General features: G+C 34.1%; 2 protein-coding genes across 2 annotated transcripts; both read right to left on the bottom strand.

Moving 5' to 3' along the window:
• Positions 1-37329: 37329 nt before the first annotated feature.
• On the bottom strand, positions 37330-100456 carry LOC126878704 (uncharacterized). The gene is made up of 2 exons (XM_050641570.1): positions 100100-100456; positions 37330-38052 (listed from the first exon to the last, which is right to left on the bottom strand). The coding sequence occupies exons 1-2, from the start codon at positions 100287-100289 to the stop codon at positions 37529-37531; spliced, it is 714 nt and encodes a 237-aa protein (XP_050497527.1). The 5' UTR covers positions 100290-100456; the 3' UTR covers positions 37330-37528.
• Positions 100457-161224: 60768 nt separating this feature from the next.
• LOC126893042 (short stature homeobox protein-like) lies at positions 161225-274989 on the bottom strand. The gene is made up of 7 exons (XM_050662982.1): positions 274845-274989; positions 273753-273952; positions 270205-270214; positions 269896-270131; positions 216001-216058; positions 183216-183430; positions 161225-161444 (listed from the first exon to the last, which is right to left on the bottom strand). The coding sequence occupies exons 1-7, from the start codon at positions 274987-274989 to the stop codon at positions 161247-161249; spliced, it is 1062 nt and encodes a 353-aa protein (XP_050518939.1). The 3' UTR covers positions 161225-161246.
• Positions 274990-288358: the final 13369 nt, after the last annotated feature.

Here is a 288358-nt window from a genome sequence, read left to right as displayed (position 1 = left end):
CACACGTGAAAATAAGAGTGGCGGTTCCTGTCTCGATAACTTCATAATAAGTAAAATGGAAGACTTCTCTTCAAAAAATTTAAAAACTCATTTTTCTGATCATTATTGCCAGGTACTGTTTTTAGATCTGCACAATCTAAAAAGTGAAACAAAACATAAAATTCGATTTATGTCGAACGAAGCTATTGAAGATTTCTGTTGTGACATTTGTAACGAACTTTTTGAAAATGTTTACTGTGCTCAATCAGTAGATGCTAAATACAATGCATTCATCAACACCTTCTTGTTGTACTTTAACAAACATTTTCCTCTTAAAATCACAAATAATAAAAAGCCTAAGTTTACATTTAAAACACCTGAACTAATAGCTGCCAAAAATGAAATGATTAATTTTCAGCGCTTATCGGCTCAGTCGTTAGAATTCAAACAACTGTTTAAAAATTCTCAACAAATATATAATCATTTATTACAAAAAGAGAAGAATAAACACTATGAGCATAGATTAGCTAATTAAAAAAATAAAAGTAAAACTTCTTGGCAAATCATAAATGAACTTACACAACATAAAAAAACAAAGAATGATCAGCCATATTTTGAGAATACTCTTATAGGTGCAAATTTATTTAATCGTTACTTTAATGAAAAAGCTTGTACATTAATAGCTAATGAACTTCCACATCAACATACGTATAAATGCGACATTCCGCACAATAAAAACACCTTTATTTTTAAGCAAATAACTTATGAATTACTTTCAGAAATAATGCAAAAAATTGAATCGAAAAAGAGTTCAGGATATGATGAAGTATCCATGTAATTGTTAAAAAAATGTTTTCCTCATATTTGTAAACCTCTTAGACATATAATAAATTTTTCGCTTCAAACTGGGAGCTTTCCTACCAACCTGAAATTTGCGATTATTAAACCCTGCCTAAAAAAGGGTGATATCGATTCTTTTGATAATTATAGACCAATTAGTCTGCTTAGCTCATTTTCAAAATTTTTTGAATTGGTTGTCCATGATCAACTGTTTCAGTTTTTCCTTAAAGAAGAATTATTCAGCCATAGCCAGCACGGTTTCTTTAAAGGTAGGTGCACCGAGACTGCTCTATTTGAATTAACTAATGAGATATATAATTGTTTGGATGCTGGGAATGTCTCATGTGGGATTTTTCTGGATTTAAGCAGGGCCTTTGACTGCGTTGATTTTGATGTTTTATTTGTGAAGCTTGAACACTACGGGGTTAGAGGTGTGGAGTTAAATTGGTTAAAGAGCTACATTACTGGACGTGCACATGCACTAAAAATTAAGGACAAAACAATGCAATATGTGCGGTCAGAGCCTCTGGCAGTGTCTAGGGGTGTTCCACAGGGAAGTGTTTTGGGACCGCTAATATTTATTATCTACTTAAATGATTTGGCATCAGTTGCTAAAACTAAGGAATTAATTATTAACTATGCAGATGACAGTACACTGTTGGTTTCTGCCCGAAATTTACCTGAACTAGTTCTGGCAGGTAACTATTTGATGTCAGAAGTAGAAAACTGGTTTTTGAATTCAAGACTAGTTTTAAATCCTGATAAGACTAAAGCTGTATTCTTTAAAACAAACCGAGGTCCAGACACACCTGACAATATTAACCTAAATCAACATTTGATACCCTTTTCTGAGTATGTCAAATGCTTAGGGGTTTGGATTGACCAAAACTTAGATTTCACATATCATATCGAGAATCTATGCAAAGAACTAAGCCGAGCTTGCTATGGTTTGAGAATTCTTGTAAAAAATGTTAACATCAATGTAGTAAAGTCATTTTATTTTTCTAATTTTTATTCGAGAGCTCGATATAATATCATAGTATGGGGAGGTAGTAGTTCTTTTAACGAAGTTTTTATAATACAAAAAAAGCAGTACGCGTCATGAAGCAGTTAAAATACTCTGAATCATGTAGGAGCCATTTCAAATCGCTAAAGTTACTAACTATACCAGCTCTATATATATACGAGTGTCTCAAACTTGTATATACCAACAAGCAGTACTTTCAGCCATTTAACATATCTCACAACTTTGATACCAGAAACAAGTTCAACTACAATATTCCTTACCATAGGCTCACATTACTGGAAAAAGGAGCTTTATATGCAGGTATACAATTCTACAACCACCTGCCTCTACACTTGAAGATATCTGATGATATCTCCATGATAAAAAGGGAAATTGTAAGCTTTTTGTGCAAATTAGAACCGTATACAACAAACGATTTTATGAATAGTACATGGAACTAACATATCTAAATGTACCTATATAAACTTATGTAAGTAGTGCACTTGCTAATTATTGTTTTTTACTTTTATGTATGTCATAATTTGAAACTTGTATCTTCGACTGGCGTTTTACATTTCTTTTGTTGTAAACTTTATGTATTTAAGTGTAATAAATTTTATTTATTTATTTATTTATTTATAGCAGATCAAGTAAATAAATAAGTTCATACCAATAATATAGTATGGGCAAATCTATCATTTCAACAAAAAGTTGCTTTAATGTTGGCATTGCGCCGTCGACGTAGGCTTAAAAAGAAACGAAAATGGTGAATTTACTGTGTTCTCTTTCATAGAAAGACAGAGGGAACATTTTTTGTTCTTTTACACAACAAACTAAAAGAATATCCTGATGCGTTTTTTGAGTATTACAGGATGTCAGTGTCTTCTTTCAATTATTTAATGTGAAATAGAAAATGTCATACGAAAACAAAACACATCAATGCGTGAGAGTCTGGACCCAGAAGAAAGATTATCAATCACCTTAAGGTAAGAATCAAATTACCTATTTTATAACCCTATATATGTATCTACCTAAAAATAAAAAAAATAAAATAACTTAACTATTTTCTGCGTTCGCAAATATCATTTACCTTGTGGAGATGTTAACTTTTCCTGGAGAATTATTCTTCTTCTTCAAGTGCCCTGTCCGTTGCGAAAATTGGCTATTAACAAGGCAATTCCGATCTTGCTTACGGCACTGCTGAATAGTTCGACCGATGTAAGCCGAACCACTTCCGTCGATTTTTAACCCACGAGCGTCTTCTCCTGCCTGGCTCCGCTAACTGTGTATTTTCCCCTGGATAATCAATTACAGTAGACGGTACTTATCGTGTCACAATCAGCCGTGTGATGGATGACCGAAGTTATCTTTAACGTAAAGTTACCCTGTAGTTAAGTTATAATCCTCGAATTGGTGTGATGTATCATATTTAACTTAACTACTTGCGTTATTTCTTGACAGTTCTTGAGTTATCTGATATATCAACTGTCACTTTATAACGCGACGTTAAACCTCAAGTTATGAGATAACTTTGTAGTTATGTAAGGATATGTGAGGTTGGGTTCATCTTTTGACTTATTTTTAGACAGAAATCAAGTGAATTTAGAAGCTAATAATTTAATAATTAAGAATAGAAGGCAGGCCCGGACTGGACCGCCGGCCCACCGGCCCGCGGGCCGGTGCGTCTTTTGCTTTCGTTCATATTCCATTAAAAATTCAAACGCTGAAATTTTTTTTTAAAACTTTACACAAAGATTCGTTGAATCAAAGATCAATTGAGCATAGTGTGGTTGCAAAATACAACTCGTATCAGGTATCAGATAATCAAAGTCTAGCAAAGTCATAGCTCGAAAATGGCATCCAGTGTTTTGTGTTAATAGCTTAGATGCGACGCGCGGCGCCCTCCAAGACCTTCGGGCGCCTTTCGCCTTACTACATTATACATATAGGATTGTTGCGCTCCAGAATCATACATAACGAAGCCAGTGGATACAAAAAAAATACAACTCGTATCAGTTATCAGATAATCAAAGGGGCCAGCACACGTAGCTTGAAAATGACATCCTGGGTATTAAGTTAATAGCTTAGATACGACGCGTTGCGCCCTCGAAGACCTTCGGGCACCTTTTGTGGGTATCAATACCCGCCGGTTCTGTTATAATAATATAAGAGTGTTACATCCCACAATTAGCTTAAAATATACAGGTACAGTTTTCAGCCAACATAACTCGAAAATGGCATCCAGTGTTTTGTGTTAATAGCTTAGATGCGACGCGCGGCGCCCTCCAAGACCTTCGGGCGCCTTTCGCCTTACTACATTATACATACAGGATTGTTGCGCCCCAGAATCATACATAACGAAGCTAGTGGGTATAATAAAATACAACTCGTATCAGATAATCAAAGACCAGCATACATAGCCCGAAAATGGCACCCAGAGTTTTATGTTAATAGTTTATAAACGACGCGCGGCGCCCTCAAAGATCCTCGGAAGCCTTTTGTAGGTATCAATATCCGCTGTTTATATTATAATATGAGGCCATGAGAGCTAGAGTGGCCTAACAACTCTGGAACAAGCACTCAAGCTGTGGAAAAATGGCATGGGAATTCCTCTCAATGACGAGACCGCATTATACACTTTATGTTTCGCTGATGACCAAATTCTGATTGCTCAGGATCATGACGACTTGCGTTACATGACGTGGAAGCTAATAGAAGAATATAACAAATGGGGCCTCGCAGTCAACATTAAGAAAACTGAAGCCATGTGTATTGGAGGGACCAAGCAGTCTATTACATTAGATGATGGGGTAGAAATTAAACACTGTGATGAATACAAGTATCTGGGCATGAAGATAACTCAAGATGGAACACTCGATGCTGCTATAAAAGACAGAAACATACAGAGTAAAAAAGCCATATCCATGATGAACGGCATTCTGTGGGACCAAACAATATCTAAAGCGAACAAAAAGATCATATCCCAGGCAACCAAGTGACGTCATATAACGTCGAGGGAACGTCAGTTTTGGTTGAATATATACACGTGTTTGAACATTACGGCATACAGACGTCTTTTGTAGGTGATTTTAAATACGTAAGATTAATGACGTTAAAATACGGTTAAAAGACGTTTTCTTTTCAGACAGCCTAAGTCTGAGGTCACAAAATTGGGAGGAGCTTAAAAAGCTTGTTTGTTTTGACTTCAAACAATTTAGTTTATAACGTTGTTCATAAGAAATTTCTCATTTATTGTTTACGTGCTTTGTGTCTTGTGTGATAAAGTAATACTTTTCATTGAGATATTTAGTTGAAGAAACGTGTTAATTAAGAGATTTTTATTCGCTTTTGCTCAGTGAGTTAGTTTAATGCAGTAATTATTCTTCTCAACTATTTGAGGTTATGTTTATATTTTCTGTTAATGAACTAATTATGTGTTATCGAGTTTAATTAAATTAATTTTTAGCCTACATTTTCACGTTACCTATTTTTTATACTATTTTGAAACATCTGAAAGAGAAAGAGGTCACTTTTTGAAAGTATTACAGACGTGATTTTACCGACGGCGGCGTGTAAAAGGCGTCATCTTTTTGACGTTTTAAAATCGTCACAATTATGACGTCAAATCGATGAGACAAATGCACGTGATTTTCAACGTCAGTACTACGTCATAGAAACACGTTATTTGGTCATTTTTATGACGTGTTATCTACGTTATGATAACGTCGTTTGGTTGCCTGGGATACAATACCATACTTAAAAGTGTAAACAAAAGTCTCCACAAGATGGAGACCTTACGAAAATGGTACGGCCATATACAGAAAATGCCAGATGACAGGATCCATAAACAGATTTTGGCGTGGACACCACAAGGGAGAAGGGAAAGAGCAGGCCCGGCCCTAGGGATTTTGCCGCCCTGGGCAAGATCGGCGACCGCCGCCCCCCTCCTTGATAGACCCATGACTCACCTCCTTCCTTCAACGATAGCTAAGATTTTATTTTTATTGATGTGTGCTTTGTGCTAAATTATTTAATATACCATTTTCTACTTTATTTGAGCGATACACGCTTAAAAACACATATATTTGCAATATTTTCATAAGATTTTAATATATTACTATATATTGACTATTGGCATGTTTTAAATACAAACTTACATTTTTAAGTAAGTAGCACTCTTCTTATCTTTGGCACGGGAAAAGACTCAGCTATTTCGTGTTCAATAGAGATTGTTGCTAGACACTCAAACGTTTCTGGGGCATAGTTGATCTTAAGTAAGTTTTTATTAGTTTTAGCTTTGAAAAGCTTTTCTCTCCAGAGGTCACTGTCACTGGTAGAGTTAATAAAATCCTCAAAGCAAAACTAACGTTGGGTGCGAAATCAAAATCATAGTCTCTAATCATTTTCAGGGTCTCTAGAGTTGTACTCTTGGGCTTCACAATCGTGGAAAGTACTTTGAGTTCATCTTTTAGATCAGCATAATTTAGATCTTTTGACTCATCAAACGTTAAAGCATCACACAGCTTAAAACATTTATCTGATACATCATGCGTCTCTTTTGCGTCTTTCAAATAGCCCTGGAATTTTAAATCACTTCTGAGAGACTTAAAATGGATTTCCATTTTTTTTTCTAATAAACTCACAGCTTGATAAATTCCCATATCAATACTCTGCAGGGATTTGCTGACTACATTGATGTGAATTACCACAGAGCAAAGAAAAGTAAAATCACGGATTTGATTTGCCAAACAGCTTGCCTCATGAGCAACCATTTTATCGTTGTTTTTATTGACAGTGATTTCTACAAGACCATCCTAGATTTCTTCAATTTGGTATCTGATCGGAGTAATTGCATCAATTCTCATCTAGTTCCCATCTAGTTGCGGACAAAGGTTTCAATGTTTTGCTAGAAACATGATTTTTCAGTATAGCCCAACGATGAATAGATGCTGAGAAAAAGTTGTAAATTTTTGTCACTAAGTAAAAGAAAGAAACTGCAAACTGTGCGGCTTTAGGAGCATCGTTCATGACTAAGTTGGATTAATGGCTAGAACATGGAACAAAAATTCTTCACTTTCATGTTTACCCCATTATCATACCTTTGTCCTCTCATATCTTACAAAGGTTTTCTCAGTTCATTCATTTCTTGCAATATAACCTCTGTAAGTCCCAAGCCAGTGGTTTACAGTAAAGGCACAAATCCAAGAAAATGTTCTGCAATTTTAACACTTTGTGAACAGGAACCTAAATGATACAACGTACAACCATAGTCATCTGTTCCACCCCAGAACTATCAGATGTACAAACTAAAATGATTCTATAATACTTTGCTGATTTCAAAAAGTTTAAAATTTTATTTTTGATTTGGTCATGGAGGAGTTGAATCATTTCGTTTCGCTTTCCCAAGTAGTCATGTTGCTTGTTACTAACATTCGTTGTTCTCCTAATGTGCTCTTGTAAAACAGAATCGAATTTTCCAAAGAGCTCATAACAAGCTTTAAAAAATTACCACTTTTGTGATGTAAAAGTTTATAAGAATCGCCCCTCAGTGAAAGACACTATTGTGCTAAGAACTGTATTTTTGATATAAGTCGTTCTATTACATTTTTCCAATGCCCAGTTTCTGAATTTAGAACTTTTTGTGTTTCTTCGTCTATGGTTTTGCCTGATTCTAGTCTAATTGCTAGTTCTACCACTGTCGCTGTGACTGTAGATGAGCTGGAGACTTAGCGTGGCTGGACAAAGCTTCAGCCATAATGTTTCCAATTATTATATAGGGTGTCCCAAAAGTAGCGGAACGGTCGAATATTTCGCGAACTAGACATCGGATAGAAAAACTGAAAAATACGTGTTCAATCATTTTCAAAAATCTATCCAATGACACCAAACACCAATCCCCACTACACCCCCTGGAGGTGGGGTGGGGGGTAACTTTAAAATCTCAAATGGAAACCCCCAGTTTTTCTTGCAAAGGACCCCGCACAAACCTTATGGAAAATAGGTCCCAGTGGATTTCGTTCATACTTTGGGAAAATACTCTTTGAAGCATCCTGACAAAAAGTTCTCATGGGCACAACTCAATCGTATGAAGGATTTTCAAGATATAGAGGTCCAAACTCGGAAAATTATAAGATTTACGGGGTATTCCAATTTCGTGAGTTACTGGTTATTTGGCAACATATAGAAGTTTGGAACAAGGAAAAGTACTAGTAGTCTATGATTTTTTCCTGGCTATCCAATGGAGACCTTTACTTTGACCTTGACTTTCAACGGACGTCATCTTCTAGAGTTTCGAGGATTTTCGGCATTCAATTGATATAAACAGATTACTCATGGGTTTTTGGGATCGCTAAACACGAATATGCCATCAGAATTGCCCTCCGAATGACGTGGTGGCCAGGGCCTCTGCAAGGGACGTCATCTTCTACAGTTTCGATGGTTTTCGGCATTTAATTGATGCAAATGAATTACTGGAGGGTTTACTCGAATATATATGCCACCAGAACCGACTCCTGGAGCACCTGTTTTCCAAGGTCAATGAAAGGGGCTGCTCCTGGAGTTTCGAGGGTCTTTGGTACTACATTAATGCAAACGGATTAGTTATAGGTTTTTGGGGTTGCTGAACACGAATACGTGATCAGCACAGACACAGGAACACCTGTTGCCTAAGACAGGTTATCTTCTGGAGTTTCGGAGGAATCAAATGGATTACTCTTATGTTTTTGGGGTTGCTGAACATACATACACTATCAGATCCGACCCACGAATCTCATTGTGCCTACGGTACAATGTGATCACGTATTCGTGTTCAGCAACCCCAAACACCTATAATTAATCCGTTTGCATCCATGTAGTACCAAAGACCCTCGAAACTCCAGGAGCCCCTTTCATTGACCTTGGAAACCAGGTGCTCCGGGAGTCGGTTCTGGTGGCATATTCGTGTTTAGCGACCTCAAAAAACCCTCCAGTAATTCATTTGCATCAACTAAATGCCGAAAACCATCGAAACTCTAGAAGATGACGCCCCTTGCAGTGGCCCTGGCTACCACGTCATCCGGAGGGCAATTCTGATGGCATATTCGTGTTTTGCGATCCCAAAAACCCATGAGTAATCTGTTTATATCAATTTAATGCCTAAAACCCTCGAAACTCTAGAAGATGACGATGACGTCCGTTGAAGGTCAAGGTCAAAGTAAAGGTCGCCATTGGATAGTCAGGAAAAAATCCTAAACTACTAGTACTTTTCCTTGATCCAAACTTCTACATGTTGCCAAATAACCAGTAACTCACGGAATTCGAATACCCCGTAAATCTTATAATTTTCCGAGTTTGGACCTCTATATCTTGAAAATCCTTCATACGATTGAGTTGTGCCCATGAGAACTTTTTATCAGGATGCCTTAAAGAGAATTTTCCCAAAGTATGAACGAAATCCACTGGGACCTATTTTCCATAAGGTTTGTGCGGGGTCCTTTGGATTCGTTACGTAAAAGTAGGCAACTTTTATTCAAGACATTTTTTCGAACTGTGGATAGATGGCGCTATAAATGGGAAAAACGATTTATCCTGATACCATAGGTAAATTATAGAAACGGTCTAATATCTCACGAAATACACTTCCAAATGAGAAACCAAAAAACATATTTTTATTTTTTTTTCGAAAACTTATCGAATAACACCCACCTCCAACCCACTCCCTGGAGGTGGGGTGGGGGGCAACTTTAAAATCTTAAATAGCAACGCCCCTTTTATTGCAGATTCGGGTTCGTCATAAAAAATTAAGCAACATTTATTCGAAACATTTTTTAAAATTTCTGATAGATGGCGCTAATAAATCGTATTTTTCCAATTAAAGCTCCATCTATTAACAATTCTAAAAAATGTTTCGAATAAATATTGCTTAATTTTTCATGACGGATCCAAATCTGTAATAAAAAGTGGGGGTTGCTATTTAAGATTTTAAAGTTACCCACCACCCCACCTCCAGGGGGTGGGTTGGAGGGTCACTTTTGGTGTTATTCGAAAGGTTTTCGAAAAATATTAAAAATCTGTTTTTTTGTTTCTCATTTGGAATTGTATTTCGTGAGATATTAGACAGTTTCTATAATTTACCCATGGTATCAGGATAAATCGTTTTTCCCAATTATAGCGCCATCTATCCATACTTCGAAAAAATGTCTTGAATAAAAGTTGCTTACTTTTACGTAACGAATTAAAATCTGCAAGAAAAACTGGGGATTTCCATTTGAGATTTTAAAGTTACCCCCACCCCACCTCCAGGGGGTGTAGTGGGGGTTGGTATTTGGTGTCATTGGATAGATTTTTGAAAATGATTGAACACGTATTTTTCAGTTTTCCGATCCGATGTTTAGTTCGCGAAATATTCGACCGTTCCACTACTTTTGGGACACCTTGTATGTACCCCTTTTCAGTAAATTTAATTTTAAGTGAATTTCAGTGAATTTAGTTTAGTTCTGATCCCACTATTATTATGCGATGATGAGGAAGGCGGTGTTGTCGATTTCCCGTCGAATGAACCTTGCAATTGGTATTGTTTCACTTATTTAATTCTCGTTTTTACACTTGCACTTTTGCCTCTCTTGTTCATAATATTGATTTTTTATCATATTAAAAATATAATTTATTATTTCTTCAATTTCAAAAATTGGCTGTCCTCTAAAATTTGCCGCCCAGTTCGCCCACCCCTGGGGCCGGGACTGGGAAAGAGAAAGAACGAGAAGAAGCTGGAGGGAGAGAATTGAAAAAAAAACTAGAGGAAAGTCCAGGTCTGTGATTGTTATTAACCTTTCCGTGGCCGTGCGGGGCATCTTAGGTACCCCAGATGCGGTTTTGTCTTTATAACTTTTCAAAATATTTTTATTTTTTTTTATCCCTCCAGGTAATCTTAGAAAATATATTACTAAATCGTTTTTTTATAAAAATTATCAAATTTAATTTAAATTTAATAGTGAAATTGAAAATAACTCCTCGGGGCACACAGTGCCAGAAACCCCTGCAAGAGACATTCAACAATATACAAGTCGAATTAGAAGGGTAATACAATTTTACCGAAACAACCGCAAGGAAAATAAAACGAGCACACAAGAAGATAAGATAAAGTTAGACAATAAGAAACGGAAGAGAATAAATAAAAGAAAAATAAAAATTGGATCTTGGAACGTGAGGACACTACTAGAATCAGGAAAAATGCAGGAAATGGCAAATGAGCTACAAAGATACAAAGTAGATATTGCTGGATTACAGGAAGTCAGATGGGGAGGACAAGGCAAAATAGAAAAAAGTGATTATAAAATATGGTATGCAGGAAAGGATAAACAAGGGCAAGGAGGGACAGCATTTTACATCAGAGGAAAATTAAGAAAGGAAGTCTTAGAATTTAAAGTAGTCGATGACAGAATATCATATACAGGGTGAGTCACCACTAACGGGACGGAAGATTACAGCGAAATGGTAAAAGATTTGAAAAACATTTTAAATTAGTAGTTTGTAAGTTGATAAAATCTACATTTTAAAATTATTTTGAAATATACAGGGTGTCCCAATAAATGACGGCGTATCAAAGTTATATTTTTTCTTATGGAACACCCTATATTTTATTGCATTTTTTAATTATCCGCAAAAAATAAGGTATAGTTTTATAAGGCTTCCCTATACCTATGTACAAAGTGTTCAGAGTTATGTTGACTTTTATTAAAATGTAAAGTTTTAAAAGAATGCTTATTCTCAAGTTATTTAAGAAATTATAAAAAAATTACTTTTACATTTATATATTTGGATATTGGTTGAATGTATTTCATGATTAATTATTACACATTTATTTACAGGGTGTTCAAAATTTACAGTTTCATTATTGGATTATTCAATGTGTCATATGATTCTTATTTTAAATGGAACACCATGTATATTAATAAATAATTATACTAAACAATTTCACCTCTTTTTTATAGTATATGGATGTCCTATACCTAGGTGGTCTCACAGTTTTTGCGTAATTTACAATTATTTAAATTATTAATCTGTAAATCAATTCTAAAACAAAAGATGTAGTTAATTAATGGCATTGTATGACATTGTCACCTTATGACAGTACGGTCTGGTTTTTATTTTATAATTAATGTATTCCATGATTGATTATTACACATTTATTTACAGGGTGTTCAAAATTTACAGTTTCATTATTGGATTATTTAATGTGTCATATGATGCTTATTTTAAATAAAACACCATGTATATTAATAAATTATTGTACTAAGCACAGGTTTCTCTCTCGAATGGTATAGGGATGTTCTATAACTAGGAGTCATAGTTTTTGCGTAATTTACAATTTTCTTAAACAGTAAATTGATTTTAAAAATAATATTTATAGTCACTCTCGATTTTTAAACTGTACGAAATAAATGTTTGTTTACTGTATCATAATGAAATGAAAATTATGTCTATTTACTAGACCATTATTATGTAAAGTAGGTATATTGGTCTGTATACAATACATTAAAAAAATCAGGATCTTCTATAAAGTCTAAAGTCCATAAACGATAAGTTAAATATTTATCATAATCCTGTTTGGTATAATACTGGTGTAGTTGAGTTTTATATGGATAATAGTAGTTTCTCTTAAGTATTCTAACAGTCGTTTGACTGATTTACAATTTGTAACGGGTAGTTCTTTCAGGACGACAGACTCAGTAAAACACAGGTTGAAAAAAAAAACAAATCTATTAATTCTAAATTATAAACAATATAAGGCACAATAATAATTTAATATTCTATCTCGTCCCAGCGAAGTCCTACTCCGGATGGGCGTCTGTAACAGAAGAACAAAATAAACAGCGGTATTGAAATATATTATATCTATCGGGGCTCGCTCACTACGCTTGCCTCCGTTGAATTACGAGTCGCACATTACCTCACTTCGGTACACCGTGCGTCTCGTCTCGAGTTGGCCTGCCTGAGTTTACGAATCACCTCAAAACAGTGCGCGTCGCGACTCGGTCGGACTGCCTCGCTCACTTCGCTTGGCTGGTTATGGAGCCCAGAACGGTCGTTCAGGACTGAGACTGACGGATCGTCGCTTGCGATGCTCTTAAATATCCCTCTGGCGGCGTTGGTTCGGAGAGGTGGAACTTAGTGGAGGCACCTGCGCGATTTGAGAGAATCGCACGGTTCCGAGTGTCCATGCTTGTTCGGTGCGTCAGCCTATCATTACACCCCCTCTTCTTCGAAAAAAAAAGAAGTAACATACCTTTTTTTTTTGTCTACCGTCTTTTGATCCCATCTATTCCTCTGGGGGCTCGTCCGGGCTTTCTTCTCCCACCCACGGCTTTAAATCTTTTACATGCGCCGTCATCTGCTTGCGGCTACTGCTATCGGCAAATTTCAGTTTTACGATTACTGGCGATATCACGGATGTTACTATGTATGGTCCCGAGTACTTTGGCGCTAGCTTACTGGTGAACGCTGCGGTAGCCGATGATAGATAGTGTTCCTTTTTCATGACACGGTCTCCTGGATGTGGCCGCCAGTCTCTTCGCCTTAAATCGTAATGTTTCTTTTGGTCCTCGAAAGCGTGTTCCATGTGTACTTTTGCCAATTCCCTTAACGCTTCTAACTTGCTTAGGTTTTCTGCGTACCCCTGTATACCCTGGTCATTTGTCACATCTGTTGTATCTAATTCTCTTCCAAAATTGAGAAGCGCTGGTGAAAATCCTGTCGAATCGTGTTTTGACGAATTTATGGCATAGCAGAATTCTGGTATGAATTTGTCCCAGTCTTTATGGTTATTCTCCACGTAAGTAGCTATCACTGTTTTCAGTACCTTGTTTGTTCGTTCTACTGGATTGCATTGAGGCGAGTATGGTGGTGTCAGAATGTGATTTATGTTGTATGACTTCATGAATGCTCTAAAGCTGCTACTTGTGAACTGCGCGCCGTTGTCCGAGATGATTTTCTTTGGGATTCCGAATTGCATAATTACTTTTGATCGTAGAAAGTCGATGAGGGAGTTCGTAGACGCTGCTTTTATTGGTTGGGCGACGAGCCATTTGGTAAACCGGTCTTGCACGACTATCAGGAAAGCGTTTCCCTTTGTAGATCTTGGGAATGGTCCCACTAAATCGATTGAGACAGTATGCCAAGGCTTTTCTACAGCTGACGGTTGCATTTTCCCGGCTGGTTGCATTTGAGACGGTTTATATTGAAGGCACTTCGTACAGGTTCTAACGTAGTCTGCAATTTGTTTGAACATCTTAGGCCAATAGTACTTCTGCGCTATCCGGCAAATTGTTTTTGCAATTCCTAAATGGCCTGCTGTGGTCGAGTCGTGATTTTCTTTCAAAATCTCTTTCCTTTTATAACTTGGTACGCATAATTTCCATGGGATGTTAAATTCATTCTGGGTCGGCTAAATTGCGGCTGCTCCAAATGTGTTTATATAGTTTCTCGTTTGATATCTGTAAATCCGGGAAATTGCCTGGGTTTTGGAGCACATTCCTATATAAATTATCGTACCAATCGCATGATTCTAGTTCCGATGCTAACAACTCCAGCTCTGGTTCCTCATTAAGGGTTCCTTGTGGTTGCCGTGATAAAGCATCTGCTACCTTGTTCAGAACTCCCTTTCTATATATGACCTCGAAATCGTACTGCTGCAGTTTTAAACTCCATCTGGCTAATCGACCTGACGGGTTTTTGAGATTCTTCAGCCATTTGAGAGATTGGTGATCCGATATAACCTTGAAGTTGTACCCTTCTATGTACGGCTTCATTTGCTTTATCCCGTACACTATGGATAGACATTCTTTTTCCGTTGTGGAATATTTTGTCTCGGCCGGTGTGAGGGTTCGACTAGCGTATGCGATTACCTTATCTTGGCCGTCATATTTTTGTGTTAGCGCAACTCCAAGTCCGCAGTTTGATGCATCTGTCTGTAGGTAGAATGTTTTTGAGAAATCGGGACACGCTAATACTGGAGCCGTCGTAAGTTTTGCTTTGAGTTCCTTAAACGCGTTTTCCTGCTCATCCGTCCATTTCCATCTTATCTTCTTCTTTAGAAGCATGTTTAGTGGTCCTGCTATTGTCGAATAGTTCTCTATGAATCGCCCATACCATGAGGCTATTCCTAAAAAGCGACGGAGCTGACGTACATTTCTAGGTGCTGCAAGTTCGGTTATAGCGCTGGTCTTCTCCGGGTCAGTTTTTATTCCTTCTGCTCCCACAACGTGTCCTAAATATTTGAGTTCTGGCTGGCAAAATGTACATTTTTCGAAGTTAAGTTGTAATCTGGCTTCTTTTAGTCTTCGGAAGACCTCTTGTAGGTGATATAAATGCTCTTGGAATGTCTTCGATATTACCACGATATCATCCAAGTATGCGAACGCGAATTCTACATCGAGCGGTATTACTTTGTCTAGCAGTCGTTGGAAAGTTGCTCCGGCGGAGTGCAGTCCGAACGTGGTAGTTCTGAATTGAAAATGACCTTTTCCGGGTACGCTAAATGCTGTCACTGGGCGGCTTGCTTCTTTCAGGGGTATTTGAAAATATCCCTGCTTCAAATCGAGGGTTGAGATGAAATTTGCTTCCTTAAGTCTATCCAAAATTTCTGATATCCGAGGTAACGGATACGCGTCCTTTTCTAATAGTTCGTTGACTTTTCTAAAGTCAATGCAAAATCTGTACGAGTTATCTTTTTTTCTAACTAGTACAATCGGTAAACTCCAACCACTTGCGGAGGGTTCGATAGTTCCTTCTTTCAACATTTTATCCACCTCTTGGTTGATGATCTGCAACATTGCGGGATTGTGCCGCCTATACGGCTGTTTGACGGGATCGCACCTTTTCTTCAATTTTATTTCGTGCTTTATTAAGTTGGTGGGACCTGTTAACTTCTCGAATTCCCTAAGCTCTCTTCTTAGGAACCTTTCTATCTCTGTATTTTGAGTGGAGTCTTTTAAAGTGTTACATGTTTCCTCTTGATGTTGTTCGTACTGTTTGGATGTATCCCTGTCGAACTTAAGTTCGATCGAATGTTCCCTGAGGAATTCCACTCCTAGTATTGCATCTTCCGCTAACCCTGGCATTATTATAAATGTTTGTCTTGTTTGTAAATTATCGATCTCGCAGTCAATTGTTAACTTCTGGTTGAGCTCCATTGAAGATCCGTTTGCTAGTCTAGTTCTTCCGTTATAGCTATGTAGGGAGTGTTTGAATATCTGCGCTATTTTATCTCCAGCGTAATTTTTGGTGGTCCCTGTGTCAATTAATGCTTTATAGGAACTTTGTCCGATTTTCAGTGATGCGAATAGTCGCATGTCGTTGCTTGCTGGTTGTGTAACGGCTAGAACGAGCGGAGTCGAATCTTGCTCCTCAGACTGGGACGACTCCTTGCTTCTCCAGTCTGTTATTCGTTTCCCTGACGTCTGGAACAGCAGTCACTGCTGTAGACCCCTTCTTTGCCGCATCGCGAACAAAACTTTTTCCATGGGTTTTTACAATTCCTACGAACGTGACCTGTCATCTTGCACCGGAAGCATGTCCTTTTGGCATCGTATTCTGTAGGGTCTGTACGTCTCCAATTTCCGTGAAAATTTTTATTTTCTCGGGTCCTTTCGTCTTCCAAAGTTTCGTACTCTTGGGCCAATTCTTGCAATCCCGATAAGTTTTCGAAATCCCGGCGGCGATCATAAAGCTTATATTCTGGCAGCATATTTTTATATATCCTGTCGAGTTCTTGGTTTCTTGAAAAAGATCCCTCTCGTCTGATCAATGTTTGAATATCCGTGATGTATCTATCCACTGGTTCGTTTTTCCTTTGCTTCCTATTTCTGATTTGCTCTTCTAGCTGTAGCAAATATTCTCTGGGATAAAAAGCTTTCTTAAAATCTTTGATGAAGTCCGTCCATGAATCCCAATTTCTGTTGTTGTTTCGGTACCATAACAATGCGTGGTCTCCTAACAATTCTGGTAATGATTTTAGCAGATCTTGCTTATCGACCTCGTAGGCTAGGCTTAATTCATCTATCCTTTCTATGAAGTCTACTGAATCCGAATGTTTCTTGTCGAAGTGTGTGTTTCACCTCCGCACTTGATTTAGCAAATCTGATTGCCTCATTTGTTTTGTCATTGTTAAGTCTTGTAATTGGTTTTTGATTAATGAAATTTCTTGGGTCAGTGTGTCTGGTTCGGCTTCCTTGGAAGTATTGATTTTTGGGATTGTTCCTGTCGCTTCCTCGCGATCCTTATAAAAGGTTCTGAGTCTTAACTCGTCGACGGTTCCTTTGGAATCCAATCCGCACCTTTCGGCGTCGCGCTGTAATTCCTCTTTGGAAAGACGATTTATCCATGACGTACCCGTTGTGGCACCTGATACTGAGTCTGTGTCTTTATCTGTCGGCATTTTTGTTATTATCTGGGCGTCGAATAACGACGTTTACTTGCGTATATTTCGACTTTTGCTCGGGCGCCAAATTTGTAACGGGTAGTTCTTTCAGGACGACAGACTCAGTAAAACACAGGTTGAAAACAAAGCAAATCTATTAATTCTAAATTATAAACAATATAAAGCAAAATAATAATTTAATATTCTATCTCGTCCCAGCGAAGTCCTACTCTGGATGGGCGTCTGTAACAGAAGAACAAAATTAATAGCGGTATTCAAATATATTATATCTATCGGGGCTCGCTCACTACGCTTGCCTCCGTTGAATTACGAGTCGCAAATTACCTCACTTCGGTACACCGTGCGTCTCGTCTCGAGTTGGCCTGCCTGAGTTTACGAATCACCTCAAAACAGTGCGCGTCGCGACTCAGGTCGGCCTGCCTCGCTCACTTCGCTTGGCTGGTTATGGAGCCCAGAACGGTCGTTCAGGACTGACGGATCGTCGCTTGAGATGCTCTTAAATATCCCTCTGGCGGCGTTGGTTCGGAGAGGTGGAACTTAGTGGGGGCACCTGCGCGATTTTTAGAGAATCGCACGGTTCCGAGTGTCGATGCTTGTTCGGTGCGTCAGCCTATCATTACAAATTCACCCGAAATTTTCTCTTTACTAAAATTTGGGTTTTCCGTAACAGAAAGCAGGACATCAAGCTCCTTGACGTCATCACAAATAACTGGTTTATTTTTATTTAACTTTCCGTATGCAACATTACCAGTAGCACGGAATCTATTGAAATCTCTCAAAAACGTCCTTTTTTGGGTGTTTTTTATCAGGATACTTTTGAGCGTAATCTTAAGAAGGTAAGATACAATTTGGAAACACTCCCCAAAGCAAAGTACCATGTCTACTCTTTTATAGATAACATGATTATTCATTTTTAGGAACAATTAAATTTGAATATCATACACGAATGTTTATATTTTTGATAATTACCAGACCGTACTGTCATAAAATGACGATGTCATACAATGAGATACATCTTTTGTTTTAAACTCGATTTACAGATTAAGAATTTAAATAATTGTAAATTACGCAATAACTATTAGACCTAGGTATAGGACATCCATATACCATTCGAAAGAAGTGACTCCGTTTAGTATAATGGTGTATTAATATACATGGTGTTCCATTTAAAATAAGCATCATATATGACACATTGAATAATCCAATAATGAAACTGTAAATAATTGTGTAATAATTAATAATGGAATACATTTAACCAATATCCAACTATTTAGATGGAAAAGTATTTTTTTCATAATTTCTTAAATAACTTGACAATAAGCCTTCTTTTAAAACTTTACATTTTAAGAAAAGTCACCATAACTCAGAACACTCTGTACCTAGCTATAGGGAAGCCTTATGAAACTATACCTTATTTTTTGCGGACAATCAAAATATGCAATAAAATACAGGGTATTCCATAAGAAAAAATATAACTTTGATACGCCGCCATTTATTGAGACACCCTGTATATTTCAAAATCATTTTAAAATGTAGATTTTATCAACTTACAAACTACTAATTTAAAAATTTTTTCAAATCTTTTACCATTTCGCTGTAATCTTCCGTCCCGTTAGAGGTGACTCACCCTGTATAAGGATAGATTATAAGCCGCAAAAACTATCTATAATTAACGTTTATGCACCCACCGAAAATAGTGATGAAATAACCAAACAAGACTTTTACGAGAAATTGGAAGAGACAGGTGATCAAGTGCCAAAACAGGATATACTAATTATCCTAGGGGATTTTAATGCACAGGTTGGAAGAGAAAGTTATAATCAAGAAGTGGCAGGCACACATACATTACATGACAAAACCAATGACAACGGGGATAGATTATGTGGCATAGCAGCAGCACTAGAAATGGAAATAAGTAGCACCAAATATCAGCATAAAGATGTACACAAAATAACATGGTTAAGACCTGGAACTAATACCTGAAACCAATTCGCTCACATTCTGATCAAGAAAAAACAAGCGAAGTCAATAAATGCTGTACGATCATATAGAGGAGCGAAAATAGACTCGGACCACTTCCTGGCGATTGCAAAATGCAAAATTAAGGCAAAACCAAAAGGAACAAGAGTAGCGAAAAAGAAATGGAACATACAAAAACTGGAGGAGGATGAAATAAAAAATAGATACAAAGAAGAACTTAAAAGAGGAATACAACACGAAGAACAAGAAATAGAAGAACAATGGAAACGAATTAAACAAGCCATAGAAAAGGCAGCGGATACAGAAATTGGCACAATAAGAAACATCAGAAGAAATGAATGGTTTGACCAGGAATAGCAAACATGTAAAATGAAAAAGAAAAGAAAATTAGAAGAAATAATGATGGACATCGAAAGAGAAAACATGAGAAATAATACTAAACCACTATATAATTACTTAAAATTAGGAAAAAAATCAAAACCGATGGTAGCCATAGAAGACATTTGGATAAGACATTTCGAGGCATTATATAAAGCAACAGGTGAGATAACACAGGAAGGGGACATAATAAGGATAAGACAGGACGCGAAGGAATACAAGGAACCTACATACGAAGAAGTAGCAGAAAGTATCAAGAAGATCAAGAACAGAAAAGCAGCGGGTTATGACAACATAAACGGAGAACTCATCAAATATGGTGGAGAAGCTCTAACTAGAAAAATACATGAATTAATTGTAACGATTTGGAAAGATGAAAGAATGCCAGAAGACTGGAAAACGGGAATAATTATAACGATACCCAAAAATGGAGACCAAAAAAATATGCAAAAACTATAGAGGAACCACCTTGCTAAATGTGACATATAAGGTCATGACGGGAATAATAAAGAACAGACTAGAAGAGCATACCGAAAAAATCATAGGAAATTACCAAATGGATTCAGAAAAGAAAAATCGACGATAGACGCTATTCACATAATAAGACAAATCATGGAAAAAGCATATGAACACAACATGGAACTGCATATGCTTTTTGTGGATTTTAAACAGGCCTTCAACAAACTAAAAAGAGGAGAACTAATAGAAGATCTAACACGCATAAAAATACCAGGCAAATTAATACAGTTAATAAAAATGACAATGAAAGAGGCACAAGCAGTAATAGACTTAGGTCAAAAGACAACAGAGAAGATTAGGGTCCAAAACGGAGTCAGACAAGGGGATGCCCTGTCAACTGAGTTATTCATTACAGCTCTAGATTGTGCAATAAAAGAAGCAACAAATAACGGAATAATTAATAAAAATGCAGTACAAATAGTAGGTTATGCAGATGATATCGTTATAATCGCCCGGGACAAACGATCATTAATTAAGGCATTCTCTGAAATAGAAAAACGGGCAAAAAGAAGAGGACTAGATATAAATATGGAAAAAATAAAGTACATGAACGCAAGCAGATTCAAGAAAACAAGACTAACACAAATGATAATAGATAATTACAGATTTGAGGAAGTAGATACATTCAAATTTGCGATTTGCGGTCGCTGGTTCGAGCCTCAGCTAGGTCATGAAATTTATAAAAGGCCAACGCCGTAGTATAAAACTCAATAGAGTCTACAGCTTGGTCTGGAATAAACTGGCGTCTGATCGGCCTATGGAGGAGCGGTACGGGAAGGGATAAGGGCTTCCGGCTTGGTGATACTCCTCCATAGATCCCTACCGAAGGGCGTTGACGCCTAAGAACGGTGTATACATACAGATACATTCAAATACTTGGGAACGATGATTAGTAGAGATAATGAAAGAATAGACCTGAAACAGAAACTACAAGCAGGAAATAGAGCTTACCACAAAAATAAAAAAATAATAAAAGATAAAAAATTAAGCAGAAATACAAAGATGCAAATATATAAGACTACCATAAGGCCAGTGGTAATGTATGCCATAGAAACCAACACCCTAACGTTAAAGGAAGAAGAACAGCTGAAAGTATTTGAAAGAAAAATAATGCGCAACATTCTGGGACCAAAAGTAATAAATGAAAACGAAAGAAGACCCTGGATGAACCACGAAATAGAACAATGGATGGAAGGAGAAAACATAGTGAAAGAAGCAAAAGCACGAAGAATAAGGTGGTATGGTCATATAAGTAGAAAAAGTGAAGATGATCCCATTAAAGTTATTACCAACTGGATACCCCCTGAGACAAGAGCACGAGGCAGACCAAAAGCAAGATGGAAACAGCAAGTCGAAAACGACTTAAGAGTTATGGGAATTCGAAACTGGAAAAAAAAGACTGAGAACCGAAATGAGTGGAGAAAAGTAGTGACGGAAACGAAGACACACCAGAAGCTTTGAGGAGACAGATTAGAAGAAAAGTGGACTGATCCACCATGTCTTAACGGATCATTAAAGTGAAAAACGGCTATAACTTCCACGGGAGTGTACAGCTTATATACATAGATATACCAATAATATAGTATGGGCAAATCTATCACTTCAACAAAAAGTTGCTTTAATGTTGGCATTGCGCCGTCGACGTAGGCTTAAAAAGAAACGGAAATTGTGGATTTACTCTGTTCTCTTACATAGAAAGACAGAGGGAACATTTTTTGTTCTTTTACACAACAAACTAAAAGAATATCCTGATGCGTTTTTTGAGTATTACAGGATGTCAGTGTCTTCTTTCAATTATTTAATGTGAAATAGAAAATGTCATAAGAAAACAGAACACATCAATGCGTGAGAGTCTGGACCCAGAAGAAATATTATCAATCACCTTAAGGTAAGAATCAAATTACCTATTTTATAACCCTATACATGTATCTACCTAAAAATAAAAAAAATAAAATAACTATTTTCTGCAATCGCAAATATCATTTACCTTGTTGAGATGTTAACTTTTCCTGGAGAATTATTCTTCTTCTTCAAGTGCCCTGTCCGTTGCGAAAATTGGCTATTAACATGGCAATTCTGATCTTGCTTACGGCACTGCTGAATAGTTCGACCGATGTGAGCCCGAACCACTTCCGTCGATTTTGGAGCCACGAGCGTCTTCTCCTGCCTGGCCCCGCTAACTGTGTATTTTCCCCTGGATAATCAATTACAGTAGACGGTACTTATCGTGTCACAATCAGCCGTGTGATGGATGACCGAAGTTATCTTTAACGTAAAGTTATCCTGTAGTTAAGTTATAATCCTCGAATTGGTGTGATGTATCATATTTAACTTAACTACTTGCGTTATTTCTTGACAGTTCTTGAGTTATCTGATATATTAACTGTCACTTTATAACGCGACGTTAAACCTCAAGTTATGAGATAACTTTGTAGTTATGTAAGGATATGTGAGATTGGGTTCATCTTTTGACTTGTTTTTAGACAGAAATCAAGTGAATTTAGAAGCTAATAATTTATTAATTAAGAATAGAAGGGTAATCCAATTTTAAAAATTATACAAAAATCAAATCGAGAGATATAAGTTGAAATTTTATTTTAAGTAGATACATAATATAATAGTAATACTGAGCTTTCTATCCAGAGTTGCTAGATGATATTTTATAAATCCCCCACTTAGAAATTGAAATTCCCTCATATTAAAGCTCAAATACCCCAAATTTAAATTTTTGCCGCATTTTAATAAATTAGTAGTCAAATGAAGAGAACAGTAAACCAAAATTATACTACTTATCAATGAGGGCCCTGGAAATAATTCATAGTTCCTATCGTCTTCGATTATATGGGAGTATAATATATAGTTCTATGTACATTCGCAAACTTAATTTACCATGACCCCTTAAAATCCTCCATAATTTTTCGCCCCCGAAAAATCCCACTACAATTTCTGCTTAGAAAAATTTCCCTAGACGCTTTCAAATTACCCCAAAATTGTGGGAAAATACACCAATCTGGCAATCCTGTTTCTATCTACCGTTTGAAACACCACCGAACCTGAACAGCTGTTTGCTGTTCGGTCATCGACGGTGCCGACGATGGGTATTTACTTTTACGGTCATATACCCATCCTGTAGCATGTACATAAGGTTCTCTTTGTTACGTCAAACTTTGTTCCTCAAATGTTATTTCTAATATAACGTTGAAAAATATTATATTGTGCAACAAGTGCAGAAAGGTACTAATTTCTCACGAGTTTGAAAAGTTGCGGTACGAGCGCAAGCGAGTGCCGCAATTCAAACGAGTGAGAAATTACCTTTCTGCACGTGTTTCACACTATACTTTTTCTACAAGCACAGTTTTTCCTAAAAATAAAATCACAATTTCCAAACGACGATTAATTATAATAGGTACCTATGTGATAAATTTTAAACTGTATTTAATTAATACCTACTAATCAATTTAAATTCCTTATACCTAAATAAATTGCACAGAAATCAGTTAAAAAATTAATGCACTGCCTTAATTTGTTTAAATTTAAACAATTATTACACATTATTGACATTATACTTATGCAGTCACGGATTTACACAAAACCTACTTCATTCGACGTCTCTTGCACAGGTTGCTAAATCCTTATTTGATAATTATAAGATGTTTAATAAGAATAAAATTGTAAAATAAAACAGTTGTAACATCCACAATTTAGTTTCTATGCTATAGTTAAATATAATAATTGTCTTATAGGTTATATATTTGTCTAAAGTTTAACCACGGATGTAAACAGGATATAACGTTACTCAGAATGCGGTAGTCCACGGATGTAAACAGAATATAACGTTACTCAGAATGAGGTAGTCAACTGTGCAGAAAAGAACTTTGCGGCACAGAAACGTCACTTTTCTGCACACTAATGTCAAATATCTTATACTGTGAGAAAATATCAAGTTTGCTAACATAAAACCGTGCAGAAAAGTGCACTTTGAATAGTGGTTGTAGAAAAATAACTATTTCATAACTGTGAAGAATACATCACACCGAATTTTACCTAAATAGTTATGGGCATCGTTATACCTGAGAGTAGGTAATCTTAACTTTAACTCAAACGTTAAAGATAGCTTTGATCATCCATCACACGGCTGAATATGTGGCCTAGATATTAAGTCTTCTTTGTTTAATTGTGCTCACGATGTATTAAATACGATAGTAAAATAACTAGACTTCGGTTTAGCTAAGGTATTTAATAATAAATCAATTGGTTACAAGTTATATTACAATGTGGGTACATTCTAGGTTACCCCCGTGCTTGCAACTGCCTCCTGTCAATGCTGTCTTGACACCCTGTGAAGTTAGTGACATCAAGTTATAGGCAGTTTCTACCTAAATAAGATACTTATACAATACACGTTCTTATTTTTTTACAGTGTATTTAAGAATTAATACCTATTTAAAAACCTAAACTTAACTTAATTATGACATAATATGTACTTAGAAATGATTAAATAAAAATAAAGGACACTTAAAATTAAAGAAAGTTCTCTCCGTTATACCTATATCTCATCAGCATTAAGCTCATAGTCTTTTAGATATAAAGGCAACTTACGATCTCTTTTACCTATGCCTCTAGCGATACTAGGTATATCATCATTACTAATTTCATCCCCAACATAAGGAGAATTTAAATTTTCCGAAATATGATCTATAGAAGTTTCAAGGTTTAAAGAATTGTCATTATCGAGCAACACAGAATCATTAATTCGATCCAAGCTAATGTTATTATTGGGGCCCCCTGCCAGTGTCGTTAAGTCAATTGGATCAGTATTTTCAAAATTATGAGCAAAATTATAATCGTCCACTTCATTATGATCATAAAATGGCAAGTTTGTTTTATTTAAATATCTCCTATTTCGTCTGTAAATAGTTCCATTAGTATCTTTTACCATATATGACTTATGACACTTTACCTCTAACCCATTTTTTATTTTTTTGAATCAATATATTTTCATCTTTTTCAAGTACTGGTAGTTCCCTAGCATGTTTATCATAATAAAATTTTTGACTATATTGATTATTTTTAATTATATCTGTAACTGCAGTTGGATCTGCAATACTTGGTTTAAGATTTTTTTCACTTGTCGGAATTTTACTTTTTATTATCCTGTTTAGAAATAACTGTGAAGGAGAAAACCCTATATTTGTTAATGGTGTATTCCGATACTCCATTAACAAACAACTGAAGATCCTTTACCGAACTAGCTTTAAGTAACACTTGCTTAGTTATACCTACATACTTTTCAGCCAAAGAGTTTGACTGATGGTGGTGAGGACTGCTAAATACAAGTTCAAAATTCCACTCATCAGCAAATTTTTTAAATTTTTGTGAGTTATAAGGGACATTATCTGCATACATTTTTTCTGGTATTCCAAACTGGGTGAATTTTTCCAAGCAAAATTGTATTACGTCATTCGAATTCTTTGTTATAGTTTGTTTAACTTCTACCCATTTTGAGTATGAATCTACAAGAAGCAAGTAATTATGATTTTCAAATTCGAAAAGGTCAGAATAAATAAATTGCCAATGTCTAGATGGAACCTCATGACACACTAAAGGCTCTTTTTGATTCGATCTTTGGAAAGTTTGACATTTTTCACAATTATGTACTACATTTTCAATATCTTGAGATAAATAAGGCCAGTACAGAAGTTGTCTTGCTCTCATTTTACATTTATTAACACCAAAATGTGTTATTAACTTGAAACATCTCACATCTCAAAGATTTTGGAACAATTACTTTAAAGTCTAAAAATAACAGATTATTTGATAAGTAGATTTTTTCTCTCAATGTGTAATAAAATTTTAATTTTTATTTAAATGCTTATTATTTAAAGGCCAAGAACTATTACCTATTATTATTAAAATTTTTAACCTGAGACAAAACTTCATCTTTATTGATTTCTCTTTCAAAAATTACTTTTTTTCTGGAGACATAGGAATGCTATTTGACACGGCATGAACTACACACTCCATTTCTGGGTCATCTTTGACATTACTTTTATCAAAAGATCTTGAAAGAGTATCCGCTATTACCATATCTTTGCCTGGTAAATAAGTGGTTTCTATTTCATATTTTAACAATTTTAACAGCATGCGCTGTAATCTAGCGCTTACCTTGTTAAAGGTCCTTTTTAAAAATTGGCAATAATTAGTGTTGCCACGAGACGAGACGAGACGAGACTTTCACTTAGTCTCGTCTCGTCTCGTTAACTCGAGACGAGACTAAGTTAAAGTCTCGTCTCGACCTAATGCAGTCTCGTCTCGTCTCGTCTCGTATGGTCTCGTATGGTCTCGTCTAGTCTCGTCTAGTCTCGCCCAGTCTCGACTAATGATTTTTATTTCATTCCCACATTTCCACGTATGAAGTACAAATTGTCATATTCTCCGAAAACCCGCACAATCTGTTTCTATGCTTTATGGCGGAAGCACCCGCTAGAGACCGTCTTAAATTGCATCAATAATGCAAAGTATATTGTAAATTCTTCTCAACCTTCCTAATGCGACTGGCCTGTACTTGCAATTACTCACTGGTCTGGCCCTTTGGCGGTAGGTCATAAACCACACCAGCTTGCAGATGTTGCAGATGGGAATTTCCCAGGATAGTTTATGTTTCTGTTTCCTGTGTTTCGTCTACCTGATAATTCGATGACTAACCGCATGGGTCCTTCTCTCTTAGCTACTTCTTATCTTTTGGGTTCAAGTCTCAGTCTGTTTTTAGCTCTTGCAATCGCAACAATTTTTCAATCAGCGAATGCGAGTGCGAATACGTCGAATACGCGTGTTACATATTGATTGTAAGCATTTTTAATGTGTTTTACAACTACGGTATATATATTGTATTGTGTAGAGTGAATTACAACAATGAAACGAAGTGCCAGGATTGAATCAACCACTGTAAAACGTGCAAAACCACTAGTTGGAGACGAAGCTGCAGACGAGATTCTCGAAGAACAAGATCCATATTGTGCTAGTGATGACAGTGACAAAGACAAAGATTTTGTCCCAGAGGAATGTGAAACCACGAGCATGTCGTCCAGTTCTCAGTCATCAGTTTTTCCGGAAGATGAATCTTACTCCAGTGCTTCTACATCACGTGTTAATGCCAACTCGCAATCAGAAAAATTTAAAAATCTCTTCGCCTATTTGCACAACAATTTGAACCAAAAATATGCAGAGTGTAAATTATGTAAACTGCAGGGCAAAAATGTTCAGTTAAAAATGAAACAATCAAACACGAGTGGATTAAAGAAGCATTTACGAGCTCGACACAAGAAGGAATTTTCTCAACTATATCCTGCCGACAACACACATGGAAGAGGCATAAATGCAGCAGCATCGACATCGGCTATCAAACAGCAAACAATCTCCAATATGTTTCGGAGTTCTCAGCATCAGGTAAGCCAATGTTGCCTTTCTTTTTTTTTCGTATCCTTACTATTTGATTTTCTAATTAACGGTAACTAGTCACGGCCTCATCGTCTCTGCATAAAAATTCAAAAATTATTAAAAATACATAATATCAATTGCCACGTAAGTCTGTAAATTCAAAAAGTCAACAAATTTTATTATTTTATTTTACGTTTATCGATTATTCAGAATGTTCGGTTTAGGCACTTGGCAACTTCGTTATTTTAAAAAGAACACCATGTACTTACATATATTGGGTAATTCCGGGGGAGATGACCACATTTTCAAAAGTGCCAATATTTTCTTTAATACGCTTAATTAATTAAGTTATAAAATAGCAAACTACGCAAACTTTATTGCACATTTCATAAACAAAATCAGAATTCTAAAAAACAACACATAGTATTCAATAAAAAAACATAAACAAAACGTTCTAATGGTCCAACTAACCCAACCGTTAAGGGTTACATGAACCACCATATACGGTCTAGTTGAACCACCTAGGGTGAGACGGACCCCAAACAGTTTTTGGTAAAACAGGGTAGACACTTTTTTCTCAAAATAATTTTCCCTGACTTTTCCAGACTCTCTCTTCCAGACGATTTTTCAACTTTTCCCTGACTCAATGATAATATTTTTACAAGGGTTGGCAAATATAATGATATTTATATAAACATCGATATAACATTATACATACTTAAAGAATATTTTTGATAAATATCTGACATTTTATATCCAAACTAATATGATTGTGTACGCAGTGTAACGTAACAAAAAAAATTCAAGAAATAAAGCAAATTTAAGACTTAACCTTAACTTAACTTAAGCACGTAAGAATCTAAAGCAAAAATTTCTAGTTTACCTTAAAAACAGAAATTTGATAGAAGTTTAACAAGTAAAAATTTATAATTTTGAAGTATAAATTTCCAGTTTAGTTTAAAAGTGTATAATAGTTTAGTTGTTGAAAAGTTATTAAAAGTTCCGACTTTAAAAGTAGAAATTTCGTCTTTAAAACTGAAATTTCTAATTGAGTTTAATGACAGGAAATACTAGTTGTTTAAAAACAGAAATTTGTATTTTAGTTAACTTTAAAAAGTCATTATCAGATGTTTAGAAATGAAGTGTGTAGTTTAAGTTTAAATGTAAACATTGCTAGTTGTTTTAAAATGGCAATACCTAGTTTAGTTTAAACCAAAAAATTCTAGTTCAAAGGCAAAGTAGAAACTTCTATTTATTTTTACAAGTAATGTAGTAACTACTCTTCTTGCATATTTCATACACGAAGCTTCCTTAATTATTGTTCAAGGTACACTATACATGACGCAATTTTTTGATGCTAGTTTCATCAAACTGCATGTAGCCGTTTCGTCGGAAAAAAATCGAGAACCTAACGAAATGCATTGGCGCCTATATGGGCCATTCGATCTTTGTCAGGTCGTAACTCCGTTTGAAGTGCGGCGAAAATTAATTCGGTCTGCCGGATTTTGTCACTTATCACTCGATATCTCGAAAACGAGGACTCAAATGAAAAACTTCGTCCCTTACAAAATTGTAGCCCGAAGGCTTCCGATGACAACGGTGCATTATTTACATTTTTTGTACAAGTAATAACCTAGGTACCCACCTAAGTTAGAGGTACCTACCCATTTACTAGTAAATGGCAATTAATAGATGTACGTTATAGTAGCAAATGCGTTCGCAAACCCTTATTCGCACACCTGTATTCACTTTTCAATTAGTTTGGATTTTATAAATGGAAACAGAACCATTGTCAAACGCTTTAAAGTTCCTTATCACTCTAAAAGTTGGCCGCTATAACAAACATCACTGCTGTTATTCATAGGAATTTTTCATTCAAATATTTATAACCGTTGCTACGACTAATTTGCAATAGTAATTATGTTGGTAACTATTACTACAATAGATCCTAACCAGTACTATCCAAATTGCGCTCACAACAACAAGCAATTAGCATCATTTACTGCAACGTAATGCACTGAAGTAATGTAGTACCTTCTCTTCTTTGGTATTTCATTCTGTAATACACGAAACTTCCTAAATTATTGTATATTCCACTCCACCACTTTAATAGGAAGGCAGTTTTTATACAAAAACAGTAGAAACAAATTACAATTTGCTTGCTACAAATTTGCGCCACAAATTTCTCACACATTTTTTTCCGTGTAGTTTTAATAATAATTCTTAATTTGCAATACCCAACTGTATGACTGTAAAATGAAAGCAACATTTATGCTCTGTGCAACGCTGATGTGCTCACTTTTTAACGTTTCTTCATTCATTTCCAAGGTGTTTCGATGTTACAATTAGGAAGGGTCTGTAAGCGTAATTTTTCCCAAAAAAACCGAAAACCGGTAAAACGGTAAAAGTTAGTAGACCCTATCTTCCACGTATGCTTATCAGAGCCTGAATAAAATTCAACGAGCAACTGAAAACTGAAATAACATGTAGGGTGCACAGCCCCAACCCGAAATTCTGTACAGTCAAAAATACAGGGTGTCCCTGAAATAAGCGGCATAAATTTAACCACAGATTCTATGGACCAAAATAAGTCGATTGAAGCCAATTTATCTGTATACAAAGTTGCTTCGTTTGGCCGTGAGAGGGCGCCAAAGTTTATTTTTGTTTTTAGTTTTTCTGTAATAATTCATACGCGGATCGTTAGATTTAGATGAAAATGAAACTAGATACCTGGATACTGCTTAAGATGCTCTAACATCTGATATGCATATCAAGGTCATTTCGATGCGATAAGGGTATAAACCACCCCCACCCTAACAGAAACCGTGGTATAACTTTTTTATGGATTGGACATTCCAGTCAATATTTTTTCTGGTAAAATAGCAACCTATTCTGCATGTTTTTTGTCTCCTACAAAAAATTAATATCTGCAGCCGTTTTCGAGATAAAAAATATTTTAGTAATCGCAACCCCAAATTTTGTAGTATCAAAAATTTTTTTTTGCTCATTTGAAAAAAGGGAAACGCAGGTTTAGATTCCTTGGACCAAAATAAGTACATTTTACTTATAAGAATTTTGTCTTAAAATGCTTCGTTTGTCCGTGAGAGGGCACAAAACTTAGAAATTTTCGTTATAAATTCCAATAGGTCTCACAGAAAAACCAAGCATTTTTCGACAAAAATTTATTGAATGAAATCAACTTATTTTAGTCCAAGGAATTTGTGTCTGCGTTTTCCTATTTCGAAATGAGCCAAAAAAAAAATTTTAGGTACTGCCAAATTCGGGGTTGCGATTACTAAAATATTTTTTATCTCGAAAACGGCTGCAGATATTCATTTTTTGTAAGAGACAAAAAACATGCGGAATAGGTTGGTATTTTACCAGAAAAAATAATGACTGGAATGTCCAATCCATAAAAAAGTTACACCACGGTTTCTGTTACGGTGGGGGTGGTTTATATCCTTATCGCATCGAAATGACCTTGATATGCATATCAGATATTAGAGCATCTTAAGCAGTATCCAGGTACCTAGTTTCATCTAAATCTAACGATCCGCGTATGAATTATTACAGAAAAACTAAAAATAAAAATAAACTTTGGCGCCCTCTCACGGCCAAACGAAGCAACTTTGTATATAGATAAATTGGCTTCAATCGACTTATTTTGGTCCATAGAATCTGTGGTTAAATTTATGCCGCTTATTTCAGGGACACCCTGTATATCTATTCTTTAAAATATGAACAATTTGATTCGGTGTAACTTTCGTTTGAAGCTTTTTTAATTTTTTTACGGGAACGCAGTTTTAGCACGATCCGTCTTAAGTGCCCCAACCTGTATGTTTGTCATGTTTGAACTCCAAAAAATTGGTCTTTAACATATTTATTTAGTTTATTGTTTACAGTTTGGTAGCGCGTGCGCACCCATCAGTCAACCTGAATTTGATGAGCTGGTTGTAGAGTGGATAGCTGTCAAATACCTTCCTTTTAATTTTTTTGAAGACGATTTCTCCCAAAAGCTTTTTGGCTACTTAAATAAACAACTGGTGTATCCCAAACGTACGAGCCTTAAGATAAAAGCTATGGATCGATTTAATAAAATGCAAGAGAGTGTAATAAGGATTATGAATGCCAATAGTTCAAAAGTCTCTTTCACAATAGACGGATGGACATCTGTAGCCAATAAATCGTTCTACGGGATAACCGCTCACTATGTAGACGATAATTATACGCTCCAGTCTCTGGTGATTGACTTTGTACCATCACACGGACACCACACAGGACGGGATATAGCTCAGTTCTTTTATTCAACTTTAAAAAAGTACAACATTGTTGAAAAGCTTCAAGGCATTACAGTCGATAACGCCGCCTCTAATACCCGATTTATGCACGAATTATCTCAAATAATGGCCGACGATGTTAATGTGAAATTTGATCCTGTTGATCAACATTTCAGATGTTTCGCTCACATATTAAATCTTGCTGTCCAAGACATACTGAAGTTAATACGAGACGAGCCCAAAAATGATTATGACGATTATGGGGAAGATGGTGGATCTGAGTCTGATCAAGAAGAAGATGCGGGTGAAAAACAAAAACCGTTGAGTAAGTTGCGAACATTATTCCTAAAAATAAAACGAAGTGAACAGTGGCAAAACAAATTTAAAAGTTGTTGCGACGTAACGAACATTAAATGTTTAGCAACAAATGTGGATGTTTCCACTAGGTGGAATTTCACCAATGACATGTTGGCTGTTGCAATTAAACTGAAACCGGCATTAAATGCCCTATGCGAGAACAATGCCGAATTAAGTTCGTTAAAAATACGTGAGGATGACTGGGCAATATTTTCCCAAATCCAGAAAATATTGAAATATTTTAAATCACTGTCTGTGTTACTGAGTGCAGAAGAATATGTCACGCTGCCGTTGGTGGTAATTGGTTTCAATATGTTACTTGACAAACTAGAAGAAGAAATTTTCGCTCTAGACTCCAAAGAAAATAGAACATCAGTGGATGAAATGATACTGCTCGCTTTCCAGGCAGCTCGTAATAAATTAATTAAGCACTATACCAAAGCCAATTGGATATATTGCGTGGTATTACTGTTAGATCCTCGACACAAAAAAGAAACTTTCTATTTGACAGATTGGGGCAAGGAATTACTTAATTCGTCGATGCAGAAATTTGAAGAAATTTATAAGAATGAATATTATGCACCAGAGTTTAAAAGTAATTCCACTCAGACTACCGAACATTCCACTAGAGAAGAGGATGAAGATTTTGATTTATGTTGTCTTTTTGAAATGAAAAATCAAAAATCTGCGGAGAGCACATGGCGTAACGAAATAGATGCGTATTTCAATAGCCCGAGAGCCCCCAGAGATGCGAACATTTTGCAATGGTGGAATCAAAATGCTTCTACATATCCAACGTTGTCGAAAATGGCTCGAGATTATTTTAGTATTACTGCTACAAGTGTGCCAGCGGAGAGACTTTTTTCGCGAGCCGGATTAACTATTCGAAAACATAGAAATAGATTGAGTGCGGACTCGGCTAGATGCCTTTTATGTATTAATTCATGGTGCAACAATAAGTTGTACAAGTCTATTAAAGAAAATGAATAACTTTTTATAACCAGAATTGTTCCTTTTATAGGTAGATGTAGGCATTATTAATAAGTACTTAATTATGTTAATTACTCATTATACTACTTATAAATTTATTTTTTTGAGATTAATGTTACTTTTTTTAGAATGTGTGATTCTGTTGTTTCATCGGCCATTTTGTACAAAATAAAATTTTCGTCTTTATTGTATTGTTTCGTTTTAAGTACAAAGCCATACCTAACACAAATAAAAGAATGTGTGACAACTGTAAATGCAAGCCTCTGCGGAGGATTTTTTCTTGCAGCGCAAATAAACTTTAACCGGAAAAATAATTTTTTCTGCGATCAGTATGATAAATCACTCATTCCGTGGTTGCTAATAAATCAGAAATTATAGGCTGTGCAATATCAACGCAATAAAGAAATAGGCGCAACGCGCAAACGTGCAGAAAAGTGCTTCGTATAGGTAAGTGCAGCATTATGTACTGAAGCACACCTTGACCTTGAGCAAGGAGTCATTTTGACGTACGAATCCATGTTTGGAAAACGATGCGTTTTCCTCGACTTTCCCGAAGGACTAGTGCGCCAAAATGACTCCTTATTCAAGGTGTGCTTTATAAAATTTTTATCTATTTTGCATATTTACAGTTCACAGTTCACCTTAGTTGAATTTTATTTATCCGCCACGCCACACTTGATTTTTCAATCATAATGCTACATTCAATTGTTGTTACAGTGCAGATCTTGATTGAGTTGAAGAGATACACGTATTTATTGAAAACTTCAAGACTAAATTGAGAGTCTCGTCGAGACTCTCGTTTGGTCTCGTCGAGACTCTCGTTTGGTCTCGTCGAGCCTCTCGTTTGGTCTCGTCGAGACTCTCGTTTGGTCTCGTCGAGACTCTCATTTGGTCTCGTCTCGCCGAGACGAGACTTTCGTTGGGTCTCGTCTCGTCGAGACTAGGCGAGACGAGACTGAACCACGGTCTCGTCTCGAAAAGTCGAGACGAGACGAGACGAGACGAGACTAGTCTCGGTCTCGACGGCATCACTAGCAATAATGGCTTATGATCTGTTTGTACTACTACGTTGAATCCATACACAAAATAATGGAACCTCTCAAACGCAAACACAATAGACAGCAACTCCTTTTTAATTTGTGCATACCTTTTTTCTGTTTGAGTTAATGTGCGGGACGCAAAAGAAATTAGATGACCTTCCTGTAACAATACACAACCAAGTCCTTCTGAAGAAGCATCTGATTGAATAATTATCTCTTTTGACGGATCAAAGATCTTCAGAGTAGGGGAATTCGAAATTAGATATTTTAAATGATTTAACTCTAACTCATGCTTATCACACCAATAAAACACAACATCTTTTCTTGTCAGATCTTTCATGTTCGAGGTGATACTTGACAAATTAGGAATATATTTTGAAAAAAATTTCACCATTCCAAGAATTCTCAAAACTTCTGGTTTGCTTTTAGGAGATTCTATACAAAACACAGCATCAATATTCTTTTTGTCCGGTTTTATGCCATCACTAGACACAATAATATGTCCCATAAAACTAACCTGACTTAATTTATATTGAAGCTTATCAAAATTGAACTTGATGTTGCTTTCTATTGCAATTTCAAAAACTTTTTAAGTGCAATATCATGTTCTAACTCTGATTTACCTGAAATTATCAAATCATCAAAATAAACTTCAACGTTTTCAACGACACCAAAAATTTCCATATTTTTCCTTTGAAAAATTTCAGGAGCACAGCTGATTCCGAAAGGCATTCGATTAAACTTATATCTCCCAAATGGAGTGTTGAAAGTATATAAGTCGGAGCTCTCCTTGTTTAAAACATACTGCCAGAAACCATCCTTCATATCCAGCACACTAAATATAGTCTTACCTGCGAGTTTGCTCAGCTGTGGAAATTGAAAAATGTTCCCTACAAATAAATTTATTTAATGATTTAGGATCTATACACAAACGCAATCTATTGGAAGGTTGTTTTTTTAACAATCATCAAATTATTAACCCATTGGGTAGGATAGTCAACTTTCTCTACAATTTGCTTTTGTTCAAGTTCCCCTAACGTTTCTTTTAACTTGTTATGCAAAGAAAGTGGTATTTTTCTACTGTACTGCACAACTGGAATAGCATCTGAAGAAAGTTTTATGTTTGTGTAACCTGGAACTGTACCCAAACCAGAAAATACATTGGAATACATAGAAACAATTTCATCTTTTGTATTTGGTAGACTAGAAACCAAAGTATGAATCCGTGAAATAAGATTAAAACAAACACAGTCAGAAAGACCCAACAATGGCTCCGCTTCAAAATCAACAATAACAAATTTAACTCGAGCTATCAAATTTTTATATTCACAATTTAAAATTACTTCACCCAAAGGCTTAAATTTAAAGTTACCATAAGAGACTAAAGTAATGGACAATTTGCGCAGAACATACTTACTCAAACAGGAGTCTAAAATATGTTTTGGTAGAATACTTACATCGGACCCCGTATCTATTTTAAATTTTATCAGTTTCCCTTCAACACTGATTTTTTCAAACCAAGAGTCTTTTATTCTGTTGGTCCCTACAGTATTAAGAAACAGTTCATGATCAGAGCCTTCTTTTTGGCTCACCATTCTTACTCTAACGCCTTCTTCTTTACTCGATACTACTACCTCTTCTATTGTTGGACAAGCCTTTGCAAAATGGTTTTTTTTTCTGGCAGATGGCACATGTTCGATTGTAGGCTGGACATCTTAGCGGGAAATGTTCATACAGACATTTTGCACACTTTATTTTAGTTTGCTGTCTCGAAGCACTTTTTTCATGTTTTGCAGCAAAAACTTCTTCATCTGGTTTTAATACTTTAATGTGCTCTTTACTCAGTTCAACAGTTTTACAATAATTAAGGATTTTTTTCACATCAAGCTATGGTTCGCGTAAAAGCCTTAACTGACTTTCTCGACAGTTTATACCTACGATAACTCTATCCCTTATCATTCGTTCTTCATATGACTTCTTGCATTCAAGGTTATCACAAATAAAATCACATAATATCGCCTGATTCTTCAATTCAGTAACATACTGATCTATAGTTAACATACCTTGTGTTAATGTGTGAAACTTAAATGTTTCCATTGGTATTACTCGTTTGGGTATAAAATAGTTATCAAAGGCAACTAGTAATTTCGCTAAAGTTGACTGCTGGTCATTATCAAAAGTGTTGTAGACATCAATGCCTTCATCACCCATACAACTTAGTAAATTTGCTATTTGCACCGCTTCTGCTTTCTCGTCTTTACCTGAAGCTGTCATAAATATATTAAACTTTTGCTTCCAGCGGGGCCAGTTCTCTGGAGGATTAGCACTATCAAATAATGAACTAGGTGGTCGAAATTCCATTTTATCACTTTACTATTACAATGGTTGACAAAACGAGCAGCCACACCTGACACCATGTATTAAATATATATATATATATATATATATATATATATATATATATATATATATATATATATATATATATATATAATCCGGTTCTCTTCTACCGTGAGGTGTCGAGACTGTATTAAATACGATAGTAAAATAACTAGACTTCGGTTTGGCTAAGGTATTTAATAATAAATCAATTGGTTACAAGTTATATTACAATGTGGGTACATTCTATGTTACCCCCGTGCTTGCAACTGCCTCCTGTCAATGCTATCTTGACACCCTGTGGAGTTAGTTACATCAAGTTATAGGCAGTCTCTACCTAAATAAGATATACAATACACACGACTTCTTTCTTTTCTCCAATTCTGTGGATTACCTCTATGTTGGTTCTTCATTTCGAATGCTTCTAGGCTTTTCGTGAGCATCTCTGTCAGCGTCCGGGCCTCCACCATATAGTAAGATCGGAAAAATGTAGCATTTAACTAGACGTAGTTTTAGGGGAAGGTACATACTCTTATATTGATAAAAACTGTAGTAATTATTTAATGAATATTAATTAATGTTATTATATTAATATTAATGAATATGAACAAATATATAACTAGATTATATATATATATATATATATATATATATATATATATATATATATATATATATATATATATATATATATATATATATATATATATGTATATATATATATATATATATATATATATATATAACGAAATAGGTAGAATTACATTATGGTGTATAAGATATCTTCATCGGAGTATTGAGTACTTGAGACGGGTGAAACGATAGATGTACCAATTGATGCAGCATCAGTGAATTGGCGTTGTTGGGCATAGATAAATCTGCTATCTCAAGATGCCTGAGAAAGTGTAGACATCTGATCAACTGAGTGGTTTTACTGTTTTTGTTTTGAATCCATTTGATTTTTGATTAGTTCCATTACTTTAATTTTGAAATCGACTTTGTTAAAATCTGTCATTTCCTTTAAATAAGGCAATAACGAAAGGAGAAACAGTTTGTCCCCGTCCTGTGCTTCGACAGATGGATGGGATGATAAAAATGGACTACTACTATTTCTTAAAATATCTACAAATTGAGAATCGTAGTCATCATCGCTATTACTTTTTTTATGAGGTGGCTTTTTAATTACACTATTGCCAGTATCGTTGGTAGATGTATCATATTCTATTATAAACGGTTCTTCCTCTGTGTTTGCATCCCAATCGCTTTCATTACTCTCATTGTCCATGGTTCCCGTTGTAAGTCTGGACGTCTTAGTTGTGTTTAAAAACCACATTTGTTTTTCATAAATATATGGCCTTTTCTTGCTCGACCCGTTACCACTTTTTTTTTCACGAGTTTTTAGTGATCTTTGGTACGCATCCTTTAAACTTTTCCAACGCTTTTGAACCTCCTTTCCTGAAAATTAAAAGTCCTATAAGCTATTTATGGTACAATAAATTAGAATTTGTTTGATTGTGCGGTTCTATCCACACATTTTTTGATAAAATCAAACAATTTCTTTTTGATAAAATTGCATTTACTTGGTTTGTGTGACCAGTACAGCTTGGCGAACATAGTTAAGCTTTATTAGGACGTTTCGGGTGACAAACATATTCTCAATTATAAACATAATAAAAAAACAAAACAATTCACCATGCCTACTATTCCAACCTTTTTAAAAACTTACCTGAGAATGAGTTTGTCACCCGAAACGTCCTAACAAAGCTTATAGACGAACCAATTTTTGAAGTCGAAGTCGGCAGCAAAAAGTCGAGCGTTTTGGTTGTCTGTCGCTACTTGAAGTCATGATTTAACAACAATGCAAAACACATTTCCTTTTCACACCGGCGTTTTCTCGACTGTACTACAACTTCTGTCGTCGGTTGTCGCCGATCCCGACGGCTGACTTCTCAATAATTGTAGCGATTTAGTCCAGAGAAATGAGGTTTTTGTCGGGACCATTGAGCAGCCAGGTTGCAAATCGGTTTCTTGGGTATTATATACCTAATACATTATAAATACAAAAATGCCCGTCACAGTTTGGACGAGAAATTTAGTTATTAACAAATAATGGTCAAAAATGGCAGTTTTTTCGTTTAAATCGCTACAAGTAAAAATAGGGTAATTATATAAATTATTTAGAGCATTCGTATTTTAGTAGATCAGCCAAGGTTTAAAATGGTACTTTTTGAATTTTAGTCCGATCATTTTTTGCTTCGGAAATTGCAATAAAAGACTAACATTTCAAAAATAAAAAATGTGCTATAACTTTTGCGAAAATGGCCTTAAGACTTTCATATTGCACGAAAAGTTGAGTCAAACATTCCATATAATGCACAAGAATTTTTAAGATGATTCGTCAATTAGTTTAAATTTTATTCAATTTGTTTATCGCAAAGAGCTTTTTTTTCGCAATGTTATTGTTCAGAAAATAATAATGACATAGCAATTGACTATAGATTGACATATTGACTATAGAGTAAATCTACTTTAGGATTTCAACGAGTACATACAAATTTAAAAAATTATGAACAAAATCCATCGACAAGCTCCGGCGATATTAATCGCAGCATATGTTTGCAGAATCAGTTTCATTTTTTGAGTGCACGGATTTTATTAATTTCCCTCCACCGACCACGAATTAATTCCGTTCGGACGCCATTTTTAAAACTTTATTAACCACTCTGTTGAGGTTCAAAGTTTACTGAAACTTTTACACATAAACTATATATCTTCAACTTCAAAATAGCTCAAGTTAGGTTACTTAATTGTTATAAACAAAGTAGCCGTCAATTAAATACGAAAAGTGGCTAACTTTGACCGTAATTAACCTAGGCGAAAAGTTTTACTTTTAAAATTCGTATAAAAATACCAGTTTTTCAAATCGCATTGTAGTTTTCGCCTACAGTCAATATTAACAAAGTTATTCAAATTGTTTATAAACCAAAATTTAGTAAAATATTTTCTGAGTGATAAAAATGACCTTTCAATGATTTTTTTAAATGCTTTGAAAATATGACTATTCTTCTTTTATATTGTTTTCACAGAATTGCTATATCATTATTATTTTCTGAACAATAACATTGCGAAAAAAAGCTCTTTGCGATAAACAAATTGAATAAAATTTAAACTAATTGACGAATCGTCTTAAAATTTTTTATGCACTGTGTGGACTGTTTGACTCAACTTTTCATGCAATATGAAAGTCTTAACCTTTAACTACCCGCGCATCAAGTTATAACATAATAACACGCGTGGCGTACTTTGTACGCCACAAGAAAATACACTTAAAAACAGCGGATTTGTTTAATTTTTTTTGAAAAAATACACTTAGTCGTTTGTTATAAACCTTATTCGGCATCAGTGAATACTTGGAGTTCCTTTTCAGTAAGCCAATTGGGATTTATAACTGGAATCATGGAATAACTGGATTCCATGATAAATAAAATTACTAATAAAAAATTTTTTTAAATGTGATTTTTTACAGGAGAAAAAGTATTGTTTACAAAGAAAAATATATTTTTTGCCATAATGACTACAAAACAATTAAAATATGTACTTATATTACGACTTATAGTAATATAATCCTGGGGTATATTGTCCGCCACCGGAAACAACAAATAATAAAATGTAAATTACGATCTTTCCAGAACGCCGATTATAACGAAAACGAAACTAAAACCAAATTGTAAAGCACATTCCAGTGATAGGTTAGAAAAATAAGCAAGGTCAAAAATTAAATTTTTAAATATATTTCCAGTAGAATTCTTATTTATGGCGTACACAGTACGCCAGCGCGTGTAGTTAAAGGTTAAATTCATATTCGCAAAAGTTATAGCAAATTTTTTATTTTCGAAATTTTAGTTTTGTTTTGCAATATCCGAAGCAACAAATGATCGGACCAAAATTCAAAAAGCGCTACTTTAAACCTTGGCTCATCTACTAAAAGAAAAATATTATAAATAAGATATTTAATTACCCTATTTTTCTCTGTAGCGATTTAAACGAAAAAACTCCCATTTTTAACCCTTATTTGTTAATAACTTTTTGACATCGCACACATCTTATGGAAAATATAATGTCACTCAAATTCAATAAAACTTACATGAATAGATTCGTTTCAATGTAACGGTCACTTATTATCATTGCGCCAACTCTGAATTTTCAGTAATAAGAGCAGGAATTGATATAAATTAATCTGAAATCAAATGGGTAGGTACATAAGTTAGAGAGAGAAAAAATATTTTAAGATATCCAAATTATCGGGAGTTCATAAATCTTCTAAGATTATTAAGCCTCTTACCTTGTAAATCATAAATAACAACGCACTTCCAGTGACGCACCGTAAAACAAGGGTATTTAACGCACTAATGAGAATTTAACAGAATTTTATTTAATTAACACTATTGAATTACGACTTAAATTGCATTCTACTGTGTTTTAACATTATCGATCAATTAAAAGAAAATTAGGCAAATCGTTTGCTTTAGAAAGAATCAAAAGTTTTTGTCACTAGTCAACTTTATCTGGTAATTATTGTAAACTAGTAATTATTATAAAGGGTCGTTACGTTCCGCCAAATGGTTAGTTTTTGTCGAACTGTTGTTCTACTATTAACTATTTTAATTAGTGAAAATGCAGTGTTATATTTGTGATGTTCGAGTTCGTGCTAGAGGTTTTCGTCGAGTTGAGAACTTAGATAATCTTCCACCAAGATTTCAGGAGGTTGCATTGGGTCGCCGCATGAACAACAATCTACCGGAAGCCAATTTTGATATTGGGATTGTAATTCACATAAACTGCTGCAGATACATCATTGAAGAAATTGAACAAGGTAATGATGATAATGTGAATGCTTGTAGATTCAAGTGTGTATTACAAAGAAATAATTTATGTTTTGTATGTGATAGAGCTAGAAATCTTGAACGTTTGTCATTAGAAGCTAGAGTAGATATCTACATGAAACGAGAGATTTTTGTAGGAAAGGGTGCTTTATGTTGCAGTGATCACATAAATGATGACAGTATGCTAGATCATAATATAATAGAGAATTTGCGTGGTAATATGCGTAATGTTAACTTAAGTCCGAAAGAAGTTTCAGAGTAGTTTCAAGCGTTACGTCTGACAGCAATTGAAAATACTACTAATCGTTTCGAGACAGACACGGGTATTCAAGAGGACGACTTCAAAGCATTGACAAACTTAAGCAAAAATAATTTTCAAGATCTTTATACTTATTGCGATGAGGTCGTAGTTTATGATAGAACTAGAGTTATTACTAAAAAGGATTTAATTACATTTCTTATGAAATTAAAATACAATTTAAGTGACGATTTATTAAAAATTTTGTGCTCATATTCTAGCAGATCCAACGTTAGTCTGACAATAACTGCAGTACGTACAAGTCTTTGTCAACGATTTGTTAGAGAAAATCTGGGTTTAGAAGCAATTGGTCTCCAAGAATTTATTAGAACCCATGTTACAGATTTTGCTAACTCTTTGTACAATCCGAATCCTGACAATCCTCAAGCCATTATTTACATAGATGGAACCTATCTCAAAATTCCCAAATCGTCTAATTTTCGAAGTCTTCGCCAAACTTACTGTCTACATAAGGGTTATCATTTAATCAAACCTGTTTTAATAGTCGGACCTGACGGATATATTTTGGACGTACAAGGCCCCTATTTTTCTGATTCAAGAAATAACGATGCTGCAATTTTACAACATCACCTTGAAGATGAGGAACAAGACGAAGTAAATAACTTGCGTAACTGGCTGCAACCAAATGATATTGTAATTGTAGATAGAGGCTATCGTGATTCTATTCATATATTAAATTATTTAGGCCTAGAATGTCATATGCCACCACTTCTACCAAGAGGACAAAGACAGTTGTCTACTGAAGATGCTAATAAAGCGCGATTAATTACTAAAACAAGATGGATGGTTGAAGCTCGGAATGGACATTTAAAAAGTATTTTTAAATTGTTTTGTGGATTAATACCGGTCCATCATGTGCCTAATATTGGAATATTTTTAAAAATTGGGTGCAGTTTAATTAATAAATATTTTCCACCTATTCAAATGCAAGGTGCAACTGCAGAATTGGCAGAAACAATGCAGGAATTGGCTGCATATGAAAATGTCGTAAAAGCTCGTGTTGAAGTTGACCGTTTGGACTTACAACGTATTCAAGACGATGCATGAGTGAATTTAGATGAACTTATTTTACCAGAATTTCCCATTTTGTCGTTACCACAGATTAGAGATTTGACTATTGCAATCTACCAAGTAAAACTTGCACCCAGTTACATTCAAGATAAATTACAGAGAGAAAACATTGAACATTTTACATTTCAAGCACTTTTAGAAGAACAGGGTCTTCTTAGAGCTCGTGTTTACTCTAGATTTCGTCAGGCGACTAAACATCAATTATGGATAGCTTTTCAACCACTCCATCTAGAAAATGACCGTGACAATATACCAATCGACGGCTACTACTGCACTTGCAAAACTGGTGCACGAACTGTTGGATGCTGTGCTCATGTTGCAAGTGTATTATGGTATCTAGGGTATGCAAGGCATGACGCAAATGTAAGGTATCCATCAACACAGTTATTACATTCTGTCTTAGACGCTCCTAATAGATACGTGCATTTGAATCAGTAATTGTTGACTTTTTGAATACCACAACTTGGTTTTCAATTTTTTTATATATATTTTTAATAATTAATGACAACATGGATTAGGCCTAATGGGGAAACCATGCAAAAAAAAACGCGCCTTGCATTTTACCTCAATGGTGGTGGAGAAATAAAATGCATTATTTAATCGAAATTAGTTACAGATTTTATGTATACTTACCATACATAAATAATAAAAAATGATTAGTATTGCACAACATTTACACAGACGAATCACTCACTAATGAATGCATTATTTAATCGAAATTAGTTACAGATTTTATGTATACTTACCATACATAAATAATAAAAAATTGATTAGTATTCCACAACATTTAAACAGGCGAACCACTCACCATTGATAATTTTTAACGAACGCCTATGTAATAATTAAATATTTGGTGAGAAGTAGGAAAGTATAAATAGTTTCACTAATCCGCTTTTAGGACCCGCTGGGTTTAAGCTGCTTTGAATAGCACCCTGAGTAATAGTGATTGTATCTGACATTTTTATGAACTCCCAAAATATGATTTTGATAAACTTTAATTGCAATCTGCGCCGTAATTAATCATAATTAAGAGTTGGCGCAATGATAAGATTTGATCGTTAATTTAAAACGAATCTATTCGTATAAATTTTTTTTGAATTTGAGTGACATTATATTTTCCATAAGATGTGTGCGATGTCCTTTCTCGTTCAAACTGTGACGGGCATTTTTGTATTTATAATGTATTAGGTATATAGTACCCAAAAAACCTATTTGCAACCTGGCTGCTCAAGTGTCCCGAACATGGTACATTTTTGCCTTATTTCCCTGGTGTAATTCTCTTTTCACACGAAACCACTTTGAAACGCCGCGCGCCGCAGCAGCCACAAAAAGTACAAGGAGGAAAAAAAGCAACGTTTCTTCGTTCGAATTCATAAATTAATCTGCTTGTACAGACTACATTTTGTCGCCGCTGTTAACTACAAAAAGAAGTCGATCAGAACCACAGCAAACGCCGACCCTATCGACAAGCCAGCGACTCTTTGTGGTTGGCTTCGACTTCAAAAGTGGTTCTGTCTGTAGGTGGCCTTAACTATATAGGGTGAGGCAGATAAACGGCCTATTAGAAATATCTCGAGAACTAAAGGCAACACAATCATGAAAATTTGAATGAAGGGGTTTTGAAGAGTGATGTACTTAATGAAAATATTTTCATCTATTTGTTACTTCCGGTTATACCGGAAGTTGATTATAACTTAGTTTTTTTAAATAGGACACCCTGTATATTTTTACATTTTTGTATTCTCCTCGATGTCTTCGTTCTTAAAATATAAAGTTTTGTAATGTTATACAGGGTAGTTTAACAGTTAATTACGTTTTTTTATAGGCGAGCGGCAGCAACCCCTAAAATTACGTTACACCGTCCACGAAAATCACCTTTAAGGTGAATGACCAATTTTGGTGGTTCTTATATCTTTGAGGTCACTGAATCTGAATATGAAATTTATTTTTATCTAGAATTGGTGAAACATGTTCAAAAATCAAATTTTATGCAAAAATGCGAAAAATCAATTTTGATGATTTTTCAACTTTACCTTGTTGTATCTTTGGTCACTGTAAATATTTTCTCTTGAAAATTTTACTGTGCCATCTTTGAAGTATTTAGATAACAACGAGCTTCGTACAAAATGTTCATACAAATTAAAAGAGGAGTTGTTAATTTTTAAACATTTTGTTGTCAGATTTCGTTAGTTTCATGTTTACTTAAAAAAGTTAAGTGACAAACATTTTAGCTTATAATTTTAACCAATACAGAAATAAAACATAATTTATGAAGAAGTTTTAAGTCAAAATATTTAATAGGAAAAAAGTTATGTGACTTTATAGACGAGCGGAACACCACAAAAAACGCTTATTTCTCGAGATAGTGTGTGGTGTGATGACCACGGTGTGGTGAATGGCTAATTTTGGTCATACTTTATGTTTTTGATAGTGCTGAAAACGAAAATGGGTTTAAATGGGGTAGTGATGCGCATCATAAGGTGTTGCTTCCAGATAACACCTCTAGCCTCTCCTACTCAATTCCTATCCTCACCTCCGAGAAGTGTGATCCGGATCACACGGGTGAACCCCGGTAAACCTGAGCAACCCTATTGGAGACTGGGTAACCAACCCCAGTGGAAGGTGGGGTCAGGGCTGATGAGGAAGGGAGAAATGGTCCTCCGAAAAGGGGGTTGGGCATGAGGCTAACTCCCTCATCTCTTAAAAAAAACTATTGTTACGAAATCTCGAGATAGAAAAGCCGGACTGAATTCAAGACGAGACCCAGGCACCGAACTAAGGACAATGATTTAAAAATCAGTACTTGCAATGTAAGAACGCTGTATAGGACAGCGGGACTAAAGCTGCTCCAAGATCAACTTCTAAATATAGAATAGACATTGCAGCCATTCAAGAGATGAGATGGACAGGAACCGGCATTATGCAGAAAAAAGAACATCATATCTATTACAGCTGCAACCCGAACCGACATGAGTTCGGAACCGCGTTCCTAGTATAAAAAAAAAATAAAAAAATTAATTATTGGTTTTAAAGCCATAAATGATCGGTTATGTATCCTTCGAATAAAAGGAAAATTTTTCAACATATGCCTGATCAACGTGCACGCGCCAACCGAGGAAAAAGACGAAGAAATTAAAGATCAATTCTACGAAGACCTTGAAAGAGCATATGATAACTGTGCCAAAAACGATATTAAAATAATCATTGGAGACATGAACGCCCAGATAGGAAAAGAGATTTGCTACCAAGATTATATTGGTAAACACAGCCTTCATGACGTTACTAATGACAATGGTTTAAGACTTATTAGTATGGCAGCTTCCAAAGATTTAATCGTGGGAAGTACATGTTTTAATCATAAAAAATATCCATAAAGCAACTTGGATATCACCAAATGGAAATACCACAAATCAAATCATGACCATGTTATAATTGACAGAAGGCACTTTACAAACCTAATGGACGTGAGAAGTTACAGAGGCGCAAATATTGACTCAGACCATTTCATGGTAGAAGCCAAGTTACGACAAAGAATTTCCAATGCCAAGAAAGAAAGGGGCACTAGACACGTAAAATATAATTTACATATGCTAAAAAATGAAAACATAGAGGAACAGTTCCAGTCAAATATAAAAGAAATCCTAGAACACACCTGGGCAGTCGACCAGTCAAGCACGGAAATGTGGAACAACTGCAAGGAGGCTCTGAAGTTAGCAGCCGAAAGCACCTTGGGAATATCCCGAACCCAAGAAAGAAACGACTGGTTCGACCAAGACTGCAAAAAAATAACAGATGAGAAGAACGAGGCATTTAGGACCATGCAACAACGGAAAACTAGGACAACAATAGATAGATACAAAAACTTAAGAAGAGAGGAAAAACGCATACACCGAAAAAAGAAACGAGACTCAGAAAATGACATATTAGAACGGCTTGAAAGCCATATCAGTCACGGAGAAACAAGAAAGTTCTACCATCAAATAAATACTATTAGAAAAGGATTCAAACCGAGAACCAATTATTGCAATGATAAGGAAGGTAACTTACTTACCAACAAAGATGATATCCTGTTACGATGGGTAAGGCACTTTCAAGAGTTGCTGGAAGGGGAACCTACTAACAACATAGAGCTGGAATACCGAAATGAGGAGCTCGTGGAACCCCCCTCGGTAGAAGAAGTGAAAATATCTATTGAAAAACTAAGGAACCACAAATCTCCAGGCAGCGATGGCATCCCAGCAGAGTTATTTAAGCACGGTGGAGAGCAGATCACCAAGGTGATGCGAGAAATTGTTTGTAAAACTTGGTCTGAGGAGCAAATGCCTGAAGAATGGAGTTTAGGCTTAATATGCCCGTTACACAAAAAGGGAAACCAACTGGAATGCAATAATTACCGCGGAATAACTCTCCTAAATACAGCATACAAGATATTGTCAAACATTTTACATGAGAGATTGAAGTCCTATACCGAAACGTTTCTAGGAGAATATCAGGCAGGATTCAGGCGCGGACGTTCAATCATTAACCAGATCTTTACACTACGACAGATCCTCGAAAAAGAGCAAGAGTTTAACATAGATATGTACCATATTTTTGTCGATTTTAAAGCGGCATATGACAGTGTCTTAAGACCAAGTCTTTACAATGCTATGAATGAGTTGGGAATTCCAAAAAAACTCATATCTATGATAAAAGTGACAATGGCGAAGATGCTATCAGCAGTAAAAATTCAAAACGACTCGTCAACCCCATTCGAAATACATAAGGGGTTAAGGCAGGGAGATGCGCTGGCGTGTCAGCTTTTTAATGTAGCCTTAGAAAAAGTTGTACGAGACGCTAATTTAGATAGCAGAGGAACAATATTTAATAGATCATTCCAAATTATTGCATATGCAGATGACGTGGACATTATAACAAGAACCAGGACGAGAACTGCGGAAATCCTAACCGATCTAGTAGCGGTAGCAGAACTAATGGGGTTACATATAAATCAAAATAAAACAAAATTCATGGCGACCAACACAAACACAAGAGCTGGAAATGTTGATGTAGATCTAATCATCAATGACCAAAACTTCGAAGCGGTCAAAGAGTTCATATATCTAGGGACATCGGTTAACCCCAATAATGACACATCTGAGGAAATAAAAAGGCAAATAATAATTGCAAACAGGTGTTATCATGGTCTATCAAAGTACTTATCTAATAAACGTCTGTCTCAAAAAACTCGTATAAGGCTGTATAGAACATTGATAGTCCCCGTTCTCACATATGGTTCAGAGGCATGGACGCTAACTAAAACAGATGAATCCGCTCTATCAATTTTTGAAAGAAAGGTACTACGCAAGATATTCGGAGCGGCTTGTGAGAACGGAATATGGAGGCGTAGATATAACTTTGAACTGCAGAATATCTACAAAGAAACGTTTGGTGGAAAAGATATTATCACTATAATTAAGCGAAATCGCCTGCAGTGGGCAGGACATGTAGCCCGAGCCCCTGAATCGAACATGATAAAAAGGATTCTAACAGCTCAACCCGTGGGAATGAGAAGACGGGGTAGACCAAAGTTGAGGTGGATGGACGGGGTAACACAAGATGCCGAGAAGATCGGAGTCGGCAACTGGAAAGTGCAGGCAAGGGACAGAACAGAATGGCGTAGAACGCTTTAGAAGGTCGATGCCCTCTAAGCGCTGTAGCACCAGGATGATGATGATGATGAAAACGAAAATTAGGTCTATTTTGAATGTTACGTGGAGGAACCAATTTTACCGTAAAAAAAATGAAATCACATTTTTTGCGTTTAAAAACTCTGTTCCATTTTACTATTTTTTTTTCTGAAATTTTTATAGTATATATTTCTTACCTTTCTGAAGATAATGGTACCTGTTTCAATCTTTCTGTCTCATTATAATAAAAGTTATGAATTGTTTAAAGTGGAAGGTGCAGATTCCTGAATTTCAAAGTTTAATCGCAAAAGTTGAGTGACAAAATTTGAAATTTAGCTTTTTAATCAATTTTATGTTAAAATATGAGGTACAAAGAATAAAATGTTTCATAAAATGTGTTTGTAATTTAAAAAAAAAGTTATTTCATTTTTTTTATTTTTTGGGTAAAATTGTGATCTTGACAATGTTCCTCCATCTAAAATTCAAAATAAACCTTATTTTCGTTTTCAGCACCATCAAAAACATAATGTAAGACCAAAATTAGCCATTCACCACACCGTTGTCAGTATCTCGAGAAATAAGCGTTTTTTTGGAAGAGTGCCACTCGTCTATAAAGTCACATAACTTTTTTCTTATTGCATATTTTGACTTGAAATTTTCCAGAAAACTTCTTCATGAATTCTATTTTATTGCCGTGTTAGTTAAAATTATAAACTAAAAAGTTTGTCGCTCAACTTTTTTAAGTAAACATGAAACTAACGAAATATGACGACAACATGTTTAAAAATTAACAACCCCTCTTCTAATTTGTTTAAACATTTTGGACAAATCTCGTTGCCATCTAAATACTCTAAAGATGATATAGTAAAATTTTCAAAAAGAAATATTTACAGCGACCAAAGATACAGCGAGGTAACTATGAAAAATCATCAAAATTGACTTCTCGCATTTTTGCATAAAATTTGATTTTTGAACATGTTCCACCAATTCTAGATAAAAATAAACTTTATATTCGGATTCACCGACCTCGAAAATATAATGAATGCCCAACATTTTCCATTCACCTATCATGGTCGCTTTTTCGATTTCTACGCCGTAAAATAGGGGTGTGCCGCTCGCCTATTACTTTCGTAGCAATATTCACACGCTGTAGAATCATAGGCGTAACCAGGGGGTGGTTTTGGGGGTTATAACCTCCCTTCCCCTTTTGGATGTACTTTGAGCTCTATACGCTTAACACCATTATTATTTCATACCCCCCAGAGACCTTCAAGTAGATGTAAACCCCCCCTCCCTTAGGATCATCCTGGTTACACCTCTGTGTAGAATTGTAGTAGTTCGACACCAAAAACTCTATTTATGTTTAAATTATTTGTAATATAGTCTACTAACTATTCTTAAGAATTGTTAGTATAGCTAAATTTTTAATTTTAGTATACAGGGTTGGTCGAAACTCGGATTGAGTATTTCCTGAGTTTTCTTATATGGAACATTCTGTATTTTAGTATTGCAATGAAATAATATTTTATGGTACTTTTTTATTTCTTAAGAATTTCCTATACCTAACTGCTTTAATTTGTGAGTTATTGGTGATTCAAGCCAAATATTAATTGCAACAAAAATACGTGAAACTTTATTAGGTTGGCCGTGAAAGTATTCAATCACAAACAATTTTTCGGCAATAAATACATATTAATATAGACCAGGGGTCTCCAAACTTTCCAGCCTTAGGGCCATACTGATTACTCCTGTAAGTTCCGAGGGCCAAGATGGCAACACTGCATATTATTAATTTTCCTGTATTTAATTTTTTTCCGTAAAATAACGAATAATTTAATTTTTTGTAAGTGTGGTAAGCTGTCAACATTATTAAGTATGTCAAATATTCACCTATTTTTGATATATTTTAATTTAATACAAGGTAGACATAAACAAACAAAATATTTCCACCAGTGGAAATCTCCAATCTCTCCCGAGATTGTCCACTAATAACATAATTATTCTTTCTACTATTTTTCAACGCCATCGTTAGAAATTGTCACAAACACACTTAACTATCCGAAATAATAAGAAGTCTGAAAAATAATAGCCGCAAATCACTTAAGTGTTACGCCCCTGATAACTGGGAGGAGACTAAAGACCCCACCTAAGCCAGTAAGCAATTTTGGGTTTGTGCGCTCCGCCAAGTTAGCTGGCGATGACAATAGTGGCGTAACTACAAGTCAGTTCCTATGAAACTGTTGTGAAATAAAATAGGGCGTACCTCCTTAAAACAAGTTTGTGCGTGTAACAGTATTTTGATTTGATTTGAATTGTTGCTTTTGTGTGTGATTTAGTAGAATGGAAAAGAAGCGAAAAATTGATAGTGAATGCAGAAAATTCAAAGATCAGTGGAACATTCAGTATTTCGAAATTGAGTCCAGTAACAAGGCGCTATGTTTGATTTGCAATGAAAGCATAGCCGTTCTCAAAGAATATAACATGAAACGTCATTATGAAACAAAACATTCTCAAAATTACTCAAAATATACAGGAATTGTGCGGACAGAAAAATTCGAAGCTTTGAAGTGCGGATTGAAATCGCAGCAATCTTTATTTACAAAAGTCAAAACTGAACAAGAGGCGGCAACTCGTGCCAGCTTTCGTGTGGCTCTTGAAATTGCAAAACGTGGAAAACCATTCACCGATGGAGAAATGATCAAGGAATGCATAATTGCAGTAGTCGAAGAAATGTGCCCTGAAAAGGTAAATTTATTAAAAACTGTCAGTATGTCAGCAAACACTGTGGCTCGAAGGGTACAAAACATCGCTGAAAATATATCCTCTCAACTGTTCGACAAAAATGGACATGTTGAGTGGTTTTCTTTGGCCTTGGATGAGTCAACGGATGTGTCAGATACTGCTCAGGTGTTGAATTATATTAGAGGAGTAGATAAAAGCTATGAAGTGCACGAAGAACTTCTTGATATGTATAGTATTCATGGCACAACTACTGGTATCGATATTTTTAAAGGAGTTGAAATGGCCATTAATAAAAAGAACCTTCGATGGAAAAACTTGAAATGTATTACAACTGATGGAGGCAAAAACATGAGTGGGAAAGATAAAGGAGTGGTCGCTCTTGTGTCAAAGGCTATAGAAAATGACGGCGGCTCAAAACCATTAGTCTTACATTGTATCATTCATCAACAGTCTTTGTGCGGAAAATGTTTGGATATGTCTGACGTTCTGAAACCAGTCATATCAACTGTTAATTTCATCAGATCTTTTGGGCTGAATCACCGACAATTCCGACAATTTATTGCAGAGATTGGAGAAACAGACTTACCTTATCATACTGCCGTACGCTGGCTTAGTTGTGGGAAAGTCCTTCAGCGCTTTTTTGAACTTCGAGCAGTGATCGAAATTTTTTTGAATGAAAAGCACCGCCCTCTTACTGAATTACAAAACAACGCATGGCTATGGAAGTTAGCATTCTATGTTGATTTGACAAAACATGTGAACGAACTGAATTTGAGATTGCAAGGAGAAAACCAGCATCTTCCTGATTTATACACTAATATCAAGTCATTCCGGATGAAATTGATACTGTTTCAATCACAAATACGAAGTAAATGTTTTTCACATTTTAAAACATTGAAATATTCAGCCACACTACTGAGACTGAGTTTCCTATCGATTTTGCAATCGAAACTTTGAGTGCTTTGAAGATAAATTTTGATACTCGTTTCTCGGACTTTGATGCCATTGCGAATCAAATTAAGATTTTTCAGAATCCTTTTGATGCTGACATTGAAACCCTAGCCCCGGAACTTCAAATGGAAATGATTGATCTTCAGTGCAGTGATATAATTAAGAACAAATATGAAAACTCATCTTTGTTGGAATTTTATAAGAGTCTTCCACTGACACAATTGGATAATTTGCATAAATTTGCTCGTGGGCTGTTTTCCGATTTTGGTACTACTTATTTGTGTGAGAAAACCTTCTCCAAAATGAAGTACACAAAAAATGTATACAGATCTAAATTAACTGACGAGCATCTTAAATCTCTTTTAATAATTGGTACAAGTAAAATTAGTCCACAACTACAAACTATTGTCGGTGGAAAATCTCAATTACATACATCTCATTAGCATTTCATATGTCATGTTTGTTATAAGGTACCTATGTGTTGTTCATTACTTACAATGTATAAAATGTTAGTTGGATTCATTTCAATAATTTGTTAGTTATTATATGCTGAAGTTAAATTTACTGCATAAATTATACATGTCTTTACTCATTACCATTCTGTGTTTCTTTATCCAACTTATCACAAACATTTTATTTGCTATAAAAAATATTAAGGAGTTTTCAAGTATGTCTCCGCGGGCCGGACAAAATCTGTCTGCGGGCCGGATGTGGCCCTCGGGCCGTAGTTTGGAGACCCCTGATATAGACTAATCCTTAAAATTACCAATAATGATTGGGCTATCAAAATACCTACGTAGTTAAGATTTTTTTTTTTTTTTTATTTTTTTTTTTTTTTTTTTTTTTTTTTTTTTTATTTACACACATAAACCCGCATCAACCATTAAGGGTTATTAGCGGGGGGACATACACAAACAGTAAGATACATATTATTATATAAACATGCTTTACAATCTGGTGTATTGTTTAGTCATTTTGAGATAATTTAATAAGGAGTTTAGGTTTGAAGTCAGTACACTTTTAATATTGTCACTAAGAGCACACGCGATCCTTTCTTTCTGGTACACTGGACACTCGATAATTATATGTTTCACTGTCAGTTGCGTGTTGCAATTGGTACACATCGGAGCGGCCTCCTTGTTGAAGATATGCTTGTGTGTTAGTAACGTATGTCCTATTCGGAGTCGGTTGATGATGACTTGGTCTTTTCTATTTCTTGGTAACATGAGTTTAGTTCCTACTTGACTTAGGCATTCTTTTAGTTTGTTGTTAGTCTGATCCCAAGTAGTTTGCCACGTTCTGTGGACATGACCTTTGATATTTACTTTGTGATCAGTCCAAGGTATTTGATCTGTGATAGAAATACTTTGGTCGGTAGTTGCATTGCTTGCTAGAGAGTCCACTTCCTCGTTGCCAATTATTCCCATATGGGAAGGTACCCAGATGAAGAGAATATCTTTCTGTTGATTCCGTAGATAAGATAATTCTTCTTTGATTTTGAGAAGAATAGCGTGAGTTGTATATAGCTGTTTTATCCCAAGTAATGCGCTCATTGAATCGGTGATAATCACAAATTTGCTTTCATGGATAGAACCACATTTTTTCATTGCCTGGTGAATTGCTGTAAGTTCTCCGGTATATATACAACAATTTGTTGGGATTCGTACGGTAGACTTGATGTTTCCGCAGATATAAGCTGCAGCATGTCCTTCATCACATTTGGAAGCATCAGTGAAGATTCGATGAGTTGTTGGGTATTTGGAAATTAAATTTTTAAAAGCTTGCTGGATAAGAAAAGGATGTGTGGAATGTTTAGGGAGATCTTTTAGAGACATATCTATTTTTGGAGGATTGATCATCCAGGGAGGAAAATTTACATGAATGGGTATAGTGAGACTGAACTGTTCTAAATTAAAACCAATACGTTTTGTTCGCTCAGGAAATGGTAGCATATTTCTTGCAATGTTTTCGTAATGATCAGAAGATATATTTGTTCTGTAGAATATTGTTGAGTAGGTTACGTTGCTTTTGTTTGCTGAAATTCTGGCAACGTAATTCAGTGATAGAAGTTGCCTTCGTTGGCTTAAAGGGAGTTCATTAGCCAGAACTTGTAAACTACTTACTGGACTAGTTCGTGTGGCACCTAAAACCAATCTCAAGCACGTATTTTGAATGTAGTCAAGTTTTTTTAAAGAAGTTTTGTTAGCAGTATCGTAGCATAAACAGCCGTAATCTAATTTACTTCTTATTAATGATCTATATAGATTAAGTAAAGTTGTTGTATCAGCCCCCCAAGAGGTATTTGACAGCATTTTTAGTAGGTTAATTCTGGATTGGCAAGAACGTTGCAGATTCGTTACGTGGTTTTTCCATTTTAAGTCACGTTCAAAAGAAAGTCCTAAGAAATTTATTTCTTCTGACTGCTTCAGCATAACTCCGTTAAGTGTTAATTGAATATTAGGATAGTCTTTCCTTTTGCTAAAAATTAAATAACGTGTCTTTTCGCCAGAAAATATAAAACCCGTGTTTTGCGACCAGTTTTCAATTGTATGTAAGGCCGTTTGCAATATATGTGATCCCAGAGTTACATTATTTGTTTTTAGATAAATGACTAAGTCGTCTGCATATAGGCTAGTAAATACAGGCAGCTTTATTTGATGTATAATACTATTTATTGCAATCAGAAAGAGTGTAGGACTTAGAGTAGATCCTTGTGGAGTGCCATTTTGCAGTACTCGTCTGGAAGATGTGAATCCATTGGCTCTAACTCGAAAAGTTCGTGTTTCTAGAAAATTTTTAATAAACGACAACATATGCCCTTGGACATTCCATTCTTGAAGTGTTTTTAGTATAAGATGTCTCCATGTTGTGTCAAAAGCTTTTCTTATGTCAAAAAATACGGCAATAAGTTTTTGATTGTGCAGAAAAGATTCATGTACAGCTGATTCAAGGGTTATTAGATTGTCTGTTGTGGATCTACCCGTACGAAATCCACTTTGTCTGATACTTATTAGGTTATTGTTTTCGAGATACCATTTAAGACGATAATTAAGGATTTTTTCTAAAAGTTTGCAGGTACAGCAAGTAAGTGAGATTGGACGATAGGAATTTGGATCGTCTTTTGGTTTATTATATTTAAGGATTGGAATTATAGTTGCTTGCGACCATAGATCAGGAAAGTCGTGCTGAATGAAAATATTATTAAAAATATCAACTAATATTAGTTTTGCATTTAGAGGAAGATTTCGTAAGAAAAGAGGGTGGATATCATCAGGTCCTGGCGTCGAATTTTTTGCGCTTAAACAAAATTCTAATTCTTGAAGACTTATGGGTTTGTTTATTGGATTGTCGCTCTCGGTGATTTGTATATTTGACGATTCCATTAGATTTTTATATTCTAAAAAAGATATGCTATAGTTGGAATCACTAGAATTAAGTTCATATATATCTGCTAGTATTTCTGGAATAGCTACCTTGTTTGAATGCATTTGGTTATTGTATGATAGCGTATCTATGCCTCGGAAGTATTTTGTTCCTTTTATTCTGCGTACTTTGTTCCATATGTCGCCTATGGGAGTGGAAGGATTTATTGAAGCCACATACTTTTTCCAACTGTCTCGTTTTCCTTTCTTGATCAATTGTCTGCTTTTTGCTCTGAGATTTTTAAAAATTATAAGGTTATCGATAGTTTTATGTTTCTTATAAACGTTGAAAGCGTGTTTAGACAAAGTAAGTGCTTGCGCAATTTCGTTATTCCACCAAGGAACTGGCTGCCTTTTACTTGATTTTGTTTTTCCCACTGCGATTGTTGCTGCAGAAATAATAATATTATTAAATAGTTCCAGATTTTCGTTTGCGGTATTGGTTAAATTAAAGTTGTTTGTTTGTCCTTCTATAAGTGTTCGATACAAATCCCAGTCAGCTGACTTTATTTTCCATGTTTGGTGAATTGGAAAAGTCAATATATCATTAGTATCTATGTTTATTGTGATAGGGAAATGATCACTATCATATAAATACCCCAATGTGTCCCAGTATAATAAAGTAGCTAGCGACGGACTGCATAAAGAGAGATCTATAGCTGAAAATGTACCATTGTATGAATTGAACCTAGTAGATTTGCCAGTGTTCAGTAACACTAAATTTAAATTGTCGATGAGATTGTTTAAGAGATTACCACATTTGTCGGTTTTGTTACTTCCCCAGGTACTGTTGTGACAGTTAAAATCGCCTAATATTATTTTTGGGTGTGGAATTTGGTTTAAAACATTGCTTAGTTCAGTTATATCTAAATCAGTAGGATGAGGTAAGTATACGTTGCAAATATTGATTTTCATTTTGTGGGTGACTGACACTGCAACTATTTCCAGGTTTGTTTGCAGTTGTATTTCGGTTGACTCTATGTCATCCCTTACGAAAATTGCTGTTCCGCCGCTTGAATGATCTGTAACTCGGTTTCTTAGAAAAGGAACATAATTTTTTAATGTTACATTTTGATGTTTGAAATGGGTTTCTTCTATGCATATGACTAAAGGAAGATAATCGTTTATAAGAAGCTTGATGGATTCTATATGGGTAAAATAACCATTGAGGTTCCACTGTAATATGAATGTATTATTGGCCATTTTAACTATTTACTTGAGAACTTGATTCGTAGTCAGTTTCGTCAGTAGAAGAAAGACTGCTTAGAAGTAGTTTCTTCTTCAATCTGGTAATATTGTTTTTTAAACTTTTATTTTGTGTTTGAGAATATATAAAGTTTAGAAGTTCTTTGATTTCATCGCTTTCATTTGAATAATTTTTAGCAATAAGTTCAGGATGTTTTGAGTGAAGGGAATTTGACAGAAAATCACATATTTCATGAAAAGAAAGTGTGAAGGAAGGGATTCTATTTTCAATTTTTTCTTTAATTTCATTGAGAATATCTGGAATAGAATCTTGAGTTTTAGGCTTTTTATTTTTTTGTTTTTCAGTAGTGGGAGGAGGTAGGTCATTTTCAAGGATTTCGGGAGAAGTGGAAATTTGTCTTTTAGTAACATGAATAGCTTCAGAGATTTTTCTATCGCTTTCAATTACTGAATCTTGGGATATTTGTGGTTGTGACGAAATCTGTAGTTCTTTGTTTGTTTGTATGGAAGTGGTTTGGTCGTTTGTGGCTGATGTTAATTCGTGATTTTTTGTAATGTTAAGTTTCGGTTCCTTTAATGTCTGGGTACCTTCTTCGTGTTCTTTCCGTGGTTGTTCTTCTGGCTGGCTATATTCTTTATTGGCAGAGTTGAGTACGTTCACTTGATGGTCAGTTTCCGTTTGATTAATTGGACTACTTAATGATGATAAAGAAGGACAGTCAGAATCTTGATGTCCGACCGTCTTGCATCTGGAGCAGTTTAAACCGTCTATGGAAATGTATATTCTATATGATGTATTGTCGAATGAAATTAGGAATGAGTCAGGAATCGATGCATTTTCTAAAGGACTTATGAAGATTTGCCTTCTAAAGCTAAGCACGTGGCTATATTCCGGGTCTTGCATGCCTACTCGTAGAAACGTCATGTTGGAGACGGATTTTATACCCATAGTTTTTAGATGGTCTTCAATTATGCTATTAGGTATAGTAGGACATACACTTGATATGATTAATCTCTGGGCAGGAGTTATTAATCTTCGTACTTCAATTTGGTTGCCGTCAATAATTACATGTTTGTGGGAGCTAAGAAATTGGTCAACTATATATTTAGACGAGAGGTAGATGCAGATGCGGTTGTTTGCGATTCTGGATGCCCAAATAACGTTTTTGGGCTGTACTATTGATCCAACAGCTTTTACATATTCGAAAACTTGTATTCCTTGTATGGTTGAAAGTATGATACCTTGGTCTTTTGAAGGATGTTTAAAACTGTTTAATGCATGAGAGTAAGAGATATGTGACGTAGTCGGTGTATTTCGTGAAGTAGTAGCTAATTCCGGTTCAGCCATCGTCCCGTTGAAAATTTACATGCATTGGAACAGCGGATCTGAAGCCGGACCTGGCCTCTTAACAAAATTAGACGGCAGCCTAATTACTTGAATCAGCAAAAAGTTGTTGTCGATAATCGATAATTTGGATTGAAATCGATAAAATATTGCCTTTTAACTTCTGATTTTATGGTTAGATATAAATAATGCAATTTTGTACTCACAGAATCGTTGGTTTTTTAACACACTGTCACATTTAAACTTTATCTTGCAAACAATGTAAAAATTAAATTATATTTCAACTTTTAACTACTTGAATTTATAAATTTGTCAGGAGTGATATAAAGCTGTAAGATTTGCTTGCTATCAGGACCGGACTCCGTAGTTAAGATTGTTGGGGCAATTAACAATTAAGCGCAAATTAAAGCAGTTATAGTATTTTTACTACAAAAACGTTATTACGTAGGTCAAAATTTTTGACGTAAGAGAACTGTCAAAACATTAGAATGTGATTTTTCATTATTGCCGTGTTTATAATAAACATAGCAATAAGAAAAGTCACATTCTAATGTTTTGACAGTTCTCTTACGTCAAAAATTTTGACCTACGTAATAACGTTTTTGTAGTAAAAATACTATAGGTACAGGGAACACTTAAGAAATAAAAAAAGTACCATAAAATATCATTTCATTACAATACTAAAATACAGGGTGTTCTATTTAAGAAAACTCAGAAAATACTAATTCCGAGTTTCGACCAACCCTGTATACTAAAATTCAACATTTAGCTATACTAATAATTTTTAACAATAGTTAACTATATTAAAAGTAATTTGAACATAAATAGAGTTTTTGATGTCAAACTACTACAATTCTACAGGGTGTGAAAGTTGCTACGAAATTAATAAAAAAACATAATTATCTTTTAAACTACCCTATATAACAGAGGTTCCCAACCAGTGTGCCGCGGCTTGAAACGGCTTGAAACCCCTGCTATATAACATTACAAAACCTCATATTTTAAATAGAAGACATCGAGCAGAATCCAAAAATATAAAAATACACAGGGTGTCCAATTTAAAAAAACGAAGCTATAAGCAACTTCTGGTATAACCGCAAGTAGCAAATAGATGAAAATATTTTCATTAAATAGATCACTCTTCAAAACTCCTAATTCCAATTTTCATAATTCTGTTTCGTTTAGTTCTCGAGATATTTCTAATAGGCCGTTTATCTGGATCACCCTATATTCGCTACTCTAAACAGGTCAAGCAAACACATAACCCATATGAGTATTCTAAAGCAGAAAACTGACGGAACGTGGCGCTACATTCTGAGTGAAATAGAAAAATATAACACAAAAAGATAAAAACTGAAGACGGGATTCAACCCAACGCGAAAAAGAAACGCAAAGTGAAATAGAGAAATTTCTGTCAAAATTTGGTATTTATGACCCTTAAGATAACACCAAATGCTAAAATTTATTGTCATGTGGATCGTCTCGTCAACCAAGGGTACGATCAGTGTCGTGGTAATTTTATGGTCAAACTACGTTTTGTTTTAATTTATATCATTGTTCGAATTAACCAACCTACTAATATTTTTTCCTCCACCACTGGGGGCTGGTTGCCTTTATTCGTCGGGACATATGCTTTGACCCATTTTATCACAAAGTAAATATTACTAATTTTACCGTCTTGTTGGGTGGTAACTGCGTTCTCTTTCTTTTTCACTTTCTATATATATATATATATATATATATATATATATATATATATATATATATATATATATATATATATATATATATATATATATATATATATGTACCGGGTGTCCCAATAAGAATGGCTCTCGGCCATATCTCAGGAACCGTTTATAGTAGAGCTTTGAAATAAAAAATTTTATAACAAAAGTTGCCTCAGGAAAAGCCTGGAAATTATTTTCATAATTGTGGGTCCACCGCGAGAGGGCGTAATTGAATATCAAAAATAAAAAAATAAAAATTTTACAAAATTTTCCTAATGAAGGGGCATTGAAAATCCGGTCATCGTATTTTTCATATAATTCTGCGCATATTTGATTTCGCAAGTTTAGGTCTACCTTTGCAAATAAGAGGTAGGGGTGAGTGGGAACCTTGTTATGAAAAAATTGCTGTAAGTCCGGTTCTGTTAAATCAAATCTTGCAAATTTGGTCTTGTTGAAAACAGATCTTTTTCGTCAATGTAAAAGTTATGATTTCGAACCAACCTACTAAGTAGTATGCCGGCTATAAGGCGTTATTTAATTTTTTTCAGAAATCTAGTTTTCTTTGGAAAATATTAAATACAAGTATGCAGTTTTAATCCTACATTATAAAATTAGATTAAATTAGCAATGGAATAGCGAAAACCGCATGTCGATATCTTTTTTCTATCTCGAGATATCATACGAAACGTGTAAATTTAAAAACATAACTACTGTCACCGGTAAACGAAGTTAAGGAAAGTAGTGTGCTGTGATAAAAACAAAGAAGCATTTTCCAGATGTCAACGTATATAATAGGGCTTTTCAACGCTTCTCATTTGTTTCGAGCCTCGGTCATATCTCGTATACCTATTAATATTATCACGGATTATACGACATATATGACAGAGGCTCGAAACAAATGAGAAGCGTTGAAAAGCCCTATTAATTAAAACAACAAAAAAATAAAAACAACTATTTAGTGTTAGTGACGACATAAATGTTCAGGTTTTTGCAAATTATTTTCGTTGCAATCATTTACTCTTTCAGATTGAACAGCGGTCTCAATTTCTGCTCTTGAAATGCTTTCGTATTCTCTGGATAATGTTTTCTCGAGTAGTGTATCAGTATTGTAAATGCTTGCTTCAAAAATGATGGACAATAATTTGAATATTTAGGTCGTCACTAAGTAGTTGTTTTTATTTCTTTGTTATATTTTATAGTGTTGTTTGTCTTTATATTGTTGTTTTAATTAATTATATTTTTATACGTTGACATCTGGAAAATATTTCTTTGTTTTTTCCATAGCACACTAGTTTTCATTAACTTAGTTTACCGGTGACAGCAACAGTTATGTTTAAAATTTACACGTTTCTTAAGATATCTTGAGATAGAAAAAAGGTATCGACATGCGGTTTTCGCTATTCTATTGCTAATTTAATCTAACTTTATAATGTAGGATTAAAAAGGCATACTTGTATTTAATATTTTCCAAAGAAAGCTAGATTTCTGAAAAAAATTAAATAACGCCTCCCAGCTGACTTATTACTTATTAGGCTGGTTCGAAATTATAACTTTTACATTAACGAAAAAGATCTGTCTTCAACAAGACCCAGTTTGCAAAATTTGATTTAGCAGGACCGGATTTACAGCCCTTTTTTCATAACAAGGTTCCCACTCACCCCCACCTCTTATTTGCAAAGGTAGACTTAAACTTGTGAGATCAAATATGCGCAGAATTTTATGAAGAACACGATGATCGGATTTTCAGTACCCCTTCATTAGGAAAATTTTGTAAAATTTAGATTTTTTAATTTTTGATATTCAATTACGCCCTCTAGCGGTGGACCCACAATTATGAAAATAATTTCCAGGCTTTTCCTGACGTAACTTTTGTTACAAAAATTTTTATTTCACAGCTCTACTATAAAAGGTTCCTGAGATATGGCCGAGAGCCATTCTTATTGGGACACCCGGTACAGCGTGTCTACTTTAGTTGGAAACATGGGAAACTTTTTTATTATTCATTTTACGAAAAAAAGTTATTCTTTATAAAAAGTTCTGCATGCTCTAAAACCTAAGATTCAATCATCAGATATCAAATTTTGTCAATATTATACGAGGTATGTCAGAAAATATGAACATCGTTCAAGAGTAAAGTACCTTTATTTCTCTCAATATCGAAAATTATTATTATGAAAAGTTGTTTGGAAATAAAAACTAAGATCAAATATGCAATTACATGCTTCTAATTGGAAAAAAATATTTTCCAAATTTTTCTCAAATTTATTGATACTAACTTCGTTTTTATTGATTACACATACGATAACTCTTTTATTATTACTTTTACGAAAAAAAGGTATTCTTTATAAAAAGCTCTGTAACTCCTAAGACCGAATATGCAACCATCAGATATCACATTTTATTAATTTTATACGAAGTACATATGTCAAAAAATATGAATTTCACTCAAGAGTAAAGTACCTTTATTTTTCACAATATTGAAAACGGTTATTAAAAAAGTTGTTTAGAATTAAAAACTATGTTTCAATATTCAATTACATCCTTCTAATTGAAATATTGTGAAATATAAAGGTACTATAATCTTGAGCGAATTTCATATTTTTTGACACACCTCGTATAAAATTAATAAAAGTTGATATATCATGGTTGTGTCTTAGATTTTAGACCATGCAAAGCTTTTTATGAAGAATAACTTTTTTTCGTAAAATGAATAATAAACGAGTTATCATATTTGTAATAAATAAAAACGATTTTTTTTTTCAATTAGAAGCATGTAATTGCATATTTGATCTTAGTTTTTAATTCCAAACAACTTTTTATCATAAGAATTTTCGATATTGAGAGAAATAAAGGTATTTTACCCTTGACCGAAATTCATATTTTTTGACATACCTCGTATAATATTGAGAAAATTTGATATCTGATGATTGAATCTTAGGTTTTGGGGCATGCAGAATTTTTTATAAAGAATAACTTTTTTTCGTAAAATTAATAATAAAAAAGTTTCCGATATGTTTCCAACTTAAGTAGACACGCTGTATACAGGGTGTTTCATTAATAATTGTCCATATAGTAACTGGAGAAACCTTAGCACGAAATACGAAGATTTAACCTAAAACACTTAAATAAAATGTGGTTCCTTACTGAGTTACAGAGTGTTTTATCTAAAAATTTAAAAACTATTTTTGCTCAGAATTTTAAAACTATTTGACGTATCCTTTTCATACTTGGCAGAAAGTGCGACTACTATACAACCTACTAAATTATGATAAACATACGTTTCTAGCTACTACCAGAGGCGTACGACAGGGGATAGTGAATGGTTAACCCTTCTCAAATTCTACGCCACTGGTGTAATTACTATTTTAGTGCCATTTTTAGATTCTCCAATACTTTCTACGTAAATAATACACTCCTCATTCGTAACGATAAAGTCATTAGTTTTCGAGATATTTGAAGTTAAATATGAAACGGCACAGTTATTTTGATCAATTTATGATATTCATATGATTAAAATTTAAAAATTATTTGTACCCAGTACTTTAAAACTATTGGGCGTATCCTTATCATACTTGGCAGAAAGTGTAGGTACTGTACACCCTACTAAATTAAGATAAATAAACATTTCTAGCTACTACCAGAGGCGTACGACAGGGGATAGTGGCTGGTTGACCCTTCCCAAATTCTACGCTACTGACGAAATTGCTATTTTAGTGTAATGTTTTTATTTTTCAATACTTTTTATGTAAAGAATATACTCTTCATTCGTTACGATAAAATTATTAGTTTTCGAGATATTTGAAATTAAAAATGAAGCGACACAATACATTAATCAAAATAACCGCGTCGTTTAATTTTTAACTTCAAATATCTCGAAAACTAATGACTTTATCGTTACGAATGAAGAGTATATTATTTTCGTAGATAGTATTGGAGAATACAAAAATTGAACTAAAATAGCAATTCCGCCAGTGGCGTAGAATTTGGAAAGGGTCAACCATTCACTTTCCCCCGTCGTACGCCTCTGGTAATAGACAGAAACGTTTGTTTAACATAAATTAGTAGTTTGTACAGTACCTATACTTCCTGCCAAGTACGAAAAGGATACGTTGAATAGTTTTAAAATGCTGAGCAAAAATAGTTTTTAAATTTTTAGATAAAACACCCTGTAACTCAGTAAGGAACCACATTTTATTTAAGTGTTTTAGGTTAAATCTTCGTATTTTGTGCTAAGGTTTCTCCAGTTACTATATGGACAATTATTAATGAAACACCCTGTATATACAGGGTGTAACAAAAATACAGATCATAAATTTAATCACATATTATGGGACCAAAAATAGTTCGATTGAACCTAACTTACCTTAGTACAAATGTGCACATAAAAAAAGTTACAGCCCTTTGAAGTTACAAAATAAAAATCGATTTTTTCCAATATATCGAAAACTATTTGAGATATTTTATTGAAAATGGACATGTGGCATTCTTATGGCAGTAGTATCTTAAGAAAAGATTATAGTGAAATTTAGACATCCCATAAAAATTTTATGGGGGTTTTATTCCTTTAAACCCCCCCCAAACTTTTGTGTACGTTCCAATTTAGTTATTATTGTAGTACCATTGGTTAAACACAATGTTTTAAAAACTTTTTTGCCTCTTAGTACTTTTTCGAAAAGTCGAGTTTTTATCGAGATATTTTGAATATTTGTCAAATCCACCACATATTTGTATATGGTTAAGGAAACAAAACCCCCATACAATATTTATTCGATGCACAAATTTCACTATAATTTTGTTTTAAGATGTTCCTGCCATAAGAATGCCCCATGTCCATTTTTAATAAAAAATCTCTAATAGTTTTCGATATATTCGAAAAAATCGATTTTCATTTTGTAACTTCAAAGGGCTGTAACTTTTTTTATGTGCATATTAGTACTAATGTAAGTTAGGTTCATTCGAAATATTTTTGGTCCCAGAAAATGTGATTTAATTTATGACCTGTATTTTTATTACACCCTGTATATATATATATATATATATATATATATATATATATATATATATATCTTTGCCGACGTCTAAATTTTTAAACACTTAAAGCTAGCATCAACACGCGCTTCAACCTCGTCATAAGTTTTCTGCTTCATAGGCTACGTTTCATTAAAATAGTGTTAATAAGTGTTCATTTTATATTTTGTTTCAGGTAGTCAGGTACTACTTGGGGACAGCCTGTTCCATCCGACCACTAAATAAATAACTCGACGTGTTCTGTTTTAAAAAACTTTATTTTTAAACTAAATCTACTTTTACAATAACTTTACTTAATGTAGATTGAACACTAAAACCGAAATCATAATTAGACAAGTTACAGGTCGAACGTTTAAAAATACTAAGACAACTACAAGCAAGCAAGCAATTTGATTCAACCCGACCTGTGGGAGATGTCCACCCTATCGAAAAAGTACATTCGGGTGTAACAATTCATTGGGGCGAGGTGTTTTGACCCGAGTTCAAACAGGGATCACCCCACCTCGCTCCAATGCCCCAGGCCATCCATTTCCCCCCCATAGCACGCTGATGCGCGATGAGGGCACAACTATCGAAGCCAAATGCTCTTCACAATGGAATCCTGGGTAATAAGATTCCATGTGGTACCCTAATCGAATGCAAAAAAAAATTAGGCTCAGCGTGATGCGCTCTATGCCTTTATCCTCTTACTTACTTAACCGCGGAACTAAAAATTGCTTGCTTGGGCCCCAAGCCATTGTACCAAGCCCAATTGAGCTCGGTCCAATGGCTCGGAACTCAAGATTTTTATGATTTTTTGTTTTTGTGTGATTTTTTTGTTGGCTTACGGCCTTTTTTGTTTTTTTGTGTTTTTTTGTTTGGCTTATGCCTTTTCCTCTATTTTCTACTGGTTTGCTTACCTGGTCGTGGTGTTGGACCTACGCTTGGGATGCGTCTTTTCTTCGGCACTTGGATTTTCGAGCTACGAACTAACTCCTATCACTTTCACTTGTCTTTTTTATTCACTTTAATCCACTATTTGCTGTTTAGGACGTCTGTGCTTCCATCGGTGAAACATGTCATACCTTAGCATCTCTCGCAGTATGTGACTTGGGTGGTGCTCCAGTTCCGCGAATTTGACCCTTGCTTTGTCTGTCATGATTTCGGTGACTCTCACCTGTTGAAGTTCTCTAAACAGGAATCTTTCTGCTACGTATCTTGGGACTCTGGCTGCTTCTCTTAAGCTGCTGTTATGGACCGCTTGTATCTTCTTTTTGTGGGTGTTACATACTTGTCCCCATGCGAGAGATGCGTATGTTAATACCGGTAATATTATGCTGTTTATTAATCTTAACCTTGTTTTTAGTCTTAATTTACTTTTTCTGCCTGTGAGTCCTCTTAATGTTGCTCTCGCTATGTTGGCCTTCTGGACTGTGGCTTCTACGTGTTTTTGGAAGGTTAATCCATTGTCCATGATGACTCCTAGGTATTTAGCTTCATTTTTCCACTCGATGGGGGTGTTCTGCACCGTCAGCTGTTCTTCTGGCTGTTGTCTTCCTTTCTTGTATAGAACCGCTTGCGTTTTTTCTGAGTTGATGGCTATCTTCCATTTTATACTCCATTCCTCGATGTCTGCTAACGCTGTTTGCAGGTTGGTCACTGCTATGTCTACGTTTCTATGTTTGGCCGCTATCGCTGTGTCGTCGGCGTAGAGGCTCATAAGGGTACCTGGTGTTCTAGGTACATCAGCGGTGTATATTGTGTACAGCAGAGGTGACAGGACCGCTCCCTGTGGTACTCCAGCCTCCGGGTTTCCGAGCTCGGACAAGACTTGTCCTATCCGAACCCTGAAACTCCGGCCGCCTAAGTACGAGGAGATTAGTCTCGTCATCGCTCCGCTGTACCCATAACCCCGTATTTTGTATAAGAGCCCCTTATGCCACACTCTGTCGAAACCTTTGCTTACGTCCAGGAATGCTGCTCCGGTGTACTGCTTGTCGTTGAATCCAGCTGCTATGTACTCGGTTAGTCTGAGTACTTGTAGCTCGCTGGAGTGCTCTGCTCTAAATCCGAATTGAGCTTCTGGGATTATCTCTAATCTGTTTGTTTCCGCTTGCAGTCTGCTAAGAATGATTCTTTCTACTATCTTGCTGATCGCTGGAAGTAAGCTGATTGGCCTGTAGTTCTGCGGGAATGTATGGTTCTTGCCAGGTTTTGGGATCATAATGACATGGGCCTCTTTCCATCTGTTATATTCGGGAATATTTTATATCTTAGTATCGCATTCACTATGTTTGTAAAGTACACTATAGCTTTTCTGGGCAAATACTTTATGGCTCTGTTTGTTATTTCGTCTAGACCAGGCGCTTTTCTAGGTGAACTGTTTCTGATGTGCTCGTTGATTTCTTCCGGTGATGTTGGGGGAATGATATCATCTGGGTCTTCCGGCCTTTCTTCTTGTTCTTCGACTTCTTCCAAGAAGTCGTCGTCTTCGTTTTGGTGGAAGTTTAGGTTGCATTCTCTTTCGAGTGTAGACCTCATCACCTCTACTTTTCCCTCTATGGTGTATACCATGCCGTTTGCTCCATGTAGTGGGGGGATTAGTTTTCTGTCGCTTCTCATCATTTTCTGGAGCTTCCAAACGTTTTTCATGTCTGAGTCTAGTTCTTCCATTTCTTGTACAAAGTTGTCCCATTTTTTGCTACGGTGGAGTTGTAGGGCCGTTTTGACTTCTCTGTCTAAGACAACTACCTGTGTTTACATAAGTATTTATATCCTTTGATAGGAAATGTGCTATTGTTCTAGAATAACGAAATATTCCTTAAGTGACGTTTAGACGCCGCGATAAATACGAGCAATTTATTGTGACGATAAATTGCTACGATTAATGATTTTTTAAAGCTGCTTAGACGCTGCGATATATTGTCGCGATTGATTATACAACTCGATCGTTACAATAAATTGACGAAATCCGATACCAACTCCAATCCCGATAAATCGCTGCGATGTACCGTTTACACACAACGATAAATTGAAACAGCTCGATCGATATCGATAAATGCGAGCAATTTATTGTGTCGATAAATTGCTACGATTTATTGATGATTTTAAAGCTTGTTCAGACGCTGCGATATATTGTCGCGATTGATACCAACTCCAATCCAATTCCAATTCCGATAAATCTGCGATGTACCGTTCACACAACAATAAATTGAAGCAACTCGATCGATATCAAATAAATTGCTCGGATTTATCGATATCAATCGAGTTGTTGCAATTTATCGTTGTGTGTAAACGGTACATCGCAGCGATTTATCGGAGTTGGAGTTGAATTGAAGTTGGTATCGGATTGCATCAATTTATTGTAACGATCGAGTTGTTTCAATTTATCGTCGTGTGTAAACGGTACATCGCAGCGATTTATCGGAATTGGAGTTGCATTGCATCAATTTTTTAAACTAAATCTACTTTTACAATAACTTTACTTAATGTAGATTGAACACTAAAGCCAAGCGTCCACAGACCCGCATCGTACGCAACGGATTTTAGTTTGACAATCGATAATGCGATCCGTACGATGCGGATCAGTGGACGCGGTTACATAAGTTTCTGTACAAGGCAAACTAAAATCCGTTGCGTACGATGCGGGTCTGTGGACGCTTGCCTTAAAACCGAAATCATAATTAGACCAGTTACAGGTCAAACTTTTAAAAATACTAAGACAACTACCTGTGTTTACATAAGTATTTATATCCTTTGATAGGAAATGTGCTATTGTTCTAGAATAACGAAATATTCCTTAAGTGGCGTTTAGACGTCGCGATAAATACGAGCAATTAAAGATTTGTTTTGGGCTCATAAGTGTTTTTGTACCAAACATTTCATTGGCGACGAGAATAAAAAACGTTTTTGAATTGTTTATAAGTGAAAACAAAATGTCGAAAGACGGAAAATTAGATTGAACGTTAAATTTGGAATTTAATCCCAGAATTTGTGAATGGAATGTTTTTATTAAAAGGCTAGAACAGTATTACATCGCTAGAGAAATTACAGATGTTAATATTAAAAGAGCTATTTTGTTATAGCCTTTCAGAAGAAGCTTATGTTTTGTTATCCGATTTGTCCGTGCCTAAAAAACCTGAAGAATCTAAATTCAATGTCATTGTAAAAAGCCTAGATAGCTACTATTCGCACCGTGCGTCTCCCCTCTATTTACAGCAATTTATTCGCGGTGTGCAAGTACTTGGAAAGGGAAACGAGAAACGACCCTGCGCGAGTCGCGGAGAAATATTGCAACTATCTTAAATAATTCATATTGTCAATTGAAATTGTCAAATTGACGTATAGTTCATACCTTCTGTCACTGACGCAGAAAAATTATATATTGCTCCACAATATTGATATGATATGCAATTATTATATAAAGGTAAATTTAATTAATTGTATTTTGCTTGCAGTACTGCATTTTAATAACTGATTTTATTTACTACATACAATTGTTTACGTTTGCTAAACATAACCTGCATTTTATTTTTTCTTCTTATTATTTTTTTGGACTATGGTCTTGACAATTATCCAGCAACCAGGACTAATATAATTGGCCAATATAATTAAAAGTGCGAATAAAAGTACAGAGCGTAGAAATAGATGTCGCTTTGCCGAACTTGCACGGTCCCAATAATCACGTGACACGCTAACTTAAATATTTTATTTTCTAGTGAGAATAAACGGTTCAAATTGTTAGAATTTATTGGTTATTCTTTTATAGTGTCATTTATAGTTCAACAAAAATATTTTTTGTCGTTAATTAAGATTTATTGACATAATCTGTGATAGTGAGGTTATATAGGAACTATGGTATCCATAGATATATAATACACTAGATTGCGCCCTGCCATCTTAAAGTGGGTGACGATTGCGATAGAGATAAATGGACGGCGTTATGCAGAAAGCTACCAACCCTCAATAGTGGCAAACTGAGATAATCAAGTTTAAAGTTTTTATTGATTTAAAAAATCTGTAGGATATGTTGCTACTACTTTGTAACTTTTTTTTGACTGTGGATAAATATTTTGGTATTTTCTACATGTTCAAATATTTTAATTGTAAATCAAAAAGAGAAATGGCAAATTTTTGTGGATTGGTAGGTTTCTGCATTTTGCAAAGTGGGAAATTAATACCAACAATATTAAATAAAAACAACAGTAAAGTTAGAAAAATTATTTTTATTTACAGAAAGTTAAGGATATGAATATTTAACGTATTAATTTCTTCTTCTTAAGGTGCCTATCCGTTCCGGATGTTGGCGACCAGCATGGCTATCCTAACTTTGCTTGCTGCTATTCTGAATAGTCCGGTTGTCGATGTATTAAACCACTTTCTCAGGTTTTGAAGCCAAGATATTCTTCTTCTCCCTGGTCCTCTCTTTCCAAATACCTTGCCTTGAAGAATGAGTTGCAACAAGCCATATCTCTGTTCATTCCTCATAACATGGCCAAGATATTCTAGTTTGCGCTCTTTGATTATGTTAATAATCTCGCATTCCTTGCCTATTCTACGTAGAACCTCAATATTAGTCACACGATCCACCCACGAAATTCTCAAAATGCGCCTGTAACACCACATCTCAAATGCCTCGAGTATTAATTTAATAAATTTTAATATTAATCTACTTCATCCACTTCAAAATCTAGATCCTCAACATTGACATTGTAACCCTCAACATCTTCAGTTACATCGGCATCCTGCAAATTTTGATAAAAAGTCAATGCATCAGCAGGAATAAGGTGCATCATTTCCTTTAACTTTTGTAATTTCGCCTCAGCGATAGGCTTCCCGTTAGGCCACAGTGGTATTAAATCGCTAAAGATTTCTTCGTTAGCAGTTCTACCTCGAGAAGATTTTTTGATAGAAATTTTTTGATACGGTTGTGAAAAATCGTGTTGTTGTATCATTAGCCTAAATGGGTCAGACTTTTCTATTTTGATTGACCTAATCTTCAACCAATTAATTTTTTCTTTATCTTCGGTCACTTTGCGATTAGCAATTTTTTTTTCTCAATGTTTATTACGCCCAAAAAATCTTCGACGTGCATTTGGGTTACTACCAATGGTCTCTGCTTTCTACAAGAACACATGATCTCGATATAGTCATTTGAGGTATATAATCTTTGCTGTCGTTTAAGAGCCGACTCAATATCACTGAAATCAGTGTCGTTGGGCAAAAAACTATGACCAGAACAGAGATATTTTACGGTAATGCTTTCTAGGTTTGTGCGTGTCCCATGCAAAATTGATTTAAGAATAAGTAATAACTTAATATTTCGATTTTGCCCTACCACAAGAATCACACCAAAGCGTAAAATGTTTGACTGCTGGAGTTAATTTAGTTGTAACATGTTTTATAAGGCAAGAGCCTATTTCTTGGGCGCCCCTTCCAGCTGAACCTTCTACCCAAACGTAGCAGTATCCTCTATTTTCTTTAGCACTGTGTACTCCTGCATTATACACCTACAACTGACGCTTATAAAATACGATGCCTGTAGGTATTCTGGGAAGCGGTAGGGTTTTTTCCAAGTCAAAACTTAAACACTTTTTATCTGTTTGTTCAGTCACTATCTTGAAATCATCTCTTCTCATTTTCTGTGCCTCCTCTGCAACTTGCAAATGCTTCGTATGTTCCTGCTTGAAATCTTCTTTTTTTTTCTTCATCCTTTTCATTATCTATTTTCATTTTAAAAGTATCGCAAACATTGCAGGTGTCTTTTTTTAATAGCTTTATTTTCAAATTAAATTTCGTGTAGAATATGTTCTTGTATAACATTAAGCTTACGGGATTGGTTTCTTCCTGCTTGTACATGTCATACATTTGTTGTAAAGTGATACCAGGTGGTAAATATTTCGCCTCCGTTTGTTCCCGACGGTAGTGTGAAATGTATTGAGGTATTTTATTAATATGACTAACAACTGCTTGAATTCGTTCATCTGCTAATTTGTTCTTGCCTCCCTGCTTTAAACCTCTTTGATCACTAATAGGAGCCCGACCATGAAATTTCTTTAAAGCAGTGTTTACTCGAAATGCAGTTACCTTTAGAGTATTTATAAACATTTCTCTACACACTTTTGTGTCCTTTATTATATATACCATAAGACCTTTTTTTTCAATCTCGGATACACTAGAAGCAATAAAATTAGTTTGATGATCATATGAATTCAGCGACCAAAACCTCTCAAATTTCGACTTTCAACAGAAACATTTTCTGCACATTTAGATGTACAGTTACAATGGAAATCCCCAATATTTGCAGAAAGCTACCAACCCACTTGGATGCATTATTAAAATTCTACCAAGTGGGTTGGAAGGTTTATGTAAATTAAAAGTATACTACCAAGTGGGTTGGTAGGTTTCTGCAAATTAGAATATCAGATAAACTTAATATGTGGCTTAGCATTTTTATAGTTTTATAGGTTATATATTAAACTAGAGGTGGTAGGTTTTTACAGAATGCAGAACTCGTATTTTGTTGTCCAAATATGCATCAAACCCAATACCTGATATATTGAGGGTTGGTAGCTTTCTGCATAACGCCGTCCAAATGAGCCTATTTGGTCGGTAGTCTCTTTCTAATTCAAGGGGAATATCGACGACGTGACTATCCCACTTTATCGAGTATTATGTTTTGACAGTTCGAGCTGGTGGTGACGAGAAATGGTCTTTGGTTCAGAACGTGGATAATCGTGGTTCGAATCCCACACTAACTTTACTTTTTTATTTTTAATTTAATCAATATTGCGTTTATTAGATATTTTTACATCTGGAAAATGGACCTAAGTAAATCTAGCAGATAATAAATGTATGTATATAGTAAGTTAATATTGGAATACATACTATAAATTAATATTAGGTATTGTTAAATAATTATAGGTACTCATAGTATAATAATAATTACCAATCAATATTAGCATTTTGTGGTTTCGATTTAGTATAATCCTCACATTAATAAATATTAAAAACTTTCTACTGTAAACAAAATACGTTAACAGTAGAATTGTACTTTTATTTCTTTTGTAATAAAAATAATACAAAAAATATTTAAATAGGTACTTATTCATCCTTTGAGACATATTATACAATGTATAGGACAAGTCATTCTTTCTACGTACAAATAAAATTAAAACACAACAATTATATAAACATTACAACATTTAGATATTTCTCACCGAAAAAATAAATTCCACTTCATTATAAGTTCACTTATCCTTACAATATTAATTTGTGAACTACATAGTAATATAAATTTTTTGTTTGTTTTGCTTCTACCTTTTCAAAAAATTGTAACAATAGTTTCATAAATAAAAATAATGTCTAATTATAATAAATCGATGGTACATTATGTTAATATTAATTATTGGTAATTTGTACGAATATTTAACAATTACTTTATACTATTCTACCATAAACTTATTAAAAAAATAACATTGGCTTTTATATTTTTAAAAATCTATAGGTACCTACACAGTTTTTCTTATTTGCTATATATTTCTTTGCATAGATTTACTTTAGATATGTAATAATATCTAATAAACGCAATATTAATTAAATTAAAAATAAAAAAGTAAAAATTGGTATGGGATTCGAACCCAGATTATCCACGTTCTGAACCAAAGATCATTTCTCGTCACCACCCGTTCGAACTGTCATAACATTTAAATAATACTCGATAGAGTAGGATAGTGACGTCGTTGATACTCCCCTTGAACTAGAAAGAGACTAACGACCAAATAGGCTCATTTATCTCTGTCGCAATCGTGACCCATTTTAAGATGGCAGGGCGCAATCTAGGGTATTATACAGGGTGTTAGTAAATAAATATGAAAAATTTTAAGGGCTAATTCTACATTAAAAATTAATACCAGTTTACTCTATAAACATATGTCCGCAAATGCTTAGTTTCGGAGATACGGGGTGTTGAAATTTTTATTTCAAACTGCCAATTTATTTATTGCTCTAAGACCAGTTGAGTTATGAAAATGAAATTTGGTGAGTTTTAGGAGGTAATTATTACGAATTTTTTGACATACAATTTAGAATTTTGTATTCATCATTGGCGCGCCTACGGGCAATGGTCTGAATTTTTTTTAAGAAAAAAATAGTACGCCACTGAGATATTTCGAATTAAAAATTATTTTTAAATTCCACGTCTAATTTATGATGAAAAACCTTTCTTACCTTTTTTTCATATGTTGCACCGTTTTTATGCAGAAAAATAAAACATCTTGGCGCGTATTTTTCATTTCTTAATACATCATCAAGAGCTATCCAATATAATAATACTAAACTAGAACAATAACAGAAAATATTACTAATAAGATTTCAACTAGGTGCAGAGCTGCAAGAAATGTTTAAAATGATCTCCTTTACAGATAACAGAAGAATTTTATATTCATCATTGGCGCGCGTACGATGGTCTGAATTTTTTGAAGAAAAAAATAGTACGCCACTGAGATATGTCAAACTAAAAATAATTTTTGAATTCCTCGTTCAATTTACGATAAAAAATCTTTCTTTCCTTTTTTTCATACGAGGCGCCGTTTTTATACAAAAAAATAAAACATCTTAACGCTTACCAAGTATTTGAGGTAGTTTCCACATGCATAGAAACTTAGTTCAAATACTTAAACGTTAAGATGTTTAACTTTTTTGCATAAAAACGGCGCCGCATATGAAAAAAAGGCAAGAAAGATTTTTTGTCGTCAATTGAACGAGGAATTCAAAAATGATTTTTAGTTTGACATATCTCAGTGGCGTACTATTTTTTTCTTCAAAAAATTTAGACCATTACCCGTACGCGCGCCAATGATGAATATAAAATTCTTCTGTTACCTGTAAAGGAGATCATTTTAAACATTTCTTGCAGCTTTGCACCTAGTTGAAATGGTATTAGTAATATTTTCTGTTATTGTTCTAGTTTAGTATTATTATATTGGATAGTTCTTGATGTATTAAGAAATGAAAAATATGCGCCAAGATGTTTTATTTTTCTGCATAAAAACGGTGCATCATATGAAAAAAAGGCAAGAAAGGTTTTTTTATCATAACTTAGACGTGGAATTTAAAAATAATTTCTAATTCAAAATATCTCGGTGGCGTACTATTTTTTTCTTTAAAATAATTCAGACCATTGCCCGTAGGCGCGCCAATGATGAATACAAAATTCTTAATTGTATGTCATAAAATTCGTAATAACTACCTCATAAAATTCACCAAATTTCATTTTCATAGCCCAACTGGTCTTAGAGCAATAAATAAATTGGCAGTTTGAAATAAAAAATTCAACACCCTGTATCTCTGAAACTAAGCATTTGCGGACATATGTTTATAGAGCAAACTGGGAATTAGCCCTTAAAATTTTTCATACTTATTTACTAACACCCTGTATATCTATGATGGTATCCGTACTTTTTGGAGTCAATTCGGGTTTATCAGAGCTAAAAAGTGTATGTAATATGTACAAAACTTATAAAAACGTAAATAATATTATTATATCATGTGTAAACTGCCACATCCTTTGTATATATAGAAAAAGTTAACCTCACTTCATCCTTCTAACAGCGTTAATAAATTTTATTCTTTGGCCTAATTTTTTTTGGGAACGAGGAAAATAAAAGTGTTTCATATCACTATTTCTCCATGTATTTTACAGTGAACAACACAACAAATAGCGTGATATGGCATTTTTTTTTCAAATGTCCCCTTTAAACATACACTAAAGCGTCCTTACAAAGATTCAAGCAACCGCCACCATGAGAAGGTCGGTCGATTTTGCTTTGACACTTTGTTAACGCTCGGAGCGAATAACAAAACTTGTTTAGTGGGGGTGGAAAGGGCAAAGTTTTATGGTGCTTCGAAAACAAAAAGTCAAAGTGTACAAGATTGGAGTGTACGTTTAAAAAAACTAGCCGGTACTTGTGAATTTGGAAATAAAATTTGGAAACGAAATTAACAGATATGTTTATTTTAACATATAATGATGGAAAAGTAAAGAATACGCTATTTGCACTGAAGTCAGATATCACATTTAATAAAGCTATGGAAACAGCACAAATTGAAGAAGCAGCAATAACTGGCATTAACGAAGTAGATAGCAGAAGCGTGGTAAAAATAGAACCAGTGGAAGAAAGAGAGGTGTGTCAAATAACGAGTGGAATTTGCAGTAAGGAAATATTGCAAGTATCGCAGTGTGCGGATGCCAGAGCACATCAACAAGAACGGCGATTTAAAGAGTCTAGACCTTTAACTTCAGGGAATCAGAGAAATAGTTCGAATTTCAATCGTGAGTTCAGTAGTAGTGTTCAAAAGTGTTTCAGGTGTGCTAAGACATTCACCTTCAGTATGTCCCTATAAGGATTATATCTGCAATATATGTAACGTTCGAGGACACTTAAAACTGGTATGTAAAAATAGATTTTTAAATTTATTGGAAGAAGGAACTGAATCATCTGTATTATGTATACCATCAAATAATGATCCGCCAATTTATATTGATATTAATATTAAGGGTAAAATGTTTAAATTTGAATTAGATTTGGGCGCCGAGGTTTCTGTCCTACCTTTTAGTACATATATATATATATATATATATATATATATATATATATATATATATATATATATATATATATATATATATATATATATTATTGTGTTTTCAATTTATCAATCAAAAGGCAAAATAAAAATTAAATTAAATTTTTTTAAAATAACGCGGGCACATAAATTTGATACACCCTGTATATTGATCTGTAAATATTTATTAGAATTTAGTTTGGATGTAAGTGGATTTCTATTTTGATGAGCTTTCCGATGAACCATTAAAGACTTTTGTGAATAATTAAAGTGAAAAGGACGATGTATTTAGTTTTAAAATGGAAAAAGATTGTTTATTACGGGAACTATAGAATCTACAGGTAGAGGTAATTATCATTTTCTAGAAAAATGATTTAAAAGAAAGTTTGGAATTTTAATATCTTTGTTTCACCCCGAGTAAATGTTGTAGGGTTCCCCGAAAGTAATTAGGATGGTCGGAATAATTTTTAAAAGGACTGTTTGTTTGTCGAATGGAAAAGAGAAATGTTTCTGATTCTTGGCAATTTGGAAGGGGAAAAGTGGTTTGAATGTTGAGTGAATTTGAAAAAGAAGGCAGTATGTTATTGGCATCCCTGAGGAGCAGTTCGACGTTTTCGTGGATAGATAGTTAGCAAATACCGGTGGTTGTTTGATAGTGGAGAATAGTGCTGAAAAGTGGAACGAGAGACAGATCAAATTGAGACGAAATACCTCTTTGATTCTGTATTATTGTGGGAAGGAGAGCAGAGAATTTTTGGAGTTCTGTTTGAATCGAGTACTGGTCAAAAGAGGCTTTGGCTCGTTTTGGAGAATTGGTGCTGGTATGCTGATAGTTTTGAAGCTGGAGAACGGAGAGGGCTTCGATGAGTAGCCTTTAACATAGTCAACGAGGGAGAGCTGTTTTGGGTCACGAGAAGACATCAGAGTGAGTGAAGCAAAAGGTCAGTCAATTTATGTGAAAGAGATTTTTATGTTCGGAAACTAAAATTTTGAGTAAAAAGCATATGAATTAAAATTCCAATATTTCAAAAAGTAAATAGGAAATATAGGTAATATTGCGAATACATAAATTTGTTTTGTTTAGTTTGTTTTACCAAAGTCATCGGGAACAAACCGATAAATTGTTTTTTTAACTATAATAAATTTAAGTGGTAGGAATTTCATTCGGAGATCTGTGTCCACAGGTTTTAGATTTGATAGATTTTTAGAGTATTGATTTTGATAAATAAAAGACAATTTTGTATGTTTATTTTATATTTTGCTTTATTTCTTTTTCCTATTTTATCCCGATTAGGATCAACTAAGAGATACTGAACCCACGAGAGAAGATAAGTATAACGTAAGATAATTTAGACTTTTTTTTGATATTATAAAAAGGCACCCTGAGATTTTTTATTCATTTTTTATGTATGATTTGCGACAATTAAATAATTAATCAAATAAATAATAATTAATATAAAATTAATAAGAAGCAGATCATAACAACATGGCGAGCCAACGTAGGACATTAAAGTATCTCTGGTTGTGAATTTGAAGGGAATAGGAAACGGAAAAACAGGTGAAGGAAAATTTATTTGCCCGTCGGAAAAAGTTGATATATGTAAAATTTTTGAAATATTTGTTTGACTTCATTTTTTTTATCTAGGTACAGTTTTTACATATTTATTTTATTTTTGATTGATTTGAATTTGAAATATTTGAAGATTTGTGGGATAAATTGATTATATTTGGGGAGAGAAAAATTTTCGTCTCGACAGCATACAAGGTATTTTCGAATTTCATATTAGGCGGGGATAAAATTTTAACTACATGTCGATAACAACCAGAAGCAAAAGCAAAGAAAACAAAAAACAAGAAGAACATTTCGAACAAGAAGACCATATAGAACAAGAAGACATTTTTGAAACAACAATCATGGCATCAGAACAACAGGAATTATCAGGAATAGATAAACTATTACAACTGATGCAACTCCAGTCACAAAAAATGGATGACAATCAAAGGGAAACAAAACAAGCAATGGATAAAAATCAGGAAGAAACATCAAAGAAAATGGATAAAGTGGATCAAAAAATGGATGAAACACAACAAAAAATGGATGAAACACAACAAAAAATGGATGAAACACAACAAAAATGGGTCAAAAAATGGATAAAAATCAGGAAGAAACAAAACAAGCAATAGAAGAGAACAATAAGAAAATAGAGGAACACATAGAAAAGTATGAAAAGGAAATAAAAGGATGTTTGACAACAATGAAAAACGAGATAGAACAGCAAGAAATGAAAATTAAAGATCACATGCAAGAACAAGAAATGAGAATGAAGGACCACATGAAAGAACAAGAAATGAAAATTCAAAACAAAATAGAGGAGTTAACAAATTGCCAGAAAAAGGAACTAGAAAATTTGGAAAACAAATTTGAAAATGTTTTACAAGAAGACAAGAAAGAAATAGAAGAAAGATGCCGAAATAATGAAAAACTAATTGATGATATCAGAAAACAACAAAATTCCGGAGAAAGAAGGGAAACGATTATCCATAGTACAGAGGAAGTGAAAATAAGATTTGGCGGGGATGTAAATAAATTACACCCAGTAATTTTCATAAACAATTTAAAAAAGAAAATACGATACATCGGTAACTTCGAGACAGCCAAAGAAACGATAAGGAACCATCTTAAAGATGAGGCAAGTTTATGGTTCGATAGCAAAGAAGAAGAATTGGATAATTGGCATAAATTCGAACAAAAGTTCCTGAGTTATTTCTGGGGAAAAATACAACAGCTAGAAATAAACAAGGAATTGCAAAATGGGAGGTACCATGATAGAATGGGTATTTCAGAGAAAACATATGCACTACAATTATATAATAATGCAAAACATCTACAGTACAATTATTCATCCGAACAGCTAGTAGAACTGATAGCCAGACATTTTGAAGATACCTTAGAAGATCACATAACTCTACAAAACTACAAAGATATCGACAGTTTGTGCCAATTCTTGCAAATACGAGAAGCAAAAATGAGAGAAAGAGAAATAAGAAGATCGCAAGATAATTATAGACAACGCGAAAATCGAGACTATAGAGATAGAAGACAGAACTTTAGGAGAGATTATACAAGAAGAGAAAACGAAAATAGAGACAACGGAAGAGGAAACTATGAACAAAGAAATCGGCAATGGAACGAAGACAGATATCGAGAAAATCAGAATAGAAATAACAACCGCACAAATCAAGAAGACAGAAATGATAATAGAAGGAATGAACAGGAAAATCGTGGAAACCGATACGGGTCCGACAGACAAAGAGAAAACAGAAGAGCGGTAAACAACACGCAAATATATGAATATGAGGATGAGAGACAAAGCGACGGAAGAAGAAGCGAAGAAGAACAGCAAGCGTCTTTTCACGAAAGCGCTCACTAAAATCAAAAGAACAAACAGAAATTTTTTGTCACCCGAAGGAATTTATTAAATTAGCAGGAAATACTGATAAAGCAAGTGGATCTAATTTAAAATTTGTAGATGGTTTTATCAATGAGAAACCGATTAAAATTATGATTGATACTGGTTCAGAAATTACTTTGATTAACAGGAAATTAATAGAAGAGGTTGATTTGACGAATTTAATTTACAAAATTCCCAGGGTAAAGTTAGTGGGCGCAAATAAACGGACTTTGGCAACAATAAATGAAGGAATACGAATAAAGGTTCGATTGGGGAAGAAATTTTATGCACTACAATGTGTTATAATGCCAAACATGATGCTTGATATGATCGTAGGAGTGGATGAATTGTCAGAAAAATATGTGGTGATAGATTTCAAAAATAACACGATGAAAATCACAGATGGAAAAGAAGAAGAACCGAACATTCTGAAGATGGACAAGGAACATGAGAAACGAAAAAAGGAAAATGTAGACAAAAAACAAACGGTGGAAATGAATTTGGCAATGAAGCAAGGACAGGAAAGAAAGAGGAGAAAGCAGCAGAAGATAAGTAAAAACAATGAAGCCTGAGATTCCTCGAAAAAAGAGATGAGCCCAGAAGAAGAAAAAGGAGAAAGAAGATTGATAAAAGAAAATGAAGATTGGGATTCCTCGAAAAAAGAGATGAGCCCAGAAGAAGAAAAAGAAGAAAGAAGATGGATAAAAGAAAATGAAGATTGGGATTTCTCGAAAAAAAGATGAGCCCAGAAGAAGAAAAAGAAGAAAGAAGAAGGATAAAAGAAAATGAAGATTGGGATTCCTCGGAAAAAGAGATGAGCCCAGAAGAAGAAAAAGAAGAAAGAAGATGGATAAAAGAAAATGAAGATTGGGATTCCTTGAAAAAAGAGATGAGCCCAGAAGAAGAAAAAGGAGAAAGAAGATTGATAAAAGAAAATGAAGATTGGGATTTCTCGAAAAAAAGATGAGCCCAGAAGAAGAAAAAGAAGAAAGAAGAAGGATAAAAGAAAATGAAGATTGGGATTCCTCGGAAAAAGAGATGAGCCCAGAAGAAGAAAAAGAAGAAAGAAGATGGATAAAAGAAAATGAAGATTGGGATTCCTTGAAAAAAGAGATGAGCCCAGAAGAAGAAAAAGAAGAAAGAAGATTGACAAAAGAAAATGAAGCTTGGGATTCCTCAAAAGAAGAGATGAGCCCAGAAAAGGAAAAGGAAGAAAAAATATTGACACGGGAAAATGAAGCTTGGGATTCCTCAAAAGATGAGATGAGCCCAGAAGAAGAAGAGATCAGAATAGAAAAAAAAAGGTGGAAAAGATACAATTGAGACTGCGGTATTTAAAGAGGAAGTATGCAAAATGGAGAAGACAGAATACACAATAAACATGTGTAGAGAATCGGAGGAAAAAGAAAGAAAAATTGATATGTGGAGAAGAAAAGGAGAAGGAACTGCGTGTAATATTGAGGGAATGTGAAAATTTAATAAATGAAGAAAACAGAGTAGCCAAAAAGTATGAAAATTCATTTGAGACTAAAGACTTAGAAAATTTTCGATCGAAAACTTACCCTATCCCATCTAAGTACAGACACTGGGAAAAAGAAAGCAATTGTTTTTCAGGTGGGACTCAATATTTTGACACAATAGAAAAGTGTTGTTGTCGAGAGAAAATCATTTTTTTGTTGCATTTATTAATACTGATTTTATCTCAAAACAAGGCGGGGATGTTATTGTGTTTTCAATTTATCAATCAAAAGGCAAAATAAAAATTAAATTAAATTTTTTTAAAATAACGCGTGCACATAAATTTGATACACCCTGTATATTGATCTGTAAATATTTATTAGAATTTAGTTTGGATGTAAGTGGATTTCTATTTTGATGAGCTTTCCGATGAACCATTAAAGACTTTTGTGAATAATTAAAGTGAAAAGGACGATGTATTTAGTTTTAAAATGGAAAAAGATTGTTTATTACGGGAACTATAGAATCTACAGGTAGAGGTAATTATCATTTTCTAGAAAAATGATTTAAAAGAAAGTTTGGAATTTTAATACCTTTGTTTCACCCCGAGTAAATGTTGTAGGGTTCCCCGAAAGTAATTAGGATGGTCGGAATAATTTTTAAAATGACTGTTTGTTTGTCGAATGGAAAAGAGAAATGTTTCTGATTCTTGGCAATTTGGAAGGGGAAAAGTGGTTTGAATGTTAAGTGAATTTGAAAAAGAAGGCAGTATGTTATTGGCATCGCTGAGGAGCAGTTCGACGTTTTCGTGGATAGATAGTTAGCAAATACCGGTGGTTGTTTGATAGTGGAGAATAGTGCTGAAAAGTGGAACGAGAGACAGATCAAATTGAGACGAAATACCTCTTTGATTCTGTATTATTGTGAGAAGGAGAGCAGAGAATTTTTGGAGTTCTGTTTGAATCGAGTACTGGTCAAAAGAGGCTTTGGCTCGTTTTGGAGAATTGGTGCTGGTATGCTGATAGTTTTGAAGCTGGAGAACGGAGAGGGCTTTGATGAGTAGCCTTTAACATAGTCAACGAGGGAGAGCTGTTTTGGGTCACGAGAAGACATCAGAGTGAGTGAAGCAAAAGGTCAGTCAATTTATGTAAAAGAGATTTTTATGTTCGGAAACTAAAATTTTGAGTAAAAAGCATATGAATTAAAATTCCAATATTTCAAAAAGTAAATAGGAAATATAGGTAATATTGCGAATACATAAATTTGTTTTGTTTAGTTTGTTTTACCAAAGTCATCGGGAACAAACCGATAAATTGTTTTTTTTTACTATAATAAATTTAAGTGGTAGGAATTTCATTCGGACATCTGTGTCCACAGGTTTTAGATTTGATAGATTTTTAGAGTATTGATTTTGATAAATAAAAGACAATTTTGTATGTTTATTTTATATTTTGCTTTATTTCTTTTTCCTATTTTATCCCGATTAGGATCAACTAAGAGATACTGAACCCACGAGAGAAGATAAGTATAACGTAAGATAATTTAGACTTTTTTGATATTATAAAAAGGCACCCTGAGATTTTTTATTCATTTTTTATGTATGATTTGCGACAATTAAATAATTAATCAAATAAATAATAATTAATATAAAATTAATAAGAAGCAGATCATAACAATATATATAACAAGGTTGAAATATTGGGGTAGCAGCAATCTCAAAGAAAACTCTTTATAATAATTCCAAGCTTTCGATAATGTTTATTATCATCTTCAGGAAACTACAAATATAAATATACAGTATTTAACAATTAGTCTAAAATTATATATATATATATATATATATATATATATATATATAACAAATATTTTAATATACAACCATTATCTCAAGTTAATGGGTTAATTATCTTAAGGTTAATCCTAAGGGCAAAATTAACTCACCAGTAACTTTTTCAAAACAAACATAATTTAGATTTTGATGTTATGCATCGAGAAACTCCAGCCTTGCTAGGTAGAAATTTTATAAGGTGTTATAATATGGGTTTCAGGGAACTAAATTTTATTGAAGCAGATAAAAATAATGAAATAATGGGGGTGGTTAATGAAAGATTTTCCCACTGTAGTTTCTGACAAATTGGGCACATTTAATAAATTTCAGTTACAATTTAATATTAAACCAGATGCCAGACCTAAATTTTTTAAACCCAGAGTGGTTCCTTTTTCTTTAAGGAACAAGGTAGAGATGGAATTAAAGAAAATGGTCCAGGAGGGCATTATATCTGCAGTTGAATTTTCGGAATGGGGAAGGCCCATAGTACCGATTTTAAAAAATGATGGAGGTGTTAGGATTTGTGGTGATTTCAAAATAACTATCAATCCTTTTATCGAAGCGGATAAATATCCGTTACCACGGATCGATGATTTATTTGCTAAGTTACAGGGTGGTCAAGAGATTTCTAAAATTGACCTGAGTCAAGCTTATCAGCAAGTTGTGATTCATCCCGATTTTCGGAAATATACGGTTATTAGTACTCATAAGGGATTATTTGCATTTAATCGTCTACCGTACGGAGTTGTATCCCAGTTCCAACGTAGGTATTATGGAACAAATATTTCTCAATATGCCAAGTTTATCTATTTTTTTTAGATGATATTCTAATTACAGAAAGGAATAGGGAAGAACACACTAAGAATTTGAGTAAAGTTTTAGCGATTTTACAAGAATGTGGCCTTAAGCGGAATCAGTATCTTATCTCGGATTTATAATCGATAAATAGGGCTTGCATAAAAGTTAAGATAAAATTCGCGCTATTGGGGAAATCCCGGAACCTACGAATGTGACACAACTAAAATCGTTTTTGGGAAGTACAAATTATTATAATAGTATGATAAAATTGATCCAAATAATGGCATAACCCAGACATCCAAAGTGAAAGTTATCCTCCAACACCAAATTGTTCTATATGGTCCACATAATGTTCAGAAAAAAGTCACACCATTTTGAGCGTCGGGTTTGGGGGGAGAGGGGGGAGAAATCGGTAAATTCGTAGTTTTTTACGTTTTTCGTCAATATTTCTAAAACTATGCGGTTTAGCATGAACAACCTTCTATACAAAAATGTTATACATTAAATTTGAAATAAAAAAGGTCCTATGAATAATCCTTCTAAAATGAACGGTTCTAATGTTACGGAGGTAGTATAGTGTAATTGGTCCAAAAAAAAACGCCTAACCCAGACATCCAAAGTAAAAACTTTCCTGCAACACCAAATTGTTCTATATGGTCCACATATTGTTCAGTAAAAAGTTACATCATTTTGAGCGTCCGGTTTGTGGGGGGGGGGGGGGGGAGATGGGGGAGAAGTCGGTAAATTAGTTTTTTTACGTTTTTCGTCGATAGTTCTAAAACTATGCTTTAGCGTAAACAATGTTCTACACAAAAATGTTCTACATAAAATTTAAAACAAAAAAGTCCTATACATAATTGTTATAAAATCAACGGTTCCAGAGTTACGGAGGGTGAAAAGTGGTGGTTTTCGATACTTTTTATATTATTTGGACAATTGATGATGATTTTGGGTGGTGAGGTTGACGTTTCTTCAAGGGCTTATCACTAACATATCATCGGCCACTGATAGCAAATTTTATTTACAAAAAAATTTCTTTCATCAGTAATAATATTATAAATTGCCCAAAAAATATAAAAAGTATCGAAAACCGCCACTTTTCACCCTCCGTAACTCTGGAACCGTTGATTTTATAACAATTATGTATTGGACCTTTTTTGTTTTAAATTTTATGTAGAAAATTTGCGTATAGAACATAATTTACGCTAAAGCATAGTTTTAGAAATATTGACGAAAAACGTAAAACAACTACTAATTTACCGACTTCTCCCCCATCTCCCCCCCCCCCCCCAAACCGGACGCTCAAACTGGTGTAACTTTTTACTGAACAATATGTGGACCATATAGAACAATTTGGTGTTGCAGGAAAACTTTTACTTTGGATGTCTGGGTTAGGCCTTTTTTGGACCAATTATAATATACTATCTCCGTAACTTTGGAACCGTTCATTTTAGAAGGATTATGCATAGGGCCTTTTTTATTTCAAATTTATTGTAGAATATTTTTGTATAGAAGGTGGTTCATGCTAAACTGCATAGTTTTAGAAATATTGACGAAAAACGTAAAAAACTACGAATTTACCGATTTCTCCTCCCTCTCTCCCCCAAACCCAACGCTCAAAATGGTGTGACTTTTTTCTGAACATTATGTGGACCATATAGAACAATTTGGTGTTGGAGGATAACTTTCACTTTGGATGTCTGGGTTTGGGTCTAGTTATACCATACTATAATCGATTCATTCCAAATCTCCCAAACATTGTTCATTGTTTATATAAGCTTTTAAAACAAAATGTAGTTTGGCACTGGGATGAAGAATGTCAATTAGCTTTTGACACTATTAAACAAATGTTAGCTTCAGATCTAGTATTAGTTCATTACGACAAAACCCTAGAAAAAAATTTGACGGTTGATAGTTCAGATTATGGGATCGGAGCTGTTCTCTCACATAGTTTTAAAGATGGTAGCGAAAAACCAATATATTTTGCTAGTAGAACGCTCAGCGATACCGAAAAAGCTTATTCGACTCTAGATAAAGAAGCAACAGCTATAGTGTGGGCAATCAAACGTTTTTACCAATTTTTATATGGGAAGAAGTTCAATTTAATCACAGACAACAAGGCGTTCATATCCATTTTTGGCCCTAAAATGGGATACCGGTTACGGTGGCCAATAGATTGCAGCGATATGCAGTATTTTTAAGTGGTTTCAATTTTAATATAAAGCATGTATCGGCACAAAAAAATGTAGCAGACTTTTTAAGTAGATTGCCTTCAAATAAGTCGATAAGGCTAGATTCTTCTAAGTTTAATATAGAGGAAACTGTTATTTAGCAGAAAGCGAAGAAATTCATATTAATGTGAATGATATAAGAAAAGAAACAGAATTAGATCCGATTTTGTCTCGTGTAACTAAATGTTATGGCCAAATGGCCAACAAATATTGAATTAGAAATTAAACCCTACTTCCTTAAACAAAATGAAATATCTATTGAAGATGGCGTCTTATTGTGGGTACAAAGAGTAATTGTTGCTAGTAAACTACGAAATAAATTTACTGAATGAATTGCATTCAGCTCACTTTGGTAAAGTTAAGATGAAATTATTAGCTAGGTCTTATATTTGGTGGCCATCATTAAATACATAAATTGAAGTTCTCAGCAAGAATTGCGTTCCTTGTCAGAGCATGCAGGCAGATCCAACTAAGGTTCCTTTGCAAGGCTGGAGCATTCCTCAAAATGTTTGGTCACGCGTGCATATAGATTTTGCCGAAACAAGAAAAACTAATTTTCTTATAATTTTGGATGCTTTTTCTAAATGGGTGGAAGTTTGCCCAATATCTTCAATGACCTCAATGGCTACGATTGCTAAACTTAGGGAGTGTTTTGCTCGTTATGGTTTACCGGAAGTACTTGTCAGCGATAAAGGCCCGCAGCTAACATCGCAAGAATTTAAACATTTTACTTGAATTAATGGTATTAAACATATAACAATACCTCCCTTTTCAGCACATTACAACGGTGCTGCTGAAAATAGCGTTAAAACAGTAAAGCATTTTTTGTTAAAAGATATTGATCAAAGAAATATTAATTTATCATTGTCTAAATTTTTATTAACATACAGGAACACAGTGCACCTGTCGACAGGTACTTCTCCCGCTAAGATATTTTTTGGAAGGGTGTTGCGAACGCGTCTAGATTTAATTAAACCTGATGATTTACAAAAGCAACAATCGAATCCAGTTGATTTAACAGAAATTAGATATAACTTGATGCAAGCGCAAGAAAATAATAATAAATATTATAAGGGGAGGAGACAGGTAGAGTTTGTAGTGGGGGATATCGTTTTAGTTAAAGATTATAGAAACGCCAAGGTGTCGTGGTGCAAAGCAAAGAATTTGCGAATTTTGGGTAGAACAGCATATTTGGTAAATCCGTTAGGTAGTAAACTTACGTGGAAAAGACATTGTAATCAAATTAAAATAGTTTTTAATAGTAATTTAGAAGGTATTACATTTGCGGAGACGATGCACGATATTTCAGAGGAAAAGGATATTCCAAATAACGAGGAAAATGTTATCCAAGCCGCTACAAACTCAACAGGAAATCTAAGTGGGGAGCCTCAGCTAGACTCTCAAAATGATAGTGATGTTATCCAAGAGCCAGGCATCCCACATAGACGTCCAGTAAGATATAGAAAAGAACCAAAATGTTTTGGATTCGAAATGTAATAGTTAGTTTTGTTGTGTTCCTAACTTTAGTTATAAGTAGATTTTAGGGTGGGGTGATGTAATGTATTGGCCATGTAATTATAAACCCCACCCGCGACGCTCATGTATTGCTAATTATCGCATTATATTTCAGTTAGTTTACAGGTAAAAGAATTAACCAGTTGTGTTTGATATGTAGTCAATTAAAGATTTGTTTTTGTACCAAACATTTCAGATAGCAATACAAGTTAATAACAAAAATTGTAACCAACTTTGAGATTCACATTTCAAAATTAATTAGAATGTTACAGGGTGTTCGATAACATAGTGGGCAGAGGCAGATCAAACTTATGTTTTTTTTTTAAATGGAACACCCTATATTTTATTTTATACTCTAAATCATCTTAACTTCTCCATTACAAAAATATAAAGGTTTGTTATGTTATACATGGTACTTACAAAATTATAACCAATTTTATATGAAAATCGTAACAAGTTCAACTCATTGTATAAATAAAAATAAGCACAAAAGCAATGCCATATTTTTTATTTATTGTCAAAATTTTCATAAAGGATTGATATTGCTAATTTTCTTTAGATTGAATACAGGGTGAGTCAAAACGCAAGTACATTATTTTCTCAGTAATTTTAAATGGAACACCCTGTAGCAATTTATTAATTACGGGTCTAAAGGTACGTTTCCGACATCGACGGCAACTGCAGTTGTCACCATGATAGTCGTCATTACTTTGCACTATTAATTTGTATAATTCTTAGCAACCGATGTTCTGCTGGACAGCAGTTGCAGTCGATGTCGGAATCAGTCTCATTCAAAATAATAGTGCAAAGTAGTGACATTTGTCACGGCGACAACTGCAACTGCCGTTTGCAGTTGCCGTCTGGCGCCTGTCGTCGATGTCGGAATCGTACCTTAAAACTTTCCAAATTTTAAGTAAGCCATGACTGAATTGTCTAAAACTGACAATTTTCGATTACTGATTATCATTCTGGTAATAAATGTAACAATGTAGCAAATAAAGAACGAAAAATTATTTATTAGTAAAAAAATTTACAAAAAAGACATGAACACAAAACACATTTTTGAAAAAATTAAAAATATTTTAAATAATTACGTAATTACAAAGTTGTTCAAAATGACCGCTTAACACATTTTATGCATGGCTAAAAACGGTCATTAAATGGGTTACTGACACTACGAATCATTTGTAAATTAACACTTCGAAATACACTTTGTATTCTATTTTTCATCTCATCTCTTGATGTTGGAGGCATTTTATAAGCTTCATTCTTAAAGTAACCCCAAAAAAGTCAGTCCAGTTTATTAAATTCTGGTGATCTGGGTAGCCACGCTACTGGTCCATTGAAAAATGAAAATATCTCGAAAACTAATAAATTTAGACATAGGGACTGTTGTATACAAATTAAAGTACGGTAATGGTACTTTTCAATAGTGATATAAAATACAGGGTATCCCATTTCAATTTTACTGGGAAAACAATGTACTTGAGTTTTAACTCACTCTGTATTAGATATAAAAAGAATTAGCAATATCATTCATTTTTAAAAATTTTGACAATAAATAAAAAATTATGGCATCAATAAAACATTGCTGTTGTGCTTATTTTTATTTATACAGGGAGTTGAACTTGTTACGATTTTCATAAAAATTGGTTATAACTTTGTAAATACCCTGTATAACATACCCAACCTTTATATTTTTGTAATGAAGCAGTGAACAGGATCTATTAGGATGAAAACTCGTTATAATTTATTGAAGGGTATAAAGTGTACACAATACTCCCCTTTTCAAAGTGTCGTGGTCAATCACATTGCGATAAATCGCAGCAACATATCGCAGCGTCTAAACAGCGTTTCAACTAATCAATAAATCGCAGCAATTTATCGTCACAACAAATTGATTCGACTTATCGCGGCGTCTTAACACCGCTTTAGACTCGAACAAATCGTCGTTGCACAATAAATGTGCAGTAAACAGGAAATTTCCGATGGAAGTGGCTACATAACTCCTCCCTTCATAAAGCGGCGTTTAGACACAGTTCAAGCAATTTATCGATATCAATCAAGTTGTTGCAATTTATCGTTGTGTGTAAACGGTGCATCGCAGCGATTTATCAAAGTTAGAGTTGGATTGAAGTTGGTATCGGATTGCATCAATTTATTGTAACGATCGAGTTGTTTCAATTTATCGTCGTGTCTAAATGGTACAGCGGTTTTTCGGAATTGGAGTTGAATTGCATCAATTTAGGAGAATTGTTGATGATTGAAACGCTGTTTAGAAGCTGCGATATGTTGCTGCGATTTATCGCGATGTGATTGACCACGACAAGTTGAAGAGGGGAGTATTGTGTACACTTTACAGCCTTCAATAAATTATAACGAGTTTTCATCCTAATAGATCCTGTTAACTTCTTCATCACAAAAATATAAAGGTTGGGTATGTTATACAGGGTATTTACAAAGTTATAAGCAATTTTATATGAAAATCGTAACAAGTTCAGCTCACTGTATAAATATATAGCACAACGGCAATGGTTTATTGATGCCATATTTTTTATTTATTATCAAATTTTTAAAAAATGATTGATATTGCTAATTTTCTTTATATCTAATACAGGGTGAGTTAAAATTCAAGTACATTATTTTCTCAGTAAAATTTAAATGGGATACCCTGTATTTTATATCACTATTGAAAATTACCATTACCGTACTTTAATTTGTATACAACATTCCCTATGTCTAAATTTATTAGTTTTCGAGATATTTTAATTTCTCAATGGACCAGTAGCGTGACTACCGAGATCACCAGAATTTAATAAACTGGACTGATTTTTTTTGGGTTACTTTAAGAATGAAGATTATAAAATGCCTCCAACAACACGAGATGAGATGAAAAATAGAATACAAAGTGTATTTCGAAGTGTTAATTTACAAATGCTTCCTAGTGTAAGGAACTTATTCAATGACCGTTTTTAGGCATGCATATAATGTGTTAGGCGGTCATTTTGAACAACTTTATAATTACATAAATATTCAAAATATTTTAATTTTTTCAAAAATCTTGTGTTTTGTGTACCTATATGTCGTTTTTGTAAAATCTTTTACTAATAAATTATTTTTCTTTCTTTATTTGCTACCTACATTGTTGCATTTATTACCAGATTGATAATGGTAGGGGAGCCCAAGCGGGGATTTTTGCAGTTGCTCGAACGCATCAGATTATCATATGGGGAGAAACCTGGTACCCTGCAGACGTACCTCTACCATATATTGTAAAAATACTCGAAATGAATGTCAAATCGAAAAACTAAAAACTACATGTTCAATATTTTTCAAAAATCTATCGAATGATATCAAACATGACCCCCCACGGAGAGGGGGGGGGTAAATTTAAAATTTTAAATACAAATGCTGCGATATTTCTCAAAATAAACATCAGATCGAGAAACTGCAAAATGAACTTATTCTATGTTTTTAAAAAATCTATTGAATGGTACCAAACACGTCCCCCACGGAGGTGGGGTGGGGGGTTACTTTAAAATCTTAAATAGGAGTCCCAAATTTTTATTACAGATCTGGATTCTCTACGTAAAAATAAGCAACTTTTATTCGAAACATTTTTTCGAATTATGGATAGATGGCGCTATAATCGGAAAAAACGATTGTTGGAATTTAAAATTAAATTGAAAAATGGCAAGTCCCCACTAAAATGGAAAATTTTACTTTTTTTGGTTTTAGGACCTAATAATCACAACCCAATAGGTCATCACAGCGCTCGAGTGACTGCACATTTAGCATACTTTGCTCCCCTACCGGTAATCGTAAATTACCTCCTATCAGTAATCGTAAATTGTCAGTTTTAGACAATCCAAAATTTACTCAAAATTTGGAAAGTTTTAGACCCGTTATTAATAATTTGCTCTAAAAAATGAAAATACTCGAAAACTAATAAATTTAGACATAGGGAATGTTTTGTAAAAATTAAAGTACGGTAATAATACTTTTCGATAGTAATATAAAATACAGGGTGTTCCATTTAAAATTACTGAGAAAATAATGTATTTGCGTTTTGACTCACCCTGTGTACAATATAAAGAAAATTAGCAATATCAATCCTTTATGAAAATTTTGACAATAAATAAAAAATATGGCATCAATAATCCATTGCTTCTGTGCTTATTTTTATTTATACAGTGAGTTGAACTTGTTACGATTTTCATATAAAATTGGTTATAATTTTGTAAGTACCATGCATAACCGTTGTATAACATAACAAACCTTTATATTTTGTAATGGAGAATTTAAGATGATTTCGGGTATAAAATAAAATATAGGGTGTTCTATTAAAAAAAACATAAGTTTCATCTGCCACAATGTTATCGAACACCCTGTAACATTCTAATTAATTTTGAAATGTGAATCTCAAAGTTGGCTACAATTTTTGTTATTAACTTTCATTGCTATCTATTACTATAACGGATCTACGGAGATTTACCCCACTAATCAATCACCCTGTACATATAATTCTTATAGTTGATAAAAGTATTATATTATTGTTGATTAATTGGCAAAACCATATAGTATCAAATTATAAGCATTATCAAATAAATGGTATCCATTTAATTGGATATGTAAATAAATTCTAATTCGGGAAGATTCTCCTAAATTGATGCAACCCAACTCCAATGATAAATCTCTGTACCGTTTAGACACGACGATAAATTGAAACAACTCGATCGTTACAATACATTGATGCAATCCGATACCAACTTCGATCCAACTCCAACTCCAAAAAATCGCTGCGATGCACCGTTTACACACAACGATAAATTGCAACAACTCGATTGATATCGATAAGTTGCTTGATTTATCGCTGTGTTTAAACGACCCTTTACTGAATTGGAATTTATTTACATATCCAATTAAATGGATACCATTTATTTGATAATGCTTATAATTTGATACTATGTGGTTGTGCCAATTAATCAACAATATATAATACTTTCATCAACTATAAGAATTATATGTACAGGGTGATTGATTAGTGGGGTAAAGCTCCGTAGATCCGTTGTAGTAATAGATAGCAATAAAAGTTAATAACAAAAATTGTAGCCAACTTTGAGATTCACATTTCAAAATTAATTAGAATGTGGCATCAATAATCCATTGCTTTTGTGTTTATTTTCATTTATACAGTGAGTTGAACTTGTTACGATTTTCATAAAAAATTGGTTATAATTTTGTAAGTACCATGAATAACCGTTGTATAACATAACAAACCTTTATATTTTTGTAATGGAGAAAAGATGGTTTCGAGTATAAAATAAAATATAGGGTGTTCCATTTAAAAAAAAACATAAGTTTGATCTGCCACTATGTTATCGAACACCCTATATCGATTTTCATTTATTTTGCAATTTTCGAAGCAACAAATTAACTTTTTAAACTTTCAAAAATCGGTATTTTGATGGTTTTTCAATGTTCTAAAAAAACAAAATTTTGTAGTTTTATGTCAACTGTTCAGCTTTTCAATAGGGTGGAAAAAATCGAAAAAATCACGATTTTTGCACAATTGTTAATAACTAAAAAACGGACGCGAACTCTAGGCAGGAAACAGGTAGGTTTTCTTCCTATAGGTCTACAATAACTAAAAAAGTAGATAGTCAGCTAACTGGATCTTTGAGTGCCCTGAGAAAATCCTTATTTCTCTGGACTATATAGACATTAACGAAATAAAACAACTCGAGAACATGGCAAGAAATACACGATTATCACAATTCTTCCAAATAGTGTCAATATTCCAAGTGAAAATATTCCAAATCATCACAATTGGTCAAATAGTGTCTTAATAATCATTATAATACTTGTGTTAATAATCATTTGTTATTTTAAAGTGATAATTCCATTCATGCAGAAGAAAAGAGAAAATAGAACAATAAGATATAGAAAATCAGAAAGAAAATCAGCCAACATCATCGCAAAATAAACCAATGTTATTTTCCGATCTTAAGCGTCGCGTCGTTTAGACATAGCGATAAGTCACAGCAACTTATTGTGATGACAAGTTGCTGCGATTTGTTGATGATTGAAACGCTGTTTAGATGCTGCGATATGTTGCTGCTATTTATCGCGATGTGATTGACCACGACAAATTGAAGAGGGGAGTATTGTGTACATTTTACACCCTTCAATAAATTATAACGAGTTTTCATCCTAATCGATCCTGTTAACTTCATCACAAAAATATAAAGGTTATGTTATACAGGGTATTTACAAAGTTATAACCAATTTTATATGAAAATCGTAACAAGTTCAACTCACTGTATAAATATATAGCACACCGCCAATGGTTTATTGATGCCATATTTTTTTATTTATTGTCAAAACTTTTAAAAGTGATTGATATTGCTAATTTTCTTTATATCTAATACAGGGTGAGTTAAAACTCAAGTACATTATTTTCTCAGTAAAATTTAAATGGGATACCCTGTATTTTATATCACTATTGAAAAGTACCATTCCGTATTTTAATTTGTAGGTATAACAACATTCCCTATGCCTAAATTTATTAGTTTTCGAGATATTTTAATTTTTCAATGGACCAGTAGCGTGGCTACCCAGATCATCAGAATTTAATAAATTGGACTGATTTTTTTGGGGTTACTTTAAGAATGAGAACGAAGGTTATAAAATGCCTCCAACAACAAGAGATGAGATGAAATGTAAAATACAAAGTGTATTTCGAAGTGTTAATTTACAAATACTTCGTAGTGTAAATAATTTATTCAATGACCGTTTTTAGGCATGCATAATGTGTTAGCCGGTTATTTTGAACAACTTTGTAATTCCATAAATATTGAAAATATTTTAATTTTTTCCAAAAATGTTGCGTTTTGTGTTCATGTCTTTTTTGTAAAATTTTTTACTGATAAATTATTTTTCGCTCTTTATTTGTTTGTTACATTGGTACATACAAAAGTAGCTTCTATTTGTTTTAACAAAATGTTTGTTTTGTGTTTGTTTTGTGTTTGTTTTTTCTTGCAAAGTTTATAACTAATAAATTATTTTTCTTTCTTGTTTCTTACACTTATACACCAAAGTAGTTTTTAATTGTTTCAAAAATTTTGTAACTATGTTGTGGTTGTTTTTTTTTGTAAAATTTTTTACTATTAAATTATTTTTCTTTCTTTATTTGCTACATTGTTACATTTATTACCAGATTGATAATGGTAGGGGAGCCCAAGCGGGGATTTTTGCAGTTACTCGAGAGCGTCAAATTATCATATGGGGAGAAACCTGATACCCTGCAGATGAGATGTTGTTATACTGATGTACTTTTATAATGTTATACAGATGCACCTCTACCATATATTGGCTCTTAACACAGGGGAGTTCGTTAATGGGGGCCCGATAAAAAATCTATCCCTAAAAATACTCGAAATTGTCAGATTACGATAAGGTAAGTTAAGTACACGCAAAAGAGTGTATATTTAAAAAATCTGACGATTTGAGCGGGGCGTAAGGAAATGGGTGAGTCAAAAAATTTCACAAAAAAAGGCGAATATTTCGCGAAATGAACGTCAAATCGAAAAACTACATGTTCAATATTTTTCAAAAATCTATCGAATGATACCAAACATGTGGGGTCATGTTTAAAATTGTACGTGTATTTAAAATTTTAAATACAAATGCCGCGATATTTCGCAAAATAAACATCAGATCGAAAAACTGCAAAATACATTACTTATTCTATATTTTTAAAAAATTTATCGAATGGTACCAAACACGACCTTACACGGAGGTGGGGTGGGGGTTACTTTAAAATCTTAAATAGGAGCCCCAAATTTTTATTACAGATTTTGGATTCTCTACGTAAAAATAAGCAAGTTTTATCGAAACATTTTTTCAAATTATGAATAAATGGCGCCATAATCGGAAAAAACGATTGTTGAAAATGAAAAATTAAATTAAAAAATGGCAAGTCCCCACTAAAATGGAAAATTTTACTTAACTTTTTTTGGTTTTAGGACTTAATAATCACAACCCAATAGGTCCCCATAGCGCTCGAGTGACTGCACATTTAGGCCCTACCAGAATCAGTAATCGTAAATTGTCAGTTTTAGACAATCCAGTCATGGCTTACTCAAAATTTGGAAAGTTTTAAGGTACGATTCCGACATCGACGACAGGCGCCAGACGGCAACTGCAAACGGCAGTTGCAGTTGTGCAGTTGCCGCCGTGCCAAATGTCACTACTTTGCACTATTATTTTGAATGAGACTGATTCCGACATCGACTGCAATTGCTGTCCAGCAGAACGTCGGTTGCTAAGAATTATACAAATTAATAGTGCAAAGTAATGACGACTGTCATGGTGACAACTGCAGTTGCCGTCGATGTCAGAAAGGTACCTTTAGACCCGTAATTAATAAATTGCTACAGGGTGTTCCATTTAAAATTACTGAGAAAATAATGTACTTGCGTTTGACTCACCCTGTATTCAATCTAAAGAAAATTAGCAATATCAATCCTTTATGAAAATTTTGACAATAAATAAAAATATGGCATCAATAATCCATTGCTTTTGTGCTTATTTTTATTTATACAGTGAGTTGAACTTGTTACGATTTTCATATAAAATTGGTTATAATTTTGTAAGTACAGTGGAACCCCGTTAACTCGGATTAATCGGGACCGCGGCCGATCCGGGTTATCGAAAATTCGGGTTAGCCGGAGAAAATGGTAAAAATTATTAAAATATGGTATGCTTACAGATAAACTCCGTTATAATTGGCACACAGACACTTGTAAACCACGTTCGCGTTCCACACATACAAAGCGTCGTCGAGAGTCTCATTTTTAGCTTTCTTAGCTTTGCACCGATTGTCCAAACTGTCTTTTGTTATCATTTTGAAACAAAAACAACATTTTAAGTTTTATTGCCATTACGTAGACAAAAAATCACGCAAACACAACAAAATCTGAATATATTTACGCGGAACGAACAATGAGACTTTACTACACACACACAATACCGTCTCGCAACGAGAACGAACTTATGTTATTTAATAAGAGTGAAGACTAAGACCATTGTTTGAAAAATAATTTTTTAATAGTCTTTTCTAAACAATGCTAGACAGTTTCAAGTAAATAAAGGATACTACAGATGCCTATTGGTTTCGATAACACGAGAATGAGCGTTGTCTGCCATGCCAGTTATTTTTACTAAGGTATATTATGTATCAAATTACACAAATACGCATTATCTCTCATTGTATAATGTGTTTGACATTGAAAATTGAAACGAATGAACTACATAGGAATTCGCTAAAACGACAAATTTTTACGAAGAAAGTTTATTATGATAAATAAAATTAGCCTGAAAAATATAAGATATTATAGTATTCGAACAATATGTTTATAAGGAAAGATAAAAGAAAATATTTTAAGATGTTGAAAAGAAATTGGAAAATCCAGCATAAAGGACATACATTTTTATTGTTGTAATGTTTGTCTGATAAAAATCGGTCCGGGTTAGCCGGACTTCCGGGTTATCGGGGGCCGACTTATCGGGGTTCCACTGTACCATGTATAACCTAACAAACCTTTATATTTTTGTAATGGAGAAGTTAAGATGATTTAGAGTATAAAAAAAAATATAGGGTGTTCCATTAAAAAAAAAACATAAGTTTGATCTGCCTCTGCCACTATGTTATCGAACACCCTGTAACATTCTAATTAATTTTGAAATGTGAATCTCAAAGTTGGTTACAATTTTTGTTATTAACTATATAATATTATGAAATTATTTCTAATTTCATATGGCATACGCAGAATAATTGCCCTGTCTTCATTATTTTCTGTCTTATGTGATTGCAAAATAAAGGTCTCTGGGATAAACAAATGACTTTTAAACTAATTAATGGATCGGTCTCAAATTTTGAGGGTTTGTTAAGTACCCCAATACACAACTTTGGGTGAAACACTAAAGTTTTGAAGTAGTTTTAGTCAAAGTTATTAACAAATAACGATTTTCACTTATTTTGCAGTTTACGTAGCAAGAAATTAACTTTTTAACTTTAAAAAATCGGCATTTTGAAGGTTTTTCAATGCTCTAAAAAATTAAATTTTGTAGTTTTATGTCAACTCTTTAGCTTTTGAATGGGGTGCAAAAATCGAAAAAATCGCGATTTTTGCACTAGATTGTTCCTATGGGTCTACAATAACTAAAAAAGTAGTCAGCTACTGGGATAATATTTTTGATATGTATTGGAATCAAAGTGTCTTTGGATTTATTCAGATTAATTTCGGGGATCTCGAAAATTAGTTCGTCATGAAGTGTTTCTTATTTTACGAAAAAAAGTTATTTTTTTTATAAAATCTTCTGCATGGTATAAATTCTAAAATACAACCATCTTATATCATATTTTATCAATTTTATAAGGTACCTATGTCAAAAAATATAAATTAAAATACCTTTATTTTTCACAATATCGAAAATTGTGATTATGACAAGTTGTTTAGAATTAAAAACTATGTTCCAATATGTAATTAGATCCTTCTAATTGAAATATTCTGAACTATAAAGGTATTTTACTATTGATCGAAATTCATCTATTTTGACATACCTTGTATAAAATTGATAAAATTTGATATAAGATGATTGTATTTTAGATTTGATATCAGAACTTTTTATGACGAATAACTTTTTTCGTAAAATTAATAATAAGAAAGTTATCATAATTGAAATAACTGAAAATAATGTATGTTGGTTATCCATAATTTAAGAAAAATTCTCAATTTTTTTTTTCAATTAGAAAGACGTAATTGCATATTAGAATATAGTTCTCAATTCTAAACAACTTTTCATAATAACAATTTTCAATATTCTGTAAAATAAAGCTGATTTACTCTTGAGCGAAATTCATATTTTTTTACATACCTCGTATATTATTCATAAAATTTTATATCTGATGACTGAATCTTAGGTTTTAGACCATGCAGAGCTTTTTATGAAGAATAACTTTTTTCGTCAAATTAATAATAAAAAAGTTTTCCATATGGTTCCAACTTACAGGGACATACTGTATATTATATATATGTAGTATGGTTGCATGTCATCTCGTAACTCGACAGTTCGTAACCCGACAAATGGTAACGGACAATTCGTAACAGCGATAGTTCGTAACGACGACAGTTCGTAACTATACATATTCGTAACGCGACAATTCGTAACACCAACATTTACTTTTTGTTTAGCAAATTTAGTACTTATTACTAAATTTAATAAAAAATGCATTTTGCATACATTCCTATATTAAAAGTAATGGTACCTACCTACTTTTTTTAAGACTACTTCCTGTTAGATATATTTCACACATATTTTTGAATATACCTACCTATTCTTGTCAATATGGCAAACTAAATATTTAAAAAAAATCTTACTTTGAATTATCTCTTTTTTTAAAGTTCTAAATTATTAGATTATATTTATTTTAAGATAATTTTCAAAATTTATTTCCGCGAAATATGAAATGTGTTGAAAATGTTTATCCTGACGCTCGTTCGTTAAATTGATAAAAGTAATTTCAATTGTAACTGTAGATAATAAAGGTTAGTTTCCACGTTAACAAAAATAAACAGAAACATTCTATTTTGACGTTACGAATTGTCCGTTACGAACATAGGCGTAACCAGGATAACCCTAAGGGGGGGGGGTTACAACTACTGGAAGGTCTCCGAGGGGTATGGTGTTAAGCGTATGGAGCTCAAAGTACATCCCAATGGGGGGGGGGGGTTATAACCCCCACCCCCCTCTGGTTACGCCTATGGTTACGAATATGTAGGTATTTATACTTAGGTATCAACTGTCGCGGTTACGAACTGTCGCCGTTACTATGTGTGTGGTTACGAACTGTTGTGTTACATGTTGTCTGGTCAAAATACATAATATAATATATATTTATTTAAGGTTATGCGGTTTAGAATGGGTCATAGTAAAAACAAATGATGAAATAGAATATTGCAGTGAACCCAATTCTAATTTTCAAAAACAACATGAGGTCCTTTTGATTTTTTTCTGACAAAATGTTTTAATCGGACTAACCGGCAAAGCCCAAAACGAGAGGATATTTGTAAATCAATCATGATCTCCAACATTATAGTTATTAGACTTTTTAGTAGGTACTTACAAAGAACCTTTAAATATATAACTTAGATAACCTTAGCTGGGAGTTATAAAATTTACTTACTCATATGTCCTTTAGTTCCAAAGTCTAAGTCGTCCCATCCATATCCATAGAGGCTTTGGCAAACATTTGTCCATGCATTTAATCTTGAGTCTCTGTTATTGTAGTCCTCTGATTTACAATCGTACAAACAGTCATTCTTTTGAACTTCTAATATTAACAGTTCACTATCAAACTCAAAAAATTTTTCCATTATGAATAACTATAATTCAAAGTACCAAACAGCAAAATAAAACGAACAAGAACCAAAAAAAATCAGATTTAATGATAATTGCACCTACGAGCAACACAATGCTGCTAGTGGATTCAGAAACGAGCTGCAAAATGGCTGCAAATAACTGCTAAAAAGTAGGTCTGGCAAGCCGTCTGCGACATTACCTCGCGCCTCATTCCCCTCTGAAGCGACCATCTACAGCTCGGTGGTGCCGCCTGCCGCCCAGAATTAGTGTATTATTAATACGCTTCATTTTACTGCTCTGGTGGAGCCCTAGCCTTATTTTATTTTAATAAGTTATTTTAATTATAAAACTCAATCTTTGGACAAAAATGTATGGACCTATAAAGGATTTATTAAATAAATTATATTTTATCTTTTTTATATAAATTATTGTTATATTTCTTTAGCAATTTCGTTTTACATTTTGCGCCATCTGTACAGTATATTATTCAAGCAGAAGCGTAAAAACAGGAAGCTGTAAGAGGGCCGGTCCATAAGAGATCTGTAAGGCAAATTGAAAGTCGCACACTGGTCGGACGATCGGACGATCTTCTCCCATTTCTGTTATCCGGATACAAATTTTGACACAGCATTTTGGGGAAAGAACTTTATGAAAATGAAAAATTAAAAATTTCAAATAGTTGTCTATTAAATCGGAGGATTCCAAATATTCTTGATATACACAGTATATTTTAAAGCACAACTTTATTACCATGAAAGATATTATACAGTGTGTCAATTTTAAAACATACAATGGACTATATCTGACGAACAAAAGCTGATATCGAAAAATGCTTGAAACCGTTTCTAGAATAGTAAGGGGGAACTAAAATGACATGAAAGAGAACTCACCCCCATCAACCCCCTAGGCCCCACCCACTACAACCAAAAAAGTTTGAATAGCAAACCCCTACTTGTGATACATCATTGAAAAGCCTATAAAAAATGCTATCCGATGATATAAATAATAATTATACAGGGTGAAGCAATAATTGTGAGACTTTGACTTAAAGGGAACATTTAATGAGGTTTTTGTTGAACTACAAATTTGTTAAAAATGTCAATTAAGTAAATGTTCAAAGTGGGTTCCATTGTTCTGTAAACAATAATACAGCCTATTTTCAAATTCTGCACGAACTTTGGCAAATGTTGTTCTAGTAATAGCGCGACATGCTTGCGTAATTTTTTCTCGCAATTCCTTAAGTGACGCAGGTTGAGTTTTATAAACAACTGACTTGAGGTAACCCCATAGAAAAAAGTCAGGTGGTGTTAAGTCTGGTGACCATGGTGGCCACTCAATAGGACCTCTCCTTCCAATCCAAGAATTTGTGTTTTGTACGGGTGAAACTTATGTAATTTCAACACCTTTCTAACCGACTCGTGTTGATGCAGTAGCCTCTATTGCAAAATTTCCAAGGACCTCAATTTGGGATGCTTCATTTAGTAATATTGGGGCATCCCTTTTTCTATTGTGCACTGATCCCGTTGCTTTAAACTTTTCAACTAAATCGTGACTTACATTTTTCTCCAGATGCCTTTCATTAAATATTTGAGCTGTTCGTAAATAACACTGGTTCTGAAAGGCAAATATGAAAATGATCTCCACGAGTTCAAATATACTGTAAACCATCGTGACAACTACTGCTTAATTTGTACTGATCGTACAAATGATGAAAACTAATGACATTTAAAAGACTCAAAATAAACCAAAAATTATTGAATCTGACAGATACCAAAAAACAAATGATTTCAACTTGTTTTGCAAAAACGGCAAATTAAGTTTTTATTTAACAAAAAAAAGTACCGACGGACACTTATCATTCAAAATAATAGTCCGGAAGATAGCATTACAAATAATAAAGTCATAGTAAGACGGCTGATATTAACACCCGATATAATTATTATTTGTACCATTGGATAGCATTTTTTATAGGATTTTCAATGATGTATCACAAGTAGGGGTTTGCAATTTAAACTGTTTTGGTTGTGGTGGGTGGGGCCTAGGGGGTTGATGGGGGTGAGTTCTCTTTCATGTCGTTTTAGGTCCCCCTTACTATCCTAGAAACGATTTCAAGCATTTTTCGATATCAGCTTTTGTTCGTGAGATATAGCCCATTGTAAATTTTAAAATTGACACACTGTACATAAATTAAACAAAGATTTAAATTGCTAATGAATATGTTACGGTCATACGGTCAATGATGAAGATTGGACATTGACGTTAATGGCCGCCATGGCCGGGCATTGTCGTGAATGTCCATTTTTCTTGGATATTAACGACAATGCCCGGCCATTAACGACAATAACCTTAAATATTGGCCAATGTTGTAAAAACTTAACGTAAAATTAGATTTTTCATCAATAACCGGTCAATAACGACAGTGCCCAGAAGCAAATGGCCAATGTTGCAGTGGCGACGCGTGACTTTTTCTAAAGTGTTACCAAAACCAGATGCAAAAAATCTTATTTAAAAAAATGAAGATATGGCTAAATGTATACAGGGTGAGGCAAATAAAGGGCCTATTAGATACATCTCGAGACCTAAGGGCAACAGAATCATGAACATTTGAATTAAGGGGTTTTGAGGAGTCATCTGTTTAATGAAAATATTTTCATCTATTTGCTACTTCCGGTTATACCGGAAGTTGCTTATAACTTCGTTTTTTTTAATGGGATATATTTTTACATTTTTGGATTCTCTTCGATGTCTTCTTGCTTAAAATACGAGGTTTTATAATGTTATACAGGGTATTTTAAAAGATAACTACGTTTTTTTTTATTAATTTCGTAGCAACATTCACACCCTGTAGAATTGTAGTAGTTTGACATCAAAAACTCTAATTACGTTCAAATGATTTTTAATATAGTCTACTATTGTTAAGAATCATAAGTATAGCTAAATTTTTAATTTTAGTATACAGGGTTGGTCGAAACTCGGAATGAGTATTTTCTGAGTTTTCTTAAATGGAACACCCTGTATTTTAGTATTGTAATGAAATTATATTTTATGGTACTTTTTTATTTCTTTAGCATTCCCTATACCTAAACTGCTTTAATTTGTGCTTAATTGTTAATCGCACCAACAATCTTAACTACGTAGGTATTTTAATAGCTAAACTATTATTGGTAATTTTAAGGATCAGTCTGGATTAATATGTATTTATTTCTGAAAAATGATTTGTGATTGAATATTTTCACGGCCAACCTAATAAAAGTATACGTATTTTTTGTTGCAATTAATGTTTAGCTTGAATCACCAATAACTCACAAATTAAAGCAGCTAGGCATAGGGAATATTTATAAAATAAAAAAGTGCCTTGAAATATCATTTCACCACAATACTAAAATACAGGGCGTTCCATTTAAGAAAACTCAGAAAATATTTATTCCGAGTTTCGACCAACCCTGTATACTAAAATTTCAAAATTAGCTATACTACTGATTCTTAACAATAATAGACTATATTAAAAATCACTTGAACGTAAACAGAGTTTTTTATGTCACAAATTATTATAATTCTACAGGGTGTGAATGTTGCTACGAAATTAATAAAAAAATCGTAAATATCTCTTAAAATACCCTGTATAATATTACAAAACCTCATATTTTAAGAAAGAAGATATTGAGGAGAATACGAAAATGTAAAAATATACAGGGTGTCCCATTTAAAAAAACGAAGTTATAAGCAACTTCCGGTATAACCGGAAGTTTCAAAGAGATTAAAATATTTTCATTTCATAGATCATCCTTCAAAACCCCTTTATTCCAATCTTCACGATTCTGTTGCGTTTAGTTCTCGAGATATTTCTAATAGCCCAGTTATCTGCCTCACCCTATATATATATATATATATATATATATATATATATATATATATATATATATATATATATATATATATATAGCTTCAATAATATTATTTTGTATTATATCACTTGAAACTCTCGTTGAAAAAACAGTTGATGTTTCTATAGATGTTGGCAAAATGTTTGATCTTTTTTGGCAATTAATGTTAACAATTCCTTGTAATTGCCTCGATTGTCAGAGTCGTCGCCCTCAAAATAACCACGAAACGCTAATTCTTGTTTGGCCAAAAAACATACGGTATCTATTATAAGTATACTAAAGATATACGTATCTATTTTTTTAACAAACTCGTTATGTTTAGCAATATTTGCTTTGAAAGCTTGGTTAAGAGATCTTTCGATTCTTATTTTGCCAAACTAAATCAAATTGGGTATACATCTTACATGTAGGTAACGGAGAAATTTCATGTCTCCTTTTTAGAACTCTAAAACTATTTAAATCGTGAACCTGGTCCACGCATTTTTCTGTAGAAACCAGAAGAGATGGCCAACAATAGTCTATTTTTCTTGCAACCAAATAACCAAGGATTTTCACTGTACCAACTAAATTTAAAATATCGAACTACTTTTTTTGATTCCTTTTTTAAATTGTTTAAAAAAGGTCTTTCATTTTCAATAATCTCATTTTTCTCTTCAAAATTATACAAGGACAATTACTTTTCAAGTAGTTGATCGATTATGCAACGACACTCATCCATGGCTCCATGGTTAACCGCACGTACACTTTTTATAGGTACTGTAACCAAATTAAAATCTGGTAACAGGGCTACTGATATACACAGCGCGCTCACGACTAACCACAATAAATGAGACTGGTAACTTGGTATAATAAAGTGCAACTGGGTCACATAAACTCGCCAATTTCGTGTGTCTACGAGTAGTTGGCTATTTACTGAATTAGGTACTATTAACACATAATATAATAATATATTTCTATTGGTAAAAATATTGGTAAATGGAATTATTCATCGTCATAAAATATTTATTTGCAAGATTTTTAACTGTTACCAATGGTAACAGTGGTTACATGGACGCTTCGCCAGTGCAATGTTGATAAATCGATGCCTCAGAAGCCAATCGGTGTAAGTCAATAAGTGTTTAAAATGAGATACTAAGATGTTTCTGACAATAGTTGCAGAAATATAAGTAGTTATTAAAAACAAATAAAACGTCTTTATTTATCATAATATGGGTAACATATTCATAAATACAAACAAGGAACTAATAATATTTTTATATACTTCTTCTTCTTCTTCTTCATGTACCATGTCCTTTCAGAACGTTGGTTACCATCATAGCTATCTTAATTTTATTTACTGCCACCCTAAATAGCATGCTTGTATCAACAACATACCAATCTCGCAAGTCTGCAACCATGAGGTTCTTCTTCGTCCTGGACTGCGTTTGCCTGCTATTTTTCCTTGTATGATATTTTGTAGCAACCTATTTTTATATACAGTATGGTGTATGGTGCAAATGAAAGGAATAAATTCGTTATTTCGTAAACCGGCGACTTTAAGGAAAAATCCCGAAACAGGTCGATTTTTATTTTTAAATTATGATATTTTGGCATATATGGCATACTAGCGACGTCATCCATCTGGGTGTGATGACGTAATCGATGATTTTTTTAATAACAATAGGGGTCGTGTGCTACCTCATTTGAATGGTTATTCAATTCTTTATTCAGTAACATAAACACTTACATAATTAATTATAGAGTGTCCAAAAAAATTTTTTATAATTAAATTATTTAACAAAAAAAAGAAGAATGTATGTAATTTATTTAATTCAAAATACATTTTACTGCTGTCATGAATCAGAAAAAAATGTTTATTTCACAAATAAACAATGGTTTTTCTCTTAAATTAATGTTTAAACTTCCAAGAAGCAGGTGGTTGGCGGGAGCTGGCTTGATCATTGAATTTCATTCTATAGTGCTTTGTTGTTTTTTTAGCATCCGGTGTTCTCAAAATATTTTTCGCTTCTTTAATTTCATTTATTCGGCTATTGTATTCGTCATAGTTTAAAAATGATTTATTGTCATCACGTTTTGACTTGATGATTAAGTTTATATAATTATTAAAACGAGTGCGCACATCGTTGATATCCAGTATAACACTTATTAAATAAATTTATGAGTAATTTCAGCACGAAAACAATACACAATATACACACATGAAGTAATCAATAGTAAACCTACACTCCTACACATAACCTATCTTTTAGTCAAAATTTCAACATTGACCGATTAACAACCAGAGATATGTCAAGAATAGATCTGGCTAGGGATATGCTACTCAATGCATCGGGGTGTAACGTCGATATCAAGTACGGTGGTCTAGCTATCTTTGTCTGTCGTGCGAGTGTGAGGGTATCTACCAAGAGGTGGAAGAAATGGAACAACAGTGACACAGAGGCGGCGGCCATCATATGCTAGAGAGAGAAATCTAAGCGCCGGTAGAGAGAGATAGATAGACCACCGATCCGAACTGCTCCGCGTTACGCTATTTTTCGGAGTTGGCCAAATCTATGTGTATAAGATCTTTGTTAACAACGGGCATTGTCGACATTGGCCGGGTAATGATAGAAATGTTAACAAGAACTTAAAATTATCATCAATGTCCAGTTTCTACGGATAATAACGTTAATATCCGGCCATTGTCGACAATGACCAATTCAACCGGCCATTGTCGATATTGGCCGGCCAATAACGTTATTGGCCAGATTTACGTCATTGTCCGTAACAAATACATTAACAACCATTATTAAACATCAGTCAAGTCAGACATATTGGATTATGTGTCAAAAAAGTGTTACCAAGGCTTTATCGCCTTATCGCTTTATCGTACTTATAATATATTATTCAACGAGCATGTAATGATGGCTATTACTCACGATGATGAAGTTTACACACATCAGAGTGAGTAATAGCCATTACATGCGACTGGAATACTATACTTTTTCTACGACTTTTTTTATTTTAATTAGTAAAAAATATAATTATCAACTACTGGAGATTCAGATTATAATAATTTACAAAAATACCTAAATGCTGTTTACCCCTAGTACGTGGTTGAATAATTGGTTGCCTACTTTTATCAAATTTTTATGTATTGTAAAAATACAACAAGAAATAGTCAATCCAAGTTATATTCGTTTCCGAAAAATTATATGCATAAATTTGCACCTACTGTCATTGAATCTAATAAATAGGAAATTGGTATTATCGGCGGACGTATTTCATTCATAAAGATTTATATATATATATATATATATATATATATATATATATATTGTTAAGATATTTAAAATTTGAATTAATATGGTTTCGATCTTAATATTTTAGAAAAGTTAAAACATATAATAAAAATATACCAAAATTCATTTCGAAGAAATGAAAGTCAATTATCTTTGGATGGCCGTAGGTAAACAAAATTTAAATAGGGATTAAGTATTTTCTTTGTACAGTTAGTATGATAAGGAAGTGGTTATGTGTTTGGACAATGAGACCGGGTTTCCCAAATGGACTTTTGCGGCGAGGGAACAATTGTATTTAGAAATTTAAATGAATGTAATCTCCTTAAAAACCGATTGGCATGTAATTAGTTTTAGGAAATTTCTAATGGTAGGAAAAGTTGGTGTTGAATCTGACATTGACAATTTGGAATTTGAATTCTTTGGAATCGTTGTCAGTGGACTTTCATAATTTTTTACATAATTTAATTTTACGGTAGAATAATTTTTTTAACGTTACTGTTTAGTGCTGGCCTTTAAACGAATGTGATTCTAGACGATAGTTGTTAAATGATCGTCAAGTCGAATAGTGGTGATCTCTGAGAGTCTCCTGAAGTAGTAAGGCAGATAAATGAATAGCTGTGAGTTTGTTGAAATAAGTGTCCTGACGGAGGCTCATCACGTAAAGCATTGTAAGTTATATTGTTCTACTTATATTCCAAGAGTCACCGTTGCATGCCGGAACGAGAAATAGATTCAGTTTATTGAGAGGAGAAAAGGCTAGCATTGTTTTTTGAAAGATACGTGCATCTGTAGGGGGTCATTGATGACAATAGGCTTGCAATAGTTTGTTGCGAGATTGCTGACTACATAGGGGGCTGCTAAGAGTAAATTGTAGGCGACCAGAGACAAGAATTTGGACAACTCATCATCCGAGAGACAGTTTTATTTTTTTTTGTAGAATTATTCATAACGCAAATTTCAATAAGTACTTTAGATAGTGGTAGGAGTATTTCAATAATCAGAATAGGAGATATTATTTTTAGAGGATATTTTGAGGGTGAATTTATTTCAATAGATGTTTTTGTACCATATATGTGTTTTATTCCGTTAGTCTTTGACCTTATTTATCATATGTAAAGCAAAGGAGATATTGAAGCACGAGAATATAAAACCCTGAGATTAGAGCATTAAATAGTGTGATTAAATCATAAGTGCATCATTAAAATTAAATTTAATTAATTAATTAATTATCTAATCAATTGCTTTGAGCACACCGATCTTTGAATATCACATTAACTGGAGCCCAGAACGTGGTGGCTTAAAAAATATCGCAGCTTTGCATTTGATGGTAGGGAAAGAGATAAGGAATAACTACAGGTGATCCAGAGATAATTTGACAATTTTTCCAGGTGTAAAAATATTTTTGATTTATGGATTGATCGTAGGTAGTTGATATTTACTGCTATTGAATTATTTAATAATTTTACCAATCGTACATTTGATATTTATTTTGAAATTTACTGATTGCATATTTGATATTTGTGGCGAAAATTTATTAAATTTGGGGAGAAATATTTGTCGTGTTCTGCAACTTATAGAGTGTTGTAAAATTTCACATTTGGCGGGGACAAAGAAAACAGTAACAAAAAGAAACAACATGTCGACCACAAGGAGGCAAAGCAAAATGCAAGAAAGCAGAGAGAATAACAGAGAAGAGGAAAAAATTGTTGAAGAAGGATTGGGTAATGAAGGAGATACAACGATTATGGAGAGAAAAGAACAGGAATTAACAGGAATAGAGAAACTATTGCAACTGATGCAACTCCAATCACAACAAATGGATAGAAATCAACAGGAAACAAAAAGGACAATGCAAGAAAATCAACAGGAATCAAAACGAGCCATGGAAGAAACACAACAAAAAATAGAGAAAAATCAACAGGAAGCAAAACGAGCCATGGAAATAACACAACAAAAAATGGAAGAAACACAAAGAGAAATATCACAGAGAATAGAACAGAAATTGGAAGAGAATGATGGCAAATTGGAAAAGCGTTTGGAAAAATATGAAAATGAAGTGAAAGCCTGTTTAGAAAAAGTTAGAGAAGAAACAGAAAGGAAACTGAAGATGCAACGAGAAGAAATAGAAACTAAAATGAAGGATATTAAGACTGTGCAGAAGATGGAATTAGAACAGTTAGAAAGCAAATTTGAAAATGCAATACAAGAAGACAGGCGAGAAATAGAAGAAAAATTTAAGCAAAACGAAAAACAAATTGCGGAACTCAAGAATCAACAGAATTGTGGAGAAAGAAGGGAAATGATTATCCTTGGTACAAGCGACGCGAAAATACAATTTGGAGGGGATATTAGAAAAACACACCCAGTACCATTTGTTAAAAATTTGAAAACCAAATTGCAACATATTAGATATTTTGACGACTGCAAAGAAACAATTAGAAACCATCTGAAAGAAGGAGCAGCGTTATGGTATGAAAGTAAAGAAGATGAGTTTGAAAATTGGACAGATTTCGAAAATAAATTTCTCAACTATTTCTGGGGGAAAGTTAAACAGAGGGAAATCAACCAAGAGCTACAGAATGGAAGATATCACGAGAAAATGGGAATATCGGAAGAAAGATATGCTTTGCAGATATATAACAATTCCAAATATCTAGACTACAAATACTCTACCGAACAACTGGTAGAAATGATAAGCAGACATTTCGAAGAAACGCTGGAGGACCACGTGATTTTGAGAAACTATCAAGATATTGATAGTTTGTGCCAATTCCTTCAAGTAAGGGAAGCAAAAAGAAGAGAAATGCGAAACAGAAGACAACATGAACAATATAATGGACCGGCAAGAAGGTATCAATCAAATTATGACCAGAGAAACCGACATGCCCAATCAACAAACGAAGATAGGCCGAGAGAATACCAAAATTACAATAGACAACAAAATTATGATAACAGGAATCACGCAAAAAATAGAACATATGAAAATCACAACAGAAACAGAGATGCACAAAATCCTCCGACTAGGAATACGAACGAACAAAGGGACGGTAGAAACAATCAGAATTTCCAACGACAAAATAGAAGGGAGATGAATCATGTAACAATAGAAAACGAGGAAGAAGATGTATGCAATGAATCCAGACAGGATTTTCAATAAAGCATCCACTGAACAAACATAAACAACTCTCCGGTATATTTTGTCATCCGAGAGAGTTTATACAGTTGGCGGGAAATGAAAGACAAAGTTCTAATTCAAATTTAATATTCTTAGATGCATTTATAAAACATAAAGCGATTAAAATTTTGATTGATTCTGGATCGGAGATATCGTTAATCAATAAGAAACTAGTAAAAGAATTAAATTTGGACAGATTTGTGTATAAAATTCCTAGGGTTGCTTTAGTGGGTGCAAACAACAAAAAATTGACGACAGTAAATGAAGGTTTGGGAGTGCGGATCAGAGTGGGAGACAAATACTATATTATGCAATGTGTGGTGATCGAAGATTTAAACCATGATATGATAGCGGGAATTGATGAATTGAGTGAAAAACATATCACCATAAATTTTTCGGAGAATAAACTGGAAATCAGAGCAGAACCAGACAACATAGAAGAAGAAATGGAAATAGATAGGAAAATAATTGTTGAAAAGATAAATGAACAGGAAAAACATAAAGAAATCAATATGACTGTAGAGGAAAAACCGAAAGTACAAGAAAAAAATCAACCAGAAAAAAAAAGAAGGAAGAAAAAGAAGAAGAGTTCAAAAAGAAAGAAGGAAAACAAGGTGGATACAAGAGAAAGACAGGAAATCGAAGGTACGGAAGAATTGTCGGCAATCGACGATAAAACAGAAAGGAAGCAGGAAGAAAAGGAAGTTCTCATAAGAGAAATGAAAGCAGTAGAAACATGGTGCTCGGGATACCAAATGGAAATTGAAGATAAAAAAAAACAGAAGAAGAAATAAAGGATGAGGACAGAGAAGAAATGGCAATAATGGACGAGAATCCAGAATTTTATGAAGAAATATTATGGACAGTGAATACATGCGAACAAAATGAGGATGAAAGAAAATTAAAATGTGGAGAAAACATGGAAAAGGAAGTAGAGAAGATTCTAGAAAATTATGGAGATTTGATTAATGAAGAAAGTCGAGTGGCTAAAAATTATGAACATTCTTTTAAAGTTAAAAACTTAGAAAATTTTAAATCCAAGACATATCCAATCCCGTATAAATACAGGCAAAGCGTCGGACAGGAAATTGAAAAAATGATCGAAGACAAGGTGATAGAAAGATGTGACTCTCCATATATCAACCCGATAGTATGCGTTAAAAAATCGAGTGGTGATTTGCGATTATGTTTAGATGCAAGAAACATTAATTCACACACAATCGCGCAATACGAAGCGCCTTTGAACATCGAAGCCATATTTGGACGAATCACAGGGTCACACATTTTTTCCAAAATCGATTTGAAACATAGTTTTTGGTTAATACCTTTGGCAGAGAAATGTCGAAATTATACCGCTTTTTCGATCGACGGAGTGGTATACCGATTTAGGGTGGTACCATTTGGCCTACAGAGTGCATGCGCTGCTTTGGTTCGCGCATTGAACCCAATCTTAAATAGGCATGAAGAATTTGTTGTACATTACATAGATGATTTATTAATTTTCTCACCAGATATAACAAGCCATCTACGACATATTCACACTGTGCTAGAAGAACTGGATCAAGCGGGATTGAAATTAAATATTCAAAAGTGTCAGTTTTTCCAAAAGGAAATACTGTATTTAGGATTCAAATTAGACACAAAAGGGATTAGTCTTGTAGAAGATAGAATCGAAATTATAAATAACTACGCTAGGCCAACCAATTTAAAAACATTGCGGGGATTTTTGGGAATGGTAAACTATTTCAAAAAACTAATACCAGACATCAGCACAAAAGAAATACCGTTGATAGCATTACTTAAGAAAAATGTTAGGTGGAAATGGGGAACGGAACAAGAAATGGCTTTCAAAAATTTAAAAGGAGCTTTCTCCACAGCTGTAAGAGTACACCACCCAAGATATGATCAACCTTTCATTCTCCGGACCGATGCTTCCATAACAAAATTCGCAGGGGTGTTATCACAGATCCAAGACGATGTAGAGGTGCCAATCTGTTTTGTCTCCCGTGTAACCAAAACATATGAGAGAAAGTACAGCGTTACTGAATTAGAGTTCGCCAGTGTGTTATTTTGTGTAAATAAATTACGGTTTTACCTACTAGGGGCAAAATTCACCATTGAAACAGACCATGCAGCTTTGATACATATACTGAAAAATAGGCTGGTAAATAATAGAATTCATAGGGGCATTCTTTTACTTCAAGAGTATGATTTTGAATTTAAATATATCAAAGGAACTGACAATATCTTGGCTGATGCGTTGACGAGAGATGAACAATTCCGCAAAGAGGACCACAAAACTCTCCACGTTGGCATGAACATAATGAGAGAAGAAGCAGGCTTATTTTCTTTGGCTCAGATCAGGGAAAATCAGGAACAACTGGATGAAAGAGAAAAGCAAAGGGTCGAACAAGAGGATAACTTATATTTTAAGAGGGTCGATGGTAGAGAACTATATGTAATCAAGGAACAGATGGCAAAAGAAGTTTTAGCAAAATTACACTGTGACAACGGACACATTGGAAGCAGGAAGGTGTGGCTTATGTTCAGGGAGAACTACATTTGTCGAAAGGACTATACAATAGCCAAAGAGATGACTCGAAATTGCGAGACATGCCAAAAGTGTAAAAGTAAGAATTTCAAAAACGAAAACATCACAAAAAACGTCATAGCTCGGAAGAAACTGGATATTGTCGCCATTGATATGTTGAGCGATTTAATAACAACAACACAGAGGAATAAACACATATTAGTTATGGTGGATGTTTTTTCAAAGTATTTAAAACTGTACCCATGTAGAACCACGAAAGGAGCTGAAATACTTCGGAAGATAGACGATTTTATCGAAACAGTGGGAAGACCAGACAATATTTTGTTGGACAATGCGACATACTTTAGGAATGACCGTTTTAAAGGGGAATTAAGAGAGAGAGGCATAAATACAAAATTTGTAAGCATCCGACATCCACAGAGCAACCCATCAGAGCGTTTTATACAAGAAGTCACAAAATTTCTAAGAATTGCTGCGGAAGAACATCATCGACATTGGGACAGAAAAGTGTTTGCAATAGAGACGTATTTGAACTGTGCACCAAATACGGTTACCAAGGAGACGCCTTTATATGTAATGAAAGGAACAATGCCTACGAGACCGTGGGAAGACACCGCCCCCAGACAATACGAAGAAGTGATCGAGGTGGTTCAACGAAGATTGAGACGAAGTGGAGAGAAATATCTCCAAAGGCAAGAGAGGACCCGAAGAAGAAGGCCGGTTACATTCCAGAAAGGGGATAAAGTTTTAGTGAGGGCACTAAGGGTGTCCAATTTACAAAATGGTATTTGTGCTAAATTGATGCCGGTATTTGAAGGTCCATATAGGGTCAATACGGAAAATGGGGTAAATAGTTATGAATTAGCGCATATAGAGACAGGCAAGATACGGGGTATTTTTAACATTCACGACATTTATAAGTATCATGAGTAGAGTTTGGTAACATAATGGAATAATTTGATCCTAAAAAAAACTTGTGTCATTTAAATAAATAACAGAGTTTTTCGGCAAATCAAATGGCGGGGAGTTGTTAAGATATGTAAAATTTGAATTAATATGGTTTCGATCTTAATATTTTAGAAAAGTTAAAACATATAATAAAAATATACCAAAATTCATTTCGAAGAAATGAAAGTCAATTATCTTTGGATGGCCGTAGGTAAACAAAATTTAAATAGGGATTAAGTATTTTCTTTGTACAGTTAGTATGATAAGGAAGTGGTTATGTGTTTGGACAATGAGACCGGGTTTCCCAAATGGACTTTTGCGGCGAGGGAACAATTGTATTTAGAAATTTAAATGAATGTAATCTCCTTAAAAACCGATTGGCATGTAATTAGTTTTAGGAAATTTCTAATGGTAGGAAAAGTTGGTGTTGAATCTGACATTGACAATTTGGAATTTGAATTCTTTGGAATCGTTGTCAGTGGACTTTCATAATTTTTTACATAATTTAATTTTACGGTAGAATAATTTTTTTAACGTTACTGTTTAGTGCTGGCCTTTAAACGAATGTGATTCTAGACGATAGTTGTTAAATGATCGTCAAGTCGAATAGTGGTGATCTCTGAGAGTCTCCTGAAGTAGTAAGGCAGATAAATGAATAGCTGTGAGTTTGTTGAAATAAGTGTCCTGACGGAGGCTCATCACGTAAAGCATTGTAAGTTATATTGTTCTACTTATATTCCAAGAGTCACCGTTACATGCCGGAACGAGAAATAGATTCAGTTTATTGAGAGGAGAAAAGGCTAGCATTGTTTTTTGAAAGATACGTGCATCTGTAGGGGGTCATTGATGACAATAGGCTTGCAATAGTTTGTTGCGAGATTGCTGACTACATAGGGGGCTGCTAAGAGTAAATTGTAGGCGACCAGAGACAAGAATTTGGACAACTCATCATCCGAGAGACAGTTTTATTTTTTTTTGTAGAATTATTCATAACGCAAATTTCAATAAGTACTTTAGATAGTGGTAGGAGTATTTCAATAATCAGAATAGGAGATATTATTTTTAGAGGATATTTTGAGGGTGAATTTATTTCAATAGATGTTTTTGTACCATATATGTGTTTTATTCCGTTAGTCTTTGACCTTATTTATCATATGTAAAGCAAAGGAGATATTGAAGCACGAGAATATAAAACCCTGAGATTAGAGCATTAAATAGTGTGATTAAATCATAAGTGCATCATTAAAATTAAATTTAATTAATTAATTAATTATCTAATCAATTGCTTTGAGCACACCGATCTTTGAATATCACATTAACATATATATATATATATATATATATATATATATATATATATATATATATATATATATATATATATATATATATATATATATATATATATATATATATATATATTTACATTTAACTATATATTTATAATATAGGTAATAATATAACTATATATAATATGTTATAACATATTTAACACAATACAACTTAAAAAATAAACACAATAGATATTAGTTATAAATTCCAATTAACACAAACAAAATACGCTAATGTCACTGTGCCTAAAATAAATGATAAACGTCAAAATTTTTAGTAAACAAGATATACCTAAACGTAAAGAATATATTGACATTGTTACAGTGCAAATTCCTTTAAATATTTCGAAGTTAATTATTGATATAAATTACAATAATTATTGTATTAAATAAACAAGTTTAAGTAATTTTATTTGCAGTTTATATACGATTAATATTAAAAGTGGCATGCGCCAATTGAATCTATCTTCAGCCCGTGAGTAATGACCCGTGAGTAACTTCAGCTCGTGAGCAATGAATTATTAGTATCCGTGTTGAGCTGCCCCCCCCCCACCTGTAAAAATTAAAAAACAAATAGCCCTGATTTATGAGCTATTTATGAGCTTTCATATTCCGCAAACTAAAAATTTTGAGCTCGTTCCACTGAGCAGGAATTTAGTACTTAAGTGGGGGGGGCTGAGTCAGTGGGGGGGGGCTGAGTCAGTGGGGGGGGGCTGAGTCAGCCCCCCCACTACTTAAAAATAGGAAAATTGAATCGGTTTTTGCGGCAGAATTACGAGCTATTTATGAGCTCATGAAATTATATAGTTTCGATTTTTGAGCTCACCCCCTTGACCCCCAAACAACCCTTTAATTGATTTAACTTAAGAGAAAAATGCTGAGAAAACTTAAAATATATCGTATTGCGGATATAATTCCTATAGCTTATATACTCTAAGAATAAACTATTAAATCACGTGCATTTCGATTATTGAGCTACAACCCCTTCGCAAGAAAACCACCCTATCTTACCGGCTTAAGAGAAAGTTGTACTTAAAATGCATTAAATTAATTATTTGGCGACTACATATCATTTAATAATTCATAAGCTCCCAAACTACGCGCATTTAGATCAGTAAATTGCAATTTATTTTCTATAGTGCAGCCACTGAAGCTAAAAATCAACGATTACCTTCAATTTCGGTGAACCTTCATCGATTTTCACGAAAGTTGGTCAGTGGTTAGAGGATACCTCAAGAAACGAAAGTGACATGGTACCTACCACCTTGCGCCTTTACCCTGAGGGTGGATACCGCCCCTTCTCGGGGGTGAAAATTATTTTATAAAAAATAACTGCACAAATCAATGAAAGAACAAATTAAAAGCAAAATTTATTATATAAAGTTATTAAAGTAAGTCAATACTTTTTAAGTTATTAAAGATCAAAGATTTTAATTATTCGTGAAAAAAATGCATGTTTTGAAGCGGTTTTGCGTAAATCACTGAAAAACTAAGTTTTTACAAAAAAGTTAATAGTAGTTTAATTCGTATAGCTTATATTCTAAGAATAAACTCTTAAATCACGCGCCTTTCGATTATAGAGCTACAACCCCTTCGCAAGAAAACCATCCCATATTCCCGGCTTAATAGAGAGTTGTACTTAAAATAATTTAAATTAATTATTTGGCGACTACATATCGTTTAATAATTTATGAGCTCGCAAAATATACGCATCTCAATTATTGAATTGCCATTTTCTTTCTATAGTGCAGTCACTGAAGGTAAAAGTCAACTATGACCTTCGATTTTCGTAAATCTCCATTCATTTTCACGAATTGACAATAACAACTTGCGGTTTTAGCCTGGGGTATATGTCACTCCTTCTCGGGGGTGAAAATTACTTTATTAAAAATATCCCCACAAATCGAGAGAGGGACAAATTCTAAGCAAAATTTGTTATATAATGTTATTAAAATAAATCAATACTTTTTGAGTTATTAAAGATCAAATATTTTAATTTTTGTGAAAGAAAATGCATGCTTTAAAGCGATTTTTCATAAATAACTCAAAAACTGTAAGTTTTTACAAAAAAGTCTTCATCACTAAAATTGAAGCTAATAAAAAATATAATAAATTGCTTACTTGAAAAACCCTTTAAAGTTAATTTAAAGTAAGTTATTGGTAATTAAATATATATTTTTTTCTGCGACTGTTCAAATCCAAGGATTCAAGCTTAAATAACGGGAAAGAGATGCATTTTATAACACTTAGGTACTAAATACTTGTCAAAGTACTTAGAAATACCTATCAAAAATGAGCTCCAGAAAAAGTTGATAGCATCAAAATGTATACTTTATACAGTAGTGATGTAACGAATATTCGTATTCGCATTCGCATTCGGGAATATTCGCATGTTTTTGCATATTCGCATTCGCATCCGCATTCGCGATATTTGTGCGAATGTTTTGCGAATATGAAAACCAGAAAAAAAAATAATTTTAAGATAATATTAGGTTAATAAAATCAAAATCTATTCACTTCTCATCTTTTTTTATTAAGAAAAGGTAACTTAACCTCAAACAGGCAGCTACTCTCAAATGGAAATATGCAGGACACAACAGCAGACAAAGAGACGGAAGATGGAATGAAGCGATAATTCACTGGAGACCTTGGGACTACAAAAGAGGAAGGGGCAGACCACAGACGAGATGGTCGAATGACCTAAAAAGATATGCAGGGACCAGATCGACAGCATTAGCACTGAACCGAGAAGAGTGGAAAAATAAGGGGGAGACCTACGTACAACTTTGGACAAATGAAGGGCAATAGATAGATAGAACTTAACCTTGTATAATCACATTATCAGCCTTCACTTTTTTTTATTATTTGGTATTACATATGTAATAAAGCTTAAGATTGAGATTGATTTACACTAAATATCAATTAACTTTTCATTATAAATTTAGGAAACATTACAAAAATAGAAACAAATTAAAAAAAAAGTCGGTAGTAGATATTCGCATTCGCATTCGTATTCGCGAATGTTCAAAAAATGACATTCGTTACATCACTAGTATACAGCCATAAAACTGTATTACATTTAATCTTTCAAATACTCTATTTTTTTAGATCATATTTAAAATAATAACTTCAACAATACTCGATTGACGTAAAAAATGATAGATAACGAAATTTGAGTTTTTTTATTAGCAAAGATTTTACTTGTCTTTTGATTTATGTATGAATCAAAACAACGAAGATAGAAACGTTTAAGCTTAAATTTTACTACGAGAAAAATGTAACTGGAGCCCTTTAACCTATTATCCTAAAAAATAAAGTATTTGAAAGATTAAGCCGGTACTTTATGTCTCGGTTGACAGCCGGTTAGTTAACCGGAGTTTAATCGGGACCTTTTTAGGGTCTCTTCCGTTGTAATAAATGCAATTAGAAGTAATATTATGATTATAAATAAGAATAATAATACTTATAATTGCTAAAAAAGGGTTCAAGGCAGGTTTTGTTTAAAAAAGGGTTCAAGGCAGGTTTTGTTTATATTCGATTCAGAGTTGGACTAACATCTCCATATAGCAACTATTTCAGCATCCTTATGCATCATCAGTGAAGTTTATAATTGCATTTATTACAACGCAAGAGACCCTAAAGAGGTCACGATTAATTCCCGGTGAACTCACCGGCTGTTAATCGAGAGAGAAAGTATCGGGCCTAAATGTAATATATTTTTATAGCTCTTGAAATTACCTTTCAAATAGTTGGATGTGCCTAATATCATAAAAATTACCAGAGTGATTCAAAAAACAATTAATTTTTTTTGTAAAAATTTTTGGAGTATAAATTTTGATGCTATCAACTTTTTCTGGAGCTCATTTGATAGGTATTTCTAAGTACTTTGACAAGTATTTAGTAAGTGTTATAAAATGCATCTCTTTCCCGTTATTTAAGCTTGAATCCTTAGATTTGAATAGTCGCAGAAAAACTATACATTTAATTACCTATAACTTACTTTAAATTTACATTAAAGGGTTTTTCAAGTCAGCAATTTATTCTATTTTTTATTAGCTTCAATTTTAGTGATGAAAACTTTTTTGTAAAAACTTACACTTTTTAAGTTATTTATGAAAAATCGCTTTAAAGCATACATTTTCTTTCACAAAAATTAAAATATTTGATCTTTAATAACTCAAAAAGTATTGATTTATTTTAATAACATTATATAACAAATTTTGCTTAGAATTTGTCCCTCTCTTGATTTGTGGGGTTATTTTTAATAAAGTAATTTTCACCCCGAGAAGGGGTGACATATACCCCCGGCTAAGTTGTTATTGTTAATTTTGTTTCTTGAGGTATCCTCTATCCGCTCACCAATTTTCGGAAAATGAATGGAGATTTACCGAAATCGAAGGTCATAGTTGATTTTTACCTTCAGTGACTGCACTATAGAAAGAAAATGGCAATTCAATAATTGAGATGAGTATATTTTGCCAGCTCATAAATTATTAAACGATATGTAGTCGCCAAATAATTAATTTAAATTATTTTAAGTACAACTCTCTCTTAAGCCGGGAATATGGGATGGTTTTCTTGCGAAGGGGTTGTAGCTCAATAATCGAAAGGCGCGTGATTTAAGAGTTTATTCTTAGGATATAAGCTATACGAATTAAACTACTATTAACTTTTTTGTAAAAACTTAAGTTGTTCAGTAATTTGCGAAAAACCGCTTCAAAACATGCATTTTTTTCACGAATAATTAAAATCTTTGATCATTAATAACTTAAAAAGTATTGACTTATTTTAATAACTTTATATAATAAATTTTGCTTATAATTTGTTCGTTTATAGATTTGTGCAGTTATTTTTTATAAAATAATTTTCACCCCCGAGAAGGGGCGATATCCACCCTCAGGGTAAAGCTGAAAGGTGGTACCATGTCACCTTCGTTTCTTGAGGTATTCTCTAACCACTGACCAATTTTTGTGAAAATGGATGAAGGTTCACCGAAATTGAAGGTAATCGTTGATTTTTACCTTCAGTGACTGCACTATACAAAATAAATTGCAATTTACTGATCTAAATGCGCGTAATTTGGGAGCTTATAAATTATTAAATGATATGTAGTCGCCAAATAATTAATTTAATGCATTTTAAGTACAACTTTCTCTTAAGCCGGGAAGATAGGGTGGTTTTCTTGCGAAGGGGTTGTAGCTCAATAATCGAAATGCACGTGATTTAATAGTTTATTCTTAGAGTATATAAGCTATAGGAATTATATCCGCAATACGATATATTTTAAGTTTTCTCAGCATTTTTCTCTTAAATCAATTTAAGGGGTGAGCTCAAAAATCGAAATTATATAATTTCATGAGCTCATAAATAGCTCGTAATTCTGCCGCAAAAACCGATTAAATATTCCTATTTTTAAGTAGTGGGGGAAGGGGGAATTTTCCCCACTAAAGTATTAAATTCCTGCTCAGTGGAACGAGCTCAAAATTTTTAAATAGCTCATAAATCAGGGCTATTTGTTTTTTAATTTTTGCAAGTGGGGGGGGCGGGCAGCTTAACACGGGTATTATTACTCACGGGTAAAGTAATGGGTGCTATTATCTATTAAAAAATAGCGAATAATGAGCATGTTATTAAACGGTCGTAGAAAAAGAAAATTAATGAATTACAAATATTTTACCGCTTGTTTATAAATGTACCAAACTTTAACACCCTCACTTAATTAATTTTTTAAACGCAATCCTACTGCTCATGCCCATTGTTTTTTCTTTGATAGCACTTTAGTTAAGAAATCAGCTATCATTTCTTCGTCCGGTAAGTAACTAACTTCTATCTCATCTCTTTCTATCTCATCTCTTTTAACCCACTCCTTTATCTGGTGGGTGATATTTAAGATCTACATAAATATGTGTTCCTACTCCTGGCACGTGATGCATGACTGTTGCAAAGTTGATTTACACTATTGTCATTTATAAATAGTGACAGTTCCTATAGGTGACTTCAGTTCTTTCATCATCAGCCGTTTAAGAAACATGCATTCCTTTCCACATACGCTTATTGCCACATACTCTGCAAACGTAGTACTATCTGCTATTGTTACTTGCAGATGTTTGCTTTCTAGCCTTCCAACTAATGGCTTCTCCACCTAGCATGAAAACATAACCAGTAAATGATCGCCTATCTACAACACAACTACCATAATCTGCATCCGCATAACCAACTAAATTGTTATAGATATTATATTTTGTTTTGTTTTGTTGTAGATATTATATTTTGTTCCAGTTTGGTAACATTTATACAGTGATGTGGGAGGGAGTGGATATGACATAAACGATGCTTTTGTATTTACTAAATGGGACCACTTGATTTGACACTATGGTAAAGCGATATAGCGGCGGGCAGGTTTTTATATGGTAAGAACCTATAGTTTTCTAACTTCGTTTCTGGTGAAGCAACGGAGTTGGAACAAGCAGATATATACCTAATAATTGGGTCACCGGAAAGCGAAAAAGGTAACGCACAACTTGGAAGAACCTATAGTTCTCTAATTTCGTTTCTGGTGAAGCAACGGAGTTGAAACAAGCAAATATATAATAATTGGGTCACCGGAAAGCGAAAAAGGTAACGCACAACTTGCAAGAGCCTATAGTTTTCTAACTTCGTTTCTGGTGAAGCAACGGAGTTGGAACAAGCAGATATATTATAATTGTCTCACCGGAAAGCGAAAAAGGTAACGCACAACTTGCAAGAGCCTATAGTTTTCTAACTTCGTTTCTGGTGAAGCAACGGAGTTGGAACAAGCAGATATATTATAATTGTCTCACCGGAAAGCGAAAAAGGTAACGCACAACTTACAAGAGCCTATAGTTTTCTAACTTCGTTTCTGGTGAAGCAACGGAGTTAGAACAAGCAGATATATTATAATTGGGTCACCGGAAAGCGAAAAAGGTAACGCACAACTTGGAAGAACCTATAGTTTTCTAACTTCGTTTCTAGTGAAGCAACGCAGTTGAAACAAGCAGATATATTACAATTGTGTCACCGGAAAGCGAAAAAGGTAACGTACAACTTTGAAGAACCTATAGTTCTCTAATTTTGTTTCTGGTGAAGCGACGCAGTTGTGTCACCGGAAAGCGTCCCTGAAATGTTCAGGACTGAAGAACCCATCGCTTAAAATTGGAGAATTTTTACGATTTTATATCAGGAGAGCAGAAACGCGAAAGGGTTGACTTTATTGGAAGATGAGAGTTCATTCGATTGACATGAAATTAACTTTAACCGTTGACTGAGACCTCAATCAACGCTTTTACTTAGAATATCCGAAAATCTAAAGAAAGAAAATCAGAGAATATCAGAAAAATCATAAATGATTACAGTGAAATCTTCTGTTAGTGATCCCATAGTAAATATCGAGGAAAAAACCTCATGATACGATTCCGACAAGGTAAACATTTGGTATTACATTTAGTTTACTCTCAAAATCAACACGAAACGTTTGAAATATTTTATTAGAGATAATTTTACTGTTTATTTGGAACGTTAAATAAACTTGATTCAAACTCAAATTGTGGCTTATTGCACATAAAATAGTAAATTGCATAAGATGCCACAAGAAAATAATTTCAGAACAATACCAAAATAAGATGTAGGTAGTAGAAGTACAGGACAGAGACATGATTATCTACAATTACTAAATGTTCGTAAGTTTCCTCTGGATCGCGGAAGGTTCGTCAAAATGAAAAATTTTAACGAACATTAACCGCGCCACGAACACGCGGCGCTCACACGGCGCGGGTATCTATCTCCACCTTAACGTACAATGTACTTATAAACAAATGGACATTAAATAGAAGACAAAAGAACAACCACATAGCAGAATAGAGGGACACGTGTGGTCAAAATAACAAGAAATAAATAACCAATTCTGTACCGTGGAGGTAAACAGTCGTAACTCCACTTTTTGCCGAAATGGAAATCCTCTTGTTGTCAGATTTTCATAGCATATTGTGGCAAAAAATCGTACATCCAGCGTTATTAGTTGCCTAGATAAGGCGTTTAGAAACAATAGCAACTCCATTAGTCAGTTGAGGTAAACAGTGGCATATCCATAGCAACTCCATAAATACGTGCGTATATTAGATAGAATGCTTTCGTATGCGGTAGTGGTAAACAATCGTAGCTCCATTTTTATATTAAATGGTATTTTGAGGGTGTTAAAACGGGATAATGAAAAACAAGAGTTCTTTTTTGTTCCAAACATTGTGATTTGGTTTTTGTATTTTTAAATACGGAATATACTATTTTTGTAATCACTTACGATTTTTATTTTGCATATTACCTGTTTAAAGACAGAGGTAAAAAGTCGTAACTCCCATTATTATACATCAGGTAAATAATTTCTTAACAATACTAATACCCAGTAATAGATTTGCATTTACATATTATAATATACCAATAATGTTGAATTCGACGTAATGGAAATAAATTTTTTTATATAGTTTATTGACTAGTCTGTATGTTTTGCGCTTTCTTGCAAATGTATACATTGTGGATATACGACTGTTTACACCTCCACGGTACAGAATTGGTAGAAGAAGTATCGGCCGACCAAGCAAAAGATGGAGTGACAATCTTCCATAGAGGTTATTAATCTGCCAGTGAACCAGAAGAATTTCTTAGAAAGAGGAATAAGAATATATTGGATGAAGAAAATATTTTAATTTCTTGGCAACAGCCGGCCAAAATTATGTTGTCTTTAAATGTACTTTCACTGTATTTTTTATTTTCAAAATTATAAAGGCATTCCAGACAAATTCTATAAATTTTTTGTCGTTCAAATTTATCTCAACAACTTCGACTGAGCCACTATGTAAATATATTCCCCCTATTTATACCCTACCTTGCCCGACAAGTCACACCTTGTCGCAGAAAAAAATGCGTGACTGAACCGCGAGGTAATAGCAATATTCACATTATCCATAGGGTATCCGAGATGTCGCCGAAAAATACGTGGCCGATATTGAACGCAAAGCTTCCGGAATGGTAGGTACACATAACGGAAAGTGGGCATATACTATATGATTTGCATTTAATAATATTTTATGGAAACGGAATGCCACGGATATGGAAAGTAAACGGAAGGTATAGTGAGAATCGACCTAATGCTCCTATGATCTTTTGATAATCTGGGTTATTTCATTATTTTCAGGTTTTTGAAGTTTAATACCTGATTCTAGTGGAGTTGAAACTGAGTTAGGTTTCTAAATATTTTTATTATGTCTAAAGCATAGTTCTTTTGATCCGTTAAAAAAATATTTTTTCTATCCCTAGTAATTTTCATTCCAAGACATTCCTTTTCATTTCTAGAATTTCATTTTTAGAGTTTGAAAAAATGTAAAAATCATCAACATGCAGAACTATAACTATGAAAATTAGTCCAGAGAAATAAGGTTTTTGTCGGGACACTTGAGTAGCCAGGTTGCAAATGGGTTTTTTGGGTACTATATACCTAATACATTATAAATACAAAAATGCCCATCACAGTTCGGACGATAATTTTAGTTATTAACAAATAGGGGTCAGAAATGGCAGTTTTTTTGTTTAAATTTGTCAGTTTTTGTTAATATAATAGTGTAAATTCATCTTTTAGCAGATGAGCAAAGCTTTAAAATGGCAGTTTTAACATTTTGGTCCGATCATTTATTTCTTCGCTAATTGCAAAATAAGACTAAAATTTCGAAAATAAAAAATTTGCTATAATAACTTTTGAGAAAATGAACTTAACTTAAGACTTTGAAATTGCATGAAAAGTTGGTTCAACCAGTACATAATATAATGCCCAAAAAATTTCAAGACGGTTCCTAAATTAGTTTAAATTTTATTCAATTTGTTTATCCCAAACAGATTTTTTTTGCAATGTTATTGTTCAGAAAATAATAAGGATACAGCAATTCTTTGGAAACCACATGAAAGAAGAATACTTATATTTTCAAAGTCTTTTAAAAAATAAAAAGTAATTTTATCATTCCGAAAACATTTTACTAAAGTAGAGTCATTTTTGGTCTGTAAACAATTCAAATAGCTTTGTTAATATTGACTGTAGAGTAAATCTACTTTCGGATTTTAAAAGCTGGTATTTTTACACGAATTTTCAAAAAAAAACTTTTCGAGATCAATAGTGCCACATCAAATACAAAACAGTAACCACTATTGACGGCGTCCCCTGGAAACGTCTACTAGTAGACGGCTAATCCTTCCAACACCGGACCAAGCCAAATCAGATGGCAAACATCAAGCCACAACGGTTCTTCTCAGAGCCAACACTGACGGTAGCGAGCATAAATATCGAGGGCATCACTACAGCAAAACAAGACATCTTATCAGAATTCTGGAAACACACGAAATGCGAGGTATTGTGCATCCAGGAAACCCACAGAGATCTAACTGCAGCGAGACCGAAAATCTCAGGTATGAAACTGTTTGCGGAGATACCACATAATAAGCATGGGAGCGCGATATTTGTGAGAAGTCAAACCATAATCTCATCTGTGGGAACAACAAATGTAAATGGTATAGAGGTAATAACCATTGAGATCGGTGCACAATAACCTCGGTATACAAGCCCCCAAAACGAGCCTTTTATATTTTCACCCCCCAACTAACTTCCAATCACAACCGAATCAGCTTATACTGGGAGACTTTAACAGTCACAGTTTACTCTGGGGCTATGCAAATTCGGATGCAAATGGAGACGCAGTAGAAGCATGGGCTGAAACGAGTGGCCTCGCGCTAATCCATGATCCTAAACTTCCACCATCTTTTCAGAGCAAAGTTTGGAAAAGAGGATATAACCCGGATATCTGTTTTTGGAGTAATAACCCCGAAGACCGATGTACCAAAATAGTATATCGCCCCATATCAAAAACTCAGCATAGACCAATTGGTATAAACATCTTTCCAATTGTCAGACTACAAACTATTCCATTCAGAAGGAGATTTAACTTCAAAAAGGCAAACTGGCAAAAGTATGCAGACATACTAGATTCTGAGCTGCTATGTCTTGAGCCAAAAGTAGAGAACTACGAAAAATGTGTAGAGGTAATAAAAAATGTCTCTAGGAAAGCTATCCCCAGAGGATGTAGGCAACAATATGTTCCCGGGATGTCCAGCGAGTCCAAAGAACTAATGAGAACATACGAAACCCTCTATTCCACTGACCCTTTTAGCCAAGAAACGGTTGACTGCGGAGCAGTCCTACTCCAACAGCTGAGTCAAGCCAGAAAAGAAAAGTGGATTGAAACCCTGGAAAAAATGGACATGACACATAGTAGCAAAATAGCATGGAGCCTTGTAAAAAAACTTAGCGGTAACCCAAAAGAACATAAACCACCTTGCAAGGTTACAGCAAAACAAGTTGCTACTCTACTCCTTATGAATGGAAGAACTAAGAACACATGTAAAGACCCACATACTAAAAGAGGATTGAATCAAGAGACAAACCACCTAGAAGCTCCTTTTACATTAAAAGAACTCCACGACGGTATGAACAGGTTAAAAAACGGGAAAGCTGCCGGTGTGGATGATATATGCAGTGAACAAATAAAGCATCTAGGCCAAGTAGCAAAAAACTGGATCTTGCAACTTTACAACACATGCTGCAAAGACTGCAAAATTCTAAAATCATGGAGAAAATCTAAAGTGATAGCCTTCCCAGAAAATCCCAGTAGCTACAGACCTATTTCGCTGTTATGTTACTTTTTTAAATTATATGAGAGGCTCATCCTCGGCAGAATAGAAAAAAATGTCGACAAGCACCTTGGAGAAAAGGCAGGCGGCTTGAGATTGAAGTGTTAAGTTCGTTCTTGAGAATCTTCAACCACCTTGTCTTCTCTGGGGTTATTGAATGGACTGTATTGTTGGGAGTTTCTTTTAGTACGTAAAGGTAAGAGTAACACAATACAAACTTTTATTTCTTTACGCATTATGGGTAACAGGAACAGGTATGGGTGACAATATTGAATATGTTGATACAATAATTTTGAGTTGTTTTTGCAATCGCTGTGACAAATTCTGGTTCTTCTAAGTTAATATTTGAGATTCGTAGGGAGAGGAGATTTTTTAATGACTTTTCTAATGACAGACTTTTTTCTTATATTTGATTTTTGTTAATAAATAAACTCATTAGCAACGCAGAACTCGATCTGTGACGTTAATAAATTCACACAATAAAACATATAAAAGTGAATAAAGTTTTTATTGGACGAACACTTTGAAATTTACAGGGTTGGAAACAAATAATTTTTCAACCATACTGCCCCCGAGAGGAATGTCTAGTATCTTGTAGTTTTAATTTTACTACAATGAGGAAGAAGGGTCAAGAACATGTATTGTTGGCGGCGAAGTTTCACCTAACGGTAAGGGGATAAGATTAGTTATAGGGCGAATGAAGGTTCCACTTTTCGTGCGAACTTGGACTGCTCGGACGTTGTGGTCTTTCCCTTCATATACTTCGGTCACCCGAGCAAGTGCCAGTGTAAAGGAGGAGAGTCAAGGTTTTTGACCAATACTAAATCGCCTACCTTAATATTAGGAGATGAAAGGATCCATTTGGGTCGGTTTTGGAGCCGATTTAGGTAGTCCGAGGTCCAGCGCTTCCAAAAGAGTTGCTGAACTCGAGTGCACTGCTGCCAGCGCTTTAGCCGATTATCCGGAGTGTAAGAAATATCGACTTCTGGATAAAATAACAAAGGGGCACCTATTAAGAAGTGTTCTGGAGTAAGAGGCTGTATGTCTAATGGGTCAGTAGGCAATGGGAATAGAGGGCGAGAGTTAAGAACGGCCTACACTTGAGTAAGAATAGTGCAGAATTGTTCAAAAGTATATACCGAGTTGCCGGTGATTTTAATAAAAAGTGACTTAGCACTTTTAATTGAGGTTTCCCATAATCCACCCCAGTGTGGGGCTGGGAGGAATAAATTTCCAAGTTATGTTTTGGGAACAAAATAACTCGTGAAACACATGATGCTGTGTTGAAAAATGCTTTCTAAGAAGAGTGGGATGATTATTAGCACCCACAAATTTAGTTCCATTGTCACTGTAGATAATGGATGGGATACCACGTCTAGCTATGAATCGTTTAAGACAAGCCAGGAAAGCGTCTGTCGTGAGGTTAGGCACTGCTTCTAAATGGACTGCTTTGGTAACTAAGCATACAAACAATGCTATGTAACCTTTGGATATAGGGGGTCTTCTCAATGAAGAGGACTTTACGCAAAAAGGACCTCCGAAATCTATTCCAGTATTTTCGAAAGGTCTTTTTGCTGTGACTCGTTCACGAGGGAGATCTGCCATGATTTGGTTTGAGGCGATGGCATTAAACCTAAAGCAAGTATTGCATGAATGTATTATGCGTTTTATACACCTAAGTCCGTCAAGAGGCCAATATCTTAAGCGGACATTATTCAAGGTGGTTTGAGATCCTGCATGTCCTAGACGCTGGTGCTCTGAGGTGAGCAACAGTCTGGTGAAGTGATTACGTGCAGGGAGAAATAAGGGGTACATCCGAATACTTGAGTCGACCACCTACTCTAAGTAATTTGGACCTGTCAATGAAGGGATTTAGTGAAGCAATTTGCTTGTTGAGTAACAATCGACCTTGCGTCAGAGATACTATTTCAGATTTAAAGAAAACGGCCTGAACTTGACCTATTAGGAATAGTCTGGAGTCTTGCAATTCCTTAGGAGACAGATGACCAGACAAGCGGTCTTTATGTGGAGTATTGTACACAAATCGATGTATGTACGCCATGGATTTTGTAAGTTTAGTGAATGATGAGAACCGATTTATAAATTCGATCCAACCATTTTTCTGACTTTTGGTACATACATTAACTATTTTCTTTTCTTCAGGCAAATTGACAATAGGCTCAAATGAGGTATGTTTAGACCAATCGCTGGATCGATCTAATAGAAATAACGGTCCAGATGCCCAGAACGATCTGGCTTGATCTGAAAGCTTGCCCCGAGATAAGAGGTCTGCGGGGTTGAGTTCAGACTTTATATACTTCCACTTTGGGCAAGGGGTAGAGTTTTGGATTATCTCCACCCTGTTTGCCACAAAGGTGGCCCATTTTTTGGGAGGTGAATAGGCCTAAGAGAGAGGTACCATAGAATATGACCACAAGATACTATCAGAAATGGTGAGAGAACGCGATAGTATCGCATAGAGTCTTGTGTAGAGACTGGTTAAGAGAACCATTGGACATAATTCTAGTTTCGGTATAGTGAGAGGTTTTTTCGATACGCGTAGTGTAGATGACACCGATAAATCAGAGTATTCTGCCCTTAAATATATGTAACAGCCATATGCCTGAGTACTGGCATCACAAAACCCATGTAGTTCGACTTGAACTACATCTTTTCCGCCGATTATGCACCGAGGAACCGAAAAAGAGGACAGGTTGGTTAAATTTGACAAGAACTTAAGCCAATTATCTAGAAGCTTGGGATCGGTTATAATGTGGTCCCAAGAGAGATTTTTGGCCCATATTTGTTGCATAAGAATTTTTCCGTGAACAATTACAGGATTGACAAATCCTAGAGGATCATAGCACTGCGCTATGACAGAGGGAATCTTACGTTTGGCAGGTGAGCTAACAATAAGTGATTCTGGAATGTCCACTTGGAATAAATCAGTAGTGGGATCCCACTTAATGCCTAGCACCTTACATGGCCCTTCTTCAGGAAGAATTTTCTTCGAAGAGCTGCTATACTCTGCAGAAGACGCAGCAAGAAAAGAATTGGATCTTATTTTGTGTATGCTGAAGCCAGCGGAAGAAAGAGTAGAGCTTAACAAACTATGCAGTGAGGTTATTTCTTCTTTCGTACTACAGCCTGATAAGATGTCGTCCACGTAAGTCTGATACAATAGTGTATCTTGTACTGCCTTTGAACAAGAGGGATTTTGAGCAATGTCCTTTAGAACTATACAGGCTAGATATGGAGCACTTTTTTGACCAAATGAAACTGTAGTTAGTTCAATGCAAGAAAATTGATCTTGGGGAGTTTCTTTCCACATAATGTTCTGGAGAAAGTGAAAGGAACGATTTATTTTCACCTGCCGGTACATTTTCGTTATGTCAGCAGTAAATGCAAATTTATGAGTGCGGAATCTGAAAAGAATTTCGAACAGTTCGGGCTGAACTTTGGGACCACGGAGAGTAATATCGTTTAGCGAGAGAGCTGAAGTGGTCTTAGCTGAAAAGTCAAACACGACTCTCATTTTTGTAGTAGAGCTTTGATCTCTTACAACTCCTAAATGTGGAACAAAATATTTATTTTCAAATTTTGAGTTACAAAGGGCCAGAGGGACTTCTCTTCCGTGTTCTAGCTCAATATACTCCATCAGAACCTTTCTATATTTATCTTTTAAGGAAGAATATTTGACAAATTTTCTCTCAAGGGAAAGGAATCTATTTTTAGCACACATAAATGAATCACCCAATTTTTTGTGAGCTAAAGGGTGAATGAGAGGGAGGTCGACCTGGTAGCGGCCGTCCTCCAGAATTTTAGTTGTTGAAATAAAGATTCGCTCGGCAAGCTCGTCCTCTTCAGAACTTTTGGAAACATCAAGATCTTGTTCTTGTTGAAACAAACGATCTAGTGTTTCATTAAGTGATTCATCGGTCTCTTGAAAACCGAGGGTCGAGTGAAATGTGTACGATTTTGGGTGAGGTTCAAAGTGAGGTTTAAGATAGCTGAGTGCTACAGAGCCCGACACAACCCACCCTATCTGTGTCTGTATAAGAGGGGGCAATCCTTTTCCCAACTTTTCAAGTCCTGGTAGCAATAGCTCATAGTAGGCATCAGCTCCTATGAGCAAATCAATTGCAGCCGGTTGACCGAAATCTTCGTCGGCCAACTTATTTAATATATAAGAGGGAATTTTTAACTTTCTTATGTCAATGGCTATCTGAGGCAAGCAATTTGTAATAGAAGGTACTACTGCACAAGAAAGAGTAAGCTGCGTAGCAGAAGAATAATGCGGAAATATATCTATTTTAACTCTTTCCTTAATGACATTACTATCATTAAGGATTCCAGAGATATGCAGACTGGAAGGATACCTTTTGCATCCTATTGATGTAGCTAGTGACTCAGTGATAAATGAACTTTGACTTCCAGAATCCAGAATGGCTCTGGCCAAAATAGGCCGCCCATTTACTGGATAAATGCGAATTTTAGCTGTGGCCAACAAGACGTGAGTGTCATGTGGTGTGGTGGTCGATAGTACAGTTGAGCGTAAAGTGAGGTCATTTTGATGTACGACGCTGGGCTGGTCAATTTCTGGCTGAATTGTCAGAAGAGTATGAGATGTAGGACGAGTAGAAGACTCTCCGTGGTTCAGTGAGTGATTAGAGGGCTCAATTGCAGTATGAGTGTTAACTTTCGAGTGGTGAGTGTTGTGTAAAAGAGAATGATGCTTTGAGTGGCATAGGGAACAGGTAGATTTTGACTCACAATTTTGTAAAAAGTGCTTACTACCTAAACAGTTAAAGCAGAGCTTATTGGCTTTTGAATATTCAATTCTATCTGATACAGGCAATGAATAAAACTTGGTGCATGAGTAGATGCGGTGATTTTGTTGAAAGCAGTAGCTACATACCTTGGGCTGTAAGGTATATGGCTTTGATTTAGAATCCCTTTGACTAGAGGGGTTTGATTGCGAGTGAAAAGCTACCTTGAAATTACTCGGGTGAGAATTGTCATTACTTTGGAATCTAGCTGCTTTAGACGTGGGTTTTTGATCCGCAATGAAATTCTCAGAGTTGATATTCTCCAGAACAACACATCGCTTACTTAAAAAATCGAAAAACTCATCAATAGTTGGAAGTTGATTCACAGAAATTTGCTCTTCAAATGAGCGACCAGTGTTATAATCAAGTTTTTGTTCCAATAAATGAACAAGCAAGGATTCAAATAATTCTGCTTTACTTAACTTTACCGTGTCTAAGGCATCGAGAATTGCCTTAGAATTTGCAACGAATTGTCTCAGCGACTGCGAATTACATTTTTGCAATGTAGGAGTGGCTAGTAACTGCTGATAATATGAGCGGATTATCTGCCGGTGGTTACTATACCGGTTGTGTAATAAATCTAAAGCTATGACAAAATTATCATCAGTTACTGGCAACTTATCAATTAGCTTTAACGCTTCTCCTTTGAGATATGATTTTAATTAAAAGAATTTCTCAGCATTTGATGATAATTGTGAGTTATTGACAATTAGGGCTCTAAATAAAATAAGTTTATATTTAAGTTTATTTATTTTTTAAATAAAATAAGTTTATAAATGAAGGGCATTCGATGCAATTTCCACTAAAAGTGTTTAAGTGAATATTTGGTAGCTTAATATTTATATGAGAGCGGCTATTATGAGAGGAATGACCAGGATCTGGTGAAGACACTTGACTTAAGGCTTCGACTCGAGCTTGTAGGGTGCATTTTAGGTCCAGACATTTATTTTCATATTCCTCTCTGTCCTCCGAGTCACTGGCTGAATCCAGTAACTCAATTTCATTTTTAATGGAGTCGTAATTAACTAGGATTTTCTTGAGAATGTCTATACGAGACATCAGCTGATGTTTATCATCACAAGAGATATTAGCGTTGTACCACTTTTCTATGCGGGTGAATTGAGCCTTATAAGTGCTACGTTTTTTCTTGAGAGTGTCCATGTTTTACTTACAATAACGAATTGGCTGGGAGTTGAATAGAAACTATTTATACTAAGAGCAAGAGAAGAAGTATTTTCTACTGAAATATCCCTTCAAGTGCAGAGAACTGTTCTTTTTTTAACAACACTTCGAGTGGAGAACAAATATGCAAAAATTGAACAAGAGAGAATGCAAGAGATAACTAAATAATTTTTGCTGAATAATACTTCGAGTGAAATACAAAAGGACAAAAGTGAACAAGAGAAAAAACTAGAAATAAAGAGAAGTATTCTTGCTATATCCAAATGAACACAATGTACACAAAATAAATTAAATTCTATTTAAAAAATAAATGTTACTTTGTAACAGTTACTTCGTTAAGAGAGTTACCAAATGTTCTGAGAAGAGTGATAGCTTAATTGATAATCTATAAATATACAATCAACTAATGCTTATGCCAATCTGGTTTACGATGAAATAAATAAAGACATGCAAAATAAAAAACGAATTTGTAGCTTTTATTATTCTCGGAGCATCACCTGAAACATACAAAAATACATATTCCAGACCGGCATAGCTTTCTCAATTTTCTACAATTTAAGATATGTTATAAAAATTACTTAATTATGAGATATTAGTTCTGAGGAAACAATCTATGAGGAAAAAAGCTAATATTTGTTTAATGCTATCATTGCACTTTGTTGTTTCTAAGAAAGAGTTTACCTCGATACACTAGGCTTTAGGGGAGGCCTATGTCTACCTGCGTCTGCTATGCACCTTCCAAGTCGATTGGGCTGGAATTGTAGAGCACTAGTCGTAGAGAATCATTCATCCGGCTCGAAGGACCATGGAGAAAAGGCAGGCGGCTTGAGATTAAAGTGTTAAATTCGTTCTTGAGAATCTTCAACCACCTTGTCTTCTCTGGGGTTATTGAATGGACTGTATTATTGGGACTTTCTGTTAGTACGTAAAGATAAGAGTAACACAACACGAACTTTTATTTCTTTACGCACTATGGATAACAGGAACAGGTATGGGTGACAATATTGAATATGTTGATACAATAATTTTGAGTTGTTTTCGCAATCGCTGTGAAAAATTCTGGTTCTTCTAAGTTAATATTTGAGATTCGCAGGGAGAGGAGATTTTTTAGTGACTTTTCTAATGACAGACTTTTTTCTTATATTTGATTTTTGTTAATAAATAAACTCATTAGCAACGTAGAACTCGATCTGTGACGTTAATAAATTCACACAATAAAACATATAAAAGCGAATAAAGTTTTATTGGACGAACACTTTGAAATTTACAGGGTTGGAAACAAATCAGTTTTCAACTGCACCTCATCCCACAACAAGGAGGATTCAGAACCGGCAAATCTTGCACCGGTTAAGGCCTCGCACTAACAGAACACATTGAAGAGGGCTTTGAAGCAAAACTCATAATAGGGGCTGCTTTCGTAGATTTGACAGCAGCCTCCCAGGTAACCAAGTGACGTCATATAACGTCGAGGAAACGTCAGTTTTCGTTGAATATATACACGTGTTCGAAAATTACGTCATGTAGACGTCTTTTGTAGGTGATTTTAAATACGTAAGATTAATGACGATAAAATACGTTAAAAAAACGTTTTCATTTCAGACAGTTTAAGTTTGACGTCACAAAATTGGGAGGAGCTTGTTTGTATTACTTCAGACAATTTCGTTAAATAATGTTTATAAGAAATTTCTCATTTATTGTTTACGTGGTTTGTGTCTTGTGTGATAAAATAAGACTTTTCATTTAGATATTTAGTTGAAGAAACGTGTTAATTAAGAGATTTGTATTCGTTTTTACTCAGTGAGTTAGTTTGATTGGTTTAATGCAGTATTCTTCTTGACAACTGTTTGAGGTTATGTTTATTTCCTGTTAATGAACTAATTATGTGTTATCGAGTTTAATTAAATTAATGTTTAGAATTCTAAGATTGCTTCAGCAGTCTAAAAGATTTAGCTATGAGATGGCAAAGAAAAACGAATGACGCTCATGTACTACTATATACAGGTATTCCAAAATAAGTTCATCATTCTTTTTGATTTAACGAACAGCGTTAAATTAAGACATTAAGTATGCTGGATAATTTTTTAATAAATTATTTATTAGTTTACAATATGTTGTTTCAGTGTTGACACAGTAAGTAGGTATACTTATATAAATAGTGAAAATTCTATAATGAAAGGGCTGGTACAATCATGCAGAATCAATGTTAGATTGCTTCTAATGCACAAGCAATCTTAACAAATGGTAGTATATCTTCGACACATGGGACGTAGACCTACAGGTTTCATGTTACCTATTTTTTATACTACCTATTTTGAAACATCGGAAAGAGGTCACTTTTTGAAAATATTAAAGACGTGATTTTACCGACGTACAAAAGTCGTCACAATTATGACGTCAAATCGATGAGACAAATACACGTGCTTTTCAACGTCGGTACTACGTCATAGAAACACGTCAATTGGTCATTTTTATGGCGTGTTATCTACGATATAAAAACGTCGTTTGGTTACCTGGGCTATGACACAGTAAGGCACAAAACATTGCTCCGCAAATTATACGACACTCTCAATGACCACCATCTGGGTCAGGTCGTATATTCCTTACTGCAAAAACAGACTTTTTTCGTTGTGCTGGATGGTAAAGTAAGTAGGTGGAGAGTCCAAAAGAACGGCCTCCCACAGGGAAGTGTTTTAGCACCATTGCTTTGCAATATATACACAAACGACCAACCTACGCCGACTGAAACCAAGCATTTCCTCTATGCTGACGATCTCGTAATATGTGCTTAAGGAAATAGCTTTGAAGAAGTGGAGGAGAAACTCGAAACTACCTTAAAAACAATGACAGAGTACTATCTGCAGAATTCCCTGAGACCCAATCCCTCTAAAACACAAGTCTGCGCCTTCCACCTTCGCGCCAAGGAAGCCAAGCGAAAACTTCAAATTGTGTAGAATGGTAATATACTAGAGCACACAGACCAACCTATATATCTTGGAGTAACTCTGGATAGGTCCCTTATCTACAGACAACATTGCATAAAAACGAGAGGGAAAGTAACTTCTAGGAACAGCATACTAAGAAAGCTAACGGGAAGTAAATGGGGTGCATGTCCTGGCGTCTTAAGAACAACGGCACAGGCACTGTGTTTCTCAACTGCTGAATATGCGTGCCTAGTTTGGGGCAGATCTGCCCACGCTAAACAGGTTAATACTGCGCTAAATGAAACATGCAGGATAGTAACGGGGTGCATGAAACCAACGCCACTTTCAAACCTATATAAAGCAGCGGGTTTTGCAGAACCCTCAACACGCAGAGGCGTTGCTGAACACATAGAGAAAATTAAACAGATTGCGGACGAGCGGCATGCCCTATACAAAGCTCGAACACCACGAAAGCGACTAAAATCCAGGAAAAGTTTCCTTGGAACAGTGCAGGATGAACCGCCTGAGTATTTTCCTCTTCCTCAGGTTCAATGGACCGGCCAGTCTCTAGACTTTAAAACTTGGAAAACTATGAATAGGATAAGAACGAGTGTCGGTCCAGTGAAATCGAACATGGTAAAATGGGGGAAAATAGACCAAGATGATGTGAACTGTGACTGTGGAGAAAGGCAAAATATGGAACATTTTTTTACATGCAGAAACTGTCCTTATCGCTGTACCCTCGAAGATTTGTGGCTCGCCAACGAACACGGTATCGAGAACCGGTACGAACACGGTACCGGTGGCTTAAAGAACTACGAATAACTTACAAATTAAAGTAGTTAGGTATAGGAAATGCTTAAGAAATAAAAAAGTACTATAAAATATCATTTCATTACAATACTAAAATACAGGGTGTTCCATTTAAGAAAACTCAGATATTACTTATTCCGAGTTTCGACCAACCCTGTATACTAAAATTAAACATTTCGCTATATTAATAATTTTTAATAATAATAGACTATATTAAAAATCACTTGAACATAAATGCAGTTTTTGATATCAAATCAGTACAATTCTACAGGGTGTGAAGTTTGCTACAAAATTTATAAAAAACCGTAATTATCTTTTAAACTACCCTGTATAATATTACAAAACCTCATATTTTAAGAAAGAAGGCATCGAGCAGAATCCAAAAATGTAAAAATATATAGGGTGTCCTATTTAAAAAAACGAAGTTAGTATCAACTTCCGGTATAACGGAAGTAGTAAAGAGACTAAAATATTTTCATTAAATAGTTCATACCTCAAAACCCCTGTATTCTAATTTTCATGATTCTCTTACCTTTAGTTCTCGAGATATTTCTAATGGGCCCTTTATCTGCCTCACCCTATATAGATATTATACCTAGTATTGTTGTTTAACGGCAATCACATATATTATTTGGTAATCAAACTTACCAAATAGAGTATTTATAGCGAATTTCTATTAATGTATTGATACATTAGCACAAAATTAATAGTATAATTTTAAATAATCTCTTGTTTTTGTAAATCACACCTAAAGCATACACATAAGATCGTCCCCCGCTACGTCAGAGTGTACCACGTGACCTATATCTAATCATAGTTAACGCTCCCAGCTGATAGGGAATACTCCAACCCATTGAAAATATTTTTAAAGTACGGCCCTATCTATGCCCCAACTTTTACCTTACAAATGCGTAATTGGACATTCTCGCTCCAATTCCGCACTAATTCCGCACTCTGTAGGTATACCTAGTATTATTGTTTAACGGCAACCAATATTTATATATTTGCGCTTTCAAAACTTCTGAAGTTTGAAGAAAGACTTCTGTGTAAAAGGTATATTTATTAAAACCCCAATAAAGGGCTACATTAAAAGACAGAACGTTTTCGCTCTAAAGAGAGCATCATCAGTGTTCTAAGCAAGCTCTACATGCTAAGCCACCAAAAATACATAGGTTAAAACCCTTAAAACGCCGACCAAAAGTCTTACGTTGGCGTGTATTATGTTAAACCCTGGCGATGGGCGAAAATGAAAAAGATATACCTCACAGCATTATATGACTCTACCACGTGTATGTAGGTGGTTGAGTTGATTTCTCTGTCTTCACAAAGAGAAAGGTGAAAGCCAACCCAACCCAGCCAATGTAAGACTTTTGGTCGGCGTTTTAAGGGTTTTAACCTATGTATTTTTGGTGGCTTAACATGTAGAGCTTGCTTAGAACACTGATGATGCTCTCTTTAGAGCGAAAACGTTCTGTCTTTTAATGTAGCCCTTTATTGGGGTTTTAATAAATATACCTTTTACACAGAAATCTTTCTTCAATTTTTGTAATTAATGGTATACATCCAGTTACGGGAAATTTTTCCTTATGGATTCTGAAGTTTGTTCGTTTTATGTTTTAATAAAAAGCTTAAAAACACTCTGTATTGATACATTAAAATTTAGAATAAATTTAACGAGGCGCAGGACCAGAACCCCACACAATTTAACGCATTAACCAGTCGAATGCAGCGTCAACTAGAAAAAGCAATGCAGGGTTGTAAATTAATTAAAAACGTATAATCAAATTAGAAATATAAATCCATCGACCAAATAAATGCGACGAAACGGCATGGCATTAGAAAACAATGGATATGAAATAAAATTGAATAAAAAAGATTTAAATCATAAGATTAGAAAAGGCGATTGATCCTGACCCTTGTTTACATTGCCGCAGCGGCCACTAATCGTGTTATGTCCAATCAGCGAACGTACAAGGCGTAATTAGTAGTGACGCGGCGAGGGTCCGATAATTTAATCTATCGTAAACCAATAATACACAACAACGTCATTTCAAATATCATAAAAAGTATTCGCAGTGCCTGAACATCATTCTTTGAATTATATACTTTCAACGCGTAATGCCTTTTTTTATTTATACAAATATACCTACCCGCATCAACCACGGGTTGATTAGCGGGGGACATACACAAACAGTAAGATACATTTTATTACATAAAAACACTCACCGGCACAATTAACCGCCCACCTTTTATTTCTTTCAATTTGCAGAAATTGTCAATATCGGACCACATTTTATGAAAGATACGGCGAAAACTACCTTTGAGGAAAAGAAAACAATAAAATTATTGAAAAAAGTTCTAGATACAAAACTTACCTACTACTTTTATACAATTAGAATAATTGAAATAAAAATATAATAAACAATATTTTAAATCCAAAACTTTTTGTTAAGAAACTGCTTTCTGGCTGCATCCTGTATCTCCGGCTTTTACAATATATAAGCACAAGAGACGACTAATATAGAAGAAAGCAAATAAAGGACACTAGCCACGTATTTATCTTCTTTTCGTCTAGGAAAAGGACCGAAAGACAGTTTCAGATACATACTCAAATCTGAGTACAGGTGAAAAAGATAAAGGCAGGTTTTGTTTTAATTTAATTCAGAGTTGGACCACCATCTCCATATAGCTATTTCAGCATCTATGCATCCTCAGTGAAGCTATGTAGTCACAACTCTGAAACAAAAATCAACAATCCTGCCTATTTAAGGGAAAACATCTTTTACTATCTAGGGCTTTTCGTCTTCCTCGTATTACGAGAGATGTCGCTGTTTTGCGTCTCAAAATGTGGAAACATTGCATCGCGATGTTTTCCCTTAAATAGGCAGGATTGTTGATTTTTGTTTCAGAGTTGTGACTGCATAGCTTCACTGATGATGCATAGATGCTGAAATAGTTATGTGGAGATGGTGGTTCAACTCTGAAGCAAATTAAAACAAAACCTGCCTCTATCTTTTGAAAAAAAGTTGTTTATTTCTTGTTTAGATTCTTAGTAAAAATCCAATGTTTAAAAATATTAGAAGAAAATTCAAACAAACATAATTTTGGAAATCAGCAACGTGTTGAGAAATGAAGGTCGTACGGAGCTGGCGGAAAGAAAAAAATTGAGTGCTTTCCGTCCAGCTCGCGCTCCACAACTGCTCCTACAACACCGTAGATCTACACTTGGTTTTGCGCGATATTATGCTGACTGGACTATGGCGAAATGGAAGAACATACTGCTCTCAGATGATAGCAGAATAGAGGCCCAGAATGGACGTCAGCGTGTCTACAGGCGTCAAAATGAAAGGTTTGCTCCATGCACTATAACCGAAACAGTGGTTTACCATTACCGAGGAGCGTCAATAATGATTTGGGGAGGTATCTCTTACTAAGCTCGTACTAATATTGTTTTGTTTAATAAAGGCAGTGTGAATGCTCAAAGGTACGTGGAAGAAGTTCTCCAAAACCATGTCATGTCTTTCGCACTGTTCACTGGTGAAATCTTTAACTTAACCCTCGTAAAGCGGTGCTTAGATTCTTACGTATCTAAACAACGGTTCGGGGTGCATTTGCACCCCATCTGTATATCCATTTTTTCTATGTGAACGTCGGGGAAATTGATTTGAAAGATAATTAGGACTTGTTTATTATAGTATCGAACATAATTTTACAAACAAAGTACCCATGCCTTCTTAAAAAAATTATTATCGTTGCAAGATAAACACATGAAGTTTTTCATACAGTGAGCAACACCTAGTTTTTACAAATAATACAGTTATGTCGGGACTTCCGGTCTTATTTCTCTGACATAAGCAACAACGACCTTATGCCGTAGGCATATTTACAAATGCTAGCGTGTGTAGACACCAGGGTGTTGAAATCAGTAAGGGCTTGGAAAAACAGTACATTTACAGATCTAGCGCGTGTTAACACCACGGTGTTGAAATCGGTTAGGGTTTGGAAAAACAGTACGTTTACAAATGCTAGCGTATGTTGACACTAAGGTGTTGAAATCAGTTAGGGTTTGGAAAAACAGTACATTTACAAATACTAACAGATTTGGACACCAGAGTGTTAAGAGCAGCTAGCTTTTTTAGTGGTTATACCTGCATATGCTAACGGCTATTGGCATTGATTTTATATACCTACTGTTGTGGAAAAATATATAAGTGATTTAGGTATTAATAAATAATTAAACGTTGTTTTGATATAAACAATAATATATTAACACAAAAGAACAACATAAAAAATAATGTTGTTCGGAAGCTATTTCCTTGTGGCATTTTTATAATTAACTATTTAGATGGGAAATAAGCCACAATTAAATTGAAAAAAATAATTTTATTAACGTTTCGACGCCTAAACTGGGTGTCGTTGTCAAAATACAAAATACTACTAAATTAAACAAAAATGATGTTGCTTAGTAAAAAATTCTTCTAATAATTGAAGACCTAAGTGAAAGAAGGAGGTATGTTACAAAGCCTACCTTTTTAGATATGGGGAGTTAAAGTTTTTATTCCTCGACTTTTATCATAAAAATATTGTTTGTGTTATTTGGTTTTATTTATATTGCTATAAGCATTCCTTTACATATAAAGTTGAAATTTGTTTTGATTTTTAGTATTTTTTCTAAAAATAAATAAAAACTGTACATACCCCCTTCTTCCATTAATTTTAGTTTGTATAACTATCCTCTATCTGAATGGATAAAGCTGATATGTGGCATGAAATAATGCTCTATATTCAGTTTACAGAAATTTATGTAATTGAACACAAAATAATATTCTTCTTCATGTTGCTATGTTCATGTTGGCTATCAAACTGGCTATAGTAATTTTGATAATGGCAGCTCGGTAAAGGGATGCAAAGGATCTGTTAAACCATTCTTACAGGTGTAAGATTTTTCCACATTCTCTATTTCATTTGTTTGATTTTATATATATATATATATATATATATATATATATATATATATATATATATATATATATATATATATATATATACACGGCATTGGAGCACAAATTCGTCAAACCTTCCGCGATTTAACTGGTACCAACAGACTGATATATCGATATTTCAAGGTCTCCCTCTCATCAGTCAGTCGAGCTGGTACTACAAATTAAATCACGGAAGGTTCTCAGAACGTCTCCAAAAACTTCGCCACTCTAGTGGCAGCTTACAGAGGCGCCATCTCTTTTGATGGCAGGGAACGAAGACGATTTAATAATATCGTCTTCTATCCTCTGAGCTATCGGAATGTGCAAAAAGAATAAAGCTTCTAGCAAAGCTTGCTATTGCTTTTATGAATTAAAACGCCATTATACATGGCATTGGAGCACAAATTCGTCAAACCTTCCGCGATTTAACTTGACCTTGAAATATCGATATATCAGTCTATTGGTACCAGTTAAATCGCGGAAGGTTTGACGAATTTGTGTTTCAATGCCATGTATAATGGCGTTTTAATTCATAAAAGCAATAGCAAGCTTTGCTAGAAGCTTTATTCTGTTTGCACATTCCGATAGCTCAGAGGATAGAAGACGATATTATTAAATCGTCTTCGTTCCCTGCCATCAAAAGAGATGGCGCCTCTGTAAGCTGCCACTAGAGTGGCGAAGTTTTTGGAGACGTTCTGAGAACCTTCCGTGATTTAATTTGTAGTATCAGCTCGACTGACTGATGAGAGGGAGACCTTGAAATATCGATATATCAGTCTATTGGTACCAGTTAAATCGCGGAAGGTTTGACGAATTTGTGCTCCAATGCCATGTATAATGGCGTTTTAATTCATAAAAGCAATAGCAAGCTTTGCTAGAAGCTTTATTCTTTTTGCATATATACAGAGTGGCCCAAAAGTCTGGAAACGGCCAATTATCTCGTAAATTGCTAGTCATAATTGTACAAAATTTGAGGTACACCTATTTTCGGATACGGAGATTCCATATTTGATATTTGCAATGTTGCCAGATTTGCCGTTTCTCGTATATTATTAGTAACTTTGGTTTTTCAAATTCATCACCCTGTATATTCAGTCATTATTGGAATCTCCTATTCAATACGAGTTCAACCATATGTAACACTTATGATTTTATGTAGTCTGGAAGGTCTTAAATACATAAAACAGTGCAAAATATGTAGATTATAATAAATTTAAATATTTAAATGTAGAATGCTGTGATTTTGACATTTGTTCACCATTTACATTATTGACTAAAACTGACAGTAGTTATGTTTTGAAAAGTTCTGCAAGATAAATTGCTTCTCTAAAATGGCGCTTAACGAAAAATAATGAATTACTATTCTAATGATGAGAGGGTACGGTGACAGAAAAATATCTTATTGTGAAGTAGCCAACTTGTTCAATGATACTTTCCCAAACCGTTCTCCTGTTCATAAGGCGACGGTACAAAAAACTGTAAAGCGATTTGAGGAATCTGGAGAAGTAAAAGATAGATACCGATCAGGTAGACCGAAAAGAGTTATGAATGACAACAAAACTTTAGATATAATACAAAGTTTTGTTGAAGATCCACATACATCCTCACGCAGGGTTGCATAAGTAAGTACATGATGTAGGTCGTTCTTCAGTCTTACGTGTATTACGTAAGAATAAATTTAAACCATACAAAATTAACTTATTGCAAGAATTAAGTGAAGATGACTTCGATCGTAGATTACAGTTTACTGAGATAATGATGGATAAAATTGAAAATGATGAAAATTTCGTAACAGAATATGTTTTTCCGATGAAGCAACCTTTACACTGTGTGGAAGTGTAAATCGACACAATTTAAGATACTGGAACGACGTAAATCCACACTGGATGCGTAAAAACCATACTCAAAGACCACAAAAATTAACTGTATGGTCAGGTATAGTAGGTACTCAGTTAATTGGGCCATTCTTACGAAATGTTACTTAGAAATGAAATTGTACCTACACTGAGAAACTTGTTTGGGGCCAATTTTAATCAGATATGGTTTCAGCAAGATGGAGCTTCAGCTCATTTTGGTGTAAATGTTCGGCGTTATTTAGATGAGATATTTCCTGGACGATGGATTGGTAGACGAGGTAGAATTGAATGGCCTCCACGTTCACCTGATTTCAATCCTAAAGATTATTTTTATTGGGGATACTTGAAAAATTCAGTTTACAAAACTAAACCAGTAAGTCTTGCAGAGCTGAGGCAACGAATTATTGATGAATCACGAATAATTTCTAGACAATCATGGAGAAATGTGGTAGACGCATTCTACCATCGATTAGGGTACTCGGGTACTGTCAACTCACAAATGGAGCATATTTTGAACACTTGATAAAGTAACCATTATGTTAAAAAATGTTGTAATCTATCAATTGTTACGTTTTAATGTAGTTGAAAATAGTTAGTATTAAAAAATTTATTGAGACAGTTAGGCGTTGCCAGACTTCTGTTTTATGTATTTAAGACCTTCCAGACTACATAAAATCATTAGTGTTACATATGGTTGAACTCGTATTGAATAGGAGATTCCAATAGTGACTGAATATACAGGGTGATGAATTTGAAAAACCAAAGTTACTAATAATATAAGAAAAATGGCAAATCTGGCAACATTGCAAATATCAAATATGGAATCTCCGTATCCCAAAATAGGTGGACCTCAAATTTTGTACAATTATGTCTAGCAATTTACGAGATAATTGGCCGTTTCCAGACTTTTGGGCCACTCTGTATATATATATATATATATATATATATATATATATATATATATATATATATATATATATATAATATATATATATATATATATATTACAGGGTGTTTCATTGGGAAACGGAAATACTTTAATGGCGAATAGAGGTCACCGAGCTGGTTCTAGATATACTACATTTTTTGCCCTACCGACTTTTATAACCGAGTTACAGGGTGTTTTATCGATTTTGCCCATTTCTTTCCTAAGCCATAACTTAAGAACCACCCTGTATATTTTCTTGATATTTGGTACACATATGTCTCATTTAAAACCCAAACGACCCACATAGTAACCATAAGAAAAATCCAGGTCCGGATTAACAAAAAATTATAAAGTAATTGTGACCTTAAAACAACACCCTGTATATTCAAATTTTGAAAATCTGTTTGCATATTTGAAAAGAGCACAAAAAAGTAGTAAAAAAGTAAAGCCCCGATTAGTCCAATCCTTGCGACTATTGTAACTGATCATCTCTTAGACAATGTGATTACACAGTTACCGTTTGAGTTACCGTTTTTATATAAATATGTCGATGACATCATATGTGCAGTTCCATCGTATTACATCAACACTACATTAAATATTTTTAATTCATTTAATAAACATCTTCAGTTTACAATAGAAACTGAGACAGCTCTTGGTGTACCATTTTTAGATACAAGGGTAATAAGAACTGAGAATAATATTTTAATATTGGATTGGTACCAAAAGCCGACAGCATCAGGCAGGTATATTAATTATTTTTCAAACCATACCACTCGCCAAAAATACAATACCGTATTAGGCATGAAAAACAGAATAATGTCCATTGTTGATGACACTTTTTTACAAAAAAATCTAGACATATTATACAAAATCTTTTGCAACAATGGATATCCTAAACATATTTAAAAAAAACTTATTTACAGCAGTAATTTCTATGATGGTCCCGTCCATGATTCCAACAATAAGTCAATTATATATAAAAAACTCCCCTTTATTAATGGTCTAACACATTCAGTCATATCCATATTTAAAGATGTTCCCAATATTAATATAGCCAAATACAATACTATGAACAGCAAACAATTATTCTCAAAAATTAAAGACCCAGTACCAACCTTGTATAGAAGTAATGTTGTTTATGAAATACCATGTCTAGGATGTCAGAATAGTTACATTGGCCAAACATCACAATGGTTAAAGCAACGAATCACACAACATAAAAGTCATTGCCGCTTAAGAAAAAATACGTGTGCAGTAGTTGAGCATTATGAAAACACCGGTCATATGCTAGACTATAATAATACTCGTATTTTGGCACAATCTGATAACTATAAAAGTAGATTATTTCTGGAGATGTATCACATTAACAAAAATAAAAAAACTTTAAATTACAAAACAGACACTGGACAGTTAAGTAACATATATTGTAATATAGTGAATACAATTTACAATAATCATTAAGGTAACACTCGCCTTAATAAACAACTAACCTTAATAATTGAAGTAATAGTATTCCTCTAATTGTTCTTTTGTTGTTATTTTTTGCGTTTGAGTCATTTTATGTGTGTTGTCTTATTACTGTAACGAACGTGCTTCAGACCTTTCCTTATATTAATTTTAAGATGCATTTTAATATATGACAGTTACAATTTTTATTTTAATGTCAATGTTATTTATTTGTGAAATCTTTTAACTTTCTGTAAGTATTTTAAAATCTAGTTTGTACGTCTTTGTAAGTTGTTAAAATTGTTGTTACAGTATACTCCTGAAGAAGCCATCAAAAAATGTGCGAAATATTGAGTTTTTAGAAAAAATAAAGATTTTTTATTATAGACCACATACCTGATATTTCCTACAGATTTATTTATTGTTTTTGGTCGAAATAATCACTTTGAATATATATATATATATATATATATATATATATATATATATATATATATAGAGATTTTATAGAGATTTTATATATATAGAGATTTTCGAATGGGGCAAAAACTGATCTATTCTATTTGTAATACATTTTAATATGGCTTAAAAAAATCATCCCCTAAATATTCATCCCTTAGTTACAACCCCCTAACTTTAATTTTTTTAATAGCACCCTGTAACTTAGGGATGAATACTTAGTGAATGAATTTTTTTTAAGCCATATTATAGTGTATTACAAATGGAATAGATGAGTTTTTGTCCCATTCGAAAATCTTTATTCGTTTAAGAAGTATAGCCTGGATAAATTAGACCGGGACACATAATTAACAAAAATAAACTGATATTTTCTTGATTACTTACGAACCGCTTTTATTTTTAAAAAATCTGTTGAATAGACGATAGCAGACCACATCCAAAGCTATAAAAAATGTAAAGGGTGCTATTAAAAAAAAATAAAATTGGGAGTTGTAACTAAGGGATGAATATTTAGGGGATGATTTTCTCTACTCCATATTAAAGTGTATTACAAATGAAATATATCAGTTTTTGTCCAATTCGAAAATCTCTATTCGTTTAAGAGATATAGCCTGAATAAATTAGTCTGGGACACCCTGTATATATATAGGAAACGCTATTGCCTTTTCAATTTCATATTTATTTATCTTATTCTTATTTTGTATTTCCAGTCGATTTTGTCATATTTTTAGCTCTTCACATATTTAGCTTAGTAAATTAAAATAAAATCAAAATGTAATTCCGTACAGGTTGGAATAAATTGTTTATCAAAGTTTAGGTCCAAACAAAAGATATTTTCAAGAAAGTATATTATGATTCATATGAGGGATCATTGTTTAAATAATTAAAAATGGGTAATTTTTGCACAAAATTTACTTTAATAACTGCTGCGGTAGTTCCAGTTTTTATGAAGGTCCTTACGATTTTTTTCTGCAAAGCTAAAGGAAAATCATTCATATAAGACTTTATTTAAATAATTGTAAATCAAGTTTGAAAAACAAATTTACAAAAAAATATTATTAGCATTATAAATAAGCACTATAAAACATTTTATTGTGCAGAAAAGGTTGCATTGTGGTACCATTATAAAGCAAAAAAATTGGTTGGAAAGTATTCAGTAGTTTATGAGATATTTAATTTGCTTAATAAATATTACCATTCCTTCAATTGCAAAAACGCGGTTGTTGCCGATGGAGTATAACATTTTTTAAGGTCTCTTTTTTGCTTTTATGTATATTTTTGGCAAATGCATCGAGAAATCAAAATTTCATTTAAACTCCTCGCCAACATGGCGTTTGAAAATTCTTGTAATTTGTTTAATACTTTTAATGTTGTAAATATATGAAAAATTACCAGAAACACGAATATCGAAACAGCTTTTCAAAATTTTTAATCCCGGCGATATTTTTAAAAAATCAAGTTTTAAACAAATTCCAACAATTTTCAAGTCATTTTGGAGGGGAGTTTAATTGAGATTTTGAGATCTCAATGCCTTTACCGAAAATCTACATAAAAGTATAAAAATGAGACCTTAAAAAATTGTATACTCTATCGGCAACAAACGAGTTTTTTCAATTGAAAAAAATGGTAATATTTAATAAACGAATTAGATATCTCATAAACTATTGAATATTTTTCATCCAATTTTTATAATACAAATAATATTTCTTTGCAAATTTGTTTTTCAATCTTGATTTACAATTATTTAAATAAATTAAGGGCCCAATTTAATTTAGTAAATCTTATATGAAAGACTGTGTCTTCAGCTATGCAGAACAAAATCGTAAATACCTTCATAAAAACCTGAATTACCGCAGCAGTTAAAATAGTAAATTTTGTGCAAACAATGACATTACGATTTTTAATTATTTAAACAATGATCCCCTCATATGAATCATAATATACTTTCTAGAAAATATCTTTTGTTTTGATATATACTTTGATAAAAAATTTATTCTAACCTCTACGGAATTACATTTTGATTTACATGTGTTGTAATTTATTTTATTTGATCAGGCTGTATATAACTCGATTAGATAACAATAGATAATAATAACAGTAGATAACGTTTAAAGTAGATAAATAATGTTTGGATTTGATCAGAAAGGAAGATAAAGTAGGTAGGTATTTAAAAAAAGTTAAATCGTTTAGTATTTTTACTGGTCGATTACTTAGAACAAAAATAACATTTTTACAATACACTTTTGTTCAAATATACTTTTTTAAACTGAAATAATATGATGAATTTTTTGGATTTGTTTTGTTCGAATATGAGCAGTATGCGAATTGATCTATATAATCCCGATTGTGATTGTATTTTATAAATTATAAAATCTTACGTGCCTCATTTTTTCTTTCTTTTATTAATCTTTCTTGTGAGTATTATTTTCAAGTATCGGCTGTCGATCGGCGCGGATGTGTTATTCCGTTATCGGGCGGTAGAGAAATATTTAACAGAAGCAAAGTAATTCAAAGCAAATTAAAATAATCTTTCTAGACGGGGCTGTATCGTCGCCCCCGTTAGAGAAATTATTCAGATTCGATTTTTTTGCACAAACTTACTCAAAAAGAGGTCCTTATAACAAATCTACAGGGTGCCAGGAGGTGCCATGGTTGAAAAATTGTTTAAACAATTTTTTTAAGCAAAATTCACAAAAATGATTGTTTTATTTCGAACAAATTTTTTAAAGTTGATTTGGGTCATTCTGAGTAAAAAAGGTCTCTTGTCATTTTTCTCTAAAATTGATTGTTGTCGAGTTATGCGCGATTTAATATTTGAAAAATGCGAAAATGGCCATTTTCAAGGCTTAATAACTCGATTAAAAATTATTATTATGCATGTCAAAAAGTAAGCAAATCAAAGTTTAACCCATTCTTTAAGATCCTGAAGAGATTTTTGTCATTATTTTATTACAAATCTGTTTGTATTTTTAATTATTAATAATTAGCGCTATAGTCCAAGCTGTATCGTCGCCCCCGTTAGCGAAATTATTTCGATTAGATTTTTTTACACAAAATTACTCAAAAAGAGGTCCTTATAACAAATCCATAGGGTACCAGGCGGTACCTTGGTCGAAAAATTGTTTAAGGAATTTTTTTAACAAATTTACAAAAATAATCTTTTTACTTAGAACAAATTTTCTTTAGATAAATTGGGTCATTATGAGCAAAAAAGGTCTCTTGTGATTTTTTTCTAAAATTGATTGTTGCCGAGTTATATGCGATTTAAAATTTGAAAAATGCGAAAATGGCCATTTTCTTGTCAAAATGGCTTAGAGAAGAGCTAAAACAGATAAGTGTAATGGCTAAAACTTACTATTGCACTATGGAACGCAAACGGCATAAAGCCACACAAATACGAAATAGAAGTATAGAGACTGTTAGTCTCTGAAACACACCTAACCTCAAAAACTAGTTTCAAAATCCCAAACTTTGAAGTGTACAATGCAGCCCATCCCGATGTAGACCGATTAGCCAGAGCTGGGGCGGCAGTGTTAATTCGAAATTGAATTAAACACTATCTCCTTAATAAAGTAGAAAACAATGACATGCAGGCAACCAGCATAGTAATAGAGAATTGGAATGAACCAATTACAATAACAACGGTGTATTGCCCACCAAACTATCGAGCAAATAAAGAAATGTTTACAGAATTATTTAGAAATAACGGCAACAGATTCCTAGCAGGAGGCGACTATAATGCTAAACACACTAGCTGGGGATCTCGTTTAACAGCTCCAGGAAGAGGAAGAATACTGCATCAAGTCATTCAAGATCTACACCTAAATCATCTGTCCACCTATAAACCAACCGGCCTACAGACCCTCAGAAATACCCAGATTGCCTTGACTTCTTTGTGACCAAAGGATTCTCCAACAATTATCTAACCATCGAACCTAATTATGATATTGCGTCAGATCATACACCAATCATAGCTACGATTCATACAAATATCCAAGAAAAACCAAAACCACTGATTCTCCATAATCAACAGTGGCGAAGCGTGACTTTTTCTAAAGTGTTACCAAAACTAGATGTAAAAAAATCTTATTGAAAAATAGTTATTTATGAAACAGTTCGTGAAGTATGTTTTTTTCGAACGCACGCGATATTTAGAGCACGAGCGACAACGGAGCGAGTGCTATAGATCGCGTAATTAATTTCTATTGTACAATTTTTAGAACTTTGACATTTAAAAATCTTAACCACTTTCAAACCACAAAACTGTCAAAAATTTTGTTGTAAGGTAAGTCATTGCTCATATTGTCATCACCATGACAACGCGAAAGTTAAGGATACTTGATTATATGAAAGTGTGCCAAAAAACCCATTGAAAGTGTGCGAAAAAGTAAATCCCATTTAAAATACATTGTTACTTCACGCACACTTTAAACCCTTCACGCACTGCTATCTATAATGACAGTTTTCACAAACTAAAAACTTATACATAATATGACATAAAGTAGATAAAAATTATTTTGAACCTCCCAAATATAAGTTTTTGTTTTCAATCCTGTGGGATAAAATTAAACAAATCACTATGCCCAAATTATATGCATGTAATTATGTATACATGTATTATATGCATGTAATAGGTATAACAATAAATAATAAACAAACTAAACAGATTATTCTACAATAAAATTAACATTAAAAATAAACAAGTAGGAAACAGAACATATTTTGAAAACTAGTGTTTATATTATTTTAAATCTTCTATTTTCAATAATTTCATTTTTTTTTTCTTCAAAATTATATATAAAAAAATATACAAGGATAATGACTTTTCAAGTAGTTGATCGATTACGCAGCAACATTCTTCCATGTTCAAATGCACGAATAGCTACTAAAAACGTTACCACATTGTAAAATGGTTACAATACTGATATACACAGCGTGCCCGCGCCGTCTCTGGAGCCGTCATTCCTTCAACATTTTCAGTCCCGAGCGATAGCGAGAATCATCTTTCGTTACCAGAACTAGAAGTGGTAACTGAGTATGTATAATAACGTGCAACGGATTCAAATGTATTCACATGTAATCTCGCCAATATTTTCGTGCGTCTAGTTGGCTATTTACTGAATTAGGTAGGTACTACGTATTAACAAATATTTCTGTTGGTAAAAAATATAAATAGAATTGTTTCATAAAATATTTATTTGCAAGATTTTTAACTGTTACCAGTGGTAACAGTGGTTATATGGACGCTTCGCCAGTGATAATCAAGCTACCAATTGGAATCTATTTAGAGACATATTAGAAAATGAAGTAAACCTCAATATATAACACCAAGAATTGGAAAACCAAGTACAACAATTTACAGAATTAATACAGTATGCCTCGTGGGAATCAACTCCACCATTGGTCAGAACCCAAAACAGAAATCACTGCCTCCTAGTATAAGGGAGAAGATTAAAGACAAATGCCTCTTAAGAAAGATCTGACAAAACATAAGACACCCTGCAGATAAAACCAACTATAACAGGGCAGCGAAACGTTTAAAAGACTACCTATCAATCATTAAAAATGCGAGCTTCCAAAACTATGTATGTCGAAAACCTAACGTCAACAAAGGATACAAATTACAGCTTATGGAAAGCAACTAAAAAATTAAAACAACCCAAAGAACATATTCCAACGATAAGGAAACCTGATGGAAGTTGGCCAAAAACAAATAAACAGAAAGCAGAAATTTTCGCTACACATCTTGAAACAGTTTTCAAACCTCTCTCAACAAGAGAAGATACATATGACGAAATCATAGCGTTTCTTGATGCACAAATACCATCACATTATCATATTATATATACAATAATCACTGGAAAAATTATGAAAGAACTACCGCGAAATCGGATACTTATGTTAACCTACCTTACTAACGCCGTCATTAGACTCAAAAATATTTTCCTGCGCAATGGAAGGTAGCGCAAATAATCATCATAATCATGCAACCTCTTCTGTCCACTGCTGGACATAGGTCTCTCCCATTTTTCGCCACTCCCCACGGTTCTGTGCGTCTTGTTGCCATTTCTTGGATATTAGTTTAATGTCGTCCATCCAGCGTGTTGGTGGTCGTCCTCTGCTGCGTTTGTCTTCTCTTGGGCGCCAGTCCATTAGTTTTCTGGTCCATCTTGAGTCTTTTAGTCTCGCTATGTGACCTACCCAATTCCATTTCAGCTTGGCTATACTTTCGACGACATCAGTGATACCTGTTCTTTTCCTTAGGTCTTGGTTCCTTATTTTGTCTTTTTTTGTCACGCCTTGAATCGATCTTTCCATGCGCCTTTGTGCCACTCGCATTTTAGTGCTGTTGTTTTTGTGAGCGTGAGAGTTTCTGCTCCATATGTCATAATAGGAAGAATGCATTGGTCAAATGTCTTCCGTTTCATGGCTATTGGGATGTTGCTCTTAAAGATGTCTCTTAGTGAACCATACCCCGCCCAAGCAAGCGTTATTCGTGGTTGAAATTCGCAGGTCTGATTTTCCTTGCCTATTCTGATTTCATGACCGAGATATGTATATATGTACTTTTCTGTCAATTCTACCACTTGATTTTGGATGATTAGGTGTTCGTTGGGAACTAAATTTGTCATAAATTTGGTCTTACTGATGTTCATTTTTAGACCTATTGTTGAATATACGTTTTCTAATCCTTGTAGCATTTGTTGTGCTTCACCCAGATCTTCGGTAATAAGTATTATATCGTCGGAAAAACGCAGATGATTGAGCATTTCTCCATCTATTTTTATTTCTCTATTTTCCCACTTTATCATTTTAAAGGCGTATTCCAGGATCGTTATAAATAATTTAGGTGAAATACCCTGTCTCACACTTCGCATGAATTTCTCTGGTGGTATCATGTATTTTTACACGCATTGTGGCGTTTTGGTATAATGTTTGTACTAACTTTGTAAACCGGTAGTCTATTCTACTACTATTCAGAGCAGTTATAATGCTGTCTAATTCCACAGTGTCGAAGACCGTGTGAAAGTGTACGAAGATAATTACCAGTGATCTGTTATATTCTATCGATTTTTCTATTAAGGTTTTTACTGTTTGTAGGTGATCGTTTGTTCCGAATTTTAAGCGGAAGCCAGCTTGTTCTCGGGGCTGGTAGAAATCCAACGGTTAATACTGTAAGGTACTTATGCCTACATATGGACAAAAGACTCACTTGGAAAACTCATATATGAAAAATAAAAGAAAACATCCTAATACCATAAATAGAAAATACTATTGGTTACTCGGAAGAAAATCCCAGTTGTCGTTGAGAAATAAACTATTAGCGTACAATGCCCTACTCCAGGCCCGGCCCTAGGGATTTTGCCGCCCTGGGCAAGATGGGCCACTGCCCCCCCTTTGTAGACCCATGACCCACCACCTTCCTTCAGCCATCACCAAGATTGGATTTTTTTGTTGTGTGCATTGTGCTAAATTATTTAATACGCCATTTTCCACTTTATTTGAACGATACACGCTTAAAACACATATATTTGCAATATTTTCATGAAATTTCACTACATTTTACACTTCTATATTAACATGCTTTAATATCCAAAAACTCACTATCCATATCCATAATTACACACTTACTTTTTTAAGTAACACCCTTCTTGCCTTGGTACGGGAAAAGTCTTAATAATTCTCCAAGATCCAGGGACTCAGGACTCAGCTATTTCGTGTTCAATAGAGATTGTTGTTAGAGCACTCAAACGTTGACATAGTTGATCTTAAGTAATTTTTTATTAGTTTCAGCTTTGAAAAGCTTCTCTCTCCAGAGCCCACTCTCACTGGTAGGGTTAATAAAATCCTCAAAGAAACACTAACGTTGGGTGCGAAATCAAAATCATACTCTCTAATCAATTTCAGGGTCTTTAGAGGTGTACCTACTCTTGGGCTTCACAATCGTAGAAAGAACTTAGAGTTTATCTTTGAGATCAGCATAATTTGGATTTTTTGACTCATCAAAAGTTAAAGCATCACATAGCTTAAAATGTTTATCTGATAAATCACTAGCAGTTATATCCTTAATTTGTTTTATGTCGTACAAAAACTCAAAAATTTCACCATGGCTCTTAATTTGCTGAAATATATCACTTAATACATTAACGGTTGTGTCTATAATTTTTAAGTAGTAAGTAATTTTAGATATAATAAGTCAACCTTATATCGTGTCTCTGGATCCTAGGTCCACACTTTCATCTTCAGCTTCATAGCCAAATTGTCTTTTCACTTTCCTCTTTCTTGCTATTACTGTGCGTCCAATTTTCGGGTCTCAATTTCTAACTTTGATGCTAGTGCGTCTGTCAAATAGCCCTGGAATTTTAAATCACTTCTGAGAGACTTAAAATAGATTTTCGTTTTTTCTAATATACTGACAGCTTGATACATTCCCATATTAAATACTCTGCAGTGATTTGCTGACTACGTTGATGTAAAGTAAAATGCCATGCCATATTACCACAGAGCAAAGAAAACTAAAATCACTGATTTGATTTGCCAAGAGCTTCTTCATGAGCAACCATTTTATCGTTGTTTTTATTGACAGTGATTTCTACAAGAGCATCGTAGATTTCTTCAATTTGGTATCTGATCGGAGTAATTGCATCAATTCTATATCCCCATCTAGTTTCAGACATAGACTTCAATGTTATGCCAGAAATATGATTTTTCAGTATAGCCCTAGCGATGAATAGATGCTGAGAAAAAGTTTTTTAGGTTTTTGACACCAAGGAAAAGAAAGAAACTGCAAACTGTGAGGCTTTAGCAGCATCGTTCACGACTGAGTTGGGTGAATGGCTAGAACATGGGACAAAAAGTTCTTCCCTTTCATGTTTGCCCCATTATCATACCCTTGTCCACTCATATCTTTTAAAGGTATTGCCAGTTCATTCGGTTTTTGCAAAATAACTTCTGTAAGTCCCAAGCCAGTGGTTTCCAGTACAGGCACAAATACAAGAAAATATTCTGCAATTTTTACACTTTGTGAATAGGAACCTAAATCAACAAAACGTACAAAAATAGCCATCTGTTCCACCCCAGAAATATCAGGTCTACAATCTAAAATTATGCTCTAATACTTTGCTGATTTCAAAAAGTTTAAAATTTTATTTTTGGTTTGGTCATGAATGCGTTGAATAATTTCGTTTTGAATACGTTTTTCCAAGTAGTGATCCTGCTTGTTACTATCATTCGTTGTTCTCCTAATTTGCTCTGGTAAAACATAATCAAATTTTCCAAAGAGCTCAACAAGCTTTAAAAAATTAACATTGTTGTGATGAAAAAGTTTATCAGAATCGCCCCTCAATGGAAGACAATGTTGTGCTAAGAACTGTCTTCTAAAATTTGCCGCCCCTAACTTTGCCGCCCTGGGCGGCCGCCTAGTTCGCCCACCCCTGGGGCCGGGCCTGCCCTACTCAAACCAATTTGGACGTACGGAATACAGTTGTGGGCACTGGTTCAAAATCCAACCTAGCAATCATGGACCGATTTCAAATCAAGGTGTTAAGCTACGTCAATACCAATTTTGGTCTAAGCAATGTGTCTCAGGATGTCTCAGTAGACACGTTGCGAGACCAAACTTGGACTAGGGCCGTTGCGAGACAAAAAATCGCATGTCTAAAGTCTCATTATCCTTGTATATTTTTTATATGATTTTTTGAAGAAATTGAAGAATGAAAGAATTATTGAAAATGGAAGACTTAAAATATAAACAATAGTTTTCAAAATAAATATGTTCTTTTTTCTACTTGCTCATTTTTTATGTTAATTATATGGTAGAATAATATCTTTAGTTTGTTTATTATTATAAGTTTAGTTTGTTTATTGTTATACCTATTACATATACATAATTGCATACATATAATTTGGGAATAGTGATTTGTTTAAGTTTATCACACAGGATTAAATACAAAAACTTATATTTGGGAGGTTCAAAATATTTTTTTAAATAAGATTTCTTTACATCTGGTTTTGGTAACCCTTTACGCGTCGCCAGTGCCCGGTATACAATGAAAATTTACCTGTTTAGCAACAATATTATTGCAGCGATATTGTTAAGTAATAAGGCTATAATATATAAAAAAAAAATCACTTAAATCCGACAACAGGTTTAGGATGTTCGAGACATCAAAAATGACCAATTTTGTGGGCCGCTCGTTTTCTCTGACGCGCAGTGTAATAAATAAAGTTTGCTTTTATACCTTTAGATAATGAAAAATATACGGTCTTTTGGCAGATTTTTTGAGGAACCATTGCATTTAAGATGTCAGAGAAGTGTAAGGGGGACCGTATGTGTGAAGCAAAAAGTGGCAGACTGACATGGTAGTATGCGCGTGAGCATTGCAATGGAATAACGTATTTTATATGTTGCGAGACCTAAAAATGTCTTCCAAAAAGTGTAAAAATGACGTGGACTCTTTTTGCTATATTTTTGGCGAATTCATTAAAGTGGGAGCCAAAAAATTTTATTTGGCATCTCTTCAAGAACCTTAAAACAGTTCTTCTTCACAATGGAAATAGATTTTCATCTCTTCCTCTGGCTCATTTTGTAATGCTCAAAGAAAATTACGACAGCGTTAAAATTGTACTTCAAGTTTTAAAATATGAAGAGCACGTCTGGCCAGTGATAGGGGATTTCAAAATGCTTGGTTTTCTGGTGCGAGTGCAAGGCGAATTAGACGGAGAGCTAGAGCCGAAAAATCATCGTCATAAGTACTATGGAGTTTTTTTCTGTGAAATGTGTCCATTGTATATTGACAATTATGACCCCTTTCAGGCTGACACCTCAGTGGATACAGGAAGTAGCAATAAGGGATGAAAGGGGAAAGTTAGTGCAATCATTAAAGGTTTTCACCTCCTATTTTGTTAAACCTCCACCGATTTGCATGAAAATTGGTGACTAGTTAAAGCATAACTCAAGAAATAAAACTGATTTGGTGCCAACTTGCACTTTTACCCTCTTGGTGAATACCACCCCTTCCCGCGGGTGAAAACAATTTTATTAAAAATAACCCCACAAATCGATAGAGGGACAAATTTTAAGTAAAATTTGTTATATTATGTTATTAAAATAAATCAATACTTTTTGAGTTATTAATGACACCTCAGTGGATACAGGAAGTAGCAATAAGGGATGAAAGGGGAAAGTTAGTGCAATCATTAACGGTTTTCACCTCCTATTTTGTTAAACCTCCACCGATTTGCATGAAAATTGGTGACTAGTTAAAGCATACCTCAAGAAATAAAACTGATTTGGTGCCAACTTGCACTTTTACCCTCTTGGTGAATACCACCCCTTCCCGCGGGTGAAAACAATTTTATTAAAAATAACCCCACAAATCGATAGAGGGACAAATTTTAAGTAAAATTTGTTATATCATGTTATTAAAATAAATCAATACTTTTTGAGTTATTAAAGATCAAAGATTTGTCTATTTAAGAGCATATGCGTGAAGTTACGGATGATAAAAAGAACATATTAATTAATTGTATGTTAGTAAAATATTATTTTTATATTATTTCGATATTTATTTGAATTTTTCTATCAATATAAACTGAATATGTCCTAAAACTGGGGGGTGTCCAATAATGGGTACATTTGACATTATTCGAATACACTTTTGCTAAATTTATAATATCGAAATAATATAAAAATAATATTTTAGTAACATACAATTAATTAATATGTTCTTTTTATCATCCGTAATTTCACGCATGTGCTTTTAAACAGACAAATCTTTGATCTTTAATAACTCAAAAAGTATTGACTATTTTAATAACATGATATAACAAATTTTACTTATAATTTGTCCCTCTATCGATTTGTTATGAATGATGAATGTGGAGTTCGAATCGGGGGAGAAACTATTAACAACATCAGATAGGCAGACGACACCGCGATCATGGCTGAAAATATCGAAGATCTTCAATTCCTTATTGATCGAGTCACTAGAGAATGCTCCAATAACGGACTTAACATAAATGCAACAAAGACAAAGTTACTTGTGGTTAGTAAACAAGACGTCGGCCCTATGCAACTAATTGTCAGTGATGAATCAATAACAAAAGTTAACCATTTTAAATACCTAGGATGTTGGATAAACGAGACACTAAATTCGGGTGAAGAAATTAAAACTCGTATAGAAATTACAAGAGGAGCATTTATGAAACTTAGATCTATTCTAAGCAACTCTCAGCTGAATTTACAACTAAGAATCAAGTTCCTAAAATGTTATGTCTATCCTGTATTACTATATGGATGTGAAACCTGGATCATGAAGGTTAACATGATGAACAAATTAGAAGCCTTTGAGATGTGGTCGTATCGTAGAATGCTCAGAATATCTTGGGTTCAACGCATTTCAAACAGAGAAGTCTTAAACAGAGTAGGTCAAGGCGAAGGTGACTTAATGAATATGATAAAAAAGAGAAAACTTGAATATCTGGGGCATATAATGAGAGGTAGCAGATACAGGATGCTGCAGTTAATACTCAATGGAAAGATCGACGGAAAAAGAGGAATTGGTCGAAAGAAATATTCATGGCTCCGAAACCTTCGTCAATGGACTGGCTTATCAGCAGATCAATTGTTACATGCCGCACAAGATCGAGAACGATATCGGCAAATTGTTATGGAAGCTACCCACGCCTAAAAATTTGGGCACGGTACTTAAAGAAAAAGAAAGAAGATCGATTTGTGGGGTTATTTTTAATAAAATAGTTTTGGCCCCCGGGAAGGGGTGGTATCCATCCCCAGGATAAAAGTGCGCGTTGGCACCAAATCATTTTTATTTCTTGGGGTATGTTCTAACTAGTCACCAATTTTCATGCAAATCGATGGAGGTTTAACAAGATTGGAGGTGAAAAACTTTAAAGACTACACTAACTTTCCCCTTTCATCCCTTATTGCTACTTCCTGTATCCACTGAGGTGTCAGCCTGAAAGGGGTCATAATTATCAATATACAATAGACACATTTCACATACCAAACTCCATATTACTTATGACGATGATTTTTCGGCTCTAGCTCTTAGACTAAATACACTAAATATCCGTATTACCTTTGCTTATGGGATAGTAGAACCGATGTACTTCACCACCAGCAGCACTCATAGTCTCATCGGAGCGAGTTTCAAATGTGAAGCGGCATCATGCTTTAATGCCCCCTTGCACATAAAATTAAGTCTCATGAAGCAGTTCGTAAAAGCTTTTCGTCAAGAGTCTGAGGCCTTTCAATTTTTAGGACAATTTTTCCGAAACTGTCAGAGGCTGACAATTACAAAGAGCTTATTTATTAGGGAACGTTATTACCAAGAACTTCGAACAACAGTATCAAGGAGAATATAATGAGAACATGATGGGTAACTACGTTTGGGGCTCCTACGAGACAATCTTTGTTTACACAATAGAAATACCAAAACTATTCATTTTTAAAGTTTTTTGTATTCTATTTTGTATTTATGCCGTTTTGTATAATTAAATTTAATAAAAATATATATAATTCAAAATTTGTTTACTTTTAAAAATAATTTAAATTATAAAATAGAGCTTTTCATAAAATTTTAAATTATGTTCTGGTAAGTACATAAGCAAACTTTATTAGATAAAAATATTTTTTCTTTCTTTAGTTAGGCATAAGTAATCAAAATCAGAGATACAGAACTAAGACTCAAAGTTCATGTTGACCTGTGTTATTAACAATCTTAAAAGGAACAAAACTACGCGTTTACTATGCTTATACATTCGGAAAAATGAAAGATTAATATCAAGCACATATTTTGGATTTGCTGTCTTTTTTTATAAATAACAAACGAGAGAGATAAATTAATTATCAAGTGTTACTTTATTAAGTAATTATTAAGTCTACTTAGCAAAAACGTTTTCCAAGACATACGCAGTTACATATTTATAATTGACAGTGAGACGGCGATACAATAATTGTTCAACGTAGTTAAATTAATTTAGTAGAACCTTTAAACTCACACTTGACTATTTATGTATTTTTAATGTCATTTTTAGAAACACATTGATTATATTTATAAACTACTATTCGAATAATAACAAGAATAATTTCACAAAAATTGTTTGGTAAATTCTTACGTAGCGAAAAATCGTACGGTGGGGTAGTAGTCACATCCGTTTATTTTCAGTATTAACTTAGTTTAGACTTTGTTTTTGGCCAGAAAGTTTTGATTTGGTTCGTATGCATATCATTGATGACGCATGGGTAATCTTCCATTTTTCCAACTGTACCTACTAAAAGGTAAACTACATATAAGCAAAAAGAAAACAGGACGGCAGAAAATTTTCGGTGGTAAAAACTAAAAGAACAGGTTTATTTTTAACATTTAAGACATTAGAGATTAATTGTGTGATATTTTCACCAATATTCAGTAATGAAGGAGATACCGTAAGAAGATTAGATGATTTTTAATTTATATTTCAAATTCTACACAGTTTTTAATGTTTACTGTGATACTGAATAAATTTTATTTGAGTATCAGTTTAACAAAATATATTTGAACATATCTACGTTCTGTACACCGAAATATAACAAAAAAATTGACTTGAAAATATTTTTACAGAAAATATGCACTGTAATTATAGAGGCTTATCTCTCGTTGACAATCCTAAGGCTTCCGTATGTTTCTTCGCTTTTAGCCTTAAATCTGCGATGCTGGAGTTTTTGTGGGCTACCGCCAAAGCAGCAAATTCTAGAGGATATTGCGGATGACACAGAATACTGGCGGCCGCAGCTGCTGCCGAACCACTTCCTACAGCTACGGCTGCAGCTGCGTACTAAAAATACAGTTTCGATATTAGGGCTTGTTTCAAAATAAATCATCTTGGCGTTCCCGCCGTTAAAGGATTAGTGGTAATGGGTGTTTTTTTTTAAAGGTATACAAATATAAGTTGTCAACACTTTTTTGGCTGGCGACCATTTTGACAGCTGACATGAATAGATTGACGTCTGAACAACGCTTCCAAATTGTGCCGATTTATTTTGAAAATCATGGTTCTGTTCCAAATACATATGGCGCACGGGTCTACCCCAAAATCCCGACAGCCAAAATCCCGACAGCCAAAATCCCGACGGCCAAAATACCGACACGCCAGAATCCCGACAGGCCAAAACCCCGACACACCAGAATCCCGACAGGTTTGATAAGTTCCTTTTTAACATATAACTAATTTATTTCTAGTTTTTTGTTTATGGCCATCTGTTTTTTATTTTTTGTTACTAAACAAAAGTATTTACCATTTAATATGAACTAATTTTCTAAATAAAATTTCTAACATGGGTATATGAATTAAATTATTTTTTTGCCAATATATAGTCCAATAATATATTATGTATAATCAAATCCTGAATTCAAGTTTACTTTCATATAGTAGATATTATCATGTCACTTACAACCTCCCATTTCAGTAAGTATGGCTTTTATATTATAAAATGAAGTGTTTAATGATTTTTTCTTTTAAAATACATAATAATTAGTACCCATACTTATTAGTAAGTAACTAATTTTTCAATTTCAATACTGTATAATATGGTTTGGTGTTGCATTTGAAAAAGAAACAATAAATATTCAAAATGTAGTGGTCGGGATTTTTGCTTATGCGAGGATAGTTGCATGTCGGGATTTTGGTCTGTCGGGATTCTGGCGTGTTGGGATTCTTGCGTGTCGGTGTTTTGGCCGTCGGGATTTTGGCTGTCGGGATTTTGGCTGCCGGGATTTTGGGCCACACCGATCGCGCACTGCGTCCATTTTATGGTTAACATTATCGTTCATCAGAGAAATTAATCCGACTAACCATGGTTAGAGCTACATGTAGAATGGTGCAAAAAGATAAAGAAATGGGAAAAAAGTTCAACAGAAAAATCGATATATTATATACAAAACTAAGCGAAGTGGAAATAAAAAGAAAGTATATTAATGAAATAGATAAAGGGTTATTAACCCAGGAAGACGAAGAGAGACTAGGAATAAAGCAAGTGTGGCAAACTACAAGAGAGGCGATAACTAGAGCAAATGATAAAGTTATACCACAAAAACGACAAATGAAAGCAGGGAAGAATTTTTTTGATGAAGAATGCCTTAAAATAGCAGAGGAAAAGAAAAGATTAAGGTAATTGGCATTAACAAACAATAATGATGGTATAAAAAAGAGTTACAAAGATCAAAGACGAAGAAGAATGGTATGTAGACGAAAGAAAAGAGAATACAATGAAAAAATAATACAAGATATAGAGGAAAAATTTCAGAAAAAAAAATACGATCGTTTTATCAAGAAGTTAAAAAAACTGAAAGGGAATGCCAGAATTACAATTCATATATGGAAAAAGAAGATAGAACACTCACGAGTGAAAAAGAATCAGTGATGGGTATATGGGAGAGACATTTTAGGGAACTACTGAATGGGGAAAATACAGATGAGAATGAAAATTTCCTTATGGAGGATGACGGCATAATAATAGAACTGCCTAGTGAAGGAGAAATTAAAAGTATAATCAATGGACTAAAAAATAACAAAAGACCAGGAGAAAACGAAATACCGGCGGAAATGATAAAGAATGGAGGAGAAGGACTACAAAAAGGATGTATAGTCTTATCAAGAGGATATGGGAAGAGGAAAATATGCCCAAAGATTGGACCATAGCTCTATTATGCCCCATATACAAAAAGGGAGATAGGATTGGCATATGAAAATTACAGAGGTGTTGCTCTGTTACATACTTGTTACAAGATATTAGCCAGGATGCTAAGAGAGCGACTAAACAGTTTTGCTGAAGATAAACTAGGTGAATATCAGGCCGGTTTTAGAGTTAATAGATCAGTAACAGATCAGATTTTCACATTAAGAGAAATACAGACTATCTGCTATGAACATAAAGTATGTCATGTGTTGTTCCTAGATATTAAACAAGCCTAATGATAGGATAGGAAGGAACAAAATGTATGAAGCACTAAGCTCTTTGGGTATACCCGCAAAACTGATTAGGTTAGTTAAGAATGACTTTGAATATGACACGAAATCATGTAGTATGGAGAGGGTTTGCATCGGAGGAATTTGAAGTGAACAGGGGTCTCATACAGGGAGATCCGTTATCAACAGTACTTTTTAACTTAGTACTGGAAGCAATAATCAGAAATAGCCGAGTGAAAACGACCGGATCTATCTTCAACAATGAGCATCAATGTTTGGCATTCGCTGATTATCTTACTGTTCTAGCGAAAACAAGAAAATATTTAAAAAACGTTATGAAAAGATTGGAAAAGGAGGCAAGATATTTTGATGTGGAAATAAACCGGGAAAAGTCAAAATACATGATGCTGGGAAATACAGAGCAAAACGAAGAGGGACAGTTTCATATCGAATGAAGCAAGGAAATATAATTTCGAGAGAGTGGTCCATTTTACGTATCTGGGGGATTATTATAGAGGAAAACTATTTCAGACTATTATAAAGGGTAAATTAATTTATTATGACAAAACAAAAGCAACTTTGACATTTAACAATGCATTAGATGGCTCTACTCGAGTTACTTGGGAACAAAAAAAAAATTAAGAAAATTGCTCCATGGAAAGCCAAAAAAATGCATTTTTTTAACGTATACCGATGTTGAACTTTGAGATTCCATTTTCTCCACCCTAATTTTTGATTGGAATTTTGCTATTTTTGGCATTTTTCACTCGTAATATCGATAGTTTTTATTATTATAATATATGTTATGAGTATTTTAAAGATAAGAAAATTAGTGTGGAGAAAGAGGACCGAAATAAAAAAGTGATGGTTTGAAAATGATGATCCTATTGTTTATATCTTTGCCGTACATACCGGTCAACTTTGACCGGTTCTATCTCAGGAACGACTTATTACAATTAAACGTTTTTTCTTTTATAAGAAGCGTCCTACAACATTCTTTCCAATACCGTTTTCATGGTTTAATTTAATTTAATATTTCCCGAGATATTCTACTTGTTTTTAGGCCAAAAAATTGTTTATAATTTTAAAATATTCCCGAGGCCGCTTAAATAGTCCAATTTTAATTCTGTAAAGTACGTTAGATAGATATAGTGCCTTTTTATACAAAAATGATAGTTATTCTTACGCATCGTAATTATTTTGGTTATTATAGCGACCGTAAAATTTTAATTAACAATGTAATTGTTGCTAAACTGTTCATTTAATTTCCATTAGATTCTGGAATTATAATCAAATATATGCAAAGAGTTTTGATATTACCAAGCTATTTAATTATTGATAAACAATTACTTACCTAAAATTTTAGTTGAAAATTAAAGATTTTGTTGGAAAAACACGCATTTTCCGAGGAAAATTTTCGTCGAAGAAAGAAAGTTAAAATCTTTGGAGTTATATCCAATCCTTTTTCTTTATTGGGTCTTTTTCTGGTTTCAAAACTTCGTTTACTGTGGTGACCATGGCGGAATTCATTATATCTAGATTTTGACCAATATTTTCTTGTTCCGATCTTTCTGCCTGTTTTTTAATCTCATGATTTATCTTATTTCCGAACTCATCTGATATTACGGCATTTCGTAGGAGTCGATTGTTAGGTTTCTTCTGCGTTGTCGGGGTTTTTATTATTTTTAGTTTTAGTTTGAATCCACCAAAGAGCAGATTATGATTAGTTGCTGCGTCTGTACTTGGGTATGTTTTTGCAGATATACCTAATACTGTTTCTAAACCTTCTATTAATGATAATGTAGTCAATTTGATTTCTCATTATCTTTCCCTCTTGATCAGCTGGAGATTTTCAGGTATATAGTCGTCTTTTCAGATGCTGAAACAAAGTATTTGCTATGATGCATTTCTCTTCTTGGCAGATCTGTATTAGTCTCTGCCCCCTTTCGTTCTTATCTCCAAGTCCATACTTTCCGGTTATATCTTGTGTGATTTAGACCCAAGTTTTGAGTTTAAGTCTCCCATAATAATTGTAGCTTCATATTTTTTTGTGCTCCGCAGAATTTGTTTAATTTGGCTGTATAATTCCTCAATTTCTTCATCTGGTTTGTCAGCTGTTGGTGCATAGACTTGTATTATATTCTCGAATTGTAATTTGTAAGACGAACAATATATTCCCGTTATAAAAATCAGATAGTTCCTACGATGATAAAGTTAAATTGAAGTTACAGGAAGAAGAAACAAATATAGATGATATAAGTCGTGCCACCCTCCATAGAGCTATTTCTAAAATGGGTTTTAAACATCGTAAGATAGACAAAAAAGCAGTAGACAAAAAAGCAGTAGTAGCGGTTGGTGAACTTAGTATATCTCTGAAAACAAGAAGTATAGATAAATCTATCATATATTTGGATGAAAATGGTTTGATACACATGATACAGTGTTCAAAAGATGGGCCTATTCTAGTAAAAACTGCCAGACGAAAGCACCTTCAAATAAAGGAAAACGCATAACAATACAATAATAATTCACGCGCCAGTTCGAAAGACGGGTGCTCCAAACTGTTTACTCTTAACTGCGAAGAATATCAAAGCCTCTAGCTTATAGCTCGTATATATAAGGGTGGTTTGCCAGCGTTGACGTCGCGGTTTACCTGAAAAACCCAAACGCCGCGGTTCAAGCTACCAAGTAACAAATGCCATCGCATAGTATTGTACACATGCAACCGCTCAACGTTGCCAAACCGCGGCGCGCGACGGTTGTAAGTTACTAGGGGAAGAATAGGACCTTCAGTCAAACGCTGTCATGTGTACGATATAAAGGTCGGCTAACCGCGGCGTCAACCGCTGGCAAACCGCTCTCATATGTACAAGCGCTTAGTCTATCATGAAGATACTAGGGCAGAACTTTTTGAAAATGGGTTTCAAAATTCTCGTTTGAAAAATATTCCTGAAAATGTTTTAATCGCATGGATAACGCAAGCTCCCACAGTCTATCTACAAGATTAAGTAGACACTAAAACTGAAATTCGTGAGTATTTCTTAAAAAATAAGGGGCATACAGTGTTACGTCTTCCTCCATACCATTGTGTATTTAACCCTATTAAGTATGTATGTAAAAGTGAGTGCGAAAAATAGTTCTCCCATCCTGAGGGCTACTGTCATACAGTTAATTAAAACTGTTATAAATAATATGTCGGTAGAAAGCTGGAAAAATTGAGAACACCATATTGTAAAAGTGGAACAGTCCTATCTGTCCATGCAAAGTTAATAATACAACCCATTGTAATTAGTCCAAATGAGGACAGTTAAACAAAATTAGACATGGAATAATATTTATTATTAATGTTTGTATTTTATGATTTCTATAGCGATCAGTTTAAATAATAAAATGGACGTCTTGAAATAAAATTTCTGTACTATTATTTTTACCTGGAGCCCGCCAGTCTTTTGTCACTAAGTAAGAACCAATAACTTTGGTTATTCCATGATGACAATGGCAATAATAACACTTATCCTTTAACGAGGGAAAAATCAAGACGATTATATTTTGAGACAAGCTATAATTAAAATTAAAAACTGATCAGCTTGACTAAATATATTTTTCAAGCCGACTGTTTACCAAGACACTATGTCTTTGTGTATATATTCATGCAATATTTTTTTGAAAAATTAGGGCTTTATTGTTTAATTCGAAAAATTAAAAAAGGTATATAGTACTTATCTATAAATTTATTTAATGATTTCAAAAAAGTATACATTATTAATATAGACCTGTTTAAAACAAATGTCACAATCCATTTAAAAAGGAAATCTTTCAACCAGTGCATTCTACCAGTCCTGACATAGGGAGCAGAAACCTTAACATTCACAAAAACATCAGTGGAAAAAATTAATAATGACACAACGTATTATGGAGAAAACAGTGCGTGGAATAAGCTTAAGAAGTAGTCTAAGAAACGAGGAAGTTCGTAGACGAACCGGAGTGAAGACAAAAATGGAGATGAGTGGGACTTGTTGCAAGAATGAAAGACGACAGGTCGTTACAAAATTGTATGAATGGAGACTATAGGCAAACAAGCGAAGCCGAGGAAGACCTCATAACACGATGGACCGACGACCTCAAAGAATTGTGACTAATTGGGTAGCAGAGGCGCAAAACAGAAAAAAGATGGAAATATCTGGATGAGGTATATGTTCAACAATGGAAAAATCAGGGCTGATTGATGATGATAATTATTAATACCAGACCGCTACATTGCAGAACCTTTCAATATTTATACAGTCACGTACAAGAGAAGAAAGCTGAAAACATATTTTAAAAATGCATTTTTTGCATGAATACATTATACATGTATCTATATACAGGGTGTTTCATTAAGAATTGTCCATATAGTAACTGGAGAAACCTTAGCACAAAATACGAAGAGTTAACCCAAAACACTTAAATAGAATATTCCTCCTTATCGAGATAGAGTGTTTTATTACAAATATTCTAAAATTATTTTACCCATTGTTAAAGCACCAATATTTTTTGTTCAAACTTGACACAATTTACACATATTAGGATACCGTAACTAGTCTTAAAAGACAGTTTTTCGCTGTTACCAGAGGCGTTCTGTAGGGATATGTACTTCATTTTCGCACCTTTTCCCCCTCACAATCTACGCCACTGTCTTAATCATTTTAGCATGTTTATTTTGATTCCTTGATACTTTTTACATAAATATCATCTTTTTGTCTCATTGTGATAAAGTAAGTAGTTTTCAAGTTATTTGCGTTTACAGATAATCGATTCCATAAGCCTATGTATTTTAAACTACATTCAATAAGATTATGTGTTTATACATAATCTTATTGAATCCATTACATTAAAAAATAACTTAAAATTACTCACTCTATCGCATTGAGACGAATGGATGATATTTACGTAAAAACTAACGAATAATCAAAAAAACATGCTGAAATGATTATTATGACAGTGGCGTAGATTATAAGGGGGGAAAGGGGCGAAAAGGAAGTATATATCCCTACAGCACGCCTCTGATTACAGCGAAAAACTATCTTTTAACACTAGTGTATCCTAAGATGTGTAAAATGTGTGTCAAGTTTGAACAAAAAATAATAAAATGTGCTTTAACCATGGGCGAAAATCATTTTAGAACATTTGTAATAAAACAGTATGTATCTCGGTAAGAAAGAATATTTTATTTAAGTATTTTGGGTTAACTCTTCGTATTTTGTGCTAAGGTTTCTCCAGTTACGATATGGACATTTCTTAATGAAACACCCTGTATATAGAAAAAATATTTCTAAAGTGTACGTAGTATGGACTCTCTTTCATTTCAAGTTCCATCTCCTATCGAAGATTGGAAATAATCATGGCTATTAGGGCCCTGTTAACTGCCACTTGAAATAGTTCTGCACTACCGCATTTTTGAAGGTTCTTAAGCCAGTATATTCTTCGTCTTCCCACATTTCGTTTTTCTCGAATGTTGCCTAGCATAATATTGTAATAGTAAGTATTTTTGTCCTCTCATCACATGTCCTAAGTACTCAAGTTTTCGTCTTTTTATAGTTAAAATTATTTCCGTTTCATTTCATATTATTCTATTCTAGTGTACTTCCATGTTTGACATTTTTTGAATCTATGATCTTTGTAGGATTCTTCTGTAACACCAAAATTCAAAGGCGGCCAACTTATTGAGATGCACTTGTTTTAGTGACCATGCTTCGAAGCCATAAAGAAGAGTAGAAAACACGTAACATCGAAGTATTCTTAGGCTATGTTCTAACCTTATATCTCGGCAACAAAAAACTTTTTTAAGTTTAATGAATCATGCACGTGCTATTTCAATACGTGTCTTAATTTCTTTGGATTTGTATACATTTGATGTTATCCATATTCCTAAATATTTTTAGAGATCCTAGTGGCGGATCTAGATATTTCCCTTGGAGACGGAACTACCAATGAAACGCGCACTAAAAGATATAAAAAGACAAGCCCAAACTACATAAAAGATAAATAGTAACTTATATGCAATAAGTTCCCTTAATTTTCCTAACTAACGGGTTTATTGGGTTAAATTTGTCTGGCCATGGTTTCATGCCAGCTTATATATTTTTATGTTTCAACATTTTTTTTCTTTAATCTTGGACCTTCTTGGGGGATAATTTCCTCATTCACTCTGGCTATCTGTCACTGAGATATCTAAGCTCTCTATTACAGTATATCAGTGGCGGATCTAGAAATTGTTTTGGGGGGGGGGTCATGGGTCTTGAGGGCGATTTAATTACTATTCTCAGATGCAAGGTCACTTAGTCTTACCAACCCTAGGATAAGTGGGTTTACAATTATGGGGGGGGGTCATGACCCCCGTGACACCCCCCTGGATCCGCCAGTGAGTATATTAAAACATCCACTGGATATTTGCGTCTGCTAATTTAGTCATGACTATGTATTTAGTATTCTTTAAATTCACTTTCAGTCCGTATTCATGACAGCATTGACTAAGGCGTTGCATTACGTTCTGTAAATCATTGTTGTTATCGGTCAGTATTACTGTAGCATCTGCAAAACGTAAGTTATTCAAAACTTCTCCAGTGATAGATATACCTTCCATTGAGTCTGAGATTGTTCCGTTCCTTTAATTAAACGTCATTGTAGACTAGTGGGTATAGTACCTTTCAAGATATTTTAGAAATCGTATCTTAATCCTTTAACAAAGTCATTTGTATTTGAGTAGTATCGTTAACTATTGAGAGGTGAACATACTTATTGAGAGGTGAATACCATTTTATATCCTACCAGATTAAAAACAATAGAAAACCTTCTCTGGTTACACCATACGAGGCTTTTAAAAATGCAAACCAAGCGGATTCTGAGACTATAGGAAGATGAGGGAATTTTAAAATTTATAATTCACATCCCATCTGCTCAGGCGGTAAATTTCCAGCGAGAATGGTTCCCGTAGTACTCCAAATAGAGCAAATATATAAATTAAAAATGAATAAACATTTTGAATTTCGTTGCAACCCGAGACTGCAGTCGCTTCTCCCTGAATGAACTAGGATAATACTCCAAAAAATTGAAAATGTTTATAAACATTTTCAATTTTATATATTTATATTTATATAATTTAAATTCATTAAAAATGAATAAATTCATACAAATTTATATATTTACTCTATTTGAGTACTTAGGCAGGCCCGCACATCAAAGAAACATGAAACGTAAATCACGTTTCATGGAAATAAAACACTGCTAAACAAATATAGCCCAATAAAATAAAATAAAATCAAAATGTAATTCCGTACAGGTTGGAATAAATTTTTTCGTCTACCTAGTCCGAATTGCGTTCCGTTTCTTGGGCCTCGTCGAATTGCGTCCCAAATATTTTTCTTACCTGGCCAACGATAACGTCTAGTCCGAATTGCGTTTCATTTCTTAATTAGCAAAAACCAATTGCGGTCAGAGGATAGCTTAATAAATATTAGGTAAGCAGGGAAATAGTATAATAAACGTAATATCAACTAACAGTTTATTTTTATATAATATATTATATTAAAAAGCACCGAATTTATAACTAACACATTTAACGAAATTGTATCTTGAAATTTCACCCCTGTTATACTGGTTAATTTTCTGTTCGAGAAAAATATATTTGCTGGAGGTAGCTTTATCTACATTTCTAGAAATATTTTGTTTAACAGAATATATAAGAATCGGTTTGAATGCGCTTTAATGTTTCAACAAACAAAAAAATATTAGGATGTGGAGACAAACAATAATTTTTAAATTTTGAATGAAATCCCCCATAAACCCTGTAAACCCAGGTAATACTGTGTAGGATTAAATTTTATTGTTAGAAACGGAACGCAATTGACCATACAAAACACATTAGCAATATTACCTGAAAATCCCTCAAAATTTTGGACGCAATTCGGATACCTCCAATTTTTTATTAAAGTTTAGGTCAAGACAAAAGATATTTTCAAGAAAGTATATGATTCATATGAGGGGATCATTGTTTAAATAATTAAAAATTGGTAATTTTTGCACAAAATTTACTTTTTAAACTGCTGCGGCAATTCTTGTTTTTATTAAGGATTTTACATTTTTCTTCTGCAAAGATGAATAAACAGTCTTTTATATGAGACTTATTAAATTAAATTTGACCCGTAATTTATTTATTTAAATAATTTTAAATCAAAATTGAAAAACAAATTTCCAAGAAAATATTATTTACAATATAAATAAGCACTATAAAATATTTTGTTTTGCAGAAAAAGTTGCGCTATGATATCACTATAAATTGACAAAAATATTGGTTGATAAATATTGAGTAGTTTATGAGAGATTTAATTTGTTTATAAAAAATTACCATTTTTTCAATTGCAAAAACGCGGTTGTTGCCGATAGAGTATACAAGTTTTTAAGGTCTCATTTTTTTAAATTTAATGTACATTTTCAATAAATGTATTGACAAATTAAAATTTTAATTAAACACCCCTTCAAAATTACGTTTGAAAATTGGTGTAATTTGTTTAAAACTTGTTTTTTTTTAAAACATCACCGGGATTAAAAATTTTGAAATTTTTTTTCGATACTCCTGTTCCTGATAGTTTTTGACACACTTACAAAAGAAAAAAAAATTCTAGATCCATTTTTTTCCGAGATAGCTTTTCCAAGTTTAAAAATTCATAATTTGTTTTTTTATCAATATTAACATTTTAAAGTTCGTGAGTACATCTATCAACCCTACTACTTAACAATGTCATTTATACATAGACTTAAAATTTTTTATTTATTTATTTATTTTCAACGGGCTGCAGCCCAATAAGGTTACAAACTTTAGAATATTTTTAAAAATAAGATTTTCGTAGCGACCTTAACTGAAAACTTTTTGCATGAAGGGTGGTGCAGTAGTACTTTGCAATATCTTCGTTAATAATGGACCAATTTCAATGTTTTTTTTTATTTTATGGTAGCTAATAAAAATAGTAACATCTAAATGAACTTTTAACAATAAATATTCGTCAATTTGTTATAAACATTTTTTTTTAATTTTTTTTCTCTAGATGTGATAAATAAAAATTGACACAAAATATTTTTTATAAAAAAATTAACAAAATAATACTGAATTAGCATTAAAAATTTGTTAAAGACTTTTTGCTTTGTACAATATTAAAATATAACGTGAGCACCTAAAGGTTGGAACACATTCATTTTCTCGAGAATTGACGATTTTGGAAAAAAATCCCGAAACAGGACAAACTTTATTTTTAAATAACGACTTTTTGGCATATAGAACATACTAGTGACGTCACCCATCTGTGCGAGATGACGTCATCGATGATTTTTTTAAATGAGAATAGGTGTCGAATGATAGCTCATTTGAAAGGTAATTCAATTCTCTATTCAGTAGTATAAACATTAACATAAATATTTATACAGGGCGTCAAAAAAACTTTTTTGAATTAAATTTATTGACATAGAAAGAGGATTGTATGTAATTTATTTAATTCAAAATACATTTTACTGCTCTCAGAAAACAGAAAAAAATGTTTATTTAACAAATAAATATTGTTTTTTGCTTAAATTCAATATTAATGCAGCCACCCACCTGCCTCTTGACAGTTTCAACATTTAATTTAAACGAAAAGTGATGATTATTTTTCAAATAAACATTTTTTTCTGTTTTCTGAAAGCAGCAAAATGTATTTTGAATTAAATAAATTACATACATTCTTCTTTTTATGTCAATAAAGGACATCGCACACATCTTATGGAAAATATAATGTTACTCAAATTCAATAAAATTTATACGAATAGATTCGTTTTAAATTAACGGTCAAATCTTATCATTGCGCGAACTCCATATTTTCAATAATAAGAGCAGAAATTGATATAAATAAATCTGAAATCAAATGGATACGTACATAAGTTAGAGAGAGCGAAAATATTTTATAATACCCAAATTGTCGGTACTCTATAAATCAGCGGATTAGTTTCACTAATCCGCTTAGGCCCAGCGGGGTTTAAGCTCTTTTGAATAGCACCCAGAGCAATAGTGATTGTAACTGACAGTTTTACTGACTCCAAAAATGTGATTTCGATAAACTTTAATTGCAATTTGCGCCGTAATTAATCATAATTAAGAGTTGGCGCAATGATAAGATTTGACCGTTAATTTAAAACGAATCTATTCGTATAAATTTTATTGAATTTGAGTGACATTATATTTTCCATAAGATGTGTGCGATGTCCTTTAATGCAAAAAATTTTTTTGGACACCCTGTAATAATAATTATGTTAACGTTTATACTACTGAATAGAGGATTGAATTAACTTTCAAATGAGCTATCACATAATCCCCATTCTCATTTAAAAAAATCATCGATGACGTCATCATGCCCAGATGGGTGACGTCACTAGTATGATATATATGCCAAAAAATCGTAATTAAAAAATAAAAATTGACTTGTTTCGAGATTTTTTTCCAAAATTGTCCATTCTCGAGAAAATAAATTGATTCCAACCTTTACGTGCTCACTGTGTATGTATTTTACATTTAATTCTATAATATTTTTAACAGGTAATACACGAAAAATTGTGTATATACTTATTTGTTAATTTTTATTCACTTATATACATATATTTATAGAGAGGTTGTCCTACATTTTTTTTATATATTATATTTTGTATTCACATTATCTTTGCGAGATTTTGCCAATAATTTGTACAAAGAAAAAGTTTTTATGATTCTTTAAGAAAAATTTACTATTTTGTTAAATTTTTAAAATAAAAATTTGTTTTAATACTCTTTTGTGATTATCTTTGGTGCCAACTTTTGTTTATCACATCACAATACTAGAGAAAAAAAATTGTTTATAACTAATTATTGATTATTTATGGAAAAAAGGGTCATGCAGATGTTATTATTTTTATACTACCCCAAATTAAAAGAAAACATTGAAATTGGCCCATTATTAACATAACAGAGATATTGGAAACTACTCCTCCGCCAATTTTTAGACAAAAAGTTTTCATTAAGGTGCTGCGAAAATCATCATTTTTCAAAATATTCTACAATTTTGATTATGTTTATAAATGACATTGTTAAGTAGTAAGGTTAATAGATGTAATCACGTAAATACTTTTAAATTCAATATTGATAAATAAACAATTTATGAATTTTTAATTTGGGAAAAGCTATCTCGACCAAAAATGCTTCTAGAAAATTTTTATTCTTTTGTGGATATGTTAAATATTATCAAGAATACGAATATCGAAAAATAATTTCAAGAATTTTAATCCTGGCGATGTTATTAAAAAAAATACTTTTAAACAAATTACACCAATTTTAAAACGCCATTTTGGAAGGGTGTCTAATTGAAATTTTCATTTGTCAATACATTTCTTGAAAATATACATAAAAGCAAAACAAATGCGACCTTAAAAACTTGTATATTCTATCGGTAACAACCGCGTTTTTGCAATTGAAAAAATGGTAATTTTTTATAAACAAATTAAATATCTCATAAACTACTGAATATTTATCGACCAATTTTTTTGTCTATTTATAGTGATATTATATCACAACTTTTTCTGTAAAACAAAATATTTTATAGAGCTTATTTATATTGCAAATAATATTTTTTTGGAAATTTGTTTTTCAATTTTGATTTACAATTATTTAAATAAATTAAGGGTCAAATTTAATTTAGTAAGTTTCTTATAAAAGACTGTTTCTTCATCTTTGCAGAAAAAAATTGCAAAATCCTTAATAAAAACACGAATTACCGCAGCAGTTAAAAAAGTAAATTTTGTGCAAAAATTACCAATTTTTAATTATTTAAACAATGATCCCCTCATATGAATTATACAGGGTGTTTCATTGGTAAAGTAACATACGTTAACTGTAGAAAGAGGATACTTAGGCGGTCTCAAAAATACCATACTTAATGGGTCTTACTCCATTAATAACAAAGATACTGGGTGTTTTATCTATTTTGCCATTTTCTCAATTGGTTCATAACTTTTTGACCACACTGTATATTTATTTTATATTTGGCACGCAAATATCATTTAAGGCGTACAATAAATTAATTTATTTACAATTGTAAGAAATCTAGGTCCGGCTTAAAAAATATTGGAAAAATATTGCGACCCCAAAACAACACCCTGTACATTAAATTTTTTTAAAACGGATTTTTCAGTTGAGAAGAGGATAAAAAACTAAATCCAGTGGTATACTTTAAATTTTCGGCAAAATGATTTTTCTGGTGAAAGGGTACCCCCCGTTAAGATAGGCAAAATGCCCTCACTCCCAGAATTCAATTTAATTATTTTTTTTACGTTCTATGCAACTAAAAAATGAGATAACGCGGATTTTTAGCTCGCCACCCCCCTTACCCCTCCACCCACAGCCAAAAACGTAGATTTTTAGATTTAATTTTTTTTAGTTGAGTTGCAATTGATCCAAAAATTTCAAAAAATTCACACGTGTAACTGAGGCTTTTACAAAACATGTACATTTTTTATGGACCCGTAGGTCGAGTGTACATAACCTCAAATTTTTTTCTAACTTTTTTAAAACCTATAACTTTTTTTTGAAGGGGGCTGCAGGTCCAATTTTTTTGCATGTTATGTATTTTATCAAAAGCTATCTCTCTGATTTTTTTCAGATTTTTCCGTCAGGTGCGCCATCTTGAAAAATAAGAAAACTGTGTTTTTAGGGGGTTTTTGGGGATTTTCTCCATTTTATAGACTGCAACATAGATTAACTCAATGTTTTGTTAATAGATTATGTATAATTTGAAATAACTGAGTATTTTAGGATTATCAAAAATTGGGCAAAACACCTTTAAACCCCCCAAAAACCATGTTTTTTTAAGTTATGTAAGGGTTTTTGCGGGTTAATGATATTTTTTGAGATCGATACAGCCTGAATATTTTTTTTTTCATTTTTTTACGTTAGTTATATGTGATTAAAAAATAAGACTAAATCGCATTTTTAGCCCACCACCCCCTCCCCCTGTCCCCACAAAAACGTTAATTTTTCTATTTTTTTTTTGTTTAGTTAAGTTGCAATTAATTTAAAAATTTTGTGAGGCTTCTAAAAAACATATCTATTTTTTTATAGACCCGTATGTCGAGTGTACAATACATATAATCTCAAAATTCCTTGTTTATTTTTTTAAAACATATTTTTGACTTCCAATCGATATTTTTTTAAAACGTACAATGAATTGTACAATTGTACATGTACATTCATCTCTCTCGCAGACGGCCGCTTCAATACGTGCTTAGCGCTCTTTTTTAATTATTAATAATAATAGTAATAAAATAACGACCAAAATTTCTTCAGGCTCTTGCAGGGGGGGGGCTTAAAACTTTGAGTTGGTCACTGTATGACTTTCATAATAATAATTTTTAATCGAGTTATTAAGCCTTGAAAATGGGCATTTTCGCGTTTTTCAAATTTTAAATTGCATGTAACTCGACAACAGTCAATTTTATAGAAAAATCACAAGAGACCTTTTTTGCTCAGGTTGATCCAGAGAATCTAAAACAAATTTGTCCTAAGTGAAAAAATTGATTTTTTGAATTCGTTTAAAAAATTGTTTAAACAATTTTCCGACCGCGGTACTGCCTGGCACCTTGTGGATTTGTTATAAGGACCTGTTTTTGAGTAAGTTTGTGCAAAAAAATGAATCGGAATAATTTACCTAATGGGGACAAGCATACAGCATGGACTATTTGCATTATGAGCCAAACGAAGATGGTTTGGAAAACATTAAACGATACTGTTGTAGATGCGAGTTGCGCAAACGGCAATATAACCATAGGCTGTTGTTCGCATGTAGCTACCATAATATAATATTTATCGCATAGAAGATATTTTACAAAAATCATCAAGCCAGCAGAATATCTTACAAAACTCTTTGACAATACAGATGTTATACCTGTAATAGACGAAGACAGCGATAAAGACTTTAGAACTGTAAAGTGTAATACCAACGAATATACTCTCCGAATACTCTACGAGTATTTACAGAGCTCTATATTTGTTGGTAATACTTTCTTTATTCTTTTTATGGTGTTTTACGTGGCAGTAAACGTGAAGCAAAATGACACAGGCAGAGCAGAGATATAGGTTATGTAGACGGTACAAACATGTTTGAATAATTAGAATATGTATAATGTAAGGTAATATTAGGGTACCTACTAAATACAAAACTAATGAACAAAGAACAAAATGTTTTGATTCACAAAATGACAAAAAGTATGATATATATTAAAATAATGTATTTTTCTTAAATTGATTAATCTGTTTTATTTTTGTTTTTTGTATCCTATTTAAAAGATATCACAATGACATCTTTACTTTATATAAAAATATTGCAAAAATTTGAAATTATTTTGTTAAATGTAGTTTACTTGAGGACAAACTGAGCAACAGATATACTGATAAAAAAAATGAAAACGAAAAAATGATGATTTATTGGGCAGGTTGAGAGGGAGGAGGGCTAAAATTGGGCTAAGGCTTATTTTTTAAACACATCAAACGTAAAAAAAATGAAAAAAAAATATTCAGGCTGTATTGATCTCAAAAAATATTAGGCCTGGATCCCGCGTACCAAAAAAAGTTGATTAATAGCAAGCTTAAAATATGTTAATAGTTTAACGGTGTCTAGTCGGACAAACTTTGATGTAGGTATGGAAACAGGGGAAGTTTTAATTGTCAAACGTAATTTTAATTGTGGAACGTGTCATCCTGGCAAGTTTATGATTGTGAAAACTAGCAGGTTGTTTTTAAGTTTATTCAATAGCGAATTATATAAAATATCCCTAAAAACTCAGTTATTTCAAATTATACCTACATAACCTATAAAAAAAACCTTGAGTTAATCTATTTTGAAGTATATAAAATGGAGAAAATCCCTAAATACCACCGAGCAAACCAGTTTTTCGGATTTTTGAAGATGGTTCACCTTACGGAAAAATCTGAAAAAAGTCAGAAATATAGTTTTTGATAAAATACACAAAACACAAAAAAAAATAGACATGCAGCCATCACCAAAAAAATATACGTACCTATTAAAGAACAAAGAAAAGAGGTTATAATAATACATATGTAAACTCGACCTTCGGGTCCATAAAAATAGATGATCTGTAAAAGCCTCAGCTTGTGCGTGTGAATTTTTTGTAATTTATAATTTAATAATTATTAACTATTCTAAATGGGAAATAAGCCACAATTTAACTAAAAAATGACCATTTAAAATAGTTAATTACAAAAATGTCACAAAGAAATAGCTTCAGAATAACATTTATAATGTAATTGCAAACCAACTTAAAAAAAAAAATAAAATCGAAAAATTGACATTTTTGGCTGTGGGGGAGGGGGAATAGGGGAATTATAGAACGTAAAAAAATTAAAAAAATGTTCAGGCTGTATCGACCACAAAAATATAATTAGACCCGCAAAAATCCTTACAAAACTTTAAAAAAGCATGGTTTTTGGGGGGTTTAAAAGTGTTTCGCCCAATTTTTGAATATCCTAATATACTCAGTTATTTCTAATTATATATAATCTATTAACAAAACCTTGAGTTGATCTATGTTGCAGTCTATAAAATGGAGAAAATCCCCAAAAACCCCCTAAAAAAACAGTTTTCTTGATTTTTCAAGATGGCGCACCTGACAAAAAAATCCGAAAAAAATCAGAGAGATAGTTTTGATAAAATACATAAGATGCAAAAAAATTGGACCTGCAGCCCCCTCCAAAAAAAGTTAAAGGCTTTAATAAAGTTAAAAAAAAAATTGAGGTTATGTACACTCGACCTATGGATCCATAAAAAATGGACGTGTTTTGTAAAAGCCTCAGCTACTCGTGTGAATTTTTTGAAGTTTTTAAATCAATTGCAACCCAACTAAAAAAATTAAATCTAAAAATCTAAGTTTTTGGCTGTGGGTGGAGGGGTAAGGGGGGTGGCGAGCTAAAAATCCGCGTTATCTCATTTTCTTAGTTGCATAGAACGTAAAAAAAAATAATAAAATTGAATTCTGGGAGTGAGGGCATTTTGCCTATCTTAACGGGGGGTACCCTTTGGGATTTGAATTCTGAAATTAAGTGAATTGCGAGAGCTCTAAGTAGAAAAAAATTGAAATACAGCTTACAACTTGTCAACCACACTGTATATTGATTTTATATTTAACACGCGAATATTCTTTTAGGTGTCCAGTCAAATAATTTAATTACAATTATAAAAAATCCAGGTCCGGATTAAAAAATATTGTATAAATGTTCCAACGAAAAAAAAAACACCTTGTATATTAAATTCAATAGAGGATGAAAAGCAAAATTATTGGTATACTTTGAATTTTCGGCAAAATGATTTTTCTGGTAAAAATTTGAATTTGAATTCTGAAATTATGTGAATTATTGCGAAGCTCAAAGTAAACTAAATTAAAATATGACTTAATTTTAATAAATACCATTATTTAATTCAAATTGGTAAAATATTAACATTTAAACACATAACAATAACTTTGTGGCTCCCTTTGCGGCTCAGTGGTAAGAGCGCCTACCTTTGGATCGAAAGGTCCGAATGGTCGTGAGTTCGAATCTCACCAGGGTCAGAAATTTTTCGTTTATTATAAATTAATAAATGAAAATAGTTTCTGTCCTTGAGGGATCGGTACTCACCGGAGGGACCGCAGACGTTCGGATACAATTAGCGTCTCTTTGCAAAGACAATGACGTCGACTTTGCAATGTCTCAACACACACAGTACACAGTACACATGACGCTAGGTACCTAACTACAAAAATTTACCGTACCTACGTATAAAAAAAATAATTTTTGATGGTGGTAATTTTGAATAAGTACTTTAGTTTTGAATAGTGATTATGCTGCAAATTTTCGCTGTTTTGTTATAATTTTTAGCTATTATGTTGATTAAAGTGATGTATTCTTTATTGGCCCTTTATTATTTATTTATTATTTAAAGAAGAATATTCGCCAAGAACTATTTTTCACACATAATAAAAAAACACTAAAATATTAACATTTTGCCAATTTAGATTAAATAATGGTATTAATTAAAATTAAGTCGCATTTTAATTTTTTCTACAAGAGCTCTCGCAATTGACATAATTTCAGAATTCAAATTCAAAATTTTTCCAGAAAAATCATTTTGTCGAAAATTCAAAGTATACCACTAATTTTGTTTTTCATCCTCTTTTCAAGTGCGAAATTATTTAAAAAAAAATTAATATACAAGGTGTTTTTTTGGGTCGCAATATTTACACAATATTTTTTAAACCGGACCTGGATTTTTTATAATTGTAAATAAATTAATTGATTGGACACCTAAAAGAATATTCGCTTGTTAAATATAAAATCAATATACAGTGAGGTTGACAAGTTGTAAGCTGTATTTCAATTTTTTTCTACTTAGAGCTCTCGCAATTCACTTAATTTCCGAATTCAAATTCAAAATTTCACCAGAAAAATCATTTTGCCGAAAATTCAAATTATACCACTGAGTTTAGTTTTTCATCCTCTTTTCAACTGAAAAATCCATTTTAAAAAAATTTAATGTACAGGGTGTTGTTTTGGGGTCGGAAAATTTTTCCAATATATTTTAAGCCGGACCTGGATTTTTTACAATTGTAAATAAATTAATTTATTGTACGCCTTAATTGATATTTGCGTGCCAAATATAAAATAAATATACAGTGTGGTTAAAAAGTTATAAACCAATTAAGAAAATGGCAAAATGGATAAAACACCCAGTATCTTTGTTATTAATGGAGTAAGATCCATTAAGTATGGTATTTTTGAGATCGCATAAGTGTCCTCTTTCTATAGTTAACGTATGTTACTTTCCCAATGAAACACCCTGTATACTTTCTTGAAAATATCTTTTGTTTGGACTTAAACTTTGATAAAAAATTTATTCCAACCTGTACGGAATTACATTTTGATTTACATGTATGGTAATTTTATTTGATCGGTCTAATAATAGACGTCCGGCCTTTTATGAAACTTTCCGAAAAGAAAAATGTGTTTTGAGCATGAATCAGACTCGTTTCATTGGTAGGCGGACTTCAAGATTTGTTTAGCCGTGTTTAATTTTCATGAAACGTGTTTTACGTTTCATGTTTCATGTTTTTTGTTTCATGTTTCGTTGGTGTGCGGCTTGCCCAAGGGAACCATTCTCGCTGGAAATTTACCGCCTGAGCAGATGGGATGTGAATTATAAATTGTAAAATTGCCTCACCTTCCTGTAGTCTCAGAATCCGCATGGCTTGCATTTTTAGAAGCCTCGGATGGTGTAGAATATAAAATGGTATTTTAAATATCATTTTGTGTGATATTAGATTAAACACTTAAACTTTTTCTAGCAGATGTCGCTAGGGCATCCCTACCATTTCGTTCATTGCATTTCGTGACGGCACGATGAGTATTATCCTGGTTCATTCAGAGAGAAGAGCATATGTATCTTCTGATGAGCGGCGAAGAAGCCCAGAAACCGGTAGAGATTCTTGCTGTACTCTCTGATTGAACTAGAAATATAATGCGACTGCAGTTTCGGGTTGCAACTAAATTGAAAATTTTATTCATTTTTAAAATTCATTAATATCTACCTGGGCCGAAAACTTAACCACGTCATTCAAATACAAATAATTTTTTAATAAGCTTAAGGTTAAGGTTTTTTAAAATAATTTGATAGGTGCTATACGCTGCCCTGGCTGACTCCTCTCTGTATTTGGATATTTCGGGTGTTCTGGTTATCAACTCTTACCTTGGCAGTTTTATTCCAATATAGATTAGATATAATTTTCATATCACGACTGTCAATATGCCAACAAGCTTTTTATGCTGAACTTTATCAAATGCCTTTTCAAAGTCTGGACAAAGTATGGATTTAACAATGAATATATTATATTTTAACCACACCTTTTAGATCACCTATTAAAATTAGGTATACGACAGCTTTCTTCTCATGTACTATAACAAATTTTGGATATAGGATGCTCCTTTGCATAGGTATATCTGTATTATTAAGTATACGCCTACCTCGTTGATTCTAAACAATCAAGTCTAGAGGAGAAGACTGTTTTAGCCAAATTAAATTACTACCCTCTACTTTGTCATTGGCTAATATAAAATAAAAAACACCTGAAGAAAAGTCCAATTCTAAGATTTGTTAAAACTTATGGACGATGAGGTCGAAAGAAAAGAAACATGAAGGAAAGTGTTGAACCCGCGCACCTAATAGAAGCATGAATAAGTGAATAATTTTCACTTATCTTTTTCACAAGTGAAGAAGATATAGATAATATAAAATATAGATCATGTGATAATTTCAAAAAACTGTTAAGATTAAAACAAGGGGTTGCAGAATGAAACAGCTATCTGGACCTATTTAAAACAACATATTAAAAAAGGCATACCACTGACCAAAGATCTTCCAAGGAAATTAAAAGTATCTACATACATAGATTAAAAGCTCATTATAACGCCACACTGTCAACAAAAGAAGAAAATTATATTTCATTACATCTGTGTTAGTACTTGGTAAACTTTTAGTGTTTAGTTAATTAAAAACTTACGATGTTTACCTGGTGTGCTGCAGATATAAAAGCTGAATTGATAGCAGAGAATGCCGTTCCTTGTTGGGAAAAAGGCGTCGTGGTGAGCCTGTCGTAGTTGGTAAGTGCTACAGAACTAGAAGTCAATGATATTCCTCTTAACGCTGGAACGTTCATGTACGGTATTACTCTGCACGGCTCCAAGGGTGTACTGGAAGGTGGGCTATGGTTATTTAACATCACTCCTGAAATATAAGGGTTGTTCTTATCAAATAGGAAGAAAGTACTTTTTATTATTATAAAAATTTCTCTTTTTCAACTTTTTTTGTATCGGTAGATTTGCCATGTGTTAAATACGTTATAATCCATATATTTTTTAAAAGCTTAATTTTTTGCGTTTTTATCTTGTCCACGGAACGTGAGTTATTACATCGGTGGACAGACACATCTGTAGTGAATAGTATTTAAAGTCTGTTTTAAACAACATAACAGAAATAACAAAAACGAATTTTGGATAAAAGATTTGTTTTTATGTTCTATTATCTGTCCTAGATGTAAAATTAATTTAGTTGCATCAGCTATTAATTTATATAGCTTTAAAGCTTCTCACAAAATATTTGTCATGTCCGTGGACCTTCTCAATAAATTTAAAAATTCGCACACATATTAAATTACCATAAATGTTTAACAAATGGCGAGGCAAGCATAAAACCAAACAAATTGTGAAACAGTGAAACGCATCAGTGAAATTATTTCAACAGGCTTGGTTTCAACAGGATTTGTTTGGTGAAATCTGGTTCGTCAAGACCTTTTGTCACATCTGTGGACACTTAAAAAAGTAAGTGTAACTTTAGATTTAGATTTTAGGACCATACTGTAACTAAAAGATACAAGGCTGATTATATTTCACAGTCAAAGCATTTTCTAATCTCAAAAATGTGATGTGTAGATTGTTAGTAACGTATTTTTCGTCACGTCCGTGGACGTCATGTCCGTGAATTCTTATTTTCCATGGACGTAATTTATTTTAAAAGCAACTTTATATTTTATTTTAAAACAGGACCACACTGTAACTAAAATATACAAAGCTGATTATATTCCACAGCCAAAACATTTTCTAACCTCAAAAATGTGATGTGTAGATTGTTAGTAAGGTGTTTTTCATCACATACGTGGACGTTATGTCCGTGGATTATTGTTTTCGACGGACGTAGCAGAATATCCACGGACGTGATTTATTTTACAAGTAACATTATATTTGATTAAAACAAAATAAAAAGGAAAGTTTAACTTAGTTTCTTGCTAACTTAATATAAAATAAAATAATGCACATTATATTTTATGTACCCTACGTACATAGACATCAGAAATAAAAACACTTTGTCAAGTCCGTGGTATCACGCCCGTAGACTATACAAATTATTTCTTTGAATTTACGAGAAAAATACTTTATATTTAGCTTGACCTCTAACATTTCTTTTGAAAATAGCTCTATCTCAATCCAGTTACGAAAAAAAAACATATTTAATAAATCTTAATTATTTTAAAACTTATGTAATGGTAGAATCTGCTAATTTATTAAGAATGACCCATAAACCTTAATGTTAATATGAGATCTTTTGAAAGCAATAAAATGGTGGAAAGTGACTCAGTACGCCAGTCAATAGGGGTAAAAACCTATTAAAAATGTTGTACAGGTAACTGAAGGTTTTAAAAGGTATTTGGAGGGTAGCTGATGACAATTCCGTGAAGACGTACAGCTAATTTTGCTTTTTGTCTTGATTGATAAAATCATTTTTTGCCAATAAACCGTTTCTGATACATTTGAGAGAAAAATGGTTCAAATAAAAGTTATAGACCATAAAATTTTTTTTAATTGTAAGAGTTTTCAAGTTAAAATACATAAACAATTAATCGAGATAACTGCAAAAACCTTTATTTTTTCAGTAATTTATAAATATTGTTAACTTTGTTTTTTGAATAATAAGATGTTGAAACGGTGCCAAAAACGCAATCTTTCCACCTTTTTAATTTTCTAACTTATATCCGAATTTAAGAGACTTCTTTTATTACCACCCCGATATATCGAAGACCTCAGATTTGTTCGATGCGTAAATCCATAATTCGTTTGTCCGTTAAAAATAATTTATCTGTGTCTCGGAGAAATACCGATAATTTTTCTCACACATTATAATCATTGTTTTTGTCTCTCCGCTCTAAGTTTTATTTTGGAGTGTTTATAGTAGGTCTGCCGAAAAAGAATTCGTTAAGTATTTTCGGCGACGGAAATATTGAAAGATGTTTATATAAAATTTTAGTAATGAGTCCACCGACACAGATTTTAAGACGATGGGAAATTGAGTGTTTATCTCTAAATGTTATCGTAAGAGTTAATTTGTTTGGACTTAAGATTTAAGATTGTCCATAGTTCGCAGTCAACAGGCCACCTGCATTATTGTCGATATTGCAATTTTCATGAGAAAGAATTCTCATCCAATGACTTTTGTTTTGTTTCTTCTGATTGGTCAAAATACCAACATGGTTCTGTTGTAGGTGTGTTTAAGGATATACTTTGATTCTTTTATTGGTTGGGAGTAAGTGGAAGGAATATTTGATTTTTTTAATTGGGCAGATTATCGTATGGCGGAAGAGAGGAGGAACCGACCTAAGACACGTGGTCCAAGTTCTGAGCTTAGGAGATGAATTAAGGGAGTTTAAATCAGGCAGTCGAGGTAACAAGTTTGGCGGTGAGAGTCTAGGGCCGCTGCGGCGTTACTGAAGAGTTTAAGTTCAATGAAGTTTAAGTTGCAGCTCTTATTGAGTTCTTGGTGGGACATGATCTGATTCACGCCAAAGCTCTGGAAATAAAAGCAGACCTCATTATAGTCCCTGAACCTAATAAAAACATCTCTAAAAAGTTTGGTTGGGTCGCCGACAAGCGGGCTGACGTCGCCAACTTCTTGGTTAATAGAAACCTGTCCATAAGCAAAATCACCAAGAAAGAAAGCTTCATCAAGTTAAAACTCAATGATGTAGCTATTATAGCCTGTTATATCTCACCAAACATCAACATCACACAATACCAAGAGAAGGTCGAAAACATTATAGAGGCGGCAATAACAGAGAAGCATTATATAATTGCTGGCGTCATAAACGCCAAGTCCATATGGTGGGGGGTCCCAAGAAATGACGTCAAAGGGAATATATGGAACGAATGGATTGCCTCTACCGATATGGTAGTGATGAATAATGGGAAACACACGTTCGAAAGAGGTGAATCGCGGAGCCACATAGATGTTACCCTGGCATCCAAAAACTACGCTAAGAAGATTACGAATTGGGACGTGCTAGATGATAACATCTTTACCTTCCATAAGTACATCTTCTTCGAGATTGGTACAAAGGTAACAAAAAAGAACGGCAGGAAGATACTTGACTTCAACAAAGCAAGATTTGCGGAGTTGATTAGTAATCTACGGGAAGAAGCCACTGACTTTCCCACCTTCAGGAATTCCATTACTAGGGCACACAAATTAAGTAGCAGGAGCAAAACCGCCTCATACACCATACCCTACTGGTGGAATGACGAAATTCAGTCGAAACGGACAGAATGCTTTAGATTCAGACGAATCGCCCAGAGACATAGGACCCAGCAGACAAAAGACGAATATAAATCCGTCAAGAACGAACTAAACAAACTTATAAAGAGCGCAAAGCGCACATGTTGGCAAGACGTGCGAGGCACTGGAAAATGACGTATGGGGCGATGCCTATAGAATAGCCACCAAAACGCTGAAGTTCGAGGTCCCATACAATCTGTGCGATGAGAAAAGAAGAGAAATAGCTAACACTCTCTTTCCCAACAAGCCCGGCATTGAACATACGTACAATCCACATATCTGTCCGGAGAAAAAAAGTAATGCGGAACTCATCAAAGCAGCAGAGTCCATTAAAGTAGGTAAATCGCCAGGACCCGATCGTGTGCCACCAGAGGTGATAAAACTAATAGTTAAAACACAGCCATACGCTATCAGAGCCATATTGAACCAGCTGCTGACAAAACAAGAGTTTTCTAACCAGCTCAAGCTCGCGAGACTAACTCTAATACTCAAACCCGGCAAAGACACGGAAGAAGCCACCGCCTATAGACCGATATGCCTACTCGACTGCCTAGGAAAGTTGTATGAGAATATTGTTAAAAACCGTCTTGAAAGAGAGCTGAGAGAAAAAGACATCATCTCAACCAGACAGTACGGTTTCAGGAAAGGAAAATCTGCTATAGATGCGGTCAAGCATATTACAGACACTGTGAAGAACACCAGAAAAAGATGGGCCGTTTTAGTAATGTTTGACGTAAAGAACGCCTTTAACTCGGCCAACTGGGCCCATATTATTACTAAATTAGAAACCGCTAATGTCTCGGGATACCTGATCAATATTATAAAAAGATATTTAAGCGAGAGACATGTATCAGTGGCCAAAAATGTTGAGATGAAACCAACAGCCGGCGTACCGCAAGGCTCTGTACTAGGTCCAACGTTGTGGAATGTCTTGTACAATGGGGTTTTAAATATCGATTACGGTAGAAACAACATGGCAGTAGCCTATGCAGACGACCTTGCTATATTGGTCACCAACGACATGTACTGGGACCTTGTGGAAATCGTAAACGAATGCTGCGAGAAAGTGAACAGGTGGATGAAAAATAATGATCTTGAACTTACAGGTCACAAGACAGAAGTGGTCATCCTTAAAGCTCCAAGAAATGGGCCGGACTTAACCTTCCAAATAGGTAGTAGCCAACTAGAGCCGACGAACTGTGCGAGGTATTTGGGTATTAACCTGGACAGAGGCCTAAGATACACGAAACACTTATTAAGAGTGGTTAAGAAGGCAGACGAACGGACGGAAGCTATCCAGAGAATAATACCTAACATTGGAGGGCCCAGCAGCAACAAGAGAAGTTTGTACCTCCAAGTGGTGCAGTCGACCCTTCTATATGGAACCCCCGTCTGGATCAGCGTACTAAAATACCAGAAGTACAAAGATATCATAACAAGAGCCCAAAGGAAGCCTCTTTTAAAAGTGGTGAGCGCGTACCGAACCACTTCTACGTTGGCCTTACAGGTGATAGCGGGCACTCTTCCTATTCACCTGTTAGCCAAAGAGAGACAAATGCTGTATGAAGCACACGATGGCCACTTACAACAGGTGAGAAGGACCATACGAGTAAACATGATAATGGAATGGCAAAGGGAATGGGAGGTACAGACCACGAAGGCTCGCTGGACCAAAACACTGATCCCCGATGTTGTAGCTTGGTACAACTGTAAATTTAACCGGGTAAATTACTACTTTACTCAGTTCCTGACGGGTCATGGATCTTTTAGGTCTTACACATATGACATCAAAAAAACCAACGATGATATATGCACCACGTGTCACGAGAGGGACGATGCGGAACATTGCATTTTCCGGTGCAATGTTTTCGTCGTAGAACAACAAAGGCTGCAGAATAGGTTTGGCGCTATCTCGCCCAACAACATCATGCAGATTGCAATGACCAGCAAAGAGAATTTCGAGTGTATAATCGACCATATAACAACCATCATGAAAAGAAAGTCTATAATGGAAAGAGTAGAACAAGCTGGATGAGGAAGTCTACCTCCTTCATAGCGGTCAACTGTAAAAAAAAAATAAAAAAATAAAAAAAAACTTTATTTCTTTCTTTCTTCTTTATTGTATAAAAATGTATCGAGTTACCTTCTCTTTTTTTTTCTCAATGTTTCCAAGTTCCTTCGCTTGGGAACTAGATCTTTTCCCTACACGCTCACCGCTATTAGGTAAGTGTTGTAGATATAATAAATAGCTCGAAGGGCACCTTTAATCCGGTCTGCGCGGGGTATCCCCATGTTTCGTTCGCTAATGAACTCGTCCAGGGATACCTCGGGTCGAAGAGGGGGTGGTTTTAGTTGGTAGGTGACCTGGAAGGGATGTCCGAAGAGGGCCCTCTGTCACTTAGTTTTGACACCGTGCCGTCGGCGTATGTCTCTGGTTTGGTTGAATCCAACAGTACTAGGGACACCTTCCCTAGTCGATTTACGAATCTTTCCACCTCATTCCAAAAAAAAAAGGTCGAACGGTCGAGGAATTGTTTCATATAGCTGCCGACCGAGAAACATTTCATCAGCTTGTTAATACGACGATAGCAAACCCTTGAAAACACGCACGGCACACAAAGAAGCAGACACTTGCTGTGGCCTACAGGAGCTAGGCTAAGTATGACAATTTTTGAAAAAACATACATAACCCAATAAAATTAGGTTATACAATCTTCCCAGGATTTTTAGAATAATCATTTGTGAGAACGATTTCCGGAGTTGAAATCGAAACGTCAAACATCAGTTAATTATATTGTAATTTTCATTATCTACACCAATAATTATGGCTCAATCCCATACAACATAATACATACTTCTAATACTACTCAGATAAAAAATCTCCGTCCACCAGTCGTTTCTTAACCAACCATCTTTTAATCCTTCAGACCTTCAGATACACACAAAATACCTAGTTCTCAACAAATGACTTTCAAATTTCCCATTTTTTGTTTTCTATATAAACAAACCTAACAATAGACCTTGTCTAATGAAATTTCTACAAAATTACATTTTGTTTACCAAAACCGTTAAGAATAGGCAAACGGTGCTTCTCATGAAGCACCTCCTTCACTTACTAAGAAACTCAATTTTTTTTATTATACATTCATTAATTCTACGAATATACTAAATTTTACATTATTCCATAGAAGCCCATAATAAGTCCACATCACTCTTAGTACGTACAAAAAATAACATATATGTGAATATGTATAATTCACTCCTCTATAATATTTAATCTATGTACATACATGTAGAAATATCAAATTGTTATAAACTTGGGTTATTCTTCCTTTTCTCTGTCTTTTTAATTTTTCTACAATTTCGGATTATAACAACCTCCCCGCCTTTGATTTTTATTTAAAAAAATTTGATTTTAATCTATAAACCAGAAATGTAGATTTGATTTATTTATGATACTTGTATAAATAATCTATATTAAATATTTTCCTGATGTTTGCAGTCTCTAAGTGGTCTAGAACATAACCATTAATTCCATTATTTCACATACCCCGTTATTCATCTTCATATTCTATTCAAATTGGACACTCTCAACGCTCTTAGCATCATCTTTTCTCAGATATGACTAATTTTCATGATATTTTCCATCTTGCAACCCCTGGTTAATATCCATTTAGTTCGTTTTCCGCAAAAGTATTTTAAAAATTTAGTCTCAAAATCTATCCATGAGACAAGATAGTTTGTTTGTTTTCAAACCATAAAGCTGCCCCCTACTTTAATTGATTACTTATTATGTTTTCGCCGTCTTCAAAATTATAAATATATTGTAATTTATACATACTTCAATATTTAATGAAAGGTATTGGATGCTGTTTTCTGACGTCCTCGCCAAATCTCCTGATAATTAACTCCATTTTGATTTTTTCTATGTTTTTCACTTTCTTCTCTATTTCTCTCCTCGTTTCGTGTGTCTCTTATTGCAACGATTTCTTCCATTTCCATTCCATCTGTTTCATTTCTCTTTGAATATCTTTTATCTCCTTTTTCTGCGTTTCTAGTTTCCTATCGGTTTCCTTAACCCTCTGTTTTACCTCTTCATTAATTTTCTTTAAGTAGCCCTTTTACATGATATTCAAACTTGTTCTTTCTCTTTTCAGGTTTGAAGAAGTTTACTTCTTGTTGTTTCATAATTTTTTTATTGTCTTCTCTATTTTCTTCTTGTTGTGATTTAATCATTTTTTATTTTCTTCTCTATTTTCTTCTTGCTGTGCTTTCATCATTATTTTATTTTCTTTTTGCTGTGCTTTCATATTATTATATTATCTTCTAGATGTGCTTTCATAATTGTCCTATTTTCTTCTTGCTGGACTTTCATCCTCATTATTAATTTTTCTAACATGCATGTTTCTTGTTTTACTCCTCAACTGCGGTAATGTTTTCCACATTATCAGATTCTTTTTGAAAAACGACTTCTTCTTCTGTGCTACTTTCTTTCCTTTCCCGCCTTTTACTTTGTCTTCTTGTAACCGATATTTTTTTGGCAAATTTACCAATATCCAAAATAATCAAACCTTTCACTTCGATCAAAATTTTCCTGAATTATTGTAAAATAATTCTGCGATGTAAAATTTAATTTTGCTAAGAGGGAATAAAGAGCGTAATCAGTATCTGTAAGTATAATAGAGTCGGATACTTGTATATAATCGCTGTGTAGATGGTAGAATCAATTAAATTTTGAGCGTCTCGCATAGAGCCCATAAATCACGTTGACTAGTGGGAGCGGTAACTTGCACAAGCCCGTTAAAATATTTAGAAGATGAAATTTGTAACTGAAATTATACTTAACATCGCAAGAATCGACCCTCATAATTTTCAGGGCGACTATGAATATGTCATGACTTCATGCCCCACAACAAATCTGCGGGTACATAATCGGATTTATATACAAGAACACGCCAAAAAACTGTTAAGAGAAAGTTTTCAATCAAATAAAATAATTCCCCCAGGGAACAATTTTCCAGAGCTCAGTCATCCAAATACCGAGTCCGGGCGTAAGATGACTGGCCTCAGTAGCTCGTCCGGCGGGGCCGCACCCCAGAGACCAGTAAATTACACTTACTGCCTACTGAATCGCGCGTACATCAACACAACGCCGTGGTTCCTCTTCCTCATTTCTGCTCCCCGCCATTGTCCTTGATTTTGGACCGGATTTCTTTCTGATACTTCCAAATAATCCAAAAATATTGCACGTTATACCCTGTTTCTGGACTGGAGCTTGCCTACTTTTTTAAAACAAATCATATCTGATTAATATACAGGGTGTCCCGAAAATATTGGTCATAAATTATACCACAGATTCTGGGGTCAAAAATAGGTTGATTGAACCTCACTTACCTTAGTACAAATGCGCACATAAAAAAGTTACAGCCGTTTGAAGTTTCAAAATGAAAATAAATTTTTTCCAATATATCGAAAACTATTAGAGATTCTTATGGCAGGAACATTTAAAAAAAATATAGTGAAATTTGTGCACCCCATAAAAATTGTATGGGGGTTTTGTTCCTTTAAACCCCCCAAACTTTTGTGTACGCTCCAATTAAATTATTATTGTGCTACCATTAGTTAAAAACAATGTTTTTGAAACTTTTTTGCCTTTTGGTGCTTTCTCGAAAAGCCAGTTTTTATCGAGATATTTTGAATATTTTTCAAATCCACCACATATTTGTATACAGTATGGTGCAAATGTTTGGAATAAATTCATTATTTCGCAAGCCTGCGACTCTAAGAAAAAATCCTGAAACAGGTCGAATTAAATTTTTAAATTATGATTTTTTGACATATATATCATACTAGTGACTTCATCCATCTGGGCGTGATGACGTAATCGATGATTTTTTTAAATGAGAATAGGGTGTGCTAGCTTATTTGAAAGGTTATTCAATTCTCTATTCAGTAATATAAATATTAATATAATCATTTATACAGGGTGTCCAAAAAAATTTTTTTTGATTTAAATTAATTGATACAAAAAGGGGAATATATTATGTAATTTATTTAATTCAAAATACATTCTACTGCTGTCAGAAAACAGAAATTTTTTTTTGATGAATACACATTACTTTTCGCTTAATTTGAATGTTTAAGCTACCACCCATCACCCATCTACCTCTTGTGACAGTGTGAACATCAGTGGCGACGCGTGACTTTTTCTAAGGTGTTACAAAACCCAGATGCAAAAAAACCTTATTTAAAAAAATGAAGATATGGCTAAATGTATATATAGCTTCAATAATATCATTTTGTATATCACTTGAAACTCTCGAAAAAACAGTTGATGTTTCTAGATGTTGGCAAAATTTTTGATCTTTTTTGGCAATTAATGTTAACAATTCCCTGTAATTGCCTCGATTGTCAAAGTCGTCGCCCTCAAAATGACCACGAAACGCTAATTCTTGTTTGGCCAAAACATATGGTATCTATTATAAGTGGACTAAAGATATAACTATCTATTTTTTAACAAACTCATTATGTTTAGCAATATTTGCTTTAAAAGCTTGGTTAAGAGAACTTTCGATTCTTGTTTTGCCAAACTGAATCAAATTGGATATACATCTTACATGTAGGTAACGGAGAAATTTCATGTCTCCTTTTTAAAACTCTAAAACTATTTACATCGTGAACCTGGTCCACCCATTTTTCTGTAGAAACCAGAAAACATGGCCAACAATACAGTCTATTTTTCTTGCATCCATATAACCAAGGATTTTCACTGTACCAACTAAATTTAAAATATCGAACTACTTTTTTTGATTTCTTTTTTAAATTGTTTAATAGGTCATTCATTTTCAATAATCTCATTCTTTCTTCAAAATTATACAAGTAGAATTACTTTTCAAGTAGTAGACTAGATAATAGATTACGCAGCGACACTCATCCATGGTTAACTGCACGCACACTTTTTATAGGTACTGTAACCAAATTTAAATCTGGTAACAGGGCTACTGATATACACAGCGCAGCGCGCTTACGGGCTAACGCCGTCGCTCCTTCAAAATTTTCAGACACTAGGCGGTCCCGAGCGACAGCCAGGATATAACCATTGTAACCACAAATGAGGCTGGTAACAAAGTATAATAAAGTGCAACTGAGTCACATAAACTCGCCAATATTTTCGTGTGTCTACGAGTAGTTGGCTATTTACTGAATTAGGTACTATTAACACATATATAGACATAAGAGAAAACAATACAAGAGAAATAACTCAAATAATTCAAGAAAACAAAAGTTTAAAAGTTTTGCGGCCAAATACGAATAACATTGGCAACAAAAATATGTACAGAATAAGAAATAAAGACAACAGCATTGCTCCGGATAGAACCGAAATCCTTAAGGTTGTCGAATCGTTTTATCGCGAAATGTATGAGAGCACCAACGCAAGGCAAGATCAGCTCCTGTCCAAAATCACCAACCAGGGACCAGAATGAATGCCAGAAGTAGCACCATACGAAGTTAAAAAAAAGACACTTTCAGAAATGAATAATAATAAATCTCCTGGCGATGACGGAGTAGTGATCGAGGCAATCAAACAAGGTGGAAATAAAATTATCCAGGTTTTGGCCAAACTTTTCACCGAATGCATTTACCAAGGAAAAACGCCTTCTCAATGGAACAATGCAGTCATTGTTTTATTGCACAAGAAAGGTGACATAACAGATCTAAAAAACTACCGTCCTATCAGTCTGCTATCACACATATATAAACTTTTCACAAAAATTATGAAAAAGAGACTGGAGGCTAAGTTAGACTTCTATCAGCCTAGAGAACAAGCTGGCTTCAGATCCGGATACAGCACTAACGACCACTTACTGGCAGAGGCGTAACAGAGGGCTCCGCAGCGTGAAGCTTGCGGGGGGGCCCCAATCGCTTAAGGGCCCCATCTTGTCATCTGATATTATGTAAAAATCTGTTATTGTTATATTATTTTTACGTTGTCTGTTTAAATTTAAAAACGTAAAAATTTCTAACTAGACGCATTTGCCAAGTGAATCATCTCATAATATCTAGAAACTTAATCCCTTCCGGCGCGGCCTACCGAAATTTTATGGCAGCGACAATAAACTACCTATATAATGCTTTGTACGTGACTATTGAAAGATATTAGAATTGCAATTTGCCGAATTTAAGAACAATCTTTTTAAATCTAAAAATGGGTTTTCTTTCTCTCTGTTCTTTACCTACTTTTAGTATTTCGATACAATATTATCACCAGTAATTTCATATTGGTTGTTTGCATTGAATGTTATTTATGTTTGTGTTGTTTTACGGTTATAGTTGCATCAGTTTGGTACGCATTTATTTAACAATTATTGACGACTTTTCTTGTGTAGGTAATCATTGGACAATTTCTCAACAGATAAACGGTAAGATAAGGAAATTATAACATTTACGCTTTAGGGGAGTCAATGTAGAAAAGCTTGCATTGTTTCGGTTTTGGAAAAAATCAAACAAGCTTATATTTTTTTAATACATTTTTTGTTAGTTTATATCTTATCTTAAAGTGAAAAGTTCTACTCACAGATGCCTCTAATTGTTTATTAATTCTTTAAACAATAAAACTGTTTTATATTAAATAATTTTAAAGGATATCGGCGAATTCATCATTTTACTTTGTTCAAAAATGTTTTTATTTGCTTTTTGATTATGCTGAATTCGAACAGTCATTAAATCAGGGCCATAAGTACGATGTTGGGGGCCCCGGGGCAAACGTGATCTGGGGAACCCTTACCGGGAGGTCTGGGGTTAATCACCTTGCAGAAGGAGTCCGAGAAAATTGATATTTAACCACTTGAAAACGCATTTTAATGTACTCCATGACTGAAGTTTCCTGTACCTACCTACTTATTGCTATTTTAGTTGACCAACAAAAAAAAATTTGAAATCACATTATTTTAAGCTAAATATTTACCATCAATATAACATCTTTTCTGTTTTTATAAAAAATATACTACATATAATGTTACTTACATTCTTCGGCTATAATGTAGTTTTTTAATCGCGTTATATTGCCTATAGGCAGTATAACGCGATTACAATCGCGGGGCTCCCTTCGTCGGGGCTCCGAGGCACTGCCCCGGTTGCCCCAATGGTAGTTACGGCTCTGTCAGATATTACAATTTGAAAATTCAAAATCAATTTTTTTGAGCACTTATAAAGTATGTCTGCGTGGCTTCGAACCATATGGGAAACATTTTTATTATCAATTTCACGAAAAAAGTTATTCTTCATGAAATGCTCTGAATGGTCTTAAATCTGAGATACAAAATAAGCCAGATAAACCATCAGATATCAAAGCTTATCAATTTTATACGAGGTAAGTCAAAAAATAGGAATTTAACTCAAGGATAAAGTACTTTTATATTTAACAATATACGATTTTAATTTTAATATGTAATTACATCCTTGTAAATAAAAAATTAATTTTTCCAAATATTTTTCAAATTACCGATAACCAACATAATTGTATTACAATAATTATAATAACTATTTTATTATTATTTTTTTAATTTTACGAAAAAAATCTTTATAAAATTCTTATCAAATTCTTTATAAAAAGCTCTGCATTATCTCAAAACGAAGATTCAATCGTAATATATCACATTTTACCAACTTTATACGAGGTATGTCGAAAAATATGAATTTCTCTGTAAGAGTTAAGTACCTTTATAGTTCACAATATTTCAACTGGAATGATATAATTGCATATTTAAACATAGTTTTTAATTGCGAACAACTTTTTATAATAAAATTTTTCAATATTGTAAAATATAAAGGTGGTCTAGGTACTATTGAGCGAAATTAATATTTTTTTATATACCTCCTATAAAATCAATAAAATTTAATATCTGATTATTGCAACTTAGGTTTTATACCATGCAGAGCATTTTATGAAAAATAATTTTTTTTCGTAATATAGATATGTAATAAAAAAGTTTCCCATAGGTTCCAAGCTACGCAAACACACTTTTTTGGAATGGGTCTGTATACCGATAAAGATGAGAAATGTAAGTTGTTATGAACAGTGAATAATAACGCTACCACAAAAAAGTTTTTGTTAAATAAGTCGTATTTAGTAATTGTTTAACGCGGGAGCAGTCGCGCTCACTTCTGTTACGTAAGCAGTCGCGCTTAGAACAAAATCTAACAATACAAATTTAAAACAAATTTCAATTTTATAATATTTTTGTTTGCTTGTTATGTTAAAAATATCTATTTCTAACAATTTTAAAACTAATTGGTTCCCACCAAAGCAATAAATTCCACAAAAAAAATAAAAATGAAATTAAAAAAAATCATACGCATTACTACAATCTTCTTCGAGGCACTTACAAGTGGAAAGTTATGTTGCAAAATGGCGCGACTGCTCCCGGGTTAAAAGGGGCCCCATTTCAAATTCTGCGGGGGGGCCCCGACGGAGTTTGTTACGCCACTGCTTACTGGTAATAAAAAACTTGATCGAGAAGTCTGCCGAATACAACAAACCATTGGCACTGATATTCGTGGACTACGAGAAAGCGTTCGATACCATAAACCAGCAGAAAATGTTAAAAGCATTGACAGAATGCCGAATAGATTATCGCTATACTAACATGATAAAATATATCTACCACAACGCAACGGCTAGCGTAAGACTATCTGATCAACAAACAAATAAATTCTGTATACAGCGAGGAGTACGGCAAGGAGACACCATCTCACCAAAGCTGTTCACAAACCTTTTGGAACACTGTTTTAAGAAGGCAGATCTGAACGAATATGGTATCAACATAAATGGAGAGAAGCTTAGTCATTTGAGATTCGCAGATGACATCGTCCTTATAGCCGATCGTATGGATGATGCAATAATAATGTTGAACAAGTTATATCACGCTTCCTTAGAGGTTGGACTAAAGATTAACATCAACAAGACGCAAATAATGACTAATCTGGTGCTAAATCGTAATATTTTTATTTATTTATTTATTTATAGTACTATACAATTGACCTGGCCTCTTGTGACTAATCCAGGTCGTTTCCTGATGGGATTACAGTAGTTTATTACAATATTATTATTTTAAGAATTTTTTCTATTTGACTAATTAACAATAGCCCTAATCTACTACTAATTATGAAAACTACAAATTGTAAACAATTTTAATAAACAAATACCAGCAACTAAACAAAAACTAATAAACAAAAGATAAATTATTACTTTTTTTTTAACATATAATTTTTATAAAAGTGCTCCCATTTCTCATTCTCAGATGAGAAATGCCAGCACTATTCATCTAAAAATAGTCACGAATAATTTTAAGTGCAGGTCTAATCGACTTTATGATATTCTCAATGGTATTTCGGTGAGCCTCAGACCATTGAGTTTTAAAATTTCAGGTTTTTAGTTTAATTTTTTTTTGTTTGATTAATATTTTTTTTTGATTTTTGATTTATTTTATTTTATTTTATTTTATATTTGATATTAATTTTTAATTATTTATTATATAAATATTTATTTAATTATTCCAATATTTTATTTTATATTTTTATATGTAATTTTATTTTTTTTTGTATAATTTCTTATTAAAATTCATAGAGGTTGGATATTATTTACTTGATTTCTTCTTCGTCTAATATTATATAATTCTAATTGTTTCTTTGATATTATGTCCGCTAAATTATTTAGTGTATTAAATAATTCTTCATTTTGTATTATATTTACTATATTTATGCAAACAAGGTCTCTTCTCATTCTTTGTAGTTCTTGTGTATTTGTTTGTCTTTCGCAAATAAATACTATGTGTTCTGGTGTGCCTATTTCTCCACATTCACAATATTGATTGTCTTTTAAGTTAAATCTATGTAGGTATGTAGGGTACGGACCGTGCCCTGTAAGAAAATGGATTAATCCTTTTTTTGGGTTAAAATAGTTTGGTATATTATTTAAATTTGGAATAAAATTATAGAGACGTCTTGCTTTAGGGGAATTATCCCATTCGTTTTGCCATTTTCTATTTAATATTTCTTCTAATTCTCTTTTTGTTCTGATTTCTATTCCCAATAATTGTATTATTTGTTCATAATTTTCTTTTCTTTGCCAATATCTACATGCACGTTTTTGTGTTTCCAAGTGCATGGGCATTACACCAGTCAATACTGTTAAAGCTGATGTTGCTGTAGTACTGAAGGCTCCTGTCATTCTAACAAGGAAACCTCTTTGTGCTTTATTCAGTTTTTCAATATTTGTATTATTTGTTAGTCTGTGTGCCCATACACTTGCACCGTACCCTACAATTGAGGCAAGTATCGTACTCAGGTATACGCGCATATGCTGGAACGGAATTCTATTCGCGGTGTGCAAGTACTTGGAAAGGGAAACGAGAAACGACCGTGCGCGAGTCGCGGAGAAATATTGCATCTATCTTAAATAATTCATATTGTCAATTGAAATTGTCAAATTGACGTATATTTCATACCTTCTGTCATTGACGCAGAAAAATTATATATTGCTCCACAATATTGATATGATATGCAATTATTATATAAAGGTAAATTTAATTAATTGTATTTTGCTTGCAGTACTGCATTTTAATAACTGATTTTATTTACTACATACAATTGTTTACGTTTGCTAAACATAACCTGCATCTTATTTTTTCTTCTTATTATTTTTTTGGACTATGGTCTTGACCATTATCCAGCAACCAGGACTAATATAATTGGCCAATATAATTAAAAGTGCGAAAAAAAGTACAGAGCGTAGAAATAGAGGTCGCTTTGCCGAACTTGCACGGTCCCAATACTCCCTTTGTGCTAGGCTTGCAATGCAATGCATGACTTTCGCTGCCTTCTCACAGACGCTATTTATATGGTTTGTAAAGAGTCTTGGTTCATCGATTATGATACCAAGATATCTAGTTATTTTTGTTCTTTTTATTGCTTTCCCCCTTATTTGTATACTTGGATTTCTTTCAAGTCTTCCCTTTATAAGGCTATATGTTGTTTTTGTTTCTGGTATAGTTAGTTTAACTTTTTTCATCCATTCATTTATATTTTCAAGTACTCCATTTGATTTTATTTCTAGTTCTCTTCTTGAATTAGCATCTATGATAAGCAGCAAATCATCCGCATACGCTATGCTCCCTAGAACTTCAGGATCCACAGCTAACCGTTCCAGCAGTTCTTCTAACATTATGTCCCAAAAAATAGGCCCACACACTGAACCTTGTGGACAACCTTTAGTTATATGTCTCGTCTTTTTATCCATTGGACAACTTAAGCTGGCATATCGGTCTTGACAGCAGTTTCTGAAACTTCCGTACAAGTTTCTGGGGCAATGCATCTGTCGAAGTCTTTCGAATAATGCCGGCCACCATAAATTGTCAAAAGCTCCAGAAACATCTATAAAGATCATCAAAACATACTTCTTTGTGCTCCCCCCAATTATATTAAAAACTTTATTAATAGCATCTTCTGTTGATTTTCCTTCCCTAAAGCCATATTGATTTGGATGAAGTCCAGTTTCGTGTCTTATTTGATTTAGTCTTTTACAAAGTAATTTTTCATGTAATTTCCCCATTGTGTTTAGTAATCATATTGGTCTATAAGATTTAGGTAAAGTTGGAACTTTATCTTCTCCTTTACTTATAATTATAACTTCAGCTTGTTTAAAGTTGTTGGGAAACTTTTGTTGTCTTAGACATTCATTATATAAAGAAGTGAGTATAGGTATTAACTACTCTGAAAGTGCCTGAAGAATTTCTACATGAATGTTATCTGGCCCAGGAGCCTTTTTTCTTTTCATGTTTTTCATACATTCATATATTTCTTCTTCGGTAAATTCTTCTAACTGTCTTTCTTCTGGTATCTCATACTCTTGTATCATCAGTGTTCTAATATTTTTTTGTTCTATTGTTTCATTTTCTAAGTCGTCAGGAGGTAGTAATACATCTAGTAGTGTATCAGCTGAATCCTCCCAACTTTTTGTATATGAACCATCTGCTTTTTGTAAAGTAGAAAGCATTGTTGGACATTTAAGTTTTTTAGATACAATTTTGTATGGGACACCCCACATATCTAATTCTAAATGTCTTGAAACAAAAGCTTCCCAACTTCTCGCTTTCGTTATATTTATTTCTTCTTTATATTCGTTTTTTAATCTTCTATACTCTCCTAGAAGTATTTGCCTCTCGAGAAAGATACTACTTCGTTGATATCGCTTTCGCGCATATCTTACTCTGCTTTCTCGTGAGGTTTTCCTTCCAGGCAAAGTTTTTTACTTTTTTATTATTGGATATTTTTGGAATTGCTGTATCCATTGCTTTTCTAATTGCTTTAGTTAATTCTTTTGTCGCAGTATTTATATTATCCCCTCTTGGTATCAGACGTGGTGCACGGAATTCAGACCTAAGTAGTTCAAAATTCGCTTTTCTTATATTGTACCTCAACGAAGACATTTCCGTATTACGTGGCTCTAGGTTACTCAATTTGAACGTTATGAGATTGTGATCACTTGTTGTTGCATGTTCAACTACTTCCCAGTCTAGAACTAGGTTTGCTGCTGCGACATTCGATAGAGTTATATCTATGTTACTAGATGCACCTGCTCTATTCTGGAAAGTTGGTGGATTTCCTGGTTTATTATGAACTATTAGTTGAAGTTCATTTATCATCTCTTCAACTAATGTACCTTTCTGATCTGTTTGATTTGAATTCCATAATACTGATTTAGCATTAGCATCAGCCACAATCACAACTCGTTCGTTTCGGTATGCTATGAATATAGCTCTCATCTGTTCCACGTAATCGTCTATGTCTTCACTGAACTGACAATACAAGTTCGCGATAATCATTTTCCCTGCCTTAGTTAGAAGTTCTAAACATACACAATGTCGATTACTATATTGACTTATTAATAGAATTTTCATATCTTTGTTAAAAATTATGGTTACAGCCATAGGATTATCTCCTACGCTCGCACATTGTGCATTTATAGGCATGTGTGGGACTTTATTCAATTTTGTGTATGGTTCCTGAATGCATATAATATCAAGATTTTTGTCTTCTGCTAATTTCGTTATTTCATGTATTACGGTTGCACTACGCATTCCATTTATTTGTCCAATATTTATTTTGAATGAATGATTAGCCATTTATATTTTATTTTATGTCTATTAATTTAATTTTCATTAATCTTATTTTGATTTTTATATATACTTTAGTGATTAAAATATATTTATATTCCTGACTCCGTACTCCACATCCGATACAATGTATTATATAAAGAGCAGTTAAAGTATGCTTTGCTATCTCTTCGATTTTGTTTTTGACCAATGCATTACAGAGACTTTTATATATTAGGTTACTTAGATATAAATTATTATATACATATATTTGAATGTCAAAATATATATACATTATGATATTTAGATTTTGTATTATTTTAGATTTTGATATAATATTTATTTGATTTTTATATATTTTCATAATTATTGTGTGCTAAAGTCTGTTTTCTGAACTAAACGTTCTAGAAGCAATTTATATGTTGGACATTCTTTTTTATCTTTGTTACATAACTTACCTCTATTTTTATAAGGTACGCAAATTTTGGGTTGGTTAGTTTTGTTGCAATTTCTATTTTCATGTTCATCACCACAGTGACCACACACTGTCTGTTTGGTGCAGTGTTTACTCACATGTCCCAGATCATTACATCTTAAACATTTTGGTACTACTAAGTAGTCTTTTGAGTTTATACTTGTAAATCCTACATAAATTTTATTTGAGATCAATCTTTGTCTGATTTGAGGTGAAGCCTCTATTACATAATGAACAGTAGGTTTATTTCTTTGTCCAGTTTTAAATTTTATATTAAAATTCTGATCAAATTCCTCCCTTGGAATATCATCAAAATTTTGTGCATATATGCATTCTTTGATGTTTTCTTCTTTTTCATTACTAGATATATCATACATAATTATTAAGGGTTTTCTTTTTCTTTGTAATTCACATTTAAAATTTTGTTTTATTTTATCATTATTTTTTTATAGATTCTAAATCTTCTTTTGTTGGAGTTTCTATTATTAAAATTTTTCCAGTGGTTCTCATTTTATTAATTTTTAGTTTTGTTTTTCTTGTGGATCTAAGAGTTTTGTGAATTTTTCCTGCACCTTCCTTCCAGTCTGTGCAGTCTCACTGGTGATGAACAGAGTATTTATCTTTTTGTTTGTTTCAATTAATTGTTTATTATCAGCTTTGTAATTTATAGGGTTTGCAGTTATATCTGCATACGATAGCTTTTCTCCCTGCATTTTTGTTATTTTATTTCTTAAGTCTTCATTTTCAATTCTTTGTCTAGTATTTTCTTCTTTTAAAATTTTAATTTGACCTTCCATATTGGCTAATTCTATAGTTAAGGACATAAGTTTTGTTTTGAGTGTATCTTTTCCTGTTTTGTTTATTCTCTTACCGAGGTCCATTTCCCCTTCAATGAAGTCAAATAAGTCTTTTATTTTATTTTCTGTTATAAACTTTTCAGTTAGACCTACACTTAAATCAATTCCTCCACTTAATTCTACGCTATTCCTAATATTATAATTTGACCCCTCGTCTACTTGTGACGAAAGAAAAGTGTCAAAGCCTCCACTAGTAGTTATACTACTAATGGAAGATTTCTTTGTATTGCTGTCGCCCATTATGCCAAGTTTGTTTAAGAAACCATATATAAAATATACAATCTCTCAAAACAACCTACTGTATTTTATAGAGCTAAGTGTCATATTATCATAAGTTAATAAAGTCCTTTACCTTGTGGATCACTTACAAGGCAACAATACCCGAGAAGGTCCTCCACACAAGAATAGAACTTCCGCTTCTATGGGCTAGGACAAATCACCCATCTACAATCCATCTAGATATTGCTCATACCTAGTTTCTTATTAGGTGTTCTCCAAAATGTATATTATTTCACCAATAAAATAACAATTCTCTTGAATTATTCTTCAATTGACTGTATATGACGTTTATAGGTATGACATAAATATAAAATATTGTTATATGCTAAGAATCTAAATTTTATATTTTAAATGATATGTGATGTTCTTTACCTTGTCGTTTACTTGTAAGGTAACAACACTTGAAATGGTTTTCTATAGAAGAACAGTCCTTCTGTTTTTATGGTCTAGGACGAATCACTTATCTGTAATCCACTTGAATGTTGTTTAAACTTAATTTTTTTTATGTGTTCGTGTTCGGAACGTGCTAATGGATTGAATGTTCAAACTTGAATTTCTCAAATGTGTTATTTTCACCAATAAAATAATAATTTTCAGGAACTATTTTTCAGTTGAATGTTGACAGTTTTGACATATATTTATAAATATTAATATATTTGACATATATTTATAAATGTAAAGACTGAAAAAGTTTTGTACACACTTATGACAACAGGTAAAAGGGGGAGAAGTGTACTTTTGAAGTGTGTAAAATTAATAATTCTTAGCTGAGCGCTTTCGGCTTATAAAGCCATCTTCGGAGCTATGCTACAATAAAAGATCTCTAATGAATAATTGATCTTAGAATTCAAAGTTTAACTTACGTCAAAAAGGTCAAAATACCACTATGAAGAGAGATGGGTTCCATTTATGATATGAATAGAATGATAGAAACAGAAGTATTTCATATCATAAATGGAACCCATCTCTCTTCATAGTGGTATTTTGACCTTTTTGACGTAAGTTAAACTTTGAATTCTAAGATCAATTATTCATTAGAGATCTTTTATTGTAGCATAGCTCCGAAGATGGCTTTATAAGCCGAAAGCGCTCAGCTAAGAATTATTAATTTTACACACTTCAAAAGTACACTTCTCCCCCTTTTACCTGATATATTTATAAATCGTAATATTGTTCTTGATGGAATGAATATTGAGCAGACTGCATCTTATAAGTACTTGGGACATGAAATTCGATTGGGAAGAGATAACCAGACGTGCGAGCTCCCACGTCGCATAGGATTAGCCTGGGCAGCGTTTGGTAAACTGAGCTATGCATTTAAATCGGACTTACCCATATGCCTGAAAAGGAAAATCTTTGACCAGTGTGTATTGCCTGTACTCACTTATGGAGCGGAAACATTAACACTCACAAAAAAGGTAGTGAACAAGATTCGCATAACTCAAAGGGCTATGGAGCGCCAGATGTTGGGTGTCTCCCTGAGGGACCGAATCCCAAAGGAAGAAATACGTCGTAGAACAAAAACAGCGGACGCCGTCGAAAGAATCGCGTCGCTTAAGTGGAATTGTCAGACAACCGATGGACAAAACGTATTGTCGAGTGGAGGCCACCAACCAGATGGGCTGACGATCTGAAACGTATTGTCGGCAACTGGATGCAAGCCGCACAAAACAGAGAAAGATGGAAAGAGCTAAGGGAGACCTATATCCAGCAGTGGACGCGTACGGGTTGATGATGATGATGAACACATATATTAATAATAATAATTAATAATAATATATTTCTATTGGTAAAAATATTGGTAAATGGAATTATTCATCGTCATAAAATATTTATTTGCAAGATTTTTAACTGTTACCAATGGTAACAGTGGTTACATGGACGCTTCGCCAGTGGTGAACATTTAATTTGAGCGAAAAACTACTAAGATTTGACTAAGATCGTCAGTCAGACCTGAGGATTGCCTAGTGAAACCTAGGAGTGCCTGAAATTCGGACTTTGACTATATATACAAGGAGAGGTTAACGCGAGTTAATAGTAAAATCATAGGGAGTATATCGGCATAGCTCGCAACAAGAATGAAAAAAAAAAACAAAATATGCATAAGATGGACTGCAACCATAGACACGTGTTTCTGACTTATTAGTCGTCATCAGCATGGTATAGCCGAATTAGAATAGGTGTATGTTAACTTGGGAAAAGATCACTACAGGAGCAATGCAACCAATTTGTATGTGATTTAAACTGTTATGTCTTAAGGAATAGCTGAAGATGATCCACAGAAATATATCTATGATGAAAGATATTATTAACTGAAGCAAGTAGTAACGTAAAACTAACGTAAACGAAAATAGTAAATAGGCTTTAGGTGAAAGTTAAAATTTATTTATTATTTGTATAGAATAAAGTTAAATAAAAAATAGTTATTGAGCAACACCGTCCCTGTACACCAGTCCCTCAATCCGGATTGCGCTCGTCCTCATTTAGATTTGATAAAATTACATTTACAAATAGGGGTTAAGTTCGCATTTATTCATTTCAAATATGGAATAAACATGTTGACTGTTTATTCATGGGCTATACGGCTCCCTACGCAATATGTAAACGACTGAGGGATTTTTCTAATGCAAAAATTTGATCACCACCTTATTAAATGATGGTGTTTAATTAAATAAATAACATGGTCTTAATGAGGAGTTAGTATTGTTATAACTATATTGTTATGTCCATCTATACAACAGAAAGCATTCATTTAATTTAAGATTCTTTTTATTTATACTATTCAATGATCATGTTTCACAAATATACCTATATATATATATATATATATATATATATATATATATATATATATATATATATATATATGTTAAAAAATATTTGTTTATCCAATATACCATAAACATAAGATTTTAAAATATGCTAGAAATTTAGATTTGTTGCAACTATTTCTCATCTACTAAAATTAAGCTTTAATTCCGATATCTCCTCTGTTTTAACAAAAAAAAATTATTTAAATAATTCGTTATTTATTCTTACAAAATTTAATAAACTTTACTTTTCTCCTTTTGAATTGATTACTTATTTCTTCTTTAAAATTTGGAATGACTAATTATATTATAGAATTGTTCAATACAAAAAAATAAGCAAATATGGTGTGAATATAAACAAACTCTCTCCGTTTCACAAATGATTTGACTAACCTTTTTGTTTCTTCTCTACTTCTTTTCCCGGATTGCGTCGTCCTCGAGTCTCCCACACGTACTCTTAGGATGTTGCGAAAGGTCCCTCTCGTCCAAACTGCTTCACAAACAAACAAACAGGACTCGCTCGAATCCTCGACTCAGTTTTCTCTCTGCTCGATATATTGTGCCAATAGATACCAATCGGCTACTCGTTCTAGACAGAAACAGGAATCTTCCTCGGACACAGGAAAATTAACTTCTCAACTCGGTCAACGATTTCGTTTCAACTTAATTCTGCTCGCAAAGGCCAACTTCACCACTTTACACTGACTTCTCACTTTTCAAAAACTGGACTGCTGTCTCCAGATATTCATTACACAGCGCCTATTTTTTTCTCGTCAAAATCAGACTCAACACTCTCATCCTTTCCATCCATCATTTTTCGCCAATCACAAACATCCTTTCTACCCACTACATCCATATTATCATTTCTTAAGAACCAATTGAATTTGTATACAACTTTCCATTTTGTTAAATTCTCGGAGACATCAAATTACTTTCGTTGTTTCAAAATGCTAAACAAAAAGCCTTACATTCTAAACTCAATAAATTTGTTTACCGCTTAACCTTCTTCGAATTTTTTATAAAATGTCTTATTGTCCATTGCAAAGCGAAATAAACTGTATTGTCTAATCTAACCGCACCATTGTTTTAAGTCCGTTCAAAACCCATTAAGAAAACCACCTTCTTAAAGATTTCACTTTCTGCGAAAACACTGATTACAAACTAAATTATCCTATTACAATTTTTGGTCATATACAGGGCGATGAAAATCTATAATTTCGTGGTCTCTGATATAAATTTATTTTCTAAATTTTTCCCAAAAAAAAATTATACAACAAATCCCCGCCTTTTGAACTCGATAAAATTCTTTGCATCTGCAACTGATTTTCTCGAGGCAAAACAATTTTCCGGTATACCTATTTCTTTTTCCTAATTTATTTCCTATTCCCTACGTTAACTATTTATTATGTGTCCTTCCTTCATTTATTCATGATACTTGTACACATCGTGAATATTATAAATTCCTCTGATCTTTTCCGAATCAACATGCCTCAAAACATAGCTATTTACCCCATTTTCGTTATCTATTATGTAAGGACCCTCAAAATCAGGCATTAACTTCGCACAAATATCGCTAGTGAGATTTGACACTCTTAAGGCCCTTAAAAGCACTGTTTCGCCCCTCTGGAACGTCACTGGTCTTCTTCTATTTCGATCTTGCCTTTGAACATATTTCTCATTACTTCGTCGCAGCCTCCTCTGTACCGTTTCCACCACCTGTTGGTATACTCTTGGCTCAGGATCTTCCCCATGGTCTTATCGGCATCACACCTTTCATTATGTATTCCGGTGTCTCTTTGGTTATTGTACTCGGAATGGTGTTTAGATAATCTTCAATTTCCGCTACTTTCCTATCCCATCGTCGATGTTGTCCATTCGTCGCAATACGTAGAAATTTTGTCACTTCCTGAATAAAACGTTCAGAAGGATTGCTTTGAGGATGTCGGATGCTAACAAAGTTTGCCTCTATTCCTATTTCTCTCAACTGCCCCTTGAAACGATCATTTCGTAAATACGTCGCATTGTCCAGGAGAATTCTTCTTGGTGTTCCTACTGTAGCGACAAAATTGTCGATCTTTCTCATTATTTCTTCTACTTTTGTAGTACGGCAACTATATAATTTTACATATTTTGAGAAAACATCAACCATCACCAAAATATGTTTGTTCCTTTGGGTTGTCATGATCAGGTCACTTAACATATATCTATTGCTACAATTTCCAATTTTCCACGGGACACAATATTTTTTGTGATATTTTCATTCTTGAAATTCCTACTTTTGTATCTTTGACAAGTCTCACATTTTTGCGTAATCTCCTTGGCAATACGGTAGTCCTGTCGGCAGATATAGATTTCTCGAAAAACCAGCCAAACTTTCCTGCTGCCGATGCGCCCATAGTCCTCATGTAGTTTTTTTTATAATTTTCTCTGCCAATGTTTGGGTCACCAAATAAAGTTATTTCCCGTCTATTCTCTTGAAAAATAGATCATTTTCCCTCTCTGCTCTTCTTTTTCTCTCTCATCCAGTTCTTCTTGATTTGTTCGTAGCTCGTTTAACGAAAATATACCTTCTTCTTGTTGTAAGATGTTTAAGCCCACATGTAACGTGACTGCTTCCTTTTTCCTGTGTCTTCATCTCTGGTGAGAGCGTCGGCTATGATGTTATCTTTTCCTTTGATGTATCGGAACTCAAAATCGTATTCCTGTAATAACAGGATGCCTCTGTGTATTCGATTATTCACTAATCGATTCTTCATGATGTTGACCAACGCTGCATGATCCATCTCGATTGTGAATTTCGCCCCCAACAAATAGAACCTTAATTTGTTTACACAAAATAATACGCTTGCAAACTCTAATTCTGTCACACTATATTTTCGTTCATGTGTTTTTGTCACCCGAGAGATAAAACATATAGGCACTTATTGTCCGTTTTGTATTTGCGATAACACTCCTGCAAATTTTTGGATAGATGCATCTGTTCGGAGTATAAACGGAGTATAAAGATTTATACATAGGGTGATATATTTTTGTTCCTTTTGAAAATTATTCTTTTAAATTTTGAAAAGCCTTCTCCTGTTCCTCTTTCCAATTCCATTTTATCCCTTTCTTTAGTAACTTTATTAGAGATATTTATTTTTGACTTATTGGGAATTAATTTTTTTAAATAATTGATCGTTCCGAGAAAGCCTCTCAATGTTTTCAGATTTGTTGGTCTTGGGTATTCGTCGATGTTGACTCAGTCTTCGGCTAAACTAACTCCTCCCTTGTCCAATTTAAAACCCAAATATATCACTTCCTTTTGGAAAAATTGACATTTTTCGATGTTTAATCCAATTCTGTATCCTGTTCCAATTGCTGTATCCAATTCTTCCAGAATTACTTTTATATGTTTCAAATGACTCTGTTTATCTTGTGGAAAAATTAATAAATCATCGATGTAGTGGACTATGAAATCTTCATAGCGGTTTAGGATGGTGTGTAGCGCTATTACCAATGCTGCACACGCACTTTGCAATCCAAAAGGCACTACCTTAAACCGGTATACAATACCATCGATTGAAAATGCTGTGTAATTTCTACATTTTTCAGCTAAAGGTATCAACCAAAAACTATGCTTTAAATAAATTTTAGAAAATATGTGTGAACCAGTAATTCTTTCAAAAATGGCCTCGATGTTTAAAGGTGATTCATATTGTGATACAGTGTGTTGGTTGATATTTCGGGCATCCAAACATAGCCTTAATTCTCCACTGCTTTTCTTTACTATCACGATTGGATTTATATAAGGTGAGTCACATCTCTCGATGATTTAATCTTCCAACATTTTATTAATCTCCTCTTTCACCTGTTGTCGATACTTATATAGAATCGGGTATGTTTTCGATCGAAAGTTTTTTAAGTTTTTTACCTCGATTGAATGTTCATACTTTTTTGCCACTCTATTTTCTTCATTTGTTAAATTTTCATAGTATCTTAAAATCAACCGCATCTCCTTTTCTTTTCCTTCTCCGCAGATAATTTCTCTTTCTTTTGTGTCTCTTTTAGTGTCTCTCTTCTTCATAAATATTCTTCTATCTGGGTATTATTTACCTCTCTCCTATTTTCTCTTGGTCTGTCGGATCTATTTCGGTTTTCTCGATATCCCTGTTCATTTTGTCTACTATTATTTCTGTTTTCTTGAATTGTGCGTGTGGTGTTTCTATTCTAGTTTTCTCGATTACTGTCCTCATTCCATTGCCGATTTCTTGATTCATAATTTCATCTTCCGTTGTCTCTATTGTCGTTTTCTCTCCTGGGAATAAAGTCTCGTTTTGTATAGTCCCTCCTATAATTTTGTCTTCTATCTCTGTATTCCTGTGTTTCTCGGGGTCTGTAATCTTCTTGCGATCTTCTTGACTTTCTTTCTCTTAGATGCGATTCTCTTATTTGTAGGAATTGGCACAAACTATCTATGTCATTGTAATTTTGCAACGTGATATGGTCTTCTAGCGTTTCTTCGAAATGTCTTGCAATCAGTTCGACTAATTGTTCTGACGAATAATTATATTGTAAATGTTTAGCATTATTGTATATTTGTAATGCGTATGTTTTTTCTGAGATACCCATACCCATCCTATCATTGTATTTCCCATTTTGTAATTCCTTGTTGATTTCCAATTGTTCCCCAGAAATAATTTAAAAATTTTTGTTTAAACTGTTGCCAACTGTCAAATTCTTCTTCTTTGCTGGCAAACCACAGACCTGTTTCATACTTAAGATGGTTTCTGATCGTTTCTTTAGCTTGTCAAAATTTTCGATGTGTTGTACTTTCTTTTTTAGGCTATTTTTGAAAGGCACTGGGTGTAATTTTCTTACATCCTCGCCAAACCGTACTTTCACGTCACCTGTACTATTTTTTAATATGGATAAACATTTCTCTTCTCTCTCCGAAATTTTGTTGAGTCTTGATTTCCGCAGTTTGTCTTTCATTTTGCTTAACTTTTTCTTCTATCTCTCGCTTGTCTTCTTGTAACGCGTTTTCAAATTTGCTTTCCAAATTCTCGCTCTAGTTCCTTTTTCTGGCAATTTGTTAACTCCTTAATTTTATTGAATTTTCATTTCTTGTTCTTTCATTTCGTTCTTCATCATTGTCAAACATCCTTTTATTTCCTCTTCATACTTATGCGTTCATCCTCTTTATGCGTTCTTCTATTTTCTTGTTGTTCTCTTCTATTGCTTGTTTTGTTTTCTCCTGATTTTCTTGAATTTTTTGCTGTGTTTCTTCCATAATTCTTTTTGTTTCACGTTGATTTTCATTCATTGCTCGTTTTGATGCTTCCTGCTTTTTATCATCAAGCCAATACTAGATAGCAAAAATCTCATACCAGAACATCAGTTTGGGTTTAGACAAGAACATGGAACCATAGAGCAAGTCCATAGATTAGTAAAACATATCAGCAACGACTTTGAAAATAAGCGATATTCTTCAACAGCGTTTCTTGACATAAGCCAAGTGTTCGATAAAGTCTGCCACAAAGGTCTACTCTATAAACTAAAAAACCTATTGCCTCATCCGTATTATGAACTTCTAAAGTCTTACTTATCTGACAGATTCTTTTCAGTTAAATACCATTCAGAATATTCAGAATTATACCAAATAAAATCAGGAGTACCGCAAGGCAGCGTGTTAGGACCAATGCTGTACCAGCTTTTTACTGCAGATCTACCAACTTCAAGAACTACAATAACAGCAACCTTCGCAGATGACACTGCAATACTCGCCTCACATCATGATCCAGTAACTGCCTCAAGAAACTTACAAGCCAGCCTTAATAATATCCAAGCATGGTGAAAAAAATGAAAAAATCGAGTTAATGAGACCAAATAAATCCATGTTACCTTTACACTAAGAAGAGGTATATGTCCAGCAGTGTTATTAAATAATCAAATGATTACTCAGAGAAATGAAATAAAATATTTAGGTTTACATCTTGACAGAAAATTAACATGGAGAACACATATATTTACAAAACGAAAACAATTGTCTCAAACTAAGACAACTTTACTGGCTTATTGGCAAGAAATCACAATTAAATCTCACAAATAAGATCTTAATATATAAAGCCGTACTGAAGCCACTATGGACGTATGGAATTCAATTATGGGGTTCTGCTAGCAATTCAAACCTAGAAATCCTACAAAGATTCCAGAACAAAGTTCTTCGAATTATAACCAATGCTCCGTGGTATGTTTCGAGCCACATAATAGAAAAAGACCTCCAAGTTCAATCCATAAAAACTGAAGTCACAAAGTACAGTGAAAAATACAAAGACAAAACTAGTGCTCACTCTAATGACTTAGTACGCGAACTATTTAATGTCAATGATGAAGTGCGTCGACTAAAGCGTTTTAAGCCTACAGACTTAATAAACAGATTTAAATAAAATTAATTAACATTTACCACTACATTATTAACTTTGTTTGTTAATTATATGTTAAGGGAAGCCTCTCACTGGAGAGAATTCCTACATGTCATTTTTTCTTCTAATAGTTGTCATAAAATTTACTTATTGTTAAGAGTGATAACAGATTGTAAATTAAATGGAGCTAAATAAAAAAAAATAGCAAAATATCCAGTTTATCCTCTGCAGCTGCAGTCAAACCGTCGTCTATATATCGATAGAAAAACGTTATATCGAAATCTATTTTATTTAGAACAATTTCTTCCAGGTGCTCTAAAACTAGTTGAGCGATAGCACTAGATATGCTAGCACCCATAGCACATTCATCTGTTTGTAGGAATATTTTGTTTTTATATATAAAATATGTTGACTTTAATGTTGAAGGCTTAAAGAAGGCTTATGCTCGTTATTTAAGAAATTATAAAAAAATTACTTTTACATCTAAATAGTTGAATATTGGTTGAATGTGTTCCATGATTGATTTTTACACATTTATTTACAGGGTGTTCAAAATTTACAGTTTCATTATTGGATTATTCAATGTGTCATATGATGCTTATTTTAAATGGAACACCATGTATATTAGTAAATAATTATACAAACAAATTTACTTTTTTCGAATGGTATATGGATGTCCTATATCTAGGTCTCATAGTTTTTGCGTAATTTATAATTATTTAAATTCTTAATCTGTAAATAGATTTTAAAACAAAAGATGTAGTTAATTAATGGCATTGTATGACATTGTCATTTTATGACAGTACAGTCTGGTTGTTATCTTATAATTAATGTATTCCATGATTGATTATTACCCATTTATTCACAGGGTGTTCAAAATTTACAGTTTCATTATTGAATTATTCAATGTGTCATATGATGATTATTTTAAATAGAGCACCATGTATATTAATAAATTATTATACTAAACACAGGTTCCTCTTTTGAACAGTATACGGATGTTCTATAACTATAGTATTTTTACTACAAAAGCGATATTACGTAGGTCAAAATTTTTGACGTAAGAGAACTGTCAAAACATTAGCATGTGACTTTTCATTATTGCCACACATTATAATAAATATGGCAATAATGAAAAGTCACATTCTAATGTTTTGACAGTTCTCTTACGTCAAAAATTTTGACCTACGTAATATCGCTTTTGTAGTAAAAATACTATAGCAGTAGTTCTTGCGTAATTTACAATTTTCTTAAACGGTAAATCAATTTTAAAAATATTTATTTTAAAGTCACTCTCGATTTTTAAACCCATCATCTCGGCATAGTTGGTATAGTTGTAAATGAGTGTAGTTATAAATAAATATGTATACTTTTAGTTGCTGATTTGTGAAATAATTTTTTTCGTTAAGGGCACCGCCCCTGTTAAGGCGGTGCGGGGTGCAGTTGCACCCCAGACCTCGTTTTTCTCACCTATCTTTTTTAATAAATTTTTTTGATTTTTGTCCATTTTTTATTCGCATTAAATTCAATTTTAAACGCATTCCACCCATCACAGCATTTAAAACTCTTTGCGTTTACGTGTTTTCTTTTTTTTTTGGAAAATGACTGTAAGGTGCAAAATAATGAAAATTTCATCCTGAATTAGACGCTTCTGCTGTTCCACCTGGAACTAATAGAGCTATGGGACAATGTCGGTGTTATTTATGTCAGAGAAAAAAGACCGAAAGTCCCGGCATAACTGTATTGTGTGTAAAAACTTTGTGTTGCTCACACTGTGAAAAATTTCATGTGTTTGTCTTGCAGCGATTATATTTTTTTTTAAGAAGAAATGAGTATGAAAAACATGTCCTAATTATCTTTCAAATCAATTTCCCCAACGTTCACATATAAAAAAAATGGATATACGGATGGGGTGCAAATGCACCCCTCACCGTTGTTTACTTAAGAATCTAAGCACCGCCTTACGAGGTTTAAGTTAGTGTCATATTTATAAAGCTACTCATGCGTTTATCTTCCTCCCTAAAAAAAGTAGATTCTCTTTTAAAAAAATTCGATCAGCTTACCAAGCACATCAGAGTATTTTGTGTGTTGGTGACGTATCACCATAGAAGGATTCATGGGATGGTTCGAAAGCGTTTCGAAACAAGCAATACATTGAGGAATAGGATTGTTACTAGTTTCTGTGCCAGACTTCGCTATAAAACCACACTGTAAGTAGCTTTCGTGGTATTTCCTATTGGTATTGGACTGCGGTTTAGGTTTTTTAGCACTATCACTTTGATCCAGGATTCACCAAAAACTGCTTCATAGCAGGGAAGTAGGGATGATATGGAAGCACAACAACTGCACTGGCACTTTTGCAGACTGAGGCCTAGTGTTTGTTCTACCCACGTGATGCGTACCACCTGAAGCCTTCCCGCATAACACCAGTGGTACGCGTACCACCAGTTGGGAACCCCTGGTCAATACCAATATGTCCATTCAAATCACCTCCAATAAAATATGTTTCCTCTACAGGAACCTCGAGCATCTCACAACCAAGGGCACTTCAAAATTCTTTTTTTTTCTGTTCTTCACACCCTACCTGTGGGACGTTTTGATATAATATGTAGTTATAATTTATGTAATATGTAGTACGTAAATAATTTAAATATTTTTACAGAATGGACAGCTACCCATCAACAATTTTCTGTTGTTATTAATACATAAACATTAATTGTACATTCCATACATGTTTTAATGAGACCCATTAAACCTTAAAATAAATACTACTAAAATGAAGATATGGATTATTAGTAAGAGAAATAACACCAGATACAGTGGTGGATCTAGCCATTTGCTTGGGAGGGGATACATAAATAATGAGATCCTGAATTTTCTAACTAGCGGCTTTATTGGGTTGAATTTGTCTGTCTATGGTTTAAGTTTTATATCATAATTATCGAGAAGAAAATAGAAGGCAAGAAAAGACTAGGAAAACACACACATTGGTGGTTCAAAAATATGAGATTGTACCTACTGGTTTGGACTGACATTCGCTGTTTCGAGTTGCACAAGATACAGATCGTTGCCAAGATTCAATAAAGGCGGTACCGTAAGAAGACGATTATAGAAAGCAACGATTAATACCAAAATAGGATAGCATACGTTAAGAGGTTAGGGCACGTTTAAATCAAAAAGGAATCAAATTATTTATATAAATATGTCTTAAAATAACTTACCTTTTTGCATTTGATTTTCATGCTTTCTACATTTTGCTCTTCTATTCTGAAACCACACCTGTAAAGTAGAAACTAATGTTAAATTTGAAAATTTGATTATACACCAAGCAATAGGTATTTTAAATTTAAAATATTCTTAATAAAGCGAACATTCGAATTATATTAACCAGTAAGTAACTAGATCCTGAAAATCATAGACCAGAACAGGCTAAATACTTACAAGTAGTGATAGACAGTAAGATATCTAGTATGTAGTAAGATATGTTGACTAGGCACTAGGAACTAAAAACTGAATAAGTGAGGCAGGAGATGATTTAAAAAAGAGAAGACCCATTCTTATATCTCATATTCACGACATTTCGATATTCGATGAAATAACCATCGGCACATTTGCAGACGATTTCTTGCAGTAGACAGCACTCCCAACTACCAACTAGCTACAAACAAACTACAACTATAGCAACATCTCAACAACCTGGAAGAATGGTTTATAAAATGACGGATAAACGTTACTATAACCAAATCAACAAACATCACTTTTAAAACAAGATGTGTTGAATGCCTAGTGTTACAATAAATGGTAATATTCTATCAATAAAAAATAAGGTTAAGTATCTAAGACTACCATTAGATTTAATACTAAGGTGGAATACTTATATAAAAACAAAAAGAGACAAATCGATAAGAAGAGCAGGCATATGCAGGGCCGCGCCAAGGCTTTCAAGCGCCCCGGGGCAAATAATTTTAGGCGCCCCTTTCCTCCTCCCATTGTAAGTAGTTTTTTGCAACTTAGTGAATAAGTCCATTTATTCACGGTTTTTTCTCCGGATTTTAAAGCACCGCTTGGATTGAAATGAAATTTGGCATAAGCGTAGCTAACATGTCAAAGAAAAAAAGTGATATTGTGCCGATGTGTGGTTTTTGCTCTGAGGGTTAGTTTTACCCCTTCTTGGGGGTGAAAAACTATACGTTTAAAATAAGTACGGAAATGGATAAACTGACTAATTCTAAGTCACTTTTGTTCTATAGAGTTTTTTCACTAAGTCAATACTTTTCGATTATTTGCGAGTGAATATGTCCATTTTTCAACAAAAAAAACACGTTTTTCGCAAATAACTCAAAAAGTATTTTATCGAAAAAAAAATTCTTAGCAAAAATATAGCTTATAAAAAAGTGAAAAAAATGGTGTATGCATGAAGTCAGTAGACCCAGATGAAGTAGAATTGTAACTAATGAAAACTAGGTTCTGATTCGTCAAATTCCAAATCAAATACCTATTTCAACGAGAAATAAACAAAAAATGAAGCACTTTTCGGGATAAACTCATTTAAGTTTCATCGGTTCAAAGTGCTTTTTATAAAAAATGGTTTTAAAGTATTTTTTTTTTTAATTTTGAAAAAAATACATTTTTTTCAAAAAAATTTAAAATGTATTAATGATACCAAAAATTTCAGAGAGTAAAAAATGTACGTTTTGCTTTTCTGAATATTTTGGATTTTTTGTTTTCCTGTAAGACAAAAATTGGTTAATCAGCGGTAAAAAAATGTAAAACCGTGGAATTTTGAGAATCAACACCGATTTTAATGAAAATTTGGATTTAAGCTCGGTTGATCCTCTTCTTCAAAATCTACCCTATGCCGAACCGGGCTTTTGCCCTGGGGGTGAAAACAACCCCATCTAGGGAATGAAAATTTTTCAATCAAAATAACTATGGAAGTCGTTAGATTGACCAATTCTGAGTAAATTTTGTTATATAAATTATTTTTGCAAAGTTGATATTGTCCAAGTTATTAGCGATTGAAACTATCTATGCATTTTTCATTGAAAAAACTCACGTTTTATGACCGTTTTTCATGAATAACTTATATTTTTTTAATGACCTATAAAAGATGTCTCTTGTTTTTCCAAAAAAATTTCACCACATTCGAGTTATTTGAGATTGAAGGTTCTCATAATTCGGTTCTAATAACTTTCAAAGTATGAACTTTCCAAAAAAATTTTATAATATAAAATTTGATCAGAATTGGTCAATATATCGACTTCCATAGTTATTTCGATTAAAAATATTTTCATCCCCTACACGGGGTTGTTTTCACCCCCAGGACAAAAGCCCGCTTCGGCGTAGGGTAGATTTTGACAAAGGTTAAAATCTACTCCACCCTGAAATTGACCTTGGTTCTCAAAATTCCACGAGAAAATGTTGATTGGACAGACTGGACTATAAGATATGGCTGTTCAAGCCGTTTTTTATAGAAACTTTTTTAAAAAACAAAAATAAACAAGTTATGATGAGTTTTCCCCCGAAAAGTGCTTTTCGTGGGTTTCTAAACGTGTTTTTGTTTGTTGAAAAATGGACATATGCACTCGCAAATAACTCAAAAAGTATTGACTTAGTGAAAAAACTCTATACAACAAAAGTTGCTTAGAATTTGTCAGTTTATTAGTTTCCGGACTTGTTTTAAACGTATACTTTTTCACACCCGAGAAGGGGTGAAACTCACCCCTAGGGCAAAAGCACATATCAGCACAATATCACTTTTTTATTTGGCAGGTTAGCTATGTGTATGCCAAACTTCATGTCAAGCCAAGCGGTTCTTTAAAATTCGGAAGTTTTGCAATATTTTATTGTGAGTGAATGGACTAGAATCGATATTCGCTCCGTGCGCGACCATGGTGGGGGTACCTAGAAACGATGTCAGCGTGAGTAGTAGCGAAAATGACATTATTGGAGCTATCTTTGTAATGTCATTGGCATTGTTGGTATAACAAATTTTATAAAAAATGGTAAATCAATGTTATCTATTTATTATATGCTTAACGTTAATTTGTGAGATCTAAAAAGGTCAAGACCTCGGTTTTTGACCATTCGCTTCGTTATCGAACATATTCGCTTCGTATCTGTTTAGTGTACAGATAGCGAATGATCGATAACGAAGCGAATGGTAAAAAATCGAGGTCCTAGTGAAGCTAGGTGTTGCGTCAGTCATGCACGGAGCGAATACCTACAAACTATTTGTTATGTGTTTAGGAAAGTAATATACCTACCGATAGATTATTATGAACACTATAAATATTTACAAAACACAACGATTACACCATCAGAGAACAAATATGGTTCAGTTTAATAAGAGAAATAAGGGTTCGTACAATTATGGGATCAAAGTAATACTTACTGCCATTTTTATACCTACCTACGATTGGTAAGTTTTAAATTTTACAAGATAATAAAATATTACTAATATTTCTGGTAATTTCGGTCTTGTAAAAAATTTTTTTCGGCTCCTACTGGCGCCTTTTGAATACGGCGCCGGGGGGCTCCGCCCCCCTTCGCCCTTATGGACGGAGCGGGAATGGGCATATGGAATGGCTCATTGGCAAAAAGTTCTAACTTAAACTGGAAAACAAGGTCCTCATTTACAAATGTGTGATTACACTAATATGGACATACGGTATTCAGTTATCCAAGTTATATAAGTCCAAGTTTATACAACGAATTCAATAAAAAATACTCCGTAACATAATCCAGGCTCCATGCTACGTATCGAACAAAACTATTCATGACGACCTGGGCCTAGATTCCGTGCACTGTAGATAATATCTACATGTCGCTTTCTATCGATATTTGAATATCAAAATATTTGAATTTTTAGCTTTAATTGAATTATTTTCTAGTTTTGCTAGGTTATACTCTAATTGATAAACTAGAGCAAAACTAGAAAATAATTCAATTAAAGCTAAACATTCATATATTTTGATATTCAAATATCGATAGAAAGCGACATGTAGATATCTACATTGCACGGAATCTAGGCCCTGGACATATCGACCGTTAAAGATGAAATCTGCTCCTTTAGCAGCATCTACGTCCAAAAAGTAATTGGCCATCAAAACGCAGAGATCAATTGACTATCTAAACCATTAGTAGTTCTCAAAAGGCTAAACAGGAAACGATTAACTGATTTGTATTCAGGATCAAGCATATTCAAACTACAAATACGAAGTAATGTCAGTGAATCCTTGAAATAATATAAATACGTACCTATCATATTTTACTTATATTTGTTTTCTTCTTTCTTCTTATTAGGAAATTCTGTACCTATGTTTCTGTTTTCTTTGATTGTGCCCTCATGTTATATTGTCTTCCCATATTTTCCATCCTGCTGTTTTATTGACTTTCTATATTTGCTTTTTTATCTCTGCTTCTAGATAATCGTAATTGGATAGTGTGATGCCTAAATAGTTGATTTCCATGATTTGTTCCACGGTGGTTCTGTCAATTTCTATTTTACAGCTGGTCGGTTATTTGCTGATGAATATTGTTTTTTTTTCTGTACTGAAAGGACCATATTTAGCCTATTTGCTATTATGTTAAACTCATGGGCCAATCTGTGTAAGTTATATTCATTTCCTGCTGTTAACATGGTATCGTCTGCATAACAGAGGGTTGTAATTTCTTTATTTCTCATATTATAACATTTACCTATCTTCACGGTTTTAATTATTTTATCCATTGTGAAATTAAAGAGTAGAGGGCTTAAGGAGTATCCTTGCCTTAAACTTGTACTTGTGCCTATTTGCTCTGTCAGTTGTCCATATATTCTGGCCTGCATTTTGTAGTATACATCTTCGATTGTTTTAATGATATCTAATGGTATTTGTCTGCTGGTTTGAGGTTGGTAAAAGACCTTGTAGGCGGTATGGGTTGCCGATGTTCATACTGTAGTAAAACTCCGAGTAATGTTCACTTTTTCCGACGAAAAAGTCGGAGGTTCTAAAAATAGAACTCATCTTCTGCCAAAAATCCTACTCTCACGTCCCCTAAGACTTAGCCGCCTAACCACTGGTTACATGATGTACAATGACGTTATGTAGCAGACGAGAGAGGTTAAAAGGCGAGGTTCCGGAGCCTTAAAACTGGAACAGCCGGGAAAACAAGCACTACATTTCATACTATAGCGCAGATAAAAGCAATTATATTTTGGTATGGGATTCATGCTGAACAAACGCCCGAAATAAGCGGTCATCGCTTTAGACCCAATAAGTGCCAGGATATGTAGAATCTTAATAATATAATAATAAAATGTTGAATGGGTTGCCTGTGAGAGTTCATTTTAAATGAAGAAAAAGACAGACGTACTCTCATGATTGAGAGTAGGGGAGAATGGGGGAATGGGAACCACTTAACTATATTCTTTAATAAAAAATAAATTTTAGGGTATATAAAAAATCGGTCCAGGTTAAGAGCTACTTTAAAATGTTAGTTATCCTTCGCTATTATTATTGCGTAAATTTATTTAGTTATGTTAAAGTTATTATGAAATTACTAAATATAGTGAATGGCTCCAATTGCCCCAATAGGTCGGGTAATAAGAACCACAATTTATTTTAAGTCTTATCTGTATTAAATTTTTAATTTTCATAACAAAAATAGTAATACATTGTTTTTAACTCATTTTGTTTAAACAAAAGTCACAGAGATAATCTTTAGCTGTGTCAACCCCCGAACAATCTGCATGTACCCATCGACCACAAGCTGTACAGCGATACCACAGTTCTGCCACTTTTCCCAGAATCATAGCAGATCAAACATAAATCCGTTTCATCTTCATTATCCGAGTTATCATCACAAAGGTCTTTATCACTGACATTTTCTTCATCCGATGAGTCCCATCTGATGAGTCTTCATAATGGTTCCCATTACCCGTTTTGTTTAGAAAATTTTAACCTATGAAAAAAATTACCAAAACCAGGTGATTAAAAAAACAAATCACATGCAATTATTCTTTAGGTAGTTAAGTTTAGTTTGCATAAAATAGTTTTTAAGAAAAACATGTTGGGACTAACTTACCGTGAATTTTGTAAACCACGTGTATTATAACGATTACTGCAAAAAGTCTACTATGCTCACACAACATTCAAACAACACTGAATAAACATCTGCAACGATGTCGCTGCATCTCTGCATTGTCGGTAACGTGTCGCCAGTGTCAGCAAGTATTTAAAAGCGCGTAATTTAAATAAAACTAGGTGGCTCTCATTACCCGATGGCTCCCATTCCCCCATTCTCCCCTACGTCTGTCTTTTTCTTCATTTAATATAATAATAATTCTTCAACTACAGTATCATCAATATCCATGCTTCCACTGAAGATAATGAGGACGAGGAGAAGGACTTATTTTATGAGAAATTGGAAAGCACTTACAGGCAATGTCAGAACAGCGACATAAAAATTATTATTGGCGATCTTAACGCCAAAGTCGGTCAAGAGACAATCTACGGCCCAACTGTCGGCGAGTATAGTCTTCATGCGTCAGCAACCAAAATGGTTTACGCTTGATTGAACTCGCAGCATCATTGGTAATGGTAGTAGTGAGTATTTTATGTGTTTCCCTCAAAAAAAATATACATAAAGCCACGTGGCAATCACCAGACAGTCAGAAATTTTTATTTATTGAATGGCACTTAACGCATTTATATTTGCATATATTTTGTAGAAAACATAATACATAGGTTTACAAACGAACATCTACCTTATTTATATAGTCTATCGACTCTGGAGTCGACATTAGAAAATCCTCTCACCCTCACCTGCCATGATATGATCTTGTGGGACACTGTTCTGTGATGTGACAGATGGTTTGTGGTTGTCCACAGTCACAGAGTGGGGATGGTCGTTTGCCCCATTTGTGCATCATGTAACCACATCTACCGTGTTGGGTTCTGATTCGGTTCAGCATAGTCCATGTGTTGCGTGGTAAGTCAAAACCTTCTGGTTTTTGTGTCATGCAGGGTAAGTTACTATTTTGTTGTTCCATCCATTCTTGAGTCCACGTGGTCGTTAAATTGAACTCATTTTCCACAGCAATCTTTGCTGTTTTTATTGACGGTCGTCTGGAGCGTAGACGGTTACCGTTGGCAGCATCTATATCTTGATGGATTAGCAGGCTCTCGTTATCAACTATCTGTACTCACTAGTGAGTGCGTGTATGCGTCGTAGTTTGGGTGGTGGAATGTAGCCCAGTATTGGGAGTCATTGCGTAGGGGTGGATTTGATAACTCCAGCAATCATTCTCATTGTATTGTTTAATTGGGCATCTACGTTGTGTATATTTGGGCTGTTAAGCCAGGCTGAAGAGCAGTATTCCGCGGTTGAGAAGACAAGGCCCAGGGCAGAAAACCGCAAGGTGGAAGCCGATGCTCCCCATGTTGTGCCGCACAGCTTCTGAATGATGTTGTTTCGGGATTTAATTTTTTCCGCTGTTTTTGTCAGAAGTTCCTTGAAGGATAGGGTACTGTCTAGAGTCACCCCAAGGTATTTTGGTGTTTTATTGTAGGCGAGTGAGGTGTTTTCGAATTGGATGTTGAGTATTCTTCCTGCAAGCTTGTTATTTAGGTGTAAACTGGAAACCTCTGTTTCACTCAAACAGTCAGACAAAAAACCAAATTGACCATGTACTTATTGACAGTGGACATTTCTTCGACTTATTTGACTAATAACATGTAGAGGTGCTAATATAGACTCTGACAACTACCTTGTACTCGTATATCTAACTCTATAAAAGTCCATAGCACAAAAAAAATTAAAGTGACCATCTATAAAACACTAGTAAGACCAGTGTAAACGTATGGAGCAGAAACGTGGTCCCATACCTAGAAGGACCAAGAACTTTTAAAAACGTTTTGAGCGAAAAATTCTAAGAAGAATATATGGAGGAATAAAAGAGCAAGGTCTGTAGCGAAAACATTGCAACCTTGAGTTGTATAGAAGTTTCGATGAACCTGAAATCAGGTAATCAGGCGAGAGGAAAGTGCAACAATCAGAAAAGTTTTTGACCGAAGAGGGCCGAGTGGACAAATTGCCAGAGGAAGACCGAGACTAAGGTATCAAGATAACCTTGAGGACGACTTAAAATCTATTAAAGTTAGAGCAGACAGACGAGTTGCCAGAGACAGGATAGAATGGAAGATTGTTCTGAAAGAGGCTTTGGCTCATAACTAGCTGTGATGCCAATTATGATGATGGTATTTGTCTATTGTATAAAAAGTGAATAACGTTTATCAGCCTTACCCTTCTTCTTCTTCTTTACGTGTCATCTCCGCGACGAAGATTGGCAATCATCATGGCTATTCTGATCTTAGATGCTGCTGCTCTGAATAGTTCGATTGATGTGCATCCGTACCATTCCCTCAAGTTACGCAACCATGAGATTCTTCTCCTTCCTACACTTTTCTTGCCAAATGATGAAAGGGTTGCCAATGCTAGTCCATTACATAATTGGATATAGTAATTGAGTCAATACTGGCAATCTTAAGTTTGTATTTTATTAGTTGTTATATAATCATGGGGCAATCGGTTTCGAGTCTTACAATATATGACTGATCATCAGGCCCAGTACAAAAAGTCTTCTCAATACAAACTACAAGCTAAAATCACAAAACGAGAGACATGTACATATACATATATAAAACATAAAAAACAACTTTGTCTTGGTTTTTATCACATACAATAAAGCCAAACAACTGTATAGTATTGAATTCTATAGTCTATAGTATGTAAAAATGAGACACTTTGTCATTGGGAGCGACCAATCTGATGAGAATTGCTTGGTATATAATTTAATATATACTACCATCAATCCTTAACTAGTTAAGGGTTGATGGAGTCCTGAGAAGATGGTATACGATCAAACGACATAATATAAAGTTATTAGTAATCGGTATGTACTTATACAACAGCCACTGAAACTGTTCTACATCTAATTCTCATGGGGCTGGTGACTTCCAGGTACATCTTTAGCTGTAGAACAGTTTCAGTGGCTGTTATCTAAGTACATACCGATTACTAATAACTTTATATTATGTCGTTTGATCGCATACCATCTTGTCAGGACTCCATCAACCCTTAACTAGTTAAGGATTGATGGTAGTATATATTAAATTATATACCAAGCAATTCTCATCAGATTGGTCGCTCCCAATGACAAAGTGTCTCATTTTTACATGCTATAGACTATAGAGTTCAATACTTTACAGTTGTTTGGCTTTATTGTATGTGATAAAAACCAAGACAAAGTTGTTTTTTATGTTTTATATATGTATATGTACATGTCTCCCGTTTTGTGATTTTAGCTTGTAGTTTGTATTGAGAAGACTTTTTGTACTGGGCCTGATGATGAGTCATATATTGTAAGACTCGAAACCGGTTGCCCCATGATTAGATAACAACTAATAAAATACAAACTTAAGATTGCGAGTATTGACTCAATTACTATATCCAATTGTACTTTTCTTGTCCTTGATTTTCCCTTGTATAATTAATTGAAGTATGTTGTATCTCTCATTATGCATAACATACCCCAGGTATTACAGCTTTCGTGTCTTGATGGTTTCCAATATTTCCATTCTTTTGTTGACTCTTCTCATGGCTTCGTTGTGTCTTACATGCTCGGTCCATAATATCTTCAGGATTCTTCTATACACCTACAGTTCAAATGCGTCCAACTTTTTAACAGTCGACGCGTTAAGTGTCCATGCTTGATGTTAATCCCATCATACCAATTTGGTTTTAGAGATCCATTCTACTACTGTTGGCCAAATGTATAGGATCACTGACATTATAGAAATGACACTGAAAGAAAAGAAAGTTTGCACCACTGTCTTCCTGGATGTGGCCCAAGCATTAGACAAGGTGTGGCACAAAGGATTAATACATAAACTGTGCTATCACCTGCCAGAATAGTACGCTCAACTTTTAGAATCATACATATCAGACATATGCTTTAGAGTAAAGCGGGAGGAAGCACACTTGATTTGAGACAGATTAGAGCTAGTATTCCACAAGGTATCCATGGACCAGTTCTGTACATTTTATACACCAGAGGTATCCCTCAACTACATCAAGATACTATTGCAATATTTGTAGATGACACGGCAGATTCTCTCAGAGTTGGAAATAATCATCAAGAAGCAGTACATAACTTTCAGAACTCCATAGATCAGATAGATAAACGGAGTAAAGCATGGAGAATTAAATGAAACCAAATCGATATATATATATATATATATATATATATATATATATATATATATATATATATACATATATTTAAAAAACAAACAAAAAAGAAGTCAATCTTTGAACACACTCAGTGATCAAAAGATACAAAGTTGGTTCACCGACCAATCGTAACAAAATCAACAAATGAAATAGAGAATGTGGAAAAATCCCCTTACGAATAACTCACACATCCACTATTTCGGGCTGGGAAAAATTTTCTGAATAGAATCAAATTTTTGAAATTTTAGAAATATTCGTAAGGGGATTTTTCCACATTCTCTATTTCATTTGTTGATTTTGTTACGATTGGTCGGTGAACCAACTTTGTATCTTTTGATCACTGAGTGTGTTCAAAGATTGACTTCTTTTTTGTTTGTTTTTTAAACATATATTTTACTTTAAGTAATTAGGGAATTAAAACTTGAGACTGTCATTGTCAGATGATGCGTAGATATACGCTCCTGTTATGTTCTATGTCTCGGATGTTGTTTTTTGATGGAATGTGTCTAAAGATATTCAACCTCTCATCTTTACCGATGAGCCCAGGGAGGTTGAAGAGGGCGAAACACATTTCTGAGAACTGGTGTTTGGATCTTTGATTCTATTCAGAAAATTTTTCCCAGCCCGAAATAGTGGATGTGTGAGTTATTCGTAAGGGGATTTTTCCACATTCTCTATTTCATTTGTTGATATATATATATATATATATATATATATATATATATATATATATATATATATATATATATAAATATATATATCTATATATATATATATATATATATATATATATATCTATATATATATATATATATATATATATATATATATATATATATATATATATATATATATATCTATATAGTTTTATTGATGTTCTTGAACCATACTAAGTATATATAACAAAATTGTTTTTCTTGGGCTTAGGTTCAAAGATTCAATCGAACAACTGATGCATCTTCTAGCCCAACATAACATGTGGCTCATAAAGGAAACAACCTTTTAAATAAATATTTCACCAAACTTAAAACCAAAACTCCCAAACTCAAAAAATCACATGTTGTTTATGAGATACCTTGTACAAACTGTGATGGTGTCTACATTGGGCAAACAAGTCAACTGCTTCAATCCAGAATTCGCTCCCACAAATACGACAAAAACAACACCACTGCACTGACAAAACACGAGAATGGGAAGAAGCATACATTTGACTTCGAAAACACAAAAATTTTAATAACTGAGAAGAACAAAAAGAAGAGGGAGATTTACGAATCAATAGAAATAAAAAGAAACAAAAATTCAATCAACGATAGGAAAGACACGGATAACCTAAATAGAATTTATTTTAATCTAATTTAATTAATAATAAATCACACCATCAATAAAAAATTCTTAAAATAACATATTTCCACTTTGTATCCCTTCACAACATAAAAGATACGCTCCTGTAATTAACTATAAAATATGTTTGGACAGTAAGCAATGAGATATCAACACTCAATTTTTAATTTGTGTCTGTTCATCGTCGTTAGTGTGTCGTTTTACGTGTTTGGTAAGTTTTTAATATTTTTCTAAAATAATGTATTGTCTTTCATTTGTAATTTTAGAATCAATCTTGACAAAGGTGAGAGATATCCACCGAAACGTTGATTGTGTATAAATGGAAAATAAAATCTAGTTCCAAATTTAAAACCTAATCTTTGAACCTAAGCCCAAGAAAAACAGTTTTGTTATATATATATATATATACAGGGTGTCCCGAAAAGATTGGTCATAAATTATACCACAGATCCTGGGGTCAAAAATAGGTTGATTGAACTTCACTTACCTATATACAATAGTGCGCACAAAAAAAGTTACAGCCCTTTGAAGTTACAAAATGAAAATCGATTTTTTTTCATATATCGAGAACTCTTAAAGATTTTTTATTGAAAATAGACATGTGGCATTCTTATGGCTGCAGCATCTTAAAAAAAAATTAAAGTGAATTTTGTGCACCCCATAAAAATTTTATGGGGGTTTGGTTCCCTTAAACCGGCCCAAACTTTTGTGTACGTTCGAATTAAATTAAAATTGTATTACCATTAGTTAAAAACAATGTTTTTAAAACTTTTTTGCCTCTTAGTACTTTTTCGATACGCTAGTGTTTATCGAGATATTTTGAATATTTGTCGAATTCACCACATATTTGTATATGGTTAAGTACGATTATAGAGACCTGTTAATAATCTGAAAATTTATTTATAATTTACATTTTTATGTATATTTTGAAAAAGAAGCCACATCTCGATAAAAGGTGACTTATCAAAAAAAGACTAAGAGGCAAAAAAGTTTTAAAAACACTGTGTTTAACTAATGGTACCACAATAACAGTTTAATTGGAACGTACACAAACATTTGGGGGGTTTAAAGGAGCAAAACCCACAGAAAATATTTATGTAAATATATTAAAAAAGAAGCCGCATCTCGATAAAAACTAGCTTATCGAAAAAATACTAAGAGACAAAAAAGTTTTAGAAGCGTTGTGTTTAACTAATGGTACCACAATAATGAATTAACTGGGACGTACACAAAAGTTTGGGGGGGTTTAAGGGAACAAAACCCCCATAAAATTTTTATGGGGTGGACAAATTTCACTATAATTTTGTTTTAAGATGTTTCTGACATAGTAATCATACATGTCCGTTTTCAATAAAAAATCTCTAATAGTATTCGATATATTGAAAAAAATCGATTTTCATTTTGTAACTTCAAAGGGTTGTAACTTTTTTTATGAGCACATTTGTACTAAGGTAAGTTAGGTTCAATCGAACTATTTTTGACCCCAGAATGTGCGGTATAATTTATGACCAATCTTTTCGGGACACCCTGTATATGTTCGGAAAGATTTCCGCGGTCAGGTAAATGAAAGTTACTAAGTTCTCGGGAAGAACCGCGTTGAGAATTTATAACTCGACGTTTCGGCACCCTTTTTGGAGCCATTATCAAGAGGGTTATGGTTCCGTTCGAGTTCGGGGTCTCAATCTGCCTACTTCCCTCACTCGTGACGTACCAGTAGTGTCTTGTTCTCTAGGAGAACGGTGACGACCTGTCTTCGCCTGTGTAGCTCCTTTTATACTCTCAGTGCGCGCGGGAACTGTATGCGCGGGAGAGGCCTGAGTGGGATCGACTGACGTGGGGATTCGCCGAAGCAGCGGTCGCCATGTTGCCTGCAGTCTTTTGGCGTCATCGCGTGTGTTTAGGCTGTGAGGGCGTTTTTCAATTTCGATGGCTTCACGGATGATTCTCGATTTTAAGGAGCGGACAGGGGCGATGGTTTTTGCTTTCTCGAAATCTATTTGGTGACCTGTCTGAATATGATGTTGGGCAAGGGCTGAAGTAGTGTCGGAATGTTTTTTTTTGTCGAATGTCGAAGTTTAAACTTCAGTTTACTTCAAGCAGCAGCGAGAAGCGGAACTACCTGACTTGACAATGGCAAGTGAGATCTTGCCGAAACGTCGTCAAAATAATGGTTTTTATCAAAACCAAAATTATTCAACGCGGAGTCAAACCCGGAAAACAACAGAAAGCATATATATATATATATATATATATATATATATATATATACACTATCCACATCTACGCTCAAACCCACATGTTGGCTACGATATGTTGACGATACATTCGTCATTTGGCCCCACGGCAGGGATGCTTTAGCGTCTTTTCAGAACCATCTGAATGGTATACATCCCAGTATCCAGTTCACGATGGAGATGGAGACTGACTCATCCTTACCGTTTCTCGACGTTCTTATTAAGAAGAACCAATCACAAGGTTTTCATCACTCTGTTTATCGAAAACCCACCCATACCAACCGCTACTTGCATGGCAACTCTCATCACCCACCTTCTCAAATTAATTCAGTCATTAATACTCTTGTCTCCAGATCAATCCGTCTTTCCGATGATGCAAGTAGATCTACTGAACTCTCTTCTTTAAAACAAGCCCTCATCCAAAACGGTTATCGCGAAAATCACATCGATAGGAGCATCCATAAACTTCAATCTCCCGCTCAATCACAACCCAAAGAGTCAGATCCTGATCATACGAAAGCTTTTCTTCCCTATATCAAAGGTGTTACTGACAAAATCGACAGAATTCTTAAACCACGAGGAATAAAAACGGTATTTAACCCCCAACAAAAACTTTCATCTCTTATCCGATCCGTCAAAGACAACATTCCAAATGAACAACACGGAGTTTATGAAATTCCTTGTGCAGACTGCCCCCGATCTTACATAGGACAAACCAATCGTAGAATCCAAAATAGGATTTATGAACATTCCATATCTGTTCGCAATTCCGATTCAGTTTCAGCCCTAGGCCAACACCATCTTCATACAGGTCACAAAATTGACTTTGAACACTCCAGAACCATAGCCCCCATCCGCTTCTATAAACAAAGGATTATCTGAGAAGCCATAGAAATCGAAAAACGGCCAAATTGTCTCAATAAAAGAGATGACGGCATCCGTTTACCTTCGACTTGGAGACCCCTCCTAAAGAAAACATCGTCCGCTCCATCTACAAATACAATTCCCGCCGTCAAAAATCTTCGCGCCACTCCAAATAGTCTTCGCGCTAATTCCCACTCCGCCACGTCATCGACAGTTACGTCAGTCACATCAGTCCACGGTATAAATGACCGCCCCAGCGTCAGCAACAACAGTATTGCAGTGAGTAGTGAAGTAGTGAGTAGTGAGTGTAGTGTCTGGAGCCTCAGGAGACTGAGACCCCGGAAGCCCTGAAGATGACGTCAGAGAGGACGTCGAAAGCTCGGCCTAGAAACCAACGACGCGGTTCAACCCGGAAGCCTGGTGAGTTTAATTTTAATATTAATTCTTTTGTTGATATTGATTTTAGCTTTAAGTATATATATATATATATATATATATATATATATATATATATATATATTGATTTTACTAATGAATTGAGACAATACATACAAGTCAGAATAAATCGGTGGCGCCCAAAATCCCGACAGCCAAAATCCCGACAGCCAAAATCCCGGCAGCCAAAACACCGACACGCCAGAATCCCGACACGCCAGAATCTCGACAGGCCAAAATCCCGACTTGCAACAATCCTAGCATAAGCAAAAATCCCGACCACTACATTTTGAATATTTATTGTTTCCTTTTCAAATGCAATACCAAATCATATTATAGAGTATTAAAATTGAAAAATTAATTACTTACTAATAAGTATGGGTACTAATGTAGACTCGCGATTATCCGAGGTAACTGGCAGCGGCGGCTCGTGGGTCAATCTTCAGGGGGGTCATTTTGGTTTGAAAACTTCAAACTGTTGATTTTTTAAAGTATTTAAAAGATCTTTTAGCATTTATATTTTAGATAAAAAATACAGACTTAGATAAAACTCAATACTATTTACCCTAGTTTTCCGAAAATTAAATTTGTCTTTTTTTAGAGTAAATCTTTTAAAAAATATAGGAAAAATGGTATGAACAGGTTATTGACTGATATATAGATAGGAATATTTATAGTATAATAAATTGTAAATTTATTAAAACGAAACTTACTTTAAATATTTTTATATTTTAAGTCAATTCTTCTATCCTTTAGTTCTGCAAAATAGTCTATGACCTTCTCATTGAAATTTGGAATGCTCTTGACAAGCGTTTTCTCGATGCTCAGCATAGACAAGGCACTAAGTCTAGGTTGTCCCATCGTATTACGCAGGAATGTTTTTACTCTTTTTAAAGTAGAAAAACATCTCTCACTTTCCACGGTTGTCATAGGGAGTGTGCACAAAATATTTAATAACTTCACTGCTTCAGAAAATGTTTCAGACAAATTCATGTTAATAAAAAGCTGAAGTATGGCTACTGCACCAGCACTATTGCGAAAATCCTCACGACAATATAAGACTTCAAGTTCCGATTTTAGTTTGGAAATATTCACTGTGGGATAATTAGCCGTCACCATTTTTAAAATATTTTGCGGAAAGTTGGTAGTGTATGCTTCAAATTTCTCTATGTAGAATAACTGTGAAATCATGAGATGATCATTGAAACTAAACCTGTGATTTATTTCAGATATAATAATATCACAAATTTCAAGTGCAGTTCGTCGCTTTGGATCCTCTGCAGTAGTTTTTCTTTTTTTTGCTGTTGATGTGCTTGGTATTTCTGATTCCAAAATAGTATTTCTAATTATTTGGATATTGTTGTTAAAAGACAGGATACAATTTTTGACAGATATAACATCAATGTCTCGCATTTGCAATTGTTTAAACAATATATCAACATGGGGCATTATTTTATGGAAAAAATTTAACCAAAATAAAAAATGCTCATCTTCCAAATGTCTTTTTAAACCAGTTGCTTGATTTATATTGTTACCATCTTGCTCCTCATCAATAATTTCCTCTAAGCAAGATTTTAAATCATCTTTATAAGTGTATACAATTTCAACACATTTTGTATTGAAAGCCCATCGAGTAGGCGCAGCTTTAGGTAGCCTTACTTTAACCACTCTATCCAGAACCATCGTACGTTTTGGAGATCGGCCGAAAAAGGACGAAAATCCGTGTAAATTTGCAAAAAATATTTTTATCGGTTTGTGTTGACTCGCCGCTTTTTGGAGGATAAGATTAAATTGATGGGCATAGCAGTGAATGAAGTGTGCATTTGGGTATATTTCTTTAATTTTTGTTTGTACTCCTCCCAGTTTACCGCTCATGACTGATGCACCATCGTAACTTTGGGCAATCAATTTTTCAGGTGCTTCATTAATTTTTAATAATTGAAGTTCTTCCAATATTACATTAGTTAAATGTTGTGCTGTAGTACCTAGGGGGTTAACAAATTTCCAAAATCTTTCATGTACAATACCAGTTAATACATATCGCAATATGATAATCATCTGCGTTTTATTGGAGCTGTCTGTGGTCTCATCTACTTGAATGGCCACAAAATTTGTCTGGCCAATCTCCTTCATGATATGAGTATGCACAATGGCTAACATTGATTCTAAAATATCGTTCTGAATTGTTTTCGATGTTCCTTTAAATACTGTACTTTTTTCAATGTGTTCTTTAAACATTAAATCCAGTTCAGAAACAAAATCGATAAGGCCCAGAAAAATTCCACGATTATTGGAGCTGTCACTTTCGTCATGACCGCGCAATGCAATTTCGAAAACTCCACAAAATTTTACACAGTCGATTAGTTTGTTTAAAATATACCTATTTTTAGATACCAATTCATTAAAGTCATGCACAGATTTACGATATACACTATCAAGTTGCTGTCTTATGTTAACACGTCCTAAACTTGCGTAACTCATTGATGAATTTATATGAGTAGTTGAAGAGGCATGTTTTGTAATTTTCACTTTTAAATGCTTAATGTCAGTTACTCCATTTTTCGCCCATACAGCGTCATTCGAAAACAGTAAACACGGATAGCAAAAAAATGCATTTCTCACACTGCAGCCACAAATCCAATCACACAAATTGTACATTGATTCTTTAAAATATCTTTGAATGTCCTTACCCCTATCCTTTGTTGTTTGTTTTAAATTCATGTTTGGTTTTGGTCGACCACTTTCTTTTTTCTCAAGCCGCCGTTCATAATTTAGTGTTCCAGCAGATTTTAAGGCAATTATTTCGTCAACAACACTCATCTTGTTTTTGTTACAATCACAAAAAAATCCAACAAAACAAAATAAATTACGCAAATACGCCGCGATCGATATAGACCTGCCGTGAAGTGCGGTCAGCAGACGGTAACTAACTAAACGTGAGGCCGTCGACTCTACTAGAGGTATACGACGGAAAGGTCACTCCCACTCTCGCCCACGAAATTGCTATCTGCCGTCTCTTTTCTATTTTACATGCATTTGTCCATAAGCCATAAGAACTGTATATAGACAATTTAAAATACGGCCCAGCCACGGGCTTGTGTATAGCGCGAGGCGCGACGTTATTATATCTATTATATTTGTTTTGCCAATGCAGACTGCTGAGAGAGAATTTTATATTTCAGAGTGAAGTTTTAGATAAAAGATATTTTTAATAAAATTGGTATTTTTATGAGATTATTTTAGGGGGGTCATTGACCAATTGACCCTAAGGAGGAGCCGCGCTTGGTAACTGGGACCGTGACTACCTCGGATACGGAAAAACTCGGTTAACACTGACATTGGTTATATTGATAGAAAAACATGTGAATAATCATAACTGTGGATATTTTAATGACAAAATTAATACAGTACTCTCTATAAAAGATAAAAACATTTACCTTATCAATATTACTGTTTAAAAAGTATTTGATTTTGCATAAGCTTTGCTCCTCGTTTTGATTTTGAGGCGGCGATGTTGCGGCATGGTTGAAAATTGTAACTCACCTGTTCTGACTTTTGCCTCGGTTAACCGAGGGGCTGGGATGACCGAGACTCGGATAATCGCGAGTCTACTGTATTATGTATTTTAAAAGAAAAAATCATTAAACACTTCATTTTATAATATAAAAGCTATACTTACTGAAATGGAAGGTTGTAAGTGACATGATAATATCTATTATATGAAAGTAAACTTGAATTCAGGATTTGATTATACATATAATATTATTGGACTATATTTTGCAAAAAAATAATTTAATTCATATACCCATGTTAGAAAGTTTATTTAGAAAATTAGTTCATATTAAATGGTAAATAAGAATAGTAACAAAGAATAAAAAACAGATGGCCATAAACAAAAAACTAGAAATAAATGTAATTATGTGTTAAAAAGGAACTTATCAAACCTGTCGGGATTTTGGCTGTCGGGTTTTTTTCTGTCGGGATTTTGGGGTATACCCAGAATAAATGATATCCAGGTTCCATATGAGTAATACTGCAAAATATCTGGGTATCACTTTTAATGCAAGACTCAGAATAGAAAGCACACATTAAAAAAAGACAAGAGCTTGGAATCAGATAAAAAATATATTGGTTGCTATCTCCAAATTATCAATTCATAATAAATTGCTACTCTACAATCAAATCCTTAATCTTGTTTGGAGTTATGTCATACAACTATGGGGTGTGTCAGCAAAAGTAATGTACAAATAATTCAACGCTTCCAGAACAAGGTACTAATGAACATCGTAGATGCCCCTTGGTACATTAGAAACATTAATATCCACAATGATCTAGGGAACGACACTGTTAGACCGAATATCTCGAAACTTGCCCGGAACCACAAAGACAGGCTCCATCGTCACGCGAATGTTGAAGCCCTCTAGCTGCTTGGTAACACGAACCAGACCAGACGACTCAAAAGAACTAACTCATGTGAGCTAGTGAAGTGCGCATAGTAGCCCGATCAGAAAATACAAAACGTTACAAAAACCTAAAAAAAAATAAAGGAAGAATGAAAATTTGCGGATACGTAGTTGAAAGTACCTATCTATTATTCGATGCCTCAGAAGCCAATCGGTGTAAGTCAATAGGGGTTTAAAATGAGATACCAAAATGTTTCTGAAAGTAGTTGCAGAAAAATAAGGAGTCATTAAAAATAATGAAAACCGTCTTTATTGATCATAATGTAAGTATTATATTAATAAATACAAACAAGGAAATTATAATATAATCATATTTAATAATAAGTGTTAATCTCATAAATCCTTTTTAGAGAGAATTTGACTTACACCGTTTGACTTCTGAAGCATCCATATAAGAAAAAGTTTACACTTCTACATCCCCTCCATTTTACAAAAATTGACAAATAGCCCCTTCTCGGGTGAAAAAATATACATTCAAAATAAGTCCATAATTAGATGAAATTACTGATTCTAAGAGACTTTAGTTCTATGTATATAGTTTTTTCAATTAGTCAATACTTTTTGAGTTATTTGCGAATGAATATGTCATTTTTAACAGCGACAGCGCCAAACTATTTGAATACTAGACAAGGCGAAAACGACGGGTTCGTTGGGAAAAATATTCCCATGAGATTTTTTGCATAATTACATTCGTGAGACATCCCAGAATAAGGTTCAAGAAGTCGCCCACGTAAAAAGTGGGCCAAATTTTTTTGAACAATTTTTTTTTAATCAAATTGCAAAAATCAATATTTTTGGCCCCGACAATTTTTTTTGGGTTTTTTGGACCATTCTGGATAAAAAAGGTCTGTTATAATTTTTCTCTAAAGTTGATCGTTTTCGAGTTGTAAGCAATTTAAAATTGAAACAAACGAAAAATGGCGATTTTCAAGGCTTAATAACTCGGTTAAAAGTTATTATTATGAAAGTCAAAAAGTGACTAAATCCTAAATCAAAGTTTAATGCCCCCTCCCCTACAAAATCCCGAAGAAATTTTTGTCATTATTATTACTAAGCTGTTATTTTTAAGTAATAATATTGAGCGTCATGCACGTGGTAGGCGGCCGTAAATGTGAGTGCAAGTAAGATGCACAATTGGACTGCCGGAGTGGCATCTCTCTCGCACTCAGCATTTAGGCCGGCTACCACGTGCTTGGCGCTCAATATTATTACTTAAAAATAACAGCTTAGCAATAAAATAATGACAAAAATTTCTTCGGGATCTTGTAGGGGGAATTAAACTTTGATTTAGTCACTTTCTGACTTTCATAATAATAACTTTTAACCGAGTTATTAAGCCTTAAAAATCACCATTTTTCGTTTTTTTCAATTTTAAATTGCTTATAACTGGAAAACAATCAACTTTAGAGAAAAATTATGAGACCTTTTTTAACCAGAGTGGTCCAAAAAAACCTACAAAAAAATTGTCCAGGCCAAAAATATGAATTTTTGCAGTTTAATTAAAAAAAATTGTTAAAAAAAAATTGGCCCACTTTTCACGTGGGCGACTTCTTGAACCTTATTCTAGGATGTCTCACGAATGTAATTATGCAAAACAATCTCATGGGAATATTTTTCCCAACAAACCCGCCGTTTTCGCCTTGTCTATACCTAAAAGCTCAAAAAAGGAAAGGCAAACCAGTAGTTAAAATTGACAATAGATCATGGGAAACACTTCACAGAACTATATAGATGCAAAGAAAGCTAGGAACAGGAAGTAGGCACAATGGAAGACATGCGAGATAATGAAATAGGGATACCAACATATATGATGAGGGAAAACAAGTAGAAAGAGTGAATAACTACAAATATCTGGTAACCTGGGTAAATCAAAACAATGACTAGGGTAGAGAAGTCAGGACACGCATTGAAATTGCAAGACAAGCATTTATAAAAATGAAAAAGATGTTTGTTAATCGAGACCTTCCTCTGGAGCTGAGGATAAGAGCCTTAAGATGCTACGTGTTCTCCACTTTGTTGTATGGAGTGGAAAGATGGACACTAAAAGTAGAAAATATAAAGAAATTGGAAGCCTTTGAAATGTGGTGCTATAGAAGGATTTTGAAAATACCATGGATCCAACGAGTTACAAATGCAAAAGTATTAAAAAGGCTGCAAAAGGATTGCGAGGTGATAAAGAACATCAAAACAAGGAAGCTAGAATATTTAGGCCACATTACCAGAGGTGCGAAATATGAGATATTAAGGCTCATAATGCAAGGTAAAATAAAGGGTAAAAGATCCATAGGTAGAAGAAGAATTTCCTGGCTGAGAAACTTAAGAGAGTGGTATAGCTGCAGCTCAGTAGGTCTTTTCAGAGCAGCCGCCAATAAGGTACGGATAGCTGTGATGATAGCCAACCTCCGATAGGAGAAGGAACTACAAGAAGAAGAAGAACATATATGATGAATATTTAGACATCATTCAAAAAATGAAACAAAAAAGAACATCTGGCCCAGATGAAATTCCCAACGAGCTAATTAAAAACGGAGGGGAAAAGCTATTAACAAGCATCTATAACCTAGTTAGAATGTGGGAAGAAGAAGAAATGCCCGGGGATTGGATTGGAAAGAAGGCAGAATTATACCAATATTTAAGAAAGGAGAAGTAACAAACTGTAACAACTATAGAGGAATTTCGCTACTGAGTACAACATAAATAAAATTCTAACAGCCCTCATTAGACAAAAAGTCACTCAATTCACAGAGAAAAAAATTGGGGACTACCAGCAAGGATTCAGAGAAGGCAGATCAACTACAGATGTGATCCACATAATTACACAAACAATCGAAAAATGCTACGAACACAACATAGAACTCCACATCCTCTTCGTAGACTTCAGACAAACCTTTGATTGTATTGGAAGAAATAAATTATTTATTGAAATGAAAAATCAAGATATACCAGCAAAGTTAATCAGATTAACAAAAATGACTATGGATGGATCTCGAGCTAAAGTAATAACAGAGGAAGGTTAACAAAAGGTAACAAAATCAATTTCAATAGAAGCAGGAGTGCGACAAGGCGATTCCCTGTCAACCACATTATTCAATATAGCAGTAGAAGCAACAGTCAAGGCCAGCAAAGTTAAAGGAACTATAGCCCACTCCTCAACACAAATAGTTGCATATGCAGATGATATAGTTCTCATGGGAAGAGACAAGGAAAGATTAAAAGAAGCAGTAACCATCCTGGCAAAGGAAGCATGGAAAAGAGGTCTAGAAATTAACGAAGGAAAAACAAAATATCTACTCTGCTTTAGAAGAGAAGATAACAGGACGAGAGAAATCAAAATAGAAAACTACACTTTTGAAAGAGTTCAACAATTTAAATATTTGGGAGTAATAGTGAATGGCCAAAATAAGAGAAGTGAAGAAGTAACGGAGCGAATATTAGCCGGCAACAAAAAATACTGGAGATATCATAGGCTAATGAAGGACAAGAACTTACCCAGAAATACAAAACTGAAAATATAGAGTTGCAATCAGACCAGTAGTTACGTACGCAGCTGAGACAATGTGCATCACGGACAAAGATGAAGAAAAATTGAGAATATTCGAAAGGAAAATCCTCAGACGGATAATGGGCCCGATAAGAATGGAAAACGGAGAAATGAGAAGAAAAATAAACCATGAACTCTGAGACATAATGAAGGGAGAAGATATAGTTAGATTTATTAAAGCGCAGAGACTGATATGGTTGGGACACATAGAGAGAAGGAAAAACGACCTACTGATTAAGAAGATCACTAGATGGAAACCAGAAACTGAAAGACCAAGGGGAAGACCCAGAGAGAGATGGGAGGACCAGGTCCTGAGAGATATCAAAATTCTGGAAGTGAGAAACTGAAGGAAACTACGCACATATCGAAATGATTGGAAGAAAATTGTAACGAAAGCCAAGTCATAAAACACACTTTGAGAACACACAAGTGGAATGCCGAGTGATTCACCGCAATAAGCGAATCAGAGAGCTCTAAAGTAATAGCGGCAAACATTCCATCCGGAATGAAAAGCTCTGATGATGTATGAAGTATGTAGACCCAGTAGAAGCAGAGTTGTAGCTAATGAAAAGTAGGTTATTATTCGTCAAATTCTAAATCGAATATTTCAACGTGAAATAACCAAAAAACGGAGCACTTTTCGAGGAAAACTCATTACAACGTTTTAAAGTGTTTAAAAAAAGGTTTATTTTTGTTTAAAAAAACTTCTAACATTAAAAGTAAGTGAGTCACGCTCAAAATATTGTTGGTCCCTTTTATTGTTTGATAAAGAGCATCGCGAAAATCACCCCCTAATTAGCACCCCATACAAAATTAATCATTACCGCTTCACAAGTTACTTTACTTATGTATTGTTTATATGATCTATAAGTTTCATTGGTTCAAAGTGCTCATTTTTTTAAAATTTGGTTTTAAAGTAAAATTTTTTTTAATTCCGAAAAAAGTCCTTTTTTTCAAAATAACTTAAAAATTATTAGTAATCTCAAAGAGTAATAAAATGTACTTTTGCTTTTGTGAATATTTTAGGTTTTTGTTTTCCTTTTAGACAAAAATTGGTTATGCTATGGCTGTTCAAAATTTGCATACACTCGTGATTAGTGACTCGTTCAAACCATTTTATCTACAGCCTTTTCAAAAATAAGCACTTTGAACCGATGAAACTTACAGATCATAATATAGAGAATACATAAGCAAAGTAACTTGTGAAGCGGTAACGATTAAGTTTATGTGGGATGCTAATTAGGGGGTGATTTTTGCGATTCTTTAAAAAAAAAATAAATGGGATCAACTATATTTTGAGCGTAACTCACTTACGTTTAATGTTAGATGTATTTTTTTTTACAAAAATAAACCTTAGTTTAAACACTTTAAAAAAGTTGTAATGAGTTTTCCCCAAAAAGTGCTTCGTTTTTTGGTTATTTTAGGTTGAAATATTCGATTTGGAACCTACTAAGAACCTACTTTTCATTAGCTACACAAGTCTGCTTTACCAGGTCCACAGACTTCATACATACACCCTTTTTTTTCACTTTCTATAAGCTATATTTTTGCTAAGAATATTTTTTTCGATAGAATACATACTTTTTGAGTTATTTGCGAAAAACCGTCCAAAAACATGAAATGAACATATTCACTCGTAAATAACTCGAAAAATATTGACACGGGACGTAGAATTGTAAACTTTTTCTAATATAATAATAGACAATCTCAACTACCTATTCCCAAATTTTTATTATTCGTTTATTTTTTTTTGGGTCAGATTGTTATTTGATCGGTCTATAGTGCGGTAGTGTACAGGTTAATTATTATAGTGTAAATAGGCGATATGCTGATAATATAAACTAAAGAAATACTGCTAAATAAGACTTTAGCTTAGAAAAATGTAGTTAGATTAGGTTAGAATTAAGTTACTCATTGTTCTATAAGTTAACAGATTGTAATGCTAATCCGACTGGAGCACTAAAAAACAGTGTACTGTTTGTTTTATATTGTATTACATTAACCGATTAAGCTAATGCTCAAAATGTTAAAAGAACAAAAATGCGCCACCGAGTGATAAAGAGAGGAGGGAGGTGGTTGCCGCTCTCCGATTCAATATCATTAGAACAATCAATCTATAAAGTGGTTGTTGGACTGTAGAGTGACCGATTCATCGGATTCGAATCCGCAAGTGATCGCGCAAGATATCAATCACGGTTAATACACCCCTAACGTCGTTAATCCACTACTTAATTGATGAGATTCCCATTCCCTACACATCATACGTATTCATTAGTAAATTATCTGCTAATAGTTGAATTACTCGGACTAAATCGTTCGGAAACTGGTAATATAAGAAACACACTAATTCTGCGACGATCAATGGCTAATGGTATACGCCGTTTTTCGACCCCAAAACTGACCATTTCACTTTATTGGTATTTATGTTACAATTTTCTCGATTTATTGGAAAAAAATGTAGGATTGATTTTATGGCCAAAAGCGTTTTGGGCTGCCCGGTGGTACGGGGTATCGTAAAAAAGATATATGCTTAATATATCACTCAACTTCACTAGAGTTCAAACGACCATCATTGTTTTTCTTTCTACTAGTGTTTATAAAAAGCGGCACGATGAATAACTTGGCTTGGGAGGGGGAAGTTTTCCTTTAGTGTAGAAAACTTTAAAATACCGTTTTTTACATTTTCCTCCATTTCCAAAATACATGTCCTTAGATTTGGCTGAAATTTTGCTCACAGATAGCCAAAACACAGGACTTTACGTTGTTAAAAAATTTGTATACATTTGTACACAATTTGTACCTATACAATGCAAGCAAATTTAAAATCGCGAATGAATTCCGCCGTTGCGTTAGTCGCTATCTTGATTTTAAAGGAGAACCGTTTTTGCTCAATATCTCCGCAATTTTTAACTTTTCGACAAAAAGGATATGGATAGTTTGACTTTCGAACAGGAACAAAGCACTTTTTACTCCGACTTCTCGTTAAGGGTGCAATAAAGAAATACACTTTAGTGTATATCAAAGGACAAATCAAAATAAAATCATTTGAAGTTTTTATGATTTTCTTTTATTAAAAGTGGCATACCTTAGGGCCAGGTCGAAAACAACATGTGGTGTCGGGCTGTCACTTCCCTCGAAAACATGACAATAAGAAAGTATTTTTTTAAAATTCAAAATTTTTTCATGATTTGAAAGTCTCACTCTTAAAGGTTTTTCTCCTTTTTATATCATATATTTCATGTACTGCAATACAGCCTACCCACTGATGATTATAATTTATATAAAAAAGAAAAGATTTTTAAATTTAACGTAGATGCATTAAGTTTTCTTAATTATCCTGACTAGCGGGTTTATTGGGTTTTATTTCTCTGTCTGTGGTTTAAATATCATATCAGCTAATACATTTCTATGTTTATTGAAATTTATTAATAAAAAATTTTTGGACCTTGATGGGGGCGAGAGAATTCCCTCCACTGATCCGCCACTGCATTTAACAAGGTTCTGAAACTGCTTTCTTGTGTCTAATTTAAGTATTATCTGTATATGAGATTTATGCCACAATTATTGGTGTAATGAAAATTATATTTTTAATTAACTGATGTTTCGCGTTTCAATTTCCCCTCCGGAAACTGTTCTCAAAAAAGATTATTTTAAAAAAATCTGGGAAGATGTATGTTATTAGATTATGTATGTCTTTTCAAAAATTGACATGCTTGGCCTAGATCTTGTAGGCTACAGCAAGTGCGGGGTTTATATTTTTGAGAGTGGTGTTATTATTATAGCTAGAGATATCCAATTCTGAATGTTTTTATTTGTGTAATATGTATCGTAACAGGAAACCAACTGAGATTTAGAAAAGACTTAAAAGGCTTTGGCACAACAGAGGCATTATTTACTATACAAACACTCATAAAGCGATGTCGAGAAGTTAACTGTGATGTATTCATATATCTGGTTGACTTTGAGAAAGCCTTCGACAAAATACAACACAGATGGCTTACAAACATATTTATTACGGAACACAGAAATAGATAATCAGGATGTGAGAATCGTTAAATACCTATATCGGAAAGTCATAATTCGAGTAGAGCAACAAAAATCTAAAGAGATTCCAATAATAAGAGGAGTACGACAAGGATGTGCACTATCCCTCTACTTTTTAATATGTGCTCAGAATAAGTGTTTAAAGATGCACTACTAAAAGACATTTGGGCCCCTACTATAACACTTGGACCATTTGTCTACGTATCAGCCTACATACTGGCCATCCGACCCGCAGAAAGTTCCCGACTGTTTAGATTTCTTTGTTACAAAATTGTTCTCAAGGGGATATCTAAGTATCGAATCAAATTTTGATATAGAGTCTGATCATACTCCTGTAGTAGCAACTGTACATTCAGGAATTAAAGAAAAAGAGCCTTTACCCAAGTTGCACAATTACAAAACCAACTGGCAAGCTTTCAGAGAAAGGGTTGAAGCAAATATTGAACTAAACGTATCACTAAAGTCACCAGAAGAACTAGAAAAAAAATCCAAAATTACACAACAACGATTCAGGAAGCTGCATGGAAATCAACACCTCCACCAACAAAATCAAAACAAAAAATTAATTTTCCAATAAATGTCAGAGAAAAAATAATTGAAAAAAGTATCTGAGTAGAACTTGGAAGCAAACTAGACATCCAGATGACAAGTTAAGGCTCAATAGAGCAGCACGACAATTGAAGGAACTACTAAAACAACTAAAAAATAACAGCGTTCAAGAATACCTAGAAAATTTAACGCCGTCAGATGCCAGCGATTATGCGCTATGGAAGGCTACAAAAAAATTAAAACAGCAACATCGTCATATCCCACCAATTAGAAAATCCAACGGAACATGGGCCAGAACAAACAATGAAAAGGCAGAAACTTTCGGCGAATACCTAGAAGAAGTTTTCAAACCTATACCAGCTACTGCAACAAATAACGATCAAGAAATTTACAATTTCCTTCAGAACCAAACCCCGACAGGAGAAAACACACTACACGCTTCACCCAAAGAAGTTCAAAACATAATCAACAATAATCTAATAAGAAAGAAAGCACCTGGCTATGACTTAATCACAGGTGAGATAATTAAAAATCTACCTACCAAAGCAATTAAAATGCTAACTCAATTGTGTAATGCGGTACTAAGGCTAAAACACTTCCCAATCCAATGGAAAATTGGAAATTATCCTTATACAAAAATCAGGAAAACCTCCAAATGAGCCCACTTCATATCGACCAATTAGTTTAATGCCAGTAATATCTAAGATCATGGAAAAAATAATAGAAAAAAGACTTCTGCAAATACTAGCAGAGAGAAATATGATACCCGACCACCAATTTGGCTTTAGGAAAGAGCATGGTACCGTCGAACAAGTTCACAGAGTGGTCAACGTTATAAATAAAACATTTGAAGAAAAAAGTTACTGTTCAGCAGCATTCGTCGATATTAGCCAGGCTTTTGATAAAGTTTGGCATCAAGGACTGTTGTATAAACTGAAAAATAACTTACCAGAGGAACTATATACACTCCTTAAGTCGTATTTATCAGACAGATACTTTCGAGTGAAGTTTGAGTCAGCCTATACAAAACTATATCCCATCAGATCAGGGGTACCGCAAGGAAGCGTTCTGGGACCACAACGGTATCTGAATTACACAGCCGACTTACCCACAAATCGTGATACAACGACCACCACCTTTGCAGACGATACTGCAATCCTAGCAGTACACAAAAATCCCGTCGAAACTGCTGCAAAACTCCAGAGAGTATTAAATGAAATAAATACATGGGCACAAAATTGGAGAATTAAATTGAATGAACAAAAATCAAACCATATTGTTTTTACAAAATGTCACGGTGAATCACCTACAGTAACAATAAATAATAAGGTAATTCCCTCAGTTACCTCTGTAAAATATCTGGGCATGCACTTGGACAGGGGATTAACCTGGAGTGGAGAACCCATATATGGAACAAACGGAAACAACTGGGCATAAAATTTAGTAAGCATTATTGGCTTCTAGGGCGCAAGTCTAAGCTCACGACAAGAAATAAACTGCTAGTTTACAACACAATATTCAAATCAGTAGGGGCATATGGTCTGCAGCTCTGGGGAACAGCATCCAAGTCGAATGTATCCATATTTGAGCGATTCCAGTCCAAGGTGTTACGTTCAATAATCGATGCCCCGTGGTTTGTTACTAACAGGGATATTACAATGATCTGGAAACGAAAACCGTCAGTGAAGTGATAGTGGAGTTAAGTGCAAAATACATCGTACGTCTTGAAAGCCACCCGAATGTGCTTGCAATTAATTTGTTAGACAACAGTCAGGAAACAAAAGGGTTAAAGAGACAGACACCATTAGATTTACCGCACAGACATTAATATTGTTACAGTAGCTAAGTTAATATATGTAATACAGTAATTTAATATTATCTCTATAGAGATCTGTGGTGCTGGTCACAATCTCTTCATGTCATTATTTCTCAGATAAAATGTGCCTATTGTTATATGTTATAAGAGATTGCCTAATAAACATATATAAAAAAACTAGAAGACATCAACGAAGGCCTATCAGTTAACGGAACACTAGTGAATAATCTCAGATAACGTGTGATCCAAAATTTTTGTCACCATAGGTGGCTCTAAACGACAGAGATAGCTATTCGCGATTGAAGCGGAATATAGAGGGCAAGTCGAATGCAGGAAAATGGCCGATATAAATGGTATAAACAAACATTCAATTGACGAACACAATAATACCCATTTTATTTAAAATATTTTAATGTACTCAATGCTGAAATTTACCAAAAATTTTTTAATTGTCGCCAAATTCCATTCAAATCAACAATGTTCTGGTTTGTTTATACCATTTATAGTAGTTTAAATTTATTCCACCAGAGGTCAGATACTTTGTTTTTCATCGCGAAAACAGTGCATGTATATTATTAATTCAGATATACTTTCCAGTTTACATCAACTTTGACAGACACTTGCCAGTGTAGGTACGTCAATTTAAAAAACACTATACTTGAACATAAAAAGTAGCAGAGGAAGCAAAATTTTAACTTTATACCTTATACGAATTAAAAGGTCTTGAGATTGGGTATCTTTTCAACGTGTTTTCAATCTTTATTCTTTGTTTGGTAAGGTGATCATAACAACACTGAATATAGCCGCAGTTGGCCGTGACGTCACACTCCGTCGGTCTTTCAGATTAAAACAAGACATACGTAATTTTTTGCACGGATAGATTTTTGATCCCAATAATTGTGGATCGCTCGTTATGTAGACAATACAATACTACTTGCGGACAGCAGAGAAGGGCTGCAAATTTTGGTTGATCGCACTACACAGTACTACGAGATGTATGGAATGGCTCTGATCACAAAAAAACCAAAATCAGGATTGTTAGTAAGAGCAAGATTGAAAACGAAACAATCTACGTTAAAGTAAATGCTTTAGAGAATTTAGCCAGATACAATTATTTGGGATGTGAGCTAAATGAACAATCGGACTGCAGCCTCGAAATAAAACGACACATTGAGATGGCCAGAAGCGCTTTCAATGAGATGAAAACAGTATTATGTAATGGAAAACTGAGAATAGCAATTAGAACCAGAGTATTGAGATGCTAGAAAAGACTTGGCAGCTTTGAGATGTGGTGTTATCGAAGAATGTGGAAAATATCATGGACACAAAATGTATCAAACACGGAAATATTAGGAAAGATGAAAAAAGAAGAAGAAATAGCCAACACTATGAAGGAAAGAAATGAAGAGTTGATGCGATCAGTTATACAAAGGAAAGTGGAAGGAAACAGAGAACCGGAAACAGAAATTTAAAGAAATGGGGTGGAAAAACAACAATGGAACTTTTGAGAACCACTGCAGGTAGAGTAAAATCCATGATGATCGCTAATGTCTTTAAAGGATGAGGCACATGAAGAAGAAGAATTTGTATCGTAAAAATATGATTGTGGAACTTAAGTTTTTTAAATATTGTAACATAGATATATGTTCGTGTATTGTGTATGAGATTATAGATGACTTGTTCTCCGATTTACTTTAATCCTCTATTGATGGTATATTCTTGTTGTTGACTTCTTCTTTCAGTATTGGTTAAGTATCAACAAATTAACACAAAATAACAGACAAAACCAGTCAAAATTTGATATAATTACGGTAATAACACCACCCTCGAAAATTTCAACCACACACTTGCTGTGGCCTACAAGATTTAGGCCAAGTATGTCACTTTTTGAAAAGATAAATAACTTAATAAAACTATAAAACCAAATGGTCGGATCCATTTGACCAGAATTATTGATATCTGGAAATGTTGCGGTTAAAAATGGAACTATGTAAGTTTGCAACATCTCTAAATACCTTTCATCCGTCACAGTTGTACCGTCAAAAAAATACGGACCTACAATGGTATTCCTAACAATCCCAGCCCATACATTTATTTTTTGGGGATATTTGGTATAAAACTTCCATTGACCAACTCCATTGATTTTCTGTTGCCCAATAACGACAATTTTGTCTATAATAGTACCATTTAAACAAAAAGTGGCCTCGTCTGAAAACAAAATATATTTAAATCCATTATTTCGATCACAGAATCTTGCATATTTTCGCAAAACTCCATGTGTCTATCAAAGTCGTCTTCATTGAGTTCATGTATTCGTTTAATTTTATATGGATGTAATTTGGTCTTTTTTAGAATCTTATGAATAGCAACACGACAGATCTCATTGTTAGTTGATAAAGTTGTAATTGAAAAATGAGAATTTTCTTCAATTTCAAGTAATACATTTAAGTGATTGTCGTCGGAAACAGTGGGTCTGCCACAGTCTGCCACTCTTGGGCTATCTCCAGAGCTGGGCAATACCCGGGTACAAGTACCCGAATTTTGTACTCTAAGTACATTTTGGGTACTCAGTACCCAGTACCCGAGTACATTTTCAATAAAGTACTCGGTACTCGTTCCCTTAGCTTATAGGTAAAATACCCGGTACCCGCGTTTATTATACGAGTACTTTTTGCAAGTCTAAACTTGTCGCTGTATGTGGGACAGCAAATTAATAGCAACACGCAAAACGCCGTTTTCAGTATCAGTCCATTCGCAAAGTCAAGCAAACGCCTATTCTCTTATGCCATAATAATGAATCCTGCATTGGTCGCTAGGTAGGTTGTTACGCGAGTGGTCGCGCGTGAGATTTTCTCTCACATATCCAACTTTTGCCTTTCTTTACAAAATTTTACAAAAAAGATGAGGTTTCATCAACGATAAAGCCATTTGCTTTAAAAAGACACGACGTTTTTCTGTTTTATTATTATTATCTTTATATAAAATGTGACAATTGATGCCGCCAATATTTAACATTGAACAATATATGGTAAGTGACCATCTAAAATCAACCCGTGAAACATAATTTAAGATTTTCATATTATCGACCATATTCACGGCACCTTTTATTACATCATAAAAGGATAATATTTTAGGTTTTATGGGGAAAATAAAATTAATTTTTATACACAGTTGGTGACGCCGGTGGTCGCTTGATGAGAGAATCTCTCACATGAAGCGCACTTACTCAACAATATGGCGATACTAAGTAAACTGAGTCACTATCTGAGCGGACGAGTCTATTAGATTGTCAAGGGAGGATACAGGGGCGTAACAGAGGGCCCCGCAGCATGAAGCTTGCGGGGGGGCCCAATCGCTTAAGGGCCCCATCCTGTCATCTGATATTATGTAAAAATCTGTTCTTGTTATAATATTTTACGTTGTCTGTTTAAATTTAAAAACGTAAAAATTTCTAACTAATCGACGTATTTGCCAAGTGAATCATCTCATAATATCTAGAAACTTAATCCCTTCCGGCCTACCGAAATTTTATGACAGTGACAATAAACTATATAATGCTTTGTACGTGACTATTGAAAGATACTAGAATTGCAATTTGCCGAATTTAAGAAGAATATTTTTAAATCTAAAAATGGGTTTTCTTTCTCTCTGTTCTTTACCTACTTTTAGTATTTCGATACAATAATTATCGCCAGTAATTTCATATTGGTTGTTTGCATTGAATGTTATTTATGTTTGTGTTTGGTACGCATTTATTTAGCAATTATTGACGACTTTTCTAGTGTAATCATTGGACAATCTCAACAGATAAACGGTAACATAAGGAAATTATAACACTTAACGCTTTAGGGGAGTCAATGTAGAAAAACTTGCATTGTTTCGGTTTCGGAAAAAATCAAACAAGCTTATATTTTTCTAAAACATTTTTTGTTAGTTTATATATATCTTATCTTAAAAGTGAAAAGTTCTACTCACAGATGCCTCTAATTGTTTATTAATTCTTTAACCAATAAAACTGTTTTATATTAAATAATTTTAAAATATATCGGTGAATTCATCATTTTACGTTGTTCAAAAATGTTTCTATTTGCTTTTTGATTATGCTGAATTCGAATATGACATTAAATCAGGGCCATAAGTACGATGTTGGGGGCCCCGGGGCAAACGTGATCTGGGGGCCCCCTACCGAGGGTCTGGGGTTAATCACCCAGCAGAGGGAGTCCGGGAAAATTGATACTTAACCACTTGAAAACGCATTTTAATGTACCCCATGACTGAAGTTTCCTGTACCTACCTACATATTGCTATTTTAGTTGACCAACACAAAAAAAATTGAAATCACATTATTTTAAGCTAAATATTTTGCAAATATTTACCATCAATATAACATATTTTCTGTTTTCATAAAAAATATCACTAAATCATTAAATATTCACTAAATCCGGATGAAGAAATTAAAACTCGTATAGAAATTGCAAGAGGAGCATTTATGAAACTTAGATCTATTCTGAGCAACTCTCAGCTGAACTTACAACTAAGAATCAAGTTCCTAAAATGTTATGTGTATCCTGTATTACTATATGGATGTGAAACCTGGATCATGAAGGTTAACATGATGAACAAATTAGAAGCCTTTGAGATGTGGTCGTATCGTAGAATGCTCAGAATATCTTGGGTTCAACGCATTTCAAACAGAGAAGTCTTAAACAGAGTAGGTCAACGCGAAGGTGACTTAATGAAGATGATAAAGAAGAGAAAACTTGAATATCTGGGGCATATAATGAGAGGTAGCAGATACAGGATGCTGCAGTTAATACTCAATGGAAAGATCGACGGAAAAAGAGGAATTGGTCGAAAGAAATATTCATGGCTCCGAAACCTTCGTCAATGGACTGGCTTATCAGCAGATCAATTGTTACATGCCGCACAAGATCGAGAACGATATCGGCAAATTGTTATGGAAGCTACCCACGCCTAAAAATTTGTGCACGGTACTTAAAGAAGAAGATAAAAAATATACTACATATAATGTTACTTACATTCTTCGGCTATAATGTAGGTTTTTAATCGCATTATATTGCCTATAGGCAGTATAACGCGATTAAAATCGCGGGACCCACTTCGCCGGGGGCCACGAGGCACTGCCCCGGTTGCCCCAATGATAGTTACGGTCCTGTCAGACATTACAATGTGAAAATTAAAAATAAATTTTTTTGAGCACTTATACAGTATGTCTGCGTGTCTTCGAACCATATGGGAAACATTTTTATTATCAATTTTACGAAAAAAGTTATTCTTCATGAAATGCTCTGAATGGTCTTAAACCTGACATACAAAATAAGCCAGGTAAACCATCAGATATCAAAGCTTATCAACTCAAGGGTAAAGTACTTTTATATTTAACAATATACGATTTTAATTTTATGGTTCATTCCACCAACATACGCCTGTTATGGATTATCGCGACAACGAATATTTCAGTGTGCAACATAAGAAGTACGAAATTAAATGGCTCTAATAATTATTCCATTAAACAACAATGTAATTTGCAATTTATTTTCGTTCTTCATATTTTGCACAATAAAATATTCGTTGTCTAAATAATCCAACACAGGCGTACATTCGTGGAATAGGGTATAATATATAATTATATCCTTGTAAATAAAAAATAAATTTTTCCAAATATTTCTGAAATTACCGATAACCGACATCATTTTATTACAATTATAATAACTATTTTATTATTAATTTTTTAATTTTACAAAAAAATTTTTTATAAAATTCTAATCAGATTCTTTATAAAAAGCTCTGCATTATCTCAAAACGAAGATTCAATCGTAATATATCACATTTTACCAACTTTATACGAGGTATGTCGAAAAATATGAATTTCTCTCTAAGAGTTAAGTACCTTTATAGTTCACAATATTTCAACTGGAATGATATAATTGCATATTTAAACATAGTAGAGCTTGCTTAGAACACTGATGAGGCTCTCTTTAGAGCGAAAACGTTCTGTATTTTAATGTAGCCCTTTATTGGGGTTTTAAACTAATATACCTTTTACGCAGAAGATCTTTTTCTTCAATTTTTGTAATTAATGGTATATAGCCGGCTACAGGAAAATTTTCCTTATGGATTTTAACATATATTTATGTTTTTATAATTTTTATAATTTCCTTACAAAATTTTTGTGTTATCTAATCTATAATCTACTTAAGTAAATCTTTAATCATATATTTATGTTTTTATAATTTTTATAATTTCCTTATAAAATTTTTGTTTTTTCCCTATATTAGGGCGGCTCACGCTGCCCCCTTGCACCCCGGGTCGGAATGGGTCTGTATACCAATAAAGATGAGAAATTTAAGTTGTTGTGAACAGTGAATGATAACGCTAACACAAAAAAGTTTTTGTTAAATAAGTCTTATTTAGTAATTGTTTAACGCGGGAGCAGTCGCGCTCACTTCTGTCACGTAACCAGTCGCGCGTAGAACAAAATCTAACAATATGAATTTAAAACAAATTTCAATTTTATAATATTTTTGTTTGCTTGTTATGTTAAAAATACCTATTTCTAACAATTCTAAAACTAATTGGTTCCCAGCAAAGCCATAAATTCCACAAAAAAAATTAAAAAAAAATCCTACGCATTACTACAATCTTCTTCGAGGCACTTACAAGTGGAAAGTTATGTTGCAAAATTTTTCATTAGGTTATCACGGAAAATGAAAAAAAGTTGGATTTTTTCTAACGGCGCGACTGCTCCCGAGTTAAAAGGGGCCCACTTCAAATTCTGCGGGGGGGCCCCGACGGAGTTTGTTACGCCACTGGGAGGATAGTTAGGAGACTAGAAGGAACTACAGCGCGTATAATTTCCCAGAAAAAAGTTGTGAGCAATTTTCTGAAACCGTGAGAGAAAATCTCATATAGCGAACACTGGCGGGTTAATAGCCCTTCAAGAAATGCTCTGAAGAACTGATGAAACGTTGAAAAATTAGTTATCTTAAAAGCCAATAAAATTAATCAGTGAGTGTGCGTGGTGTTTTACTGATTACAGTAAAACCTGTGTTACCGGCAACCTGCTAAAATCGGCCACCTGTCCTTACGGCCGGTTTCAAAATTCCCCAAACTAATTATACATGTATATTCTCTTATTTATGACCTGCTACTTACGGCCACCTTTATAATACGAACGCGGCCAAATAATAACATATTTTTAAAACCCATTTTATAGAAATTGAATGTGAATGTTGGCCAAAATAATTTTGTTAAAATAATTTTGTCTATATGTTGACGGAAATTCCCAGTACTACTTAAGTATTAGAACCTATTGTATCCACCTAAACAGAAGATTAAATACCCCGCATCGGGTCGGTGGTCACAATAGGTTCTTAAAATCCTATAATAAAATGTCGTAAAAGTGTTGTAAAAGAGAAACGTTTGTCACTATTTATAAGTATGACAACAATTCACAAAAGTTGGCCGAAAAATATGGTGTTAAAACTCAAATTATCAAAGGATATAAAAAAATAAAAGTGGGTTGAAAAATTCTTTAAAAAAGCTTAACATCATTCTGTTTTTTCCTTAGTATAGTTTTGTTTTATATTAGGATATCAAAGTAGTTTTAGTAGTTTCCATTTATGTACCTATAGAATTATATTAGCTTTTATAACAAAATAAACAAAGTTCCAATTATCTTTATATATTAGTGAACTACAAAAACTGGAAATACCGGCCACTTTTCTATATCGGCCAATGGTTCCTTCATTTTTAGTAGCCGTTACTGACAGGTTTTACTGTATTAATCAATGATCAATTTTTAAAATTCTTATTTTTTTTATTTAAGTTGGAGTTGTACGTTATTTTATGTTTTCATGACTCATAAATTAATATGTATAGAGAGGCAGAGATACTTATTACCCTCTTACCTTTTTTCGGGTTCTATATTCAAATGTACTCGAAATAAGTACCCGAGAAATTTGGGTAATTGTACTCTGAGTATTGTACTCTAAGTACTTTTTTTGAGCAATGTAGTCGGTACTCTGTACTCGTTCCTCAAATATGAAAAGTACCCGGTACTCTATACCCGAGTACAATTTATCAGTACCTGGTCCAGCTCTGGCTATCTCTAACATTGCCAATATCATTAAATTTATGCAATATTTTCATTAGGATATTTTTCATTAAAGATATCGCATACTTCCGCCATACATCTTTTACGATAGCCGTAACCTAAGATCATAAAAACTTCTATTCGCTGTTTTTCTGATAGCACCATCGTAATTTCAAATAATTTCTATTAGGGTAATATTTCTCAAAAAGGTACTAGTGCAGACTTTTGAGTCGATGTGACACAACAAATCAATTTACTATTGACATATCCAATGGTCTAAGGCAGCGATTCTGAATCTTTTTGCGTCATGTACCACCTACAGATCTTTTTATTATTTTTGGTACCACCTATATTTTTAAATTGTATTACCAAGACTTACTAAGTACTACAATTTTAATTTTTTTGTGTTTTATGTACCACCACAAATAATTATATGTACCACCAGTGGTACATGTACCACAGATTGAGAACTGCTGGTCTAAGGAATTTGATAAGTCTTTACAGCCTACTTGATTTTTGGCAATATACTGAATAGGTATAGTCGTTACTTCTTTATTTTATTGTATTGTTGATGTACAGCCCATTATTATAAAGCCATTATCATTTGAATGGAATTGGTTACCTTTAATAGACCCTTCTGTATCGTACAACAATAATAGGCCACTCCATTCGAGCATTTGTTGTAGGTAATTATGTTATTTGTTTGTTTTTAATATGAAATGAATTCTTTAATAATTTTCTTTGTAAAATAAATTTTAAATTAAATTTTAAGAAATACGATCACTGGTTTCCTTTTCACTCTGCATACTGAAGTTTGAATGTGATGAGTTTGGTACAGTTATTATTCGTTTTGCCATAAGAAATAACATGGGGCGCCTCCACCAAATACGCCGAATTGTCATAGCCCTTTTACAGGTCCGTGAACTTAGCCTGAAAAAGTCGGGAAGAAAAATGTGATTGACGCCATTCGATTGTCCATTGATTGTCCACGTTTGTCCACCATGTTATTTCGTTAGTCCACCATGTTATTTCGTTAGTCCACCCATCAATTTTTTTTATAAACAAAAATTTTTTTTCGGGCTAACGTCACAAATACACAAATTTTCGAAAATAAAAAACTCTTGCTCTATTGTTTGTCCATCGTTTGTCCATGTTTGTCCACCACATATTTTTTTTTTGTCCACCCACTGATATTTTTAAAATAATTTTTTTTACATATAATATATTGCTTATGGATAATAGGAGAGTACCGCCGAAAAACTACTTCAGACATTAGAATGAATGTTTATGCGGGAGCGGAATCTCAACTACCCACTTGTCCACAACCTCGCAGCGTTTGTCCAACCCCTTAAAGTGCAAAACAACCACCTTGAAGACTTTAATTTATTTTTTTTAATTCTCCACCCGGGCCAAATCCACGTCCGCTTAAAAACGCATTAAAACGTTATTGAAGGTTCAGAATCCCAACTACCCGTTTGTCCACTACTTCGCCGCGTTTGTCCAACCCCTTAAAGTGCAAAACGACCCCCCTGGAGAATGTAATTATTTTTTTTTAATTCTCAATTCGGACCAACTTCATCATCATCATCATCATCTTGGTGCTACAGCCCTTAGAGGGCCTCGACCTTCTCAAGCTTTCTACGCCATTCTGTTCTGTCCCTTGCTTGCATTTTCCAGTTGCCGACTCCGATCTTCTCGGTATCCTGTGTTACCCCGTCCATCCATCTCAGCTTTGGTCTACCCCGTCTTCTCATTCCCACGGGTTGCGCTGTTAGAATCTTTTTTATCATGTTCGATTCAGGGGCCCGGGCTACATGTCCTGCTCACTGCAGGCGGTTTCGCTTAATTATAGTGATAATATCTTTTCCACCAAACGTATGCGTGTAGATATTCTGCAGTTCAAAGTTATATCTACGCCTCCATATTCCGTTCTCACAGACCGCTCCGAATATCTTACGTAGCACCTTTCTTTCAAAAATCGACAGAGCGGATTCATCTGTTTTAGTTAGCGTCCATGCCTCTGATCCATATGTGAGAACGGGGACTATCAATGTTCTATACAGCCTTATACGAGTTTTTTGAGACAGACGTTTTTTAGCTAAGTACTTTGATAGACTATGATAACACCTGTTTGCAATTATTATTCGTCTTTTTATTTCCTCTGATGTGTTATTATTGGGGTTAACCGATGTCCCTAGATATATGAACTCTTTGACCCCTTCGAAGTTTTGGTCATTGATGATTAGATCTGCGTCAACATTTCCAGCTCTTATGTTTGTGTTAGTCGCCAGGAATTTTGTTTTATTTCGATTTATATGTAACCCCATTTGTTCTGCTGGTGCTACTAGCTCGGTTAGGATTTCCGCAGTTCTCGCTCTGGTTCTTGTTATAATGTCCACGTCGTCTGCATATGCTAGAATTTGGACAGAACTATTGAATATTGTTCCCCTGCTATCTATATTAGCGTCTCGTACGACTTTTCTAATGCTACATTAAAAAGATGACACGCCAGCGCATCTCCCTGCCTTAACCCCCTATGTATTTCAAATGGGGTTGACGAGTCGTTTTGAATTTTTACTGCTGATATCATCTTCGCCATTATCACTTTTATCATGCATATGAGTTTTTTTGGAATTCCTAACTCATTCATAGCGTTGTAGAGACTTGGTCTTAATACACTGTCATAAGCAGCTTTAAAATCGACAAAAATATGGTACATATCTATGTTAAACTCTTGCGCTTTTTCCATGATCTGTTGTAATGTAAAGACCAACTTCACGTCCGCTAAAATGGGTATTTAAACATTAATTTGGGGATAGAATCCCAACTACACGTTTGTCCATCCCTTCGCAGCGTTTGTACAACCCCTTAAAGTGGGAAACGACCCCCCCGCAGATTGTAATTATTTTTTTTATTTCTCAATTTGGGCTAAGTTCACGTCCGCTTAAAAACACATTTACATGTTATTTCAGGTTCAGAATCCCAACTATCCGTTTGTCCACTCCTTCGCAGCGTTTGTCCAACCCCTTAAAGTGCGAAACCACCCCCCCTATTATTTGTAATTATTTTTTTTATTTCTTAATTCGGGCTAACTTCACGTCTGCTTAAATGCGTATTTAAACGTTAATTCGGGGACAGAATCCCAACTACCCGTTTGTCCACCCCTTCGAAACGTTTGTCCAACCCCTTAAAGTGCGAAACCACCCTCCTGCAGATTGTAATTATTTTTTTATTTCTTAATTCGTGCTAACTTCACGTCCGCTTAAATGCGTATTTTAACGTTAATTCGGGTGCAGAATCACAACTACCCGTTTGTCCAACCCTTTACAGCGTTTGTCCAACCCCTTAAAGTGCGAAACCACCCCTTGTTAATTGTAATTAATTCGGGCTTACTTCACGTCCTCTTAAATGCGTATTTAAACGTTAATTCGCGGACAGAATCCCAACTACACGTTTGTCCACCCCTTCACAGCGTTTGTCCAACCCCTTAAAGTGCGAAACGACCCCCCTGGAGATTGTAATTATTTTTCTATTTCTTAATTCGGGCTAACTTCACGTCCGCTTAAATGCGTATTTAAACGCTAATTCGGGGACCGAGTCCCAACTAACCGTTTGTCCACACCTTCACAGCGTTTGTCCAACCCCTTAAACTGCAAAACGACCCCCGTGGAGATTATAATTATTTTTTTTATTATTTTATTCGGGCTAACTTCACGTCCGCTTAAAGGCGTAATTATTTTTTTTAATTCTTAATTCGGGCTAACCTCACGTCCGCTTATATGCGCATTTAAACGTTAATTCGGGGACAGAATCCCAACTACCCGTTTGTCCTTCCCACCGTAGCGTTTGTGCAACCCCTTAAAGTGCAAAACGACCTCCCTGAAGATTGTAATTTTTTTTTAATTCTAAATTCGGGCTAACTTTACGTCAGCTTAAATGTGTATTTAAACGTTAATTCGGGGACAGAATCCCAACTACCCGTTTGGCCAGCACTTCGCAGCGTTTGTCCAACCCCTTACGGACGGTTTCACAAATTAAAGTTAAGAGATAGTATACAATATATAGTAATGGGGGAACCTCTGGTTATCTCTTAGCCACAAGTTAACTTTACTTTAAACCGGCCGTTAAAGTGCGAAATAATTTTTTTGGCTTATAAAACGTGTATTATACATTTTAAGGAGGGGGTATGGTTTGAAATCAACATATCAAGCACATTTTTGTGAATTTTTTTCGAAACTATGGTAGAATTATTTTATTTTTAAATTAAATAAAGACATTAAGTACAATTCAAAGAATATTTAAGAAAAAATTCAATCCAAAATATTGAAAAATAAGCCATTGGAGACAAATTTTGGCAGGCAGCTCAAAAAAAAATGGATTTTGCGGTGGACATCAGAACTCATCACTGGATTATATGAAACAAAAAATTCAAAAAGATTTTATTAGGTTATGAGTTTCACGAGGTAACAACGTCGAGTTTTTTATTTTTAATGATTTTTGAATTTTTGGTATCACTCAAAATCAAAAATACGAAATTTTTGATAAAAATTTTGTGAAAACCAACAGATTTAATATTGTTGAACAAAAAATAAGCACAAAACGAAAAATATCTCGACGTTGTTACCTCACGAAATGTCCAAAGAAAATCTGTGCAAAATATCAGGTAGATAGGCCGAGTAGTTTTTCAGTTACAATGTCCACCGCATTTGAAAAAGCAATTTTGAGAAAAATGCGTTTAAAGTTTTGACAACTGCATTTTCATCTTCTTATTTGTCTGCCAAATCGTAAAGTGATGAACATTGGAATATGTTTTTTAAATTGGGGAGTAATCTACAAAAGAGAAGGCGAACAGTTGTTTAACGTTTCTCACTACGCTCCGGCGTGCTGGCGCGAAGCCGCGGCAAAGCGAGTCGAAGGTAGGGATATTCAACACCCTGTATCTCTGGTAATTTTACTCCGATTATTTTGAAATTTTCAGAGAGTATTTTTGAAAGTATGCACTTTTATTTGAAATAATAAAAAAATTTAAATATTTCAAACCATACCCCCTCCTTAAGGAAAAATTGTTCAAATTAATAATAATATTGTTGATTGCAAAAACTTGTTTACTTTTTGAGGGATTTTAGAATTGACTGAGATAATTGGCACACACATTGTCCACGAATTATCGTTTAAATACGCATTTAAGCGGACGTGAAGTTAGCCCGAATTAAGAAATAAAAAAATAATTACAATCTCCAGGGGGTTCGGTTCGCACTTTAAGGGGTTGGACAAACGCTGTGAAGGGGTGGACACACGTATAGTTGGGATTCTGCCCCCGAATTAACGTTTAAATACGCATTTAAGCGGACGTGAACTTAGCCCGAATTAAGAAATAAAAAAAATAATTACAATCTGCAGGAGGGTGGTCTCGCACTTTAAGGGGTTGGACAAACGTTGCGAAGGGGTGGACAAACGGGTAGTTGGGATTCTGTCCCCGAATTAACGTTTGAATACTGTATCGAACCGTCTATAATGTTCTAAGGTCCTACTAAGAAATAAGAAAAGTCAATTACCTTAAATCTACGACTTCCGAAGTCTCAGCAAACACACGAACTGGTTGACGTCCTTTGCGATGGCGATGAGACACCACCTCTAGTATCCGCCACTGTCTTACTGCTCCCGGGTCCCAGCTAATCCGCCATTTAGTGTTCCAAGTCTACACTCTAGACGACAACTTCGGACATAGTTAGTACGGTATTACGCGAATTCGTATTTTTTTTCGCAGATCACTAGTAGTTCCGATCGCACCCCTTTCCTCAAGGAATTAATCCGTAACAAAAAAAAAATTACCCTTCGTTCGCTTACACACACGCCGAAAAAAAAACATTCCAATCGTCTTTTATTTTGACCGTTCTTCGCAGCGCACTCCCCAAAGAACAAAATAACACTACCGAAAAATCCTCAAATCTGTTTTTTTCTCGTCTCTTAGAAGTTTCAACCCCCAACAAACAAAACCATAAATCCCTTTTACTATCCTCCAAAATGCACCTGCTCCTATCGCGTGTCATAAACATTTCCATTATCAGCCGCCGACGAAAAACATATCGAATTACACGGAAAGAATTTGTTACCGCGACGAACAACAGTCGAACAACAGTCACCCGGCTGACAGCCATAAAACCAGGGACGTTACATCACTCCCCTCCACATAAAAAGATTGCCCCAAGGGTAATCCTTTTCAATCCTCTACACGATATCTAAGGGGTTTTCGCCTCTCTCGCTGAGGCCGGCCTCCTCTTGATAACCCAGGTTCCTCCACGGTTGCTTCGTTAATTACGTCTAGGATTTCCTCGTCACCCGAACTTTCCCCTACTTCTGCCGCTACCATCTGCTCTTCTTCACTGTTGGTGTCCGTAAGCTGCTGTAAGTCCTGTAGTTCTTCACTGAGACCGGAGTCATCTGTCCAGAACTCACTTTCGTTAACTCCATCGGAGGTTGGAGTGTATCGCTGTGGAGGCCTTCTCGTTCTTGGGGTTATCATTCTCGATTCGTCCGGAACGTCTCCAATATCTGCCGTACCCCCTAAGTCATCGTCGTTAACTTCTGGTTCTCGTGCATAACCCCATACAATTTCTCCTTCCTCGTCGCTTCCTTCGTCGTCGGTCATTCTGGGTCTCTCTTCTACTCCATCTTCTATTATTCGCGGAAGGGATAACGTAGGTTTTGCTTGGTTGCCGATTTGTTTTTCCGATACGTCTGGATCTTCCCAGGCTTTATAATATTTTAGCCGATCTATGTGGTAAGTTTGGGTCTTACCGTCGTCCTTATCTACCAGGTAGTTCACAGCCCCGCGTTTTTCTATGATTTTGTATGGCCCACTCCATGGTTTGAAAAACTTCTTACTGACTCCGCTGGGCACGATCGGATTTTGAATATATACATAATCACCCTCCTTTAAATTTCTCTCGTGCCTTCCCCGATTCATTCTCTCGGCATTAGTTTGTTCTAGTTTCCGCGCTTGTTCTGCTGCTAATATATAAGCCTCGTCCAGTCGCCTTCGCAGTTCCGCTGGGTAGCTTAACTCTCCTCGGTCATCTATTCTCGGTCCCACGTCACAGTCAAAAGGAATATGTACTTCCCTCCCAAAGGTTAACCAATTTGGGGTGAAGCCCGTAGCATTATGTTTCGCACTCCGGTAAGCCATTAGCGCCAGTCCTATATGTTCGTCCCAGTCCCGTGCCTTACTGTTCACATAATGCTTCACCATTCCAATAAGTGTTCGGTGCAATCGCTCCACCCGTCCATTTACTTGGGGCCGATACGCCGTGGTTTGAATCTTCTTGATTCCCAATAGTCTACAAACTTCTTTCATTAGCTCCGAAACAAAATTTGTCCCTTGATCCGTCAGTAACCGCTCCGGCGCTCCATGCCGAAGGACGACCTCGTTCACAAAAACACGCGCCACAGTTTCGGCCGATAAGTCTTTTATGGGTATCGCCTCAGCATATCGCGTAAAGTGGTCTACGTACGTCAAGAGATATTTATTACCTCTCTGCGTTTGTGGCAAAGGACCCACTATATCCATTCCTACCATTTCGAGAGGTCTAGACGTATGGTATGGTTCACAAATGGGCACCCTATTTACACTTTTCGTCCGTCCACATTCTCTACAGTCCTCAACATGCTTTCTTACGTCCTTTTGCATGGTTTCCCAGTAAAACTGCGACTCCGCCCGCTGAAGTGACCGCTGTACCCCACAATGTCCCGCACTCGGTTCATCATGTGTCCGCTTCAACACCCGATTTCTCATTTTTACGGGTACTACGACTCGCCACCTACCGCCCGTCACTTTGTATAGTACGCCATCCAAATCCTTTCGATATTCCTCGCTACCACTGTTGACATAGCGCTGGCACTCGTTATCGGACTCTTGAGTTCTTTTGATCCACTCCCGATCTATTGAGTAATCTTCATCGCGCCTAACATTTGCTACGGCTCTACTTAAAGCGTCCGCGTTTACGTGTCTCTTTCCCGGCTTATACACTACCTCATACTCGTACTCGGCCAGTTTCATTTGCCATCTCGCTAGTCTAGACGACGGATCTTTCACCTGCAACGTCCAACGTAACGGCGCATGATCGGTGATTACGCTAAACCTCCGCCCGTATAAGTAGCACCTAAACTGACCGATTCCCCAAACCATCGCTAAAAGTTCCTTCTCCGTTACCGAGTAGTTTCTTTCCGCCGTGTTGAGTTGCCTTGAAGCGTAGGCTATCGGATGCTCTTCTCCTCCAAGTCGCTGTGACAAAACCGCACCTAAAGCTAGTCCCGACGCATCAGTCGCTAGGATGAATGGCAGTTCAAAATCTGGATAGCGCAATACGGGGTGTTTCGACAAACTCTCTCTTAGTCGGTCGAACGCTTCCACTCTAGTTGGGGTCCACTCAAACGTAGTTTCCACTCTTATTAGTTCCGTTAGCGGCTTAGCTATTTCCGCATACCCTTTTATGAACCGCCGATAATATCCCGTCAACCCCAGAAAGGCGCGTACTTCTCGCACAGTCTTCGGCCGCGGATATGTGCGTATTGCTACAACCTTCTGTGGGTCAGGTTTTACACCTGCGCTGGTGACTAAATGACCCAAATATATCAGTTCACTCATCATGAACTGACATTTCTTAAGGTTCGCTTTAACACCTACTTCACGTAGCCGCTGTAAAACATTTCGCAACCGCCTATTGTGTTCCGTCTCATCCGCTGCAAAAATCACTACGTCGTCCAAGTAAACATAGCACTCCGTCCCCTTTATTCCCATTAGTACCGCGTCAATGAATCTCTGGAACGTCGCTGGTGCTCCTGACAGTCCAAACGCCATCCGGTTATATTCATAGTGTCCATCAATCGTATTGAACCCAGTCTTCTCTCGGTCCTCTGGTCTGATCTCAATCTGATGGTACCCGCTGGCTAGATCAATGGTCGTGTACCACTGGCATTTTCCCAACCGATCCAATGTTTCATTTATGTTGGGAAGAGGATAGGTGTCCGCCCTTGTCACCGCGTTCAACCCCCTAAAATCAGTACAAAACCTGTACTTTGCCTCCTCCCCCTCCAGAGCCTTTTTCTTTACCAACACCACTGGCGCTGCCCATGGTGAAGTCGACGGTGCAATTATACCCTTGTCCAGAAGATCCTGTATTTGCCGTCTCATCTCGTCCTGCAAGCGGAAAGGCACTCTATAAGCCGGTTTAGCTATCGGGGCAGCATCCCCCGTGATGATCTTATGTTGCACCTGATTAGTACATGAGAATTCCCCCTCCGTCTCTGCATCCATCACATCGCGGTATTCAAGCAATATCTCCCCTATATTTTTTTCCTGCCCAACTGACAAGTGGGCCAACTTCTCGTGAATTTCCTCTGTGAAGTCGGACCCTTGAGATTCAACTCTCACCTGTCTCACCATCTTGGTATTATCTCGAGTGATTATTGCCGTCTTTCCTACGACTCTTCCCGAACTTAGCTCCACGGATTCCTGGTTACAATTTATGAACTTCACCCATACATTATCTCCCATTCGCGTTGCCATCACTCGGTTCACTCTAACACCTGATGGTAGGTGTCCAAACTGCTCGACAATTATTTCCTCTGGTTGGTTCGGTCCTCTAATTTTGGCTTTTAGTATAGTTTCGCTCCAGGCTGGCAGGTGGGCCCTACTTTTTAGTACCACTTCAGCTGGCTCCCAATTTTTCTGACAGACTCCGCCGAAAATTGCTCTTATTCGCCGATCCTTTGGTGCCCACTGAATCTCGCCATCTATTACTTTAAAATACTCTCCTTCATCCATATGATCTCCCTGAATCTGAGTCCTCTGCAAACACACAAATTCGTCTTCCTTGCTCCTTCCATTTTCCTTTGTTTCTTTGAAATATTCCCGTACAAACTCGACATGTTTCTTCTGGTTCTCTCTATGCTCTTCACTTTGGTGCGAAATAATGGGGATATTGTCCTCCTCTGCCTCAAGTAACTTAACACGATTCTTCAATTCTATTCCACCACGTATCCCACTTTCATCAGCTGTACGCTTTATCGTCTTCTTTCGTTCCCTATTCGTTTTGATTTTGCTCTCTGTACACTGCCATGCATTTTGTTCCATCACTCCTTTGATTACTTCCCAATATTTATCCCGCATTACATATTCTGTCAACGCTTGCCTCTCACAGCATCTCTTGTCGGGTTGCAAGACCTCTCGAATCCTTTCTGCTAACTTAATCTTTCCCTTAAGGTTAAAATGGAATCCCTGCTTGGTATAATCGCTTCTCCTTGTGCCGCTGTATATATCGACCAGATCTACATTCATATGTATCTGCATCACCATTAACAAGTCCAAATTATGTTGACGGATGTCTTCTACAACAGTAGAACCTGACACTACGTCGAATCGTTTTGGTAGATTACAGAGAATAATCTTAGGTTTTTCTGTCTTCACAAATAACCTCGCTCTTGCATCATTTGCTTGCTCTTGTTGTTTCCGCCGAATATCGTTGGTGCCCGTTAACAAAACGAGGCAATCATTAGTTCCAAGTGTACTCGTCCGTTGCTGTACCCCATTAATAATATCTACAGTACCATGACCTGGCCAAACCATTTCCTCGATTTCCCATTCATCTCCAATCCATCGCTGAAGAAGTGGTTTCAGGAAGCGTCCATGACTATCCGCTGCGATCACTAATGTTCGTCGAGCAGAAGTTTCCTTACGGTTAACCCCCCTACCGTCATTTCCTAGCTTTTTCATTGTTGTCTCCACATGATACTCCTTGATTTCGTTTCGATGTAAATCAAATGTTACTTTTCTCCTTTTATCTCCCAGTATCTCGTGAGTGACTTTCCGTATAACAGGTATCATGGCCTCCTTCGTCCGCAATTCATTTCTATTAACGTCGATCACCAGTCCAAGTCGTTTCATCAGATCGAGTCCCAATATACCTTCAGCTCCACAGTCCACATCGACTATCCATACCTCATGTATGGCTGCGGTATCACCGATGGTTACGTTTAGCTTCTGCTTACCCTGGATGCGCTGACATACCCCCGTCACCCCCGTAATGGTCTCGCTTCGGCCGGTGATAACTGGTACACCCTCCACAGCTTCTCGCAGTAAGGTTACATCGGCTCCCGTATCCACTAAAACTTTTCTATTAGCCCCTTGAAAATCGGCGGTAATTATCAAGGATGTTACTCCCCCTGCGGTTACGGTCGCTTTCCCAATATATCCCCCTCCAGTTTTCTGGGCCATCTCCAAGCTAGGGGAACCTGGAGGGCCACCTAGTTTGGGGAAACGCTACGGCTTTCAGCCCGTCTTCCGGCTAGGCTCGCATAATCTTCCACCCCCCTGTCTGACTTATCTGATTCCCATGGCCGTTGTCGCCGCGAAAATGGGCCCCTCCTCGCGGATGTTCCAGTATTTTGGCATTGTCTCCACACGTGACCGCCATATACACAATTATCGCATATGGTCTGTGGACATGTGTTTATAAAGTGCCCCGGTCGCCCACACTGAAAGCATTCTTCGTTGCTCGCCCTTTTCCCCACCCGTGTTCCTTCTTCCGGTTTCCAACGTGACTCTCCACTCTTCTGGTTGCCCAGATGTATCGTGCACTCCCGTGTCCAGTGACCAACCTGTCCACACCTCCTACATGGGGTGTACGGTACTCTGCGCAGTGATCTCTGCCGCTCTCCTTGCACTTCTCCAGCCGGATTCGCCCTATCATGCCATTTACTCCCGCCCGCTACTATAGCATCTGCGCGGTTCATCTTTACAAATCCTTCCTTCTTCTCACCTTCGATCCGCCGAATTCCTCTTCGCTCGCTGCTATTGCTTACTACCGTCGCAAAGCTCTCCTCAGAACCGCTGCTGTTTGCTTCTTCTTCCTCTAGTTCCTTCCTCACCTTCCTTACTCTTTTCCGGTCACCTTCCTCTCCTATGTCCTTCAACATATCCAATACCACCGTCAGGGTATTTACTCCCTTCCTAGCCTTCACCACACGTCGTACCTCGCTATTTAAACCCTCCATGAATACTCCCAAGATCATCTCCTCTCGAATCTCATTCGCTACTTGCTTTTCCTCTTCTTTCTCATATTCTTTCACAACATAGCGCGCCGCTGTTCTACACCTATCAGCGAATCTCCGATAATTTTCCCCCTCCTTCCGTCGGATGTTCATTAGTTTCGCCATTTCCTCCACTCTGTCTTTTTTCACCCCAAACCGCTGCAATAGCAGCCCTTTTATCTCCTTCCATGTCCATCCCTCTTGCTTCTGACTCGTCGCATTTCGCAAAAATTCTGCCGACTCGCCAATCATTCTTCGTCTCACCAAATCAGCTGTGTTCTGCTCAGTCCACCCATTAATTTGCTGCAACATCTCTACTCTCTCAACAAACTCCTCTACACTCATCTCTCCTTCGCTACCACACCATTCTTTCACCTCTCTGGCACCTATCATTTCCACCCTCCTATTTCCGGCCATTCTCAGTTCTTCCATTTCCTTCCTCAAATAGTTCAGTTCGTTTTGTGTGACCCTCTGTCTCTCATCTTGTAACTTGCATACTTCCTCTCTCGCCTTTTCTAACTCTTGTTTCAACCTATCTACCTCGTCACCAACTTCCGCCATGGTTTTTAGAGACAAAACAAAACCCCAGTCTTACACCCGTCGGCACCGTGCCTTTCGCTTGGTTCTCGTCACACCTATACCCCGAGTAGACAGCCCAATGTCCACGACAACTAATAACTAATCTATCCCACCGCTGCCACCATTGTATCGAACCGTCTATAATGTTCTAAGGTCCTACTAAGAAATAAGAAAAGTCAATTACCTTAAATCTACGACTTCCGAAGTCTCAGCAAACACACGAACTGGTTGACGTCCTTTGCGATGGCGATGAGACACCACCTCTAGTATCCGCCACTGTCTTACTGCTCCCGGGTCCCAGCTAATCCGCCATTTAGTGTTCCAAGTCTACACTCTAGACGACAACTTCGGACATAGTTAGTACGGTATTACGCGAATTCGTATTTTTTTTCGCAGATCACTAGTAGTTCCGATCGCACCCCTTTCCTCAAGGAATTAATCCGTAACAAAAAAAAAATTACCCTTCGTTCGCTTACACACACGCCGAAAAAAAAACATTCCAATCGTCTTTTATTTTGACCGTTCTTCGCAGCGCACTCCCCAAAGAACAAAATAACACTACCGAAAAATCCTCAAATCTGTTTTTTTCTCGTCTCTTAGAAGTTTCAACCCCCAACAAACAAAACCATAAATCCCTTTTACTATCCTCCAAAATGCACCTGCTCCTATCGCGTGTCATAAACATTTCCATTATCAGCCGCCGACGAAAAACATATCGAATTACACGGAAAGAATTTGTTACCGCGACGAACAACAGTCGAACAACAGTCACCCGGCTGACGGCCATAAAACCAGGGACGTTACAAATACGCATTTAAGCAGACGTGAATTAGCCCGAATTAAGAAATAAAAAAAATTACAAATAACAGGGGGGTGGTTTCGCACTTTAAGGGGTTGGACAAACGCGGCGAAGGAGTGGACAAACGTGTAGTTGGGATTCTGAACCTGAAATAACATGTAAATGTGTTTTTAAGCGGACGTGACGTTAGCCCGAATTGAGAATTAAAAAAAATAATTACAATCTCCACGTATGTCGTTTTGCAGTTTATGGGGTTGGACAAACGTTGTGAAGGTGTGGACAAACGGTTAGTTGGGACTCTGTCCACGAATTAACGTTTAAATACGCATTTAAGCGGACGTGAAGTTAGCCCGAGTTAAGAAATTTAAAAAATAATGACAATCTCCAGGGGGGGGGTCGGTTCGCACTTTAAGGGGTTGGACAAACGCTGTGAAGGGGTGGACAAACGTATAGTTGGGATTCTGAACCTGAAATAACGTTTAAATGCATTTTTAAGCGGACGTGAATTTGGCCCGGGTTGAGAATTAAAAAAAAATAAATTAAAGGCTTCAAGGGGGTTGTTTTGCCCTTTAAGGGGTTGGACAAACGCTGCGAGGGTGTAGACAAATGGGTAGTTGAGATTCTGCTCCCGCATAAACATTCATTCTAATGGCTGAAGTACTTTTTCGGCGGTACTGTCCTATTATCCGTAAGCAATATATTATATATAAAAAAAATTATTTTAAAAATATCAGTGTGTGGACAAAAAAATTATGTGGTGGACAAACATGGACAAACGATGGACAAACAATATAGCAAGAGTCTTTTTAAATTTTCGAAAATTTGTGGATTTGTGAAGTTGGCCCCAAAAAAAATTTTGTTTATAAAAAAATTGATGGGTGGACTAACGAAATAACATGGTGGACAAACGTGGACAATCAATGGACAATCGAATGGCATCGATCACATTTTTTTCCCGACTTTTTCGGATGTCCGTGAAGTTAGCCGAAATTAAGAAATAAAAAAATAATTACAATCTCCAGGGGGGTCGGCTCGCAGTTTAAGGGGTTGGACAAACGCTGTGAAGGGGTGGACAAACGTATAGTTGGGATTCTGTCCCCGAATTAACGTTTAAATACGCATTTAAGCGGACGTGAAGTTATCCCGAAGTAAGAAATAAAACAATAATTACAATCTGCAGGAGGGTGGTTTCACACTTTAAGGGGTTGGACAAACGTTGCGAAGGTGTGGACAAACGGGTAGTTAGGATTCTGTCCCCGAATTAACGTTTAAATACGCATTTAAGCGGAAGTCAAGTTAGCCCGAATTAAGAAATAAAAAAATAATCTCCAGGGGGATCGGCTCGCACTTTAAGGGGTTTGACAAACGCTGTGAAGGGATGGACAAACGTAAAGTTGGGATTCTCTCCCCGAATTAACGTTTAAATACGCATTTAACCAGACGTGAAGTTAGCCCGAAATAACAAATAAAAAAATAATGACAATCTGCAGGAGGGTGGTTTCGCACTTTAAGGGGTTGGACAAACGTTGCGAAGGGGTGGACAAATGGGTAGTTGGGATTCTGTCCCCGAATTAACGTTTAAATACGCATTTAAGCGGACGTGAAGTTAGCCCGAATTAAGAAATAAAAAAATAATTACAAATAACAGGGGAGTGGTTTCGCACTTTAAGGGGTTGGACAAACGCTGCGAAGGAGTGGACAAACGGATAGTTGGGATTCTGAACCTGAAATAACAGGTAAATGTGTTTCTAAGCGGACGTGAAGTTAGCCCGAATTGAGAAATAAAAAAAATAATTACAATCTGCGGGGGGGTCGTTTCGCACTTTAAGGGGTTGGACAAACGCTGCAAAGGGGTGGAAAAACGTGTAGTTGGGATTCTGTCCCCGAATTAACGTTTAAATACGCATTTAGGCGGACCGGAATTTAGCCCGAATTGAGAATTAAAAAAAAATAATTACAATCTCCAGGGGGGTCGTTTCGCAGTTTAAGGGGTTGGACAAACGCAGCGAAGGAGTGGACAAACGGGTAATTGGGATTCTAAACCTGAAATAACGTTTAAATTCGTTTTTAAGCGGACGTGAATTTGGCCCCTGTTGAGAATTAAAAAAATAAATTAAATTCTTCAAGGGGGTTGTTTTGCACTTTAAGGGGTTGGACAAACGCTGAGATTGTGTGGACAAGTGGGTAGTTGAGATTCTACTCCCGCATAAACATTCATTCTAATGTCTGAAGTACTTTTTCGGCGGTACTGTCCTATTATCCGTAAGCAATATATTATATATAAAAAAAATTTAGCCCGTTAGTTAGCCCGAAAAAAATTTTTGTTTATAAAAAAGAATTGATGGGTGGACTAACGAAATAACATGGTGGACAAACGTGGACAATCAATGGACAATCGAATGTCATCGATCACATTTGTTTTCCCGACTTTTTCGGGCTAAGTTCACGGACCTCCCTTTTACTTGTGCATAGTTAGAAAAATATGGGCTTTTAATTTTTTAGATAAAAATATGCCCTTTCTATTTAAAAAAATTACCGATGACGTCACATCTGCTTAGATAGTGAGGGTAAAAGTTATTTTTTTTTCCAAAAAGGTTAAAAAACAAAAATAAAAATCGACCTGTCGGAGCTTTAATTCTGAAAATAATTAAGTCATGAGATAATAGACAGTTTCCACACTTTATGAATGCACTGCATATATAACTTTTGAAGTAGATGTTTGCTATATTAGAAACGATTGAGAAATCCGCCTATTTTCTAGGCGTCTTTCACTATGATTACCTATTTTAGATTCATTAAAGCATGCATTTTAAGATTAATGAACCCCTGCATTACAAGTTAAATTTAATTTCCGTAATGTTTGAACATTAACAAAATTATCTGATCTTGCTGCACATTAAAAAACGAAAAAACAGCTTTTGATTACGATAAACATGTTAACTAACATTTTTAAAATAATTTGACACTTACTTGAACTCTTGCTTCGCTTAATCCCAGTCTTTGACTTAACTCTTCTCTCATGAAGGCATCCGGGTAATGAGTCTCGTCAAACAGCCGTTCTAATTCATTTAGCTGTTCCAAAGTGAAGTTAGTCCGGGATCTCCTCTGCTTAGTCGTTGATTTTACAGACACGGAATGGTTGAGGGTAGAAGTGTCACGAGATATTGTCAATTCTTCGAGGTTATCATCTTGGTCGCTAACTATAACTGAAAAAAATATAGACATTCAATAAAAACTGTTCGGCAGACTTTGCAAAAAATTGATTTACTACACACCAACTTGAAAGTATCTTAACACATACAAACAATGTGCAATAAAAAGTTATAGTATTATATACCAGAATGCTCTTTTTTTATTTTTCTTTTTGTGTAGACATGATTCTGTTTGACGAATTCGTTGAGAGAATGATTCAATCACTAAAAAATAAAAAAGCATGTGGTCCAGAAGGAATCCCAGCGGAACTAAAAAAAAATGGAACTGCAAAATTGATTAAATTAATAACCTTAATTTTCAACAACTGCACAAATGAAGAAAACAGACCAGAAAATTGAAAAACAGGATGGATAACCCCAATACATAAAAAAGGTAACAAGGAAGACTGCAAGAACTATCGCTGTATTACTGTAACCAGCACCTTTAGCAGATTATATAAAAAAACTTTAAAAACTCTAATAGAAAATTAATATGCACCTTTAGAGGTAGAACAACAAGCAGGATTCCGAGCAGGAAGATCCTGCATCGACCACATCTTCACGCTCAATTAACTCAATGAAAAAAAAGTAGCCAGAGACAGAGAAATACATCTACTATTCGTCGATCTAACTAGCATATTATGATACCGTACCACTTTGCAAATTATGGCAAGTCCTGGAAAAATCCCCTATTAATATAACTTTAATAAAAGCAGTACAAAAATTCTATAACAAAATCCAAACAAGCATAAAAATCAACAACAGATGCTTGGTGAATAAGGGACTACGACAGGGATGCAGCTTATCGCCAACATTTTTAAAATCTATATCTATAAATGAGGTCTTGAATAAGTTGCGGAAATCATGTTCTGGAGTGGAGATACAGCTAAACGACGACTCAACACTATACACACTGCATTTTGCTGACGATCAGGTGGTGATTGCCCAGGATAAAGATGAGAAAACCAAATATATGTGTATAGGAGGACAGAAAAATGAGTTACAACTAGAAGATGATTATCGAGTCAAGCTCTGATTATGTATACCTTGGAACGAGAATTAAGGAAAGTGGAAGGACAGAATTTGAAATAGAGGAAAGAATTATGAAAGGAAAGAAAGTAATGGGAGATTTTAACTCACTACTTGGGTCAAAAGCCATATTAAAAAAAAACGAAAACATAGCTATATAATAGCATCTTTAAAAGCGTGGTACTGTATGGATGTGAAACCTGGCAACTGAATAAGCGAAAAGAACAGAAGTTGCTCGCACTGGAAATGGACTTCTGGCGAAGATCGGCCTGCATCTCCAGAGTCTCACATATAACGAATGAAGGAGTACGAGATAGTAGTAGTCAACATCCATTAAGGTGAGGGCAATTTAAGAAGAAGAAGCATATCGTTCCATATCTCTTTGACTCATTCCATTATCAATCAAACTAACAATTTGAGAACAGATCTAGCAAATCTCTGTCATAGTTTTAAATTTATAAAGGACCCCGCAGAAACCTTATGGGAAATGGCTCTCTGTTAAATGCTCTAAAACTTTGGGTTCTGGTAGTCCTTGATGTGTAGAACAAAAGACTCAACGGGCGCGTAGCTCCAAAAAATCATAGTTTTAAGATATAAGCCTTTGAAGTTGTAGGTAGAGTGAGGACGTTTGAGTTGGAATAAATTCATTTTCTTGAGAATTGGCGAATCTGGAGATAAATTATTACGAACCAGGTCGATTTTTATTTTTAAAATATAATTTTTTTGTCATACCTATATATCATACTAGTGACGTCATCCATCTGGGCGTGATGACGCAATGGATGATTTTTTTAAATAAAAATAGGGGTCGTGTGATAGCTCATTTGAAAGGTTATTCAATTTTCTATTTACTAATATTAAACTTTAAAATAATTATTTATACAGAGTGCCCAAAATTTTTTTTGAGTTAAATTAATTGAGACAAAAAGAAGAATGTATATAATTTATTTAATTCGAAATACATTTTACTGCTGTCAGAAAACAAAAAAAAAATGTTAATTTGAAAAATAAACATTGCTTTTCGCTTAAATTAAATGTTCAAACTGCTAAGAGGCAGATGGGTGGCAGGCAGCTTTAATATTGAATTTTAGCGAAAAACAATATTTATTTATCAAATAAACATTATTTCCTGTTTTCGGACAACAGTAAAATGTATTTTGAATTAAATAAATTATATACATTCTTCTTTTTGTCTCAATTAATTTAATTCAAAAAAATTTTGGGCACCCTGTATAAATAATTATGTTAATGTAGACATTAGTGAATAGAGAATTGAATATTCTTTCAAATGAGCTATCACACCACCAGTATTCTTATTTAAAAAAATCATCGATTGCGTCATCATGCCCAGATGAATGACGTCACTAGTATGATATATATGCCAAAAAATTATAATTTAAAAATAAAAATCGACCTGATTTGTAATTTATCTTCAGAGTAGCTCATTCTCGAGAAAATGAATTTATTCCAACTCAAACGTCCTCACTGTACCTATAAATTCAGAGGCTTATATCTTAAAACCATGATTTTTTGGAGCTACGCGTCTATTGAGTCTTTTTTTCTACACATCAAGCACTACCAGAACCCAAAGTTTCAGAGCGTTTGACAGAGAGCCATTTTCCATAAGGTTTCTGCGGGGTCCTTTAAATACACCACACATTCCGTGATTGTCTTCTCCTTTTGCTTAAAATAAGCCAGTCTAATTCAAACGCGTCGTCGTCTTCTATCGCGGATGACATGTTTACAGTCTTAGCAAAGAATACCCCGACCCATGGTACATTCGGATGAGTTCGCGCATGACGTCACAATGAGAGTGATTTTGAATATTCCCCATTTAAAACATTAGCGCTCGGAATACAATTAGTTTTAAATTGGTCATAAAGAGTCATTTTAATAGATTAATATAATTTCTTTTTAACTATTTCGGATTTACTGAAATGTAAGTGTTTTATTATTTTGATTTAAAAAATTAATTAACAATACAATGAACAAAAATAAATTTCTAAAATAAATTTGTGAGTTATATTTAAAAAAAAATTTTATTCGTCGATTTTTAAATAAATTTTACGAGCTTGTTTTTGATTGGCTTGTCTTATTTGGCGCCAGTGTTAAGGAGGGGATCGAGCCATGGGCGTACATATAAAAATTTGTAGGGGGGCTAGACGTGAAGATGTTACACATTACATTTTGTATACTTTGGATGACAATATATAGTTTAAAGCACCCGAAAAGCCATGGGGGCCACGGCCCCCTACCCATATGTATGGGCGCCTATGAATCGAGCCTTCCTTTAGTTGCACGTAAACAGATGAAAATAATTGATTATTAATGGTCTGAAACAAAATTACAAAACAAATAAAACACAAGACTTTAAGTTACAATTTTCTTTAATTTTCTCTTATTTCTCACATTTTCTTTAAGTGTTAAGTTTAATTTCTTAATCCTAAAATACATGCGCGACCGAAAGAACGGGTGTTTGGTTTTGTAATCACATTCAATCTTTTCAGAAAAATCAATAAGTCTTTGCAAATAATTTTTCCCTGATTTTAACTAAAGTCCAGACCCATTGAAATTATTAAATATAGTATCCAGTTGATGCATTTTTACCACCAATTCTTCTGGAGGTTTCTTTAGGCCCCCTTCGGAGACTTGGTCAATCCACGTGTAAGTGGAAGTATCCGTAATTTCAGGCAAATCTAACTTCTTGCAGATATACCCACTGACATATTCCAATGCATCATATTGTAATTGGTTTAATTCTTCGACGTCTGCATCCACTTCTTCTTTTTCTGCATCGTCAGATAAATCTGAGAAAATATTCTTATTAATCCTAAAAATTTTCAAACACTTGCGAAGAAGGTCTAGAAACGTATAATATAAATAACTAAATGGCAGTAAGTATATACATGTGGCAGAATCTAAATAGGTACCTTCTTTTATTGCCCAATGCCCAGCCGGGGTTGAGTCACTGTAAGATGATGTTTATTTTTTATGTAATAACGTCCAGTCGGAACTATTGATAACTGATACAAATTTATGTCAGAATTTTGTTTTGCGATAGAGCAAAATTTGGTGAATAATTATTACTTTGGTCTTCAATATAAAATACTTACCACAGCAATTTTAAAATTTGAACTATTTGTATTTAGCGTAGGAAAAATATTGAGTAGGTATATACAGACATAATAGCGTAAATTGTAATTAAGGACATTGGATATTATTTATATAGTATATCAAATCACCAATATTATACATAATTATATAGTTATTCATCTTTAAATTTCAATAATTTCTGTAAAATTCAATAATTTGTCGACCGAATGAAATTTCAAAACTAATTTGTACATTTTATTTATTAACGGCATCCATTTACAAAAGTTTTAAGAAAGCTATACTTTATAAACAATAAATTTTAAACTATCAAACATGTCAGAATATTAAACTACAACAAACTTATTTTATGATACCCTTCAGTTGTTTTTTAAATAAACTTATTTTGGGAGACAATACATTAAGGGGTAAATAATAATTCTTTCACACTAACAAGCCTATTAATCAACTTAAATCTCACAAAAATCTCCCCAAAAGCTAAAAAATCGGTAAAACTCCCATATAAACGTATGTATTCCAACAGAGGCTACTCTCATTGTGACGTCGACAGAACGCGATCAGTTGATAGTCGCATGAGCAATATCGTACCTGGCGTCTTTGTACCATGACCCCGACCATCAACTAAGACCCATTTGGTCTTAGCTTCAGGGAAGTGATGATCGATGCAGATATTGGAGACGTGTAGACAATCAATGGACGTTCGATAAACTGCACCAACGCACTGCACGGTCATATCGTTAAGAAAAATCGATGTCGTGTATATAGGCTGGAGTATGATTGAGAATCGAGTATGATTTCATAATCGGTGAAATTTACTATAGTACAGATCAGTATTATGATTCTAGTATTCAAATAGAATTCAGTACTATTTTGTTCGATATAAAATTGAAGAAAACAGGGTGTTCTACGTATTTATGTAATTATTAAAATTATTTAAAATATATTTTTTAATCCAATAAGTGCATAATAATTAATGTTTTATTATTTTATTACGATTTATTTTTATCGAAAAAATTTAAAAAATAAAAAGGGTGGCAACTTAATTCGAAGTTGCGGAGTACGTTTATGACGTAGTTGAATGCCACTATAATATCTGATGTTCAGGGCGGATACAAATCAAAAAGAACACAATAATTAATAACGTTTTTTCTTAAAATCTAGCTCTTTGTTATTTTACTATCAAGAATTTGAATATTTTAAAGGATATTTTACATTTACAATTACTTAACACATTTATAATTATTTATCACGTCATTTATAATATTTACGTTGAAGTTGTTATTCGTGACCCTAAACACCAAGTATTCCAGAGGCCTTCATCCATATCATATTCGTGTTCAGCAATCCCAAAAACCCCCTGAGTGCTCTGTTTTATCAATTTAGTTTCGGAAAGCCTCGAAATTCCAGAAGATGACGTTCATATTATATAGAAGTTTAACAATTATTGCTATGCTGTTTTGCCGTTTAAACGGATACGTGAAGAATCTGAAATATCTGATAGTCAACTTGACTTTATACAAGATGATAATGATGACACCAGAACTAATCTTCACTGACAATATTAACATAATAATTATTAGACGAACTTAATATGGTTCAATTATCCATCTTAAACTGCCCATGATACTGGATGAGGAATCTTTGTGCCAACATGTAATTATAATAAATCTTACAGCTTACAGCCTAGGTCAACATACAACTGTCTTCCAGGTTGAAGTTTTTGCTTTGGTGGCCTGCATTGATGAAATCATGAATAAACAGTGACGGCCAGTCAGGGTCGGCAGTGCCGACCCACACATTTATAGATATAGATTTTTTAAATATTTGTATCTGTGAAATAAAAAAAAATCTATCAGATAATACAGACTAAATTTTATTCATGGTTTTTAAAAGGATTTAATCAATCCGAGCGTTAAGTGATCCCTGCGCATAACAGACTTCTCAAAAAATGAATGATCCGAGCCATTCATCTAACTTTTCGGCTAGCCGTCCCCAACTCCGTAGCTTGACGATTTACACGTAAAACTCAACGAAATAACAAGTCGATGAGCAAGCGAACATTACATTCTCTCCGTGGGCAATAACAGATACGGCATGGTAGGTTAAGTGGCAGGTACGGCATATTTCGGTCTGCCGGTTGGTGTTTCATTTGGAAGCATGCATCGGCAGAAATTGTCAAAAATAATCACGCCGTTTTACGTCGTTTAATTGATATTGTAATTTTTTTAAGTTGTCAGGAATTATCATTTAGTGGACATGATGGATCAAAGCATTTGTTAAAAATCAAATTAATTATAGAGAATTAATAAAATTGTTTTAAAAATATGTACCTATTTACTTTCTGATTCGAAGTGTATTCGTAATACAGAATGAACTAATACATATAATCAAATAGTTACATTTTAAATAACGTTGTTAAATCTGAGATTTAGAAAACCATTTGCTTTTCACTGGAAGTAGATGAAACTTCTGATTATCATGTCATTCACAATAATTATCAATTATTGTTGTTCGATACGCGTTACGTGGTAATATTTATGAGAGGTTTTTAGCTTTTAGAGATGTGAGTAAAAGCAATAAGGCAGAATATATTTTTGGTGTTTTAAAGAACAGATTCAATTTTTTTTATATCAAAAATAAATTGGTAGGGCAAACTGGGGCAATCTTATGACGGCGTTGCTGTGATGAGTGGTGAATTGAATGGTCTCCAGACAAAAGTTAAAACTATTGCATCACAAGCTTTATTTACTCACTATTATGCGCATATAATGAATTTAGTTTTACATGATACGTGTAAAAAAATAAAGAATATCGTCTTTTCTTGCCAGTTTAGCTCACCTAAACGGATTATTGCTTTAGAACAAATTTGTTTCGAAAAAAAAAGCGAACAGTTTGTTAGACGCGATGAAATTTTAAATCTCGGTTAGTTTTATCTAAGCAGATTATCTCTGGTAGTTTCAGTATCTGTAGCAGATTTTCGTTAACAGCTTTTGGAAGTTCTTGATTTTATTATCGAAGGCGATGATTTTGAAAGTGGCGATACCTCGATCCGTGAAGCAATCGGTTTGAGAACTTTATTAAATAATAATTACTCTTTTAATATTCTTTTAAATATTTTTAAGACAGAGTTTGCCGAAGATATTCCTTGTTGTTCAAAATCAGTCAACTGACATTATTTATTCCAAAAATAGAATACGAAAGCTGGTGCAAAATCTCAGAGATTTTCGTAATGATAGTAGTTTCCAATATAAACGCAGTGACGTTTTGGATTCGCTTGATATTTCCGAACTATCCCAAAAAAGACAACGACATGATACATATCTCGAAAAACGAGTAAGTATATCTTGAAATTTTGGATATCTACTATTATATTCAAATAGATACTCGTTTTTCGAATTTTGAAGATTTGCAAATTTTTGACCTCTTTGAAGATTCAAAATTTAAAAGTTACCTTCGCCAAAGAATTTCCAAGATATTTATTATTACAAGTTAGGTTCTTAAAAATTATGCCGATCCAAATATTTTCAGAAAGTGAGATAAGTTACAAAATATGTATGTATAATTCTATGTAGTAAGTACTGCAATTCATTACAACAAACTGTTCATCAATTTTCTTATTACCACCAATTTCTGCCTCAAATAAACGGGATTTACCTTGTCTCAAAAGAATCAACACGTATTGTCGAAACACATTGAAACAAGAGAAAATGTCAAGTACATCAAATAAAAAAAAAGCAAAAAACCACAAAATCTCCTATGATGATTTAAGCCTTTTAGTTTGATGGTATACCTATATGAGGAGACAAAAAAACCTTGCCGACCCTGTCTCCAAGGCCACGAGCCGCCACTGTGAATGAAGACCCCAAAGCAAAGATAATCAACATAGATTCTGGCAGTAAAGAACTCAGTCACCCAATCAGAACTACAAAGATCTGCTCAAAATCCTGGAAAAAGGTTATTAAAGACACTTTATTTTACATAATATGGTTGCCGGGCCATGAAGGGGTACATGGGAATGAAAGAGCAGATGTGTTGGCGAAAAAACGCTCGAGCGAAACCTTTGTAGGCCCAGAACCATTATGTGGCAACACCAAAGATGCCACAAAAAACGAGGTTGAGAAGTGGCTGAGAAGGAATCATCAAAAGAAATGGAGAGCCACTCAAGGGCAAATTCAGACTAGAAAATAATCAAGGATATTGATAAAAAGCTCTCGGACAATTTGATGAATCTCAATAAACGGAGAATAAAACGGACACCGAAATAGTGATTGGACATTGTTGTTTAAGAAAACACCTATCCGCCAGGGAAATAAGGCAAAAATATACCATGTTCGGGACACTTGAGTAGCCAGGTTGCAAATGGGTGTTTTGGGTATTATATACCTACTTAATACATCATAAATACAAAAATGTCCGTCACAGTTCGGACGAGAATTTTAGTTATTAATAATCGCTACAGGTAAAAATAGGGTAACTAAATATCTTATTTATTGTATTCTTCTTTTAGTAGATGAGCCAAGGGTTAAAATGGCAGTTTTTGAATTTTGGTCCGGTCAGTTGTTGCTTCGGAAATTGCAAAATAAAACTAAAATTTCTGAAATAAAAAATTTGCTATAACTTTTGCGAAAATTACCTTGAGACGTTCATATTGCATGAAAAGTTGAGTCAAAAAGTCCATATATTGCACAAAAAATTTTTAGACCATTCATTAATTAGTTTAAATTTTATTAAATTTGTTTATCAAGATAGAATGTCATTGTTCAGAAAATAATAATGATATAACAATTCTGTGGAAACCACATGAAAGAAGAATAGTTATATCTTCAATGTATTTAAAAAAATCATTAAAAAGTCATTTTTATCATTCCGAAAACATTTTACTAAAGTAGAAAAAGTCATCATTTTTGGCTTATAAACAATTTGAATTACAATGGGATTTGAAAAGCTGGTATTTTACACGAATTTTCAAAGAAAACTTTTCGCCTAGGTTAATTACGGTCAAAGTTAGCAACTTTTTTTATTTAATTGAGGGCTACTTTGTTTATAACAATTAACCAACCTAACTAGCGCTACTTTGAAGTTCATATAGTTTATGTGTAAACGTTTGAGTTAACTTTGAACTTCAACACAGGATTGACGGCTACTTTGTTTATAACAATTAAGCAACCTAACTAGCGCCACTTTGAAGTTCAAGGTATATAGTTTATGTGTAAAAGTTTGAGTTAACTTTGAACTTCAACACAGTGGTTAATAAAGCTTTAAAAATGACGTCCTAACGAAATCGATTCGTGGTCGCTGGAGGGGAATATTAAAATTCGTGCACTCAAAAAATGAAATTGATTCTTCAAACATATGCTGGGATTAATATCTCCGGAGCTTTTTGAGGGATTTTTATCATAATTTTTTTAATTTGTATGTACTTGTAGTCTTATAGAGTACGTTATGTACACATATCCCCACCTAACATTACAAAATGTTAGGGGTAACCCCCCTTATCACTCAGGGATATGAAATATAGATTACGACCGATTCTAAGACCTACCGAACATACATATATAATTTCATAAAAATCAGTCAAGCGGTCTCGGAGGAATATGGCAACTAACACTGTGACAGGATAATTTTATAGATGTAAATATATAGATGGCTATTAAAAAATAGGGGTTAGTGATAGAAGAGCCAAAATTAAGGGTTGTATGTATTTTTTAATTCTACATCATATAAAATTAAGGTAGACAATTTTGTCTAAAAAAAAAATAAAAAAAATGTCAGGGGGCAACCTCCCTTATAACTTATTGGTATGAAAAATAGATGAAAACCTATTCTTAGTCCTACAGGATATACGTGCAAAATTTCATAAAAATCGGTCAAGCCGTTTCGGAGGAGTATGGTAACGAACACTGTTATAGGAGAATTTTATGTATACAGGGTGTTAGTAAATAAGTATGAAAAATTTTAAGGGCTAATTCTACATGAAAAATTAATGCCAGTTTGATATATAAACATATGTCCGCAAATGCTTAGTTTCGGGATACGGGGTGTTGAAATTTTTATTTCAAATTGCCAATTTATTTATTTCTCTAAGACCAGTTGAGCTATGAAAATGAAATTTGGTGAGTTTTAGGAGGTAGTTATTACGAATTTTATGACATACAATTAAGAATTTTGTATTCATCATTGGCGCGCCTACGGGCAATGGTCTGAATTATTTTAAAGAAAAAAATAGTACGCCACTGAGATATTTCGAATTAGAAATTATTTTTAAATTCCACGTCTAATTTATGATAAAAAACCTTTCTTACCTTTTTTTCATATGATGCACCCTTTTTATGCAGAAAAATAAAACATCTTGGCGCATATTTTTCATTTCTTAATACATCATCAAGAACTATCCAATATAATAATACTAAACTAGAACAATAACAGAAAATATTACTAATACCATTTCAACTAGGTGCAAAGCTGCAAGAAATGTTTAAAATGATCTCCTTTACAGGTAACAGAAGAATTTTATATTCATCATTGGCGCGCGTACGGGTAATGGTCTGAATTTTTTGAAGAAAAAAATAGTACGCCACTGAGATATGTAAAACTAAAAATCATTGTTGAATTCCTCGTTCAATTGACGACAAAAAAATCTTTCTTGCCTTTTTTTCATATGCGGCGTCGTTTTTATGCAAAAAAATTAAACATCTCAACGTTTACAAAGTATTTGAAGTAAGTTTCTATATTTCTATGCATATGGAAACTACCTCAAATACTTGGTAAGCGTTAAGATGTTTTATTTTTTGTATAAAAACGGCGCCTCGTATGAAAAAAAGGAAAGAAAGATTTTTTGTCGTAAATTGAACGAGGAGTTCAAAAATGATTTTTAGTTTGACATATCTCAGTGGCGTACTATTTTTTCTTCAAAAAATTCAGACCAATACCCGTACGCGCGCCAATGATGAATATAAAATTCTTCTGTTATCTGTAAAGGAGATTATTTTAAACATGTCTTGCAGCTTTGCACCTAGTTGAAATCGTATTAGTAATATTTTCTGTTATTGTTCTAGTTTAGTATTATTATATTGGATAGTTCTTGATGATGTATTAAGAAATGAAAAATACGCTCCAAGATATTTTATTTTTCTGCATAAAAACGGTGCATCATATGAAAAAAAGGCAAGAAAGGTTTTTTATCATAAATTAGACGTGAAATTTAAAAATAATTTTTAATTCGAAATATCTCAGTGGCGTACTATTTTTTTCTTTAAAAATTTCAGACCATTGCCCGTAGGCGCGCCAATGATGAATACAAAATTCTAAATCGTATGTCAAAAATTCGTAATAACTACCTCCTAAAACTCACCAAATTTCATTTTCTTAGCTCAACTGGTCTTAGAGCAATAAATAAATTTGCAGTTTAAAATAAAAATTTCAACACCCCGTACCTCCGAAACTAAGTATTTGCAGACATATGTTTATAGAGCAAACTGGTATTAATTTTTCATGTAGAATTAGCCCTTAAAATTTTTCATACTTATTTACTAACACCCTGTATAGAAGTAATTGTGAATTAAATAATAAAAAGTGCTAACTTTGACCGTAATTATTAACCTACGGGAAAAGCTTTTTTTGAGAATTCGAGTAAAAATACCAGCTTTTGAAATCCCAAAGTAGATTTACTCTATAGTCAATATTAATAAAGCTATTCAAATTGTTTATAAGTCAAAAATGATTCTACTTTAATAAAATGTTTTCGGAATGATAAAAATGAATTTTTAATGATTTTTTTAAATAAGTTTAAAATATAACTATTCTTCTTTCATGTGGTTTCCGCAGAATTGCTACGTATATCATTATTATTTTCTGGACAATAACATTGCAAAATAAGCTCTTTGGGATAAACAAACTGAATAAAAATTAAACTAATTGACGAATCGTCTTAAAATTTTTTGTGCATTATATGGACTGTTTGACTTAACTCTTCGTGCAATATGAAAGTCCTTAGGTCATTTTCGCAAAAGTTTTAGCAAATTTTTTATTTTAGAAATGTTAGTCTTATTTTTCAGTTATCGAAGCAACAAATGATTGGACCAAAATTAAAAACTCCCATTTTAAACCTTTGCTCATCTACTAAAAGGTGAATACTGTAAATAAGATATTTAATCACCCTATTTTACCTGTATCGATTTAAACCAAAAAACTGCCATTTTTGACCATTATGATGAATGTTTTAGTTTCTCAATATTCAAAATTTTATTTATTGCTGATATATTACTTATTTTTAAATGTGGATTGTTACAGTTTTTGTTAATTTAAATGTTTTTTGTGTTTTTAATAAGAAATTTTTTTAACATTATAACATGAAGAAAAAGTGTAAGACGCCCCTTGAAAATATGCAGTGAAGTTTGACGCCGAAACAATCAGAAAATACCAAATTACTGGAATGAAGATGAAGCAGTTAAAAGTTACAAGAAATGAGTTAGTTCAATTAAAACTTTCCGAATACCAATAGGTACTGACATTAATAACAGAGTTGCTCAAATGAAGAGTATAAATACAATAAAAAGAAAAATGAAAAAGAAAGGTATTGTTATATTCCTATTTGACATGAGAAATAAAAGACTATATTTATATTTAAAATTCAAATTAAAATAAAAATTTTCATATTTCTCAACCACGAGCATATAAATTTTGAACACCCTGTATAAGACAAATTTTGTAAAAATAGTTATAGCTAGTTTTTAAGAAAGTGTTTTCGCAGAAGTGTTGACTAGCCCCATGAACAATGCATTTTAAGTAAGCAATTAGGGTGCTGGTTTTAAAAAAGTGCTCTTTGAACTGTTTATCAAAACCACATACAATATAGTTTATTAAACAAAAGAATAGGTCACTAAGTTTTTCAAGATATGCGGGTAGGTAATTCATTAGCCGCACGGTACATAATAGATAGTTAAAATATACCTGTGTATTAAGATTCTTAAACATAGATAAAAATATGATTAATGTAGAAAATAGAATTAAAATAGTCGGAATACTATTTTTTCTTGGAAATCCATAAAGACATGTTTAGAAAAAGGAAATAGACTAGGCGCCAGAGGGGTCACCGTGTCCTTTTCAATTCTGATGGACAAACTCAACGGTTTCTTTTGGATTTTTGGCTGCTGATTACGAATTTCGAGGGTGGATTTCGATCCGAGTGGTCAAAAGATTGTTATAAACAATTATAAACAATTTAATTGTTTATAAGGCTCTGGCTCATAAACTAAAAGAGATAAAAAAATGTTTCAAATAAAATTTGTTCCTTAATAAAAAACCAAGAAAAAACGTTTACTAACCTTAAATCCAACAATTATAACTCAAGATATTGTAAAATTAGTTCCAATGCAAACTGCAAATTGCAAAATACGTATTTTTCGAAGCTCTATCGATCGTAACTCGGCTTCTGCGTAAGCAAATGATCCTTAGAAGGTCTCATTTTAAAGGTTAATCAATACGTTTCCAAACAAAGTTTGTTAAATTACCTTATCTTCATTTGTTTTAAAGTTATACCCATTTAAAGTTATAATTTTCTTTATAAGGGTTTTTAATAAATTTTTGCAATAAACATTTATACTTTAATTAACATTAATAATATTTTGAGCTTAGGAAAGTGTTCGTATGCTTTATTTTGTTGGTTTATTTTTGGCCAAGATATCGATATTTTAATAGCACAAAATTCATTTATGGATTGCTCTGAGTTATCTATTCAGAAAAACCTTAAACTAGCGGAAGAATTTTTGGTAAAGGTTCTGAATAACTCAGAAAATGTGAAAACTTTTGATGAATTACGCTTTTGTTTATAGGACCATGGAAGCGTTTCTCTTGTTGAACATATGCCACTAACATCGACCTCAATACAACTGCATATAAAACGAGCATTTTATGTGGTGTACACACAATGAACGTGCCTCGAAGACACTGCAAAAGAACTTGATCCACTTATGTATGGATATCATGTAGATAACGAAACTCTGAAGCCTCAAAAAGTTTTAATTGTAATGCCTCCAAGATCAGATTTAGTACCAGCACGTATCTGTAAAAATTACTCTAAGAACTTATGCAGATAAAAAAGCTGAGCTTCCCTGTATATGTCGATGCAGATGCATGAAAGAAAATGTTTGTAAAAATAGTATTAATAAATAATATCAACTTACTTTTTAGTTATATTTCTGAAATATTAGTTTTTAATGATTTTTTTCTCATTTAGTACAAAAAATAGAAGACAAAGCAAATAGAATGAAAGGTGATACGAGGTACAGTATTATGATTTTTTTTTTATAAGAATTATATGATAAAATTTTATTGGGATCTTCAAAAATGAAAAATGAAGGTAACGTATATATACATAGAAATTATAATTTGCATCGAGAAGTTAGCGCGTGAACCTTAACGCGGTGAGCCAATCTCGCGCCTCAGAGCGCGCAATTAAAATATCGATATCTTGGCCAAAAATAAACATATAAACATTTTCTTACGCTCAAAATGTTTCTTTTGAGTTCTTCTATCATTTTTGTTAATTAAAGTATAAATGTTAAAGCTCAAATTTGCTTGAAACCATTATAAACAAATTAATGTAAATTTTTTTAAGAAAATTTTAACTTCAAACGGATATAACTCCTCGACACCGTAAGGTACAAGAGGACGGCTTAAGTAAGTAAGTAAGTACGGATATAACTTTAAAATAAATGAAGACAAAGTAATTTAACAAACTTTGTTTCGAAGCATATTCATTAAACTTTAAAATGATACATTCTAAGGCTCATTTGCAAGCGAAGAAGCCGAGTTACGATCGATAAAGCTTCGAAAAATACTTAATTTGCAATTTGCGATTTGCATTGTGCACTAATTTTACAATATCTTGAGTTCTAATTGTTGGATTTAAATTTAGTAAATGTTTTTTCTTCGTTTTTTATTAACGAACAAATTTTATTTGAAACATTCTTTTTTATCTCTTTTAGTTTATGAGACAAAGCCTTATAAACAATTCAATTGTTTATAACAATTTTTGACCACTCGGATCGAATTCCACCCTCGAAATTCGTAATCAGCGGCCAAAAATCCATAAGAAACCGTTGAGTTTGTCCATCAGAATTGAAAAGGACACGATGATTTCTATTTGGCGCCTAGACTAAAAGAGTTTTTTTGGTAAATACGTCATGATTGAAAGTTGTTTTTAATTGGTTGGAAAATTAATTCTGGAGGGGAACGATTTGGAAGGATGAGAATGAATGAGGAGAGAGAGTCAGTCTCTTTTGTTAATGGAAGAGTCAAGTTTTGAGGGTAGTGTACAACAAAAGTAAAACGCCGGTTGGTTTTTTGGAAAAGTAACAAGCATCATATCGTGGAACGAGTAATAGGCCAAGTCGAGAGATGATATAACTCCTTGAGTTTAAAGTATCCAGTGTTTGTTTAAGTGTTTCAAAAAGTTGGAATACTGCATCAGGAGAAAGCCGGAACGAGTACTGTACGAGACATAGTGAAGACAGGGAAAACGAGTTTGCAGAGTAGCAGGGACATTATTGGAAAACGTGGACGAGTTTCTTTGGATCCCAACACCAGCAAAGACGGAAACGTGTTTTGTGTGAAGACATTGTCGAATCATCAGCAAAGGTCAGTATTATTTTTTGTTGAGACATGAATGGATGGTTTTGCGTATTAAACACCACAGTGCATATTAAACTACACATTTCACTATTATAAAATGATCAAACCTCAATCAATTTTGTTACTTATGAATCATTATAGTTGATTTTTTTTATATACAATAATATTGATAAAATAAAAATTTTAATAAAAAAAAATTTTGAACAGGTAGAACATCCTGTATAGCAGAGGTATAGAGATTCATAGTTAATTATTTAAAAACAAATTTGGAGACAAAAAGAAATAAGATTCCTATTTTCATAATTTTTAGATAAAATAAAGATAGAAGAATAAATAAAATTTGCAATATTAAACATTTATTTCCGTTTGATAAAATAAACGACTTTTATAATTTCTAATTGAAATTCATATGTGTATTATTTTATTCTCTTTTATCTATCCCTATTAGGAAGCCACTGAGAAATATTTTGAAGCCACGAAAGTAAGTATTGATAGCATAATTTAGCCCTGAGATTTACAATTTATTTATGTTTGATTTGTTTGATTAATGAGATAATTAATTGATTAATTAATCAAAGTAGATCACAGTAATATCAAAGTAGATCGCAACAGTATATATAAATCCACATAATATCAACAATGTGTAAATGAAGAAAGGAAAAGTAGAATTTTAATTTGTTTTATAGTTAGCTAAAATTAGGAAGAAAGAATAGGAAAGCAACCGGTCCAGATGAAATTCCCAGTGAAATAATCAAGCTACTCGACCATAAAGATAAACCTTCTCTTGTAAGCCTTTTCAATAAAATACACGAAACAGGGTATAGGGTATATACAAACAGACTGGCTACTGTCATCAACATTTGTAATGATACCGAAAAAAAAAACAAATAAACGCCAAACAGTGTAGCGATCATTGCACTATCAGTGTGATGAGTCATGTGCTGAAAATGTTCTTAAGGATACTGCACTCAAGAATTTACAACAAAATAGAACAACAACTAAGCGAAACACAGTTTGGTTTCAGAAACAACCTTGGAACCCGAGAAGCACTATTTAGTTTGCAGGTCATGGTTCAAAGATGTAGGGATATAGAACAATCGGTATATAGGTGTTTTATCGATTCGAAAAGGCCTTTGACTGAGTCACTCATGACAAACTTATAGGTGTCTTGCAACAGGTGGGAATTGATGACAAAGACCTCCGTTTTATCAAAAATTTGTATTGGCCTCAATGTGCAAACATACCAATTGGTCTGAAAATGGTGGAAGCGATGGAAATACGACGTAAAGAGAGGCAAGGATGTATTTTTTTGCCTCTACTTTTTAATATCTACTCCGCATTTATTTTCAATGAAGCCTTGGATAAAGATGCAGGCATTAAAATCAATGGAATTGATGTCAACAATCTGAGATACGCAGACAATACGCTACAGATTGCCTCCAATGAAGAAGACTTGCAACGACTTATAAACAGGGTGACTGAATCATATATATGATGAATATGGGCTAAAACGTAATATGTACTTCTGAGACAAAACTTATGGTTGTCAGCAAGACAGTGTTGGGTACAACCAATGAAAATCAGAGCGTATGTAATAAAGTTAGAAAGAGTCCACAATATTATTTATTTGGGCTCCAACGTTAACAGTAACTGAGATATAAATAAAGAAATAAGAATACACATTGCAAAATCCACTACCTCCTTCTATAAATTAAAGATTATTATTAACAGAAATAAACTGCTCGTCAAAAAAGTTAAGAATATTGGTATTATTCAAATAAAACTTTTGCTATCGAAAAGATTATTATTTTCATATCAAATGGAAGTACACACTCCCATTAATTCCTCTTTTTATTCACAAAAAATAATCACTACATTTTTACCACAATAATTTAGAAGGCATTAATTATCATGTGCTCAGGCTGCCTCTGAACTGTACAGAATTCTAAACAATCCTTATCATTTCGAAGGTTTTTAGTATAGAGGTATGGAAAAAAGGAAGTTAGGCGTTACAGAGGCAAATATGGCTATTGGTATGATCTAGGCTGGGGTTAGGCAAGTGGAAGTAAGTGAAAGTTTTAATGTATCGCAAAGTGTAGTTTCTCGGTTACTTAATCGTTTCAACGAAACGGTAAATGTTACGGAACGGCTCAGAACTGGAAGGCCGAGAGATACTACGCCCCAGTACCGTTACAGTCAAAGACATGTCAAGAATAGACTTGACTAGGGATATGCCACTCAATGCATCGGGTGTAACGTCGACATCGGATTGAGTGGTCTAGCCATCTTTGTCAGTCATATGCGTGGGATCGTTTGGTTAAAAGAGATATTTAGACCACCGATCGACTGTTTCCATGCTGTTTCCGCGTTACGCTTTTTTGGGGAGTATGCCGAGTCCACGCTTAATATGTCAATGGTTACAGTACTCTATCAGCTCGAAGAACACCACTCGGTATACCTGTAGAATCCTG

This window comes from Diabrotica virgifera, chromosome 10 (assembly GCF_917563875.1).
Source record: "Diabrotica virgifera virgifera chromosome 10, PGI_DIABVI_V3a".
NCBI classification, from domain to species: domain Eukaryota; kingdom Metazoa; phylum Arthropoda; class Insecta; order Coleoptera; family Chrysomelidae; genus Diabrotica; species Diabrotica virgifera.
Note: the sequence above shows the minus strand (reverse complement) of the source record. Positions and strands in the feature narration are given on the sequence as shown.

Coding starts and splice junctions, on each gene's coding strand:
- LOC126878704 (XM_050641570.1), bottom strand. CDS start 100,289: ATGGAAAAATTTTTTGAGTTTGATAGTGAACTGTTAATATTAGAAGTT. Junction 38,053..100,099: donor TGGAACTAAAGGACATATGA/GTAAGTAAATTT, acceptor TTTAATTTTCAG/GAAAGGAGGTTCAAAAGCGT.
- LOC126893042 (XM_050662982.1), bottom strand. CDS start 274,989: ATGACCGTGCAGTGCGTTGGTGCAGTTTATCGAACGTCCATTGATTGT. Junction 273,953..274,844: donor TCATGGTACAAAGACGCCAG/GTACGATATTGC, acceptor ATATTTTCTCAG/ATTTATCTGACGATGCAGAA. Junction 216,059..269,895: donor TAAGCGAAGCAAGAGTTCAA/GTAAGTGTCAAA, acceptor TCTACTTTACAG/GTGTGGTTTCAGAATAGAAG.